The 288358-nt window shown below is 42.7% G+C and overlaps 1 protein-coding gene, 1 non-coding gene and 1 pseudogene across 3 annotated transcripts; 2 read left to right on the forward strand and 1 right to left on the reverse strand.

Moving 5' to 3' along the window:
• Positions 1-126380: 126380 nt before the first annotated feature.
• Positions 126381-229479, forward strand: LOC124798468 (cytochrome P450 6k1-like). Of its 2 annotated transcripts, none has more exons than XM_047261898.1 (8): positions 126381-126427; positions 145995-146224; positions 151708-151946; positions 163045-163307; positions 170719-170906; positions 191860-192081; positions 209404-209655; positions 228963-229479. In XM_047261898.1, exons 2-8 carry the CDS (start codon positions 146005-146007, stop codon positions 229133-229135), a joined length of 1557 nt encoding a protein of 518 aa, XP_047117854.1. In that variant the 5' UTR covers positions 126381-126427; positions 145995-146004; the 3' UTR covers positions 229136-229479. The 2 variants fall into 2 exon arrangements, with proteins under 2 accessions (XP_047117854.1, XP_047117855.1); XM_047261899.1 differs by lacking the exon at positions 126381-126427 and adding an exon at positions 126789-126894.
• Positions 162483-162556, forward strand: Trnat-ugu. The gene has a single exon. It is a non-coding gene; the product is annotated as a tRNA-Thr (tRNA).
• A 9734-nt stretch (positions 229480-239213) lies between the features above and the next one.
• LOC124799808 lies at positions 239214-239331 on the reverse strand (annotated as a pseudogene).
• Between the last annotated feature and the right edge of the window lie 49027 nt (positions 239332-288358).

Genomic DNA, 288358 nt, shown 5'->3' on the forward strand with positions numbered 1-288358 from the left:
TTTTTTTTAGTCAGACCACCATCTGCTGCAAATAAAGGTTAGATTTCAACCTAAAAGAAAGAAACCACCAATGAACAAAACAGTTAGAATTGATCCAGAATATCTGAAACTTTACAAGAGGGAAATTCTCCAGGAAACTGGGCAATCAAACGCAACGAACTCGAATGAGCTTGCAGAAGTACTGAAAAAATGGTTCAAATGGCTCGGAGCACTATGGGACTCAACATCTTAGGTCATAAGTCCCCTAGAACTTAGAACTACTTAAACCTAACTAACCTAAGGACATCACACACACCCATGCCCGAGGCAGGATTCGAACCTGCGACCGTAGCAGCCATGCGGTTCCGGACTGCAGCGCCAGAACCGCACGGCCACCGCGGCCGGCTACTGAAAAACATTATGAAATTTGGCAAACCCCCAAAGAAAGAGAAAACACAGATGGTGGAACAGTGCATGTGATCAAGCAATAGAAGAAAGAATACAAGCTTGGAAAACTTTCAGTAGCAACAAAACTACAGAAAAATGGCAGGAATTTTTGAAAATACGGAAGAGTTCGTCCAAGGCAATTCGGAGAGAAAAAGTCGATATCATAAAAGCCGGCTTAAAGAAATTTGACAAGAATTTATCAAGAACAACACCAGAAATTTTTACACAATTTTCAAAGAAAACCTAACAGGGTATCAACCACCTAATCTGTGCTTTCGCCGGTCCGATGGATCACTGGAAACCAACCCTAAAAAGAACTGCGAATTTTAGCTAAATATTTTCACTCACTTCTCAACTGCAAGCCTCCGACAGAACAACTAGATTTCGAAAAACCGACATCCAATCCCGATTCAAATCAACCATCACTTAAAGAGGTAAAGGAAATAATCAATTCTTTGAGGAACAAAAAGTCTCCAGGGGAAGACGGAATCATAGCAGAAGTATGGAAATTAAATGACAATAATCTCACACAAGCAACCCAAAGAATAATATCAAATATTTGGGAAACTGAAGAAGTGTGGAAATGTCCATTAATTCACCCACTCTACAAAAAAGGTGAAAAAATCGATCCAAATAGTTACAGGGGAATTTCATTGCTCCCTGTAATATACAAAATTCTTTCAAAGGCCCTGTTGAACAGACTAGAGGAACAAGCGGACCAGTTAATAGGGGAGTATCAGACAGGGTTGTGCAAAGGTCGATCTTCCATCAAACAGATATGGAACTTAAAAACAATTTTGCAAATGAGAAGATGTAGAAACACTGTGGTAACTGACAAACTGCCTATTGGCTTCTGTCTCGGGTTCTTCGGCCGACGTTCATCTAATGATTTTATTGACGTTTCGCCAGCACGAGTGGCTGGCATTATCATAGATTCACCCTCCATTGCCGGTGGTAAACTCAAAACTGGAGCCGAGCTCTTTTTTTTTTTTTTTTTTTTTTTTTTAGCACATTTCATTCCCTTCTCGGATGGAGAAGGGCGGGCTGTTATAGAGCATGCTTGGGCTCTTTTCAGCCAAGGGTTGTAGTTATGCTGTTTTGGCACAATTTATTGTTTTGGTTGCTGGGGTGCTGGGTAAGGGGTGGATATCTCCCAATTGGGAATTTATTTGCAGGAGTTTGTTGGGGACAGTTCCGGTATTCACCTTAGCGGCCAAGGAAAACCTGCAAAACCCGGCCAGAACTGCTTGTCATGGACCTTCTCTTTATTTTCCGTGACGGAGCCGCCATTGTAGTTGGCGCTGCCGTTCCCGGTGGGCAAGGGCGGCTTCGTGTTCCGCCTCTCGCTCTCTTCTTCTTCTTTCTTCTCTCACCCTGAGGTCCTCTACCTCTGTGGAGGGAGAACTCGGAGTGAGAGGTTTGCTGCTCGTTGTCGTCTCGATTCTGTGCAGCTTCCATGGAGACCTGGTGGGCTCCGTGGCTGCCACTTCGGGCTCGCGGCCGCAGACTATATGTACCTGGCGCGCCAACGTCCGAGGGCTTCTCCTCGGTCATTTCCGGTGCGGTTCTCCTCTTGCTACCTGCGACGTTCGTTCGCTGCAGTACGGGAAGCCAGGATCCGTTTACCTTAAGGCTTTCCTCTTTCTTGTTGAAACTGTTCGCGTGTTTTTTTATTTCTACAGCTTCTCTGAACAAGCGCGTGTGATAGTGCTTCTCTACAGAGAGAACTACAATGTCAGCGAATTTTATTACTTGGTCAGTCTCAGTGCGTGCTTTGCCACGGCCGATTTCTCCACCTGCCCCAACCTGCAATGTCGCTTATGTTCTTTGATCCTGGTGTTGATTGATCGTCCAGCCATTCCGACATAAACTTTTCCGCATGTGCATGGTATACGGTATATTCCCGACATTGCAAGTGGATCCCTTTTCTCCCATGCCGATCTAAGACACTCTTTGATCTTCCTTGTCGGTTTGAAAAATCGTCTTTACGCCGTGTTTGCGCAACATACGGCCGATTCTGTCCGTTACTCTGGGAATGTATGGCAGAAAGGCCGTACCCGACAGGAAAGAAAAATATATGCAGGAAGGAAAAATTCTGAGGAAAATATATGGACCAGTGTTTCGGGAAGGAATTTGGATGAAGAGGCCAACTAGAGAGATTTACAAAGACATAGAAACAATAACAGACACCATTAGAAAGAGAAGGATGAAATTTTATGGACATATCAGCAGGATGAATAAAAGCAGGCTCACAAGACGAATCTTTGAGATAGTAAACAAGAGGAAAAACAAGACAGAGTGGATCACTGAAGCAGAAGAAGACATTAAAGAACTGGGGATCACACAAGATAACACAGACAATAGAGAACAGTTTAAAGAGATAATCGCGAAAAACTCGTCCCATCCAAACTATTAAAGTTAAAGGTTTCACTACTTTTTTAAAAATAAAAAAAGTTAATTGTTTGGTATTAACGAATGAAATCTGCGATTATGTCTTATACGTTAAAATCTTAAGTGAAATACTGATTTGGCGGTTTTTGCACCCGGTTTATGCAATTGACCCAATTACGAAACAAAAACATTCGGTTACAAAACCTGCTATTCGGTGACATGGAATGAAAGAAGGATGGAATTTAATTATTGCGAATATTAACAGGATACGTTTTATTTCAAAGAGAAGTCTGAAAACTCTAAAAAATTGGCGTATAAAAATACGAAGGTGACATTATTTCACCAGGAAAAACTAACTTATTTAATGTGAAAAAGAGAACAGAAACGAATGTTAAACATAAGGTTCTTTTTTAAAAAGAATACGCCATCGTTCTCTCGACATCACAAGATATTGTAGAAAATAAAATAACCTCCAAATTGCATCTTAATTTAAAAAATCGACAAAATTTCAGAAAATTAAAAATTTGTCAGGAAGTTGCATCTTAGCTAAAACAGCGGCAAAAATTCTAGAAGATGAAACTGGCAGAAAACCCCTTTTAACTGACGTCGACTTCAACATCGTCCGTCAACTCGAAATCGCTTCCGGCTTCTTCCCCGCTCTGAGGATTGTCAGCGGCATGAGCGACTGTAGGAGTGCCTTCCTGCTCGTCTAACACCGGTGCAGAATTTGGGTTTGTCATTTATCGCCCAGCCTCCACCAAAGTGGAACTCCAAAAGCTTGTTGACGTCTCCGAAATGGCCTGCTGAAAGTTCTCCACCTGCTGTGATTGGTGTTGGGCCGTTTCTTACGTTGAAATTTTTTCCTCATTTCAGAATGCTGTTCCCCTCTCCAGCTTCCAAATCGTAGAAGGCCACTCCACGAACTAGAAAAATCTTCTTGTTTTTGTTTTTCGTCAACACGACTTTTTTGGCTTTTTGAATCTGGCAATACCAGCTATCCGCCACTTTAAATGGCACGACGACCGCCATGCCTGTTGAACTTGGCGGGTTTTGCAAACGTTGGACATTTAGTGGGCTTTGCACCCAAAGACAACGTACAGTTAGCGGCTTTTGCAACCGAACACGATTTTCTACAGCGATCTTTAACGGTTTATAACGGGTTTTGCACCTTGAAATCTATTGCTTCGTGTAGACGCTGAAAAAATTTATTCGGCAGTGTCCTCAACTCAAAAACGACAAAAAATGCATTAGTAGCTTTTGAATCCCAGATTCGTATATATCTACAGGCGTAACCCTTATAATGCCGTCGTTTGTGAACGAAATATTCAATATTCTGTTGCTACAATTAACTGCAGATCATCCGACACCTCCTGTGTGTGAGCGCAAATATATTCTTCCTACCGTTCTTAATTTACGGTCAAATGATCCGTTGGTGAAGGGATCTGATATGATTGATGGTTACTGCAATATTAGGCAGCGTTACGAAAAGGAGATAACAGACGTTCCTAGCGGTACATCACAATCGCATTATAGCTTTCGTTGTGGCCAATATCGGGATTCTCGCAGCGTAATATAATCTGTTTGCTCCCCCCGTTACGAGCAAACATGATTGATAGCTGTTGCGGTAGTAGAGAAATTCTTAAACAGTCCATCACCATCACCCACCACGCAGAATCGTACCCTAAGTATGGAACTATGCAAGTTAACACATCTTTTATGGGATTTATCTGAAAGCGAAGCCCTCTGTTTCTGTGGGGAAGATCATACAACAAGAGTTAAAGGGATGTTCTCGTGTTTTCTATTTTATAGTTCACATCGCTTTGTGAAGAGAACAGGAAGGAAGGCTTATACTGTATTTTTAGTGACCTTTTAAAGTTAGACTTTAATTCAAAAATGTAATTTTCATCAATCTGTGTAATGTGCTCCTATCAACAATTTATTTTGCTGTGATCGTTTATGAAGCTCGCCAGTGAGTTTACTGTATGTTCCCTCACTGCAGGATGAATAGCCTCATATTTAAGACAGTGCAAATTTACAAAATATGTCAACCTTTGATAATACGATTAGGTACCAGGTACACATGCAGTAAGATAAATACTTCGTTCATCATTCTGAAAGAGCGAGAACGTGGAAGAAATTTAATACTAGCATATTGAATCATGTCAGTTATATTATGAAGAGCACAATAGTAACGTCAAAACTGGTAATAGTAGGGTTGTGCATCATGCTTCACTGAGGATCCTGTTTGGAATAAATATTCCATTATCGGAGGAGTGGTGCAGCGTCAGAATAAAATGAAAATCATTTTCATTAACATACACACTCCGAAAGCCACGGTACAGTGAAAGGCAGAAGGAGCTTTGCGCCAATATAATCCCCACTCACGTACGAGAGGACAGAAAAGCTATTCTTAATGTCATCGTCCGCCCATCCTAACTTCTCTTACCCCATCTTAGCAGTTTCTGCGTGCTATATACGATTGGGATGTTGTGTTGACCAAATATTTTCTATGTGATATAAATATGCGACTAGTAGAGAACCCCCTGCCACTGAAAGTAGTTGCTTTCATTGATGCGGCTTGATTGCAGGCAACAACTATTGCCTGATCACAGGGCCAATAGAGCTACGCAGACCTATTGCACAAATGATGGCAACACAGATTATTAGAAATTTACGATATTTTATTGATAGATGCCTTAAAATACTTAACTTTATTATGAATAGGGCGTTTTCAGTAATTTAACTTTCACGTCTGACACTGATCTGTCTTTAACTCTTTGTTAAGTGCCGAATCCAGTGAACGGTAAATGCGATCACTTGTGGAATGTCCAGTGGCTCTTCTTTTCGGCGACTTTAGAAGCAGTCCTTAAGCTGTCTTGAGGTACTGTTGATTCTTTCAGATAATGCTATGAGATGAACCTTGTGTCCGAATATATTCGCATTTGGTGGATTGATGTCCACTTGAAGACTTAGTGATGTATGGCAGAAGACTTGTTGAGTGGAGCCGTCACCGAAGGTTAGCCTTAACTCAGTTGCACCTGCGTACTAGGCAACTATGCGTACTTCTGTGTATGGCGGTATGCCGTATGGTAGGAAGACACAGCAGGAGGCATCATAAACGATGCACAGTCTTCCTCAGATAAACGTTACCTATGCCTATGCAAGGGTTTCATCAGAGTAGCGTCGCGTTTTTGCAGATATCCACTATCTGGTTCCCTGTAGATGAGGTGTGCCGACCTGTTGTCATGCTAGCAGCTCATCTCCGAATTTGTTCGATTGGTGCTGTCAAGCCTGTTTGAGGAGGACCCCAAACGCAAGAGCAATACTTCAGAACTAGTTGTAACTTAGGTTGCAGTTAAACGTATTTGTTTGCTGTGTAAATACGTATAGTTTTCATTTTGCATGTTGCATCTGGGTTTATTTGCTGATTGTCATTTTTTTATTTGTAGTTCACTGTTGCTAGTTGAGTGTACACATAGTCATTTTGTCATTTGGAGATAGTGAGTGGAGCTGTGGGCGCTAGAAAATGGAGTGCTAAGTGGAGGATGTATTCTTCTGTCTGAGTTCAATAGAGTGATGACAGCAGCGGAGGCAGCAGGAAGCATTTGCGCCGTTTCTGGGGATAATGCCAATGCACAGAGCACGGAAAGAAAATGTTTTGCGGAGTGTCGTTTTGACATTAGTTACTCTCCACGTTCTGGAAGACGTTCGGCGTTTGATGGATATCGTTTAAAAGTGTTAATCCACAGTGATCCATTTCACTGTTCTCGAGAACAGGTAAATGTGATGAACTGATTATTCCACCATTGTGCTGCATTTGTATGCAGTGGAGAAGGTTCAAAAATTGGGTGTATAGAGACGGCATGCTCTAAGCCAAAATCACAAAAACGTGCGGGTGGCCACGCGCATTTCTGCTTGCACGTCATCAACGGCTCCTGAACAACACCGACCATACGTATCCTGTATCATTACTGGTGGCAACAAATGGTGTGTTTTTATACGAACATAAGCAGGAGAAAGGAATGGTTGAGCCCAAACAAAGCAGTAACGCACGAAGGCCTATGCGCGTCCATAAACGATAATGTTATGCATTGGTGGAACAGCGATTGTGTGTTATACTACGAATTGGTTCGCCGAGGAATAGCCATCACTGCTGACATTTAATGCCAACATCTGAGATGTCTTACAGAGACGCATCCAAGAACAACGACTAGGAAGTTTGCATGCAGTGATGCTACTCCCGGACAATGCCCGCCCTCATTGTGCTAGACTGACGAAATACATTATGAGGAGTTGTGTCGGGAAGTCATTCCGCATCCACTTTATTCATCTATTCTCGTACGCTCAAATTTTCATCTTTTTCGCTCTCTATCGAAGAAATTTCAAGGAACTTCCTTTACGGACGAAAATGCGCTTCGAACATGGCTCTAGGAGTCGTTCTCCTCAAAACCACGGTGATTTCTATAGTTGCGGAACCGAAAAGCTAGCCCAGCGTTGTACGACTGTTATGAATAGTGAAGGTGAATATAATAGTGATGACTGTAGTCTTCATTATGCGTACCTGTTGTGACTTACGGAAAAACACTACCGACTTATGCATCAAACCGATAGTATCGAACAGTATCTCTCAGTAATATTTTACGTGACTTGTGCGGCTAAGGGCAAGTTAAAACTAACATTCTAGAAATAAATTCGGTCGTTTTCGACAGTTAACTTTACAATGACACGTTCCAAATGCCAAAAATCAGTTATTATTTTTGTGGTTTTCAGTCAGAAGACTGGATTAATGCAAGTCTCCACGATACGCGGTCATGCGCAAGCCTCTTCACCTCTGCTCGACTACTGCATCTTACATCTGTTTGTACCTGCCTACCGCAGTCAGTAATTTAACTTTCACGTGCACTGATCTTTCTTTAACTCTTTGTTAAGGGCCTAATCCAGTGAACGGTAAATGCGATCACTAATGGAATGTCCAGTGGCTCTTCTTTCCGGCGACTTTAGACGCATTCCTACAGCTGTCTTGAGATACTGTCGATGCTGTCAGATAACACTATGAATGAGCCTTGTGCCCGAATATATTCGCATTTGTCCGATTGATGTCCACTTGAAAACTATTTGAGTGATGCATAGCAGACGCGTTGTTGAGCGGCACCGTCTCCGAAGGTTAGCCTTAACTCGGTTGCACCTGCGAGCTAGGCAACTAGGCGCACTTTCGTGTATGGCTGTGTGCCATATGTTAGGAGGACACAGCAGGAGGCATCATGAATGATGCACAGTCTCCCTGAGATACACGTTGCGTAAGTCTATGCAAGATATTTTTAAACCAAGTGTCAGCAATGATCAGACTGTACTCAGTGCAAATTTCTACCAGTGGACTGCCAGTCCATGTTCTCCTACTGTTTTTCCTTCAGGTCCATTTTCTACTATCGAATTCCAGTCTCCCGTCAGAGTTACATTTTGTTATCGGACTAACTTATTTTATCTCATCATACGTTCTTTCAATATCTTCATCATCTACGTATCTCGTAGGAATATCACCCACCTAATCTTCAGTATTTTTCTGAAGTATGTAAGTAGGCTGTTTATGTTTTCTCTATGTAAGTAGGCTGTTTATGTTTTCTCTATGTAAGTAGGCTGTTTAGGTTTTTTATTGGTAACGCCACCTCTGTATGAAAATCACTGGCTGTGCTGTGTGCAGTCTGTGGCTGCTTTGCATTGTTGTAATACTCGCCATTGTAGCGTTAGGCAGCTGGCTGTGAACAGCGCGTAGCGTTGTGCAGTTGGAGGTGAGCCGCCAGCAGTGGTGGATGTGGGGAGAGAGATGGCGGAGATTTGTAATTTGTCATGAACTGATATATATATTATGACTTGTGATGATATTAAGGTAAATACATTGTTTGTTCTCTATTAATATCTTTCATTTGCTAACTATCCCTATCAGTAGTTAGTGCCTTCAGTAGTTTGAATCTTTTATTTAGCTGGCAGTAGTGGCGCTCGCTGTATTGCAGTAGCTTGAGCAGCGAAGATTTTTGTGAGGTAAGTGATTTGTGAAAGGTATAGGTTAATGTTAGTCAGGGCCCATTCTTTTGTACGAATTATTGAAAGTCAGATTGCGTTGCGCTAACAAAATATTGTGTGTCAGGTTAAGCACAGTCATGTAGAAATGTTCAAAGGGGAAGTTTCATATGTCGACCCTTAGCCGAGGATACCTCACTGGAATCTTCTGATTTTTTCTTGTAGTTTGTGTAATTGGTGTAGCTATTGTTTATTGGTAGCACGTAATCATAGAGAGAATTTCCTTTGTAGTTGTAGTTTTTCATTGTTGTACAGTAAAACAGTTGTGGCATGCATGTAGATTTGCACCAAGTATTTCGCAGCTGCGCTTGCAATTAACTAGATATTATTTTCAGTGCTATGTTAATGTGTTCTCTTATTTTTGCTCTTCAAATTGTGTTTTTCTGTGTTGTCGTGTGAAATACTGTGACAATAATGGCGTGTGAAAAACGTAATACTAGGCTCCAAAGTAAACTGAGAAATGACAGTGAAAATGAAAGTAGTGTGTTAGCGCCACCGAGTAATGAATTAGCTGATGTTCAAAGTAGTAATTTGGTAACTGTTCATAGGGAAATGGAGCAGGCGGCAAACAATGGCGTGGACAGTGAAACAATTAGTGAAGAGGGACGCATTATCGATCGATCGGTCGGCAACAGCTTGCCTCAGGAATCGGGAATGTCAGGACACAATTTTGCGAATACTGTAGACTCAGGTTTTGGGTTCTCGCCGTTTTCTCAAATAAGTCAAGACACATTTTCTGCATGTCAAAATGTCAATGTTACCGGTGCAAATTCACTGCCGAAAAGCACTGAGGAACATGTTTCAGACACCAGTGCATTGTTATTACAGTTAATGCAACAAATGGGACAAAAGCTACAAAAGTTAGACACAACACTTGAACAAAATCAGAAACAAATGGGACAAAATCTTAAAAAGTTAGACACAGTGGAACAAAATCTTAAAAAGTTAGACACAATGGAACAACACCAGAGACAAACACAGCAACAGCTTCAAAAGTTAGACTCATTGGAACAAACTCTTGAACAAACGCGTGAAGATTTAACTACTGAGTTATATAACATTGAATCGAAATGTCAAAAAGTCTGTAATGACGTAAAAACACAAATTTGTGAGCATTTTCAACCTATTTTTTCGCGGCATGAAAATGCATTACAGAATCACGAAGCAGCCATAAAAGAGCTGCAAACCATTGTTCATGAAAATCATGAGACCTTGTGGGCGAAATTTGACTCAGTTGCATCTACCGATTCGGTTACGCAACTTGCAAAAGCTCAGGAAAACTTAAAGGACAAAGTAGATACTCTGAAACTTGGTTCAGAAAAACACGCTGAGGAAATAAGTACACTATCGGAGAAAGTAGCCGAACTTTCGGATCAATTCACTAACTTATCTACAAAGGTAGATGATGATCTGAATGACACAAGACCCGTAGCCTTCACTGACACAGAAGAGTATGAACAAATCAGAAAATTCAAACAAAATCAGAATCAAATTAATACACAACACCAAAGAGAAATCCGGGAAGTACAAGATCAGCTGACACAGGTAATACAAGAATTACGTATTTCAGAGGACACTCGCGCTCCAACACGGGAAGAGGGACTTAGAAACACGGAAAAGCCGCAAAATAATAACACAGGGCATTTCGGAAGTTATGAAAGAAATTGGCAATGTGCACCGAATTTTGAGAAGGAACGGCCGACACGACCAAACAATGACCGATATGCGACTCGCCGACGTGACGATTTTGACTATAAGCTGTTCATTACTACACGTAAATTCAAAACATTTAAGAATTCTGGCAACGACATTCATCCACAAGCATGGCTCCATCAATTCTCTCATTGTTTTCCTCCCAACTGGTCGTTGGAACACAGATTAGAATTTATGTGTGGCTACTTAGAGAATGAACCAGCTGTAAGAATGCGATCGGTCATTCACGATTGCCACAGTGAAGGAGATTTTTATCATGCCTTCCTCTCAGCGTATTGGTCTCAAGCTACACAAGACCGTGTAAAACATAGCATCATGATGATGAAACACTTTGAACAATCTGAATTTTCCAGTCTTGTCAAATATTTTGAAGACATGTTGCATAAGAATCAATATCTATCAAACCCATACAGCCCCTCAGAACTCATCCGCATTTGCTTAATCAAATTACCTGAACATTTACGACACATTATTTTGGCAGGGCGTTGCAAAGACGACATTGAAGCATTTCAGGGACTGTTACAAGAATTAGAAATTGACACTGACAATCGCGGAACGCGAAACCAGGAACACAACAATTACAGGTCACATCCGTCGCAATTCCGCGATGAAAGAAGTAATAACTTGACACGACAAGGCTATTCTCACAACACAAATCGTGACCAAACCAGACACCACCCGTATGACAACCGTTGGCAGAGTAGTAATAACTACAGGGAAAGATCACCTCTCCGTGGTAATGACTATCACAGAGACAATCAGAGAAACAGACAATATGGGAACCAAAACAAGCATTATCAAGGGAGGCAGAATAACTTCAGACGCAACAGTTCGGCGCAGAGTTACGATTCAGGGAGAAATTCTCCACCACATGACCGACAAACAAGAAACTATGTAAACTACCGACAAAACGACAGACGCGAATTTCATCAGAACTGGCGGGATTCTAACAGAGCAGGGCCCTCTCGGCAAGGCGAATTTGTAGAAGTTAGGTCTCCTAATCCCAATAACAACGCGCGCCAACAAAGAGACAGACAATGACTCGCGCCGCAGGCACCCACGTGCGCCGGCTGGCTCAGAGAAAAATAACATAGACGCTAACCTTGAGAAAAATTCCAGTATTCTTTACCGACGTATACCGCCTGACAATTGCATTCAAGTTCAAACTCTGAGTACTATGAAGAGTAAAGGTGTACACCACATTTCACATGTAAAACCATTTATTGGGAGATAATCTGCTTTTTAACTTTGTCTTTGCCATAAAACGTTTCGCTTCACATTTCTAGTATGCTTTGTCAGACTTAAGAAACTGTTACCATGCAACAATGTTTGAAGTTAAATATCCAGTCAAGAACCAAGAGAACTTATTCAAACAGAAATTGCGAATGCATTGTTATTGCGAACAGACGACACAGTGTTGTTATTTATACATTCCTCCTTGTTAGTTGCACGATTACGTAACGAATATTAGGCTTACATACTTAGAACATATACCAGCACTGCTAATGAAATTTTCATGCAACATTTTGGTTTGCTTGAGAGTGGATTCTGGATTTGAGGTGCTTTCTGTGAAATGCCAGATGACACAGTGGTTAGTTTATGTGACAGCTACACGATTTTATCACGACGCTACTAATGAGTGACAATTTACAATGTTGCTTTTGCAGTGTATCTGTTTTATATCTGCACAGTTTTCTGAATTCTTCTGGAAAGAAAAACATGTTTTAGTAGTAACTTTTGTGGTATAGCAACAATGAGACAGCCTTTTTCGTGGCATAACAATACGTTACTGTACAGTACTTTCTTCATCACACCAATAAGCGTAATAACTACGATATCTATACACAAAGCATTTTACTTTTGTTTATCATGAGGTAAGTACATTGACTTTAGCAGAACTTTGCTTACAGAGGACGATAACTACGACAGTTCCACAGAATTATCTTACAGCAAGACGCGCATTTAGCGCTACAGGACACGCATTTGAGTGATCAATTTTATACTTAAAACATTTATTTTTAAAGATTTTTGAATTACAAAGAAAGTTTTCCGTGATACATTTCATTCCATTGCTGTAATCTGTAACACCTGAGGGTATAATTACATTAATCCTCAGGGGGGTACACGCTTGCTTTGTGTACCATGTGTTTGGCAAGCACAAGGAGCCCTAGCTAATATGGTATTTGCTTATACAACTTTACACATCGGTACCATATTTCTCTAACACAGAATTACACAGCTATCTGATTATTTGACAGAGAAACAAACATTCTTTTTACTATGTCAGTGACACATGTTTACGCAATTACACAGTTAGATAACTTCACACTTATGAAATTGTATTTTGTCTGTACTTTGTGAAATGCTCATATTTTTTTGGAATCATTGTGATACTATGAGAGCTTTGAATGATGTATTTGGTATGAGATCATGATTTTTAAAGTACGTTTGAGGCAGCTGACACTTTTGACATGAGCAGAGAATTTTTTTAGGCTTAGAAATTATTGGAGGAAGTTACGACGATTTTGAGATTTGACTGAGGTGTTATGATGTTATTATTACGACGACGATGTGTATTATGTTGTTGAGGAATGTTTATTATGCTACGTATTTCTCATGATGAAATATTGAAGAAGTGTCGACGAATATGTATATGTATAATGAGGTAAGGAATAATGAGTAGTGTTTAGGGACTCTGATTTATGAAAAGGATGTTGGAAACCAAGAAACGTACTTTAAGAGTTATGAAATGTGTGTGTATATTCGTGAATGTATTACAATGCAGACGAAAATTTTTTTTGGACACTATTATATCAATAGCATTTTGTTTCTACAGATTTGTAACGCAAATTCTTGACCTGTGAAATATTTTTATATGCGACTGTCTCTGTAGTGGAAACTGCTGTCGTAAATATTTCCGTAAGAAAGTTAACGGACCACCTACACATAATGCGTCGTGGGCACCCAGCTGTGTCAGACGCCTGGAGAAAAAGCCATTAGCGCGTGCCTTTCAGAGCACAGGAAAACACCTGGAGAACAAGCCATTAGGGTGTGCCTTTCATCGCTAATGCGACACCCTCGTTACTTGAAAACATATGATTACTCGCACTTTGTGCTAATTGCTGAAATGCTTATGAATTGATGGGAAATATTCGTACATCTGCAAACCTGATAATGACAAGTGTCTTTCTATGAGAGTTGAGAGCTACTGACTTACGAAATGCCACATGACTATTGAATGATGTTTTTATGCTTTGGTTTGCGTAATTGCTTATTTCACTTGATATCTGGTTTCCAGCTGTGTTGCAGCATTGCTTTTATAAAATGAAATGCATTTGCTAATGTGAACACTTTCTGTCAACAGATCTATTAAATAATTATTTTATGATCCACATTCTGTAAAAAAGGAGCACTTGGAAAGGAAAGAACAATAAGAAGGAACTAGTAACTGCATTCATAATTTTCTTTTCAAGTAATTGGTAACTTTTTGGTAGCATAACTTCTTGTGGTGCACCACTTTAATTACATAGATATTAAGATGTGAATATACATTTCCCTTATCTGCATTGTTGTTTTTACTGTATTATTTTTTCTGCTTGAGCTATGTCATGTTTAGATATAAGTTATTGCATTTGCTGTTGCTGTTTGCCAGGCATAGTGCTACTAAATTTCACATTACATTACTCTGTTAAGCCAGTTTTACAACTGATTTTTTTTGTTGCTGCTCATTGGCTCATATTAGTTGTAATTTTGCATTTTATCTGTTAATTTAGATTTTCCAATTTTTTGGTCATTGCTGTTTGTGTTACTTATTTTGTGCTGCTGCATTGCCTCGTCCCTTAGTTTAGCATCTGAGCTCAGTAGATTTAAGTTAGCTTAAGAGGGGGTAGCCTCTAAGAGAATGAGTTGCGATGAATTGGAAGAAATGCATTGAGAAAACAGGTTTAGGTAGGATTTTCTTGGAAATAAATGTTGAGGTAAGAAATGTGTGAACATATAAATACAGAAAGCATGCTTAGATAGAATTTTTTTTGGTGGAAACAAAGGATGAAATAAGAGGAAAGATATATGAAGTTTTGGGTTGGACTGCAGTACCAAATGTTACACTGAAAACGAACCCTGTCCTTTCCTATTGGTGTTATCCCACTATGTGTTTGTGTACCCTTGAGTATTTGTTTTCTTCCTGTCTCTGTGTACTGTTTCATAGAATTTTTTTCTCTTCTAATACTAAGCTATATTCACTATGAGGAGGAATACTGTTATCCTCAAATATAAGTTGCATTAATAATATGTTATTTTCTTTGTAAAGTTGTTTACAATTCTGTTCTGTTTCAATGTTCATGTGTGAAATTAATGTTTCGAAAACTATTCTCATTATTTTATGTATGTACTTATGTCACTATTTTTGTAACACTCATGTATATGTTTATTTCTATTCTTTTGTAAAGCCTGTACTACAAATGTTATCTGTATTATTATGTTTTTAATGATGTATTTTGTACCTTTGTAATTGTATTCTTATGTTATAAAATTGTAATTGTCACCAGTTCATGACATTATTAACTTGTTAGTTACATTTCACTGCACACGTTTCTGTTGGTCATAGTATGTGGACAATATATGAGAAGTAGGGACTGTTAGTGTTTGCATGTGTGTTAATAACTCAGCAAGGGACTGGATAACAGCATTGCTGGTTCTAAGGACAATTTCAAAAACTTTGTGAGTGCACAAGTGGTGGTTTATGGACTTGCTATATTCTCCGCAAGACTCTTCAATGGTGAATGTGCACCTGCACAATCGCAACAGATGGCTGCTGGACATTTCTACAAGGACTACAGTGGGTCTGCATCTTTGATGGCCCACCAATACCGTAATCTCTACAAGGACTACAGTGGGTCTGCACCTCTGGTGGCCCACCAATACCGTAATCTCTACCAGGACTACAGTGGGTCTGCTCTGTGATGACTTACCTACCAACACTCTTCAAAACTTCGAATGACTCTGCTGTGGGTTTGCTCCATTGTGGCCCATTACCTGTCAGCATGTCAAGAGCCAGCACTGTCTTTCCGTTGGAAGGACAACACTACTTCTTCAAGACTGCATGGAAATCCACTACTTCTGTGTGCATTTTCTTTTACTGTTCAGACTTTGAGAAAAACACTGCTATTTTACTGTGATGAATCAGGACTGCCTTTATGGACTGTGACAAAATTTTAGCTTTTGACCAACGTTGTATCAATAAGTGTGTGCATTTGATATCTTTGTTATTGTAATTATGAAAAAATTTTTTCAAATCTGTATTGGGCACTGCCCAAACCAATTTGTAAAAATTTTTGTGGGGAGCATGGGGGCTATGTAAGTAGGCTGTTTATGTTTTCTCTATGTAAGTAGGCTGTTTATGTTTTCTCTATGTAAGTAGGCTGTTTAGGTTTTTTATTGGTAACGCCACCTCTGTATGAAAATCACTGGCTGTGCTGTGTGCAGTCTGTGGCTGCTTTGCATTGTTGTAATACTCGCCATTGTAGCGTTAGGCAGCTGGCTGTGAACAGCGCGTAGCGTTGTGCAGTTGGAGGTGAGCCGCCAGCAGTGGTGGATGTGGGGAGAGAGATGGCGGAGATTTGTAATTTGTCATGAACTGATATATATATTATGACTTGTGATGATATTAAGGTAAATACATTGTTTGTTCTCTATTAATATCTTTCATTTGCTAACTATCCCTATCAGTAGTTAGTGCCTTCAGTAGTTTGAATCTTTTATTTAGCTGGCAGTAGTGGCGCTCGCTGTATTGCAGTAGCTTGAGCAGCGAAGATTTTTGTGAGGTAAGTGATTTGTGAAAGGTATAGGTTAATGTTAGTCAGGGCCCATTCTTTTGTACGAATTATTGAAAGTCAGATTGCGTTGCGCTAACAAAATATTGTGTGTCAGGTTAAGCACAGTCATGTAGAAATGTTCAAAGGGGAAGTTTCAAGTATTACTTTTCAAAAATTTCTGCTATCATCTTGTCCTGTGCCAATTATCATCAAATGTTTTTTTCTCATATAAGGCTATCCTCCAGACAAGAACGTTCAGGAAAATTCGATGCAGAATTCATCAGTCTTCAGCCCCGCTTCCAACTGAACCCCGGCGATCAACGTAGACGTGTCTGCAGACGCCCTGGAGAGCGGTGAGATACCAAGCTGACTGTCACCAGCCATTCGTTCAAGAAGCGATTATCTCCGCTGTTGACAGTAAATGTCAGCAGTGATGAAGAGAGTAAGGCAGGGTCGTAGCCTATCCCCGATGTTATTCTATCTGTACATTGGGAAAGCAGTGAAGGAAACCAAGGAATAAATTGGAAAGGGAATTAAAGTTCAGGGCAGAGAAATAAGATGTAGATCTCGGGGAACCAATTCGTAGTATACCATACAATCGCTATTCCACCGATGCATATCATTACCTTTTATGGACGCGTGCATGTCTTCGTGCTGGGAATTGCTGCTTTGTTTGTGCTCGACCATTCCTTCCTTCCGCTTATGTTCGTATAAACACACCATTTGTCGTCACCAGTAACGATACAGGATTCATTTCATAGCAGGACCCCTTTCGCCGTTATTCGCAGCACCTTTATAGCACAGCGACACGTCGACAGTATTCTATATCCCAAGACAAACCATGCTTGGCTTACATTTCAGCAATATAACGCCCGCCCGCAAACGGCGAGAGTTTCTACTAGTCTTCGTGCTCGCCAAACCCTACCTTGGCCAAAAAGGTTGCCTGATTTCTCTGCTATTCAGAACGTTTGCATTATTGGCAGGGTCCTCCAAACAGCTTGGAATTTTGACGATCTGACGCTCCAATTGGACAGAATTTGGCACGATATCCCATAGGAGAACATCCAACAACCCTCCTAATCAATCACAAGCCGAATTACTTGCTCAATTTGTGTAGGTAGCTCTTTCTTTTTTTTTCCCCTCTCAAAGCGTACTCTTTAAGAAGTAAATTTATGTGACATGTAAACAAATTTCTTTGTTTCAGAAGCGCATTTTTGCTGTTGTCAGCCTGCAACCACTCTAATTTAGCCATGATGGTTATTTTGGTCCCCCCCCCTCCCCGCCAACGACAATATCCTCCTGAACAGCCCCCGCCCAGAGATCCGTATGGGGAACTATTTTATCCAGCAATATATTAGGCAAGACAATGCTATCATCATTACACTATTCACTAGATCTGGATGTCACTGGAGAATATAACAGCCGTAGAATGCTATTTTTTGCAGCCGTTCACAATAACAACTCAGCAAGGTTGTGCTGGGTAATGTTTTAGGGCCACATCAGTCACCTATCCAGACTGTTTCCCCTGTAACCACTGAACAGATCGCTGCCTCCCTTCAGGAACCAGATCTTAGTGTTGTCTCCCCACAGATACCCATTAATGTGGTTATGCCTACGGTACAATTTTCTGTATTAATGAAACACACAATCCACCGATCGTTCGTAGGGGAATTTAGTTATTAATATTATCCATACCGTTGTGCTGTGGCTTGCGTGCGTCTGCAGTACAAATAGCCGTAACATAGGTGCAGCCACAGTGGACAGGTATCTGCGGAGGGGCCCGAATAGCCCGTGCTTCCCGAAGAGGGGCAGCAGCCTGTTCAGTAGTCGTAGGGACAACAGTTTGGACAACTGACTTTTCTGGTCTTTGAACATCACAGAATATGGCCTAACCATGTTAGCACCGCGAATTTTTGAAAGCAAGGGGAGAATGTAGTTCTTATATTCCTTGAGGGGATGCAGTTTTACTATAAGGCTTAACGATAATGGCATATCCTTGGGTAAAATATTCGGAGCTGAAACAGTCCTATATTCTGATCTCCTGGCGGGGACTACTCAGGAGGATGTCTTGATCAAGAGATACAAAGCTAGCACTGAGTGAATCGGGGTTTGGATCCTCTAATCGGGTAGGCAGTGATCAACACAAAATCGAATATGGATAATGCAGGAGAACGTCTAATAATGAGTAAGAAGTCAGATCCGTGAATAAGCTACTACGAACAGCATAGTGAACACATCATGGTAGCCCACACAGATACGAAACCGAAAGCCACCACTGTAGTATAAGTTGATATTCCTACAAGATACGTAGATGATAAAGAGATTGAAATAATGTATGATGAGATGAAGTAAATTACTCCGCTAAGAAAATTTAACTCTGACAGGAGGTTGGAATTCGACAGTAGAAGATGGACCTGAAGGAAAAACAGTTGCAGAACATGGACTGGGGGAGAAGATTGGAAGACAAGGTGCTCTGGTAGAATTTTGCACTGAGCATCATTGCTGACATTAGGTTTAACAATCATGAAAGAAGGTTGTATACGTGAACGAGAGAAAGAGACCTGGAGATACCGGAAGTTGCCAAACAGATTATATAGTAGTTTGACAAAGGCATCGAAACCAGATGTTAAATTGCAAAATATTGTCAGATGCAGGTGCGGACTCCGACCTTCATTTATTGGGCCTGAACTGCGGATTAAAACTGAAGAAATCGCAGGTAGGTAGGAAATTAGGGATACAAGACATGCATAGGTTGAAAGATTTAGAGTTTATTGAAAATTTCAAAGAGAGCATTAGGTGACAATTCGCTGAAACTGTGGAAAAAAACACAAAAGAAGAATGAGTAGCCTTGTGAGATGAAACAGTGAAGGCAGCAGATGATCAAACAGAGAAAAAGATAAGACCCAGTTGCAATGCTTGGATAATGCATAAGATATTGAGTCCAACTGACGAAAAGATAAAATATAAAAATACAGCAAATGCAGCAGACAAAGGGAAATACAGACTTATAAGATATTAGATTTACAGAAGGAAGAAGAAAGCAGGAACGGCAAGACGGGTAATGCAAGGCTGTAGAAGCCCACATGATCAAGTGAAAGATAGATGCAGGACATAGAAAACCAAAAAGAAAAGAGCAACAGCTGAGTGAATATCACGAGCTTAGATCGCAAGCACATACTAAGCGAAGAAGGGAAAGCTGAAACGTAGAAGCAATACAGAGAGGGTCAGTATATGGATAAAGACCTGAAAACAATGTTATGGAAAGAGAGAAGGAAGTAAATGAAGATTAGATGGGTTACGAGATACTGGGAAAAGATTTTGACAGAGCACTGAAAACCTTAGTCGAAATAAGGCCCCTGGAGTAGAAGACATTCCGTCAGAACTACTAGGAAGAGCCAGCCATGACAAAACTATTCCCTCTAGTGTGCAAGATGTAGGAGACATGCGGAATACCATCAGACTTCAAGAAAAATGTAATAATTCCTAATCTAAAGAAAGCCGGTTCTGACAGGTGTGAATATTACCGAACTATCAGTTTAATAAGCCACTGTTGCAAAATACTAAGAGGAATTTCTAATAAAAGAATGGAAAAACTGGTAGACATCAGCGAAGATCAGTATAGGTTCCAGAGAGTTGTACGAACACGAGAGGCAGTACTGACCCTACGACTTGTCCTAGAAGATAGGTTGGAAAGAGGCAAACCTATGTTCATATATTTGTTGATTTAGGCTTTTGCCAGTGTTGACTGGACTAAGACGTAGATGTAGACTACATTATTTGGAATTCTGATGGTAGTAGGGATGGAATACAAGGAGTAAAAGGGTATTTACAGCTTGCTCAGAAATGAAACTGCATTTATAAGAGTTGTATATGAAAGGGAAGTCACAGTTGCGAAGAGAGTAAGGCAGGGTCGTAGCCTATCCCCGATGTTATTCTATCTGTACATTGGGAAAGCAGTGAAGGAAACCAAGGAATAAATTGGAAACGGAATTAAAGTTCAGGGCAGAGAAATAAAAAACTTGGAGATCTGCCGATGACATTTCAATTCTGTCAGTCCGCAAAGAACTTGGCAGAGCATCAGGACGTAAGTGACTGTATTATGAAATGTATTCCCAAATAGCGAATACGTTATTACATCAGCTTTACGGTTTACTATAGACATATGAAAATTTCTGCCGGTCTGGTACTCGAATAATGCAATATCGTAATCGCGACTGGACGTGTGTCCGTCAGAAAAAGGAAATCTGTAAGACTGGATGTCATGAACTGGTAAATATAATGACTTTTGAACACTATTAAGGTAAATATATTGTTTGTTCGCTATCAAAATCTTTCATTTGCTAACTATGCCTATCAGTAGTTAGTGCTTTCAGTAGTTAGAACCTTTTATTTAGCTCGCTGTATTGCAGTAGTTCGAGTAACGAAGAGTTTTGTGAGGTAAGTGATTCATGAAAGGTATAGGTTATTGTTAGTCAGGGCCATTCTTCTGTAGGGATTATTGAAAGTCAGATTGCGTTGCGCTAAAAATATTGGGTGTCAGTTTAGTGATGATCAGAATAAGTAAAGAGAGAAATGTCTGAGTACGTTCAGTTGTGCTCAGCTGTTTGGAAAACAAAACGTAAGAGGTTTATCAGCACAGTAATTCATTAATTTTTTTAAGGGGAGGTTTCAAATGCACTAACTGAAATGGATAGTGTCTTTAAAAAGAGGTTACAAGCTGAACATCAACAAAATCACGGTTATGGAATCAGCCGAATTAAATCAGAAGATGCTGACAGAATTGGGTAAGGAAATGGGAAACTTAAAGTAATGACGAGTTTTGCAACTTGGGCAGCAATGTAACTGACGACAGCCGAAGTTGAGAGGATATAAAATGCAAACTAGCAATATCAAGAAAAGCGTTTCTGAAAAAGAGAAATTTGTAACATCGAATATGTGCTAGGAAGTCTTTTGTGAAGGTATTTGCGTGGAGTATAGTCTTGTACGGAATTGAAAGGTGGACGACAGCCAGACCAGACAAGAAGCGAATAGAAGCTTTTGAAATGTGGCGCTACAGGAGAATGTTGAAAATTAGATAGAATCGAATTGGGCAGGAAGGAGATTTGTGGCGCAACTTGACTAAAATAAGTCATCAGTTTATAGGAGGCATCCTGGGGCGTCAAGAGATCGTCAGTTTGGTAATTGAGGTACGACTGGGGGTTAAAAATTATTGAGGGAAACTAACGCTTGACTACAGTAAGCATGTTCGAATGGATGTAGGTTAGTTAGCTATACAGAGATGAAGAAGCTTTCACTAGGTAGAATAATACAGAGAGCAACGTCAAACCATTCTGCGGGCTGACGACCACAACAACATTAATTAGTTATGGGTATAGTGAAATCAGCTTAAAGCTTCCGTGATAGGAGAATGTGCTAAAATGTTTACCATCCAACCTGAATATATTTCATCTGCGGTTGGAACGAGAAGAAACTTAAATGTATGGTGTTGTGAAAAGTAACCAGTGCCACTCACAGTATGGTCATTATTGATATTATTACTTTTATCGTTTATCTCACTGCACGAATAATGTTGTGACTTGGCAAGACAGCCAAGCCACTAGGAGGTGAAGCCGAAAGGCACGCGTTTAAGCTCACGCAGGCTGGCGTGAGGTCTGGAACAGTTAAAGGATTTGAGTCTAGCAAATAAAGTACATAGCTGTTGGAATACTTAACTTTAATCCATAATTGGTGAACATCGGTCTGACGGTACATGCATCACAAGATAAATAGCAATTGATAATGGCGCCTTGCTAGGTCGTAGCAAATGACGTAGCTGAAGGCTATGCTACCTATCGTCTCGGCAAATGAGAGCGTAATTTGTCAGTGAACCATCGCTAGCAAAGTCGGCTGTACAACTGGGGCGAGTGCTAGGAAGTCTCTCTAGACCTGCCGTGTTGCGGCGCTCGGTCTGCAATCACTGACAGTGGCGACACGCGGGTCCGACGTATACTACCGGACCGCGGCCGATTTAAAGGCTACCACGTAGCAAGTGTGGTGTCTGGCGGTGACACCACAAATAACACTCGTGTTCTGTGTTATACTTTTATAGAATTCGATGAAAAAAAGCCGGTCGGTGTGGCCGTGCGCTTCTAGGCGCTTGAGTCTGGAACCGCGCTGCTGCTACGGTCGCAGGTTCGAATCCTGCCTCGGGCATGGATGTGTGTGATGTCCTTAGGTTAGTTAGGTTTAAGTAGTTCTAAGTTCCAGGGAACTGATGACCACAGATGTTTAGTCCCATACTGCTCAGAGCCATTTTGATGAAAAGAAATGCTCCAGGCGGTCAATCTAACACAACTTTGTTGTATAAGCATTATTGTCACAGTTTTCAAACTGTGAGTTGTTGCATATACACTCTACGGAATAATAAAATAAAATAAAAACGAAAAAAAAGGAAACGACGCACTACGAAGGAATTATACGAATGGGACGGAAAGCGGCAGACGTCATGTACGTGTTCATATAAACAAATGATTACGGTTTCAAAAAGACTGACTTGCAATGAAGGAAAACAAAACGGAGGGTAGGATATCATCGACGTCCCGCTATGCCATAAGGGTACCATTGATGACATCCTGGTATACAATGAAATGGCACCCTAGAGCATCACTCCTGGTTGTTGGGCAGTGTGGTGTACAACTGTAAAGTTGGTATCTCACAGCTGCTAGGGGCATCTCCAGACACACATTAAAAAGACCTTTGTCTTAGGCACTTGTGGGTTTTATTGTTCTGAAGAAGGTGTCGCTATCTACGCCGAAACCTAGGTTAACACTAGGTGCTTTTTTCGCAATCGAGGCGGGTTTCTAGTTTTTTAATATATTAACCAACGATTGCTGACGCGCTGCGATTTTGAAGGTTCTTATCTCCAGACACGTCTTCGTTGCTCATCGGGGCTCAATTTGAAGAGTGGGATTCATTACTGAAGACAATCCTACTCCCGTCAATGAGATTGTAGCTCGTAGTCGTGTCGGGAGATGCCCCAGACAGCGGTGGGCTTCTAACACGGCTTTCGCCTACCATACAGACTGACAACCAAGAGTGATGGTCTGGGCTGACATTTCTCTTCGTAGCAGGCTCCCTTTAGTTGTCATCTGTGACACTCTAGTAGCACAGTGGTACGTCGACGATATTATATGCCCCATTTTGTTGCCCTTCATGGCAAGCCATCCCGGGCTTACATTTCAGCAAGATAACGCCCGCCCGCGAAGGACGAGAATTTCTAATGCTCCGGTTCGTGCTTGCCGGACCCTACCTTGGCCAGCAACGTCACCGCATTCCTCCACAACTGTGAAAGTTAGGAGACTTATGGGCGGACCGTTCAACCATCTTGAGATTTTTACGCTCTGACGTGCCAACTGGACAGAATTTATTAGGAAATCCCTCAAGAGGACATTCCACAACTCTATTAATCAATGCCAAGCCGAATAATTGGTAGCATAAGGGCCAGAGGTAGACCAATGCGTTATTGGCTTGCTCTTTCTCTTGAATAAATCATCAACTTTTTTCTGAAATTGTAATCATTTGTTTGTCTGTACACGTGCATCACGTCTACCGATTTCCGTCCCATTCGGGTAATTCCTTCGTTGTAAAAGCGCGCAAGCCGTCTGGCTATGAATGTAAATTTTCAAAACCGGTAAAGGTGTGTATCTTGATAAAGTAAGCAAAACCAAATTCTGACTGTTTACTGGCGTACGTTATAAACAGTCCTTATCACACAACAGCCGAGGTTCCCGAACAATATCATTACTTGACAAAACAGCACACTGTCAGTTATGACCAGCAGAGTCACAAGTGTCATAAATGTAAACATTTTTTGTAGGTGACCTCAACAGCAAGCATATATATCAAGAAGAGCATGTCAACATCGCTGTACTGAACTTCTTGATGCAATAATTTACTAACGGCCGTATGATTTGTAGAAGTTTATTTTATTTTATGAACTTCTATGTGCTACTACCACTTTCAGCATTACAGTGATGCCATCTTCAGGCCTCACTCGTCATAGTCGTAAAATCGCTATACACGGAAGGAGCCATATAACCGGATCCGTGAATTAACGGTCCTGCAACAGCTCTTGGTGGTCAGGCGCTGTATAGCTGTACTGAATCTCATACATGTATTCCTAACGGTTTCGGTTCTAAATCATGGCCCAGGTAAACAGAAAAACAATACGACTTTTAAATACCACACAACGTAACACACGTGAATCTCGTACTATAGTTTAAGTTAGAACACATACCAGTTGCTCGTAGAAGATCAAAGTGGCTCACTCAACTGAAACAAGCAAACAGACTGTCTTACTTGAGTCCGCCGCGTTGTCCTTCCGTGAGCATTTGATACAACACTCAAATGTAATATGTCATTCATCTGTGACACGTTGTGTGACGTGTAAAAGTCTTATTGTTTTTCTGATTTTCTGGTCGACGATTTAGAACCGAAACCGGTAGGAATATACGTGTACGTTTGAAATTCAGCACAGCAAAGTTGTCATGCAAGTCATAATTGAGGTATTATTTTGCAAAAACTAAACAGTGCCTTCAAACCACGTATGTTAACACATGCAGGACATACAGAGTCATAATTCCCAAACATAATTTGCTGTACTCCCGTACGTTGTTCCCTTATTCGTCATCGATGTGCAAATGCGAAGCTTCAGCGAAGTAACTAAAACAAAGGGGAATAGAGCAGCTCTTAGGAAAGGCATGGATAATGCGTTCAGAGAACATTTGGTATTTAACTAGTGCAGTGCTTGTAGTGGCGTAACAAGACAGCCACGCCACTCGGAAGTAGCCGAAAGGCACGCGTTAAGTTCACGCAGATTGGCGTGAGGTCTGGAACAAGACAATGTCTTGAGAATTGCAATAAAGTACGAAAATCTTGTAATACTTAACTTTAATCCACATTTGTAGAACATCGCTCTTGATGATACATGCTTCACAATATTAATTATCAAAGCTATGGCGCCTTGCTAGGTCGTAGGCAATGACTTAGCTGAAGGCTATGCTAACTATCGTCTCGGCAAATGAGAGCGTATTGGTCAGTGAACTGTAGCTAGCTACGTCGGCTGTACAACTGGGGCGAGAGCTAGAAAGGCTCTCTAGACCTGCCGTGTGGTGGCGCTCGGTCTGCTATCACTGACAGTGGCCACACGCGGGTCCGACGTATACTAATGGACCGCGGCCGATTTAAAGGCTACCACCTAGCAAGTGTGGTGTCTGGCGGTGACACCACAGTGCTGATACATGGAAAACGATTTAGCATATGCACACTCTGTCCTTGTCAAGTGTGCATCCTGTTCTATTCCAATGCGTTTCAATTACTTCATTAAAATTCCATTTCTGAACTTCGATGACGAATAAGGGAAGAACGTACAACAATAAAGCACTTTTTTTTTATAATTTACTCCTCGCAGTGCAGAATATGTTATGATAATTTCTTTTTCTTCGTTGTTCTCCATTCATGGATTTGCTGATTTCTCCTATCCAGTCAACAAGGTATAGCCATCTCTTACGTGGTCTTCCCCTCCGTCTTGCCCCTCGCGGTTCGTAGTCAACATATAATTTTGGAAGTGTGCATTGAGGCATTCTATCTGCGTGTTGCCACCGTTTTCTTCTATGTATATCTATTTTCTTGTACATTGTAATACGTCCCTAATGTCTTCATTTCTGAAGCCATTTTCTCTGGTGCACCCTTTAACACTACAGAGAAATCTCATTTCCGCTGCCTGGATCCTGCTCAAATCCTTTTATTTGGGAACTCGGATTTCAGAGCTATAAAGCATAACAGGTACTGCCATGATTTTGTAATACTTCATGTTTCATGGCTTTTTTTATCATTTTGCAAATTGTCCCACACACTGCATAAAGTCTTAAGATCTTGTTGTCAATTTCACTATCGAAATTGCGTTCTATGTCACAGCCGAGATACTGAAAGTGGGTTACCTGTTCCAGTATTACGTTATGTATTACAATTTTAGATTTGATGGGTGATTTTCATTGAATGCCGTCACTTTTGTTATATTAGTGGAGATTTTCATGTTGTATTTAGAATCCAGCAGATTAAAAGGATAGACAGCTCTCTGAAGATTATCTTCATTTTCTTGGATTATTATTTAATAATCTGCGTATAGTAGGTTATTAAAACATTTCTTCTGTTGATCTTTGTGCCGTAGGTGATACTTTGTTTACAAGTTATGTAGATGTTGAAAAGAATTGGAAACAGACCACAGCTTTGTCTGACTCCTGCTGTAACTGTTTAGACAACTTATCTTCGATTATAATTTTGTCTCTTTGTAAAGAACTTTACCAAATTTACTTAGATGCATTGGGGAGCCTTTTCCCATGCTCTACCACAGTAGGTGTCTACCGACTTTGTGAAAAGCTTTTTCATAATCCACAAAAGCAGTTGAGGATCGTCCTTTTCTAAAATTCCAGTTACTCCTCCACTAAAATAATATCAGAGATAGGGCGCAGTCTATTATTTATGATAGTGCTACAGATTTTGTAGGCCATGTTAACATGGTTAATTTCTTCATAGTTGTTTGGATTGCTTCTGTTGCCTTTATTGAATATGGAGAAAAGTTTGGCCACATTCCCTTCTTCTGATACCTTAAGCGCTATGAGCGTCTATAAGTTAATTTTCTTCAATTTTCCTTCACGTTGATTCATACCAGAGATATCGTCAGTGCAGGATTATCCTTGTACAAAACTCATTTGTTCTTCTGAAAAAATTGTATCAGAAATAGGGAGGAGCGTATTATTTATGATCTTAAAGCCTCCGTTAACGAGGCTAATTCCTCTACAGTCGTTTGGATAGCTTCTGTTGTCTTTCTTGAATGTGGAGAAAATTTGGGCCATATTCCAATCCTCAGGTACCTTAACTGCAGTTCAACGTATCTTAATGAGATGTAGCATGCGTTTCTTTAGTGAAATACACCTGCGTTTAAACAATTCGGCATTTATTCCGTCGGTCTGCGTTACTTTCTGGTTCCCCAATTTTTCACTGCGACATCTAACTCATTTATTTCGATGAGGTGTATGTTTCTGTTGATTGAACAATTTTCACGGTATTTTTCGGCGGCTGAATCATCAATCCAGGGATTTTTGTAATGCTGTTCCCATCGCTCTTAAGTTATCACATTTATGTTGGCTGTATCGTCCCTTTCTGGTTCATGTGTCTCTGTATGCTACTGACTGTCGTTCATGTACGTCATTCTCAATTTCATTAATGAAACTTTTCCGTGATACCTGCGTCTTTTTCCTAGTGATATTTCTAGCTATGTTACTTTTTCTACGATATATCAGGAGATTTTCTTGAGAGTGTATTGGTATGTGTTATATGCTTGTTGTTTTTCTTTCACTGCTTTTTCTATCTCTTCATCCCAGATTTTTAACCTTTCATTTCTTCGGTATATTGTTTTTTTGCCAACAACCTCGCAAGCTGTTTTGCATTTTGATACTTGGTGATTCTTCTTCTGCCAAATCTCTTGAGCTTACAGTCATCAGTTTATCAACTAGTCTTATCTGATAAAAGTATCTAGTACCTTTCATTTGCAGGAGGTGAATCTTGTATTTTTCTACACGTTTAGGGCTATTTTTCTGTCTGGTTTTCCTCTATGCAGCCGCAACGTCAATTTTTGAGCATAAAATTAAGTGAAGTGAGCCAATATGAAATCCTCTAAACAGATGGGTGCCAGTCAGTTGTGAGACTATGCTGGAGTTAGCAATTACATAATCAATAATGGGGTCTAATTCCTATTGCGTTTCATGTATATTTATTAACCCTGCAGGAGTGCGTAAAGGTGTGCTACACTCTTTCTGACGAATTTTTATAGATAATTGCTACATGGCTTCTCACACTGCTTTGTGGTTGTTAGCAGCCGCTACGAGATGTCAGTACAAGTGTGTTTTGTAACTTGTGAGTAGAACTTCGTGAGATGCTGTTGAAACAAGTCTGAGCATGCTGGGATTTGTGAAACCCGAACACATCTTTCTCGTCCCATTTTTGTGCGTTTTTTGCATAAGATATATTTGATCGTATAATTAATTGTAAATATTGTTATCTATGGACTGTTATAGGCCAGAAGGGGTCATAATTCGGGCATTGATTGACCATATACTGGATGAGGGGCTAATCGATTCCGATGATGGAGATAAAAAGGATGCTGTTATTGTCAACGATCACAACACATCATCAGAGCAGCAAGAACATGAAACTGATGAACGTGAGGTCAGCATTGGTTATTATCTGGGAAAAGATGGAACGAGTAAATAAGGAAAAGAATTTACACGACGTAACGTTAAAACAACGTCGCACAATATTATCACCCATCTCTCAGGCGTTGTTGGTGATGCCAAACATTTTTTCTTTCACACCATTAGTGTGTTTCAGTCTCTTTATATTTTCTGGTATTATTGAACACATTGTTTTGTTTGCAAATAAGCGCCTGGAGAGTCAAGAAAACGTACTAAAATCTGTAACGATGCACGAAAAGATGGCAGTGGGCTTCTTTATTTAGCAGGAACCTACAAGGCAAGCAGTTTGGAACACCTTTGGCCATCCAATATAAATGGGATAAAGGGTTTTTGGGCTATGTCCCCCAAAGATTCAGGTTACTTTTGCGCTCTCTTCGTTTTGATGACCAAGATATTCGAAGAGGCTGGAAGGAAGTAGAAACATTGGCTCCAATTAGAGACGTTCTTGACCAGTTTGTGAGTAACTGTACGAAACGTTCCTCTGTCAGTGAATGCATAACGTTGTACGAGGAATTAGAAGTGTATTACTCAATATTTGTAATTGGTATACGACTAATAATTTACAAACAATACTCGATTTTTTATTATCACTATATATTAATAATACAGAATACTATAAATCTATAACCACAATGTACATTTGTCTAAACTTCTAATTTCACAGTTAAAGTAATCAAAATATGAAACTAGGTAGGGTATAGTACACCCCACACATCACTAGCGTTAGAATTCCAGGTCGCACCATTGCACGGCTTAAATCTTTCTTTCGAACGAAGACATTAGGTATCTTCAGGGAGTTAAAAGCAGAGAAATCTCTAAGCTTTTGTCCATTTTTGTTGATGCAGGTTTTTCTGTGTATTCCCACTACTCTCTGGATTGGTGTTTTGCCAAGTCTAGCATTCAGGTCTCTAGTTGTTAAATGACATAAACGGCTGACTGACGAAATGCCATAAGTGTTCACAGACGACATTCGTTTCTTCATCCCTAACCTCTTCTGTATTATAGACGCCTGTCATACGCAGGTGTCCTCTATCAATCTTAATACTGGATAGTATTATCTTCTCTTTAATATAGTATAATAATCGACGAGTTATTAAAGTTAGACCTGCTGTTACTCCGCCGTATAACTTGGTGATAGTCCTAAAGTCTCGGTGCCTCTTAATTTCTTTTCTGTTCTTTTTTTTTCCTGTTTCTACACTGTTGTTGGCCTGTTTCTTTGATAATATTTGGATGTTCCATGTTTTTATCTGAAGGGTGTTCCTTATTCCATTTCGATGTCCTTTCGATTGCCTGTTCTTCGACGTTTTGATCCATCCGTTTTTTTTTGTTTTGTTTGTTTGACTTCGACTTGCCAGTAATTCAGATGTCTCCTGGCCGCGTTACGAGCGTTAATATACTCCGATATATATATATATATATATATATATATATATATATATATATATATATATAGAGAGAGAGAGAGAGAGAGAGAGAGAGAGAGAGAGAGAGAGATAAAAATTCAGGTGTTCTACATATCCTTCACCCCAACTTAAGTGTAACGCACACGATGTTATGCAACCGTATGAAACAGGATGTTGTTCAACCCGCGCGTCACCCTGACTTGATTGTCAGTTATGTCTTCAAAGCTTTGACACTTCATGTGAATTTATGGACTTCGTCTTTTTGTGGCAGGTTCGTACTGATAACACGAAGTGTCATCACCCGTGATGATTATTTGCAGGAAATAACTGCCCGCCTCTTGCATTTCAATCAAGTTGCGGTAGACTCCCACTCGTTGCCGTTTTTGTTGGCTACGTAACACTGGCTTCTCACAACTGACTGGCCGCATGCACAGTTGTTGTTTACAGTTGCTACGTCAATCTGCCGCCGTAGTTACAGCGCAGACGTCGCTTATACGCAGAGATAAAGGCAGTTTCGATACTTCTTGGAAGGACAGAATATACTGTTCCAAGAAAATGTTCAGTTTTTTCTTTCTTTGCAAGATAATATCTCAATTTTAGACTTGCGTGTCTCAATCTTCTATCTGTCTGTCTGTCCATCCGACTGTTAAAACCATTTTTATGGGAATGGGTGACATATCAAGTTCCAGTTTATATCACACGTTCAGGTCTATGGTCCCTTAGCGGTGTAAAAATTTTACACTTCTAAGACGCTTCAATCAAAAGATGCGGTCATTTACGTCATTTATTTTGATACTCGAACACTCACTCATAAAAACCTATAAATTCCTTCCCTTTGACCTACGGCATAAGGAAAAAAAATCGGAAATTTGTAATTATATAACACGAATCAATATTTTTTTATCATTTTTAATCTGCCTGTCTGTTAGTCTGCCCGGACGCTTTTTTTCTTGAACATTTCGGCATATTAAGTTCAAATTTTGTCACATACTAAAGTCTTCGGTCCATTGGCGGTGTAAAAAAACTAAGCTTCTAAGTCAATGCAATCAACAGATTCGGCCGTCTACGTCCACACTTGCAAATTCACTCATCAAAGCCTGGGGCGTATTTCCCGTTGACCTAGAACCATGAATTTCGCAAGAGACAAGATTTCGCAATAAAAGTAAAGTAAAAAAATGTGAAACATGTTAAATCATAATTATATACAATAAAAATATCTTTTGCCATTTTAGCATACATTACATTCATCATCCGTCAAAAGCGTGAGGGTGAACGTTATTGCATGGAAACATAAAATGTAAATTGTAGTCCTGTTTTAGTAATTAAATAAAAATGTTTTATTAAATTTTCTCCCCTTACATACATAGAATGAAGTCCCCTGCTCGCTTTTTTGTGTATCCGGGCTAGTCAGGAATTACTGCAGAGATTTCGATACAGTCTTGGAATTCCTGGGACCAATGTATTTCCAGTATCAGTATCGATAACAGGCAGACATCTTCGAGAGTCCCGCTTCCGAAGATGGATGAACGATGTGTATACATAATTAAGTTTGTACGTAACGCTCAGTGCGCGAATTCTACTCGCACACAGGTAATTTTTCAGGTTCTTTTGAACCTGTTGATCGTAACTGTTAATGACACACTGTTACATCTTCATAGTCTTACGGTTCTGTAATATTCAGACTCAACCTCCAAAGACTGTACACAAATCGAGGGGTTTAAGGACAAATGAACTTGATAGGTAACTGGCAAAACACTATATAATCTCTTAGATTTTCTGGGCGATTCGTTATCATGTTGTAGAATGTGGTGTTCTGCCTGTGTTCCACGTGTTCCCAACACGCTATTTCGACGTCGTAACTCGGCATTTTCACATGATCTTATTCTGTTTGTCGTCTAAGGTGAGTTATTTACATACCAGTAATAATTATAAATGAAAAGCCGATATTGTAAATATTCTACATCACTAATTTATTTCAGTAACTGGTTTTCGGCCTGCGAGACCATCATCAGACAGCAATTGCCTGTCGTCATCAAAGAGGGTGAATACTAGTTAAGAACACTGAACATCGAGACTGAGGTACAAACATTGTGTATTTGTGATTTTCGATAGTGCAGTAGTAACATAATTGAAAATGTTAAAGTCAAACAGTAACTAAATGTAGACGGTACAATCCAAAAGATCACTAACAATAAACGTCAATACGTAAGCTAAATTGCATACCAGAGGTCTGAAGAATTTCTCATACTGTGGGGAAGATGAACATCTTATAAAACAGCATAATATATGATGTAAATCGTCAATCACAGTAAAGAAAATTAATACAGGAAGAAGAGGAGCAACAAAATGGAACAAACTGTGTGAAAAGAGCTGGGGGAATGTGAAGATTAAGTCAAGTGTACCAGAGGAGAAATATTGAGCTGTGTTTAAACATTTAATATTAAACCAGGACTGTAGGCCAGATATAAATTTGCAGATCTTCCAACACATTAAGCTTTAAGCCTTTGTTTGATAATTGGAGAACATGAGACTACGATGGAGCGTAGCTGAGACTCTCACTTGTATTTATTAGTAATAAGTAATTTTGGTTTCCACAAATTACTACACCCAGTCACCTTTTGTTTTATTATTCAATTTTTATTTTCCATTACCGGTTTCGAATCGCCTAGAGATTCATTATCGAATGGTACATATTCATTGCATGTTTGCAGCATTGTGAGGGTCGTGTTGCTGTGGCAGAATGTATAAACAGAACATGTGAGGTCTGAATGTGGCGAGAAACATTCATATTATGAGGTCGATTTAGTTACATTTCTTACAGTTAGTAGTGTCTGTTGGCTTTTCCTTGGTCTACACATTCTTTTGGTAAACATAACGAATGTTTTACAATGACGTTAATTTTAACCACTTCACAAAGTTAGCCACAGGTAATAACTTCCAAATAAAGCAGGTGCTGACAGATGTGAAAATAAGCGAACTATCAGTTTAATAAGTCACGGTTGCAAAAATGCTAATACGAATTGTTTACAGACGAATGTAAAAACTGATAGAAGCTGACGTCGGGAAAAATCAGTTTGGATCCCATAGAAATGTAGGCAATACCGACCCTACGACTTAACTTAGAAGCTAGGTTAACGAAAGGCAAAACCAACGTTCATAGCATTTGTAGACTTAGAGAAAGTTTTTGACAATCTTGACTGGACTACTCTCTTTCAAATTCTGAAGGTGGCAGCGGTAAAATACAGGGAGTGAAAGGCTATGTACGATTTGTACAGAGACTAGATGGCAGTTATAAGAGTCGAGGGGCACGAAAGAGAAGCAATGGTTGAGAAGGGACTGAGATGGGGTTTAACCTATCCCCCATGTTATTCAATCTCTACATTAAACAAGCAGTAAAGGAAGCCAGAGAAAAATTTGGAGTAGGAATTGAAATCCAGGGAGGAAAAAAAATCCGTGAGGTCTGGCGATCACTTTGCAACTGTGTCAGAGAGAAGAAAGGGCTTGGAAGAACAGTTGAATAGACTAGACAGTGAATTGAAAGACGGATATAAGATGAACATCAACAAAATCAAAATGAGGATAATTAAATCAGGTGATGCTGTGGGAATTAGATTAGAAAATGAGACACTTAAAGCAGTGGATGAGTTTTTCTATTTGGGCAGCAAAATAACTGATGATGGTCTACGTAGAGAGGATATAAAACGTAGGTTGGCGATAGCAGCGAAGGTGTTTCTGAAGAACAGAAATTTACTAGCATCGAGTATAGATTTAAGTGTCAGGAAGTATTTTCTGAAAGTTGTTATATGGAGTGTAGCCATGTAAGGGTGTAAAACATGGACAATAAATAGTTTAGACAAGAATAGAATAGAAGCTTTTGAAATGTGGTGTTACAGAAGAATGCTGGGGATTAGGTGGGTAGGTCACATAATTAATGAGGAGGTACTGAACAGAATTGGGGAGAAGAGGAATTTGCGGCACAACTTGACTAGAAGAAGGGATCGGTTGGTTGGAGACGTTCTGAGGCATCAATACTGGACAGGAGCGTGGAGAGTAAAAATCGTAGAGGGAGACCAAGAGATGAATATACTAAGCAGATTCAGAGGGATGTAGGTTGCAGTAGGTACTCGGAGATGAGGCTTGCACAGGATGGAGTGGCATGGAGAGGTGCATCAAACCAGACTTTGGACTCAAGACCACAGCAGCAACTTAAATGTGCTTTACAAGACGTAAATAAACCAAGGAGCATGATTGAAGTTATGTTCTAAGTGCTTGCGTTGGAGCAGAGAGTTTCTTTATGCAGCACTCTGTTTTCCCAAAACAGTATGTGCACCGAGAACAAACCAACAAATACTACTAACTGTAGATAATTCAACTAAATAGATGTCATAATTTGAATAATTTTCTCCACATTCAGTGTTGGCATGTTTCGCGTATACACTTTGTCGCAGCTACACGACACCCACAAAGCTGCAAACATGCAATGAATATGTACCATCTGTTGACGAATTGCCAGGCGATTCGGAACCGGTATTGCAAAATAAAAAGGGAATAATTAAACAAAAGGGGACTGTTTGCAGTAATTCCTTCACCAGGGAAGACGAATGGAATATTCCAGAATTTGAAACACGAACAGTTGCTAGCATGAGTTTCTTAGAAGTAGATACCTTAGGGGTTGCGAAGCAACTCAAATCGCTTGATACGGGCAAGTCTTCAGGTCCAGATTGTATACCGATTAGGTTCCTTCTAGATTACGCTGCTACAAAAGCTCCCTACTTAGCAATCATATACAACCGCTCGCTCACCGATAGATCTGTACCTACAGATTGGAAAATTGCGCAGGTCGCACCAGTGTTTAAGAATGGTAGCAGGAGTAATCCATCGAACTACAGACCTATATCATTCACGTCGGTTTGCAGTAGGGTTTTGGAGCATATACGGTATTCAAACATTATGAATCACCTCGAGGGGAACGATCTATTGATACGTAATCAGCATGGTTTCAGAAAACATCGTTCTTGTGCAATGCAGCTAGCTCTTTATTCGCACGAAGTAATGGCCGCTATCGACAGGGGATCTCAAGTTGATTCCGTATTTCTAGATTTCCGGAAAGCTTTCGACACCGTTCCTCACAAGCGACTTCTAATCAAGCTGCGGGCCTATGGGGTATCGTCTCAGTTGTGCGACTGGATTCGTGATTTCCTGTCAGGAAGGTCGCAGTTCGTAGTAATAGACGGCAAATCATCGAGTAAAACTGAAGTGACATCAGGTGTTCCCCAGGGAAGCGTCCTGGGACCTCTGCTGTTCCTGGTCTATATAAATGACCTGGGTGGAAATCTGAGCAGTTCTCTTAGGTCGTTCGCAGATGATGCTGTAATTTGCCGTCTAGTAAGGTCATCCGAAGACCAGTATCAGTTGCAAAGCGATTTAGAAAAGATTGCTGTATGGTGTGGCAGGTCGCAGTTGACGCTAAATAACGAAAAGTGTGAGGTGATCCACATGAGTTCCAAAAGAAATCCGTTGGAACTCGATTACTCGATAAATAGTACAATTCTCAAGGCTGTCAATTCAACTAAGTACCTGGGTGTTAAAATTACGAACAACTTCAGTTGGAAAGACCACATAGATAATATTGTGGGGAAGGCGAGCCAAAGGTTGCGTTTCATTGGCAGGACACTTAGAAGATGCAACAAGTCCACTAAAGAGACAGCTTACACTACACTCGTTCGTCCTCTGTTAGAATATTGCTGCGCGATGTGGGATCCTTACCATGTGGGATTGACGGAGGACATCGAAAGGGTGCAAAAAAGGGCAGCTCGTTTCGTATTATCACGTAATAGGAGAGAGAGTGTGGTAGATACGATACGCGAGTTGGGATGGAAGTCATTAAAGCAAAGACGTTTTTCGTCGCGGCGAGATCTATTTACGAAAATTCAGTCACCAACTTTCTCTTCCGAATGCGAAAATATTTTGTTGAGCCCAACCTACATAGGTAGGAATGATCATCAAAATAAAATAAGAGAAATCAGAGCTCGAACAGAAAGGTTTAGGTGTTCGTTTTTCCCGCGCACTGTTCGGGAGTGGAATGGTAGAGAGATAGTATGATAGTGGTTCGATGAACCCTCTGCCAAGCACTTAAATGTGAATTGCAGAGTAATCATGTAGATGTGGATGTAGAAACCGTTATTCATCACAGTTAAAGTATTGCACATCCACATTTGCCAGTGTGAGCTTTGATTCTTTTAGTGCTGCACAACTGACGGATGCTCTGCGAAGATTTTCTTGCAACTTAGTGGGTATGAAGAAACCGCAGGCACAGTCCTTAGAAGCCTACCTGTGAACACAGGTGTTCGTAGAGGAGCGACGGGCCTTTGTGTCCAGCGGAGCCGGCTAGTGAGAGACCCCACCTGTTTCCAGAGTTCCTGGAAGCACGGAGCGGCCACCCCCGACTCGGAAAATCCCTGTCGCCGGCCGCTCCCGTTGTCCGCAGGCTGTGTCCCTATAATCCCCGCTCGTTTGCAGACACGGCCTAGGGACACAAGAAAACTGCGCCCGGTGAACCTTGCTCCTTACAAAAGCCTCCAAAACTCGCGCCCAGTGTTCTTGGAAACTAACTGCTCGCTGTCAGTCCTCGTCCAGCAGAAACACTCCATATTGCCGAATTGTGGTGCTGTGCCGCCCTGTCCGATTTCTGTCGATGCCGCCTTGCAGACCAGCACTGAAGTAAAAATATCTTGGTGCCGGACGAAGAGCGCTACCAGTGCTTAAACATAACGTACTACATGTCCCGTTACATACTCGTTTAGTCCAATTCACACTGGCACGTTTAAGTCACGTACCATGAAAACATTTTGCAATGCATTTCAAATGGCATCATCGACACTGGCCGTCCCGTGCAGTCACGCGACGTCAGCACTGACAAGTTGAGGTTCGTTTGAGTAGTTGCCAGCGGTCTCATGCGCAGAGCTGAATTCGCGTATGAGCCGTACTTTCTCCCGCTTCTGGCTACCTGAGGAGTGTCTGTTTGCCGTATGGGCAGTAGCAGCAACCAGCCAGTTGCTAAACGGAAAAATTTGTCTGGTGAGCTCAGGCTGCCAGATTCTCTCATGCACAGAGTAATCTGAATTATAGTGGAGGGTCTTTCTCCACGTGTGCCAGGGTTCCAGGCGCCTCAGTCCGAATCCGCGCTGCTGCTACGGTCGCAGGTTCGCATCCTGCCTCGGGCGTGGATGTGTGTGATGTTCTTAGGTTAGATAGGTTTAAGTAGTTCTGAGTCTAGCGGACTGATGACCTCAGATGTTAAGTCCCATAGTGCTTAGAGCCATCTGAACCCTTCTTTTTCCACATGACCCGTGTAAGTGTTTCGCGATACTGTTCTCTCTTCGTTTACAACTCCCACGTTAAATGAAAACAAAACAGATTTTTTTGGCCGGGAGTTGGTTCAAATGCCTCTGAGCACCATGGGACTTAACATCTCAGGTAGTCAGTCCTCTAGAACTTAGAACTAATTAAACCTAACCAACCTAAGGACATAACACACACCCATGCCCGAGGCAGGATTCGAACCTGCGACCGTAGCGGTCGCGCGGTTCCAGACTGAAGCGCTCGGTCACACTGGCCGGCTGGCTGGGAGTCCTCAAGTAAAGTAATATATATTCTCATAGTCATGGAAGACTAAAATAAGCTAGTAGTTTCAATTTTCTGATTTTTTCTTGTTTCCACGTTATTAGAAAACAACCATTAATCGTCTCAGTGAAGTATTTTTTGTCGGTTTGTTAGAGATATTTGCCCCTATTAATCTTTTGCACCTATGCAGTCAATTTATTAGTAACGAAGTGTTTTATTCCACACGATTGGCTAGTTTCAACTTCGTTCAGTTTCAAGTACACATTTTCATTTTCTAGCACTATGTCATTACATTATAATTAAGAACCAAACATGAGATAATACAGTACTGGTGCCCCAAGAACATTGGTATCCCGAAAACCATATACAACACAATGTTTTACCATCACATGACCCTTCTCTAGTACTTCCTCTAGGCTTGACGTTATTTCTTAATTTCTGTTTTCATATTAAATTCATGGGACGCCATTCTATGCTAAATTGTAGACTGGCAGCATACCGTGTTGCATCATTTTACCTCCCCATATGGCTTTATATTTATTCCTCGTGTAGAACTTAAACTATCAGCTATACAGTTTCTTTGCCTCACAGAACTACTTTAATTTTAGTAAATCTTTTCAAATAGTCACGAAATAACTTATTGTCCTTTATTCCGATGTAAGCAACACACGTAACTGTTACTTTTACTTTTGCAAGAAACTTGTATTCCTTCTTAATAGCTTTTTGCAGTACTGTGTAGATGTAAGCCCGATTGGAAATGCAACATAGCAATACTGCTGATACGAATAAAGGAAATCTGCGTTAAAGTCACTACATGGCAAACTGTTTGGGTACTTTGAGCTGTAGAGTCTAGTTTTGAAATGAATATTACGCCAAGAACTGCTTCCTTATTTGCATTACTTAACTGCGTGGGATATGATAAAACAATAGCTCCAGGTGCAACTCATGTCCTCTCAACAACATGCCGCAGGGCTGCACATGGCCACGTGATGCCTCACCATGCACGAAATTCCAAACAGAAATCCGACGAAAAGTGCATGAGCAGAGCAAACACCAAGCACATACTGCCTACGTCTTAGTATCTGCGCATTCGCAGTACGGTCTGTTTTCTGGCGTTCTGTGGCTTTGTTGATCACGTGACCCTCAAGATCATTTTCTCTCGATGAATGGCTATGCTCAGATCTCCATATTTCGTTGCAGATTGGTTTCCGTGGTTGATATCAGTTGTTTACTTCTGTAATTTTTGTTACATCATATAAATTGTTTCGTTTCGTTATTTCTTTCGTTAAAATTTATAATTTCATAGTAAATGACGAAACATTAATTGAAGCAGTGAGGCAGCAGCCGGAATTAGACGATATGAGCATATTAAATTAATTTCCCTCTACTACATTTATAAAGTTGATTTTTATGCATACCAGTACAATATTTAATATTTTACAATGAAATGGACTGTAATGTGGTTGCAACTTTAAGAGAAAAAATTACTGCGGGTAGAATCAGATTTATTAGTAGACGGAACGTATTTGTGTGTTGTCAAGCATTTGTAATGTTTCATAAAGAGATGAACTGAAACTTTCAGACACTGCAACAGTGGGAAAATACTTTTTTGCGAAGTATACATCAAGTACTGTATTAGACTTGTTCGTTTAAATATGTGTTTGTGACAGGCTTATTGACTATTAAAGTGCTCTCTTGATTGTGGGTGAAACAGTTTTGCAACCATCAGAGGTCATTTACACTGTGATCAAAAGTATCCAGACACCTGGCTGAAAATGACTTATAAGTTCGGTAACGCTGGATTTAATGTGGTGTTGGCCCACCCTTACCCTTGATGACAGCTTCCATCCTCGCAGGCATACGTTCAGTCACGTGCTGGAAGGTTTCTTGTGGAATGGTAGCCAGTTCTTCGCGCAGTGCTGCACTGAGGACAGGTATCGATGTAAGTCGGTGAGGCCTGGCATGAAGTCGGCCTTGCAATACATCGCAAAGGTGTTCTATAGGATTCAGGTCAGGCCTCTGTGCAGGCCAGTCCATTACAGGGATTTTATTGTCGTGTAACCACTCCGCCACAGGCCGTGCATTACGAACAGGTGCTCGAACATGTTGGAAGGTGCAATCGTCATCCCCGAGTTGCTCTTCAACAGTGGAAAGCAAGAAGGTCCTTAAAACATCAATGAAGGCCTGTTCGGTGACAGTGCCACGCATAACAACAAGGGGTGCCAGCTCCTTCCATGAAAAACGGGACCGCACCATAACACCATTTCCTCCAAATTTTGCTGTTGGCATTACACACGCTAGCAGATGACGTTCACTGGGCATTCGCCATACCCACAACCTGCCATCGGATGGCCACGTCGTGTACTGTGATTCGTCACTCCACACAACGTTTTTCCACTGTTCAGTCATCCAATGTTTATGCTTCTTACACCAAGCGAGGCGTCGTTTGGCATTTTCCGGCGTGATGTGTAGCATATGAGCAGGCGCTCGACCATGACATCCATGTTTTATCACCTCCCCTCTAACTCTGATAGTACTTGCAGTGGATGCTGATGCAGTTTGGAATTCCTGTGTGATGGTCTGGACAGATGTCTGCCTATTACACATTACGACCCTCTTCAACTGTTGGCGGTCTCTGTCAGTCAATAGACGAGGTCGGTCTGTACGCTTTTGTGCTGTACGCTTTTGTGCTGTACGTGTCCTTTCACGTTTCCGCTTCACTGTCACATCAGAGACAGTGACCTAGGGATATTTAGGAGTGTGGAAATCTCGCGTACCGACATATGACACAAGTGACACCCGATCACCTGACTACGTTCGAAGTACTTGAGTTCCGCGGAACGCCCCATTCTGCTCTCTCACAATGTGTAATGCCTACTGAAGTCGCTGATGTAGAGTAGGTAATGTTTTTGGGGGTGTCTCGATTCTTTTGATCACATAGTGTATGTGGTTTCACTAGCTAACCCCAGTACAAATAAGGCACGGAACAAGTGAAAGCCAACTAAGACCTTGAAGGGAAAGCTTTGAGGGAGATACGACTAACGCACAAAAGTTTGCACCGGACTGGCGTCTGAACTTAACTGTAACCAAACGAATTTTTCATTGGGTGAGATGCCAGTTCGTAGCACTGTGTTCCTTTTAGTAAAGCTGCGTGAAATTTGACCTAAAAATGAAAAGAAAACTGCTGCTTCGACTCCCTTAAATACCTACAAAATGCAACTTCATCCTCTTCGAGCTCCCTTTCTATACCACGTAATGACGTTTCTCGGACCCTCACTTTTTTTTGCCTTGTTTTGCACTTCCGTCTTCCTTGTCCACTACACAAGCTATCCCTACAAGCTGCAAACCATTCATTCAAGAAATGCCATTTTCCTACAAATGTGGACTCCAGCATCACCCTGTACTGGCTACCACGTTGTGTGTGTGCACTTCGTCTTGCGGAGATGACAATTCCCGTGAAAATATATTTGTGGCTATTCATGCGAGTTGAGGTCAGCTAACATGAATTGACTTTACGAGGCACGAGGTGACGGACAGTGTGAATAAACAAACCTTAACTGACGATGACGTGACGTGACGATGACGTGACGTGACGATGACGTGACGTGACGATGTCCTGACGGACAGTGTGAACTGGCCCTATCGCACTGGCTCTTGTTGTTTTACCGTTAAAATCGTGATTTTTCTTCTGTTATGATACACACTCTCACCCAGTAAGAAAACCTAGTTATGCATTATCGCTATAAAACTGTTCGTTTGTTATTACTTAAGTTATGAGGCACACTCTTTCCTTTCGAAGTAAATCTTACTGAATACACAGTTTCATAACGCCAGTGCATCTTCCACTTGGCAGTAATGATAATGATGTGCACAATTTTAATCAGTATACCGGGCGAGCAAAAAGTTTCCTTTCGAAGGCCTCGCGGTTCAGAGTCGTTATACGAATCAGGTAAAATCGTCGTCAGTATTGACGTAACCATCTCACCGACGCATCAGGTTAAAAGTGACCGCTTGGTAAAGCACCGCGTCCTGCTGCGTGAAGATATCCATAACTACCTGCGGCACATCCTATCCTGACAGAAATGGTCGACCCTCCAAGGTGTTTTCTAAGAGACCGAAGGCGTGACAGTCGCATGGGGAGAGAGTTACCATGAAGCGGTGGGACGCCTTGTCCCAACATTCTACAACGGTGATTTTCGACAGATATGCTGCCCCATAAACATTCTTTGTTCTCGAATGAACCTGGCCCTCACTAGGCAAGAGACGAATGACAGCACAATGGTCCTGTTTGAATGCGTTTAGTAATAAACTCGCTTTACTTCACGTTTCCGTGTTCACCGCACGCACGTCGGAATACACTAATGCCACACTAATTCCTTGCCTATTTGATCTCAGCGTAGCACTTGCAACCTACATCCTCAGTTACTCTCTAGATGTATACCATCTCTGTCTTCCTTTATAGTTTTATCCCCCTCTAGCACCATGTAATTTACTCCTTGATGTCTTAACAAATGTGCTGTCACCCTATACCTACTTCTTGTCCTCAGGGTTTTGCAGATATTCCTTTTCTCTCCGATTCCGGGCAGAACCTCCTCATTCCTTACCTTATCGGTCCACCTAATTTTCAACGTTCGTCTATACCACTACAAGTCAAATGCTTCGATTCTCTTCTTTTCCGGTTTTCTCAATATTCCATGTTTCACTACCATACAGTGCTCTGCTCCAAACGTACATTCTCAGAAATTTTTTTCTCAAATCAAGCCCTGTGTTTGGTACTAGTAAACTTCTCTTGGCCAGGAATGTCCTTTTTGCCAGTGCCAATCTGCTTTTGATGTCCTCCTTGCTCCGTGCGACACGAGTTATTTTGTTGTCTTGGTAGCAGAATTTCTTCATCTACTTCGTGACTATCAGTCCTCATGTTAAGTTACTTACTGTTCTCATTTCTGCTACTTCTCATTACTTTCGTCTTTCTTCCATCTTCTCTCAATCCATATTCTGTACTCATTAGACTGTTCATTCCATTCAACAGATCCTGCACTTGTTCTTTATTTTCACTGATGATAGCTCTGTCATCAGCGAATCTTACGACTGATAGCCTTTCACCTTTAATTTTAATTCCAATTCTCAGCCTTTCTTTTATTTCCATCGTTTGCTCCTTCGGTGTATACGTTGAAATAGGGGTGAAAGACTACATCCCCGTCTTACATCCTTTTTAAACAGAGCACTTGTCGCGCTGCCGTATCAACTAATAGGCGAAGATTATGCTCTTATATAGGTGACATAAGCCATACATATGAGCATAATCTTCGCCTATTAGTTGATACGACAGCGCGTCAGGTATTAATAATATGCCTCCATATGTTTACCTAACTTGTTGTTTCCATTTTATGCTCAATGTTTCGACAACCGACACAGTCGTCTTCTTCATCTGCGTCTACATAAACTAAGACGACAAAAGTGATAGGACACCGCCTAATGGGGTGTCGAACTTCCTTTCAACCTGTGTAGTGCAGCAACTCGACGTGACATGGAATCCACAAGTCGCTGGAAGATCCTTGCAGAAATATTGAGCTATGTTGCCTCTGCAGCCGTCCGTAATTGTGAACGTGTTGCCGGTGCAGGATTTTGTGCACAAACTGACCTCCCAATTATGTCCCATGAATGTTCGACATGATTCATGTCTGGCGATCTGGGTGGCCAAATCATGCGCTGGAATTGTCCAGAACGTTCTCCAAATCAATCGCGAACAGTTGTGGCCCGGTGACATGGCGTGTTGTCATGTACAAAAATTCGCTCTTCCCTTGGGAACATGAAGTCCACGAATGGCTTCAAATGATCTCGAAGTAGCCGAATATCCAAAGGACCTAGTTCATTCCAGCAAACACAGCCCACACCATTATGGAGCCACCACCACTTGCACAGTGCATTGTTGACAGCTTGGGTTCGTGGCTTCGTGGTGTCTGCGCCACACTCGAACCCTGCCATCATCTCTTACCAAGTGATACGGGGACTCATCTGACCTGGTCACAGCTTTCCAGCCGTCTAGGGTCAAACCGATCTGGCCACGAGCCTAGGAGACTCGCTGCGGGCGTTGTCGTGGTGTTATAAAACGCACTCGCGTCGATCGTCTGGTGCCACAACTTATTGACGCCAAATTTCGCCGCACTATCGTAACGGATACGTTCGCCGTACGTCCCACATTGATATCTGCCTGTCTGTTAGCACTGACAGCTCTGCGCAAACACCGCTGCACTCGGTCGTTAACAAAGCCGTCGGCCACTGCGTCGTCCGTGGTCAGATGTAATGCCTGAAATGCGGTATTCTCTAGACACTGTGGATCCCAGAATACTGAATTCGCTAACAATCTCCGAAATAGAATGCCCCATACTTCTCGTGCGCCCATTGACTCGTCGGAAACATTTTCACATGAACCACATGATTGCAAGTCACAGCTGCACCAATGCACTGCGCTTTTGCACCTTGTGTACGCTCCACTACCGCCATCTGTGTATGCGCCTATCACTATCTCATGATGTTGGTCACTTCAGTGTACAGACCCCACAAACCAACGTATGGTGCAGTCATTTCCTTTACTGACGTGTGTTCTGACTATCGGCAGCTGTATGAAATATTATTCCAAATTATTTCCTGAACGCAATGAATGCAGGTGTATTACCCATCTGTGACGTATGAAAATTTCTGCTGGACCGGTAGTCGAACCCGAATTTTCCGCTAAAACGCGAGCCGTCGAAATGGCTAAGGCGACAGCTCGCGATAAGCAGAAAATCTGGGTTCGAGTCCCGGGCCAGCACAAATTTTCGTATGTTACGGTTGGGTAATATATCTGTACCCATTGCAGCTAATGTTATGAAATTCTCATTCAGTTAAATATTTGAATAACATTTCCTTCCCTGTTCCACTCGCGAATGGAGTGAGGCAAAAACGTCTATATGCCGCCGTACGAAATGCACCTTGGGGGCGGTAGAATTTTTGTGCAGTCGACTTCAAATACCGGTTCTATAAATTTTCTCAGTAGTATGTCACGAAAAGAACGCCATAATCCCTCCAGGGATTTCCATTTGAGTTCACGAAGCATTTCTGCAATACTCGCGTGCTGGCCGAACCTACCCTAGCAATTCTAGAAGACCTCCGCTGGATTGCTTCGATGTCTTCCTTTACATTTAGCGCAGGTTTCCGTTCATCACGCCGAGTAAAGAATAGTGTAAGTCATCTTGTCTTCATCTACTGTCACTCAACAACGACAACTTCCCGTACACCAAAGTGTCATCAAGAAACAGTTGCAAATTGCTGCTTACCCTGTCCGTCCATGTATACAAAGAATAAGAGCTGTCTTATCATATTTCCCTGAGGCATTCCTCACGATATCCTTGTCTCTGACGACCACTCACCGTCGAGGACAGAATGCTGGGTTCTATCATTTCAGAAGTTTCGAGCCATTCACATATCTGACAACCTACTCCTATCCTCATACCATAGTTGACAGTGCCAAACATTTTCCGGAAATCCAGAAATATGGAATGAGTTTTGCTGTTATGTATACTCGCTGCATGGATTCCAGTCAGACAGCGTGTACACATACAGCAAAACTCGTGGCACCTGAAGAAGACTACTGGGGCGATTGCCGCAATGTTGTTGTTGTGGTCTTCAGTCCTGAGACTGGTTTGATGCCGCTCTCCATGCTACTCCATCCTTTGCAAGTCTCTTTATTTCCGAATAACTACTTTAAATTACATCCTACTGAATCTGCTTACCATATACATCTCCTGGTCTCCCTATATGATACTTACCTCCCACACTTCCCTCCAATACTAAATTGGTGATTCTTTAGTGTCTCAGAATGAGTGCTACCAACCGATCCCTTTTTCTACTCAGGTTGGGCGACAAATTTCTGTTCTCTCCAAGTCTATTCGATACCTCAAAATTAACTGTCTGTTTTACCCAAATCTTCAGCGTTCTTCTGTAGCACCACATTTCTCTTCTTGTCTAAACTGTTTATCGCCCATGTTTCAATTTCATACATTGTTACACCCCATACAAATACTTTCGCAAAAGACTTCCCAATACTTAAATCTATATTCGATGTTAAAAAATTTCTCTCCAGAAACGCTTTTCTCCCCATTGTCAGTCTACATTTAATATCCCCTCTACTTCAACCACCAGCAGTTATTTTGCTGCCCAAATAACAAAACTCATTTATTACTTTAAGTGTCCCGTTACCTAATCCAATTCCGTCAGCATCACCTGATTTAATTCGGCTACATTCCATTATGTTTGGTTTGGTTTGTTGGTATTTGTCTTCTATTCTCTTTTCAAGACAGTCTATTCCGTTTAACTGATCTTCTAAGTCCTTTGGTGTCTCTGACACAATATCAATGTCATCAGCAAACTTCAAAGTTTGTATTTCATCTTCCTTAACTTTAATTCCTACTCCAAATTTTCTTTTGTTTCCTGTTTCTTCAGTGCACAGATTGAATGACGTGGGTGATAGGCAAAGCCATGTGTCACTTCCTTGTCAGTCAGTGCTTACCTCTCATGCCCCTTGATTCTTTGTTACTTCAAACAGCATTTCGCTCCATGTGTTTTACCCTGCTACCTTGAGAATTCAAAGAGATTATTCCAGTCAGCATTGTCAAATGCTTTCTGTAAGTCTAAAAATGGTATCAACATAGTTTTGCTTTTGGTTAACCCATCTTCAAAGATAAGTCTTAGCCTGCCGAAGTGGCCGAGCGGTTCTAGGCGCTACAGTCTGGAACCGCGCGATCGCTACGGTCGCAGGTTCGAGTCCTGCCTAGGGAATGGATGTGTGTGGTGTCCTTAGGTTAGTTAGGTTGAAGTAGTTCTAAGTTCTAGGGTACTGATGACATCAGAAGTTAAGCCCCATAGTGCTCAGAGCCATTTGAACCATTTTTGAAAGATAAGTCTTAGGGTTGGTATTGCCTCGCTTATTCCTACACTTCTACGAAATCCATACTAATCATTCCCGAGATCAGCTTCTACCGGTTTTTCCATTCCTCTGTAAGGAAGTGTTTTGGAACCATGACTTATTAAACTGATAGTTCGGCAATATTCACACCTGTCAGGAATTGCTTTCTTTGGAAGTGGAATTATTGTATTCTTCTTGAAGCCTGAGGGTATTTCGTTTGTGTCGTACGTCTTGCACACCAGATGGAATACATTTATCACGGCCGGTTCTCCCAAGGCTGTCAGCAGTTCTGACGAAATGTCGTCTACTCTCGTGGCCAAGTTTCGACTTAGGCCTTTCACCGCTTTGTCAAATTCTTCTCCCAATATTGAATCTCCCGTCTCATCTTCGTCCACGTTCTCTATAACGTTGCTATTCAAGTTACTATCTCTTGTGTAGACACTTTATCCATGCCTTCCAGCTTTGAACTTTCCCTTCTTTGTTTAGGACTGGTTTTCCATCTGATCGTTTGATAATCATACAGTTACGTCTCTTTTCTCCAAAAGCCACTTTAATTTTCCTGCAGGCTGTATCTAGCTTACCCCTAGTGAAATATGTTTCTAAATCTTTGCACTTTGTCCTCTAGCCATTTCTGCTTACACAGTTTCAGTTCATTATGCAAATATTGTGCAGTAAATTGAAACAACAACTCGGCGGAGCACCGGGAGACACACTGTTAATTAATAACACAGAGAAAACCTGAGAAAACGTATCTCATGCGCATTACATGTATGATATGCGACAGTTTTCAAATTCCGTGTGCATAATTCGGTTTTTATTTTTTCGATTGTAGTTTATAAAGATCCAGTCGTAAGCTAAACATCATTGTGATCATTTCCGACTGTAAAAAATTTGGCAGCACAATTGCAGTTCTAGCATCCCTACTTCTCATCATCAGTACACAGCATAAAAACCCTCGGCTCTTCTACGTACCGGTCAACTCGTGGAGTTTGGACATGGGGATTAGTGGACCATCTCTTGATCTTCCCTTGCCGCAAATTTCACTGCACACAGTTTACAGGGCATCACCCCTTGGTACTTAAATGGTCCGCCCTCATACTTAACAACTCATTTCAGTGACATATTATAAATACTGGGCTAGCTGAGAACAGTCATCACTTGAACCACGTCTATATCTTGCACACTAAGAACAAAACTGTCAAACTGTTGCGCCTGTCTGCCTCTTTGTTTGAACAAGCTAATCTCCGAAACTACTACGTCAATTCCCACGGGATTTTTGCACGTAATTTGAGCTTGGTTTGGAGCAATGTACAGGCTTTATTTAAACAAAATCGGATTATTAATAAAAAAAATCGTTATTTAAAATTTTATCTAAAAACGTCGTTTTCGTTTGCCTGTTAGAACATTGTATCTCCAAAGCTACGAAACGGATTTCCATGCGGTTTTCCCAGGTGAGTTGAGTGTAGCTTGGGGCAACGTATAAAGTTTGTTTCAATCAAAGTCGACTTGAGCAGCTCGAGAAGGAATGAAATGTCTCTGATGTAACTGCTACTCAGGTCGCGTCCAGTGACTAAACGGCATTGAAGTCATCGAGTTCTCATGATCTGTCAATTCTGGTATTACTGCTTCTCTACTCACAACACAACATACCTTGCCTCCTTTTATGCTGGAGGGTGAACCTCTCGTGACATCTACTGGTCATTGCGCCATTACATATGATTGTCCGGATACTTTTGATCAGATACAGAAGTGATGTGGCGAATGCATAAAGTTTCGGATAAATTATACGAGTATAACGCTAAGGCAGAGATTCAAAATCTGGTTATAAAAAGTATCCTAGGGTAGATGTCTACTATGGGCATAATTTGCTGGTTAAGGAATGTAGATTGAAACTGACAAGGGAACCTCCCCATCGCACCCCCCTCAGATTTAATTCTAAATTGGCACAGTGGATAGACCTTGAAAAACTGAACACAGATGAATCGAGAAAACAGGAAGAAGTTGTGTGGAAGTATGAAAAAATAAGCAAAATATACAAACTGAGTAGTCCATGCGCAATATAAGCAACATCTAGGACAAGTTGACCTCAGGAGCGCCGTGGTCATCTGGTTAGCGTGAGCAGAAGCAGAACGAGAGGTCTTGATTCAAGTCTTCCCTCGAGTGGAAATTTTAATTTTTTGTTTTCAGTTTATGTGACAAACTCTTATGTTTTCATCACTTTTTTTGGAGTGATTATCACATCCACAAGAAAACCTAAATCGGGAAAGGTAGAAGAATCTTTTTACCCATTCGCCAAGTGTACAAGTTAGGTGGGTCGACAACATATACCTGTCATGTGACGCACATGCCGTCACCATTGTCGTATAGAATATATCAGACGTGTTTTCCTGTGGAGGAATCGGTTGACCTGTGACCTTGCGATCAAATGTTTTCGGTTCCCATTGAAGAGGCACGTCCTTTCGTCGACTAATCGCACGGTTTTGCGGTGCGGTCGCAAAACACAGGCACTAAACTTATTACAGTGAACAGAGACGTCAATGAACGAACGGACAGATCAAAACTTTACGATAATAAACTTATCACTCGAGGGAAGACTTGAACCAAAGACTTCTCGTTCTGCAGCTGCTCGCGCTAACCACGAGACCACGACGCACTATGCTTACATTATCCTTGATGTTGCCTATCTTTCGCATGGACTACTCAGTTTGTATATTTTGCTTATTTTTTCATACTTCCACACAACTTCTTCCTGTTTTCTCGATTGATCTGTGTACAGTTTTTCAAGGCCTATCCACTGTGCCAACTTATAACTAAATCTGAGAGGGGTGCGATGGGGAGGTTCCCTTGTGAGAAAAATTGCAGATGAGTGGGAAACAGAAGATGGGATACTGATAAGTTGAAATACGCAGAGGTTGCTTAGAGTTTCAAATGGAGCATAAAACTCCGACTGACTCCAACAGGTTAAAAGGATCCAGTAAAAGATGGGTGGGTAGGTCAGAGAGTCGAAGTAGTGACGGCAGCAGGGGAACAACTAAGTAAAATCATAAGACCAAGCCGGAATCCTTGAAAACAACGAGTTATAAATTAAAATGTGAAAAAGAAAAAAAATTATGTAAATGACCGAAAACGAAGCAGACAAGATATAATAGAGACGCCTAAATATTAGACTGAAAGAGAGTGGGAAATGGCATCGGAGTAATGACTAGGTGATAAACGCAAAGCTGTAGAGCCACACATGGCTATGGAAAAGAGTGATAGCGCCTATAGGAAACTTGAAGAGTCTTTTGGAGGAGAGAGAATGACCTGCGGAGAAGAGGCCTTCGAAATAGGGAATCTTATTGTTGCGCACAATGTGAATTTGCTCTCTGTGTAGCACTACATTTATCACGTGGACTAAAAGTGTCTGACGCTAGGTCTTCCTATTGGGCGGAGTGTGCCGTCGGCGGTTCACGCTCGACTCTTTTATTATGCTACCATCATAACAGCAACGTGTGATGTGTTGCCTATCAGCCAGGCGCAACGGGTAGCTCTGAATAGTGATGTGCTTGACCCTCCAATGTTAAATTTAGTGTAAAGTTGTTTTATGTGATTTATCGTTGATTAAAAAATGAAAAGCCAATATATTAAAATAGCAGCCTATTGTGTTTGAAGATGACCGCCGCCCGAAAGAGAGAAACAGAAAAATCGGCGCCTCCAGATGAAGGAAATCATTAATACACGCGCCGTCCCAGAACGAAAAACACAATTCGCAATGCCACTCAGTGGGCCAACCTGCTTCAAATACAGGACATAATAGAAAAGATGGATATAAAATCGTACAAAACTGTGTTCATTTTAGATTATTTGGGTCGCTGATTTCGAATCCTGTGTCGGAATTATGAAATACAAAATGGTTGATCCAATTTGGCGCACTGAAAATCGTAAATTTAGCAGTTTCAAGTAAACCTACGGGTATAAAGAACTGTGAGGCCGCTAGTAACGAATTAGAAGTCGAAATTGCCGTACTGACTTATTCGATTTTTTGGATTTTCAGTCGAATTCAGAGGCACATTCGTCGCTTGTGTATTATTGCTTTCAGAAGCATCACTGTCTGGTTGTCCACTGAGGGACAGTTCGAAAAGCAGATCTTTTATCTCATGTGGAATCTGTTTATTTTCTTCAGTCATGATTTTATGTGCTCTCGAGATGGATGGATCCGAAAATGTCAGAAGTCGATGGATTACGACATGCATCGTTATCTCACGGCAAATCTTGCGTGTAAAATCTTCTCGGTAACGCCAGGTGTCCATCCCTATTCCGCGGCTCCTGCGCGTCTGCAGATAGTCAATCGGCAACATAACAGTTTTGATTATGGCATATCCGTATATAAAAACTATGTGGACTGATGTCGGCATCGGGCATTATTGCAGAATATTCCGAGTCTGGTGAAGTTGGCATCGAGAGTATTCATTTATTCAGAGTTGATGACAGATACGTAACACTTCCGAAGCTCTTTGTACAAAATTTAAATACTCTGCAACATTTCAGGAAAAGGAAAAAACAACAAATAACAAAATTACTCTAGGAAATTTTAATCTTGTAAAAAAAAAAAACTTATTTCCCAGTTTGCGAAAAAAATTATGATTAAAATTCCGAATAGCTTTTTTGTGCATATAATAGTTTGAGATAATTGCAATGACGGGGGACCCATTTTTACCGTGCTATAAAAGCGCATGTACGTGCACGCAGACAGATTTGAACTTGTTAAATATACTACATAGGATTTCGGATAATATGATATTAGTTTAGTTTTAAGTGGATATACGTCATTAGACCTGTTAAAATACCACAAACATACTTTTAGAGTGCTACCCATGTTATTTTATCCAAGGTGGCTATCGTGAATCATACAGGCCACACAAACAATATCCGAAAAATTTGTGGTCCAATTCACTGTTATCGTCAACTCTCACGGCACGTATCATATCAACTTGAGAGTGGAATGACACTGTAGCATTGGACAAGTATGCATCAGTGCAATATACACAATATTTCGTCGGACTAAAGGCAGAAGGCACACCTTCTTTTTATTATTATTATTATTATTATTATTATTCTGTCCAGCTTTTGTATCTACTTGGCCCACTGTGCCCTGGCGTGAGCGTGTTACAGTATTTCACATAGAAAACGACCTGCAATTACGTGAAAGTAAAATTTCGTTCTCTTCTTTAATATACGTGATCTATTTGATCCTCAATTACTTTAGCTTTGATTCATAACTCAGGTCGACAAAGAAATGTTTTAATGGGTGAGCAAAGCACAGCTGACCCTGCCAGTCCTAGGGGAAATTATCCACTGAAGCAGAGGAGCGAGTAAGAAAAGTATCCAGGCAGCACAGCAAGATCGTTGTTATACTCTGTACCAGGACACTATCAACCTGATCAGCTTTTCAGCGTAGCGGCATCACACTACGCAGACCGTTCGGTCCGTAATTTGGAGGTTACCCACCCTGCTAACTATCTTTTGCTTATACAGGGTGATCCACTGATCGTTACCGGTCCAAATATCTCACGAAATAAGCGTCAAACGAAAAAACTACAAAGAACGAAACTTGTCTAGCTTGAAGGGGGAAACCAGATGGCGCTATGGTTGGCCTGCTAGATAGCGCTGTCATAGGTCAAACGGATATGAACTGCGTTTTTTTAAGTAGAAACCCCCATTTTTTATTACATATTCGTGTAGTACATCTAGAAATATGAATATTTTAGTTGGACCACTTTTTCGCTTTGTGATAGATGGCGCTGTAATAGTCACAAACATATGGCTCACAATTTTAGACGAACAGTTGGTAACAGGTACTTTTTTTAAATTAAAATACAGAACCTAGATACGTTTGAACATTTTATTTCGGTTGTTCCAATGTGATACATGTACCTTTGTGAACTTATCATTTCTCAGAACGTATGCTGTTACAGCGTGATTACGTGTAAATACCACAACAATGCAATAAATGCTCAAAATGATGTCCGGCGACCTCAATGCATTTGACAATACGTGTAACGACATTCCTCTCAACAGCGAGTAGTTCGCCTTCCGTAATGTTCGCACATGCATTGACAATGCGCTGACGCATGTTGCCAGGCGTTGTCGGTGGATCACGATAGCAAATACCCTTCAACTTTCCCCACAGAAAGAAATCCGGGGACGTCAGATCCGATGTTAACGTGCGGGCCATGGTATGGTGCTTCGACGACCAATCCACCTGTCATGATATATGCTATTCAATACCGCTTCAACCGCACGCGAGCTATGTGCCGGACATCCATGATGTTGGAAGTACATCGCCATTCTGTCATGCAGTGAAACATCTTTTAGTAACATCGCTAGAACATTACGTAGGAAATCAGTATACATTGCACCATTTAGTTTGCCATCGATAAAATGGGGGCCAATTATTCTTCCTCCCTGATGTGCGGATTAGCCGCGACAGCAGCTAAAACACCTACTTGGGCATCATCATTTGTTCCAGGTCGTGGTTGACGTTTCACATGTAGCTGAACACTTCCTGTCTCCTTAAATAACGTAACTATCCAGCGAACGGTCCGGACACTTGGATGATGTCGTCCAAGATACCGAGCAGCATACATAGCACACGCCCATTGGGCATTTTGATCACAATAGGCATACATCAACGCGATATCGACCTTTTCCGCCATTGGTAAACGGTCCATTTCAACACGAGTAATGTATCACGAAGCAAATACCGTCCGCACTGGAGGAATGTTACGTGGTACCACGTACGTATACGTTTGTGACTATTACAGCGCCATCTATCACAAAGCGAAAAAAGTGGCCCAACTAAAACATTAATATTTCTTTACGTACTACACGAATATGTAATAAAAATGGGTGTTCCTATTTAAAAAAAAGCAGTTGATATCCGTTTTACCTATGGCAGCGCAATCTAGCGGGCCAATTATAGCGCCATCTGGTTTCCCCCTTCAAGCTAGACAAGTTTCGTACTTTTTAGTTTTTTCGTTTGACGCTTATTTCGTGAGATATTTGGCCCAGCCACTGTTAATGGACCACCCTTTATACTGTGTCCCGGCTAGAGCAGTGACACAGCTATAAAAAGTGCAACACGTGTGAAAATTCGATTTAAACAATCTTATAAAACTTATATTGATATACACTGAAGGAAAAAAAATGACAACACAAAGGAGTTGTGCGACATAAACGGAAGTTTTTCTTAAATTTCCTGCCAGTCGTGTAAGAGTGTCGTCGGTAGCGCCACTAAAAGAATGGGAACCAGGCTGTCCGTAAACACACGCTGTAACGGCCGTGAGCGTTAGTTACCTTTGAGACTGGACGCGCTAAGTTGATGTTAGTCAAGAATGCCTTTAAGGCAGGGCCGGCCAAACGCTGCACAGTGTGCAGACGTGCGGAAGTGCTGCACATGTGCGCACATGTGCGCACGTGTGCAACAGCGACATCTGTTATTAGACATGTGTCCTAAATGAACGGCGGCGGCTCCTCTTCCCTGTTTATGTGGTACAAGCAAGAGCGCAACTTACCCAGTCTCGTTTATCCCTGGTAACCGAAAACTTAACAGAGAAGTACTGAGAAATGGCAGGTACTGTGAAAAAGCAAAGGACGGGAGATCTATGTTCTCAGTCGTTTAAAAATGACTGGGAACTGCAATTCTTTTTTGTAGCTGTTGGTGAAAACACACAATGTTTGCTGTGCCGCCGAATAACAGGCGGCCAGCGTAAGTTTTCAATTGAAAGACACTACGATACATATCACAAAGACGAGTGTAGTGTATTCAACAGTGAAGAACGGCAAGCAAAATTAAATGTCCTTAAGAAAGTGGATGAGACACATCAACTCGATTATCATTTCTCATGACCAGTGATAAACGTGTTTGGATTTATTCTTTATATAATTAAAAATTATTGTTTACGAACTGTGCATTATTGCCTCATTCTGCTCCATGTTACATTATTATGAGGAATGTTGGTCATTAAACCGATTGTTCCAATGTATATTTACATTTAGGTTTTTTTTTTTTTTAATGTGTGAAGGGCTACGCTCAGCTGAAGTCGATAAAACATAACATTCATCTAATTGTCGGTTATTGTGCAGATTTCAGACTGAGCTGATGAAAGATATAGCAATAATGGTATTGAAATAACAGGTGATAATCGAGAGGTCTGCGGTTATCATTCTGTGCAGAGGTCAGTGAGACAGAAATTATGTGGGTGTAACTGAAGGCACCGAGAATTACACTCCTGGAAATGGAAACAAGAACACATTGACACCGGTGTGTCAGACCCACCATACTTGCTCCGGACACTGCGAGAGGGCTGTACAAGCAATGATCACACGCACGGCACAGCGGACACATCAGGAACCGCGGTGTTGGCCGTCGAATGGCGCTAGCTGCGCAGCATTTGTGCACCGCCGCCGTCAGTGTCAGCCAGTTTGCCGTGGCATACGGAGCTCCATCGCCGTCTTTAACACTGGTAGCATGCCGCGACAGCGTGGACGTGAACCGTATGTGCTGTTGACGGACTTTGAGCGAGGGCGTATAGTGGGCATGCGGGAGGCCGGGTGGACGTACCGCCGAATTGCTCAACACGTGGGGCGTGAGGTCTCCACAGTACATCGATGTTGTCGCCAGTGGTCGGCGGAAGGTGCACGTGCCCGTCGACCTGGGACCGGACCGCAGCGACGCACGGATGCACGCCAAGACCGTAGGATCCTACGCAGTGCCGTAGGGGACCGCACCGCCACTTCCCAGCAAATTAGGGACACTGTTGCTCCTGGGGTATCGGCGAGGACCATTCGCAACCGTCTCCATGAAGCTGGGCTACGGTCCCGCACACCGTTAGGCCGTCTTCCGCTCACGCCCCAACATCGTGCAGCCCGCCTCCAGTGGTGTCGCGACAGGCGTGAATGGAGGGACGAATGGAGACGTGTCGTCTTCAGCGATGAGAGTCGCTTCTGCCTTGGTGCCAATGATGGTCGTATGCGTGTTTGGCGCCGTGCAGGTGAGCGCCACAATCAGGACTGCATACGACCGAGGCACACAGGGCCAACACCCGGCATCATGGTGTGGGGAGCGATCTCCTACACTGGCCGTACACCACTGGTGATCGTCGAGGGGACACTGAATAGTGCACGGTACATCCAAACCGTAATCGAACCCATCGTTCTACCATTCCTAGACCGGCAAGGGAACTTGCTGTTCCAACAGGACAATGCACGTCCGCATGTATCCCGTGCCACCCAACGTGCTCTAGAAGGTGTAAGTGAACTACCCTGGCCAGCAAGATCTCCGGATCTGTCCCCCATTGAGCATGTTTGGGACTGGATGAAGCGTCGTCTCACGCGGTCTGCACGTCCAGCACGAACGCTGGTCCAACTGAGGCGCCAGGTGGAAATGGCATGGCAAGCCGTTCCTCAGGACTACATGCAGCATCTCTACGATCGTCTCCATGGGAGAATAGCAGCCTGCATTGCTGCGAAAGGTGGATATACACTGTACTAGTGCCGACATTGTGCATGCTCTGTTGCCTGTGTCTATGTGCCTGTGGTTCTGTCAGTGTGATCATGTGATGTATCTGACCCCAGGAATGTGTCAATAAAGTTTCCCCTTCCTGGGACAATGAATTCACGGTGTTCTTATTTCAATTTCCAGGAGTGTAGTTATAGGAAACCTCGCATTAGTTTAATGTTATTTGAAATCATGAATAAGGTTCGTTGGAAGTCGCGGTGCTCTCTTTCTTAAATACTAGATCAAAAACATTACACGTATTTACGTGCCGTCAGTCAAGCTTCCTTAATAAAAACCCACGGTTGTTAACTGTATTACTTGTCTTACTGGGTTAAACTGTTAACATAAAAGTAGACGTCTCAATGAGTAGACTGTGACAGTATTTTAAATGTTTAACACGCGAAATACTCTCCCACGGTTGGCTTGCAAGCTGTGGAAAGGGCACTAGAATGCGCCGGTACAGAGTATCCCAGCAAGTGGATAAAGCGACATCTGTGCGTAGAAACGTGCACTACCTGAACGCTGACGGCTGCGGCGTGCACGCTGTGACCCGGAAGTTGCACATGTGCAGGAGCACCGCACGCGTGCAGGATTTCTGGCCGGCCCTGCTTTAAGGCGACAAAGATTCCTTTATCAATACCTCACTGATGTAAGCTGGTTCTGCCTGGTCAGAAACAGATCAATTGAGGGTCTGCAACCAGCCTATCTGATTGCTAGACACACGGGACCTGCACCTGGATTAATGGTCGTTGTATCGCGTCTGAATACCTTAACGCAAAGTACGTACATAAAATTCCATTGACGCCTCCATAAGAGATAGTCTCCACTCGTTCCAGTCTGACTATGTAAGCGTAGACCAGATGAGGCTTAAATTCAGACAACTGAGAGATGTATACTACATAAATTAATAACAAATGATACTGATGCCCCATGATACAGAAAACAGATCAGAACAAGCAGAAGAAGCAACGAAAAAAGCATGTCAAATTTAAAAGAACGCAAAATCTCCTAGCTTGGAGAAGTTTTAGGAAAGCTCCAAACTTAGCACAGACTTCAATGTGAGATTTTTTAGTAGTTTTCGCTACAAAATCTGGTAGAATATCCAGAGAGATTCTGGGCGTATGTAAAGTACACCAGCAGCAGGACACAACTAAAACGTTCACTGCTTTATAGCGATGGTGATGTTACTGATGACAGTGTCACTAAAGAAAAGATATTAAACGCGGTATTCCGACGTTCCTTCACCAAGGAAGTCGATGTGAATATTCCAGAGTTCGAATCAAGAACAACTGGCAACACCAGTAATTTGGAAGTAGATATTCTCAGCGTAGCAAAACATCTGAACTCACTTAATATAAGTAAGGTCTCCGGTCCAAATCGTATACCAGTTAGGTTCCTTTCAGCTTTCGGTGACACATAGCTCCATATTTATGAATGATGTACAACCGCTCGCTCGCAGAAAGACCGTACCTAAAGACTGGAAAGTTGCACAGGTCACATCATCATCCAATACAGGAAATAGGAGTAAGCCGTTGGCTTACAGATCCGTATCAATAAGGTCGATTTACGGTAGGAATTTGGAATATATGCTGTGTTCGAACATAATGAATTACCCCGAAGGACAAATAGTCAGCATGCATGCAGAAAATATCGTTCCTGTGAAACACACTAGCCCTTTGCTCACACGAAGAAATGAGTGCTATCGACGGAGAATTCCAAATTGATACCATATTCTCAGATTTCCAGAAACGATTTGATACTGTTCCTCACCAGCAACTTCTAATCAAATCACGTGCGTACAGAGTATCGTCTCCGTTGTGAAACTGGATTCGTGATTTCCTGTCAGAGAGGTCACAGTTCGTAGTAACTGATGAAAAATCATGGAGTAAAACAGAAGAGATATTTGACGTTCCGCAAGGAAGTGTTATAGGCCCTCTGCTGCTCCTGATCTATACAAACGATTTAGGAGACAATTTGATCAGCTATCTTAGATTGTTTGCGTGTGGTGCTGTCATTTACAGTCTCGTAAAGTCATCAGATGATCAAAATCAATTTCAAAATGATTTAGAGAAGATATCTGTATGGTAAGAAAAGTAGCAATTGACTCTAAATAATGAGAAATGTGTAGTCATCCACACGAGTGATAAAAGGAATCTACTAAGTATCGGTTAAACGGTAAGGCTATAATTCAACTAAACATATTAGCATTATAATTACGAATAACTTTAATTGGGACGATCACATAGATAATGTTCTGCGGAAAGCGAACCAAAGACTGCACGGTTTGCGATCTGCGTCAGATATGATTGACGGAGGACACAGAAAAAATTCGTTTTGTATTATCACGAAATAGGGGAGGGAGAGGACGGATATGATACGCGGACTGGATTGACAAACATTAAAACAAAGACGTTTTTCAAACGCCTGGTTAAATCTGCGAGACAGAACAGATAGTTAGTTGGAACTGTGGAAAGGGGCCAAAAATGAGCGGCTGTCAGTTACACTCGAACACATAACTATTTAGTTGCTCAAACATTACAGCGCAAATTTCTGAGCTCAACTATGTACTGAATATGTCACAATCTTATGGCTTAAGGGCACAACCTCTTTAAATTTTAAACCGGTTGAAGGCCCATGATTTGAAACACAAGTACAACAAAATTTTCAAAAGTCAGAAGGCCTGAAGCTTTATCCAGAAAAAAAATATTTTTATTGAGGCTGAAGGCTCAAACAATCTTAGATTTAGAAAGTAAGGAATTTTAACTTTAAGACGGTTGAAGGCCCATGATTGAAAAACACAACTACAATGAATTTTCAAAACGCAGATGCCCGAAAGCTTTATCCAAAGAAATATTTTAAATGAGGCTGAAGGCCCAAACAATGCAAGACTTGACAAGTAAGGAACTTTCAATTTTAAAGCGGCTGAAGGCCCATTATTTAAAACCCAACTAAAAGCATACAAATTCAAGCCATCGGCTATAAGCCATTAAAATACACAATCAAACACCAATAAGAAAAGGCAGTACAGCGAGCGGCGCTCAGAAGTTTCCGGGGGTCGGTCTGCACTTGAAATACACTCCTGGAAATGGAAAAAAGAACACATTGACACCGGTATGTCAGACCCACCATACTTGCTCCGGACACTGCGAGAGGGCTGTACAAGCAATGATCACACGCACGGCACAGCGGACACACCAGGAACCGCGGTGTTGGCCGTCGAATGGCGCTAGCTGCGCAGCATTTGTGCACCGCCGCCGTCAGTGTCAGCCAGTTTGCCGTGGCATACGGAGCTCCATCGCAGTCTTTAACACTGGTAGCATACCGCGACAGCGTGGACGTGAACCGTATGTGCAGTTGACGGACTTTGAGCGAGGGCGTATAGTGGGCATGCGGGAGGCCGGGTGGACGTACCGCCGAATTGCTCAACACGTGGGGCGTGAGGTCTCCACAGTACATCGATGTTGTCGCCAGTGGTCGGCGGAAGGTGCACGTGCCCGTCGACCTGGGACCGGACCGCAGCGACGCACGGATGCACGCCAAGACGGTAGGATCCTACGCAGTGCCGTAGGGGACCGCACCGCCACTTCCCAGCAAATTAGGGACACTGTTGCTCCTGGGGTATCGGCGAGGACCATTCGCAACCGTCTCCATGAAGCTGGGCTACGGTCCCGCACACCGTTAGGCCGTCTTCCGCTCACGCCCCAACATCGTGCAGCCCGCCTCCAGTGGTGTCGCGACAGGCGTGAATGGAGGGACGAATGGAGACGTGTCGTCTTCAGCGATGAGAGTCGCTTCTGCCTTGGTGCCAATGATGGTCGTATGCGTGTTTGGCGCCGTGCAGGTGAGCGCCACAATCAGGACTGCATACGACCGAGGCACACAGGGCCAACACCCGGCATCATGGTGTGGGGAGCGATCTCCTACACTGGCCGTACACCACTGGTGATCGTCGAGGGGACACTGAATAGTGCACGGTACATCCAAACCGTCATCGAACCCATCGTTCTACCATTCCTAGACCGGCAAGGGAACTTGCTGTTCCAACAGGACAATGCACGTCCGCATGTATCCCGTGCACCCAACGTGCTCTAGAAGGTGTAAGTCAACTACCCTGGCCAGCAAGATCTCCGGATCTGTCCCCCATTGAGCATGTTTGGGACTGGACGAAGCGTCGTCTCACGCGGTCTGCACGTCCAGCACGAACGCTGGTCCAACTGAGGCGCCAGGTGGAAATTGCATGGCAAGCCGTTCCACAGGACTACATCCAGCATCTCTACGATCGTCTCCATGGGAGAATAGCAGCCTGCATTGCTGCGAAAGGTGGATATACACTGTACTAGTGCCGACATTGTGCATGCTCTGTTACCTGTGTCTATGTGCCTGTGGTTCTGTCAGTGTGATCATGTGATGTATCTGACCCCAGGAATGTGTCAATAAAGTTTCCCCTTCCTGGGACAATGAATTCACGGTGTTCTTATTTCAATTTCCAGGAGTGTGTTAACGTTCGCTTAGGGGAGACAGGTAGTCGGCCCAACTATATCCGATCAGCAGCCATCAACCCAGCCAAGAGGTAGTCAACGGACCCATCAACAAGACGCTTTCTACCCGACCAGTATACAAGGAACTCCAAAGCCAAAACGTAAAAGGCGTAGCCGCCCACAACGAAGTATGCATAAACTATCAAAACTACACCACGTGTTGGACAGTGACAACACGGTGAAGAAAGGACACTGCCTGAATTTTACGTCAGCGGCGAGGGCAGGTAACAGGAATGCTAACAGCCACAAGGCAGAAAATTCCGCTGATGCACTTTCCACTTCAAATAACCAAAATACTGTTAAACCCCTCCGGATGGCGGTCAAACTTTCGCCAACTCGAACACTCGCTCACGGGAATACCTCCAACAGCCAACCAGGGGACTGATGACCTTAGAAGTTAAGTCCCGTAGTGCTCAGAGCCATTTGAACCATTTTTTTGAGCAGAAATATCATTGTAATATAATAAATCAGAACTCGGGCGACAATATCTAAGTGCTGTTGTTGCGTACTGTTCGAGAGATGAACGGAAGTGAAATAGCTCGAAGGTGGTTTAGTGACCCTCCCCCCTCCTCTCACCCCACCGCCCCCTCCGCCTATGCATTTATACTCATGTAGATCTAGATGTAGCTATGAGGAAGCGAACTTACGAACTTATGATCAGACGAAGCCCATTAATGTAAAGTAACACCAAAGTACCCTCCATGCTAAACTGCATCCTGTTGACGATTCGATATCAATATTTCCACGTGGCCTTTGTCTGTAGGATACGGCGAAGACATTTGAACTTTATTTATACGACAGCGCACAGGCCAGTTTTCAGAAACTAGAGGCCACCTTCAGTTCTGCCATTGTATGAAAAATGCAGGAAATGTCAATTTTTTACAACCACTAGCTCCGAAATCAGTTACGTCAGGTGGAATGCTGCCGCACTTGTGGGCATTAGTGCACATTTACACACACCTTAAAGAGCGCACGTTAAAGCGAATGGGATAAGTCATTTGTAGTTAGACGTAGCACAAAGCGCACGTCAGTTGTGTACGCACAGTGAGCGCTTACAATGGTGTAGAGTAGAGCGCTGAAAGGAAATCAGAACTTGTTGCTCTCTCAGTAGCAGCTGCACTATATGCCGCGACAGTGAGCAATATGAAAAGGGGATAACAGTCACTTAGGGTGAAAAATGGATGAGCAGCGGGAGGAGAGAGGGAATTCGACATTTCTTCGAAAATAACTTATTCTAGAGGACAGCATATTTCGAAATTAACTGAGGATGAGCGAGGATAATTATAGATTCCTAATGGACCAGCGACAATTTAATGAAGCAAGGCAGTGTGACGAGAAAAGCAATTACTTCATCCTAGACGTTATCAGCTACTACAGATGGAAAAAATCGCAACACCAAAAAATAATTATTATAGAATAATGAAATTTCGGTAATACATTTGTCTAGGTAATATATTTAAGTGATTAACATTGCAAGATCACATGTTAATGTAAGCAGGAGATGAGCCATTGCAAATATGAAATGCTGATGCATTAATAACCGCTGTAACTGGCAGAATGCTGAATGAAAGCGTGCAAACGTTCCCGCATTGTGTTGTACAGGTGCCGGGTGTCAGTTTGTGGGATGGAGTTCCATGCCTGCCGCACTAGGTCGGTCAATACTTGACGGTTAATGCTGACTGTGGATGACGATGGGGTAGTCGTCCGATTCGCTCGATGGGGGACAGATCCGGTGACCGAGCAGGCTAAGGCCCGTTTCACACTCGGACACTGGTGACGGTCACCGCTAATTGTGGTGAAGACTCCTGCATCACCGGTGTCTGACACCGCAGGTGTTGCCAACTGATTAGTTAGTGAAGTGGACTCGAACGAGGAGGAACTTTTGTCGGTATGTCTAACCAGAAGGAGGAGGAGGAGGAAGACCAAACTTTTATTACACGTACTTCCACTGCTACATGATCGACTGGTGAAAGGATTGTTTTATACTCTTTCTACAACTACATCTACATCCATACTCCGCAAGCCACCTGCCGGTGTGTGGCGGAGGGTACCTTGAGTACCTCTATCGGTTCTCCCCTCTTTCCAGTCTCGTATTGTTCATGGAAAGAAAGATTGTCGGTATGCCTCTGTGTGGGCTCTAATCTCTCTGATTTTATCCTCATGGTCTCTTCGCGAGATATCCCTAGGAAGGAGCAATATACTGCTTGACTCTTCGGTGAAGGTATGTTCTCGAAACTTCAACAAAAGCCCGTACCGAGCTACTGAGCGTGTCTCCTGCAGTCTTCCACTGGAGTTTATCTATCACGTCCGTAACACTTCCGCGATTACTAAATGATCCTGTAACGAAGCGCGCTACTCTCCGCTGGATCTTCTCTATCTCTTCTATCAACCCTATCTGGTACGGATCCCACACTGCTGAGCAGTATTCAAGCAGTGGGCGAACAAGTGTACTGTAACCTACTTCCTTTGTTTTCGGACTGCATTTTCTTAGGCTTTTTCCAATGAATGTCAGTCTGGCATCTGCTTTACCGACGCTTACTTTTATATGGCATTCCATTTTAAATCACTCCTAACGCCTACTCCCAGATAATTTATGTAATTAACTGCTTCATGTTGCTGACCTGCTATATTGGGGCTAAATGATAAACGATCTTTCTTTCTGTGTATTCACAGCACATTACACTTGTCTACATTGAGATTCAATTGCCATTCCCTGCGCCATGCGTCAAGTCGTTGCAGATCCTCCTGCATTTCAGTACAATTTTCCATTGTTACAACCTCTCGATATACTACAGCATCATCCGCAAAAAGCCTCAGTCAACTTCCAATGTTATCCACAAGGTCATTTATATATATTGTGAATAGCAACGGTCCTATGACACTCCCCTGCGGCACACCTGAAATCACTCTTACCTCGGAAGACTTCTCTCCATTGAAAATAACATGCTGCGTTCTGTTATCTAGGAACTCTGCAATCCAATCACACAATTGGTCTGATAGTCCATGTACTCTTACTTTGTTCATTAAACGACTATGAGGAACTCTATCAAACGCCTTGCGGAAGTCAAGAAACACGTCATCTACCTGGGATCCCGTGTCTATAGCCCTCTGAGTCTCGTGGAGGAATAGCGCGAGCTGGGTTTCACACGATCGTCTTTTTCGAAACCCATGCTGATTCCTACAGAGTAGATTTCTAGTCTCCAGAAAAGTCATTATACTCGAACATAATATTTGTTCCAAAATTCTATAACTAATCGACGTTAGAGATATAGGTCTGCACATCTGTTCGACGTCCCTTCTTGAAAACGGGGATGACCTATGCCCTTTTCCAATCTTTTGGAACGCTACGCTCTTCTAGAGACCTACGGTACACCACTGCAACGTTAACTATTCACAGATTGCAGGACATGTCTCCTTGTTTAGTCCATGGAGGAAATATTGCGCACAGTAACCGAGATGACTTTGCAAACTACTTAATTAGCCCTGAAGGTGAAGTGCCTTGGCAGCTGCAAAAAAATGTAATTGCTAGAAATGTTACATGAATGTTAATGTGGTTAGGCCTCATTATTCATCTGGCATTGTATCTGTGATGTGCATTGTGCAGTTATTACTATGTTAACTGTAAGAAGTCACATTATTGTATTCACTGAACTGTTTGGAACTTACTAATTATAGAGTGTCAGGAACGTGTACATCAACAATATTATAATAAATAAATAAAATTCATTATTGTAGTAGATACATATGCGTTAATAATTGTAAACAAGAATAATATCTTAACTCTATTTTTGACCATAAGGAATGTTTCCATAAGGAATTGCAAGTAATTGATTAGGAAAGGGACATGGACGGAAAAGGTCAAACAAGTAAAAAGGGCATAATGGTGAGTTTATTATAAATTGCCACTTACATAAATTGTGCAGTACGAGCACCAGAGACGTTGACAGGTGCTGTATCCGTAAAACGGTGTGATCAACAGTTGCTCGCAGCAGTTCCGGAGGAATCTGACAATGAGCAACATGTTCCTGTATCCTCTAGATGAGGCAGAGTCGAAACGTATCCGTGGTAAACGCTTTTTTTGTTTTGTTTTAGGTATCCGCAGAGTCAAAAGTCACATGGATTCATGTCAGGCAATCTTGTGGGTCATGTATCTGGAAAACGACTGGGGACAACACGTTGGTAGAAGATTGTATTAAATAGATCTTTCACTGGGCAAGCGACGTGAGATGTTGCCCCATTTTGCTTGAAAACAATGGTTTCCACACAGTTGCGCTCTTCCAAAGCGGGAATGACATGCTGAACAAGGAGGTGTCGATTACGTGCTGATGTCACGGTACATCCTGTGTGCATTCTCTTCAAACAAGAACGGACTGAGAATGAAGGTGCTTGTGAATCTACGCCACGCGGTCACATGTGGCGACGCAATGGCTGTTCGTGCACAAGACACGGTTTAATAATACCCCAAATTCGGCAGTTCTGTGTATTCACTGCACCCTATAATGTAAAATGTTCCTCATCTTACTTACTTACTTACTGGTCATACCGGACTCGAGAGTCCATTACCGCAGCAACGCACCTTCGCCATCCGACCCTGTCTTGGGCTATTTCCTTCCATTCACCTTCAGTACATAGGCTCCTCAAATCAACCTTCACATTGTCCTCCCATCTACGCCTCGGTCTCCCCACAGGACGTTTTCCTTCTAGGTGCCCTACCAGTACTCTGCGCGCTGCCCTGCCCTCATCCATTCGAGCTACGTGATCCGCCCATCGCAGCCTACGTGATTTAATAATACTGATTATGTCAGGGCTTGAATAGAGTTCGTGAACCTCTTCGTTATGCAGTTTCAGCTACTCTCCGCTAATGTCATCCCTTTTTGCTCCGAAAATTTTCCGCAAAATTTTGTTTTCAAATACTCGAAACGGCTTTTCATTTTGCACAGTGAGAGACCAAGTCTCACACCCATACAGCATAACTGGTAGAATAATAGTTTTGTATATTCTAATCTTTAAATTCCTAGACAATATCCGTGATGAAAGCAATCTATTCAGTGGGAAGTAACACGCATTTGCCGCCCGTAATCTCTTCTTCAGTTCGGATTCAATCTCATTTCTCGAAGTGATGTCCACGCCTAGATACTTAAATGTGTTCACTTCATCAAACTGCATGTCTCCAACTATTAACATTTCCTGATCTACTGCTGTTGGCATTCTAGTAGTAACCAGGTATTTAGTTTTGTCTTCACTTATCCTTAGACCTACACCTTCACTAGCCTTGATTAACGCATTCGCATTTGCTGTTACAGATTCTTTCCTATCGCTAATGATGTTTAGATCGTCTGCATACCCTAATATCTTAATATTTCCATTTAATTCCACATCCTCTGAATTATCTGCTGCCATTCGTACAATATATTCTAGGACTAAATTAAAAAGTAGCGGAGACAGGGCATCTCCCTGCTTAAGTCCGTTCTTTCTTACAAATTCTTCTGACTCCAATTTCCCCACGCGTACTCTACCTTTTGCGTTTTTCAAACTCGCTTTTATAAGTCTAACATACTTCTTTGGTATTCCGAGTTCCAAAAGAATTCTGTACTATTTTGACTGCAATACTGAATCATATGCTTTTGTAAAATCTATGAAAAGATTATGAACTGGTTTATTGTATTCCCATTTCTTTCCCAAAATTTGACGCAGGATGAATATTTGGTCTATAGTTGATCTGTTCCTCCGAAAGCCGGCTTGGTAATCCCCCACAATTTCAGTTGCATATGGTGTAAGCCTGCTTAGCAGAATATTCGAGAACATTTTGGAACATACTGGTAATAGCGATATCCCTCTATAATTACTACAATCCATTTTGTCACGTTTCTTAAAAATTGGGATCAGAATCGACTCCTGCCACTCTTCAAGTGTCATCTCTGAGTTCCATACTTTAGTTATCACTTTGTGAACTACTTCCACCAATTTCTGTCCCCCATTTTTAACTAATTCTGCAGTTGTGCAATCTGATCCTGGTGCTTTATGGTTTTTCAATTTGTTGATTGCATCTCCTACTTTCTTTAACGTTGGCTCAGGTATCTGGGGTTCTGCTGTATGTACGCCTTTCGTACGCCTGCTCATTTCCTGCTTCCTGGCGTTCATTTAATAGATGCTCAAAACACTCCCTCCATTTACTTAATATAGCACTGGGGTCTGTCAGTACTCCCCCAGCATCCCCTCGAAGTGCATTTGTCCTAGCCTTGAAGTCCTTCCTATACCCATTTATGTCTAGGTAAAGTTTCCTAATGTTTTTTGTTTTACTGTTTGTTTCCATTTTTGTAATTTAATTGTTCAAATAATCCCTCTTCTTTGCCCGTAGCCTACGACCAACTTCCCTTCTCAAGTTCAAGAACTCCTCTCGTTTTCTGACTTCCGTTCGATCCCAATCTAATCGCGCTTTTCTCCTTTCCTCTACCAATTTCTTGCATTCCTCATCAAACCACGGTTTCCTCCTGTTCTTCTTAATTGTACCTATTGTGACCTTCGCTGCCTCTTTGATATTATTTCTCACTGTGTTCCACTGTTTATTTACATCCTCGTCTTTATCTTCGTGTGTCCTGAGAGCATTAAACCTATTTGAAATTTCTATCATGTACCTTCTTCTAAAGTTTTCATCACTTAGCTTGTCAGTGTCGAACCTAACAAGTTCTGCATTGTGACACCTTGATGTTGCTGTAGATAGCCATTGGTGAACTTTGGCAACTACAAGAAAATGATCAGAATCGCAGTCTGCTACCCTGAAAGTCCAAACATTTTCTATACTAGTGTGCCATCTCCGATCTACAAGAATATGATCAACTTGGTTTCGGGTGTGTCCATCCGGAGAGACCCAAGTTGCTTTATGAATGTCCTTCCTTTTGAAATATGTGCTCTCAACAATCATGTATCCTCATCACTCCACAGAATATTGACCAGCCACCTGTCATCAATTTCGATCCGTGCCAGAAACCGAAGAGCAAATTCAGAATATTGCGTGAAATATGAGGTTTCAGTTGCTGCACCATTTGGATCTTGTAGTGCAGAATAGACCGCAAAACTTTCTGTACAGTTGACCACAGGATGGATGATTCTCGTGATACTAGCACTACCCAGACCACGTGCTCCAAGGACAGTTACAGCAACAGCAACAGCAACCTCTGAATAGTCCCCAGACACTACCAGTTGCAAAGAAACTACTCAAGTTTAGCATCAACCTCCAAAGGTGCGTAGGAAATCGCTACATATCTACACTCATGCTCATAAATTAAGGATAATTGCAGAATGTGGTGCCACACAACGTGCCACTGCACAAAACTGGCGCTAATAGCATAGGCGCATAGGGGACACACACGACACAGATCTGTAAGTCCACGGTATGGGTGATAAGTTGAGGAAACCGTTCCGAAACATATGTGCTGCAAAACGCCTCTGTTTCCTTCGCATGTACCCTGACATCAATGTGGGATTTGATCACCATGCGCACGTACACAGGCTGCACAACGGGTTGGCATACTCTGGATCAGGTGGTCGAGCAGCTGCTGGGGTATAGCCTCCCATTCTTGCACCAGTGCCTGTCGGAGTTCCTGATGTCTCGTAGGGGTTTGAAGACGTGCAGTGATACGTCAACATAGAGCATTCCAGACGTTCTTGATGGGGCTTAGATCTGGAAAACAGGCAGACCACTCCATTCGCCTGATATCTTCTGTTTCAAGGTACTCCTCCACGATGGCAGCTAGGTGGGACCCCTGAAAAGGCGGACATACTGGTGCAAAATGACGTCCCGATACACCTGACCTGTTACAGTCCCTCTATCAAAGACATGCTGGGGTTTATGTGCTCCAAACATAATCGCGCCCCACACCGTCGGACCACGACCTCCATACAGGTCCCTTTCAAGGACTTTAAGGGGTTGGTATCTGGTTCCTGGTTCACTCCAGATGAAAACCCGGCGAGAATCACTGTTTGGACTATACCTGGACTCGTCCGTGAACATAACCTGGGACCACCGTTCCGATGACCATGTACTGTGTTCTTGACACCAGGCTTTACGAGCTCTCCTGTGACCAGGGGTCAGTGGAATGCACCTTGAGTTCTCCGGGTGAATAAACTATGTCTGTTCAGTCGTCTGTAGACTGTGTGTCTGGAGACAACTGTTCCAGTGGCTGCGGTAAAGTCCCAAGCAAGGCTACCTGCAGTACTCCGTGGCCGTCTGCGGGCACTGATGGTGATAAATCGGTCTTCTTGTGGTGTTGTACACTGTGGACGTCCCGTACTGTAGCACCTGGACATGTTTCCTGTCTGCTGGAATCGCTGCCATAATCGTGAGATCACTCTTTGTAGCACACGGAGGGCCCGTGCTATGACCTCCTGTGTTTGATTACCCTCCAGTCGCCCTAGTATTCTACCCCTCATAACGTCATCAACATGTGTTCTTTGAGCCATTTTCAAAACACAGTCACCATTAGCACCTCTGAAAATGTCTGTACACTTACACTCTGCACCGTACTCTGACAAGTACCAACACACCTCTGCGTATGTGGACTGCTGCCAGCGCCACTGTGCGACGACCGCAGGACAAATGCACCGCATGGTCATACCCCGAAGTGATTTAAACCCGCAAACCGCCCACCAGAGCTTTGTTTAACCATGTGTCACCATTATCCTTAATTTATGAGCATGAGTGTACATAATGCGGATAAAAGTAAACATGCATTTTAGTGCTATTCAGTAGAGTACAGTGTACCTCCATTTGTGTAAGGCTCGAAATTTGAACTATTAGTTTAAGCTTGGCCGGCTGACTGGGAACACATTATCAGTTTACTGCAAGAAGGCTTGTCATCCCAAGGAATTGCCGGCCGAATTGGCGCCGACTGCAGCTACATCATTCGCACTCTGAATCAGTATCATGAGACACAAAACACCGAAAATGTGCCTGTCAGAGTGTGTTCAGCTGATGGCCGCTACCTGAAAATCATGGGGGCAGGTACCTACAGGTGAATGCAATAGAACTCCCGTGCCAACAAAGACGGTATGCACATATCTCAGTCCAGTTTGATCTCAAGACATCGAAATCAAACAACAGTGCAAACACCCCAGCACTCTGGTGCAAGAAGAAGAAGGGCTAGGGAACACTTGTAATGATCAATGGTGTCAGATTTTCTTCGCCGATGAGTTGAGTTGGAGGTGTTCAAATGGTTCAAATGGCTCTGAGCGCTATGGTCATCAGTCCCCTAGAACTTACAACTACTTAAACCTAACTAACGTAAGGACACCACCCACATCCCGAGGGGGGATTCGAACCTACGACCGTTGCGGGCACGCGGGTCCAGACTTTAGCGCCTAGAACCGCTCGGCCACACCGGCCTGCTGAGGAGATGTCTGACGCCTGATGATGACAGAGGCAGCCAGGTATCAGTACACGTGTCAGACGGTGCAGTCCCACAGTCCAGCAGTGAGGTGTTTTGGGTTGGTATCATGTATGGATGTTGGACAACACTCTGCACTATCGAAAGAAATCTTAGGGCTGCGCAGTTTCGGAACAGGATCCTGTAGCCTACTGTTACAAATTCTACTTAGCAGTTCGGAGAAAGGTTCTTCTTTCAAGATGATAATGCACGACAGAGCAAGTCAGTCTCTTAAACAGCTTCCTCTACGACGTAGAAATCGATCGAACACAACGTCCTGAGGCTATACTGCTCGACTGAACATGTTTGCGAGGAAATGTAACTCGGCGGCAGAGATGCATTAACAGCAGAGCTCAGAGACTTAGCCATTTGACATCTCGAGAGTAACAAATCCATCAGGGACATTTCTATTCTTCTAAAACCACCCACATCGATCGTTTGAGATGTGATGGTGATGTGCAAACGCAAAGGAACAACCACAGCTAACTCAAAACTAGGTAGACGTCGTGTTCTGACGGACAGGGAGCGTAGAGCAGAGCGAAGGGTGGATCTAAAAAATCACGAGAAATCAGGGGAAGGAATCATTCGTGAGCTCCAGAGTGCTACAGGAAATTTAGCCAGTACAATGATTGTGCGTACGAAGTTAAAGAGTGGTGTAAAATGATCGAGCAGCCCCACATAATCCACATACACTACTGGCCATTAAAATTGCTATACCAAGAAGAAATGCAGATGATAAACGGGTATTCACTGGACAAATATATTATACTAGAACTGACATGTGACTAATTTTCACGCAATTTGGGTGCATAGATCATGAGAAATCAGTACCCAGAACAACCACCTTTGGCCGTAATAACGGCATTGGTATGCCTGGGCATTGAGTCAAACAGAGCTTGGATGGCGTGTACGGGTACAGCTGCCCATGCAGCTTCAACACGATACCACAGTTCATCAAGAGTAGTGACTGGCGTATTGTGACGAGCCGGTTGCTCGGCCACCATTGACCAGACGTTTTCAGTTGGTGAGAGATCTGGAGAATGTGCTGGCCAGGGCAGCAGTCGAACATTTTCTGTATCCAGAAAGGCCAGTACAAGACCTGCAACATGCGGTCGTGCATTATCCTGGTGAAATGTAGGGTTTCGCAGGGATCGAATGAAGAGTAGGGCCACGGGTCGTAACACATCTGAAATGTAACGTCCACTGTTCAGATTGCCGTCAATGCGAACAAAAAGTGTCCGAGACGTGTAACCAATGGCACCCCATACCATCACGCCGGGTGATACGCCAGTATGGCGATGACGAATACATGTTTCCAATATGCGTTCATCGCGATGTCGCTAAACACGGATGCGACCATCATGATGCTGTAAACAGAACCTGGATTCATCCGAAAAAATGACGTTTTGCCATTCGTGCGCCCAGGTTCGTCGTTGAATACACCATCGCAGGCGCTCCTGTCTGTGATGCAACGTCAAGGGTAACAGCCATGATCTCCGAGCTGATAGTCCATGCTGCTGCAAACGTCGTCGAACTGTTCGTGCAGATGGTTGTTGTCTTCCAAACGTCCCCATCTGTTGACTCAGGGATCGAGACGTGGCTGCACGATCCGTTACAGCCATGCGGATAAGATGCCTGTCATCTCGACTGGTAGTGATACGAGACCGTTGGGATCCAGCACGGCGCTCCGTATTACTCTCCTGAACCCACCGATTCCATATTCTGTTAACAGTCATTTGATCTCGACCAACGCGAGCAGTAATGTCGCGATACGATAAACCACAATCGCGATAGGCTATAATCCGACCTTTATCAAACTCGGAAACGTGATGGTACGTATTTCTCCTCCTTACACGAGGCATCACAACTACGTTTCGCCAGGCAACGCCGGTCAACTGCTGTTAGTGTATGAGAAATCGGTTGGAAACTTTCTTCATGTTGTAGGTGTCGCCACCGGCGCGAACCTCGTGTGAATGCTCTGAAAAGCTAATCATTTGCATATCACAGCATCTTCTTCCTGTGGGTTAAATTTCGCATCTGTAGCACGTCATCTTCATGGTGTAGCAATTTTAATGCCCAGTAGTGTATTTCAGTAGTAAATACTAACTCATGCTTGAGGTGGTCTAAGGAGTGGCGGCAGTGGACAGTGGATGCCTGGAAATGAGTGGTTTGCTATGACCTCCCACAATACGTAGTGCTAACAGTGAAGTACGAAGAGGTGGTGTTTTGTGGTATGCGGGAGTTTTTCATAGTTAGGGTGTGATTCCCTTGATGTGCTTAAAAAAACTTTAAATACAGGAGGACAGCTTTGCACCCACTGCCTCTTTCTTGTCAACTGTCTGGTCTAATTACGCCCACAGAAGCATGGTCTTTCCCCAAATGTGTCTGACCAAAAAGCAGTTCTGGTAGCTGGTAGCTGAGGTTTTTATTAATACTGCCTATTGAGTTCTTGTTGTCATATTTTTTATTTTTAACTGAGATAACGAAATATTTTAAAAAGCTCTTCCTCTGTTTCATTCCCTTATGGGTTGAATTTTCATAAACGCTGATACAAGCGAGAAGTCAAAAATGGATTTTTTTAGATGTATCTTTTAAATGCTTCACGAGTTCTTTAATAACGATTTATTTAAAAAAAAACTTTCACCACAATTTCACCCCCTTGAGGGCTGAATTTTCAGAACTGCTGGAACACATTTTTTTTAAATTTCTGACAGGTAAAACCAATGGCAATTTTCGTAGTTCTACCTTAAAAATTGTCTTAATTGCGACATATTTTCAAAAACCTTTCATCCCCTGTTTCATTCCCTTTGGGATGGGATTTCAAAAATACCTCTTCAAACAGTGTGTACAGCATGAGGTCAGCACCGTCTCCAAATTCCAGGTTTCTGTCCCTTTGTTTGGGCTTCCTTTTATAGATAGAGACATGAAGGAATTATTCAGCATTGTGTACCGTACACGGCAGAGGAACAATTCGGAGATGGTGACCGACTGTATAAGCATTACAACGCACGCCGTCATAAAGCTGAGTCCCTGAGGTTTGATGACAATAACATGCCTGAAATGTACCAGGCTGGCCAGAATTCCGACCTGAAGCCAATGAGATATCTTTGGGCTGAGTTAATATGTCGACTTCACCCTGGACCCAGCTTTCAACATCATTAGCGTTCTGGTTTCGGCTCTTTAGGAAGAAAGGACTGTCATTTCTCAACGGACATTCAGACACCTCTTTGAAGTGTTCTCAACATAAAGGCGAAGAGTGGCCACACCTCATATTAACGTCGACTTTTGATCAGATGGTGTATACAGTCGCGACACTCACTGATGTGAAAGTTTTTACAGTTTGACAGTTCCAGACACACTAGCGGTCCTAACGGCAAGAACACTCTCAACGAGACATGTGTCATAAGATTAATAATTGTTGAGTTATTTTTTCTTAAATTATGAAGTAGTTATTGTAATATTACTTCCGAAGCATTAGTAAAGTATTAACAGACCTGAATAGTCCTAAAATAAACGTAAACAGAGCCATAGTTTATAAATAATATCACCAAGCTGAAGTGTCGTCACAAATACTCTCGAAATTGCAGTTATTTGCAATTTATCCTTCTAAAAGCCAGAGAACAGAAACATATTCACGTATAAGTAGCAAATATTTCTGTTTCTGTCTGCTGTTGTGATTGTCAATTTGTTTCACAAGCCAAAATTTTGTACTAAGTTGTTCACTGTTGCATTTCAATCGACTTTCCAATTCAGGAATGTTTTTTTAATACAATCACTTTTTGTTCAAATGAATGCTTCGTCAAAAAATTCTAACGTTTGTAGCTTTAATGTAGCAACAATAGAGGAATTGATTTCTTTTGAACTGGGAAAGAGTTTAATTGTTATTGTAGTTTTATTAACACGTCTGTGTTGTAGTTTTCTCTTCAGTTAACAGTTACAGTGGCTTATCTGGTACGTTGAATAATGGAGGTGCTGCATTCCACACAAGTTATCTATTGTATGCGTCCATAAACCGGTAGGGAACAGATCTTCACGTTATTGTGTAGATATACGAAACATCATACTTAAGTAAAAATATCTGTAAGTTACAGCAGGATCATAACTAAACAATACTGGCTAAAATGGTTCAAATGGCTCTGAGCACTATGGGACTTAACATCTGAGGTCATCAGTCCCCTAGAACTTAGAACTACTTAAACCTAACTAACCTAAGGACATCACACACATCCATGCCCGAGGCAGGATTCGAACCTGCGACCGTAGCGGTCGCAAACAATACTGTAACGTGCTGTTTAATACCTCTTCTGATCCTTAGAAAACACAGAATGGCGACTTTGATGTATTCTTTTTTTTATTGCTCATATTTATTGTGCTACATACGCCTCCTTTTGTACCAAGCATATTAGAATTCAATACAAACTATTCCCATATCGTACTCAACGGTATGGGTTTCCGGTGCCTGGCGCGTTACTGTCGGAGTGTGACAAAAATAAGCAGGACATAGCGACTGTACGAATTGGGTTGTTGTCATAACTTGGCATACATGGATTTATCCTTTACTACTATTATTTCGGAAGATTTTAAATGAAATCTCAACACAAAAGATAGCGATGATAATATTTTCGCCAAGCAAGCATTTCTTTTTCATTGCTGATTATCGGTCGGCGCACATTCTGTACCATCCCTGTTCTTTCATTTGATAAGAAATATACTTCACAAAAAATCACTCTATGCGTTTAAAAACATGTTCATTCTTCTCTTGAAATTCAGTAATTAAACATATAGAGATATACGGGGTGTCCCATTTATCTTGACCACCCTAAATAACTGTTTGTCCAGTTGCAAATTACAAAATGTTTCAAGCAAATGTTCTTTAGCCGTCAGAGCGACTTCAATCTGCATGTTTGCCTTCGTTATAGCTTTGTTTTTTACAAAGATATGAACAGTAGTGTGACTGTTTTAAATCGTACCCTGTATTTCTTATTCGGTCATTCATTTCCTCTCCTAAGGACCTTTTCAAAAATATATCACAGTGCACCATTCACTGAAGCACAACGATATTAAATACATAACACAACATTGACGTTGACGCTCCCAGCGCTTAGTGCAGGTAATGGAACACATCCACGTGCTGACGCTGACAGAGGACAAATGCAAGCATAAGTAGACTGCACACCCGTCATTCCGTCAACCGTCGCCAGTTGTAGGTTGTGTGAGTGGTATTACACCAACGATGAGAAGGTAGAAATGCTACTCATCTATGGAGAATGTAAGTTAGCACGACACTAATTGCAGTACTGTTATCTTATGTACAGATACATTTAGTACAATAGTTTAGTCCTTTTAAATACTGTTGTGTAGAGTAGGCATACAATAAAGGCTGTCCTTCCGACAAACTGTATCGACGTAACGTTTCTTTTATTGTTGTTGTTGAAGGTAGGCAAATTCTACGCAGGCAGCGGAAATGTACAGAGAGCGATATCCTGACAAAAAACGGATGTTTTCTCGTCTTGTTGCGACGCTTCCTTGTTGCGAAGCTTCAGGAAACAGGACGTTTCAGCCAACGACAGCGCAATCGTCGCAGCACTCGCACAGACGAAGCTGGCGAAGTTACTGTTCTCGCTTCCGTTGCTATGAATCCACATGTGAGCACACGACAGCTTGACCACGAGATTGGCATTCCTAAAACCAATGTACATCGTATTCTTACACGTCACCGGTTTCATCCTTACCATGTACACCTACATCAAGAACTGCATGGGAATGATTTCCGGAAACGTGTACAGTTCTGTCAACGGGCACAGCAGCAAATCCTCGCCAACCCGAACTTCTTCTTCAATCTTCTACTTACCAATGAATGTTCCTTCTCAAACAAAGGACAGGTAAATACAAGGAACATGCATTATTGGTCCAACGACAACCCACGATGGCTTAGATAGGTGGAACATCAGCATCAGTGGAGAGTTAACGTCTGGTGTGGGATACTTGTCACCACACTTATTAGCCCTTGTTTTATCAATGGTAGTCTAAACGGCACAGCGCCGGTGGCGACACCTACAACGTGCTGACATGAGGAAAGTTTCCAACCGATTTCTCATACACAAACAGCACTTGACCGGCGTTGCCTGGTGAAACGTTGTTGTGATGCCTCTTGTAAGGAGGAGAAATGCGTACCATCACGTTCCCGACTTTCATAAAGGTCTGATTGTAGCCTATCGCGATTGCGGTTTATCGTATCGCGACATTACTGCTCGCGTTAGTCGAGATCCAATGACTGTTAGCAGAATGGGGAATCGGTGGCTTCAGGATGGTAATACGGGACGCCGTGCTGGATCCCAACTGCCTCGTATCACTAGCAGTCGAGATGGCAGGCATTTTATCCGCATGTCTGTAACGGATCGTGCAGCCACGTCTCGATCCCTGAGTCAACAGATGAGGACGTTTGCAAGACAACAACTATCTGCACGAACAGTTCGACGACGCAGCATGGACTATCACCTCGGAGACCATGGCTGCGGTTGCCCTTGACCCTGCATCACAGACAGGAGCACCTGCGATGGTGTACTCAACGACGAACCTGGGTGCACGAATGGCAAAACGTCATTTTGTCGGATGAATCCAGGTTCTGTTTACAGCATCGTGAAGGTCGCATCCGTGTTTGGCGACATCGCGGTGAATGCACATTGGAAGTGTGTATTCGTCATCGCCATACTGGCGTATCACTCGGCCTGATGGTATGGGGTTCCACGGGTTACACGTCTCGGTCACCTCTTGTTCACATTGACGGCACTTTGAACAGTGGCCGTTACATTTCAGATGTGTTACGACTCGTGGCTCTACCCTTCATTCGATCCCTGCGAACGCTACATTTCAGCAGGATAATGTACGACCACATGTTGCAGGTCTTGTACGGGCCTTTCTGGATACAGAAAATGTTCGACTGCTGCCCTGGCCAGCACATTCTCACCAACTGAAAACGTCTGGTCAATGGTGGCCGAGCAACTGGCTCGTTACAATACGCCAGTCAGTACTCTTGATGAACTGTGGTATCGTTTGAAGCTGCATGGGCAGCTGTACCCGTACCCGCCATCGAAGCTCCGTTTGACTCAATGCCCCGTATTACCAAGGCCGTTATTATGGTCAGAGGTGGTTGTTCTGGATACTGATTTCCCAGCATCTCTGCACCTCAATACCCGTGGTCTAGGGGTAGCGTCTTTGATTCATAATCAAAACGTCTTCGGTCCCGCGTTCGATCCCCGCCACTGCCTAAATTTTGATAAATAATCAGCATTGGCGGCCGAGGACTTCCGGCATAAGAAGTCAGCCTCATTCTGCCAACAGCCTTGTCAATGAGGGCGGAGGAGCGGGTAGAGGTTCAGGGCACTCTCTTGTCCTAGGGGTGGGAAATTGCCCCTAAAGGCGGAGGAATCAGCAATGATCAACGACATGAGGATGCAGAAGGCAATGGAAACCACTGCATTAAAGACACGTAACGTGTATCCACAGGACATGTGGCCTGTAATTCAAGAAGTGTCATGATGATCTCTCCATTGGCAAAAGATTCTGGAATAGTCCCCCATTCGGATCTCTGGGAGGGGACTGCCAAGGGGGAGGTTACCATGAGAAAAAGATTGAATAATCTACGAAAGGATAACGTTCTACGAGTCGGAGCGTGGATTGTCAGAAGCTTGAACGTGGTAGGGATCTAACCTGAAAAGGGAAATGCGAGCCTCAATCTAGGTATAGTAGGGGTCAGTGAAGTGAAGTGGAAGGAAGACAAGGATTTCTGGTCAGATGAGTATCGGGTAATATCAACAGCAGCAGAAAATGGTATAACAGGTGTAGGATTCGTTATGAATAGGAAGGTAGGGCAGAGGGTGTGTTACTGTGAACAGTTCAGTGACTGGGTTGTTCTAATCAGAATCGACAGCAGACCAACACCGACAACGATAGTTCAGGTATACATGACGACGTCGCAAGCTGAAGATGAACAGATAGAGAAAGTGTATGAAGATATTGAAAGGATAATGCAGTATGTAAAGGGGGACGAAAATCTAATAGTGATGGGCGACTGGAATGCTGTTGTAGGGGAAGGAGTAGAAGAAAAGGTTACAGGAGATTATGGACTTGGGACAAGGAATGAAAGAGGAGAAAGACTAATTAAGTTCTGTAACAAGTTTCAGCTAGTAATAGCGAATACCCTGTTCAAGAATCACAAGAGAAGGAGGTATACTTGGAAAAGGCCGGGAGATACGGGAAGATTTCAATTAGATTACATCATGGTCAGACAGAGATTCCGAAATCAGATACTGGATTGTAAGGCGTACCCAGGAGCAGATATAGACTCAGATCACAATATAGTAGCGATGAAGAGTAGGTTGAAGTTCAAGACATTAGTCAGGAAGAATCAATACGCAAAGAAGTGGGATACGGAAGTACTAAGGAATGACGAGGTACGTTTGAAGTTCTCTAACGCTATAGATTCAGCAATAAGGAATAGCGCAGTAGGCAGTACAGTTGAAGAGGAATGGACATCTCTAAAAAGGGCCATCACAGAAGTTGGGAAGGAAAACATAGGTACAAATAAGGTAGCTGCGAAGAAACCATGGGTAACAGAAGAAATACTTCAGTTGCTTGATGAAAGGAGGAAGTACAAACACGTTCCGGGAAAATCAGGAATACAGAAATACAAGTCGCTGAGCAATGAAATAAATAGGAAGTGCAGGGAAGCTAAGACGAAATGGCTGCAGGAAAAATGTGAAGACATCGAAAAAGACATGATTGTCGGAAGGACAGATTCAGCGTACAGGAAAGTCAAAGCGACCTTTGGTGACATTAAAAGCAACGGTGGTAACATTAAGAGTGCAACGGGAATTCCACTGTTAAATGCAGAGGAGAGAGCAGATAGGTGTAAAGAATACATTGAAAGCCTCTATGATGGTGAAGATTTGTCTGATGTGATAGCAGAAGAAACAGGAGTCGATTTAGAAGAGATAGGGGATCCAGTATTAGAATCGGAATTTAAAAGAGCTTTGGAGGACTTACGGTCAAATAAGGCAGAAGGGATAGATAACATTCGACCAGAATTTCTAAAATCATTGGGGGAAGTAGCAACAAAACGACTATTCACGTTGGTGTGTGGAATATATGAATCTGGCGATATACCATCTGACTTTCGGAAAAGCATCATCCACACAATTCCGAAGACGGCAAGAGCTGACAAGTGCGAAAATTATCGCACAATCAGCTTAACAGCTCATGCATCGAAGCTGCTTACAAGAATAATATACAGAAGAATGGAAAAGAAAATTGAGAATGCGCTAGGTGACGATCAGTTTGGCTTTAGGAAAAGTAAAGGGACGAGAGAGGCAATTCTGACGTTACGGCTAATAATGGAAGCAAGGCTAAAGAAAAATCAAGACACTTTCATAGGATTTGTCTACCTGGAAAAAGCGTTCGACAATATAAAATGGTGCAAGCTGTTCGAGATTCTGAAAAAAGTAGGCGTAAGGTACAGGGAGAGAAGGGTCATATACAACATGTACAAAACCAAGAGGGAATAATAAGAGTGGACGATCAAGAACGAAGTGCTCGTATTAAGAAGGGTGTAAGACAAGGCTGTAGCCTTTCGCCCCTACTCTTCAATCTGTACATCGAGGAAGCAATGATGGAAATAAAAGAAAGGTTCAGGAGTGGAATTAAAATACAAGGTGAAAGGATATCAATGATACGATTCGCTGATGACATTGCTATCCTGAGTGAAAGTGAAGAAGAATTAAATGATCTGCTGAACGGAATGAACAGTCTAATGAGTACACAGTAGGGTTTGAGAGTATATCGGAGAAAGACGAAGGTAATGAGAAGTAGTAGAAATGAGAACAGCGAGAAACTTAACATCAGGATTGATGGTCACGAAGTCATTGAAGTTAAGGAATTCTGCTACCTAGGCAGTAAAATAACCAATGACGGACGGAGCAAGGAGGACATCAAAAGCAGACTCGCTATGGCAAAAAAGGCATTTCTGGCCAAGAGAAGTCTACTAATATCAAATACCGGCCTTAATTTGAGGAAGAAATTTCTGGGGATGTACGTCTGGAGTACAGCATTGTATGGTAGTGAAACATGGACTGCGGGAAAACCCGGAACAGAAGAGAATCGAAGCATTTGAGATGTGGTGCTATAGACGAATGTTGAAAATTAGGTGGACTGATAAGGTAAGGAATGAGGAGGTTCTACGCAGAATCGGAGAGGAATGGAATATGTGGAAAACACTGATAAGGAGAAGGGACAGGATGATAGGACATCTGCTAAGACATGATGGAATGACTTCCATGGTACTAGAGGGAGCTGTAGAGGGCAAAAACTGTAGAGGAAGACAGAGATTGGAATATGTCAAGCAAATAATTGAGGACGGAGGTTGCAAGTGCTACTCTGAGATGAAGAGGTTAGCACAGGAAAGGAATTTGTGGCGGGCCGCATCAAACCAGTCAGTAGACCAAAAAAAAATGCACCCAAATTGCGTGAAAATGTAATCATATGTCAGTTCTAGTATATTTGTCCAATGAATACCCGTTTATCATCTGCATTTCTTCTTGGTGTAGCAATTTTCATGGCCAGCAGTGTAAGCACATCTGAGATTCAAGACAGCGCCTTATATCCCTTTGCATGTCAGCACGGGTATTGAACGTAAATACCGGTGATGCCAACTCTCTGAAACGAAATAAGGTAAAAGTGTCTACAAAAAAGGCCAGAAAAAAATTGAAGTGAAACAAGGTGTAAAAGTTTTATATTTGCAATAAGTATATTGCGTAAAGGTATTTAAGAGGGGGAGAGATGTACACGAAAATCGGTAAGGTAGAAGTCCAGCTTCATTAAGAACTATTGGATCAAATGTTACACATAGATGAAGCAAATTTTAATCAACTGTGATATTATTTTGACTGATTTTTATTTCTTTAGAATAAAGTTCTTGAAAAATAATTAACTTACATTTACTAGTACCTGATATGTAATGAATTTTAAAAAACTTCAGGAAATAACTGTTCCATAGGATTTTGTATTACACCTTAACTGCTTGTATGACGTTTCATTTTAATGGCTTTAATTGCCGGAAAGAAAATGTATAGACATTTAAAAATGTAAAGCTTCCAGAAATCACAAAAGAATATAAATTCAGAGGCATGCCTTGTGCATAGCGTTGGAGGAATGATTTCTGGATGCACTTGCGCTTCGAATGTAGATGTAACAATATGATATTTCACTTCTATGATACGGATATAAAATATCAGCCCATTTGTAAAATCTCAACATTTTAAGGCAAAAATGTATTTAAATAAACGTGTTCATTTCAGTTCGTTTCGCAAAATTTTCTTTTTCTTATAATAAAACAGAAATAATGTTTCTGCTAGAAACTTACAGGACGAACTTTGCAACTGTAACACTACATTATTTCTTACACTTAGAAAACTGCTGCACTTAATAAAAGTTCGCTGTTCCTCTCCTCAGTTCATACGCTAGCACATTGTTTATTGCAACTGTCAAGCGTATGACTTCTGATTCATGCTGCATACATCAAAGGGCTGCTCCGCTTAGAAGAGCTTCCTTCTTTATTGTGAAGCTGCGGTGCTTTGGTGATGTAAGCTATGCTACAACAGTAGGGGTATCAACTGTGCGTGTGTGTATGTGTGTGTGTGTGTGTGTGTGTGTGTGTGTGTGTGCTGACGAGCCCGGAAGGAATACCAACATAGTTTTACATCGGTTTGTTGAGATTTTTTTTTTAAATTCAGTTTCATAACTCATTTTCATGGACTATTGAAGCGTGTTTCGAACTCTTAGTTCAGTGCAAATAATTTTCCTTTAATAAACGGGGATTTTAATGTTTTCCTATAGTCAAGAAAAAATCTAAAAAGAACCTAAAGGATTGTGCAAAAAGCCATAGAGGACACCAGCTAAATCACTCATTTGGCAGGCAAATGATATTAAACAGAAGCCGGAGTTTAGCTCTAAAAAAAGTTGATTTCGTTGTACTATTATATACAAAACAAGAAACACATTTCAGTCAACGATATCGCAGTTCGCCGTAGTCGATCCTCTTTCTATTTCAGACTCACACTTTGCTGTGCTCCGCGAATCCACTGTTACGCTTTAAAAATTAATAACTACCATTCTTCGCTCTCGTTGCCGTGTTGCAAAAACGACAGAATGCGTCATAATTTACATTTGTGACAGGCTGTTAGTTTTTCTGTAACGCTCCGAATTATTGTTGCAGACCCGCTAAATCGTCTTCTAGTAGGTTTATAACCATAACAATATATAAACTCATTTTGTGGTGATTCAAACATCCGTAATAGCTACACTGATAAAAACTGGACATGGTATATGCTTTCCATTCTTTACAACTGGTGCGCCCAGTCCCACCTTCATACTTAATTGCTGTTTCCGTACGCAAGTTAATTTTTCCGTTAACGCATTTCCCTAAAAATGGTGCTCATCGTAGCACATCAGTTTCTTTCTCGCTGGAGCACGTGTTTATTAGTAATCTGCGTGCGTTAGGAGGCAACAGCTCCTTCAATAAACCAGCTCAAAGAAACGCCATCAGAGTCTTTATGACGACACCCGATATCTCGCGAGAGTAGCAAGATATTTCGATAAGAAAGTGATTTAATATTTATTGTTGGTATATTGCGTGTGACCGTAATAATCCGACGGTAAACAAAGAGAGTTTTCGGAAAGATCGCAAGATGTCGCTTCAGCGCTGATAAGCCCTGGAGAGGAGATGATTTGCTTAAACTGATATCTGCCATTGCTGTCGTCACAAAAGCAGACATTGAACGCAGTTGAATGAAACATGTTCGCAATTCAAGATACATCTGGGTGAAGATAAGAAATGAATTTATGCATAGTGAAAATCTATCACAATCGTACAATAAATAAGAATACGTTCTAAGATTGTCGACGTATGGTATCTCAGCAAGAAAGCGACAAACCTACCGGACGGAGATGGCAAATAGTTTCCGCTGTGAATTACATTTTCCTGGACAGTTTCTAACATCGTTACGCCACCAGACCATATCTAAATTAATCACTTCACATGTAACGATGACAGCAATGTGACTATATCTAAATTAATCACTTCACATGTAACGATCACAACAATGTGATATTTTTGTAGGACATCATCACACATGAGTGATAAAGCAACAAAATATTAAATATAAGACTTAAATACTTAGGTCTGATAGCGAGATGTGATGATCGTGCATCCTTCGTAAAGTAAAATGAAAGTAAATACTTCTGTTTTCTGCTTATTGCAACAGGCGAAAATGCACAGCCTTCAGCTTTTCAGTCGTAAGTAACAAAAAGCCATCAGCCAACAACTCACTAGCAACGGTGCCTTCTGCCATCGCCATATTTATATTTTATGAATAATTCCTACTTTACGTTTCTTTGTTACAGTATTAATCTCAAATGATTTTATTACGAGGGCGTGCTGAAACGTAATGCCTCCGAATTTTTATGTACAAACTCTTAAAACTTTTGCAATAAAACGAACTTTATTAACATTCTACGTCTTTATTCTTGATGTCTTCACATTTATTTCTCAGCATAATCATCCTGGCGACGAACACATTTCTCCCAACGAGAGACCGGTTTGTTGACACTATCACTGTGAAACGTTTCATTTTGTTTATGAGGCGACAAACTCATCTCTACTTACACCACTTCATGACTATCAACTTTTGAAAACAGATGAAAATCGGAAGGGACCCACTGGGGTCTGTATGGAGAATGACTGATGACAGTGGCAGTGAGCCACTGCGGGTTCTGGCGGAAAACGTGCAGACATCAGCATTAGCGCTTTCTTGGCCTCAATGCCTTTCCCAGAATTCTGCTGTCATCAAATCCAGCCTTGAGGCACCGAGGCCCCTGCGGAAATCCTGACATCATCATCTGCACTTTCTTTCCACTGAGGTCAACCCTGTCCCCAGTGCCCCCCTGCCACGTTTTCCACATGAAAGATGTTGACTATTCAATGTGTCAATGCAAATTTCATCCTTGTTGCATGGAAAGATTCACTCGCTATCAGTCATACTGAGAGATCGAACAATGTCAGCAGAGGACTTAACGGAAGAGTTTAAATGCTGAACAGCATTCAGTGCACACCTCATCAGGGGCAGATCTCTAAGTGTTTAATGTATGTAATACAGTATGAGCTACAGTCTCACCTAAAGTATCGGCCATTAAGTCCAACACAAGCTCTTTGGCCATCAGAAAAACCGCAGCCCAACTCTACGATGCATGCTGTATATCAGTGGTGGTGGAAATGCATCATTCAGCTTTTCCAGGTGTCAACACAGCACTATAATCATATTTAAATTGGTCTTTATACCCAGCTGCCAATGGCCTTGCCTCAGTGTTAACACGGCTTCCCATCAGATCACCGAAGTTAAGCGCTGTCGGGCTGGGCTAGTACTTGGCTGTTGGCAAGCGGGGTGCACTGAGCCCTTGTGAGGCATACTGAGGAGCTACTTGACTGAGAACTAGCGGCTCCGGTCTTGCAAAACTGACACAGAGCTGAGAGAGTCTTGTGCTGACCATATGCCCCTCCATATAAGCATCCAGTGATGCCTCTGGGCTAAGGATGACACGACGGCCGTCGGTACCGTTGGGCCATCCAAGCCCTGTTCGGACGGAGTTTACCTTTTAGTTTTTATACCCAGCTACATGTAAGTGTTAAAAAATTAAAATAAATGCTTAAGAGCCAGATGTGTGTTTTCTGTTTCCCTATAAAAACCCCTGCATCCTAATGTAAATCAAAAGTCACCACGATGACTGATTTCGAGTGGATGAAACAACCTCACCAGAGAGGTTTAGAAGTAAGCGACTGGTCCCTCAGTGGTGATGCTGGAAACCAGAAACAGAAGATGAATGGATCATTACCTTCTGATAACGTACATGCTTTAATTACTGGACCTTCACATCGTGGAAGAGACAAATCTTGCTCTAACATTCTCATTCTTAACACCAGAAAGCTATACCGAATTCAAACACTTCCATACCTGTACTTCCGTCGATTCGACTACCATACCTGCGTTTCGCCAGTAAAATGGTTAAAAGCGACGCAACGGGAGAATTATAAACACTTTACTGAACGAAAGTTAAAGAAAAATACGTTTCAAGGCTTACATGGTCTTTCCATTGCAATAATTCACAAAAACTGGCATTGCACAATTCCACCAACGAAAGGCCGTTTATACATATTTCTCACACAACGGGAGCACCGAGGAAAAGTATCCAAAAGAAAATTACATCAACTCTTGCACAATAATCTGAGTGATCGTGTGCCAAGAGTAATGAATACAAACAATAGTTACACAAACAACAGAAGAAGAAAAATACTTGCTCACTTTATCTTCAGAATCAAAAGTAGGTTGAAAAAAATGTGTAAACGCAGAAAGTACCTACACCTATGAAAGTAATCAGAATAGCTCACTTAGAAACCAATACAACATACTAAAAAGGTACATAAAACAAATGAAAGGTTCCCTTGACTAAAGAACATGGCTACATATCGCAAATGGCCTGTTGACTACAAATGTTGGGTTGAGGAACTGTACAAAATCGACTTCAAAGGAAAAAACTCTCTGGGAGACAGGTAACTCGTTCCGATAATGTGAATTTCTTCAGGCTCCATACGTGTTGCTGACGGCATGTAGTGCACCACAATACTGTGATGTCCCCCCCCCCCCCCCTCCAACACACACAGAGGTGAATCACACGTTACACAGTTGCTTTTTGTCATGCTTCTCAGATTATAATTGCAGTCTTTCCAAACGCGACGTTTTTTAGGCTTAGAGGGCTGGGTTGGGAACTGCTTGAGGAGTGGCGGAGTTCCTCTTCGTTTCGTTTCGGGCACAGTGTGTAACCTCAACACGTTTTCTATTCTCTGCTTCACGTGCCGATGATGATGATGATGATGATGTTTGGTTTGTGGGGCGGTCAACTGCGCGGTCATCAGCGCCAGTGCAAAGTCCCAATTCTCACACAGTCCATTTTTTCTCACAATCCTGTCTACATGCTGTCACAAATGATGAACACAAATTATGAGATCGAAATGTGTCCAAGGAATAGAAAAGCAACTGGAATCACTCAACAGAGGAAAGTCCACTAGACCTGACGAGATACCAATTCGACTCTACACAGAGGACGCGAAAGAACTTGCCCCCCAATAGCCGTGTACCGCAAGTCTCTAGAGGAACGGAAGGTTCCAAATGATTGGAAAAGAGCACAGGTAGTCCCAGTCTTCAACAAGGGTCGTCGAGCAGATGCGCAAAACTATAGACCTATATCTCTGACGTCGATCTGTTGTAGAATTTCAGAACATGTTTTTTGCTCGAGTATCATGTTGTTTTTGGAAACCCAGAATCTACTCTGTAGGAATCGACATGGATTCCGGAAACAGCGATCGTGTGAGACCCAACTCGCTTTATTTGTTCATGATACCCAGCAAAATATTAGATACAGGCTCCCAGGTAGATGCCATTTTCCTTGACTTCGGGAAGGCGTTCGATACAGTTCCGCACTGTCTCCTTATAAACAAAGTAAGAGCCTACGGAATATCAGACCAGCTGTGTGGCTGGACTGAAGAGTTTTTAGCAAACAGAACACAGCATGTTGTTATCAATGGAGAGACGTCTACAGACGTTAAAGTAACCTCTGGCGTGCCACAGGGGAGTGTTATGGGATCATTGCTTTTCACAATATATATAAATGACCTAGTAGATAGTGTCGGAAGTCCCATGCGGCTTTTCGCGGATGATGCTGTAGTATACAGAGAAGTTGCAGCATTAGAAAATTGTAGCGAAATGCAGGAAGATCTGCAGCGGATAGGCACTTTGTGCAGGGAGTGGCAACTGACCCGTAACATAGACAAATGTAATGTATTGCGAATACATAGAAAGAAGGACCCTTTATTGTATGATTATATGATAGCGGAACAAACACTGGTAGCAGTTACTTCTGTAAAATATCTGGGAGTATGCGAACGGAACGATCTGAAGTGGAATGATTATATAAAATTAATTGTTGGTAAGGCGGTTGAGATTCATTGGAAGAGTCCTTAGAAAATGCAGCCCATCAACAAAGGAGGTGGCTTACAAAACACTCGTTCGACCTATACCTGAGTATTGCTCATCAGTGTGGGATCCGTACCAGATCGGGTTGACGGAGGAGATAGAGAAGATCCAAAAAAGAGCGGCGCGTTTCGTCACAGGGTTATTTGGTAACCGTGATAGCGTTACGGAGATGTTTAGCAAACTCAAGTGGCAGACTCTGCAAGAGAGGCGCTCTGCATCGCGGTGTAGCTTGCTCGCCAGGTTTCGAGAGGGTGCGTTTCTGGTTGAGGTATCGAATATATTGCTTCCCCCTACTTATACCTCCCGAGGAAATCACGGATGTAAAATTAGAGAGATTCGAGCGCGCACGGAGGCTTTCCGACAGTCGTTCTTCCCGCGAACCATACGCGACTGGAACAGAAAAGGAAGGTAATGACAGTGGCACGTAAAGTGCCCTCCGCCACACACCGTTGGGTGGCTTGCGGAGTATAAATGTAGATGTAGATGTAGATGAAGATGAAGATGAAGATGATGATGATGAAATGAAAAGGACAACACAAACACCCAGTCCCCAGGCAGAGAAAATCGTCAAACCGACCAGGATTCGAACCCGGGACCACGTGATCCAGAGACAGCCATGCTCGCCACTAGACCACGAGCTGTTACCCTGCAACATCTTTTCTTTCAGTGCACCATTCCTATGACAAAGCATCTATAAGGGAGAATATGAAATCCAGCTGAGACAGACCATTCCAGGCCATTCCTGTCTTAGGTATTAACACGCATTTGGATGGTACCAAGGTGTACTGGCAGCTGTCTCCAGAGGACGAAATCGTGGCTAATGACTAGCAAGCTGCTGAGAAGCCTTTCTTCCTTGAACCATTCTCGTTACTTGTGTTCTGCGCACATTTTTCAGGCCACTATTTTGGGGTAGAATAGTTGACTGTTTTCCCTTCTTCTTGTTTTTCCCAACAGACATTTCCTTCTCAATTTGGGTCCCCGCTGCGGTAACCTTCTTCTTCCCCCCAATCTGATGCAGAGTGAATAATGTCATCAGAAACGAAGTCTTCTTCTTCAACTCTGTAGTCTTCGACAGAATCATCAAATGATGACATGTCAAGATCCGTTTCCATTTCATCCATAATGCTCAGATTGGATAGCTCATCAGGACCTAAAAAGGAAATAAAAGATGTGGAATAGGTACCACAACCCACTTGAAACCAAAAACGCTCTTTTCAACAAACATCCAGTAAGATACGTACCGCAAATTGATCGCTCATTACTAAACTTTTGTCGAGTCGACGAATCCATTTTGTTCGGAATACCACACGTTAGTCATTTCGACGAACCAACATTTACGTAAACACCTATACCCTCGTCGAAACTTCGGGACGAAATATGGTTTATCTGATCGGAAAGCGGCGTAGGTCACTTGCGCCGGCGGTATTACAGAGCCAACTAGACCCTCTATTGCTCTAGGCAATGCTGCGAGGACGGCGTGCACACTCCCATCTTAGACAGGCAGGGGTTTATCGAAGGGAAATGTGTTCGTAGAATCGACTACCAATACATCCTGAGGGAGTCCGCTTCGAGCACGTATATATTTTTTCAGAAATCCTGTTTCAGCCAAAATAGCCACTGTGGCAGAAGTTTTGCATAACAATGAGGGAGTAATAAACCAGATGTTCAGTGAAAGCAGTGATATTCCACCGCCTGAGAAAGGCCAAGCAGCGTTTTCGTATTTGACAATCAAATTCGAATGACTCTAAGCACTATGGGACTTAACATCTTAGGTCATCAGTCCCATAGGCTTAGAACTACCTAAACCAACCTAAGGACATCACGCACATCCATGCCCGAGGCGGGATTCGAACCTGCCACCGTAGCAGCAGCGCGGTTCCAGACTGAAACGCCTAGAACAGCTCGGCCACAGCGGCCGGCCATATTTAATAACGCTGTAGTGGGAAATCAGGATGAGATCTGGAGATATTTCTGCTTTGACCCCCATATGCAAGTTACTATATTTGAGCCAGACTTATTCAAGGATCCTGAAGAAATTGGTTTGGAATAATTTGAATCATATTCTGACTTTCAAACAGGACAATCTGAATTTAGGTCATATCTACCAAGCACAGGCAGGAACTTACATGTTTTTCTATGAATATGTTACCATATGCAGGGATGACTAGAATAATTTACGGAATATATGACGATAGTAACTGTTCTCGAAAAAAAACAGACACCATTGATGACCGTGCAGCTTCTCTAGAATAAATGATAATTAGTTGAAACCTCAGCTGCCGACAGGTGTTGTTGATATACCTCGATGGGGACAGCTGAAAATGTGTGCCCCAACCGGGAATCGAACCCGGGATCTCCCGTTTACATGGCAGAATCTGAGTCTCACGGGAAGCGTGCAAGGGATAAGTCCCTGCAGTCGTGCTATTCATCTGTGTCCTCGGTGGCTCAGATAGAAAGCGCGTCTGCCCTCTAAACAGGAGATCCCGGGTTCGAGTCGCGGTCGGGGCACACATTTTCAGCTGTCGTCATCGAGGTATATTAACAATGCCTGTCGGCAGCTGAGTGTTTCAACTAATTATCATTTCCAGAATGAGATTTTCACTCTGCAGCGGAGTGTGCGCTGATATGAAACTTCCTGGCAGATTAAAACTGTGTGCCCGACCGAGACTCGAACTCGGGACCTTTGCCTTTCGCGGGCAAGTGCTCTACCAACTGAGCTACCGAAGCACGACTCACGACCGGTACTCACAGCTTTACTTCTGCCAGTACCTCGTCTCCTACCTTCCAAACTTTACAGAAGCTCTCCTGCGAAACTTGCAGAACTAGCACTCCTGAAAGAAAGGATTATCATTTACTTACAGTATGGCTTTCTGGTTATTAATAAAACTAGGAAACTGAATGAGGGCCGATATAGACAAAACTCTGATGAGGTTCTGCACAAAAGACAGTGTACCAATGCGTACACTACGTGATCAAAAGTATCCGGACGCCCCCAAAACATAAGTTTTTCATATTAGGTCCACTGCACGGCCACCTACTGCCAGGGACTCCACATCAGCGACCCCAGTAGTCATTAGACATAGTGAGACAGCAGAATGGGGCGCTCCACGAAACTTAACGGACTTCGAACGTAGTCAGGTGATTGGGTGTCACTTGTGTCGTACGTTGCTACGCAAGTTTTCCACACTCCTAAACATCCCTAGCTCCTCCGTTTCCGATGTGATAGTGAAGTGGAAACGTGAAGGGACACGTACAGCACAAAAGCGTACAGGATGACCTCGTCTGTTGACTGACAGAGACCGTTGACAATTGAAGAGGGTCGTAATGTGTAATAGACAGACATCTATCCAGACCATTACACAAGAATTCCAAACTGCATCAGGATCCACCGCAATTACCATGACAGGTAGGCGGGAGGAGAAAAAACTTGGATTTCATGGTCGAGCGGCTGCTCATAAGCCAAACATCAGGCAGGTAAATGCCAAACGACGCCAAGGTTGGTGTAAGGAGCGTAAACATTGGACGACTGAACAGTGGAAAACCGTTGAGAGGATTGACGAACCATGGTACACATGTGGTGGGTATGTCGAATACCCGGTGAAATTCATCTGCCAACGTGTGTAGTGCCAACAGTACAATTCGGAGATGATGGTGTTATAGTGTGGTCGTGCTTTTCATGGGAGGGGCTTGCACCCCGTGTTGTTTTTCGTAGCACTGTCGCAGCACAGGCCTACAGTAACAACTTCGGTGATCTGACGGGAACCGGTGTTACCACTATGGCAAGGGGGTTGGCCCCTCTCAGCTAACGCAAAAACAAATTTTTTTAGGTGAACAACAAGTAGCGGTAGTCTGAAAGGCAGCCCACACAACTGTCGTGAATGTAGTGTAAACACTGTAAGCTGCTGTCCTGACTTTGTGTGCCGCTCACTGTGCCGTAGAGACAGCCAACCAACAGCCTGGTTCATCTATAAGCTGTTGTCACGTCTCTCATTAAAATGTGGTAGTGTGGGCTGAAAAACGGTAGCAACACGTGAATGGAATGCCTCAGTGTACTACAGTAAACGCATCTTCCAGCTTCCCCACCACGCACTATCTCTCATCCCTGGACCTCCAAACGCAACAGTTGTCATCTCAATAAGTCGTCATACTTGCTAAAATAGGCGTTATGATTGTACTTGCGAGGTGCCTAGCTAGCAGTGTATTTATCGCTAAATTCTTCTAGAATCATATGGAAATGATGCTCTAAGCCCCCCCCCTTTTCAAACTCCGACTTTTGCTGTTCCACATGGATTAAGAAGAAACGCGAACTGACTGTAATCAACCCTGCAAGTGGAGTAGAAAAGAGTTTGGCACCTGCAATAACTTAATTTGATAAAGTAAAGTTTCATTAACATAGTGAGAAATGAAAGGGTTGCTCTACCGATCTACAGAATGAAATTTCTGCCCAAAACAACAATTTGATTTATTATGAATAAACTCAAAATAATTAACAAAACACATGAAACATTTACAATACGTCAAATTGAATACTCAAATAAATGCTGTGGAGGTGAAGTTGTCCATAAACTAGCTCGTGACATTTATGATCAAGTGGTATGTGGAGCCACTTCCTTGCAACTCAGATCTTAAGAGAAACACCCAGCCAACCCAACATTAATTGCTGCTACAGTAGTGAGAACTCAGACAATGAACACCCAAGACAGAACCACGTTCGAAAAGACGGGAACAGGCGCGCTCTGCTCTGATCGTCACATAGCTAAATTCCCTAATCTGCCGGTGCTGCGGACATACATTACCAAGTTGTCTTCTTAACTGCAAGGACACGATCTGGCGTACCGTAGGCGATGGCTGGTTGCTTCGACGTCCCGTCGTGGTGATAATAATGTCGCGAGTATAACCTGAAACGAACTATCCTGGTCTGGTTGTTCCAGACTAAAGACTTCTTAGCAATTCAAATGCGCCTCTGAGGGAGGAGAAGAAGCCTTTCCACACAATCACTGACGGTACAGTGATTGATTTTAACAACCGAAGTCATACAGTAACTCCGATACAGTCGACTTTAGCCAAAACTGCTCAAGACGGACAACATAGACCGCTTGTACAGAGAACGCTCAATTGCCAACTGTACTCGGAAAGTAACGTTGAAGTAGAAATTTCTGCAACTTCGTCAAACAGTTACAATTAAATGAAAGTATATTAGACAACCACCGGAAAGCAGGCTGCCCAGAGCAGCGAGAGCTCAGTCTTGTAACCTACCCCGTCCGAAAGGCGAGAGCCGACTACCACAAGAGCACCTGTACAAGCCACACGCAGAACATTACCGCCCCCACGACAGTGACCGTGGTTAAACGTGCCAATCAGCAACTCGAAAACCGGAGGAAAGTGCTACTATTCCACCAATGGAGATACTTGGCGCCAATTGCAGCGCCGATTTTACTACGTCACGGAGCTATCCCCTGAGCAAGCCAATCACAGTTATGATTTTGCAGAAAACGCGGGAATTTGCCCACCCAAGAGTGCCTGGGAACACAAGTCATTCCCGCGTCTCACTGATAGCCCGTCAGAAATTGTTTTCACTAAGTTTCTGCGAAGTAACGGAATCTCTAACCCCATCCTCTCCTACAGGCCCCTGTGGGCGTGTCGCCTCCATTCTTATGACAATGTCGGCGTCTGGACAGCATCTGCTCGACTCCCTCACACCCGTCGGCTTAACCCTTTCAAGATCAGCAGAACCCGCCTGTCACCGGACCACCCGGGTGACGAGAGACGCTGCGTGGGAAGTCAGCGTGTGAAGGAATAGCAACTTTTCACCGCATGCAATTAGAGAGGAAAATATTCATATCTTCTGAGTTCTCAATACTAGCCTTGTAATGACCATACTCGGTTATACTTCCCCAAATCGAATTACTCAGAGTAAGATATAAATATGAGAGGGGGCAAGTCGCTATGTGCATCGTAAAGGTATGCCACCTCTCAAACTCAGCTAGCGGGTGTGGCCGAGCGGTTCTAGGCACTTCAGTCGAACCGCGCGACTGCTACGGATGCAGGTTCGAATCCTGCCTTGGGCATGGATGTGTGTGATGTCCTTAGGTTAGTTAGGTTTAAGTAGTTCTAAGTTCTAGGGGACTGATGACCTCAGATGTTGTCTCATAGTCCTCAGTCCCCTAGAACTCAGAACTACGTAACCTAACTAACCTAAGGACCGAGGCAGAATTCGAATCTTCAACCATAGCGGTCGTGCGATTCCAGAGTGAAGCGCCTAGAACTGCTCGGTCACAGCGGCCGGCACTAAGATTGCCACTAAACCAACAGGAAGTAGAAAAGGAGCTAAGCATTTTAAGACAAGTGGCCGTAGCGAAGGGATATACGTGCAAGGAGTTGATGAATATTTATAATAAGATAAAGAATAGGCAGATGAAACAGATACAAGGAAGTGAATTTGCAGTTAAGACAAACAACAAGAAAAAATACATGGTTCTCACGTACAGTGGAAGAATTACAGATGAGATTGAAAGATGCTTTCGTAAATCCGACGTTAAAATAGCGTTCAGACCAAATAACACGCTAAATTGAAGCACTGGCACAAAATATGTAATAGTAGGAATAAATTTCAGGATTCGGGTGTATATAAGATCAAATGTGATGACTGCTGTAAACAATATATAGGGCAGACTGGTAAGAACTTTGAGACCAGATTCAGGGAGCACACCTACTCTCAAAACCAAACAGCGTTTGGTTCGCATATGGCTGCCTTAAAGCACTCAGTCACAAACATTGAACAAAATTTAGACATCCTGGATAGAGCTCATAAGGGACGGTATCTCAACATTTGGGAAAAAATTGAAATATGTTGTTCTTGTTGTTGTCAGTCCTGAGACTGGTTTGATGCAGCTCTCCATGCTACATCCTTCTGAATCTGCTTAGTGTATTCATCTCTTGGTCTCCCTCTACGATTTTTACCCACCACGCTGCCCTCCAGTGTTAAATTGGTGATCCCTTGATGCCTCAGAACATGTCCTACCACCCGATCCCTTCTTCTAGTCAAGTTGTGCCACAAACTCCTCTTCTCCCCAATTCTATTCAATACCTCCTCATTAGTTATGTGATCTACCCATCTAATCTTCAGTATCCTTCTGTAGCACCACATTTCGACAGCTTCTATTCCCTTCTTGTCCAAACTATTTAACGTCCATGTTTCACTTCCACACGTGGCTACGCTCCGTACAAATACTTTCAGAAACGACTTCCTGACACTTAAATCTATACTTGATGTTAACAAATCTCTCTTCTTCAGAAATGCTTTCCTTGCTATTGCCAGTCTACATTTTATATCCTCTCTGCTTCGACCATCATCAGTTATGTTTTTCCCCAAATAGTAAAACTCCTTTACTACTTTAAGTGTCTCATTTCCTAATCTAACTCCCTCAGCATCACCCGACTTAATTCGACTGCATTCCATTATCCTCGTTTTGCTTTTGTTGATGTTCATCTTATACCCTCCTTTCAAGACATTGTTCATTTCGTTCAACTGCTCTTGCAAGTCCTTTGCTGTCTCTGACGGAATTACAATGTCATCGGCGAACCTCCAGTTTTTATTTCTTCTACTCCGAACTTTTCTTTTGTTTCCTTTACTTCTTCCTCAGTATACAGATTGAACAGCATCGGGGAGAGGCTACAACCCTGTGTTACTCCCTTCCCAACCACTGCTTCCCTTTCATGTCCCTCGACTCTTATAACTGCCATCTGGTTTCTGTACAAATTGTAAATAGCCTTTCGCTCCCTGCATTTTACGCCAGTCATCTTCAGGATTTGAAAGAGAGTATTCAGTCAACATTGTCAAAAGCTTTCTGTAAGTCCACAAATGCTAGAAACGAAGGTTTGTCTTTCCTTAATCTTTCTTTTAAGATACGTCGTAGGGTCAGTATTGCCTCACGTGTTCCAACATTTCTACGGATCTTCCCCGAGGTCGGCTTCTACCAGTTTTTCCATTCGTCTGTAAAGAATTCGCGTTAGTATTTTGCAGCTGTGACTTATTAAACTGATAGTTCGGTAATTTTCACATCTGTCAACACCTGCTTTCTTTGGGATTGTAATTATTATATTCTTCTTGAAGTCTGAGGGAATTTCGCCTGTCTCATACATCTTGCTCACCAGATGGTACAGTTTTGTCAGGACAGGCTCTCCCAAGGCTGTCAGTAGTTGTAATGGAATGTTGTCTACTCCCGGGGCCTTGTTTCGCCTTAGGTCTTTCAGTGCTCTGTCAAACTCTTCACGCAGTATCGTCTGCCATTTCATCTTCATCTACCTCCTCTTCCATTTCCATAGTATTGTCCTCAAGAACATCACCCATGTATAGACCCGTCCACCTTTCTGCTTTCCCTTCTTTGCTTAGAACTGGGTTTCCATCTGAGCTCTTGATATTCATGCAAGTGGTTCTCTTTTCTCCAAAGGTCTCTTTAATTTTCCTATAGGCAGTATCTATCTTACCCCTCGTGAGATAAGCCTCTACATCCTTACAATTGTCCTCTAGCCATCCCTGCTTAGCCATTTTGCACTTCCTGTCGATCTCATTTTTGAGACGTTTGTATTCCTTTTTACTCAAGGGATCACCAATTTAGCATCGGAGGGCAGCGTGGAGGGTAAAAATCGTAGAGGGAGTCCAAGAGATGAATACACTAAGCAGATTCAGAAGGATGTAGGTTGCAGTAGGTACTGGGAGATGAAGAAGCTTGCACAGGATAGAGTAGCATGGAGAGCTGCATCAAACCAGTCTCAGGACTGAAGACCACAACAACAACAATTGAAATATACACCAACAAAAACAAAGATACCGAGTTAATCCTCAACGAGCAAACCGAGTTCAATCATGACGCGTATTTTGGCATTTATGACGACTTACTGAGTTGACAACTGTTGCGTGTGGAGATCCAGGCCGAGGGATGAGAGATTGTGCATGATGGGGAGGCTGGAAGATGCGTGCAGCGCCTGAGCGGCCCTCTTGCCCACGGCGATGGACGTTACACGACTGGGCGGATCGCAGCACAACACCGAAATGGCGGGAACCACGGAAGCAGACCATGGAGAATAACAAGTTCACACCAGCGCCATGGATATAGATATCGCCCTTTATTTTTAGATCGTATAAAAATGATAATTTTACTGTGTATTTCAATTTTGACAAGTAAAGATTTTAAATTCTGAAGGTGGCAGGCGTAAAATACAGGGAGCGAAAGGCTATTTACAGTTTGTACAGAAACCAGATGGCAGTCATAGGAGTCGCGGGACATGAAAGTGAAGCAGTGGTTGGGAAGGGAGTGAGACAGGGTTGTAGCCTCTCCCCGATGCTATTCAGTCTGTATTTTGAGCAAGCAGTAAAGGAAACAAAAGAAAAGTTCAGAGTAGGAATTAAAATCCATGGAGAAGAAATAAAAACTTTGATGTTTGCCGATGACATAGTAATTCTGTCAGAGACAGCAAAGGACTTGGAAGAACAGTTGAACGGAATGGACAGTGTCTTGAAAGGAGGGTATAAGATGAACATCAACAAAAGCAAAACGAGGATAATGGAATGTAGTCGAATTAAGTCGGGTGATGGTGAGGGAATTAGATTAGGAAATGAGACACTTAAAGTAGTAAAGGAGTTTTGCTATTTGGGGAGCAAAATAACTCACGATGGTCGAAGTAGAGAGGATATAAAATGTAGACTGGCAATGGCAAGGAAAGCGTTTCTGAAGAAGAGAAATTTGTTAACATGGAGTATTGACTTAAGTGTCAGGAAGTCGTTTCTGAAAGTATTTGTATGGAGTGTAGCCATGTATGTAATTGAAACATGGACGATAAATAGTTTAGACACGAAGAGAATAGAAGCTTTCGAAATGTGGTGCCACAGAAGTATGCTGAAGATTAAATGGGTAGATCACATAACTAATGAGGAGGTATTGAATAGAATTGGGGAGAAGAGGAGTTTGTGGCACAGCTTGACTAGAAGTAGGGATCGGTTGGTAGGACACGTTCTGAGGCATCAAGAGATCACCAATTTCGTACTGGAGAGCAGCGTGGAGGGTAAAAATCGTAGAGGAAGACCAAGAGATGAATACACTAAGCAGATTCAGAAGGATGTAGGCTGCAGTAGGTACTGGGAGATGAAGAAGCTTGCACAGGATAGAGTAGCATGGAGAGCTGCATCAAACCAGTCTCAGGCCTGAAGACCACAACAATAACAACAGATTTTAACCTTGACATCTACAGATTTTAATTAAGTATTTTTAAAGATAAATGTAAATCACAAAAATCTTATTAATACAATATGTGCATATGTAATGTAACTAATGTACCAGACGCCACCTGTCGGTAATAGTGTTATAATTAATATAAGTGTCGTGCACTCTGCTGACCAATTTTATGTGACACAACATGTGAAGGTTGCTGTGTGTGGACGGGTTACCCCTGTAACCGAAATAGCAGGTAAGTTCTGGTACATTTGATGGTGATTGGATAGGATGAAAATGTTTGGCTTCGTGAAATAGTAAATTAGTATCAGTATCGTTACAGATCTGAAGGTGGTTCTAGAGGAACCGAAACCGGTCATGTGAAAAAACATTTTATGCAATCAAGACGGATTATAAGTAACATTTCAAAAATATATGTTTTTCATATTAGGTGCATTGTGCTGCCACCTACTGCCAGGTACTCCATATCAGCGAACTCAGTAGTCCTTAGACATCATGAGAGAGCGGAATGGGGCGCTCGGCGGAACTCACGAACTTCGAACGTGGTCAGATGATTGGGTGGCATTTGTGTCATACGTCTGTACGCGAGATTTCCACACTCCTAAACATCCCTAGGTCCACTGTTTCCAGTGTTATAGTGAAGTGGAAACGTGAAGAGACACGTACAGCACAAAAGCGTACAGGCCGACGTCGTCTGTTGACTGACAGAGACCACCAACTGTTGAAGAGGGTCGTAACGTGTAATCGGCAGACATCTATTCAGATGACAGGCGGCAGGTGAGAAAACTTGGATTTCATGGTCGAGCGACTGCTCATAAGCCACACATCACACACCGGTAAATGCCAAACGACGCCTCACTTGGTGGAAGGAGCGTAAACATTGGACGATTGAACAGTGAAAAAACGTTGTGTGGAGTGACAATGTGGCGATCCTATGGCAGGGTATGGGTATGGCGAATGCCCGGTGTACGTCATCTGCCAGCGTGTGTAGTGCCAACAGTAAAATTCGGAGGCGGTGGTGCTATGGTGTTGTCGTGTTTTCCATGGAGGGGATTGCACCCCTTCTTGTTTTGCATGGTACTATCACAGCACAGGCCTACATTGATGTTTAAGCACCTTCTTGCTGCCCACTGTTACAGAACGATAAGCGAATGCCGATTGCATCTTTCAACACGATCTAGCACCTGTTCATAATGCATGGCCTGTGGCGGAGTGGTTACACGTCATTAACGTCCCTGTAATGGACTGGCCAGCACTGAGTCCTGACCTTAATCATATAGAACACCTTTGGGATGTTTTGAAGCGCCGGCTTCGTGCCAGGCCTCACCGACCGACATTGATACCCCTCCTCAGTGCAGCACTCCATGAAGAATGGGCTGCCATTCCCCCACCAACCTTCCAGCACCTGACTGAACGTATGCTTGCGAGAGTGGAAGCTGTCATCAAGGCTAAGGGTGGGCCAACACCATACCGAATTCCAGAATTACCGATGGAGAGCGCCACGAACTTGAAGTCATTTTCGGCCAGGTGTCCGAATACATTTGATCACATAGTGTAGGTTCATGAGAAAAATGATTAAACAGGTACAAACAGTCCATCACTCAAGTAAAAAAGGATTTAGAAAAAGAAAAATTACCACACCACCACATCTACTGGAAGTACTACAAACTGGGCAGAGAAGTAAGTCATCACGATGATGTTGTTGTTGTGGTCTTCAGTCCAGAAACTGGTTTGATGCAGCTCTTCATGCTTCCCTATCCTGTGCAAGCTTCTTCATCTCCCAATAACTACTGAAACCTACATCCTTCTGAATCTGCTTAGTGTATTCATCTACGATTTTTACCCTCCACGCTGGCCTCCAATACTAAATTGGTCATCCCTTGATGCCTCAGAATATGCCCTACCAACCGATCCCTTCTTCTAGTCAAGTTGTGCCACAAATTTCTCTTCTCCCCAATTCTTTCAATACCTCCTCATTAGATATGTGATCTACCCGTCTAATCTTCAGCATTCTTCTGTAGCGCCACATTTCGAAAGCTTCTATTCTCTTCTTGTCTAAACTATTTATCGTCAACGTTTCACTTCCATACATGACTACACTCATACAAATACTTTCACAAACGACTTAAATCTATACTCGATTTTAACAAATTTCTCTTCTTCAGAAACGCTTTCCTTGCCATTGCCAGTCTACATTTTATATCCTCTCTACTTCGACCATCGTGAGTTATTTTGCTCCCCAAATAGCAAAACTCATTTACTACCTTAAGCATCTCATTTCCTAATCTAATTCCCGCAGCATCACCCGATTTAATTCGACTACATTCCATTATTCTCGTTTTGCTTTTGTTGATGTTCATCTTATATACTCCTTTCAAGACACTGTCCATTCCATTCAGCTACTCTTCCACGTCCTTTGCTGTCTCTGACAGAATTACAATGTCATCGGCGAACCTCAAAGTTTTTGTTTCCTCTCCATGGATTTTAATTCCTATTCCGAATTTTTCTTTTGTTTCCTTCACCACTTGCTCAATATACGGATTGAATAACATCGGAGATAGGTTACAACCCTTTCTCACTCCCTTCCCGACCACCGCTTCCCTTTTATGATCCTCGACTCTTATAACTGCCATCTGGTTTCTGTACAAATTGTAAATAGCCTTTTGCTGCCCGTATTTTACCCCTGCCACCTTAAGAATATCAAAGAGAGTATTCCAATCAACATTGTTAAAAGCTTTCTCCAAGTCTACAAATGCTAGGAACGTAGGCTTGCCTTTCCTTAATCTATTCTCTAAGATAAGCAGTCGTAGGGTCAGTATTGCCTCACGTGTTCCAACATTTCTACAGAATCCAAACTGATCTTCCCTGAGGTCGGCTTCTACCAGTTTTTCCATTTGTCTGTAAAGAATTGGTGTTAGTATTTTGCAGCCGTGGCTTATTAAACTGATAGTTCGGTAATTTTTACATCTGTCAACACCTGCTTTCTCTGGGATTGGAATTATCAAATTCTTCTTGATTTTGAGGGTATTTCTCCTGTCTCATACATCTTGCTCACCAGATGGTAGTGTTTTGTCATGGCTGGCTCTCTCAAGGCTGTCAGTGGTTCTAATGGAATGTTGTCTACTCCCGGGGCCTTGTTTCAGTGCTCTGTCAAACACTTCACGCAGTATCGTATCTCCCATATCATCTTCTTCTACCTCCTCTTCCATTTCCGTATTGTCCTCAACAACATCGCCCTTGTATAGACCCTGTATGTACTCCTTCCACCTTTCTGCTTTCCCTTCTCTGCTTAGAACTGAGCTCTTGATATTCATGCAAGTGGTTCTTTTTTCTCCAAAGGTCTCTTTAATTTTCCTATAGGCAGTATCTATCTTACCCCTAGTGATACATGGCTTCTATATCCTTACATTTGTCCTCTAGCCATCCCTGCTTAGCCGTTTTGCGCTTCCTGTCCATTTCATTTTTGAGACGTTTGTATTCCTTTTTGCTTGGTTCATTTACTGCATTTTTGTATTTTCTCCTTTCATCAATTAAGTTCAATATCTCTTGTTACCCAAGGATTTCTATTAGACCTCGTTTTTTTACCTACTAGACCCTCTGCTTCTTTCGCTATTTCATCTCTCAAAGCGACCCATTCTTCTTCTACTGTATTTCTGTCCCCCATTCTTGTCAATCGTTCCCTAATGCTCTCCCTGAAACTCTCTACAACCTCCGGTTCTTTCAAATTATCCAGTTCCCATCTCCTTAAGTTCTCACCTTTTTGCAGTTTCTTCAGTTTTAATCTACAGTTCATAATCAATAGATGAGAAAAAGATTGAATAATCAACGAAAGGATAACGTTCTACGAGTCGGGGCGTGGAATGTCAGAAGCTTGAACGTGGTAGGGAAACTAGAAAATCTGAAATCTGAAAAGGGAAATGCAAAGGCTCAATCTAGATATAGTAGGGGTCAGTGAAGTGAAGTGGAAGGAAACACAGGATTTCTGGTCAGATGAGTATCGGGTAGTATCAACAGCAGCAGAAAATGGTATAACAGGTGTAGGATTCGTTATGAATAGGAAGGTAGGGCAGAGGGTGTGTTACTGTGAACAGTTCAGTGACTGGGTTGTTCTAATCAGAATCGACAGCAGACCACCACCGACAACGATAGTTCAGGTATACATGACGACGTCGCAAGCTGAAGATGAACAGATAGAGAAAGTGTATGAGGATATTGAAAAGGTAATGCAGTATGTAAAGGGGGACGAAAATCTAATAGTGATGGGCGACTGGAATGCAGTTGCAGGGGAAGGAGTAGAAGAAAAGGTTACAGGAGAATATGGGCTTGGGACAAGGAATGAAAGAGGAGAAAGACTAATTGAGTTCTGTAACAAGTTTCAGCTAGTAATAGCGAATACCCTGTTCAAGAATCACAAGAGGAGGAGGTATACTTGGAAAAGGCCGGGAGATACGGGAAGATTTCAATTAGATTACACCATGGTCAGACAGAGATTCCGAAATCGGATACTGGATTGTAAGGCGTACCCAGGAGCAGATATAGACTCAGATCAAAATATAGTAGTGACGAAGAGTAGGCTGAAGTTCAAGACATTAGTCAGGAAGAATCAATACGCAAAGAAGTGGAATGCGGAAGTACTAAGGAATGACGAGATACGTTTGGAGTTCTCTAACGCTATAGATACAGCAATAAGGAATAGCGCAGTAGGCAGTACAGTTGAAGAGGAATGGACATCTCTAAAAAGGGCCATCACAGAAGTTGGGAAGGAAAACATAGGTACAAAGAAGGTAGCTGCGAAGAAACCATGGGTAACAGAAGAAATACTTCAGTTGATTGATGAAAGGAGGAAGTACAAACATGTTCCGGGAAAATCAGGAATACAGAAATAAAAGTCGCTGAGGAATGAAATAAATAGGAAGTGCAGGGAAGCTAACACGAAATGGCTGCAGGAAAAATGTAAAGATATCGAAAAGGATATGATTGTCGGAAGTACAGCCTCAGCATACAGGAAAGTCAAAACAACCTTTGGTGACATTAAAAGCAAAGGTGGTAACATTAAGAGTGCAACGGGAAATCCACTGTTAAATGCAGAGGAGAGAGCAGATAGGTGGAAAGAATACATTGAAAGCCTCTATGAGGGTGAAGATTTGTCTGATGTGATAGAAGAAGAAACAGGAGTCGATTTAGAAGAGATAGGGGATCCATTATTAGAATCGGAATTTAAAAGAGCTTTGGAGGACTTACGGTCAAATAAGGCAGAAGGGATAGATAACATTCCATCAGAATTTCTAAAATCATTGGGGGAAGTGGCAACAAAACGACTATTCACGTTGGTGTGTAGAATATATGAGTCTGGCGATATACCATCTGACTTTCGGAAAAGCATCATCCACACAATTCCGAAGACGGCAAGAGCTGACAAGTGCGAGAATTATCGCACAATCAGCTTAACAGCTCATGCATCGAAGCTGCTTACAAGAATAATATACAGAAGAATGGAAAAGAAAATTGAGAATGCGCTAGGTGACGATCAGTTTGGCTTTAGGAAAAGTAAAGGGACGAGAGAGGCAATTCTGACGTTACGGCTAATAATGGAAGCAAGGCTAAAGAAAAATCAAGACACTTTCATAGGATTTGTCGACCTGGAAAAAGCGTTTGACAATATAAAATGGTGCAAGCTGTTCGAGATTCTGAAAAAAGTATGGGTAAGCTATAGGGAGAGACGGGTCATATACAATATGTACAACAACCAAGAGGGAATAATAAGAGTGGACGATCAAGAACGAAGTGCTCGTATTAAGAAGGGTGTAAGACAAGGCTGTAGCCTTTCGCCCCTACTCTTCAATCTGTACATCGAGGAAGCAATGATGGAAATAAAAGAAAGGTTCAGGAGTGGAATAAAAATACAAGGTGAAAGGATATCAATGATAAGATTCGCTGATGACATTGCTATCCTGAGTGAAAGTGAAGAAGATTAAATCATCTGCTGAACGGAATGAACAGTCTAATGAGTACACAGTATGGTTTGAGAGTAAATCGGAGAAAGACGAAGATAATGAGAAGTAGTAGTAATGAGAACAGCGAGAAACTTAACATCAGGATTGATGGTCACGAAGTCAATGAAGTTAAGAAATTCTGCTACCTAGGCAGTAAAATAACCAATGACGGACGGAGCAAGGAGGACATCAAAAGCAGACTCGCTATGGCAAAAAAGGCATTTCTGGCCAAGAGAAGTATATTAATCTCAAATACCGGCCTTAATTTGAGGAAGAAATTTCTGGGGATGTACGTCTGGAGTACAGCATTGTATGGTAGTGAAACATGGACTGTGGGAAAATCGGAACAGAAGAGAATCGAAGCATTTGAGATGTGGTGCTATAGACGAATGTTGAAAATTAGGTGGACTGATAAGGTAAGGAATGAGGAGGTTCTACGCAGAATCGGAGAGGAAAGGAATATGTGGCAAACACTGATAAGGAGAAGGGACATCCACTAAGACATGAGGGAATGACTTCCATGGTACTAGAGGGAGCTGTAGAGGGCAAAAACTGTAGTGGAAGACGGAGATTGGAATACGTCAAGCAAATAATTCCATCTGCCCCTGGAAATGTCTTACAGTTTAAAACCTGGTTCCTAAATCTCTGCCTTACGATTATCTAATCTATCTGACACCTTCCAGGATCTCCAGGCTTCTTCCATGTAGACAACCTTGCAAGTGTTAGCTACGATTAAGTTATGCTCTGTCCAAAATTCTACCAGGCGGCTTCCTCTTTCATTCCATAACCCCATTCCATATTCACCTACTACGTTTCCTTTCCTCCCTTTTCTACTATCGAATTCCAGTCACGTATGACTATTAAATTTTCGTCTTCCTTCACTATCTGAATAATTTCTTTTGTCTCATCATACATTTCATAAATCTCTGAAAAAGACAAGTTCCTGGTGCGCCCCATCGGTAATGCTGGAATTGTGTATGGTGTTGGCACACCCTTAGCCTTGATGACAGCTTCCATTCTCGCAGGCATACGTTCAGTCAGGTGCTGGAAGGTTTCTTGGGGAATGGCAGCCCATTCTTCACGGCGTGCTGCACTGAGGCGAGGTATCGATGTCGGTCAGTGAGGACTGACACGAAGCCGTCGTTCCAAAACATCCCAAAGGATTCAGATCAGTCCATTACAGGGATGTTACTGTCGTGTAACTACTCCACCATAGGCCGTGCATTATGAACAGATACTCGATCGTGTTGAAAGATGCAATTGCCATCGCCAAATTGCTCTTCAACAGTGGGAAGCAAGAAATGCTTAAAACATCAATGTAGGCCTGTGCGGTGATAGTGCCACGGAAAACAACATGGGGTGCAAGCCCCCTCCATGAAAAACACGAACACACCATAACACCACCGCCTCCAAAATTTGCTGTTGGCACTACATACGCTGTCAGATGACGTTCACCAGGCATTCCTCACACCCACACCCTGCTATCGGATCACCACATTGTATACCGTGATTCGCGACTCCGCACAACGTTTTACCACTGTTCAGTAGTCCAATGTTTACGATCCTTACGCCAAGCGAGATACCGTTTGGCATTTACCAGCGTTATGTGTGGCTTATGAGCAGCCGCTCGACCATGAAATCCAAGTTTTTTCTCCTCCCGCCTACCTGTCATAGTACTTGCAGTGGATCTTGATACAATTTGGAATTACTGTGTGATGGTCTGGATAGATGTCTGCCTATTACACATTACGACTCTCTTCAACCGCCGGCGATCTCTGTTAGTGAACAGACGAGGTCGGTCTGTACACTTTTGTGCTGTACGTGTCTCTTCACGTTTACACTTATCACATCGGAAGCAGTGGATGTTTAGGAGTGTGGAAATCTCGCGTACAGACGTATGACGCAGTGACACCCCATCACCTGACCACGTTCGAAGTCCGTGCTTTCCGCGGAGCGCCCCATTCTGCTCTCTCACGATGTCTAATGACTACTGAGGTCGCTGATATGGAGTACCTGGCAGCAGGTGGCAACACAATGCACCTTTGATCACATAGTGTAGTATGGGAACGACGTCTACAGCGGCGAAAAAGAACGAAAAAACATCTAGTATGAATGTGGAAGGTAGTGGAGTACCCGTTCACCAAATAGTCTTGTCTGACACATTTAAGTTAATCCCGAGAGCCTTTGATGGAAAGAAAGATGAGCTTCGACAAGTCATAGACATTTGTGACCTAGCATCGAAATAACGCCAAGCCTTTTGTCATTGGGTGCTACTAAACTTTGTTAAAACTTGGATTGTCGTTGCAGCTCGGAATAAACTACTCGTACGCGATTTGGCAGCAACTATATCAGAGGTGAAAGGAATTTTATTGGTTATCGCGCTTTTTTTTTCTTGGTAGACAGAAAAGGACCGAAACTGGTAAATTGGGCCAATCACGTTGACGCATTGCGACACCAGTTTCGAGAAGCCGTCCAGGGAATGATGATGGCATCAGACGTTCCGAGTAGTCTTCTCTACTTGGAAAGCTGACCCAATCAGTGTTTATACAGGGAACTGGACATGAGAGCACTAAATCAGTCGTGAAAGCAAGAGGAGAGGTTTTTAAGGTTAGCAAAACCCGAAGATATAGCGTTAACCGAAGAAGCACCCACCACCCCTTGTAAAGAAAAGTTGGATGAATCCGGTCGCCTGAGAGATTACTGTTTCAGACGTAAGAAAGGAGGTCAACGTGCGAAGAACTGCACTACAGAGAAACGGGTCAGGAAAATAGACGCCAAGCAGCATAGTTGTAATGGAGCGGAGAAACAAGCACGCCATACTCTATCACCGCCGAGAAGGACAGAGTAAACGCTATGGAGAGGTCATCACAGAGGAACTGGAGGCAAACTACCGAAGGTGTGTTGTCGATGAGATCACCAAAGGCAGCCAGGCCTAACGATCTGGCAAGACTCGTGGTATGTTTCATTTACAAAGAACCAGGACACCGACATTGTAACGCCGATGCTGCGTTATCGAATACAAAGACTCAGAAAACGGGAAACGAAAGAAAGACAAAGTTATACTCAGTAGACTGCAAGAGGAGGAATGATTTTGTCAATGTAAGATGTGCACAGGGAAGCGCAAGAAATACAAGTTTCATTGTAGATAGTGCTGCTCAGGTGAGTTTAATAAAAGAATCAGCACTGTAGGGTACGTTTGCCAGTAACGCTGACGAAAGAATAAAACTTAAAGGGATCACTAAAGCAGTAATAGAGACTCACATAACAGCAATGTTAACGCTGAGGATAGATGCCGATGTGTTTGTGGAACACAAGTTTCAGATAGTGGAGGATGAGTTAGATGACCCGTATGAAGGAATTGGCGGCCGAACACTTCCGGCATAAGAAGTCAGCCTCATTCTGCCAACGGCCTTGTCAAAGAGGGCGCAGGAGCAGATAGAGGTTCAGGGCACTCTCTTGTTCTAGGGGTGGGAAATTGCCCCTAAAGGCGGAAGAATCAGCAATGATCAACGACTTGAGGATGCAGAAGGCAATGGAAACCACTGCATTAAAGACACGTAACGTGTATCCACAGGACATGTGGCCTGTAATTGAAGAAGTGTCATGATGATCTCTCCATTGGCAAAAGATTCCGGAATAGTCCCCCATTCGGGTCTCCGGGAGGGGACTGCCAAGAGGGAGGATACCATGAGAAAAAGATTGAATAATCTACGAAAGGATAACGTTCTACGAGTCAGGGCGTGGAATGTCAGAAGCTTGAACGTGGTAGGGAAACTAGAAAATCTGAAAAGGGACATGCAAAGGCTCAATCTAGATATAGTGGGGGTCAGTGAAGTGGAAGGAATACAACGATTTTTGGACAGATAAGTATCGGGTAATACCAACAGCAGCAGAAAATGGTATAACAGGTGTAGGATTCGTTATGAATAGGAAGGTAGGGCAGAGGGTGTGTTACTGTGAACAGTTCAGTGACTGGGTTGTTCTAATCAGAATCGACATCAGATCAACACCGACAACGATAGTTCAGGTATACATGCCGACGTCGCAAGCAGAAGATGAACAGATAGAGAAAGTGTATGAGGATATTGAAAGGGTAGTGCAGTACGTAAAGGGGGACGAAAATCTAATAGTCCTGGGCGACTGGAATGCAGTTGTAGGGGAAGGAGTAGAAGCAAAGGTTACAGGAGAATATGGGCTTGGGACAAGAACTGAAAGAGGAGAAAGACTAATTGAGTTCTATAACAACTTTCAGCTAGTAATAGCGAATACCCTGTTCAAGAATCACAAGAGGAGGAGGTATACTTGGAAAAGGCCGGGAGATACGGGAAGATTTCAATTAGATTACATCATGGTCAGGCAGAGATTCCGAAATCGGATACTGGATTGTAAGGCGTACCCAGGAGCAGATATAGACTCAGATCAAAATATAGTAGTGACGAAGAGTAGGCTGAAGTTCAAGACATTAGTCAGGAAGAATCAATACGCAAAGAAGTGGAATGCGGAAGTACTAAGGAATGACGAGATACGTTTGGAGTTCTCTAACGGTATAGATACAGCAATAAGGAATAGCGCAGTAGGCAGTACAGTTGAAGAGGAATGGACATCTCTAAAAAGGGCCATCACAGAAGTTGGGAAGGAAAACATAGGTACAAAGAAGGTAGCTGCGAAGAAACCATGGGTAACAGAAGAAATACTTCAGATGATTGATGACAGGAGGAAGTACAAACATGTTCCGGGAAAATCAGGAATACAGAAATACAAGTCGCTGAGGAATGAAATAAATAGGAAGTGCAGGGAAGCTAAGACGAAATGGCTGCTGGAAAAATGTGAAGACATCGAAAAAGATATGATTGTCGGAAGGACAGACTCAGCAAACAGGAATGTCAAAACAACCTTTGGTGACATTAGAAGCAACGGTGGTAACATCAAGAGTGCAACGGGAATTCCACTGTTAAATGCAGAGGAGAGAGCAGATAGGTGGAAAGAATACATTGAAAGCCTCTATGAGGGTGAAGATTTGTCTGATGTGATAGAAGAAGAAACAGGAGTCGATTTAGAAGAGATAGGGGATCCAGTATTAGAATCGAAATTTAAAACAGCTTTGGAGGACTTACGGTCAAATATGGCAGAAGGAATTGATAACATTCCATCAGAATTTCTAAAATCATTGGAGGAAGTGGCAACAAAACGACTATTCACGTTGGTGTGTAGAATATATGAGTCTGGCGATATACCATCTGACTTTCGGAAAAGCATCATCCACACAATTCCGAAGACGGCAAGAGCTGACAAGTGCGAGAATTATCGCACAATCAGCTTAACACCTCATGCATCGAAGCTGCTTACAAGAATAATATACAGAAGAATGGAAAAGAAAATTGAGAATGCGCTAGGTGACGATCAGTTTGGCTTTAGGAAAAGTAAAGGGACGAGAGAGGCAATTCTGACGTGTTGTTGTTGTTGTTGTTGTTGTGGTCTTCAGTCCTGAGACGGGTTTGATGCAGCTCTCCATGCTACTCTATCCTGTGCAAGCTTTTTCATCTCCCAGTACCTACTGCAACCTACATCCTTCTGAATCTGCTTAGTGTATTCATCTCTTGGTCTCCCTCTACGATTTTTACCCTCCACGCTGCCCTCCAATACTAAATTGGTGATCCCTTGATGCCTCAGAACATGTCCTACCAACCGATCCCTTCTTCTGGTCAAGTTGTGCCACAAACTTCTCTTCTCCCCAATCCTATTCAATACTTCCTCATTAGTTATGTGATCTACCCATCTAATCTTCAGCATTCTTCTGTAGCACCACATTTCGAAAGCTTCTATTCTCTTCTTGTCCAAACTATTTATCGTCCATGTTTCACTTCCATACATGGCTACACTCCATACGAATACTTTCAGAAATGACTTACTGACACTTAAATCAATACTGGATGTTAACAAATTTCTCTTCTTCAGAAACGCTTTCCTTGCCATTGCCAGCCTACATTTTATATCCTCTCTACTTCGACCATCATCAGTTATTTTGCTCCCCAAATAGCAAAACTCCTTTACTACTTTAAGTGTCTCATTTCCTAATCTAATTCCCTCAGCATCACCCGACTTAATTAGACTACATTCCATTATCCTTGTTTTGCTTTTGTTGATGTTCATCTTATATCCTCCTTTCAAGACACTGTCCATTCCATTCACCTGCTCTTCCAAGTCCTTTGCCGTCTCTGACAGAATTACAATGTCATCGGCGAACCTCAAAGTTTTTATTTCTTCTCCATGAATTTTAATACCTACTCCGAATTTTTCTTTTGTTTCCTTTACTGCTTGCTCAATATACAGATTGAACAACATCGGGGAGAGGCTACAACCCTGTCTTACTCCCTTCCCAACCACTGCTTCCCTTTCATGTCCCTCGACTCTTATAACTGCCATCTGGTTTCTGTACAAATTGTAAATAGCTTTTCGCTCCCTGTATTTTACCCCTGCCACCTTTAGAATTTGAAAGAGAGTATTCCAGTCAACATTGTCAAAAGCTTTCTCCAAGTCTACAAATGCTAGAAACGTAGGTTTGCCTTTCCTTAATCTTTCTTCTAAGATAAGTCGTAAGGTCAGTATTGCCTCACGTGTTCCAGTGTTTCTACGGAATCCAAACTGACGTTACGGCTAATAATGGAAGCAAGACTAAAGAAAAATCAAGACACTTTCATAAGATTTGTCGACCTGGAAAAAGCGTTCGACAATATAAAATGGTGCAAGCTGTTCGAGATTCTGAAAAAAGTAGGGGTAAGCTATAGGGAGAGACGGGTCATATACAATATGTACAACAACCAAGAGGGAATAATAAGAGTGGACGATCAAGAACGAAGTGCTCGTATTACGAAGGGTGTAAGACAAGGCTGTAGCCTTTCGCCCCTACTCTTCAATCTGTACATCGAGGAAGCAACGATGGAAATAAAAGAAAGGTTCAGGAGTGTAATTAAAATACAAGGTGAAAGGATATCAGTGATACGATTCGCTGATGACATTGCTATCCTGAATGAAAGTGAAGAAGAATTAAATGATATGCTGAACGGAATGAACAGTCTAATGAGTACACAGTATGGTTTGAGAGTAAATCGGAGAAAGACAAAGGTAATGAGAAATAGTAGAAATGAGAACAGCGAGAAACTTAACATCAGGATTGATGGACACGAGGTCAATGAAGTTAAGGAATTCTGCTACCTAGGCAGTAAAATAACCAATGACGGACGGAGCAAGGAGGACATCAAAAGCAGACTCGCTATGGCAAAAAAGGCATTTCTGGCCAAGAGAAGTCTACTAATATCAAATACCGGCCTTAATTTGAGGAAGAAATTTCTGAGGATGTACGTCTGGAGTACAGCATTGTATGGTAGTGAAACATGGACTGTGCGAAAACCGGAACAGAAGAGAATCGAAGCATTTGAGATGTGGTGCTATAGACGAATGTGAAAATTGGGTGGACTGATAAGGTAAGGAATGAGGAGGTTCTACGCAGAATCGGAGAGGAAAGGAATATGTGGAAAACACTGATAAGGAGAAGGGACAGGATGATAGGACATCTGCTAAGACATGAGGGAATGACTTCCATGGTACTAGAGGGAGCAGTAGAGGGCAAAAATTGTAGAGGAAGACAGAGATTGGAATACGTCAAGCAAATAATTGAGGACGTAGGTTGCAAGTGCTACCCTGAGATGAAGAGGTTAGCACAGGAAAGGAATTGGTTGCGGGCCGCATCAAACCAGTCAGTAGACTGATGGCAAAAAGAAAAAAAATGAAGGAATTTTAGGCAGGGACGCCTGCGGCAATGTAAGAGTAATTACAGATTACGTAACTGAGACGTTGCGGATATGGGCTGAGCAGTACGGTTGTACACGGAACGAGCTGAAGCAGCGAATCCAGCGGAGCGGGAGAGAACTGTGTCGAAAGAAACGGGTCGCGACAACAAATGAGACAACTGGAAATTTTTTTATGTTTTTTGAGTCATCAGTCTCATTCCAGGGATGGTCTCGGTGCCACGTGGCTGGATTTGATGACAGCTAACTTTTAGGAACGGTATTGATGATGACAAAGCGCTGATGCTGATGTCTGCACGTTTTCCGCCAGAACCAACTACTGCTGTCACCGATCATCCTCCATACAGTCCCCACTTGGCCCCAACCGATTTTCATTTGTTTCCAAAACTTAAAGAACACCTTCGAGGACCTGACGTTGATAGGAAGTGGCGCAAGTAGCGGTGAGATTGTGACACCATCTACAGAGACAGTGTCAACAAATTCGTCTCTCATTGGAAGAAATGTGTTTGTTGTCAGAATTATTATGATGAGAAATAAATATGGAGCATGAAGAATAAAGATGCAGAATGTTTAAAAATTTGTTTTAAGAGTTTATACATAAAAATTCGAAGGTATTAAGTTTTAGCACGTCCTCGTAATAAAATGATTTGAGACTAATACTGAAACAAAGAAACGTAAAGTAGGAATTATTCATAAGATATAAGTATGACATGGCAGAGGGCACCGTTTTTTGTGAGTTGTTGGCTGATGGCTTTTTGTCACTTACGACTGAAAAGCTGAAGGCTCTGTATTTTTGCCTGTTGCAATAAACGTAAAACGAAAGTATTTACTTTCATTTTATTGTACGAAGGATGCACGAGAATCACATCTCGTTACCAGACTTGAGTATTGAAGTCTTGTGTTTAAAGTTTGGTTGTTCTATCGCTCACGTGTGATGATGTCCTACAAAAAATCACCTTGCTCTGTTAAGTAAGTGTGTTGTGATTAAAATAGATATAATTTGGTGGCGCAGCGACGTCAGAAACTGTCCAGAGAAACGTATTTCACAGCGGAAACTACTTGTCACCTCCGTCCGGTAGATTCGTCGATTTGTTGCTGAGGTAACATAAATCGACAATCTTAGAAAGTGTATTTATTGTATCGATTGTGATCGATTTTCACCATGCGTAAATTCATATTTTACCTTCACCAACAGACATTGTAAGTTGCGAACATGTTTTATTCATATGCGCTCAATGTCTGCTTTTGTGACGACAGCAATGGTAGATATCACGTTAAGCAAATCATCTTCTCTCCAGGGCTTATCAGCGCTGAAGTGTATCTTCCACTTCTTCCGAGACCTCGCTTTGTTTATCGTCGGATTATTACGGTCATACGCAGTACACCAGGAATAAATATTATATCACTTCCTTATCGAAATATTTTTTCCACTCTCGCGAGATATCGGATGTCGTCACAAAGACTCTGTTAGCAGTCGTTTTGAGCAGGTTTATCGAAAAAGCTGTGTCCTAACGCATTCTTTATCAGATTACTAAGAAGCACGTGCTTGAGCGAGAACGAAATTGATGTGCTACGATAAAAGGCGCAATGAACATCACTTTTAAGGAAACGCATTATTGGAAAACAGCACCTGAGTATGGTAACAGCAATTAAGTACGAAAATGTGGCTGGGTGCACCAGTTGCAAAGAACGGGAAAAGCATGTGTCATGTGCAGTTTTTATCTAAGTAATTATTACGGCTGTTTAAATAACGTCAAACTGTTTTATGTAGTTTTGTTGGTTATAAACCGACCAGTACACGGTTTTAGCGGGTCCGTAACAAAAATGGTTCAAATGACTCTAAGCACTATGGATTTTAACATCTGAGTTCATCAGTCCCCTAGACTACTTAAACCTAACTAACCTAAGGACATCACACATCCATGCCCGAGGCAGGATTCGAACCTGCGACCGTAGCAGCCGCGTGGTTCCGGACTGAAGCGCCTAGAACAGCTCGGCCACAGCGGCCGGCAGGTCCGTAACAGTTCAAAACATTGTAGAAAAACTAAAAGGCTGTTGAAATATGTTATAAATATGTAGTGCCACAAAAGTAAACTGTGACATTCGCATTTGTATCGCTTCTGAAACATGGTAGTGAGAGCGAAAAATATGTAGTTATCAATTTTCAGAGTCCAAGAATAGATTTCTCGCTTTGTGTTTTTCTACGTTCACTGAACGACGGGGCCAAACGATGTTCGCGGAGAAAAGCAAAGTGCGAGTCTAAGAAACGTAATTGCTCAAGAAGATACAAACTGCATGATTATTGTATGATAGCCAAGTGTAAACAGATAGCTTGGGAAATAGGGAAACATACATACGAGGGCTATTCCGAAAGTAAGGAACGATAGACCGCGAAATGGAAACTACAGTGAAAATCAAAACCGTTTTATTTGCAACGCTTTGCTACACCCTCCAGCTACTTCTCTACGCAGTCGCCGCTCAGACTTCGACATCTGTCGTGGCGTTGTACCAACTTTTCAATTCCCTCGTTATAGAAGACAGCCGCCAGTGGTTTTCGACAAGTTTCTACTCTGGACTGCCGCTCGTTGTCTGGTGTGTCAAAATATTGGCTTCATAGCCAGCGGTTTATTTGAGCAGAGATGAACCACATGGGTAGCCAATTACTTTCTGTATTATGGGTGATCAATCACTTCCCATCGAAAATGATGCAGGAGCATCTTTATTGCCCCTGCAGAGTGCGGCCGATAATTGTCGTGTGGAACGAACTGCATGACAGTTATGTTATGTGGATTGCAGAGCTTCAGGCGACATCTTTCGCCAGGCCCTCATACTTGGCGGGAGGCGCTAATTTGTAGCCATCTTTAAGTTCTCACTGTGGACTCAGAACTGAAAAGAGCGACACGATGCGATCGACGGGCGTACTAGACACAGTGCCCAACGCATCTGTGCTAAGCTTCATCAGATTTTCACTGTATTTTGCATTTCGCAACCGATCTTTCCTTACTTTCCGAATAACCCTCGTACAACATAGGGTCTAAAGAGATGTTTCAAGGAGCTATGGCCTGTGAAGAATGGTTCCCTGAGATGTGTTATTGAACTATAAATTGGAAACCGCTCACGATATATCAAGAAAAATTGGCACGTAGGCAAATGTTAATGAGACAATGAGACACGTTAGCAAATGGTATGACGTCGCCATGACTACACTGCTCTTGCGTTTTAAAAAGGGAGTCACACGTTTAAATTGCTTGGAACTTTTCATCCCTGGACTTGAAGCAAGGTTCTTATACCATGTATTGGGAGGCATCATCCAAAAAATAATAAAAAAAGATCGGCTTTGTAGTTAGTGCTAGCTGTTTACACTGTGGGTTTTTCTGCCTTTTATTCCTGAGATGTAAATAGGCCGGGGGCTAGACAGCCCATTCCAGTGTTGTCTGCATCATGCGAGAGGATATACCAGCCGATGTTTGCAGTCCTAAGGCAGACATACACAAATGCAAAATTTCTACTACAAAACACAGATTCCATATTTTGTGTCATATGAAGTGTCTCCCAGGTAGTTCTGTGGTGGTACTTTAAACAGCAGACTTTTTTTCTCTAGCAAGCAGAGGGGAAACAAGAAACTGGTAAAGCAAAGTGCTAAGCAACTGATACGTGTCGTTCAAGGATGGTGGCCCACACTTTTAGCATACGCTGCTACCATGTCACCTTGTTATCTTAATCGAAATTAAGCAAATAAAACTGTGAGACTGGAAACCTTAGTAGTTTTTTGGTTTTCCTTCATCCCACATAACCACATTTAATAAGAGACCCAGTACCTGCGCATGGGTTGAACCAGGCTGTAGGTTGGTTATATCTCAAACGTAGTGGGCGTCACAGATATCCAGGATATCAGCTAACAGTGTTTACACTACATACACGACAGTTGTGTGGACTGTCTTGCATGCAACCACCAACTTGCTTTCCACCTATTCTGTGTTAGCGGAGAGGGATAACTCATGCTATAAAGACAGCAATTTTTATTTCAGTTTCAATGATTTTGATAACAGTCCATGTATACTTGCTTCAAACCCAGAGTCAGGAAGGTCGAGCAAATTCAGTATGGAATTCCATGCTCAGAATACGAAGGGATGTGGTCTCCAAGTAAACCATATTGGTTGGTAATGTATCTTGAAACAGCTTGGTGGTAGGCCAGTATTAAGAGTTAACCTTTCTTATTGTATCTACAGCGTCTGTTAATTTGTGACCTGAAGATGGTCGCTTGCTGAGAATATTTTTCTGAAAACAGGGGAAGTTTGCCTACATTGGACCACTTTTATATTTTGCTACCCCCAAGCCTTTGTTATATATTTATTTGAAACGGAAAATACTGTAAAACAATATGCATGTTATACACTTGCATCACCCGGTATTACATTATGAATAAAGACGTAACTTAAAGGCATATAATTTAAAATTTAGAAGTATACAAATGTTCCGAATATTAGAAAACAAGTAGTTTAATTTGGACCTTCAGTTGCTTGACTTGGACTTGTGGCAAAACTATGAGTAAAAAATAAACAAAAACTGTAATATTTTAAAGAACTTGTATTTCGACACATTTATTAGCCACCTGATAATTAGGTAGTTAGACCATTTACATAAAGCTGGACCAATCGTAAAACTGTGAGTAAAAGATAAATAAAAACTCTAATACTTTAAAGAAGTTGTATTTCAACACATTTATTAGACATACAAGATATTTAGGTAATTATGCCATATTACACAAAACCAATATTTTTGTAGTATTCATCACTAGTAAGATGAAAGGAAATACAGCACTAACCTGACTACAGCAGATGTTTATAGTGACCCCCACTCGTCTCTTGGCACTTTTGAGCTCTGGTCAGCAATTGCTGTGGACGGACCGAAGCTGGACTGCTGGAATTTCTGCAGTTTCATCCGAAATGTTCTCCTGCAGTTCTTGAAGACTATGAGGGTTGTTGCAGTACACCTTACACTTGAGCGCTCCACGCCCAAGATAATCGCACACTGACATATCAGGTGATCTTGTTGGCTAGCTAGGACGGCGACCAGGCTGACCTCTGCTAACACCCCTGTTAGGTGTGAAGATTGTGTAAACGTGGTCTACGGTTCGGCCGGCTGTATGGGCAGTTGCCCCATCCTGTTGGAAGTTAGTTGGTGTGGTTATATGCATATATTCACGTCCAATCGTATCCACTTGCCCGGGCCACTTTTATTTGTCCCACCCTGCTTGAATCTGGAGGGAGTAACACCTTGTTCACAACCTTCCTGAACATTGTTTTAAGTGCCGTACGCTGGTCATCACTTAAAATGTTTTCTGAAGAAGATTCCTGGCTTCCACTGTTTCTAGAGATGAATTTCTCTTGGAAACTATGATCAATTTTGAAACACTCTGCTGGAGAAAAATTGTGATCTGAAAACGCGTTCATATTCACAGTCCAAATTCCTGCTGGACAGAAGGCACTCTCTGCGGTTCCAGTTGTTGTTGGTAGGCCATGGGTTTCGTTCAACAGTCCAGATATCTGAATCTGTGTTATAGTTTCACCTACGTTTTCAGCAACCATTTGTTCTGGGCTTGAATGAGAAAGGTTTGACGAGGTGCACAGAACGAAACATCAAGTGGCTGAGATCTGTCGGTGGTGTGCCCACATGACTGTAATATTACGTGATGCACGACAATTGGTTCTTGCTTCTTTGCACGACGACTTTCAGCTGTCTTTTTCGAAAAATTGATTCACATTCTCTCCATTAAACCCCTCAACTCCTACCATTGACCTTCCTTCTGGCTGACAGGGGGAAAGTTGTAGATTTCATCTCATGAGTAAAACCACTTTTTCCTCGTCATTTCCTTCTCTTTGTTGAAACAATGAAGTAGCTCACATATCTTTGCTACGTAAATGCAAGTTTATGAATATCTTTGATGGTATACCCGAAAAACTCCCTTCAAGTAATAGGAAGTGGTTTGCGAGTTTTTTTCCATTTCAGACGTAGAAGTTTACTGTCTTCCGAATGTGTGTTTACTATCAGCATGTGTGTTTACCATACACACGAGCACACTCATTAAATCAATAGTCACAGTTTCTGTCTGCTGCCACGGTGACGTTCATCTTCTATTTCCCATGCATCCTCCTTGAGAAGCTAAAAACTTATCACCTTCCTATCACTTATTGTAAAAGTGCATTTCAAAATTAATTGTTATGAGTGTTTTCTAAAATAGACCGGTTCAGATTAGGAAACACGCGTTAGTTCGACTTCGGCAAATGGCCGCCGTAAAAGAAAAGGAAAAACTACAGGAATGCACTAAATTAAACTCTAGTTTTGCAATGTCTAGTTATTAATTAACAAAAGGCAGTCATGGATTAGTTTGCAGATAACTTACTTGTTACTCGTACTGTGTAAAACTGCTTAAGGTTTGTTGCGCAACACTTTTAACGAAAACGGAGAGAATATAACAATGGCAACCATTTTTTGCTCCATGGCTACAGTCGACTGACCACTGTGTCACGCGACCTTGAGAACATTTCTCTCCAGTACAGCCACTTGAAGGTTTAAATTAGCAACACAAAGCACAATACGAAGGTGGCACAACTTAGGCAACGGCCCAACTTTGGAAACTCTCCCTTAAATATTCGTTACAATAGTTTTAGGTGCTTCCACGATGTCTTACATTAAATACAGACTCCGCCAGAAAAATGAATACACACTTTAAGGAACGAAAGGTATTACTTGTGTGTTTATTTTACATTTAATAATTGATCACACATGTTGTACAACCTTCAGTTTAGCACGTGGTTACTTTAAATGTTCAAAACGTTCACCGTTGGCGGCTATACACATAACAGAGCGACGAGCTGTCGCCGCAACTATGTCAGTCAATGTTACAGTGGAGACCGCTGCACATGTCACTGTAAGCTCCTGGCGAAGTTCCTCCAGCTTGCGTGGCTTACGTCGACCTTTTACAGTTCCCCACAAATAAAAGTCCATAGGTGCTAGATCTGGCGACCGTGGAGGGAGCTCAATGGGCCCTCTTCGCCCATCCTATGCCCCGGAAAATTCTCATCCAGGGAAGCTCGTACGTCTAGGCGGTAGTGTAGTGGCGCCCTGTCCTGTTGGTAGAAGACCTCTTCATCAGCTCCATAAAGCGGACGTATACCTTTCAAAACCGATGCGCGTAACATTTCCAGGTACACTTCTCCAGTGACAGTAGCATCGAAGAAAAAAGGTCCTACTAAGCCCCTGGATGATAATCCACACCACACATGAACCCCTAGTGCACTGACCGCTTTATCCACATAAACATACGGATTTTCCGGTGTCAAGTACACACTGTTATGCCAATTCACAGTTCCATTAAGATGAAATTGTGCCTCGTCACTCCACACTACCTTCGTCACAAATTGTTCGTCATCAGTTAGCATTTTTTGGTAGCATTCGCAAAATTGCATTCGGCAATCAGGATCATCACCATTAATAGTGTGCAGTAATTGTGGAATGTAAACTGTCCACTTTGCAGCTTTCAGAATTCTTCGAACACTTGTACTGCTAACCCCCAATTCACGTGCACATTGCGTAGCAGACTTCTGTGGAGAATTAACAAACGTTTCCAGCACGAGAGCCGACGACGCAGGACTTGTAGCTGTACGCTGCCTTCCTGATCTTACTTTGTAAATATCACAAATCGTTCCATGCAATTGAAACTTGTCAATTATGCATTTAATTGTTAGGCGGGTTGGCGGTTCTGTTTCAAACTCCCGTCTCCATTGACATTGCATTTCAACGGCATTATCAAATTTGAAAAACGACTTCGCAATACATTTTCGATACTCGAATGTCAAGTGTGCTCTAGCCATCTTGTTTTCTCAATACCGAGATGGAAAGACTAACATCTGTTGAGCCAATACCATACTACAACACACTCGTAACTCAAATCGAATGACAATATCGATACCGAGCGGTCTAAGGCGCTGCAGTCATGGACTGTGCGGCTGGTCCCGGCGGAGGTTCGAGTCCTCCCTCGGGCATGGGTGTGTGTGTTTGTCCTTAGGATAATTTAGGTTAAGTAGTGTGTAAGCTCAGGGACTGATGACCTTAGCAGTTAAGTCCCATAAGATTTCACACACATTTGAACATTTGAGAATATCGATATCTCGATAGAGCCTGACAAAGAGTGTATAGATTTTTCTGGCGGACTCTGTACATTCGATCTGCTCGGCACTGTCAAAGAAAACTACGTCTCCAAACTTTACTGTCTAAAGCCAAACAAAATTTGAGTACATTTTTATAAAATTCGATTACTTTTTGCTTGTACTGTACTGTTCTAAAAAGCTGAAAATTACAAAAAAAGCTTCATGTTTCATTTTACATTCAAGCGATACTAAGTTTATGCGTGCATTTACACCACATTACAGCAAATTGGGTGATCTTAGGAAATGGTACTCCGAAATAGTGTTATGAATGACAAACTTTCGTGAAAAATTGTGGTTTTTCAGAGAGAAGCTCAATCGTAGGTATGTTACAGAGAAAGGAATGCTCTTTAAAATGGTAGTTAATTTAAGTCTGGATAGGTGTCACTTTAAGTTACAAGAATTTTTATGTCATTGTTTTTGCAGCAAATGGTACCTTTCGGTTACTTTCTCTCCCATTTATTTTAAAAATTATAAAACTAAAAGTGATAAGTAATGCAGGTAGTCGAGCGCACAACAACCAAATGAGGTGTTGCATGTGTTATGAACCAGCTATTAGAGAACAAGACCGCAACAGGGAACCCGTCTAAGCCAAGTACGTGAGGAGACCAAGATACGAGGGCCGTTCAGTACGGAATGCAATACATTTTTTCCCGAAAACAGGTTAGTTTTATTCGGGATTCCAATATACCACATTATTCTCCCCTCTTTTGGCTACAAAACCTTATTTTCCAACGTTCAGTGCGACGGCTTTGTGCGATCTTACTGGCAGGGCATGTATGCCTACCATTCTACTGGTCAACGTCGGATCGAATGCCGTGTTGCACCCATAACCCCAAGCATCTGCTTCAAAAAAATGGTTCAAATGGCTCTGAGCACTATGGGACTCAACTGCTGGCGTCATAAGTCCCCTAGAACTTAGAACTACTTAAACCTAACTAACCTAAGGATATCACACACATCCATGCCCGAGGCAGGATTCGAACCTGCGACCGTAGCGGTCGTGCGGTTCCAGACTGTAGCGCCTTTAACCGCTCGGCCACTCTGGCCGGCCGTACTGCTTCCCTCGGAGTTAATCCTTCATTGGGCCATACAGATAGAAGTCGGAAGTTGCGAGATCGGGGCAGTACGGTGGATGAGGAAGGACAGGCTAATGAAGTTTTGTGAGCACCTCTTGGCTGGGCAGAGTTGGATGAAATCTTGTGCTGTCACGGGAATTCAGGAATTCGTTTGTATTTTCGTGGCGTTGAACAACTTGAAGTCGTTTCCTCAATTTCTTGACATTATCACAGTACACTTCCTAGTCGACTGCTATACTTTGAGGGAGTACATCAAACAGAACAACCGCTTCAGAGTCCCAGAAGACTGTCGCCATCACTTAAACAGTTGAGGGTGCGGCGTTGAACTTCTTCTTCGGAGGAGAGATGGTGTGGCCCCATTACGGTTCGAAGTGATGAGCCCATCATCTTTGCGATATTCGACAAAAAATCTTTACGTTCAGCCTCGTAACGCGCAAGCAATTCCTCACATACGATCCTTGGTTGCTCTTTATGGTCTTCTGTAGGGGGGGGGGGGGGGGGCAAGGAATCCAGCGGGCACACACCTTTGAGTATCCCAACTGGTGGACGAGTGTGTCAACAGCACAAATAGAGACGTCCAGTTGTGCAGCAAAGTGTTTGATTGTGATCCGTCGATCACCTGGAATGAAGGTGTCCGGACGTTAAAACACTGCAGAGTCGCAGCTGTGTGCAAATGGCTCGCACGCAGGAGATGCGATAATAACAGGCGCGTCGCCCAACGACTCACCGTGCTTTTGTTCACTGCCAGGTCTCCGCCCATGAATATCAGTGGTGCTTTGGTTTTCCGTAAAAAAAAAAAAAAAAAATCTGTGACAGATCTCTGCTTGGAACGCAACTCCGTAAAGACGTCATTTTGAGGGCTGCTTACAACGCCCCCACCTATTGGAACTTCACGAAACTATGAAGGACGAAGTGGGAATATTCCATCAGGTCCCACAACAAAATGTGCATTTTTTCAATTGAAAAAATGTGTTTCATTGCTTATTGAACGCCCCTCGTATTTAAGCTTGGGAGACATGGCATCATAAAAAAATTTACTGACCATTTTTAGTGTCGCTTGGCCCAGAAAGAATGAATCAAGCGATATAAAATCTATGCAGAATGCACAACATTAACTGTTATAGAAGCGTGCTAAGGTTGGAAGCTTTTACGTAATTGTCATAATTATTCAGTGGTATACAGTAACTCATATACTGCCATAAATTCTGAAATTTTGCCGCGATGTTTTGTTGTTCTTTATTTCAGGCACCCCTATTCACAAAACACTGAAGTTTGTATATCTTGTATATCACCACTGAGTCGATTAGCAAACTTACACACAAAATTTGAACCAACTCTTCGAGGATCGTGGGGGAAGGGCGAAATACATCCCTTAATCATTTGACCTGGAATCACCCAAAGGTGACTCGAAAACACATGTAGTGAAGTAATAACTTTCCAAAATTGCTGCCAGATGGCGCGTATATATAGCCATTCAGAAATAGAAGGGAATGCCTGAAAATGACGCTTTTTGAAAAGAATGGTCAGAGCTGCAAGCGAAGCCATAGAAAAGGACCTTCCAGAGACAAGACCCCAAAATTATAAATATTCTGTAATTCATCTACTTCACCTGAAAGGAGAGAGGCAAGACATAAAAAACACTGGATCCACCAGACTCCTCTCCATGATGTGCAATATGTTCACAAAAACTGACACCAAATGCTTTCAAAGAAGCACTGGACCGAAACAACACAGTGAACTGAACAGCTTTAGAAATGAACACCACAGTGGAGTAATCGCACGAGCGCGCCACCTCGTGGCCGGCCGATGTGGCCGAGCGGTTCTAGGCGCTTCAGTCCGGAACCATGCTGCTGCTACGGTCGCAGGTTCGAATCCTGCCTCGGACATGGACGTGTGTGATGTCCTTAGGTTACTTACGTTTAAGTAGTTCTAAGTCTAGGGGACTGATGACCTCAGATGTTAAGTCCCACAGTGCTTAGAGCCATTTGATCCATTTTTGAGCACCTCGTGTTCTTATCAGACTTAGAGTGGAGAGCTATAGAAATTACTCCTACTTCCTGCAATTCTTCTCTTATGACCTCGTCTCCTTAAACTATTTAGTACCAATATATGTGCACTTTTTCTGAAGGTCACATCACACATTATTGTCCGTAGAATGAACTACATCCAAATATAATGAGTTGCTAAATATTCGTCACGCCTCAATACACTGCAGTGATTAAAACTTGCTGTTAATTCAATTTCATTATACTACGTTAGTTATTTGTCGGCCGCTGTGACCGAGCGGTTCTACGCGCTTCAGTCCAGAACCGCGCTGCTGCTACGGTCGCAGGTACGAATCCTGCCTCGGGCATGGATGTGTGTGATGTCCTTAGGTTATTTAGATTTAAGTAGTTCTAAGCCTAGGGGACTGATGACCTCAGATGTTAAGTCCCATAGTGCTTAGAGCCATTTGAACCATTTTTTGAATTCAAGACCCAGTGCGTATCACACATTCACTGAGCGGAGCATCTTTTCCCTTCCTCCTCTGACTGATGTTTCTGATATTCTCGTTTATAAACAACCTCCCATCTAACACACAACAAGCAGAATTAATTATTTTTGAAGATTACAGTAGTACCGTACTGTAAATAAATGTAAACACACATTCAAAAATGGTTCAAATGGCTCTGAGCACTATGGGACTTTACATCTGAGGTCATCAGTCCCCTAGAACTTAGAACTACTTAAACCTAACTAACCTAAGGACATCACACACATCCATGCCCGAGGCAGGATCCGAACCTGCGACCGTAGCAGTTCAAAAAATGGTTCAAATGGCTCTGAGCACTATGGGACTCAACTGCTGAGGTCATTAGTCCCCTAGAACTTAGAACTAGTTAAACCTAACTAACCTAAGGACATCACACACATCCATGCCCGAGGCAGGATTCGAACCTGCGACCGTAGTGGTCTCGCGGTTCCAGACTGCAGCGCCTATAACCGCACGGCCACTTCGGCCGGCCCGGTAGCAGTTAAACACACATTAACAACGAAAGAAATATTAATGTACTCGGAAGTATTATTGACCAGTTTTCAACAGGTTGTCTCTCTTTCATATCCAGAGGGACACAAAATATTCAGTTCCGCATATTTATAGGTACAGCACCGACAATAATACAACTAATGGTGAGGAAATAATAAGTGAGGAGGAAATTTCAAAAGTTTAGTCTCCATAATGATGAGAATTTAAACTAATTTAAATTGGAAAAAGCACTCAGTTAAACCAGATTTGCACTTCGAAAGATTGCTACCCTTGAGGGAAAAAAATCAATAAGTTAATATACACTCCTGGAAATGGAAAAAAGAACACATTGACACCGGTGTGTCAGACCCACCATACTTGCTCCGGACACTGCGAGAGGGCTGTACAAGCAATGATCACACGCACGGCACAGCGGACACACCAGGAACCGCGGTGTTGGCCGTCGAATGGCGCTAGCTGCGCAGCATTTGTGCACCGCCGCCGTCAGTGTCAGCCAGTTTGCCGTGGCATACGGAGCTCCATCGCAGTCTTTAACACTGGTAGCATGCCGCGACAGCGTGGACGTGAACCGTATGTGCAGTTGACGGACTTTGAGCGAGGGCGTACAGTGGGCATGCGGGAGGCCGGGTGGACGTACCGCCGAATTGCTCAACACGTGGGGCGTGAGGTCTCCATAGTACATCGATGTTGTCGCCAGTGGTAGGCGGAAGGTGCACGTGCCCGTCGACCTGGGACCGGACCGCAGCGACGCACGGATGCACGCCAAGACCGTAGGATCCTACACAGTGCCGTAGGGGACCGCACCGCCACTTCCCAGCAAATTAGGGACACTGTTGCTCCTGGGGTATCGGCGAGGACCATTCGCAACCGTCTCCATGAAGCTGGGCTACGGTTCCGCACACCGTTAGGCCGTCTTCCGCTCACGCCCCAACATCGTGCAGCCCGCCTCCAGTGGTGTCGCGACAGGCGTGAATGGAGGGACGAATGGAGACGTGTCGTCTTCAGCGATGAGAGTCGCTTCTGCCTTGGTGCCAATGATGGTCGTATGCATGTTTGGCGCCGTGCAGGTGAGCGCCACAATCAGGACTGCATACGACCGAGGCACACAGGGCCAACACCCGGCATCATGGTGTGGGGAGCGATCTCCTACACTGGCCGTACACCACTGGTGATCGTCGAGGGGACACTGAATAGTGCACGGTACATCCAAACCGTCATCGAACCCATCGTTCTACCATTCCTAGACCGGCAAGGGAACTTGCTGTTCCAACAGGACAATGCACGTCCGCATGTATCCCGTGCCACCCAACGTGCTCTAGAAGGTGTAAGTCAACTACCCTGGCCAGCAAGATCTCCGGATCTGTCCCCCATTGAGCATGTTTGGGACTGGATGAAGCGTCGTCTCACGCGGTCTGCACGTCCAGCACGAACGCTGGTCCAACTGAGGCGCCAGGTGGAAATGGCATGGCAAGCCGTTCCACAGGACTACATCCAGCATCTCTACGATCGTCTCCATGGGAGAATAGCAGCCTGCATTGCTGCGAAAGGTGGATATACACTGTACTAGTGCCGACATTGTGCATGCTCTGTTGCCTGTGTCTATGTGCCTGTGGTTCTGTCAGTGTGATCATGTGATGTATCTGACCCCAGGAATGTGTCAATAAAGTTTTCCCTTCCTGGGACAATGAATTCACGGTGTTCTTATTTCAATTTCCAGGAGTGTACTTCGCGTAATTTTAGTTAATAATGTATGGAATAATATTCTGGAATAACTTGTCTTTAAGAAAGGAAGTTTTCAATGCCAAAAAACATGCTGTAAGAGTAATATATGGTGCCGACACACGAGCATCTTGCAGAACGTATTTAGGCATTTTGACAACCGCGTCTCATTATTCGTATTCCCTCGTGAACTTCGTTGTAAATAATTCACCATAGTTGAATAGAAACAATTATGTGCACAGTTACAACACTGGACGCAAAAATGACATTCGTTACTCCATATTAAAGTTGACTTTAAGAACTACACCAAAATTTTTGATTACCTACTCTGTAATATAAAATGTCTGACAGACAGCAAAATGTGAATAAAATGTTGAAAAAACTTCTCCTTGACACCTTCTTCTACTTTGTAGGATAATTCCTAGTTTCATCGCACGTAAGAGGTGGTGCATAGGAATTACTAATTTACTTTGGGAAAAAGTTAAAAAAGCACTAAATGTTCAGCACATAGCTGTATTTATGTATGACTGTATAATATGAATATTAAGTGTCTCTACGTACAAAATCATAATAAATCCTCCACCCGATCCATGGAACATGAAACTATCTGATCATATACGATAAGAAGAATGATGTCACCGGAGCTATTGACATATCTTATGACTCACTGCCATAGATAGATCCGTCACAAGCGTAGTAGCTTCGATTTTACCTTAGCCACTACGACGGTGCACTTTCCTCTCGGACACACAGCTCTTCTGCTGACAACAGATGACTCAGGAATTCTCCGCCGGAGCCAAACTTTCACAGATAATTTGCCCCGTTGATTATCAGTCAAGGCGGCCCACTTCTTATATACAGATGGTGAGGTGAGACGGAAGGAGTTGGAGTTGAGGCAAAAGGCAGGTGAGTGTAGCAGCGCTCTGGCGTCGTTTCTCTCTCTCTCTCTCTCTCTCTCACTCCCTCCCTCCCTCCCTCCCTCCCAACTCTCCCTCCCAGTTTAACGGTATGCCTCATTCATACTATCGGGAGATGCACACGAGCTGCAGCAGCGAACGGGTGAGTGTAGCAGCTCTCTCTCTCTCTCTCTCTCTCTCTCTCTCTCTCTCTCTCTTTGTCAACTTAACCGTAGGGTCCATTCGCACATTCATGTCCGTAATAGAACCTGGCAGTCAGCGTATATCTATGAGACTCACGCAGTCTGAGACCTTCCGCGAACGGCCGACCTTGATCTTCACTGCGCATGCGCTGTTGGTGCCGCCTCACTTGTTTATCTGTCTTGGTTGCAGTATCGCTCAGTCTGTCAGTAGTGCGTGTGGGTTTGTTCTACAAACGACACGAATGAATTTCAAAACTAGTCTCCGTTTGCATTGTAACAAAACTCTCATGTAAGAAAAGCGTGCGTTCGTATTCTTCGGGTTAATTTTCTAGTTTTTGATTGCGAAGTGAGTGTTTTCGACTGACTGACGTTTCGCTGCCAGTATTGTCGGAGCAACGAGGGCTACTGTAGTGGTTAGCTACCTGATGTCAGTGCCACAGACTTCATGTTGTGTTCAGTTTAGTCACTTCATTGTTTCATTTTTATTCTCGCAACAAACTTAACAATGTCAAATGTGCCGATTGACAAATACAGCACTATTTTAAACTAAATTTACTTATATGGTTGTAATTTTGTAGTTGACTGGGTATTATTTATCTTAACTCTTTGATGGAGTAGGAGAAACAGCCTACATCTACATCTACATGATTACTCTGCAATTCACATTTAAGTGCTTGGCAGAGGGTTCATCGAACCACAATCATACTATCTCTCTACCATTCCACTCCCGAACAGCGCGCGGGAAAAACGAACACCTAAACCTTTCTGTTCGAGCTCTGATTTCTCTTATTTTATTTTGATGATCATTCCTACCTATGTAGGTTGGGCTCAACAAAATATTTTCGCACTCGGAAGAGAAAGTTAGTGACTGAAGTTTCGTAAATAAATCTCTCCGCGACGAAAAACGTCTTTGCTTTAATGACTTCCATCCCAACTCGCGTATCATATCTGCCACGCTCTCTCCCCTATTACGTGATAATACAAAACGAGCTGCACTTTCTTGCACCGTTTCGATGTCCTCCGTCAATCCCACCTGGTAAGGATCCCACACCGCGAAGCAATATTCTAACAGAGGACGAACGTTTGTAGTGTAAGCTGTCTCTTTAGTGGACTTGTTGCATCTTCTAAGTGTCCTGCCAATGAAACGCAACCTTTGGCTCGCCTTCCCCACAATATTATCTATGTGGTCTTTCCAACTGAAGTTGTTCGTAATTTTAACAACCAGGTACTTAGTTGAATTGACAGCCTTGAGAATTGTACTATTTATCGAGTAATCGAATTCCAACGGATTTCTTTTGTAACTCATGTGGATCACCTCACACTTTTCGTTATTTAGCATCAACTGCCACCTGCCACACCATACAGCAATCTTTTCTAAATCGCTTTGCAACTGATATTGGTCTTCGGATGACCTTATTAGACGGTAAATTACAGCATCATGTGCGAACAACCTAAGAGAACTGCTCAGATTGTCACCCAGGTCATTTATATAGATCAGGAACAGCAGAGGTCCCAGGACGCTGACCTGGGGAACACCTGACATCACTTCAGTTTTACTCGACTGTTTAAGTGATGGCGACAGTCTTCTGGGACTCTGAAGCGGTTGTTCTGTTTGATGTCCTCCCTCAAAGTATAGCAGTCGACTAGGAAGTGTACTGTGATAATCTCAAGAAATTGAGGAAACGACTTCAACTTGTTCAACGCCACGAAAATACAAACGAATTCCTGAATCCCCGTGACAGCACAAGATTTCATCCAACTCTGCCCAGCCAAGAGGTACTCACAAAACTTCATTGGCCTGTCCTTCCTCATCCACCGTACTGCCCCGATCTCGCAACTTCCGGCTTCTATCTGTGTTGTTTCGGTCCAGTGCTTCTTTGAAAGCATTTGGTGTCAGTTTTTGTGAACATATTGCACATCATGGAGAGGAGTCTGGTGGATCCAGTGTTTTTTATGTCTTGCCTCTCTCCTTTCAGGTGAAGTAGATGAATTACAGAATATTTATAATTTTGGGATCTTGTCTCTGGAAGGTCCTTTTCTATGGCTTCGCTTGCAGCTCTGACCATTCTTTTCAAAAAGCGTCATTTTCAGGCATTCCCTTCTATTTCCGAATGGCTATATATAAGCGCCATCTGGCAGCAATTTTGGAAAGTTATTACTTCACTACATGTGTTTTCGAGTCACCTTTGGGTGATTCCAGGTCAAATGATTAAGGGATGTATTTCGCCCTTCCCCCACGATCCTCGAAGAGTTGGTTCAAATTTTGTGTGTAAGTTTGCTAATCGACTCAGTGGTGATATACAAGATATACAAACTTCAGTGTTTTGTGAATAGGGGTGCCTGAAATAAAGAACAACAAAACATCGCGGCAAAATTTTACTACGAACTGCGACCTTCCTGACAGGAAATGACGAATCCAGTCGCACAACTGAGACTATACACCATAGGCCCGCAGCTTGATTAGAAGTCGCTTGTGAGGAACGGTGTCAAAAGCTTTCCGGAAATCCAGAAATACGGAATCAACTTGAGATCCCCTGTCGATAGCGGCCATTACTTCGTGTGAATAAAGAGCTAGCTGCGTTGCACAAGAACGATGTTTTCTGAAACCATGCTGATTACGTATCAATAGATCGTTCCCTTCGAGGTGGTTCATAATGTTTGAATACAGTATGTGCTCCAAAACCCTACTGCAAACCGACGTCAATGATATAGGTCTGTAGTTCGATGGATTACTCCTACTACCCTTCTTAAACACTGGTGTGACCTGCGCAATTTTCCATTCTGTAGGTACAGATCTATCGGTGAGCGAGGCGATTGTATATGATTGCTAAGTAGGGAGCTACTGTATCAGCGTAATCTGAAAGGAACCTAATCGGTATACAATCTGGACCTGAAGACTTGCCCGTATCAAGCGATTTGCTTCGCAACCCCTAAGGTATCTACTTCTAAGAAACTCATGCTAGCAGCTGTTCGTGTTTCAAATTCTGGAATATTCTATTTGTCTTCCCTGGTGAAGGAATTTCGGAAAACTGCGTTCAATAACTCCGCTTAACTCAATGTGAACTTGATATTATGCTGGAGTTTCTGAGACATGTTATTTGCAAGGGCAGATTTATTAAGTGTATATCTCACCCTCATTCTGTACCAAATTTAGATTCACTACAAAGTTGTACAGATCGTATTCTCCCTTGTACTGACGTGTTGACAACTAACTAACTGTATTTGTAACATTTCTGATGTTTAAATCTTGCTTGGTTTTTGAAGAACCGTGTCATCTACAGGAGATGTATTTAATGCTTTTAATAACTGATTAAAACGTGTTATGTTTGTGAATTTTAACAGCCTGTCTAAATGCACGACTGGTTTATTCGTTATTGGGAGGGCTGACATAGTTACTACCACTAACTGTATACGCAGCCATTAAGGAGTTTTCCGTATTTCGCTGTCTACGTAGTGTCATATTCAAGAAATTGATTTTTAAAATAACGTCAATCACGCCACGAGGCCAGGTGCGTATTTCCGAACTCGTGTTTTCGAGCGACGGCGCTGCGTTTCCTGGCAAGCGAATGTGAGTTAAGAGTTCGAGGCATGGTGAAGACCGCTCACGGACGGGTGTGTGGTAGTAAGCCAGGCCCGTTTTCTCCGTTTCGTCCTGTGCGGATCGCGCTGCGTTCTTAACCACAATTCATATATGACATAGTTTACAGTGACGGCTGGTCAAGTGCTTCACAAGAAAGCAATAAGAACCTTCTCCTCTTTCTTCTTCTTCTTCCTCTTCTACAATTGAACTGTTTAGGTATTTACCTGTTATGATACTGATCTTTTCCGCTGTCTTCCTTGAATTCTCCCTTTTTCGTTTGTATCTAAGGCATTTAGAGATAATCTTTGGATACTCATTCTGTCAATGTGTTCATTCCATTCTATTCTGCTTGTATTTATTTTAGTTCCTAATATATAAATGTTCAATTCATTCCTAATTTCTCCACTGTATCTATATCATATTCATATGTAATGTCATATCCTACATATCTTATACAAAATATTCTAATATTGATATAAAACATTAACTTATTGTAATATTAAACAAAAAGAATAGTGGATCCGTTTGTATCACTCCTTCAAAAATTGTTGGAATAAGGAACCCCAATTCGTAGAACCAAAACAAGAACAGGAGAATATGGTGGTGTATTTAGAACTACGGAGAGAACTTCCGTGTCCGTTCTAGTCCCTCGCTCGCAATTTTCATATCATCAGCCAGGCAATACAATCGCAAAAAAGAAAACGGAGGCTTCGCAAAAAAACTTTTTCCAACGCATCATGTTCACTTTGTACACTTCACGTATGAAACTGCCAGGAGAATAAAAGACTGAAAAAAAAAACGCAACACCAACAAATAATAAAAAATTGTTCAAATGGCTCGAAGCTCTATGGGACTTAACATCTGAGGTCATTAGTCCCCTAAACTTAGAACTACTTAAACCTAACTACCCTAAGGACATCACACACATCCATGCCCAAGGCAGGATTCGAACCTGCGACCGTAGCAGCAGCGCGGTTCCGGACTGAAGCACCTAGAACCGCTCGGCCACCGCGGCCGGCAAATAATTAACGTAGTATAATGAAATATCGGGAATGAATGTGTCTAGGTAACATATTTAAGTGATTAACATTGCAAGATTACACACAAGACACAAGCCATTGCAAATTTGAAATTATGGTACATTAATAACTGGTGTAATCGCCGGAATGTTGAATGCAAGCTTGCAAACGTGCATACATTGCACAGGTGTCCGATGTCAGTTTGTGGGATGGAGTTCGATACCTTCTGTACTTGGTCAGCCAATACAGGGGCGGTTAATGCTGTTTGTGGATGACGCTGGAGTTGTCATCCTATGATGTCCCATATGTGCTCGACTGGAGACAGCTCTAGTGATCGAACAGGCCAAGGTAGCATATCGACACCCTGCAGAGTATATTGGGTTACAACAGCGGTATGCAGCCGAGAGTTATCGTGTTTGAAAATACCCCCGGCAATGGCTTTTCTGAACGGCTGCACAACAGGCCGAATAACCAGATTTACACATGTACGCCACAGAGCGTATGGCTCAGAGCTGTCCTTGAAGTAACTGAGTTGTATCATTTCGCTGTGTCCCTTGGTACCAACTGCTGCTCAGATTGCTGCTGCAGATGCAGCACGATGCACCAGAGTTCAAAAATGGTTCAAATGGCTCTGAGCACTATGGGACTTAACACTTGAGGCCATCAGTCCCCTAGAACTTAGAACTACTTAATCCTAACTAACGTAAGGACATCACCCACATCCATGCCCGAGGCAGGATTCGAACCTGCGACGGTAGCGGTCGCGCGGTTCCAGTCTGTAGCGCCTAGAACCGCTCGGCCACTCCGGCCGGCTGCACCAAAGTCATATGCCGAGTATGAGAGTCTTCCCTTCTAGAAGTGCCTCATGGCCGTCTGTAGACCAGTCTCCTTGCGACAGTACACTATCGTGATCACCGCTACCAGCAATCGTATACAATGGCTATGTCGCTGCCAAGTCTTTCTGCCGTATCGCAGAAGGATCATCCCGCTTCTCGTAGCTGTATTACACGACGTCGTTTAAACTCCGTCACGTGTTGATAATGCGTCTTTTTCACCATAAAGACATTCTTGACTAACATCATGTCACCACGTCCAATCTCAGAGGTAACTAACACTCACGACATAGTGTATGTAAAGCAAACCTGGTTTGCATCCGCATAGTGGCATTACTAACGCCACTCTTATGCGACCGACAAGAAATATAAATATACGAGGCGTGTTTTTTTAAGTAAGTACCGTTTTGCCACACCGCGGCCGCAGCGCTGCGGCCGGCGTTCTGCGCATGCGCACTGGGTACCTACATCTGTTGTCTACGCACTGACGCCATTACAGGTTGATTCTCCCTTGTCTACGTTGTGTAGTGAGTGTTTAAGATGCCTCCGATAATCGTGAGTCCCGCCGACTGTGAAGTACGGGCTGTTGTAAGATTTCTTAGTGCTAAAGGCCTAAAAGCGATCGATATTCATCGTGAGATCTGAGCAGTTTACGGAGAAAACATTATGAGTGATGGAATTGTAGGAAAGTGGGTGAGAGCATTTAAAGATGTGCATGATATAACAACGGAGTGGGCGTCCTTCGGTCGTTAATGAAAGTTTGGTGCAGGAAGTGGACAATAAGGTGAGAGAAAACAGATGCTTTACGATTTCCTCCTTGCGGGATGACTTTCCTAATGTTTCTCATAGTGTTTTGTATGGCATTGTGACCGAGCACCTGAATTACCGAAAATTGTGCGCACGTTGGGTACTGAAAATGTTGATGGATGTGCACAAAACCAGATGTTTAGACAGTGCATTGACTTTCCTTGAGCGGTACCACAACAACGGTGATGATTTCGTAAGCCAAATTGTTACGGGCGATGAAACATGGGTGGCCTACGTCACACCAGAATCAAAGCAACAGTCCATGGAATGGCAGCATTCAGATTCACCCAGAAAAGTGAAGTTTAAGCAAACAATTTCTGTCCGGAAAATCATGTGAACAGTTTTTTGGGACAAAAAAGGAGTATTTCTTGTGGAATTTCTGCCTCGTAATGAGACAATCAATGCAGCAGCTTACTGTAAGACATTGCACAATCTGCGCCGTTCAATTCAGAACAAAAGACGTGGCAAGTTGAGCAAGGGTTTCGTTTTGCTGCAAGACAATGCCCGTGCGCATGTGGCGAATCAGACCAAAGATCTCATAACATCTTTTCGATGGGAAACTCTAGATCATCCCCCGTACAGCCCCGCTCTTGCGCCCAGTGACTACCATCTGTTCCTGCACTTGAAGGAACACCTGGGCGGTCAGTGTCTTCAAGGCAATGTCGAAGTCAAAACAGTGGTGATGCAGTGGTTAACAGACTTCTATGAGGAGGGTATTCAAAAAGTGGTACAACGTTATGACAAGTGCCTCAATATTGACGGAATTTATGTAGAAAGGTAGATTAGGGTACAGGCTTGCATGATATTGAGATATCATAGCACGTCTTTTTTAAATTTCAAAACGGTACTTACTTAAAAAAAACACGCTTCGTACATCATCTATCACATGCAGAAACACCCCTACCAACTTTCGTTTATGTCGCGCAGCTCGTTCTTGGCGTTGCTATTTTTTATTAATATAGTTTACATATTGAAAGTGCATATCCCACAGCATTATTTTTGCAGAGAACTTTAAAGGAAACTTAGTGACATTCTAGTAGACAGATTTGTATTTTTGAGAACGGCACATCTCGAATTAATTGCGCTGACAAAATTTACGTACAAGAAAATTATGCAAGGGGTATCTGCTTAGAACGAGCTTTGTATATGATGGAGTGCTTCGAACAGGATCAGGGAAAGCGACTGTATTCCTCTACCTTAGCTGCTTTTTACAGCCCCAGTGGCAAATATTTCTGAGGATTGCCAATCCGAAATGCCATACTCTGTTTTTAAATAATGTGAAAACGCGACGACATTTGAGTATAAACTGTCTGATTCCTTACCGCGTCAGAAGAGGGTAAAACCTCAGTGTTTTGTCATTCACATTCATCGTCTTCGTCAGAAGCGGCTGACTACGAACAATGCTTTGAATAACAATTTCTGCCTTACTACCATGCGTGTTCAGTTATTTTCATGGACTACGCTAGCAACTTGCCTGTGCCAGTCATTAATGCTAAACACTCAGACACTATTAAGTCGGTGATCTCTAATGAAATGCCACCTTTTTCATTAAACTTTCAGAGCGGAGTTGTTGGTCCTTTAAAAGGCCACGAGCCTGCTCAGCGAATACAGGAGCAGATGAAACAGCGGAGCAACAAGGACGCCGTCTTGTTACCCTACCACCACGCCATTCGAATTACAATCGAATTTAACGACCTGTCTTACCTTAGAACCTCGTTCCTTGAGGACGTGTTCAGCATAAATATTAAATAACGCCTGAGTAAGTCTACGGCTTACGTTCACTCCTCTACTAATTTTACTGCCTGCAACTGGTCGCTATTGAATTTCAGTGGTTTAATTCAGTCAAAACTTTTGATGTTATGGAATGCTTCCGATATCTCCTTTGTTTTCTTATAGGCTCTTCTCAGCTATTCAATCAAAAACGTTTAAAAAATGATGAACGGAACGTAAGATAGGGGAGACATTTATCTCACCATCAGGTTGTAAAACTTAGCTCATGAGATTAAAACGTTAAAGACACTGCCAAAACAATTCCATTGTTCACAAAATGAAATGGAATAAAAGCACATTGGGTTATCGGGATTACTGAAGAATGAGATAGAACCCATAGGCTTTGACCAATGACGTCAGAAGTTACCCGAGATGATGTATTGCACAGATTTAACAGCAAAGACGAACGTTGGGAAACAAACGAATGCGGGATAGAGAAAGATGGTAGACGTGTATCACGTATATCCGTATTTCGAACATAATGTTAGATTTATTATTTCTTTGGGTCCTAGTATCCTATTGTTCATTTGACCTATATAGCTCAACTGAAGAATGGGATACCAGTGCATAAAGGAAAGAAAAAAAAGGGACAGAAATAATGTTAGCATGGACTAACGCAGTTGACAAATATGAGTTGTGTACCGATCTTCTGTTGATCTATATAGCTTAACTGCAGTAAGGGATACAAACTTAACGTATGTCGACGTGCCGCCTTCGCTAACACTAGTACCCTGCTCTTCAGCTGACGTACATAGGTCAACTGAAATACAGGTGACAAATTTCACAGTTGTTGCTTTTTTCGCTTCCGCCAGTATTAGCTTCCTAATCTGCAGCTGGTACTAGTACTAGGGGAGGGAAAAGACCGAAATACTGTACGTAAAATTTGAATCCCATACTCCAGCTGACTTATACAGGTCAACTGAAGTAGGGGATACAAATTTTTCGTATGTCGGTCTTTTCGCCTTCGATATTACTAGTAATGGCTGAAAAATGTAGCAGTCATACTAGTGCTAGTAAAGGCGAAAAACAGCGACAGTTGTAATATTTGTATCCCGTACTGCATTTGTTTTTGTTGTTGTTTTCAGTCCTGAGACTGGTTTGATGCAGCTCTCCATGCTACTCTATCCTGTGCAAGCTTCTTCATCCCCCAGTACCTACTGCAACCTACATCCTTCTGAATCTGCTTAGTGTATTCATCTCTTGGTCTCCGTCTACGATTTTTACCCTCCACGCTGCCCTCCAATGCTAAATTTGTGATCCCTTGATGCCTCAGAACATGTCCTACCAACCGGTCCCTTCTTCTTGTCGTGTCACAAACTCCTCTTCTCCCCAATTCTATTCAATACCTCCTCATTAGTTATGTGATTTACCCATCTAATCTTCAGCATTCTTCTGTAGCACCACATTTCGAAAGCTTCTATTCTCTTCTTGTCCAAAGTATTTATCGTCCATGTTTCACTTCCATACACGGCTACACTCCATACAAATACTTTCAGAAACGACTCCCTGACACTTAAATCTATACTCGATGTTAACAAATTTCTCTTCTTCAGAAACGCTTTCCTTGCCATTGCCAGTCTACATTTTATATCCTCTCTACTTCTACCATCATCAGATATTCTACTTCCCAAATAGCAAAACTCCTTTACTACTTTAAGCGTCTCATTTCCTAATCTAATTCCCTCAGGATCACCCGACTTAATTTGACTACATTCCATTATCCTCGTTTTGCTTTTGTTGATGTTCATCTTATATCCTCCTTTCAAGACACTGTTCATTCCGTTCAACTGCTCTTCCAAGTCCTTTGCTGTCTCTGACAAAATTACAATGTCATCGGCGAACCTCAAAGTTTTTATTTCTTCTCCATGGATTTTAGTACCTACCCCAAATTTTTCTTTTGTTTCCTTTACTGCTTGCTCAATATACAGATTGAATAACATCGGGGACAGGCTACAACCCTGTCTCACTCCCTTCCCAACCACTGCTTCCCTTTCATGCCCCTCGACTCATAATTTTGAAAGAGAGTATTCCAGTCAACATTGTCAAAAGCTTTCTCTAAGTCTACAAATGTTAGAAATGTAGGTTTGCCTTTCCTTAATCTATTTTCTAAGATAAGTCGTAGGGTCAGTATTGCCTCGCGTGTTCCAACATTTCTGCGGAATCCAAACGGATCTTCGCCGAGGTCGGCTTCTACCAGTTTTTCCATTCGTCTGTAAAGAATACGCGTTAGTATCTTGAATCTGTGACTTATTAAACTGATAGTTCGGTAATTTTCACATCTGTCAACACCTGCTTCTTTGGGATTGGAATTATTGTATTCTTCTTGAAGTCTGAGAGTATTTCGCCTGTCTCATACATCTTGCTCATCAGATGGTAGAGTTTTGTCAGGACTGGCTCTCCCAAGGCCGTCAGTAGTTCCAATGGAATGTTGTCTACTCCGGGGACCTTGTTTCGACTCAGGTCTTTCAGTGCTCTGTCAAACTCTTCACGCAGTATCGTATCTCCCATTTCATCTTCGTCTACATCCTCTACCATTTCCATAATATTGTCCTCAAGTACATCGCCCTCGTATAGACCCTCTATATACTCCTTCCACCTTTCTGCTTTCCCTTCTTTGCTTAGAACTGGGTTTCCATCTGAGCTCTTGATGTTCGTACAAGTGGTTCTCTTTTCTCCAAAGGTCTCTTTAATTTTCCTGTAGGAAGTATCTATCTTACCCCTAGTGAGATAAGTCTCTACATACTTACATTTGTCCTCTAGCCATCGCTGCTTAGCCATTTTACACTTCCTGTCGATCTCATTTTTGAGACGTTTGTATTCCCTTTTGCCTGCTTCATTTACTGCGTTTTTTTATTTTCTCCTTTCATCAATTAAATTCAATATTTCTTCCGTTACCCAAGGATTTCTACTAGCCCTCGTCTTTTTACCTACTTGATCCTCTGCTGCATTCACTACTTCATCCCTCAGTGCTACCCATTCATCTTCTACTGTATTTCTTTCCCCCATTCCTGTCAATTGTTCCATTATGCTCTCCCTGAAACTCTGTACAACCTCTGGTTTAGTCAGTTTATCCAGGTCCCATCTCCTTAAATTCCCACCTTTTTGCAGTTTCTTCAGTTTTAATCTACAGTTCATAACCAATAGATTGTGGTCAGAGTCCACATCTGCCCCTGGAAATGTCTTACAATTTAAAACCTGGTTCCTTAATCTCTGTCTTACCATTATATAATCTATCTGATACCTTCTAGTATCTCCAGGATTCTTCCACGTATACAACCTTCTTTTATGATTCTTGATTCAAGTGTTAGCTATAATTAAGTTATGCTCTGTGCAAAATTCTACCAGACAGCTTCCTCTTTCATTTCTCTCCCCCAACCCATATTCAGCCACTGTGTTTCCTTCTCTCCCTTTTCCTACTCTCGAATTCCAATCACCCATTACTATTAAATTTTCGTCTCCCTTGACTACCTGAATAATTTCTTTTATCTCATCATACATTTGATCAATTTCTTCATCATCTGCAGAGCTAGTTGGCATATTAACTTGTACTACTGTAGTAGGCATGGGCTTCGTGTCTATCTTGGCCACAATAATGCGTTCACTATGCTGTTGGTAGTAGTTTACCCGCACTCCAATTTTTTCACTGCATAGGATAGGATCCCGCTGATCTGCTGTGGTCTTCCGTAGTCCCAAGCTGACGATTCTCAAGACATCCGGTGTCTGTTGTCAACTGACATGTTCGTGGTATTACAGGGTATGCGTACGTGTTGTCTCAACCACAATAGTGTTCTGTTGCTCGCCCACATTTTCCTAATTACTTAAGCGAGCGCCCGTCAGTTTATAGCTGCTTCTTCAAACAGGCATTGCAAATTTATAATTATGTAGGTACCTTAAAAGGAAAATACACAGGCGTTAAGAAATCGTCTTTCCGTTCTCATTAGCTAGTCCCACAAAATTCTGCGAACATTTTTAAACCACATGCTGTTAAAACAGCGTTACAGAAAAAAGATCTACATGGGTGTTTGAAAAGTACGTGCAGAAATAAAAACTACTTACGTGTTTGGGGTAAACCTTTTTTATTTTTCGACATAGTCTCCTTTTAGACTTAAACACTTCGTCCAACGCTGTTCTAATTTGTTGATCCCTTCCGTATAATAGGAATTGTCCAAGTCTGCAAAATAGCTATTAGTTGCTGCAATCACCTCCTCGTTTGAATAAAATCTTTGTCCCCCCCAGCCATTTCTTCAAATTGGGGAACAAATAGTAGTCCGAGGGAGCCAAGTCTGAAGAATAGGGAGCGTGTTGAACGAGTCGGAATGCTACTTCCATTAATTTTGCGACCATAACTGCTGACGTGTGTGTTGTTGGGTTGTCGTAATGTAAAAGGACCTTTTGCGGTCCAATCACCGGCGTTTTTCTTGCAGCTCGGTTTTCAAACGGTCCAATAACGATGAATAATATGCACCTGTAGTAGTTTTACCTTTTCCAGATGATCGATGAGGATTATCCCTTGCGAATCCCAAAAGGCAGTCGCCATAACCTTTCAGACCGAAGGACTGGTCTTCGCCTTTTTTGGTCCACATTCTCCCTTGGTAACCCATTGTTTAGATTGTTGTCTCAGGAGTATAGTAATGTATCCATGTTTTATCCAAAGTGACGAAACGACGCTTAAAGTCCTGCGGATTCTTCCTGAACAGCTACAAACCATCCTTGCAACGCTTCAGACGATTCCGTTTTTGGTAAAGCGTGAGCAATCGCGGAACCAATCTTGCGGATAGCTTTCTCATGTCCAAATTTTTATGCAAAATATTATGTACACGTCCATTCGAGGTGCCCACAGCACTAGCAATCTCACGCACCTTAACTCTTCTGTCATCCATCACCATATCATCGATTTTATCAATTATTTCTGGAGTCGTAACCTCCATAGGGCGTCCAGAACGTTCAGCATCACTTGTGCTCAAATGACCACTCCAAAAATGTTGAAACCACTTATAAACTGTTCTAATCGAAGCTGCAGAGTCACTGTAATGTTTATCAAGCTTCTCTTTAGCCTCCTGAGGCGTTTTGCCTTTCATAATGTTTAATCACCACCCGAAATTCTTCTTCGTCCTTTTTTGACAATCACTCGACTTCCTTGATTCACACGAATGCAAAACACAAAGAAATAGACCAATATGGCTGAAACTTGGTGTGCGTTCTTTCCAAAGATGCTACTAACTAAACATGACCTCGATACGCGCCGGTGGTGCCATCTCTCGCACTTTGCACGGACTTTTCAAACGTCTCTCGTAGTTAATATAAAATGAAACATGTCGTCGTTAAAAAGACAAATAAGTTTGAAAGATTGGGATTTTATAAAACTGAGTGCACATTCTATGGTGAAAACTGTATCGTCCAGTCACATTAATGTGATCGCCATCTACGTTCGACGTTAGCATGCAGTAGCCACTCACAGATGGCAGGTGGCAGCACTAGCAGCGGAGTGTGTATAAAGAATTACGGAGGATCGCATAAAAAATTGCGGACGTTCTCGTGCCCTCTTGGTTAAAGTACTTCGTGGATGGCAAAATGGCGCTATCCAAAATCTGCGCCGAGGCAACCACGCCTACGTGTAGTTGGTTTTTCCTCGATGCGATGGCATCTACCAGCAGGACAACGTAACGTCCCACACAGCTCGCTGTGTATGTACGTGGTTCGAAGAGCACCTGGTTGAGTTTATCGCACTCCCACGGTTTCCAGTCTCACAGGACTTAAACCCAATAGGTAGCCTGTGGGACAACCTCGATCGCGCTGTTCGCGCCATGGATTCTCAATCGAGAAAACTATCACAGCTGTTCACGGCATTGGAGTCAGCATGGCTTAGCATCCCAGTTGGAACATTCCAGAACCTCACTGACTCTCTGTCTGCACGCCTCGCAGCGGTCCGCGCTGCAAAAGTTGGCTATTCAGGCTTTTGACAGGTGGTCACGTTAATATGACTGGACAGTGTGTATTGGACAGACGGGAAGAGCATTTTCGGTCACATACGTGGGACATAAAGAGGCATTCAGACTGGATAATTATGACAAATAAGCTGTTGCGAATCCTGTATACGAAACAGGCCTACCTCATAAAGGGAAGGGGAGAAGAAGACTTGGAAAGAGAGGAAACTCGCTCCGCTGGAAGAACTGGAGACCGTCACTTACGAAAAGAAACATGGCAGTATACTGAATGCATAATTTAATGGCAACGGAATGAGATTTCTGTACGCCTTCGCGGAATTATTTTAAGACAGATACATAATTATGGCCGACCCCAGGAAAGATCAGATTTCGGAGAAATACGCGAGGCAATACTGTTTCTACGACATAGCATTTGCAGACTTAGAGAAAGCTTTTGACAATGTTAACTGGAATGTAATGTCATTTTCACTCTGCAGCGGAGTGTGCGCTGATATGAAATTTCCTGGCAGATTAAAACTGTTTGCCGGACCGAGACTCGAGATGTTTGCCATTCGCGGACAAGTGCTCTACCATCTGAGCTACCCAAACACGACTCTCACCCCGTCCTCACAGCTTTGGAAGGTAGGAGACGAGATACTGGCAGAAGTGAAGCTGTGAGGACGGGGCGTGAGTAGTGCTTGGGTAGCTCGGATGGTAGAGCACTTGCCCGCGAAAGGCAAAGGTCCCGAGTTCGAGTCTCGATCCGGCACACAGTTTTAATCTGCCAGGAAGTTTCTTAACGGGAATGCTTTATTTAAAATTCTAAATGTAGCTGGGGCAAAATGCAGGGAGCGTAAGGCTATTCATAACTTGTATAGGAAACAGACGGTTATTATGACAGTCGAGGGGCATGAAAGGCAGGCAGTGGTAGAGAAAGGAGTGCGACAGGGTTTTAGCCTATCCCTTATATTATTCAACCTGTGCATTGAGCAAGCAGTAAAGTAAACCAAATAAAAATTTGGAGTTGGAATTTAAGTTCGGGGAGAAGAGATAAAAAACCTTAAGGTTTTCTAATGATATTGTAATTCTGTCAGGGACTGCTACGTACTTGGAAGAGCAGTCCAATGGAGGGCACGTTGTCTTGAAAGTAAGATATAAGATGAATATCAACAAAAAGCGAAACAAGAATAACGGAATGTAGTCGAATTAAATCAGATGATGCTGAGGGAATAAGGTTAGGAAACAAGACACTTAAAGTAGTAGATGAGATTTGTTATTTGGGCAGCAAAATTATTGCTGATGGCCGAAGTAGAGAGGATATAAAATGTAGACTGGCAATGGGAAGAAAAGCGATTCCGAAGAAGGAATTTTATTAACACCAAATACAGACTCAGGCGCTCTGAAATCATTTCTGGAGATCTTTGTGTAGCCATGTGTAGAAGTGAAACAAGGACAGTAAAGAGTTTTTGGACGACAAGAGAATAGAAAACTTTGAAATGTGGTGCTACAGAACAATGCTGAAGATTACATGAGTAGATCACGTAACTGACGAGGAGATACTGTACAGAACTGGGGAGACAAGAAATTTGTGGCACAACTGGACTAAAAGGAGGGGTTGGTTGATAGGATACACTCTGAGTCATCAATGGATGACTAATTTAGTATTGGAGGTAAGTTTCAATGGTAAAAACTGTAGAGGGAGACTAAGAGATGAATAGAGAAGGCAGATTCAGAAGGGTGTAGATTTCAGCTGTTATTCGGAGATGATGATGCTCGTGTAGGATAGAGTAACTGCCTGAAAACAGTCTTCGCATTGAAGACCATAACAGCAACAACAACATTATTGTAAAGTTACAATACCTCTTTGATGAGGACCGCACATTTAGTAAATTGAAACCCGGTAGTCAAGGGAAGGCAAGATTCGATTACGATTGTGGAAGGGGCCGTAATCCGTTACTATTGGTTGCCTTTTACAGTAACACACATTTATTTTTAAAACAGTAATTCCAGACACAACATAAATTAAAAAATACCGCACGTTATTAACGAAGGAATACACAACTGTGTAAATAAAAGTGTTTCCAGTGTGTTACAATTTAGCAAATCACCATAAAATACAAATACAGATAAAGTTAAAAAAACGAGCAACTGTGATTACGGCTGAAGGCCTTATACGCCAAGAATGGCAATAAATTAAGAATGTTTAAGAATTCGCTGCAATTACAACTTACAGGTACTGAAAAATTAAAAAGTAGGTGGCCACAAACACAGCAGAAGGTATCAGATGCCAGGATATAAGGTTTTAACGCTTACTGCTAAAATACAAATATCGAATTATTTTTTCAAAGCAAATGACCACAATCACAGCTGAAGACCTTACGCGCCAGGAACGGCAATTATATAAAAAATTTAGAAATCTGCTGCAAAACAGCAAATACAAGCAAAGGTTAATTAAAAGAAACAAGCAACTGACCACCAAACGGGTGAAATGAGATGATGGTAATCTTGTACATACATAACCTTTAATGTAGGCATTACAATAATAAAACGCAAGATCCAGTCACAGACGGTGCTCCAGGAATCGACCTCTGAGAAGGTCCGGCAACAAACACTTTCGCGAGCGATGAGATAGGCAGCCAAGAGTCGCATACACTTCACGAGATGGTAACTCAGACTAGTGGCAGTCTAGCGAATGACTAATGATAATCTTGTTGAAGCCACCTGACGTCCAATAAACCAAATGCAAGAATGGAACAATACGCCAAAGCCAGAACCGGTGGACTGGACTACGCCCCCAGAATAGTGCGCTTAGAGCGCCCGAAACGGGAAAGGAATCACTACCACCAGAGTAGAAGAATCACAAACGGCCTACAGTCAAGAAATCTGTCAAAACTACACAGCAGCGGCAGGTAACTGGGGCGTTAGCGGCCACCAGGCAAGAAAAGTACAGCTGGTTGAACTTAACAAATTGTAACAAGCTGAACGCAGTAAATAGTGACAAGAAGTCGAGGAAAGCTAATCAGATCCGCTTTCCCCAAGCGCTCCACTCGCTGCTCTTCGCCTCGGCAACACTCCGAGCAGCAACACGAACCCAAGTCACTCGAGAATCGCGAGATCTCACAATGGTGGGGGTTTCTCTACTTGGATTGAAATGCACTCATCTTAAAGACTGCAGGATCTGGTTTACGACGAGGTCGTGCACCTTCATGACCACAGCCCTTCCATTCGGCAGTCTATGTGCACCACCAGCAGTCCCAGCGTGTTCCCGCACTGCGCGGACCTGGCTCCTCCTGAGTCCCCAACCAAAGTGCTACACTCACACGACATGGAAAAACAACGACGTCGTCCCAAAGATAGAGCAACAATTACTGCATATCGATAACCACCGCTGCTGCCACAGCTGACAGGCAACGCTTGTGAACGAGTGGCGCCAGTCAAGATGAGAAGAAGACAAACATCTGCAACCCTGCCAACTAAAGGATACAGTCTGGCCTCCAACCTACAAACAACACTAACACGAGCTGCAGCTTGGCTCAGAAATGAGGAAAATGTAGGCCACCTGTAGAACAGCATTTTGGTTGAGTTAATAACTGCGTTCACGTTGTATTACTGTGAGTCCGTAACAATTACCCGGACCCCTGCAGAAGCGTCAAGTTGACATTCTTCGAGCACATAGCAATCAGCAGGGTAAGGCCTGGTGCAGTGTGCGGTGTGAGATGACGCGACCACTGGCAGAAGTTGTAGATCTTAATGTAAGACGAGGACACACAGTCCAGTATGTTTTCATTCCATTCCATCTTGTGAACGTCGCAACTGCGTTGGAGGACTTTTTAGCATTGCCTCTCCAAAACAAGTTGCTGAGTTGTGTGTAGGACAAAAATTATGGTTGCACGCTACCAGTTATTCCAACAGTAATCTCAAATCCGTCATGGATAATTTGAAATTACAGAATGTAAGTATCTTAGCTAAGCTCCATTCGACCTTACGTAGTTTGTTCCAGTATAAAAGCGTTGTCTGTACAACCTCAATATTTTCCAAAACTAGGGCAAAGTTAGGGACGTAAAAGGAGGGACTTACAAGACAGCTTCAAAGACATTCAGATCAGAACTTCTCGACGTATTCGTGCTTTTTTTACTTGTTAGTATCAGTACCCATGTCATGTAATATAATGCAGCCACCAAAGAAATTATACCCCCTCAGTAAAACGTTTTTAGATATTGACCTGTATGCTCTTCAGCCGTATGATGCTATATGTTATTTACTACGGCTGGCGAATAGTGTAGATTAGGATCAAAGGTGGCCGAGCGGTTCTAGGCGCTACAGTCTGGAACCGCGAGACCGCTACGGTCGCAGGGTCGAATCCACCTCGGGCATGGTTGTGTGTGATGTCCTTAGGTTAGTTAGGTTTAAGTAGTTCTCAGTTCTAGGGGACTGATGACCTCAGAAGTTAAGTCCCACAGTGCTCAGAGCCATTTGAACCATTTTTGAACCATTTGGGTCAAAGGATCACGGACTTCAGCATATAAATTGCAAACGCCGCTAGAAGAGCTCACTGCATTGGGGAAATACAATTAAGACGTAAATAAGGTCGAATAAATTTTTTTTTGAATTAAATGTCTCTGAAGCTGCCAGGTAGGCCGAAAAGCTAGTTAACTTGTTTTATTCTTTTATATCCCTAACTGCCCAGTACATATTCGCCTTTTCCTGTGCTTTCAGAGGACCATTTTTCACTCTGGTTTCCAACATTTACTCTACCATAATCGCCATATCTTGGCAAATGATGAAGTTTTTTTTTTTTTTTTTTTTTACTCAACCAGAGTCTAATCCGATATAGGTTTTTTATTATATTGTTATCTTTCGAACCATTTTACTTATATCGTGGCAGCGGAAAAAGCTTTGACGGAACTGTCCGATTCGTCGCTCAAACCTTGATCAATATTCTGTAATATACCTACAGAAAGATAGATGTTCTATTGACTATTAAACTGGGCGATGATTTGGGCTAAACCAAAAACTTTTCACCTCACGTTCCTAGGTCAAATAGAAACGAGTACAAGGAGCCCCCCCCCCTCTGCGATTCTGTGCGCTGTACCAATAATGTGACTTCCACATTTATCTTAATTCTGTTCGCAATAATCTTTCGAGTATCTTCACATGCTGCATTTATATGCGCAGCATATACCTCTGCCCCACAATCGCAGGATTCACTATCTGCTTCAGCTACAGGGGCATTTCAAAAGACCATATACTTCTTGGTCTGAATGATGGTGATAACGATGATTTCTTTTTCAGCTGCAGCCAAAGCTTCCTTTGCACAAAACGCCACTGGCCTAAATGGCTACAAACAACAACTCAATTCCCTTACGTCCCTACGAGTACTATGGCTGTACGCATAATGTGGCAAACGTCATCGTCTACAGACTGTAAACATCTAATATAAAACGAGGTGATGATAATGGCACTGGAAAGTTCCTTTCTGGTGGTGACATTTTACATGCTAGTAAAAGGACGGTACAATGCGACGGAAGGACGAGATGTTACAAGGAAGCAAGGAGACGTCACACTCATTTCACTTATATCCGGTTCTGTTTCAGATTCTTCAGCATGGCTTTTTACGCAGAATCGTGGCTCGCAGAGCTGTTGGTAGCCCTGTCACTGGTAGTGGCGGCGGCGTACGTGTGGTTCTCCCACTCGTACAAGTACTGGAAGAAGAAGGGAGCGCCGTATCTGGAACCGCAGTTCCCCTTTGGTAACGTCTACAAAAGTTTTGTGGGCAAGCTCTCAATGCCATTGGATATAGTTGACGCCTACTGGCAACTGAAAGGTATGACTGGACGTAAATATTATTTAAATCCATTATTTTCCCCATGACCACTCGCAGAGATAGTGTCATACTTACTTTTGATTAAATTCCATCTTAGAATAGATATCTGTTATACGTCTTTATTGAAAATCCATTTTTTCGGAAACATTTTTTTTTCTATAACATGCATTTGATCCAACAAGATTCTAACACCTTTTTCTCTCAGCAAACTATGCATATCGCTCGTTTACATCACTGATAGCCCCAGTGTTACCATCAGGTTTCAGATGGAACCATCGCGCTGGACTAGGCGCTCTCGACACAGTGGCAAGTCACTTTGCACACCATGCAGATGAGGTAGGAGATGCCAGGTCTGCCCCCAAGACAAATCCTTCACCAGAATCTGCAGCCATATCATGGATGTTTTCTCCCAATCTGACGATTTCCACTCTGAACGGCCAGCAGTACCCTCCAGACGTAGAGATTGTTGGCATGGCGTGCCCATAGAGATTGCGTACATCCAAGTAGAAACTGTAACTTATATCATCAGATGGCCTGTACTCCTACTCGTTGATTTGTGGGTTATACACTATGGTGTGCCTATATAGACATTGGCAGAGTCCCCTGTGAATCCCACATTCGAAGAAGAGCAGCACGTCAATATCAGTCAACACTTCCACGTTCACATTTGCTCTCCTTAACATTACGCCCATGTAAAAGACCTGGCGTGGTGTAATTCCCTCTGGGGAGTCGTACGACGATACATACTGCCACACACAGTACGTGCCGTTCTCTGAAGGTTTATGAGAGACATCAGGGTCACCTTCACAATGTGCCACAGGAGCTGAGGGGGCACCTGAAGTCAGCAAAAACGATGAAGGGGCATCGCTTAAATTTTAAGAACTTCTTATCCTTTGTAGGCATTTCCACATTTACCAGTTCCTGGCTCGAACAGTCATTCAGGTGCCTTTCTAGATACTAACTCTTGGTAAAACAATTTAGGCACCTATCGTAAGAATGCCGAACACCATCGTGGTTTGATAACTACTGGGAAAATAGGGCGACAGGTTTCTGATCCAGACATAGCGCTCCTTCTCGCCCTTGGAGAACAGCAACAAATCTACGTGTTTGTAGTGCTGACCAGATAATTTTGAAAATTAGAAGGAACTACTTTATGCAATAAAAATTTAATTTACTTTCTGTGCTGTGCTTTCACAAATGTTTAAATAAGTTCTCTTTCCATGACATAAAAAATGACTCCACATATATCAGGTATGATTAGAGAAATAGTGCTCCCAGGCATGCGAAACAGGTACATCGGGGACCTGTATGAGTCTCCTACAAAGTTAGTATTTCGGAATTCCACTTTTTTTAAAATTGTATGTTTCATACAAATAAATAAAAAGTAAAACTTCCTGGCAGATTAAAACTGTGTGCCGGACCGAGACTCGAACTCGGGACCTTCGCCTTTCGCGGGCAAGTGCTCTACCTTGCTAGTTCTGCAATGTTCGCAGGAGAGCTTGTGTTAAGTTTGGAAGGTAGGAGACGAGGTACTGGCAGAAGTAAAGCTGTGAGGACGGGACGCGAGTCGTGCTTGGGTAGCTCAGTTGGTAGAGCACTTGCCCGCGAAAGGAAAAAGGTGCCGAGTTCGGGTCTCGGTCCAGCACACAGTTTTAATCTGCCAGGAAGTTTCATATCAGCGCACACTCCGCTGCAGAGTGAAAATCTCATTCTGGAAAATAAAAAGTGCTGTTTAATTCGTAGCTCACCTGCAGCGATAAATCGTTGCGTGCCAAGTATTCGCATCTTCGCTGAAATAGCTGTGTGAAATGTTGGGTCTTGATTTGAAATGACGTCTCGTATCTATGTTAGCAAATACTTCACATCGTTTTGTAGAGATTCTACAAAGGTTTTCGAAGCTTTCCATGTCCTCAATACTCTGTTCTTGCAACAGGTTATTGCAGGTTCCATACTGTGGTCCTCTCAGTATCCAATCACTAAACCAGATACTTCTCGTTTTCTTGTTAGCATTCTTTTTAATAATTAGAAGACCTGCAGTATATCTGAGCCGCCTGCTCGTCATTTTACTTGCTCCCGCACTCAGACACATGTTGCAGAACTTCTTGCATATTTCTCCCGAGTGCTGTGGAATCGCAGCAGCAAGTGGCTCGTAGAAACTTGCAGCGATGACTTATGCAAACGACATGCTAGTGTAAACCCAGCTTAACAGCTTTTAGCAAACCAACCTCGGCAGCAGAGTGCAAGCATTTTCATTGGTCATTTCCTGTTCTCACTAATGACACTCCTCTGCAAAGTGCTGCTTCCTGCTGAGACACTCAGAATTTCTTTCCTAGTGGTATTAGAAGATACCTGCCATCATGGAAAGTGACAAGCCCTTAAATCAGTCTAGTAGACTCAGACCATAGCTTATTTAGATAATGCTACCCACAGACTGGGAAACAGCCCCTGTCACCTTCGATACCAGAAAATGACTCAAGCGTACTTATTAAGCCATCCATTCACAGCCAGACTTGTTACCTGACCCCCACCATCTCCCCCTCCGACGGCCGGAGTGGCCGAGCGGTTCTAGGCGCTACAGTCTGGAACCGCGCTACCGCTACGGTCGCAGGTTCGAATCCTGCCTCGGGCATGGATGTGTGTGATGTCCTTAGGTTAGTTAGGTTTAAGTAGTTCTAAGTTCTAGGGGACTGATGACCTCAGAAGTTAAGTCCCATAGTGCTCAGAGCCATTTTTGAATCTCCCCCTCCCGTCACCGCTGAGTGGGTCGGAGACCTGTCTGAATTTGTGTGGGCACATTCTTACTTGTCTGCACTGACAAGAGTATGAGGTGGCAGGTAACAGTTGGGTAAACAGGTAGAGGTCTGTCAGGAAAACCGACACATTCATGCCACGGACCTGACTGCTATAAAATCGCCCACACAAAGGCGAAAGGGTCAGGTCAGACCCAAATGGGGGTGGGGGGCAGCCAACTGGTTAAGCCGTCTATGGGGGCCTATTAACCACGGGACGAGCATAACTGGGTGGCCATGAGTGAAATGTCACAGGATCAGAATCATATTAGACTGAGTAACCGAAACATCAAGCAACAAAGGCGCTTATACTTCTACCATACCATTGCTTCAGAATGGGTATGGAGTTCGTTTAAACAGCATTCTCTTTCAAGGATACCTCGGATTACAGATTTACGAAACGGGAAATAGATTTCTCGCCACCTGTAATTTCTATTTACATTATTTTGGTAATACAGAACAAGGGTGAGGGAAAAAATACTGACAGAGATATAGTATCACACACAGTCAGTATCAAACATTGAGAAACCTTCAATATCCATTAAATAATTGGATGCAGATGGCTACGTGTGTGGGAAGACTGCATGGCAACATTACAACGTGTAACACAGATGAAACTGGTACAGGTTGTGGGCAATAATTACAAAATGTGGCGTGTAAAGTCTTTAATAAAATAAATACGCGGATAATCTAAATGGAAGTGAAGACCAACAAAAAAATTATTAAGTATTTGAATAATATGCTTCAGCTTTGAATTTCTCTTATAACTTCATTTCCTTTATTATAAACGAATTTCTGTAATCTTTGTCCACTTTCACACAAAGATGAACACATAAGCAACTTTGTAAAATATCCAGCACCTCTCTAGCAGCATCCAGTGATAGCTTCATATGCAAAAATCAGAAACTCTTAAACGCAGAATGTGAGCCCTAATGAAATGAGAACAGCATTTATGTTTTACCTTTGTTCTACTGTCGCAACTTGATGTTGCACTTTTTAAATATGTTTGAATGCCGGAGGAAAATTTGTTATGTCAACCAGGAACAGTTAACTTAGGGCTGGAAAACGTAGTGGTGGTGAGAGGGCGGGAGGGGGGGGGGGGGGGGGGAATAATAGACCAGAGTAAGTAGAACAAATTAAAGACGATGTTGGATATAGTAGTTATGTAGGTTTGAATATATTAGCACAAGACAGCAAATGACGAAGTGCCACATCATACCAGTCGACAGTCGTAATGAAGAGTGAAAAGATATATTTCTCCTCTCCTTTGTTTTCTGATTTGCACAACCATAAATTGTCACGTGTCTTGCCAGCTAAGAGGTAAATGTGAAACCCGATGTGTCCTTGGTGTGTGAATGTCAGTGACCATTGTCTCCTTCATGACACTACCTCCCCAGCCTCAGCCTTGTAACATGTAAGCAATGTTTACGCCCATGTATACAAAATGGTAGGACTAGGTCCCTAAATTACCCTGAATAAATAAGGGAAAGAAATACATTTTAATGAAGCCTAGTGAGGTCGGTAAGTGAGCATGTGACAGTTTGTCGCGCCTCTAAATTTCTTCCATGTCATAAACCAAGTCATTCTTTCATTCTTAAGTGGATACCATTCTAGCCACTCCAGAGGAGAAAGAAATTCGTTCAGTTCATCTTTTATCCTCATCAACATTAAGCTACCTGGAAAAGATTCCTATGAGCGCAGTAAAACGGATCCAAGAACTCTTTGAGTGCCAACAACATAAAAAATTTATATTTTTCACATAATTGACCTTTTTCATTGTAGTGAGCAACTAATACAAAAATAATTACTCAAAAAGTATACAACAAATTGTTTTAAAGAGGTGGTTTGACTTGGGAATATAATTTTAAAGTTTTTCACAAAATTAACTTTTACCTTAATAGTAAGCAACGAATACAAGAGTAAATTAGTGAAAAGTGAACAACCAAAATGATATTAATGTTGTGGTTTTATTTTGGAACCACTGGGACATACAGTTTTCAACCACCCCTTGAAAGCAATTTCACATTTTTCCTACACACAATCCCACACATCGGAACTTCTATGATCTCATAGTGCCTAAAACAAATTATAGACCTAAACAACAAGTAAAAAACGGACCTAAAATTTAATGAATTTTATCAAATGTACTGAATGCTCTAGTGATTCAGTTTAGAAAGCACATGTAACAGCAGTAGTACAAACTCAAATTTACGTTACAGTTACTTTAGATATACTTATTTTGACTATTAATGACCTCCTCAACATGATCAACATAAAAAAATACACCTCACAATCTCCTACAATCACATAACACCTCAGTGTACCACTAGATGTCTCTGACTTGCAATAGCATCAGATGTTTCATGCGAAAGCACTGGAACTTCCAAATAATAATAATAAAAATATAATGTTGGTTTCATGCAGAAACTATTGGTACTCAATGGGTTACACGACGGCCAGAATAACACTGTACATCCTCATAGTTATAAACTATAGTATAGAGGGTAGTGGATTACTTACTGTGAAAATTTCCATAGTTTTTGTTCATGGACGCATATTTCTAAATACTTTTCTGCCATGAATTTGACAGAAGTTTGCAGAGTATGTATGTGTGCATACACAATGCCAAAATTGGGCAGATTTTCGTTTTATATACAATATTATCGAGTTTATCATTTGAAACTTTTTTTCCAGGCAATCGTTTCGGCGGAATATATTTCTTCACTCGACCAACCCTGGTGGTACTGGACCCGGATTTGATCCGTTGCATTCTCGTCAAGGACTTCTGGACCTTCCAAGACAGAATGGCACTCGTAAATGAGAACGAACCCATAAGCCAACACCTTTTTGCTATTCGTGGGAACAAATGGCGCAGATTACGTGTGAAGTTGACGCCCACGTTTACATCTGGAAAAATGAAGATGATGTTCCAGGTGAGACTACTGCCCGGCATATTTATAATTTGAACCGGAAGAAACACATTTTGTAACTGCTAAAACGACTTAATTCCGCCATATTTGAACTTCGAATCATGGTAACTTTGTAGCAGGCGATTGGCAGGAATTACTAACTCATAACTATACACCGAAACAAAATCAATTGTTATTCCTCAGATTGTAATCATATTTATGTATCAATGTATAATGCGGGTGTGAAGTGACTCAATCCACATCATTACGATGTTCGTTCTACCATTTGTGCGAAAAAACAGTACACGGAACATGGAATTTACTAACATCGACCAACTGCAGTCAACTGTGTTTTGGCTCACTATCCGATGTGACTGCTTATGATCTACTTGTAGCTTCTAGAGGTCCATGTTTATCCATACACTGATCGGTACAATGAAGGTTCTTTATTTAGAAGTACCCCAATCAGTTCTACACCTTATAATCTTCTATATTTTTTAATAAGCATTCTTATTCCGAACTACATTGTTCTACTGCACAAACCGATATCAGTAGATTGCAAAGAACACCGCCATTTTATACATGACGTGTACTCACCTATACGAGGTGTGATTGGAAAGTTTTAAGAATGGATCCGCTACTGCTTACTGGTTTGGTAGACAGGTCCATGGAGGGTGCGGAGTGAGTCATTGTCTTGTCCTTATATGCCCTCTGACAGGAAACTGCGTTGCCTTTATTCAGTTCGTAGTGGTAGCAGGTTGAGTGTGGATCTGTTAGGGCTTGTTGCCGGATTCTGTCTGCGTGAAAATTGATGTAAAAACGGAGCAACGAGTTTGTGTGAAATTTTGTTTTTAAACCGGGAAATCATCCTCTGAGTCTTACGAACTATTGAAAATAGCCATTGTAGATAATTGTATAAGCCAGTCAAATGTTTTTGTCTGGTTCAAAAGATTTAAAAATGGCCGCGAATCATTTGAAGATGAACCACGGTCCGGCAGTCCTTCCATCTCAAAAAGAAATGAAAATGTTGTAAAAGTTCACTACTTAGTGCGTTCTGATCGTAGACTTACAATTAGGGAGATTTCTGATGAACTTAATTTAAGTTTCTATGCAGTTCAGCCGATTTTAAATGAAGTTCTGAACATGCATCGAGTGTCCGCAAAATTCATTCCAAAAGTGTTGTCAAACGACCAGAGACAATACCGACTTGAAGTGTGTCAAGAACTGATTAACCGGACTAAAAATGATCCAGATTTGTTAAACAGGGAAATTACAGGTGACGAATAAATGGATATGATCCTGAAACCAAAGTGCAGTCTTCGCAGTGGAAAACTACAGGTTCACCACGACCGAAAAAGCACGGCAAAGTCGGTTCAAGGTGAAGACAATGTTGGTGGTTTTTTTTTCGATTCTGCCGGTATTGTGCATCATGAATTTGCCCTGGAGGACAGACAATTAACCAGGAATACTACAAATGTTTCCTTGAGCGTTTGCGCGAAAAGGTGCGGAAGAAAAGGCATGCATTGTGAAAAGACAGGAGCTGGGTGGTATACACCATGGCAATGCTCCGACTCATCGTGCCTTCTCCATCGCTGAATTTTTTACCAAATTAAGAATTCCTGCGCTTCCTCAACCGCCATATTCCCCTGATCTGGCCCCTGCGGACTTCTACCTGTTCCTAAACTGAAATTTTCACTGAAAGGGAAGCGATTTGACTCGATTGAAGACATCCAGACAAATACGGAGAGCATCCTTAACACACTTCAGGAAAAAAATTTCCAGGAATGTTTCCAAAAGTGGAAACACCGTTGGAGTCGGTATGTTCGGTCAGAAGGGGAGTATCTTGAACCCGGGTTACCGGGTTCGATTCCCGGGGGGGGTGTTAGGGATTTCCTCTGCCTCGTGATGACTGGGTGTTGTGTGATGTCCTTAGGTTAGTTAGGTTTAAGTAGTTCTAAGTTCTACGGCTGATGACCATAGATGTTAAGTCCCATAGTGCTCAGAGCCATTTTTGAGTATCTTGAAGGAGATGCATCACAGTAGCGTGTACCACCATTGTACAATTACAAGCCCATTCTTAAAACTTTCCAATCGCACCTCGTCCTTCGTGTGTGGACCAAAACGCAACAGCTCTGTTGCCAGAAGACAGAAAACTGCAAATTTTATGGCGGGAAAAGATGTCCATTCCGCCTTATGGAACACAATGCAGCATACAGTCAGTTACGATTTCTGCAAACCCAGTTCACAGGGCTGCACGTACCCCATCTAACTGGGAAGACAAGAACGATATTCGATAAACCTTGCCTGTTGGGACACTCTTCTATTGGATAATTATATGTTAGTTTGAAGAGCTTCCCACATTTCTATAGTCAAATGTTATCCCTAGTTTTATCTATGTTGTGGTCTTCAGTCCTGAGACTGGTTTGATGCAACTCTCCATGCTACTCTATCCTGTGCAAGCTTCTTCATCTCCCGGTACCTACTGCATCCTACATCCTTCTGAATCTGCTTAGTGTATTCATCTCTTGGTCTCCCTCTACGATTTTTACCCTCCACGCTGCCCTCCAATGCTAAATTTGTGTTCCCTTGATGCCTCAGAGCATGCCCTACCAACCAATCGCTTCTTCTACTCAAGTTGTGCCACAAGCTCCTCTTCTCCCCAATTCTATTCAATACCTCCTCATTAGTTATGTGATCTACCCATCTAATCTTCAGCATTCTTCTGTAGCACCACATTTCGAAAGCTTCTATTCTCTTCTTGTCTAAGCTATTTATCGTCCATGTTTCACTTCCATACATGGCTACACTCCATACAAATACTTTCAGAAACGACTTCCCGACACTTAAATCTATATTCAATGTTAACAAATTTCTCTTCTTCAGAAACGCTTTCCTTGCCATTGCCAGTCTACATTTTATATCCTGTCTCCTTCGACCATCATCAGTTATTTTGCTCCCCAAATAGCAAAACTCCTTTACTACTTTCAGTGTCTCATTTCCTAATCTAATTCTCTCAGCATCACCCGACTTAATTCGACTACATTCCATTATCCTCGTTTTGCTTTTGTTGATGTTCATCTTATATTCTCCTTTCAAGACACTGTCAATTCCGTTCAACTGCTCTTCCAAGTCCTTTGCTGTCTCTGACAGAATTACAATGTCATCAGCGAACCTCGAAGTTTTTATTTCTTCTCCATGGATATTAATACCTACTCCGGATTTTTCTTTTGTTTCCTTTACTGCTTGCTCAATATACAGATTGAATAACATCGGGGAGAGGCTACAACCCTGTCTCACTCCCTTCCCAACCACTGCTTCCCTTTCATACCCCTCGACTCGTATGACTGCCATCTGCTTTCTGTACAAATTGTAAATAGCCTTTCGCTCCCTGTTTTTCACCCCTGCCACCTTCAGAAATTGAAAGAGAGTATTCCAATCAGCATTGTCAAAAGCTTTCTCTAAGTCTACAAATGCTAGAAACGTAGGTTTGCCTTTCCTTAATATTTCTTCTAAGATAAGTCGTAAGGTCAGTATTGCCTCACGTGTTCCAATATTTCTACGGAACCCAAACCGATCTTCGCCGAGGTCGGCTTCTACCAGTTTTTCCATTCGTATGTAAAGAATTCTCATTAGTATTTTGCAGCTGTGACTTATTAAACTGATAGTTCGGTAAATTTCACATCTGTCAACACCTGCTTTCTTTGGGCTTGGGATTATTATATTCTTCTTGAAGTCTGAGGGTATTTCGCCTGTCTCATACATCTTCCTCACCAGATGGTAGAGTTTTGTCAAGACTGGCTCTCCCAAGGCTGTCAGTAGTTCTAATGGAATGTTGTCTACTCCGGGGGCCTTGTTTCGACTCAGGTCTTTCAGTGCTCTGTCAAACTCTTCACGCAAAATCATATCTCCCATTTCATCTTCATCTACATCGTCTTCCATTTCCATAATATTGTTCTCAAGTACATCGCCCTTGTATAGACCCCCTATATACTCCTTCCACCTTTCCGCTTTCCCATCTTTGCTGAGAACTGGGTTTCCATCAAAGCTCTTGGTATTCATGCAAGTGGTTCTCCTTTCTCCAAAGCTCTCTTTAATTTTCCTGTAGGCAGTATCTATCTTACCCCTAGTGAGATAAGCCTCTACATCCTTACATTTGTCCTCTACCCAACCCTGCTTAGCCATTTTGCACTTCCTGTCGATCTCATATTTGAGTCGTTTGTACTCCTTTTTGCCTGCTTCATTTACTGCATTTTTATATTTTCTCCTTTCATCAACCAAATTCAATATTTCTTCTGTTACCCAAGGGTTTCTACTAGCCCTCGTCTTTTTATCTATTTGATCCTCTGCTGCCTTCACTATTTCATCCCTCAAAGCTACCCATTCTTCTTCTACTGTATTTCTTTCCCATATTCCTGTCAATTGTTCCCTTATGCTCTCCCTGAAACTCTGTACAACCCCTGGTTCTTTCAGTTTATCCAGGTCCCATCTCCTTAATTTCCCACGTTTTTTCAGTTTCTTCAGTTTTAATCTACAGTTCATAACCAATAGATTGTGGTCAGGGTCCACATCTGCCTCTGGAAATGTGTTACAATTTAAAACCTGGTTCCTAAATCTCTGTCTTACCATTATATCATCTGTCTGATACCTTTTAGTACCTCCAGGGTTCTTCCATGTATACAACCTTCTTTCATGAGTCATAAACCAAGTGTTAGCTATGATTAAGTTATGCTCTGCGCAAAATTCTACCAGGCGGCTTCCTCTTTCATTTCTTAGCTCCAATCCATATTCACCTACTACGTTTCCTTCTCTCCCTTTTCCTACTCTTGAATTCCAGTCACCCATGAGTATTAAATTTTCATCTCCCTTCACTACCTGAATAATTTCTTTTATCTCATCATACATTTCATCAATTTCTTCGTCATCTGCAGAGGTAGTTGGCATATAAACTTGTACTACTGTAGTAGGCGTGGGCTTCGTGTCTTTCTTGGCCACAATAAAGCGTTCACTATGCTGTTTGTAGTAGCTTACCCGCACTCCTATTTTTTTATTCATTATTAAATCTACTCTTGCATTACCCCTATTTGATTTTGTATTTATAACCCTGTATTCACCTGACCAAAAGTCTTGTTCCTCCTGCCACCGAACTTCACTAATTCCCACTATATCTAACTTTATCCTATCCATTTCCCTATTTAAATTTTCTAACCTACCTGCCCGATTAAGGGATCTGACATTCCAAGCTCCGATCCGTAGAACGCCAGTTTTCTTTCTCCTGATAATAACGTCCTCTTGAGTAGTCCCCGCCTGGAGATCCGAATGGGGGACTATTTTACCTCCGGAATATTTTACCCAAGAGGACGCCATTATCATTTAATCATACAGTAAAGCTGCATGCCCTCGGGAAAAATTACGACTGTAGTTTCCCCTTGCTTTCAGCCGTTCGCAGTACCAGAACAGCAAGGCCATTTTGGTTAATGTTACAAGGCCAGATCAGTCAATCATCCAGACTGTTGCCCCTGCAACTACTGAAAAGGCTGCTGCCCCTCTTCAGGAACCACACGTTTGTCTGGCCTCTCAACAGATACCCCTCCGTTGTGGTTGCACCTACGGTACGGCTATCTGTATCGTTGAGGCACGCAAGCTTCCCCACCAACAGCAAGGTCCGTGGTTCATGGGGGGAGTTTTATCTATACCCCAAACAAAACAAAATACATAATTTTCGAAGCACTTTAGCTGATCTTTAATTACACCAGTCAGTTTGATTTGATCCATTATAAATGGTTTGTGAAAGCCTGCGACTGTAGATACAATAGGTTTGTTTATAATTAAATAAATCTTCTGCTACCAGTCACGATTTTTCTTTATTTTACTATTCGCACGACGCGTTTCGAGAAATAATTCTCATTTTCAAGTGCGTTTTTTGATGTGTGTTAAGCCATTTCTTTTGATGTTGTCAGTGTGTGTGAGTCTGCTTCATTTTGTTGACTTTTACTGTAATACATAAGAAACTTTAGCCACTAATCTCACAGAAAAAATTGATACTAAAAATCGCGTTTCTTATGTATTACAGTAAAAGACAACAAAATGAAGCAGGCTCACACACACTGACAACATCAAAAGAAATGGCTTAACACACATCAAAAAAACGCACTTGAAAATGAGAATTATTTCTCGAAACACGTCGTGCGAATAGTAAAATAAAGAAAAATCGTGACTGGTAGCAGAAGATTTATTTAATTATAAACACCAGTCAGTATTAAAAAATATAATAAATTAAAATAAGACAATAAATCCTTTTAAATAAACATATCTGGAGTCTTGTGGCGCAATGGTTATAGCATCTGCCTAGTAAGTGGAGATCCATGTTCGAATCCCAGTGTTGGTACAAATTTTGATTCATTGCTTCAGCTTGCATTCATTATCATAAATAAAGCAGAGATTTAATATGTCTCAGAAATATATAATTTCATCTGAAATAACTTTTGTTAACATTGTTTCATAGCTGATCAAATGTTCTTGATTCAATCATATGATGATATTTTATCAGATCATTAATTCAGTATAGGTCATATAAATAGCGGTATTAATAATATAAAAGGATGTAGTTATGAAATATGTTGAGTGGAATGCACTCTTTGAAGTTCTGAAGAGAGCAGAGATAAAGTACAAGTAGTAATGGCGTGTAGTCTTGTACGAAAGTGAAATGTGGACGACAAGCAGTTCGGACAAGAAGAGAATAAAAGCTTCTTATAAAGGTCTGCTACAGAATAGTAGTAGGCCAATGGGTATTCTGGACCAAATGAAGAAAGGATGGAATGCAATGGCAACATAACAAATACAATGGCCAGGTAACCACCATGCAAGGGCATGGTCGTGATGGCTGTGGCTGTAAGACATCATCAATGGCAAAGCGTGATTCATACCAATGTTGCATTGCAACGAGTCTTTGTAGCAATGATATATGGTAGAGAGTGCTTCCTATCAATGTTGTATGGTAGAGGTTGAATCCTACCAAAGTTGCAGAGAGTGCTTTTACCAATGTTACGTGGCGGAGGGTGCTTCACAGCAGACACCTGACACACTTTAGATGCATGCGCCCGAAAATGCGCACGCACGCACACACACACACACACACACACACACACACACACACACACACACACTTCTTGATCTCCCAGTCGTCACTCACCAGCCACTGAACTGAACTGCCAAAAATTCAAACTCGTTCAGTGCCAAGTGCAGTGTAATCTGTAAGCTACACTAGTTGTGCCAGTACGTTTATGTATTTTTAATATTGGGCCTGGTGCATGAGTTCACAGCATTTTTTCATAAGTTTAATAAAGACAGCAGATACACATAACGGAGACTTCAGTCATCAATAATATGTTCTCAAATGGTTCAAATGGCTCTAAGCACTATGAGACATAACATCTGAGGTCATCAGTCCCCCAGACTCAGAACTACTTAAACCAACTAAACTAAGGACAAGAAGGCAGTTATAAGAGTCGAGGGGCATGAAAGGGAAGCAGTGGTTGGGAAGGGAGTGAGACAGGGTTGTAGCCTCTCCCCGATGTTATTCAATCTGTATATTGAGCAAGCAGTAAAGGAAACAAAAGAAAAATCCGGAGTAGGTATTAAAATCCATGGAGAAGAAATAAAAACTTTGAGGTTCGCTGATGACATTGTAATTCTGTCAGAGACAGCAAAGGACTTGGAAGAGCAGTTGAACGGAATGGACAGTGTCTTGAAAGGAGAATATAAGATGAACATCAACAAAAGCAAAACGAGGATAATGGAATGTAGTCGAATTAAGTCGGGTGATGCTGAGGGAATTAGATTAGGAAATGAGACACTGAAAGTAGTAAAGGAGTTTTGCTATTTGGGGAGCAAAATAACTGATGATGGTCGAGGTAGAGAGGATATAAAATGTAGAATTTCAATGGAAAGGAAAACTTTTCTGAAGAAGAGAAACTTGTTAACATCGAGTTTAGATTTAAGTGTCAGGACGTCGTTTCTGAAAGTATTTGTATGGAGTGTAGCGATGTATGGAAGTGAAACATGGACGATAAATAGCTTAGACAAGAAGAGAATAGAAGCTTTCGAAATGTGGTGCTACAGAAGAATGCTGAAGATTAGATGGGTAGATCACATAACTAATGAGGAGGTATTGAATAGAATTGGGGAGAAGAGGAGCTTGTGGCACAACTTGAGTAGAAGAAGCGATTGGTTGGTAGGGCATGCTCTGAGGCATCAAGGGAACACAAATTTAGCATTGGAGGGCAGCGTGGAGGGTAAAAATCGTAGGGGGAGACCAAGAGATGAATACACTAAGCAGATTCAGAAGGATGTAGGTTGCATTAAGTACTGGGAGATGATGAAGCTTGCACAGGATAGAGTAGTATGGAGAGCTGGATCAAACCAGTCTCAGGACTGAAGACCACTCGAACAACAACCTAAGGACATCACACACATCGATGCTCAAGGCAGGATTCGATCCTGCGACCATAGCTGAAGCGCGGTTCGGGACTCAAGTGCCTAGAACCGCTCGGCCACAGCGGCCAGCAATATGTTCTCCTTCACCATTTACAATAGTCTTGCCAACACTAGGGTAACTTTTCAGTTCCACAACTGTAGAACGCACGTGGTCTTGTTGTAAAGAACTCATCGAGTCGTGTTCAGAGTGCATTTTCATCCAGAAAGGAAGTTACTTGACGGTTCTTCTATAGGGAGGGGAAGAGATGAAAATCAAGTGACTAAGGACGGTGCACAATGAGTTCTCAAACCAACTCCTGTATAGTGTTTATATCTGTGTAGCAGAATGCTGCCAGGTGTTATCACGGATTAGCGTCACTTCATGCAGTCCTACTGCTCATTGTTCTTGGATTGTCTCTGCAAGGCGTCTCAGTTACTGACAATACATGTCAGCAGTGACACTTACACCTTAGGGAAGCAACTCGTAGTGCACAGTGCCATCGCTTTTCCACCACATCCATAAAATGATCTTTTGTGGTTGCACTCAGGTCTTCGCATAGAGATTTACTGCTTTGTTAGAGCTCAGCCGTTCCTTTCTTTTCCTTACGTTGGCATAAAGACACTATTTTTCGTCATCAGTAACGATACAGGATACGAATGGTTGGTGTTCTTCACCATCCAGTTGATGACGAGCAGGCAGAATGTACATATGGCCACACACTGATTTTTTATGGTTTTGGCCCGGCAGCCTGCTATGTCGAGGTATGACGGTATGTGTCATCGGAGTACAATGGGCACCCAGTGTACTCCGCTGACGACTGGATACAATTGGGTCCACTTTCCTGCCGCATGTTCTTGTGCTGTAGTGTAGGGTCAGACCGCCGCCACGACGTATGCCGCTGGGAGTTCTAAGGGTAGCTCAGATACCCGTATAGCTGCAGTTCCAATCCGGCATGGTCGGCCTCGACGTTGCCAACAATTCCGTCTGCGGGCAGAAGCGGAGTCTTTGCTTCATCTCCCAAACGGCCCTGTGACATAGAGCGTCGGTAATAAGTTTCACGTTACGATCGTAAAGTAGATGCCGAGTATATCGGCAGGAGGTATCTTGACTTCTTCCTTGAAAAACCTCTCGACATCGCGTGTATTTGTTCTAGCAAAGTCGTTTCCAAAAGCGAATTTCAACGTTGGTTTCCGGTATTGGTTTGCCATCATCTTGTCGCGATATGGCGGAAACTATTGGCTGCTAAAACCAGACTGCACTTACCAACCACTAAAAGTTTGTTACCTCATTAAGAAAAAGTTGTCTTTAATTCATTGACAAGATAATCGAATATATCTGTGCTCATTCTCATGTTTTCGAAGAATTTGTTTGGTGATCTTCACAGTTGGTGATATAAATTACGAAATTCTTCATAAAGATTCCTCCCTTTGTAAATTTCACGCACAGCGCTCCTTTAACACCTCATGTCATTGCCTTTGCCTTACTCTCGAACTACAATATCAACAGTTTATGGGCACCGTTTATTAGAAACAGCTGGTGGGCTCTTACGGCCATCTTGTCCGAGTGTTCATCGCTCCCATGCAGGACAATGGAGGATGTAGCCCCTTGTTGCTTCCTGTAGCAGAAATGATGCGCATCAAGATGTAGTACACTGTCTGTGGTTTGTACTGCTGACGTATGGCGTGAGGTTCTGAGCACTGGCCTTTGTTTTCGCATGTGTCGACTTCTTGCTGTTTGAAGCGTCACCGAGCCCGAAGGTGGTGTCGCAGGGCTGCACGTCCTTCACCATTACATAGGAATGTACTTATATGGATATGGTGTCTGTTCTTTCGGACATGTCCGAAAGAACAGACACCATATCCATATAAGTATATAGTTCTGGCAATACCGGCCATGACCTCCTTCTTCTGTGCGGATGCGCACATATTCCGCGAACTCTTACGGGACTTGGTAAGAATGTCTTCCACGAGTAATGTGTGTGTTGGGATGGGACACTACGAATGTAGTGTGTGGACATACAAGGTGAGAATGTGGGTCTCGCGGGAGGCGTGCGAGAGATAGTCCCTGCAGTCGCGCTATCTACTGTTCCCTCGGTGGCTCAGATGGGTAGAGCGTCTGCCATGTGAGCAGGAGATCCTGGGTTCGAGTCCCGGTCGAGGCACACATTTTCACCCGTCCCCGTTGGTATATATCAACGCAGCTGAAGGTATTAATACTAAGTTCATTACAGAGGAGTGTTGTAGGCACCGATTAGCCGAATTTCAATCTTATGCGTTGCAATAGAAGACAATTACGGCGTTTCGAGAAAATGGTCCTTGAACTGTGTTGTGCATAGTAGGATGTATTCCATCTCAAAAGGACAACAGCAACTAGGATGACGACATCAACAATGGAATGTGTTTGCCTTTCAGGTACAAAGTAATCTACTTTCAAAAATATATTATTGAGTTGATAACCAACAATAGTTTGGAGTACAGAACTTTTGGGGTATATCTTGCAAAATTTAGTTATTAGGGCACAGTAGGTCTTCAAGTTTAGCAGTCCAGCGATGTCAGATATGGCAACTTTTATATCCTGGAGAAATCTCTACCGACGATCACAGCCACTTAACTCGCTGTCTATAGGAAAGCTGGACCCTTATCCTTGCAGACAGTGGCGGACTGCGGCCGCGAGATGGTGGAGGTGCTGCAGGGTCCAGCGTCGCGAGGGGAGGTGGTCGAGATGCGGGAGCTGAGCGCCCGCTACTCCACTGACGTCATCGCGTCCGTCGCCTTCGGCATCCAGGTCGACTGCCAGCGTAACCCGGAGAACGAATTCCGGCAGTGGGGGCGGCGCGTCTTCGAGCCGGGTCTGCTGGCCACCCTCAACGCACTCATCTCCTCCATCAGTCCCAAACTACTGACTACACTAAGGTACTCACCAAAACTGTTGCATTCCCTACCAGTTCCAATAGTTATGCAACGACTACAACAGGAATTGATACATTGTGAAACATCACTCCAATATTTATCAAACTTTGTGATGTGATAAAGCCTGCATTCCTTTCAAAAGTGGTGTCCACCACCACCATCAACACGAGTACTCGTATGATGTGTGACCCTCACAGGGATTAATACACTGTTGTATTTGTTGTGATATGGAAAAAAGTACCTTCCAGTTATCGTCTCCTGCCATGCCTGGAATATGTTCTGTGTCAGTTGATGCAGAGGACTGACTGGAGGCTGGTATGAAGGTATACGTCTTCCCACAGCCTCCCAGACATTCGCTATGAGAAACGATTTAGGGACTGGGCAGGCCAGTATAGGAGCCATACACTCCTCAAGGCATCTGTGTTGGCTGAACTGCTCTGTTGCATCTTATATTATCCTAACGGGATATGCCAGTAAGCACTCTGCTCATAATGGATATCACAACAGGATTTGGCATTCTTGGAAAGTGTCAGCGAGCGTTTAGCCTCCCTTCAACAAAATTAAATCAGTCCTGCAGTCATATGCAACAGTTCCCCAAACCATGACTCCAGAAGTTGCGGAGTTATGAGTCCTGAGAATCGCTGCTTCCCGTGACATTTCCACGCCGTTTACCAACATGTTTATCTGACCGCTACTAACAGAAGGGAGATACAACGCTGATCATCGCAGATCCCACTCAACGTCACAGTTCAATCTCGCTTTACACCATGCAACTGTTATCTGTGGTATGGTGTTAATGGAAAACGATGAATGGGAATTCGAAATCTCAACCCACCGATCGTCCAATAATCTGCTCCCTGCATGTCGCTGGCGACCATTTGCCTTTCTGCCAGGATAACCTTATGCTCTCGTGCTGTAGTCCTTCTCTAATGACCTGCGTGTACTCTTCTTGCCTGACTATTATCCTGACTCCATCTCATCACATCTCATTCAGCAGCCAATGCACTACAGCCAGCTCTCTATGCGATAAGTCTACATGATGCTCCCATGTTCCTCTCTCATTTCAAAGAGTCAAACTTCCTCAAGGTCCTAGATATACTGATACGCTGCATGCGCACATCCTCTGGGCATCCTGTGTTGCATTCTGCATCTGAAACGTTCCAATAACATTAGACACACCCAACAGACATCATGTACTCACCTCATTCTTCATCTGTAGGAATTGCCTTTGATGCACTGAAAGTACTGAAAATAAGCTCTCGTAAGAATGCCAACACGAGGAAGGCTGCAGTCGGCGGGATGTGACGTCATTCGCAATGCTCTGAGCAGGCTTTCGTGACCTGGTTGCTAGGCCACATCGTATCTTCTATATACATAAAACAGAGTGTATGCAGTGCTGCGGACAGGTTCAGAAAGACAGACAGGGGACAGGTAGAGCGAGGGAGAGGAGGAACTGGACAGGGAAAGTGAGGGAGCGGGAGATGCATGAGGCGGGTGGAGAAATAGACGGGTAGTGGGCTAGCAAGAAAGGAAGAGGGGGAAAGATAGAGCAGAAGGAGGGTATGGTCAGAAGGAGCGGGGAGGAAGGTATGGTCAGAGAAAGGAAGTGGAGGAAATCGACGAAGAGAGAGGGTGGAAGAAATGAAGAGGCAGAGCGAGTGGGGATTGGTTCAAATGGCTCTGAGTACTATGGGACTTAACTTCTAAGGTCATCAGTCCCCTAGAACTTAGAACTATTTAAAACTAACCTGAGGACATCACACACATCCATGCCCAAGGCAGGATTCGAACCTGCGACTGTAGCAGTCGCTCGGTTCCGGACTGAAGCGCCTAGAACAGCCCGGCCACCGCGGCCGGTCGAGAGGGGAGAAAGGGGTGGATAGACTGAGAGTGGAAATGATCGGCACAGTGGGGGGGAGTAGGATGTGCGTTCAGTATATGTGTTGAATGCATGTGCAGGTGAAGCCCCTGGGAAAAGTAGAGTTCCTTCTATATGATCGACGTTTTCACCCCTCTCTGCTGGTAACTTCTTCAGGATATCGTGGTTTCCACAGCTGACTGAACGCTGTCAACGACCAGTGCCACAGTCTCTGAAAATGGGTTTTTTTCCCCGTGTTTATGTGGAGAAGTGGGATTACTGAGTAAAACTTCTGTGGCTAATATTGATGAACAATCGCCATTAGATAATAAGTGAAGATTACACTGTTAATGCTGAAGACGTGGGGTTGTTGGCTAAAATTCTTTTGACTACGATTGGTTGGCCATCGTCAGTGGACAGAAAGGGATTTTTCCTGTACTTATGTTCCAGAAGAGCTGTTGATAAAATTCTTCCTACTGTTATTGGTAGGCCACCGTCGTTGCGTAGAAGCGAAACCAATAGAGCAAGAGAGGGGGGCTAAAGTGTACTAAAAGCATTATTGGCCACAGAGGTGACTTCCTAGGCGTTTGTTGCATTGCTTACACGTCGCGGTCACGTGTTCACTTCCTTGGCGGTGGGTAGTCAGAAGCGGGAAGCCTAAAGGAATTCTCTCTATTGAGGCTACATTCGTTCTTAGAGATTTCAATCGATTCTCGTTCTTCTATAAATGTTGATTTCCTTACCCAGCACATGTACGTTATTGAAATCAATGTCAAGGTCACAGTTCTCGTGATGCTCCACTGCCGCAGATTTCACGCTTTGTTTTAGCCATGTATGACGTTCATGGTTGCTTCTGTGCTGCGTAGTGGTGCAAAGTGACATCTAAATATTTGTGTTAGTAGGCATTTTATACACTCTCTGTCCAAGAGTACTGTCCTATCTCCTATATACCAAAGCATCTAGGAAAGGAAGACCAACCTCAGTCTCAGTCTCCAACGTAAAGTTACTTTTGTGGAGAATCTAATGCAAGAAATTCTGAAACTCGTGAAGCTCTTCTTTGCTATATGGACATATAGCAGGTGTGTCATCCACACAGCTGAGCCAATTGGACGTCTTTGAAAAAGCTTTACTTAATCCCTGTTACTCAAAATATTTCACAAAAATCTCAGCTGTTACTGGTGCCATAGCAACACCAACAAACTGTTCATAAAATTGTCCTCTGTATTTAAAATAACTTGAACTCTGTCGGTCTCAAACATTTGGAGCAACCCCATTGTATCTGATAGTAGGATGTTAGTAAAGAAATTCCATTTTATCTGATACTAGGATGTTGGTAAACGAACATCTCACATAGAAGTTTACAAGAATATTGAAACTTCGTAGCAGAGTAGAACTGTGTGCCGGACTGGCTTTCGTGGGCAAGTGCTCTACCGATTTTTTTTTTTCATTTTAGTGTTTGATTCGCGCATTAAGGGTGCCTAGCAAAACAAAAAAAGCAGGACTAATCCTAAAGGGCACCGCCACTTGTGACCCTACCGAACTAAAATAAAGTGATCTCTTTCCTGTCGTTTCCGTCCTAACTATACCAAACTCTGTTACGGCGGAAAGTCAAGCTATGGTACGCCAGTCGGGAACGAGAGAGCAGAGAGGGCTGTGAGAAGACATCAGCCAATTGCACGCTCACCGACCCCTCTCCAGGACGACAACGTGACAGCAGCGGCCTCTATGCGGACATAAGCGCTTCGCCCGACTGGATGCGGCCAGTTCTACAGCAGCGTCAGGAGTAGCAACTAAGACAGAAACGTCCACACTCGTTAGTACGCTTGCACATTCTATGTAGCTCGAACTTGGAATTGTTATACTGAAGACATTTCTTATTTTGGCTGTCGCACTTTGCTTGCGCCACATTTGCTTAACACAAAGTTGAGTATTGTATTTTTTCCTTTTGTCATAAACCTCATAAATAGGATTTGTTTGAATGTTGTCTAGCGATCCGAGGAATCAGGTTTCCCAGACACCCCACATTTGACGACTAGGCACTATTCAACAAAATCTCTCCCCCATCTAAGGAAATAAAAATAATTGAAAGAGGCAATCGTTCGAGCACCAACCCTTAAGGGCGGTAGGAATGAGGTACAGGAGATCCCAGTACCCATGAAACAAGAATTTCCTTTCTTTTTTTCTGCATTATAATCGTTCGTTTTTCGTTGGCTCTTATATGTCGGTGCACATTACCCCCTGCGTCTCGAAATGGGGAGAAGGGGCACACCGCAAGTTTGTGGAGGATCGGGGGAGGGGGAGGGGGGTCAAGAAAGATGCTCTGGAGATATCCTGCGAAGATTCGTCGGTAATGGGGCGACCGCGTGAGCGTAGTGTGCGCGATCACAACCCGATTCCAAAAGTCGAGGACCATGTGTGCACCACTGTGGAAGAAGTATTCTAAAGCCTCTCCTCTGAGCCAGACGAGTACACGGTGAGTAGTGTGAAGTCTGGGTCAGCAGCACGAACGCGTGGTAATTACTGGAGTAACTTCTTTTCTGGTTATCTTTTTTTTTTGTTACTAATATATTTTCCTGAAGCAAGCGTAAAAACTATCAAAAACTTGAAGGATGGCTGTTGTTGTGGATTGGCAGGACAGCCAATCCACTATGAGGAAGCCGAAAGGCACACGTTTAAGCTCACGCAGGCTGGCGTGAGGTCTGGAACATGACAAGGAATTGAGACTAGCAAAAAACGTACGTATCTTCTGGAATACTTAACTTTAATCCATAATTGGTGAACATCGCTCTTGACGGTACATGTTTTACAGCATCAATAGTAACTGGTAATGGCGCCTTGCTAGGTCGTAGCAAATGACGTAGCTGAAGGCTATGCTAACTATCGTCTCGGCAAATGAGAGCGTAATTTGTCAGTGAACCATCGCTAGAAAAGTCGGCTGTACAACTGGGGCGAGTGCTAGGAAGTCTCTCTAGACCTGCCGTGTGGCGGCGATCCGTCTGCAATCACTGATGGTGGCGACACGCGGGTCCGACGTATACTAACGGACCGCGGCCGATTTAAAGGCTACCACCTAGCAAGTGTGGTGTCTGGCGGTGACACCACAGCTGTCATATTTGATAATTATTCCTGAAATGTTTGCGACTGTCAACTTCGGATAGACATTTCAGTTAAGGACTGAGCTGGAGAAACAGACCTTCAAAGTAACCTCAATGGTGATACAGAACAACATTGTGCAACTGTTGTGATATGGACTGAATACAGAGTGAATAATGAGTATTAAGTATATCAATAAATGAATACTGAAAGCTTCAGAAACATAAAACACCAATAAAATCCACAAAACTGTTAGCACGAACTAGGAACGGCGTGCATGCAACTCAGAATATTGTGACCATACTACCTTGGTCTCCCCTAAAACTCTTACCCGAAAATACAGGGAAAGAATTACTGAACTATATGAAGAAGAACGTACATTACTTACAAACTACGGCGTGAACACACTTTATTCAACATGTAAACGTCACTACAGATATTAGGATTTAGGCTATGACATCATTGGCGATGAAGTGGCGCAGACGAATAGCGAAATTCTGCATGACCCTCGGAACATTGATGCTGTCGCTGACCTCTTCAATGGCTTTTTCAGCTCAGCAATGTTTTTGCGGTTTTTAATATAACCCCACAAAAAGGAGTCGCTTGTATTCCGATCCGGACAATTTGGCGGCTGATCGAGGCTCACGTGAGAGGCCTCTGGGTACCCCAGAGCCAGAATGCAGTCCCCAGAGTGCTCCTCCAGGACATCAAACATTCTCTTGCTTCGATGGGGTGGAACTCGGTCTTGTATGAACTACAGCTTGTCGAAATCAGAGTCACTTTGGATAATGTGGATGAAATCATTTTCCAAAACCTTCACATACCGTTCCGGAGTCATCGTGCCATCAAGGAATATCGCACTGACTATTCCGTAACTGTTGAATTCATTTGATAATCCTAAAAAATTCTAGCGACAGAGAGCTGAAGCTATCAGACAGTCTTCGGCTTGGAATATCTTTGAATGGAGTATAATTGTCTTCCGTGATGAGTCCCACTTGAGATCCAGCTCTCACGACCAGTGAAGATGTCTATGCGAGCTCCCTGTACAGCGGCGAGATACTGTTGCCTGACATACGATACGACAAACTGGAGTAATGGTGTGGGATGCCATTTCTTATCATAGCAGGACTCCTTTGGCTGTCGTCCGCAGCACCCTTACAGCACAGCGGCACGTCTACGATATTCTACAGTATTTTGTTGCCCTTCATGCCAAGCCATCCTGGGATTAGATTTTAGTTAGACAATTCTCACCCACATGCAGCGAGAGTTTCTGCTTCTCTTCTTCGTGCTTGCCAAACCGCACCTTGGTCACCAATGTAACCGGATATCTCCCCAACTGAGAACGTTTGGAACATTATGAGCATAATCTATTAACTAGTCCGAGATTTTGACCATCTAACGCGCCAATTGGACATGATTTGCCACTATGTCGCTCACATCCAAGAACTCTGTCAATCAGGGCCAAGTCGAATAACTCCTTGCTTTAGGGACAGAGGTGGACCAACACGTTGTTTTTATTAAAAATGAAACTCCTCCAGCTGTACTTAAGATTTCATATTTATTTGGCTACTAGTTTCGACGTTGCATCAAGACCATCTTCAGGCCCGTACACTTTGATGATATCAGTTGTGTGTGGCTGAGTACTAGCAGTCTTCTAGTACTCAGCCACACACTTCATATTTATTTGGCTACTAGTTTCGACTTTGCTTCAACACCATCTTCAGGCCCGTACACTTTAATGATATCAATTGTGTGTGGCTGAGTACTGAAAGACTTCTAGTACTCAGTATTGTACTAGAAGACGTCTAGTACTCAGCCACACACAATTGATATCATCAAAGTGTACGGGCTTGAAGATGGCATTGATGCAACGCCGAAACTAGTAGTCAAATAAACATGAAATCTTAAGTACAGCTGGAGGAATTTCATTTTTAATCATTTTTAATAAAAATTATACCAACTGATGTCACACCATCATCCAACTTAAATAAGGATGTACGAAGAAAACGTTGTTGAGTTGCTCAATTTGTGAAGCTCTCTCTCTTGATTAAATCATTCGACTTTTCTGAAATTGTAATCAGTTGTTCATTGCTGGCTGCATTAACCGTTTGTATGACTTGGCAACATGGAATATGTTTGTCCACACTCTGCCACCATGCGCAAGCAAACATCATCTCCACATTACCATCTCTCTCTCTCTTTCTCTTCTCTCTCTTTCTCTCCTATTCAGAACCTCCTTCAGGAGTGATCCACACCACGGAAAGAGAAAATCTAAACGATATGGAAGTATTGCTGTTCATATGTGTTAATCTCTAGGATGGTAGTTAGCTGCATTCTTAATTTTTTTCGTTTAAAACGAAACGTTGTCAACAGTGAGAAAGGAGCTAATATTATGTATCAGTGTCTACCAAGCAAAACATGACGAGTAAGTCATTAATTGAAACTTGTTTCTTATTTGTACAGGGTAAAAAGTAATCTTTCAGTCATCTCAGCTTACTTCCGCGGCATGGTGAGGGAGACAGTGAAGTACAGGGAGGAGAACAACATAACGAGGAACGACTTCATGCAGCTGATGATCCAACTCAAGAACAAGGGAAGCGTCGACAGCGCCAAGGGCGGAGAGCACGAGGAGGTTGGAGGAGATGTCTGGAGTAAGTGTTGTCCTCTGTTTCTACATGTGTTTGTGACCATTTTGGTCTGTGTACTAGAATATAAACAAATGTAGAAGCACCGGCCTGACATAGGAGCGGTGTTTTCACATTCACCTGGCAGATATGTTCAGTGCTCACACACAAAAGACGCACACCCTGAAGGGTCTTTCATGGAGGTTTGTTCCGCGTTTGCAACTGAATGATATGCAGTTTTTTTGCTTCTTTTGTTTATGAAACATCTTCAGTGGCCTGTGAAACATGTTTATGTATTAGTATCTAAAAATATGTTAATATGTTTTTGCATGTCGCTATCTTGTTTTCAGAAACAACTTTTGCGGTCTCTATACTCTAGATGACCCGTGTTCGGCGTTTTCTCGCCGACATTGTTACAACACTTCACTTGCACTTTCACTATGTGTTGAATGTGTTTGTGTTTACAGTATGTAGAGTCACCAACTGTCGCTGTGTGTTTATATTTCGTCGTTTGTTTGTGTTGTGTATTTGTAGTTTGATATATACAGGGTGAGTCACCTAACGTTACCGCTGGATATATTTCGTAAACCACATCAAATACTGACGAACCGATTCCACAGACCGAACGTGAGGAGAGGGGCTAATGTAATTGTTTAATACTAACCATACAAAAATGCACGGAAGTATGTTTTTTAACACAAACCTACGTTTTTTTTAATGGACCCACGTTAGTTTAGTTAGCACATCTGAACATATATACAAATACGTAATCAGTGCCGTTTGTTGCATTGTAAAATGTTAATTACATCCGGAGATATTGTAACCTAAAGTTGACGCTTGAAACCTCCGACGTTCAGTTGCGTGTTGTAACAAACACGGGCCACGGTCGGCGAGCAGCATCTGCAGGGACATGTTTACGATGACGACCGTGTTTACGAGTGTGGCTGTAGTGCACTGTTGTGGTTTGGTCTAGCTGTCGCAGTGACCGCATGTAGCGCTTGCTGCTACTGTTATTCTGCATTCGTCTCCGCACGCAGACCAACTGTAGTACACCGTGTTACCAGACGTCTGTGATAGTGTAGTGTTGTAGGAACTGTGACCATGGTGTATTCGAGCTCTGAAAAGGCGGAGATGATACTCATCTATGGCGAGTGTCGACGAAATGCAGCTGAAGCCTGCAGGGTGTATGCAGAACGGTACCCGGACAGAGAGCATCCAACGTGCCGCACATTGCAAAACATCTACCGCCAACTGTATGCAACAGGTATGGTCGTAGCACGCAAACGGGTCCGTAACAGGCCCGTCACATGAGAAGCGGGTGCAGTTGGTGTGTTAGCTGCTGTTGCCATGAACCCACACATGAGTACACGGAACATTGCGAGAGACAGTGGACTGAGTCAAAGTAGTGTCATGCGCATACTGCATCGTCACCGCTTTCACCCGTTTCATGTGTCGCTACATCAGCAATTACATGGTGATGACTTTAATCATCGAGTGCAATTCTGTCAATGGGCATTAACAGAGAATGCGTTGCAGTTCTACCTGTTTACCGATTAAGCGGGTTTCACAAACCACTGGGCAGTGAATCTACGAAACATGCATTACTGGTCCGTGGACAATCCTCGCTGGTTCAGACAGGTAGAGCGACAGCGACCGTGGACTGTAAATGTATGGTGCGGAATCAATGGCGACCACCTCAATGGTCCTCACTTCATTGCAGGGGCCCAAACAGCTGCAACATACATGGCGTTTCTACAGAATGATCTGCCAACGTTGCTCGAAAATGTCCCACTGGAAACGCGTCGACGTATGTGGTATCAGAACGATGGTGCACCTGCACATTCCGCAATTAACACTAGGCTGACCCTTGACAGGATGTTCGACGGGCGTTTCATAGGACGTGGAGGACGCATAAATTGGCCAGCCCGTTCTCCTGATCTTACACCTCTGGACTTCTTTCTGTGGGGTACGTTAAAGGAGAATGTGTACCGTGATGTGCCTACAACCCCAGAGGATATGAAACAACGTATTGTAGCAGCCTGCAGCGACATTACACCAGATGTACTGCGGCGTGTACGACATTCATTACGCCAGAGATTGCAATTGTGTGCAGCAAATGATGGCCACCACATTGAACATCTATTGGCCTGACATGTCGGGACACACTCTATTCCACTCCGTAATTGAAAACGGATACCACGTTTGTACGTGTACCTCACCCCTCACGGTAATGTACATGTGCGTCAGTGAAAAAGACCAATAAAAAGGTGTTAGCATGTGGACGTAATGTGCTGTTTCAGTCTCTTCTGTACCCAAGGTCCATCACCGTTCCCTTTGGATCCCTACGTAATTCGGTGCTCTCCGATACACACGATCGAACAGCGTAGGAGTGGTACTCAAGCGTCAATTTTAGGTTACAATATCTCCGGATGTAATTAACATTTTACAATGCAACAAACGGCACTGATTACGTATTTGTTTATACGTTCAGATGTGCTAACAAAACTAACGGGGTTCCATTTAAGAAAACGTAGGTTTGTGTTAAAAAACATACTTCCGTGCATTTTTGTATGGTTAGTATTAAACAATTACACTAGCCCCTCTCCTCACGTTCGGTCTGTGGAATCGGTTCGTCAGTATTTGATGTGGTTTACGAAATATATCCAGCGGTAACGTTAGGTGACTCACCCTGTATACTGGCGCTGCTGCTCGCAGTGTAGTTTCAGCTCTCTGAGACTGCAGACGTGTGGGCAAGTTGCGTTTGCGTGAGTGTGTGTGTGCGTGTGTGTATGTGTGTCTGCTGCTGACAAAGGCCTTAATGGCTGAAAGCTGTGAGTGTGTGAATCTTTTTACTGTGCCTATTGCGACTCAGGATCTCTGCTATATGGTGAGTAGCAACTTTCCTTCTCTGGTATATATATATATATATATATATATATATATATATATATATATATATATATATGTGTGTGTGTGTGTGTGTGTGTGTGTGTGTGTGTGTGTAGGGGTGGGGTGGGAGAGAGAGAGAGAGAGAGAGAGGGAGAGAGAGGGATGGAGTGGGGGGAGGGGTAGGAGGGAGGGAGATGTGGGATTCATTAATTATTTAGTGTGAATGTATTTTACATTTCTGTTTGTTATTGCTTTAGTGGCTGACACGGCCAATGAGTTATTGCTTATGTTGCTACGGTCATTACTTGCTTTCTTTTTCATTGCCAGGGCCGTTTATATACGAAAGTCTTCCTGTAATGACAGGAGGTTTTGTAATAAATCTTCACTCTAAAAATTTTCATGTCCTCTTCCATATTAGATGGTTCATGTCCATGCTTTATCAACTGTTCAGCAGAGTTAGAATGGCTATTGTTCTTTATACCTAGGTTTGAAATTCTTGCCTGTCATTCCCAGTTACACTGATTCACATTCTTGATATTCCGACTGGTTTGTATCTGCTCCTTGCTAATTTTTTGTTAATATGACTGGAAGAAGAGGAGGAGATCAGTGTTTAGCACCCCGTCGATGAACTCATTAGAGATGGAGCACAAGCTTGGATTAGGGGAGGATAGGGAAGGAAATCGGCTGTACCCTTTCAGAGGAACCATCCGAGCCTTTGCCTCAAGCTATTTAGGGAAGTCATAGAAAACCTAAATCTGGATGGCCAGACGCAGTTTTGAACCATCGTCCGCCCGATTTCGAATCCAGTGTGCTAGCCATTGCGCTACCTCGCTCGGTAAATGTGACTGGAATGTGTTTCTTGTTCTGTAACCAATGTGTAATTCTTGTTTCTTTTGTACATTTAATATGCTCTGTGTTGATTTGTGTTTGTATATTATGGTGTACCATTTCTTTCTGTTAGTGATGTCATGAGTATTACTGTTTTGTATTTCTGTGTGTGCTATAGTGTCTGTTTTGTCTGTGGTATCCTGTGGTGTTTGTGTTCTGTGATTATTTTCATTTTTCTTTAGTTTTGTTCTCATTGTGTAGCTGAGTCTTTGCCCTACATGGGTGGTTTTCATACAAGCTGGGGTAACTCCTCATTTGGCTCGCCAAGTGAAAGATCTGCTTAATGCAAACTTCAACACACGTCTTATATCCAGATGTTTTTCCGATGCATGGGCTGCAAGATCTCCTGATTCGAATCCGTGTGACTTTTGACTCTAGGGCTATCTAAAAGAATGTGGGTACCAGGGACGCGTTTCATATATCCCTGATCTAGAGGCGAGTGCAAAGGAAAACGTCGCTTGTACATCACGAGGAAGTGTAGATCACGTCATTTTATGGATGCGATATTTCGTCGACGTCTCCGATGCTCATACTGGACAAATTGTGTAAGTTGTGGTTAATAATAAAAACATTATGCCTTTCTCACTTGTTTGATCTTTTCTGTCCACATCTCATTTCTAATTCATTACGTATGGAAACATTTCAATGCATCTTTCTCGCTTTCACAGTGCCAGTTTTGCACCTGGTGGCCGAAACTCAACTAACTTTTTTCCAGCGTAAAATAGGTTCCGTATTAACACATTATAATATCTAACAAGTTTCGCTGCCAAACGACAATTACATCCCATAATGGACCTCTGTGAGTAGCTGCACTTTAATTATAACGACTCAGTCTCACAAAGGTCTGTTTGACATATTAACCCTCCAGATAAAGAGAGGATATGTTGCTTTAACAAACTTTTTTGGCGTGGCTAAGCCAGTCTTCGACAGAGTCTTTCCCTAACCAAACAAAATCCTGCAACCAGGAGCTTCCTCTGACATAACAAGATTATTCGGCAGTCAGCACCTACTCTAGTTTGTCTTTGGCGCACGAGAAGTTCAAATATATCATGTTACAATATGTGTACTAACCATGGAAGTAAGGGTAGAAGTTCGAATCCGTTTTTCATATCGTGGAGATACGAGTATCTCCCACGCAGCATGTGACAGATCTTGACAAACGTATAGGTGGCATACATTCTCAATGTGGAAATTGCAGGTTCATCGTAAATAAAGAGTATTTTTCCATTTAGTATTAATGAAACATATTGTGTCCTTGAGAGCCACTATGGTGGAAGCAGTTGTGATCCTTCCTTTACCCTTCCACATCCTAGCCAATCGAGCTAGTGCTGATATGTAATGAACATGTTGTCGACAAGCGTCTAAACCTTATTTATTTCCTTTTCACAACCATATAAGATCAGCAGTACTCTAACATACTTCTTTTTCTTCTTTCGGTGCCTATCCGGTTCAGATGTTGGCGATCATAATGGCTGTTCTTCTCTTGTTTGTAGCAACATGGAATAGCTCTGTTGATGACGTTGTTTGTTTTGTTTGTTGTGGTCTTCAGTCCTGAGACTGGTTTGATGCAGCTCTCCATGCTACTCTATCCTGTGCAAGCTTTTTCATCTCCCAGTACCTACTGCAACCTACATCCTTCTGAATCTGCTTAGTGTATTCATCTCTTGGTCTCCCTCTACGATTTTTACCCTCCACGCTGCCCTCCAATACTAAATTGGTGATCCCTTGATGCCTCAGAACATGTCCTACCAACCGATCCCTTCTTCTGGTCAAGTTGTGCCACAAACTTCTCTTCTCCCCAATCCTATTCAATACTTCTTCATTAGTTATGTGATCTACCCGTCTAATCTTCAGCATTCTTCTGTAGCACCACATTTCGAAAGCTTCTATTCTCTTCTTGTCCAAACTATTTATCGTCCATGTTTCACTTCCATACATGGCTACACTCCATACGAATACTTTCAGAAATGACTTCCTGACACTTAAATCAATACTGGATGTTAACAAATTTCTCTTCTTCAGAAACGCTTTCCTTGCCATTGCCAGCCTACATTTTATATCCTCTCTACTTCGACCATCATCAGTTATTTTGCTCCCCAAATAGCAAAACTCCTTTACTACTTTAAGTGTCTCATTTCCTAATCTAATTCCCTCAGCATCACCCGACTTAATTAGACTACATTCCATTATCCTTGTTTTGCTTTTGTTGATGTTCATCTTATATCCTCCTTTCAAGACACTGTCCATTCCGTTCAACTGCTCTTGCAAGTCCTTTGCTGTCTCTGACAGAATTACAATGTCATCGGCGAACCTCAAAGTTTTTATTTCTTCTCCATGAATTTTAATACCTACTCCGAATTTTTCTTTTGTTTCCTTTACTGCTTGCTCAATATACAGATTGAACAACATCGGGGAGAGGCTACAACCCTGTCTTACTCCCTTCCCAACCACTGCTTCCCTTTCATGTCCCTCGACTCTTATAACTGCCATCTGGTTTCTGTACAAATTGTAAATAGCCTTTCGCTCCCTGTATTTTACCCCTGCCACCTTTAGAATTTGAAAGAGAGTATTCCAGTCAACATTGTCAAAAGCTTTCTCTAAGTCTACAAATGCTAGAAACGTAGGTTTGCCTTTCCTTAATCTTTCTTCTAAGATAAGTCGTAAGGTCAGTATTGCCTCACGTGTTCCAGTGTATCTACGGAATCCAAACTGATCTTCCCCGAGGTTGGCTTCTACTAGTTTTTCCATTCGTCTGTAAAGAATTCGTGTTAGTATTTTGCAGCTGTGACTTATTAAGCTGATAGTTCGGTAATTTTCACATCTGTCAACACCTGCTTTCTTTGGGATTGGAATTATTATATTCTTCTTGAAGTCTGAGGGTATTTCGCCTGTTTCATACATCTTGCTCACCAGATGGTAGAGTTTTGTCAGGACTGGCTCTCCCAAGGCCGTTAGTAGTTCCAATGGAATATTGTCTACTCCGGGGGCCTTGTTTCGACTCAGGTCTTTCAGTGCTCTGTCGAACTCTTCACACAGTATCGTATCTCCCATTTCATCTTCATCTACATCCTCTTCCATTTCCATAATATTGTCCTCAAGTACATCGCCCTTGTATAGACCCTCTATATACTCCTTCCACCTTTCTGCTTTCCCTTCTTTGCTTAGAACTGGGTTTCCATCTGAGCTCTTGATATTCATACAAGTCGTTCTCTTATCTCCAAAGGTCTCTTTAATTTTCCTGTAGGCGGTATCTATCTTACCCCTAGTGAGATAGGCCTCTACATCCTTACATTTCTCCTCTAGCCATCCCTGCTTAGCCATTTTGCACTTCCTGTCGATCTCATTTTTGAGACGTTTGTATTCCTTTTTGCCTGTTTCACTTACTGCATTTTTATATTTTCTCCTTTCATCAATTAAATTCAATATTTCTTCTGTTACCCAAGGATTTCTACTAGCCCTCGTCTTTTTACCAACTTGATCCTCTGCTGCCTTCACTACTTCATCCCTCAAAGCTATCCATTCTTCTTCTACTGTATTTATTTCCCCCATTCCTGTCAATTGCTCCCTTATGCTCTCCCTGAATCTCTGTACAACCTCTGGTTCTTTTAGTTTATCCAGGTCCCATCTCCGTAAATTCCCACCTTTTTGCAGTTTCTTCAGTTTTAATCTACAGGTCATAACCAATAGATTGTGGTCAGAGTCCACATCTGCCCCTGGAAATGTCTTACAATTTAAAACCTGGTTCCTAAATCTCTGTCTTACCATTATATAATCTATCTGAAACCTTTTAATATCTCCAGGGTTCTTCCATGTATACAACCTTCTTTCATGATTCTTAAACCAAGTGTTAGTTATGATTATGTTGTGCTCTGTGCAAAATTCGACCAGGCGGCTTCCTCTTTCATTTCTGTCCCCCAATCCATATTCACCTACTATGTTTCCTTCTCTCCCTTTTCCTACACTCGAATTCCAGTCACCCATGACTATTAAATTTTCGTCTCCCTTCACAATCTGAATAATTTCTTTTATTTCATCATACATTTCTTCAATTTCTTCGTCATCTGCAGAGCTAGTTGGCATATAAACTTGTACTACTGTAGTAGGCGTGGGCTTCGTATCTATCTTGGCCACAATAATGCGTTCACTATGCTGTTTGTAGTAGCTTACCCGCATTCCTATTTTCTTATTCATTATTAAACCTACTCCTGCATTACCCCTATTTGATTTTGTGTTTATAACCCTGTAGTCACCTGACCAGAAGTCTTGTTCCTCCTGCCACCGAACTTCACTAATTCCCACTATATCTAACTTCAACCTATCCATTTCCCTTTTTAAATTTTCTAACCTACCTGCCCGATTAAGGGATCTGACATTCCACGCTCCGATCCGTAAAACGCCAGTTTTCTTTCTCCTGATAACGACATCCTCTTGAGTAGTCCCCGCCCAGAGATCCGAATGGGGGACTATTTTACCTCCGGAATATTTTACCCAAGAGGACGCCATCATCATGTAATCATACAGTAAAGCTGCATGCCCTCGGGAAAAATTACGGCTGTAGTTTCCCCTTGCTTTCAGCCGTTCGCAGTACCAGCACAGCAAGGCCGTTTTGGTTATTGTTGTAAGGCCAGATCAGTCAATCATCCAGACTGTTGCCCTTGCAACTACTGAAAAGGCTGCTGCCCCTCTTCAGGAACCACACATTTGTCTGGCCTCTCAACAGATACCCCTCCGTTGTGGTTGCACCTACGGTACGGCTATCTGTATCGCTGAGGCACGCAAGCCTCCCCACCAACGGCAAGGTCCATGGTTCATGGGGGGGGTTGATGACGTATTGAACCAATATTTAAGGTTGTCAAACCAAGATATTTGTCTTCTTCCAGAATCTCTTTTGCTGTTGGTTTTTGTTTAAAGTATTTTTTGTAGCAGATAATATCTATTTCTATTCCGCATGATATGTCCTAGGAATTACACCTTTCAGCTTTTCACTATCTTGATTAATTTAAGCGTAGTGTTCATTCTTCTCAAAACTTCCATGTTTGTCACTCTCTAGGACCAAGGTATTATCAGGATACACACATAAAGCCAAAGTTCAAAGGTCTCCAGCTTCTTCGCAATGTTTTCATTTAGTGTCCATGTCTCTACCCATACAGGAGGGCAGAATGCACATAGCAGTGCAAAACTCTGATTTTTGTTCTTAAAGTTAGGTTATGGCTTTTGGAAACAGCACTCTTTTTCTGAACCATACTTCTTGTTTTCCCGATGCGAGTCTTGATTTCTTGTGAGTTATCCCAATTTTCATTTATTGTGGTTCCAATGTATGTATATTTTTTTACCCTTTCAGTAGGTCTCTCGTTTATGCCTAATTTTACTCCTGTAATATTTTCCTTACTTACGACCATGAGCTTTGTCTTTGTGGTGTTTATTTCAAACCCATAGTGAGTGCTAACTCTTACAATCCTATCTGTTAATGATTGTAACACATGGATAGTGTCAGCAAATACAATAGTATCATCAGCATATCGACTGTTGTTTTATCTTATTCCATTTATCCCAATGCCTTCTACTTCTTCCAGGGACTCTGAATATGAATTCTATTTTAAATAGTATGGGTGACTTACTACTCTGAGAATTTTCACTACTTCGATGTGTTCTCAGTCAATATGCAACACCGCTGTGTGATTTAAGTACAGGTTGATCGTAGCATGAAGGCTTTCACGGCAGGTGTTGTCATCACTTAAAACTTCCGGGCTGAGATGCCGTGGTCCATACATAAAACTCTCCCCTGACGTTTCGCCTTCGACTGCGGAAGGCATCCTCCGAGGACAATGGGCGAACTGCAACGAGAGCGCGAGTGAGCGCCGTATATATAAGCCATCCAGAGGGCGCCGCTGTCAATCACGTGACGTCGGCTGTGCTATGATCTCTGATATTGCCAACTTTCTCAATTGAAATTAATCGATTGTCACGCTGTTGCTGCAGCGTTGACGTCCATACCTTATCCAGCTTGATGCCTCCATCTTTTCTACTGCAGCGTTTGGCAATCTCAACAGCCTCTCTGTATATTCGCGCATAACAATGCGACGTCTTTGCTGTGACGGTCGTCTCACTAAAATTTATTTCATGATCACCTTCCTGAAACACAGTTCAGTACAGGTTCTTGGTGATTCGCAGATCTCTTTCCTCCATTCCAATATTTCTCAAAATCTCCATCAATTTGTTGTATTTTACTCTATCAAAAGCCTTCTGGTAACCTATCAGAGGAGTAAATACATTTTTATGTACATCGCTACACCTCTGAAACAATAGTTGCACACTGAACAAGGCTTCTGTCGTACCCACGGTATTAACATACCCAAACTGATTAGGGGCTATATGTTCTTCATATAGTCTATGTATTCTTCTGCGTATTACCCTCAAAAACAATTTCAATACATGGCTCATTAAGCTTATCATATGACTATCTCCACAGTGTTTTGTATTTGTCTTTTTGCACAGAGTAATGAACTCTGATTTCAGCCATTCCGGTGGAATGTTTCCACATACATAGATTTGATTGAAAATTTTGGTTAACCATTTTACATGATTTTCATCCATCAATTTTAAGCACTCTGCTTCTACTTTATCTGGTCTCACAGCCTTCCCGCCCTTCATCTGACTGATGACTGTTACTTCTAGTATATCTGTACCACTTATTTCATTTGTATTTAAAGTAAAAGCACATCTATTGTTATGAAATAATTTTTCTACATATTTTTTCCATGTCTTTCTTGTCTTCTAATTCCACCATCAAGTTCTCTGCTTCATATACTAGCTTCCACTGATTGTCTTCGGGTATTTTCCGGTTGTTGCTTTGACTTCCTTGTGTACATTCAAACTATCATATTTACTTTGATAAAACTCGATTTCCTCGCACTGCTCCACATTGCCCTTTTAATTTGCCTGCCTTTTTTTCGGATGTCCTTATTTATCTTCCTGTATTCCGTTGTGTTTTGCCTTATTTAATCTCCTTTCCTCCATTGCGAGGTGCCGGGGGTAGCAGTGTATTTAACACTCAATTCTTCTAGAATCTACATATGTACATGATGCTCTAAGCCCCCCCCCCCTATTCTAACTCCAACTTTTGCTGTTGCACAAGGATAAAAAAAATACGCAAACTGACTCTAATCAACCCTGCCAGTGGAGTAGAAGAGAGTTTGGCACCTGCAATAATTTAATTTGATAAATAAGTTAATTAAGCGAAGGTTTCATTAACATAGTGAGGAATGATGTGGTTGCTCTACCTATTAACAGAATGAAAGTTCTGTCCAAAATAACAATATGATTCATTAAGACTAAACACAAAATAATAAACAACAACACATGAAACATTAACAATACATCAAATTGGCTCTAATTGGATACTTAAACAAACGCTGTGAATGTGAAGTTGTCCCTAAACTAGATTATGAGGATTATGACGAAGTGATATGTGCAGCCAATTCCTAGCAACTCAATTCTTAGAGAAAACACATAGCCAACCCAACATTAATTGCTGCTACCCAAGACAGAACAAAGTTAGAAAAAGACGAACAGGCGCGCTCTGCTGAGCTCTGATTATCACCTAGGAAAATCCCTATCTGCCGGTGCTGCGGACATACATTACCAAACCGACTTCTTGACTCCCAGAACACGATCTGCCGTACCGGAGCCGTTGGCTGGTTGCTTCGACGTCCTCGACCGAAAGGCGAGAGCCAACTACCCACCAGAGCACCCGTCAAAACCGAACACAGAACATTCCCGCCCCCACGACAGTGGCCGTGGTTAAACGTTCCAATCAGCAACTCGAAAACCGGCGGAAAATTCCACTCCATTGCCGGAACGCTACCATTCCACCAATGGAGATTCTTGGCGCCAATTTCTGCGCCGATCTTGCTACGTCACAGAGCTATGCCCTGAGCAAGCCAATCACAGTTACTATTTTGCAGAAAGCGCGGGAATTTTCCCGCCACAGCTGCCTGGGTACACAAGTCATTCCCACGCCTCGCTGGTAGCCCGCCAGAAAGTGTTTTCGCTAAGTTTCTGCGAAGTAACGGAACCTCTAGCCCAGCCGCTACTTCTGGCCCTGTGGGTGTGCCTCTTGACAATGTCGGCGTCTGGAAAGCATTCACTCGACCCCCTCACACCTGTCGGCTTATCCTTTCAAAGTCAGACCGAGCCCGCCTGTCACTGGACCACCCGAGTGACGAGAGACGCTGCGTGGGAAGTCCGCGTGTGAAGGAATAGCAACTTTCCACCGCATGCAATTAGAGAGGAGAATCGTAAGATAGAAATATGAGAGGGGGCTCATGCCACCTCTCATAGCCCCTACGCCATTTTAGATTGTAATTGGTGAGCGGTTGGCTCACTTAGGAGCAAGGTAGTGAGTCAATCACCCAAGAACAATCTCGCAAACTGGCTGCACATACCGCACTCTATAAAGAAAATCACTGCAACTGAAAAATGCAGCTCATAGAGGGAGGATTGTTTATGATGGAGCCAACATCACCTTCTTAATATGGAACACTAACACTCACATCACACATCCATACCCAGGGAGCCCCTTCCAAACACCGATTCACACAGACATTCAGTCTCTAAATATGGCCCGGACATGTGAGCCAAATATGGAGCAATTTATTCTTTACAATCAGAGTTGGAGTGCTCCGCAATTAAATGCCCAAGATGTTACAACAATTTTAATCATTAAACTAACCTGAACTCACTCACACATGATATTATTTAAGTTAACAATCTCTTTGTGAGCTTTCAGAATCTAATTACAACCTCCGATTCATTCTGTCTCCCTGCATCAAGAATAACCTTTACAAAATGTTCCCTGAACTGATGGTCCATTCACAATGACAGTGGTGGTATCTGCTTCAGTTTATGGGGACTTCAGGCACACTGTTTGCCTGGGCATGTTTTTACTGCCGTACAACTATTACTGAAACGTTTATGTACTAGTGTGAAATCAATCTGATTTCGCACATATTTGCCATGTTTAATCATTGAAGACTTCCATGTATACAGTCTTCTAGATGGAAGTTTAAACCAGGTGTTCATAATAACTTGATCTTTTGGTATCGCAAAATATTCAAGATCTTCCTCTCTAGAATTCTTCTCTCCTAGTCCAAATGTTCCTACCGTGTCTGATGTTGTACCTTCACCTACTTTCAAATTACAATCTCCCATCACAACTGTCAAATCACATTTGTTGCGTTTTCTCAAAATTCCATTTCTGTTATAAAATTTTTCTATCTCTTCATTTCTTTGTCCATTGTAGGGGCATAGAATTATATTATATTTATATCAACAGGGCTACCACTCAGCTGCAAATGCATTATACAGGATCATACAGGCATCAAACTTTTGAGACGTCTTGCTAGTTTCGCTGATAGCATTACACCGATCCTATTCACAAGTTTCCCGTCTGCTGTTCCTGAGGATTGCACTCTGTGTCCATTTATGTAAATATCTCCTGTGTTCAGGCGGTGCATCTCGATAACTCCTAGTATCTATGCTCCCATCCAATCCATTTCTTAAACTATATTATATCTTTTTCCCTCATTAACTCACTGATTGTACATTCCACGTTGCCACTTTTATTTTTTCTTCTCATTTGATGAACAGATGAACAGATAGAGAAAGTGTATGAGGATATTGAAAAGGTAATGCGGTATGTAAAGGGGGACGAAAATCTAATAGTCATGGGCGACTGGAATGCAGTTGTAGGGGAAGGAGTAGAAGAAAAGGTCACAGGAGAATATGGGCTTGGGACAAGGAATGAAAGAGAAGAAAGACTAATTGAGTTCTGTAACAAGTTTCAGCTAGTAATAGCGAATACCCTGTTCAAGAATCACAAGAGGAGGAGGTATACTTGGAAAAGGCCGGGAGATACGGGAAGATTTCAATTAGATTACATCATGGTCAGACAGAGATTCCGAAATCAGATACTGGATTGTAAGGCGTACCCAGGAGCAGATATAGACTCAGATCACAATATAGTAGTGATGAAGAGTAGGCTGAAGTTCAATACGCAAAGAAGTGGCATACGGAAGTACTAAGGAATGACGAGATACGTTTGAAGTTCTCTAACGCTATAGATACAGCAATAAGGAATAGCGCAGTAGGCAGTACAGTTGAAGAGGAATGGACATCTCTAAAAAGGGCCATCACAGAAGATGGGAAGGAAAACATAGGTACAAAGAAGGTAGCTGCGAAGAAACCATGGGTAACAGAAGAAATATTTCAGTTGATTGATGAAAAGAGGAAGTACAAACATGTTCCGGGAAAATCAGGAATACAGAAATACAAGTCGCTGAGGAATGAAATAAATAGGAAGTGCAGGGAAGCTAAGACGAAATGGGTGCAGGAAAAATGTGAAGACATAGAAAAAGATATGATTCTCGGAAGGACAGACTCAGCATACAGGAGAGTCAAAACAACCGTTGGTGACATTAAAAGCAACGGTGATAACATTAAGAGTGCAACGGGAATTCCATTGTTAAATGCAGAGGAGAGAGCAGATAGGTGGAAAGAATACATTGAAAGCCTCTATGAGGGTTAAGATTTGTCTGATGTGATAGAAGAAGAAACAGGAGTCGATTTAGAAGAGATAGGGGATCCAGTATTAGAATCGGAATTTAAAAGAGCTTTGGAGGACGTACGGTCAAATAAGGCAGAAGGGATAGATAACACTCCATCAGAATTTCTAAAATCATTGGGGGAATTGGCAACAAAACGACTATTCACGCTGGTGTGTAGAATATATGAGTCTGGCAATACACCATCTGACTTTCGGAAAAGCATCATCCACACAATTCCGAAGACGGCAAGCGCTGACAAGTGCGAGAATTATCGCACAATCAGCTTAACAGCTCATGCATCGAAGCTGCTTACAAGAATAATATACAGAAGAATGGAAAAGAAAATTGAGAATGCGCTACGTGACGATCAGTTTGGCTTTAGGAAAAGTAAAGGGACAAGAGAGGCAATTCTGACGTTACGGCTAATAATGGAAGCAAGGCTAAAGAAAAATCAAGACGCTTTCATAGGATTTGTCGACCTGGAAAAAGCGTTCGACAATATAAAATGGTGCAAGCAGTCCGAGGGGTAAGCTATAAGGAGAGACGGGTCATATACAATATGTACAACAACCAAGAGGGAATAATAAGAGTGGACGATCAAGAACGAAGTGCTCGTATTAAGAAGGATGTAAGACAGGGCTGTAGCCTTTCGCCCCTACTCTTCAATCTGTACATCGAGGAAGCAATGACAGAAATAAAAGAAAGGTTCAGGAGTGGAATTAAAATACGAGGTGAAAGGATATCAATGATAACGATTCGCTGATGACATTGCTATCCTGAGTGAAAGTGAAGAAGAATTAAATGATCTGCTGAACGGAATGAACAGTCTAATGAGTACACAGTATGGTTTGAGAGTAAATCGGATAAAGACGAAGGTAATGAGAAGTAGTAGAAATGAGAACAGCGAGAAACTTAACATCAGGATTGATGGTCACGAAGTCAATGAAGTTAAGGAATTCTGCTACCTAGGCAGTAAAATAACCAATGACGGACGGAGCAAAGAGGACATCAAAAGCAGACTCGCTATGGCAAAATAGGCATTTGTGGCCAAGAGAAGTCTACTAATATCAAATACCGGCCTTAATTTGAGGAAGAAATTTCTGAGGATGTACGTCTGGAGTACAGCATTGTATGGTAGCGAAACGTGGACTGTGGGAAAACCGGAACAGAAGAGAATCGAAGCATTTGAGACGTGGTGCTATAGACGAATGTTGAAAATTAGGTGGACTGATAAGGTAAGGAATGAGGAGGTTCTACGAAGAATCGGAGAAGAAAGGAATATGTGGAAAACACTGATAAGCAGAAGGGACAGGGTGATAGCACATCTGCTAAGACATGAGGGAATGACTTCCATGGTACTAGAGGGAGCTGTAGAGGGCAAAAACTGTAGAGGAAGACAGAGATTGGAATACGTCAAGCAAATAATTGAGGACGTAGGTTGCAAGTGCTACTCTGAGATGAAGAGGTTAGCACAGGAAAGGAATACGTGGCGGGCCACATCAAACCAGTCAGTAGACTGATGACCAAAAAAAAAAAAAATTTGATTTTCCTCATGTCTGTACTGAGAACTATTCCTCCCAGACATCCGATTGAGGAACTTATTCCGGATGCTAATTTCGCCACGAGCATTTCCATGAAGATTACTGGGACATGCCTAAAGCCTCTAATACAGTGTTGTCCAATGCATTCTACAGCCTAGCCGTTGACTATCTTCGTGGTTCGTCCGCCTTTAGAGCCAGCTTCCCAATTCTAGGTCGAAAGAGTGCCCTAACCTCGATCCGCTATTGACAAGAAAGAGGGGGACTCCCTATCCCGAGAGTCATTCGGTCGTCAGAGCCTCTTCAGTGTGAAGCAGGGTGCACCAAGTGTAGGTGAGGATGACGGTTGGGTAGAAATTACCCCTTACTTTAACGTACATTGATGGAAAAAGATGGCAACACCAGAAATTAATTAATGTAAGGTAATTAAATTTGTGGACTACATTTGTCGAGGTAAGACTTTTAAGTGACTAACATTGCAAGATCACAGGTTACTGTAAGAACGTGATAAGCCTTTGCAAATGTGAACTGCTGGTACATTAATAGTCACTGTAACCACCAGAACATTAAATGCAAGCATACGAACGTGTATGCATTGAGTTGTACATGTGTCGGATGTCAGTTTGTGAGATGGAGTTCCATGCCCTTTGCACTATGTCGGTCAGTACAGGAACGGTTAATGCTGTTTGCGGATAACGCTAGAGTTGTAGACGAATGATGTCCGATATGTGCTTGATTGTACACAGATCTGGTGACTGAGCAGGCAAAAGCAACATGTGGACAGTCTGTAGAGCATGCTGGGTTACAACACCCCCTGAAATGCTGTTCGTGAATGGCAGCGGAACAGGTCGCATCAGCAGACTGACTTACAAAAAATGGTTCAAATGGCTCTGAGCACTATGGGACTCAACATCTTAGGTCATCAGTCCCCTAGACCTTAGAACTACTTAAACCTAACTAACCTAAGGACATCACACACATCCATGCCCGAGGCAGGATGCGAACCTGCGACCGTAGCAGTCCCGCGGTTCTGGACTGCAGCGCCAGAACCGCACGGTCACCGCGGCCGGCCTGACTTACAGATTTGCAGCCAGTGAGCGTGAGATAGCTACGAGAGTACTCCTGCTGTCATATGTGCTTGCACCCTAGACTATAATTCCAGGTGTAGCCCCAGTGTGTCTTGCAGGTAGAGAAGTTGGTTGCAGGCGCTCACCTGGCCCCGTTCTAACCAACGTACGGCAATCACTGGCACGAAGCCAGAACCATCTTTCATCACAAAACACAAGAGACCTCCACCCTGCCCTCCAATGAGCTCTCGCTTGACGTCACTGAAGTCGCACGTGGCCGTGGTTTGGCGTCAGTGGAATGCATGCCACCGGGCGTCTCAGTCAGAGGTGTCCTTGAAGTAAACTATTTCCAGCAATTCGTTGTGTCACTGTGACACCAACTGCTACCCACATTGCCGCTGCAGATGCAGTACGAGCACCAGAATCGTACGCCGAACACGATGGTCTTCCCACTCGGTATCGTCACTTGCCCATCAGGAGCCCGTACATTCTCCTGACCACCGCTGCCGGCAGTCATGCACAGTGGTTACATTACTTCGAAGTCTTTCTGCAATATCGCAGAAGGAGCATCAGCATCTCATAGCTCTGTTACGTGACCACGTTGAATGAGGTGTTAATAATAGCGTCTTTGTCGCCTTAAAGGCATTCTTTACTAAAATCAACTCGCCACGTCCAGTCTCAAAGGTAAATTGTGTAGTTAAAGCAAACCTGATTTGCATTCTCATAGTGGCACTGCTAGCGCCACTTTTATGTGACTGACGCAAAATATGAATTGTCATCATGTTTCAGCTATAGAAACACGCCTACCAACTTTTGTTTATTTCGCACAACTCGTTCTTGGTGTTTTGATTCTTTTTCCGTCAGTGCATGTATAGTCACATTTCTGTGTGGGCTGAACAATCACGTGCTCGATTTTACCTGGAAAATAGTTCAGGCATCGAGGTTAACCCCTATGACGACAGTCAGCCAACGACAGATTCCTCTAAAGTCGTGGCAGCGAAATGCAGCAGCGGATGATCCGAAACCCAGAGAATGAAAAACACTGGATGCTAAATACCGAGGTGTGTATGAAAACTGACCAGCAGACTAAAAGTGTGTTTGTTGTACTGCGATTAGGCGCGGTCACTGTTAGATAACGGTTCTGTATTTCATCGATATTCTTTGATAAAATACATTCCAATAGAGCAGATAAAATTATATTAAAAATTGTTACTACGTCTTTTCGCGGCGGAAATTAAGTAGTATTTATTCCTATTTTCATTTCCATGTCTTAACAGTCATATACAGGGTGGTCAGAAAATGTGTGAAATGCTTGTAGGGATGTTACAGGGCAGGTTGTACTGAGACATAAGTGTTAAGAAAGAAATTCGATATCTTGCGCCGTTTCCGAGTTATTTAGCACTGAATGTAGCCAATCGGGGCGTCGCGCGCTCGCCAGGGGCGGTGTTGCCCAACGAGTGAGTGCGTTGTCTCGTTAGCTGGAACTTGAATTTACGAGCGCAAGGATCTGATTGGCTAACTTCAATGCTAAACAACTCGGAAACGGCGCAACGTATCTAATTTCTTTCTTAACACTTATGTCTCAGTACAACTTGCTCTGTAACATCGCTACAAGCATTTCACAGTTTTCTGACCGCCCTGTATAGGTATAGCAATCAATTTTAAAGCCACAAGGCTTCTTCTTTAGACGCGTAGTGAGGGAACAGATCCATAGTACATCCGCAAGTATGCGAGGTGCCGGTATTGAGAGGTGGACAGGTCACCGAAATTCATTGCGGAAATCCGTATCAGTTAGGCTAATACACTCAACTCCTCACCCCTTTTAATTAACACAGTTCCTATTACGTAACACACAGCTTACTAAGGAAATTATAATATGGCTCTGTTTGTGGTCTCTTTAAGAGTTGCGCCTTCGACGTAATTCTATTTATGGTAATTCAGTAGTTGGTCACTCGTAATCGGCAAAGTGTCATGATTATAAAGGTGAAATTCAACTATTAAATATTACGAAGATTTTGGCATCACAAAGTGATTTATTGCAAGAATTCCCAAAGCATTACAAGGCACAAATATTGAATCGAATATAAATAAGGACAGTGTAATTTGGGTAATGAGATGGGTGAATTCGCGTACAGGAATGGGATCAACTATCACATTATAGCATCCTATAAACTTTGTGAGTGAGAGTATGCCTTAACCTGTTATCCCTGACTATTAAGAACAATATTGATTTAGAATGAGAGTCCTTGATACGCATCACAAGTGCTAGCCATAGCCGTGTGTGGTGACAAGGTGGCACTGGGACGGGTCATTTAGCCGCGCGGGATTAGCCGTGCGGTCTGAGGCGCTGCAGTCATGGACTGTGCGGCTGATCCCGGCGGAGGTTCGAGTCCTCCCTCGGGCATGGGTGTGTGTGTTTGTCCTTAGGGTAATTTAGGTTAAGTAGTGTGTAAGCTTAGGGACTGATGACCTTAGCAGTTAAGTCCCATAAGATTTCACACACATTTGAACATTTTTGAGCGGTCGTTTAATCAGACACGTCCCTACAGCGCTGGTACTGCAAATAGATTACCACCTGCAAGACGGGCCACGCGCCGACAGCTTGCAGCACGAGGATGATGTTGCAGCTGCTCTCAGTGGTGGTCCATACCCGTGGATAAAGACACGACCGAAATAGCGCGAGCGCGAAATTACGAACAATACCGACTGTTGTCAGCAATTGGTAACAGGACACGCTCTGCCCGAATTACAGTGACAGTAATATTTCTGGCTTTTGCGATCACCTAAACTCTGGCTGACTGGAAGCGGGGAACTCTAACGTTCGCGCTGGCATTCCAGAAATGAAACAAGGCCGATCTCTCCAGGAATCCAGAAATATATCCCTGAACTCCTCACTTCGCCTTCACACTGAAAGATTAGCACCTTGTCCCCACCATGCATGAAAATCTACGCTCATTGGCTCACTCAGAAACAGCCGCCAATCATACTATTAGATGCTGCTGCTCCCTTCCCGTCCAAGCCACTAAAACAAATTTTTCTCCTATCTAGGGCTGTCCCGGCGAATTCGGAGTGCACTCTTTTGCGTCACCACACGTCATACCGGTTCACCAATCAGATGGCTTTTTCGGTCTATGTTCGGGGAATCATAGGCCTGAAACTGCCTCTCGCCATTGGACGGCAGTGGTCTATTTGGGAGTGTGTTGTCGACTCCTCGTGGACGCAGACATTGAAATTCCCTGAACCGCCACATATACAGCTACTGCAGCCATCGTCTGGTAGGCGAGCAGTGGACACCAGTACACTAAAACGATTTTTGCGGTAGTGACCCTGACATTCTCCACATCCCAGACACTCTGCTCACCTTGCTGCAAAAGACGAAAACGCCAGGCATCCCCTATGGTGCACAAAGCGGGTCGTACTGTGCTATTCTGCGAATATAGCCGACCTCTTCAAACACAGGGATTACCTACGCGTGTCCCCCTAGTGCTCTTGTCGCTCAGGTAACCGTGCCTCCGCACATTGTCCCACGACTAATAAAGTGCTCCCGCCGTGTTACCTAAAATCAAAGCTCCCATTCCAGATTGATTACTCCTATGATCTTAATTAATCATCACCATTTGGGAACTTAACAGGAAAAACTTGAATCAAGATCAGAAAGAACGGAAGGGGAGAGGCCACGAGAGCTTGGTGTCTTTCAAGTATATCATATGGTAGCCCACCCAACTATCAACAGGAGTGATGAGTTCGATTCCTTGATTATGTGCCAGAAGTTCAAGCCTTCCGGCTTCTAAACTGATAACAAACAAAGAGGAAAACAATAGACACAGGTATTTGTACATGCAAGGGAACAAATGGTATTTACTTTCTGGCATTATCAGTTTAGTGGCGGACGTTCCCACGTCTTCCAACAAGACGAAAATAGTACATTCATACTCTGGTGCTACAAACTTCTGCAGGTTGAGGGAAAAACGTAAAAGTTACCGGTCTCTTTCAGAGTTATCGATCGACGACGTCGCAGCCCAGGCGTTCGTGTTTTTCATCGCTGGTTTCGAGACCTCGTCCACCACCATGAGCTTCGCCCTTCACGAGCTGGCTCACCACCCAGACGTCCAAGCGCGCTTGCATGAGGAGATCGATTCAGTCCTTAAGCAGCACAGTGGGCAAGTCACCTACGACGCAATCAGCAGTATGCACTACCTCGATAAAGTAGTTGCAGGTATGTATGAGTGTATTGTTTTCCCTCAAAATTTCATCGCAATTCAAATGAACTGCACAGCTGTGCACCATTGGCTTATTTTCACTTGAAAAGAACAATTTCTCCATGTGTTATTTTAACCCACCTTGGCACTATCAACACAAACTGACGGTTATTATTTGTGTACTGAAATCAAGTTCTTTAATCGCTTATTACTTTGGATTCTGCTCCGTAAAACTGCAGGAGTACAGCTGAATGTCGGTAGCTTCCTGCCACAACATTACGATATACAGTGTCCCGGTCATCTTCAGGTGCATACTGGCGAGAGTATTTTTTCCTTTTATTGGTCATTTCATTCCCCGTAAATGGGGAAACTGACGGGGTGGTATCACTCACATTGACGTTTTTCAGTCAAATGATGTTAAAAAATACGTACCTATAGTTAATTACAGTCAAAAGGATAAAATAACAAGATTGCTATCCAATAAAATAGTTTCCTTTGATGATACAAAAACAAATAGAGAAGTTATGACAGGTGCTGATGCTTCTGGCAAACCCGTCGAGGTCACCTCGCAGTAAGCGGTTGGAGGATAGGAAGAGAAGATGTAGGGATGAGGGCAAGGGTCGCTAGGTCTGGGAGTGGGGAATTGGAAATTGGGACGTATACAGGGTGATACAAAAAGGTACGGCCAAACTTTCAGGAAACATTCCTCACACACAAAGAAAGAAAATATGTTAGTGGACATGTGTCCAGAAACGGTTACTTTCCATGTTAGAGCTCATGGGATGTGTGACTGCTGTGTACGGACGCAGGAGGAGCTGGCCACTGTTCGCGAACAGCTGAACGTGTTGATGGCCGCGGTCAGCCGTCTTCAGGCTGCTGCCTCGGAGTGTAGCGGCAGTGGGGAGTCTGGTGCGTCGCAAGGTACACCCCAGGAGTTACATGCTTCACCCACTGTCCCTGCTGTCGAGACATCTTCGCGGGTACCGGGTGCGGTTGGGCCACCCTCTCCACAAGGGGAGTGGCGGGTTCAGCGGTGTTCGCGGCGCACGAGGCGGAGGGTCAATGTGGAGGCTGGCCGTGTGGCATCGCCCGCTCTGCCTGTGAGTGGGCATGTGGCCGCTCCTTCAGCAAGGTCCGAGCAGGCACACGGGGGGACGGGTTTATTAGTTATTGGGAGCTCCAACGTTAGGCGGGTGATGGAGCCCCTTAGGGAAATAGCGAAAAGGTCGGGGAAGAAGGCCAGTGTTCACTCTGTCTGCTTGCCGGGGGGGCTCATCCGAGATGTGGAGGAGGCCCTACCGGCGGCGATAGAGAGCACTGGGTGCACCCGACTACAAATTGTTGCTCATGTCGGTCCCAATGACTCCTGCCGTCTGGGTTCAGAGGTCATCCTCAGTTCGTACAGCCGGTTGGCGGAGTTGGTGAAGGCGGAAAGCCTCGCTCGCGGGGTGGAATCAGAGCTAACTATTTGTAGTATCGTTCCCAGAACCGATCGCGGTACTCTGGTTTGGAGACGAGTGGAAGGCTTAAACCAGAGGCTCAGACGATTCTGCGGAGATCTGGGGTGCAAATTTCTCGACCTCCGCTATCGGGTGGAGAAATGTAGGGTCCCCCTGAATAGGTCAGGCGTGCACTACACGCCGGAAGCGGCTACAAAGGTAGCGGAGTACGTGTGGAGTGCACGTGGGGGTTAGAGAATTCCCTCCCTAGGCCCGACAAGACGCCTCCTGAGACGCGGCAAGGTAGGAGTAGGCAAAATGCAACAGGGAATAACAATATTAATGTGCTAATAGTAAACTGCAGGAGCGTCTATAGAAAGGTCCCAGAACTGCTCTCATTAATAAACGGTCATAACGCGCATATAGTACTAGGGACAGAAAGTTGGCTGAAACCAGACGTAAACAGTAATGAAATCCTAAACTCAGATTGGAATGTATACCGCAGAGACAGGCTGGACAGTGAAGGGGGAGGCGTGTTTATAGCGATAAGAAGTGCAATAGTATCGAAGGAAATTGACGGAGATCCGAAATGTGAAATGATTTGGGTAAAGGTCACGGTTAAAGCAGGCTCAGACATGGTAATTGGATGTCTTTATAGACCCCCTGGCTCAGCAGCTGTTGTGGCTGAGCACCTGAAGGATGATTTGGAAAATATTTCGAGTAGATTTCCCCACCATGTTATAGTTCTGGGTGGAGATTTTAATTTGCCGGATATAGACTGGGAGACTCAAACGTTCATAACGGGTGGCAGGGACAAAGAATCCAGTGAAATTTTTTTAAGTGCTTTATCTGAAAACTATCTTGAGCAGTTAAACAGAGAACCGACTCGTGGCGATAACATATTAGACCTTCTGGTGACAAACAGACCCGAGCTATTTGAAACAGTTAACGCAGAACAGGGAATCAGCGATCATAAAGCGGTTACGGCATCGATGATTTCAGCCGCAAATAGGAATATTAAAAAAGGTAGGAAGATTTTTCTGTTTAGCAAAAGTGACAAAAAGCAGATTACAGAGTACCTGACGGCTCAACACAAAAGTTTTGTCTCAAGTACAGATAGTGTTGAGGATCAGTGGACAAAGTTCAAAGCCATCGTACAATATGCGTTAGATGAGTATGTGCCAAGCAAGATCGTAAGAGATGGAAAAGAGCCACCGTGGTACAACAACCGAGTTAGAAAACTGCTGCGGAAGCAAAGGGAACTTCACAGCAAACATAAACATAGCCAAAGCCTTGCAGACAAACAAAAATAACGCGAAGCGAAATGTAGTGTGAGGAGGGCTATGCGAGAGGCGTTCAATGGATTCGAAAGTAAAGTTCTGTGTACTGACTTGGCAGAAAATCCTAAGAAATTCTGGTCTTATGTCAAAGCGGTAGGTGGATCAAAACAAAATGTCCAGACACTGTGACCAAAATGGTGCTGAAACAGAGGATGACAGACTAAAGGCCGAGACACTAAATGTCTTTTTCCAAAGCTGTTTCACAGAGGAAGACTGCACTGTAGTTCCTTCTCTAGATTGTCGCACAGATGACAAAATGGTAGGTATCGAAATAGACGACAGAGGGATAGAGAAACAATTAAAATCGCTCAAAAGAGGGAAGGCCGCTGGACCTGCTGGGATACAAGTTCGATTTTACACAGAGTACGCGAAGGAACTTGCCCCCCTTCTTGCAGCGGTGTACCGTAGGTCTCTAGAGGAGCGTAGGATTGGAAAAGGGCGGAGGTCATCCCCGTTTTCAAGAAGGGACGTCGAACAGATGTGCAGAACTATAGACCTATATCTCTAACGTCGATCAGTTGTAGAATTCTGGAACACGTATTATGTTCGAGTATAATGACTTTCCTGTAGACTAGAAATCTACTCTGTAGGAATCAGCATGGGTTTCGAAAAAGACGGTCGTGTGAAACCCAGCTCGCGCTATTCGTCCACGAGACTCAGAGGGCCATAGACACGGGTTCACAGGTACATGCCGTGTTTCTTGACTTCCGCAAGGCGTTCGATACAGTTCCCCACAGTCGTTTAATGAACGAAGTAAGAGCATATGGACTATCAGACCAATTGTGTGATTGGATTGAGGAGTTCCTAGATAACAGAACGCAGCATGTCATTCTCAATGGAGAGAAGTCTTCCGAAGTAAGAGTGATTTCAGGTGTGCCACAGGGGAGTGTCATGGGACCGTTGCTGTTCACAATATACATAAATGACCAGGTGGATGACATCGGAAGTTCACTGAGGCTTTTTGCAGATGATGCTGTGGTGTATCGAGAGGTTGTAACAATGGAAAATTGTACTGAAATGCAGGAGGATCTGCAGCGAATTGACGCATGGTGCAGGGAATGGCAATTGAATCTCAATGTAGACAAGTGTAATGTGCTGCGAATACATAGAAAGATAGATCCCTTATCATTTAGCTACAAAATAGCAGGTCAGCAACTGGAAGCAGTTAATTCCATAAATTATCTGGGAGTACGCATTAGAAGTGATTTAAAATGGAATGATTATATAAAATTGATCGTCGGTAAAGCAGATGCCAGACTGAGATTCATTGGAAGAATCCTAAGGAAATGCAATCCGAAAACAAAGGAAGTAGGTTACAGTACACTCGTTCGCCCATTGCTTGAATACTGCTCAGCGGTGTGGGATCCGTACCAGATAGGGTTGATAGAAGAGATAGAGAAGATCCAACGGAGAGCAGCGCGCTTCGTTACAGGATCATTTAGTAATCGCGAAAGCGTTACGGAGATGATAGATAAACTCCAATGGAAGACTCTGCAGGAGAGACGCTCAGTAGCTCGGTACGGGCTTTTGTTAAAGTTTCGAGAACATACCTTCACCGAAGAGTCCAGCAGTATATTGCTCCCTCCTACGTATATCTCGCGAAGAGACCATGAGGATAAAATCAGAGAGATTAGAGCCCACACAGAAGCATACAGACAATCCTTCTTTCCACGAACAATACGAGACTGGAATAGAAGGGAGAACCGATAGAGGTACTCAAGGTACCCTCCGGCACACACCGTCAGGTGGCTTGCGGAGTATGGATGTAGATGTAGATTTTATTACTTCTCTTCAAATCACATTGATCCTGGAACGTACCAGCGTGACTTCAAACACTTTGTTACAGGAAATGTTCAAAATGTCCTCCGTTAGCGCGGATACATGCATCCACCCTCCGTCGCATGGAATCCCTGATGCGCTGATGCAGCGCTGGAGAATTGCGTATTGTATCACAGCCGTCCACAATACGAGCACGAAGAGTCTCTACATTTGGTACCGGGGTTGCGTAGACAAGAGCTTTCAAATGCCCCCATGAATGAAAGTAAAGAGGGTTGAGGTCAGGAGAGCGTGGAGACCGTGGAATTGGTCCGCCTCTACCAGTCCATCGATCACCGAATCTGTTGTTGAGAAGTGTACGAACACTTGGACTGAAATGTGCAGGAGCTCCATCGTGCATGAACCACATGTTGTGTCGTACTTGTAAAGGCACATGTTCTAGCAGCACAGGTGGAGTATCCCGTATGAAATAATGATAACGTGGAAGAACATACTGACGAAACTAAAATGAGCTCTAACATGGAAATTAAGCGTTTCCGGACACATGTCGACATAACATCTTTTCTTTATTTGTGTGTGAGGAATGTTTCCTGAAAGTATGGCCGTACCTTTTTGTAACACCCTGTGTATGGGGGGTGGAACACGAGGGACGAAGGTTACGTCAGGCGACTGGGAGATATTGGAGCCTTAATCTCGGGAAACAATTCAGGGTTAGGGCTATTGCTGGCAGGATGAGTAGTTATTAGGAAAAATTACTGGGTCGGCAAGAGAGAGGCCTCTGAGGTTTCGCGAAAGCTCACCCAACTCCTCTGTTTGAGAAATCGCTACACATGCATCGTGTCCTTGTAAGACACTGCCCAGGCGTTACTTGAGCACGTGTGCTTCTGATGTAGGTCTGTGCTTTGCTCCGAACGACCCCGCGGGGAAAGTTCGTCCTATAGGTATCAGACCGACAATTTTCGTTGGGCACATTAACAGAAAGTTGGATTAGCAGAGCACTATGTTTCACAGTGACAGGATTTCATGAGGTATACAACTAGAAACGACCGCCCTGGTTAATCAGTTCCTCAGTCTTAATGCCACTGATTCCTGGAATCCCATATAGCAATGCGGACCGAAAATCAGATATCTTCACAGAGCAGTTAGTCAGATAGCCCACAATCGAGAGAAGCATTTTACATCTTCTGTCTACAATCAGACCGGATGTTTTCTGCAGAATCACCAAAGCAATGGGGATTAGTGACCATGATGTTATTAAAGCGAATACAGTTACTAAACGCAAAATATTCGAGAAGGACGGTCATAAACAGTATGTGTCTTGTAGAAAAAAAGAGATAATTACTAACTTCATATTGAAAGGGTACAGTACTGCCCAGCATTGAAAATAGGTACAGCATTCTTCGTTATTCTTGTCAGTACAACATATTTTTTCTAATCATCATCATCATCACCTTGGACAGTTTCCAGCCACTGGCTGGGTCTGTCGGGAACACAAGCCTCTCCATCGTGTTCTGTCTTTCCACCATTCCCCCTCTTCCACCTTCGTCCAGTTCTCTCCTCTTCGCGTCACACATTCCTTCACTCCCTTCACCCATCTATCTCTTGGTCTTCCTCTGCGCCTCTTCCCCTCCAGTTGCAGATCAAACATCCTCTTTGGAATTCTTCCCTCATCCATTCTCTTCATGTGTCCATACCACTGCAGTCTTGATTTTTCTATCCTGTCCTGTACTGGTTCCTCCTTTAGTCTTTCCCTCACATACACATTTCGCAATCTGTCTCGCCTTGTTACACCCAACCTGCTCCTCTGGAACTACATTTCACTAGCCTGTATTCTACTTTTGTCGCTTTTGTGCATTACCCATGTCTCACTTCCGTATGCCAATATGGGGACAAAGTAGGTTCGGTGTATAATTCCCTTGGATTTCTGTGGCACCTCCTTGCTCCAAATAAGCCCCCTAATGCATTTGTAGAACTGCCCTGCTTTTCTGCACCTTTCATTTATTTCCATTGCGTTTCCCCCCTTACTTTCAATCATGCTTCCCAGGTACTTGAAGGTCTCTACCACTTGTAGTTTTTCCCCTCCACAAGTTATATTCACATTTGGCCTATTCTTCTTCCTTGTTGTGACAATTATTTCACTTTTCTTTGCAAAGAAATGCATTCCATATTGTGCTGCCGTTGCCTCCCATACATCTAACTGCTCTTGCACCTCCTTCTCGCAATTTCCCCATAACATCAGGTCATCGGCAAAAGCACTGCTTTCATTTTATGATCTCCAATTGCATCTGATACTTGCTGTAGGATTTCATCCATAACAATAATAAACAATAAAGGCGAAAGTGCACTTCCCTGTCGCAGCCCATTTTCCAGCTTGAACCATGCAGTACGTTCCCTCCCCACTTTCACACAACTCTCACTTCCCTCATACATTTTTCTGACTTTTCGTGTTATCTCTTCATCTATCCCTTTTGCGTTCAGCACATGGGATGTGCTGGGATTTTTTCTAATAATAACCCAATTTCAATTAATACAGCGAAGCCGGATACCAGTGTGGGAAATAATGACAATTTATTTATTTAATTGATCACATGTGCACTCCCACAAAATAAATCCCTACATCCAATTTGGTGAGATCTGCGAAATGAATGAATGTATGGTCGTCTGCTAACCGCAGATAGAGAATGTGAATATATGATTATCTTTGAGACGATCTTGTGGTCACCTTTGGTGGAACCAAAGAGATGAAATTTACCGGAGCTTTGAGCGCCTGAAATGTGGCTGACCAATGGGTAGCATGGTCTTCCCCCAGCTCGACGGAGGTGCGAGATGACCTGGAGAACGGCCATGTTTCAGCACTCTGCCGCTGGATCTAGTGTTGGTAAGACCTGTCTTAGGTGTGCTCCGTAAGAACAAAAGAGTGGAGACATGGTATGCATGTAAAATACTTAAGAGTAGTTTGGAATAATAATTTCTCTGTTTCAGGAACTTTTGTGGGGAGAATTAAATGTCAGGCAGGTAATATTAAGGGGATCGTAGTAATCTTCGGAAGTGACCAACGGTCACAATGAAACCACGTGTAGCAATAAGTTGAAATACTTCCGAGTGCTCAAGTTAAGCTGAATTACTGGCGTGTGTACTATAAGCTGGAAATATTTAAGAAATGGCGTGTGCAGGACTTGAAATTAGAGACGAGTACTTCCACGTGGTGAGTACTGTGTGAGTCTCAATCTGTGTATGAGACAAAGGATAAAGAGAAGTACTCGTCCATGGTATCAGTTGAGGACTCGCGTGTGTGATGATATCTTCTTAATATTACTTTGCGTGTTATGTTTCCGTGTGACGCTTGATTCAAACTATAACACTCTGAGAGAGAAGCAAGGTGAGTCACCCATCTATCCAGCAACGACACTTGGCTTGCATTGCACAGGAAGACGTGTATATAACCTCCAGAGTCCATAGTAGGAAAGAAAATTACGAAGTGGGGCAGTGTCGTGTGAAATTGGGATAAATACTAATTGAAGAGGGAAAGCTGAAAGTGATGTGATTATAAAGTTGTGACTATTCTTTGTATTGTATGTTACCAGTGTGATGTATTTCATGAAATTTAAGTATGTGTGGTTGGTATAGGAGAGTAACAAGATAGTTTCAGAGGCAGTCGGTTATGCATGTTCCTTTTTGTACCGCTCGCTCTGGAGGAAATTTTCGTAATGATGGGTGTGAGAGTCGAAGTGTGAGATATAGCAAAAGATCCACCATCCTATCCAGAAAGTGCACTGTAGCGTTAAATAATTACGAGACCATAAGATAGAGAATCACCTACGTAAAGCCATGCCCACTGGGCGGAATTTCTCATGTCTTATTGTTGTAGGTTATAGAATTTGTGTGTTTAGGTTATAGAATTTACCGGAATAAATAAGATATCATCATCATCATCATCATCATTTAAGACTGATTATGCCTTTCAGCGTTCATTCTGGAGCATAGCCCCCCTTATACAGTTCCTCCATGATCCCCTATTCAGTGCTAACATTGGTGCCTCTTCTGATGTTAAACCTATTACTTCAAAATCATTCTTAACCGAATCCAGGTACCTTCTCCTCGGTCTGCCCCGACTCCTCCTACCCTCTACTGCTGAATCCATGAGTCTCTTGGGTAACCTTGCTTCTCCCATGCGTGTAACATGACCCCACCATCTAAGCCTGTTCGCCCTGACTGCTAATTCATGGTGTGGGTTCCTGTAGTCATGTCCTGGTTCATGAACCACGGGCAACGTATGAGTGGCCAAGTATGTGGTCCCGACAGTCGGGATACCAGTTACTTTGGAATAAGGCTGGGCATCTCGGACATATTCTGAGTCGTGGTCACCTTTGTGCTCATACGGCAAAGACTACCAAATCCACCGGTTAGTCCCTCAGCCGTTAGGGGTAAAACCCAATGGGACTCGGGGCAAGTAAGGCTAGCAACCTGCTTCCCTGGTTCTTTAAATATGATACTGGCAACAATCAGAGCAAAATGCCTCGGACCTTTGGAGGTGACGGAGTCCCACCTCTGACAAACCAGGGACTCCTAAGATACGACTTGGCAAACAAATGGTAATGAGATGGGGAGCTATTAATTAATAAATAAGATAGTGAAAAGAAAAAGATTGGTGGCCTTTTCCTTCGAATAGTATGTTGTCATGATACCCAGAATTTATAATGTGTGCGCCATTCATATACAGTGCGATGGCCACGTGTTGATCAAAGCCGTTAAATGAGAAAGAAAATGTGGTATTGCCAGTGCGTAGTGAACAGTCAGAGTTGTGTAAATTACTAACAGTCAGATGTGCGTTATCCGTTGCGTAATATTCAAACGGGAGAATAATTTGTAACTTAATTGTGAGTACTAGAGCTGATGTTACTTGATAAATAAGAATGAATCCACTCGCTTGGTAGACCACTCATCTTGCAGGCCTGACTGCTTGATGCCACAGTATGAGCAAGGCATGTGGGTGCCTCTGAATATATAAAAGACGCACTGAGAACATTCAGTTCGAATCCGACAATCGTAGAAGGACTGTTGATAAGAGTTCGAGGTAATTACGTCTCAAGTAAGGCAATAAAAGATGGAAAACTAATCATTCGGAGAATATTTGGAAATTTGAGATTAGTGTATTTTCGCTACAAAAGATAATGTAGCGAAACGGAAAGAGAAACTATGACTTCAACTCAAGAACCTGTAATAAAAGGCTCGGCGTGAAGTATACAACTATTGTGACAGAACGATGGTGGTGAAAGATCTATCAGAAAATCATAGAAAATTCGTATGGTGTATTATTGGATGAACAGACACAGCCTCCCATCGTGGATGACTCTGGTGTTCAGACTGAAAGCAACAAGCGGAAAACAAAGTCTTCACATTCTGCACTCAAAAATTTATTCAAGCACGACCGCCTCACACACTCACTATGAGATACTCGTATTTGTGAAAACACACTCCCGACATTACAAAACAATTTCCGCGTTTCAAAGCACGTAAATCGCAGGCACTGACAGAGTTGTTATTAGATTTACGCTCAAATCGCTAAAGACCTACCCCCTTTTTTAGTTCATATGCATCGCGAATCCTTCACTAACACATGACACGAAGAGAGCACAAGCCACGACTTTGCAAGAGAACACTCCATTGTCCCTAACGACCACAACTGCAGCATCCCAGAGCATATTCTAAGCTCAAACGTGATTAACTAACTGGAACAAAAGCACTCAAAGAATAAGCACGGCGGCCGGGGTGGCCGAGCGGTTCTAGGTGCTACAGTCTGGAACCGCGCGACCGCTACGGTCGCAGGTTCGAATCCTGCCTCGGGCATGGAAGTGTATGATGTCCTTAGGTTAGTTAGATTTAATAGTTCTAACTTCTATGGGACTGATGACCTCAGAAGTTAAGTCCCATAGTGCTCAGAGCCATTTTAACCATTTTTGAATCAGCACGGGTATGAAGAAAAAAAGCACCCACTTATTCTACACGCGATATCTTGCAAGTGGAAGATTCAGGTAAGCAGCTAGTTTCCCTGTTCCTAAATACACCACTATAGTCGACTGGCAAACAAGATATGATCACATGGAGGAACTCCAGAACTCTGTGATTGCACGACAAATTTTTAACTACACTCCTGGAAATGGAAAAAAGAACACATTGACACCAGTGTGTCAGACCCACCATACTTGCTCCGGACACTGCGAGAGGACTGTACAAGCAACGATCACACGCACGGCACAGCGGACACACCAGGAACCGCGGTGTTGGCCGTCGAATGGCGCTAGCTGCGCAGCATTTGTGCACCGCCGCCGTCAGTGTCAGCCAGTTTGCCGTGGCATACGGAGCTCCATCGCAGTCTTTAACACTGGTAGCATGCCGCGACAGCGTGGACGTGAACCGTATGTGCAGTTGACGGACTTTGAGCGAGGGCGTATAGTGGGCATGCAGGAGGCCGGGTGGACGTACCGCCGAATTGCTCAACACGTGGGGCGTGAGGTCTCCACAGTACATCGATGTTGTCGCCAGTGGTCGGCGGAAGGTGCACGTGCCCGTCGACCTGGGACCGGACCGCAGCGACGCACGGATGCACGCCAAGACCGTAGGATCCTACGCAGTGTCGTAGGGGACCGCACCGCCACTTCCCAGCAAATTAGGGACACTGTTGCTCCTGGGGTATCGGCGAGGACCATTCGCAACCGTCTCCATGAAGCTGGGCTACGGTCCCGCACACCGTTAGGCTGTCTTCCGCTCACGCCCCAACATCGTGCAGCCCGCCTCCAGTGGTGTCGCGACAGGCGTGAATGGAGGGACCAATGGAGACGTGTCGTCTTCAGCGATGAGAGTCGCTTCTGCCTTGGTGCCAATGATGGTCGTATGCGTGTTTGGCGCCGTGCAGGTGAGCGCCACAATCAGGACTGTATACGACCGAGGCACACAGGGCCAACACCCGGCATCATGGTGTGGGGAGCGATCTCCTACACTAGCCGTACACCACTGGTGATCATCGAGGGGACACTGAATAGTGCACGGTACATCCAAACCGTCATCGAACCCATCGTTCTACCATTCCTAGACCGGCAAGGGAACTTGCTGTTCCAACAGGACAATGCACGTCCGCATGTATCCCGTGCCACCCAACGTGCTCTAGAAGGTGTAAGTCAACTACCCTGGCCAGCAAGATCTCCGGATCTGTCCCCCATTGAGCATGTTTGGGACTGGATGAAGCGTCGTCTCACACGGTCTGCACGTCCAGCACGAACGCTGGTCCAACTGAGGCGCCAGGTGGAAATGGCATGGCAAGCCGTTCCACAGGACTACATCCAGCATCTCTACGATCGTCTCCATGGGAGAATAGCAGCCTGCATTGCTGCGAAAGGTGGATATACACTGTACTAGTGCCGACATTGTGCATGCTCTGTTGCCTATGTCTATGTGCCTGTGGTTCTGTCAGTGTGATCATGTGATGTATCTGACCCCAGGAATGTGTCAATAAAGTTTCCCCTTCCTGGGACAATGAATTCACGGTGTTCTTATTTCAGTTTCCAGGAGTGTAATTTATCTCGAGAGTAATTTATCTCAGGAGTACCCCAATGAACTGTCTTTGAATGACTTCATGACCGATATGTTCTCGAGTAAAGGGGCCGGACGAAACATCCAACTATCAACCCAAGCTCACCACTACCAGCTACTCTCGTCCACAGAGTTCACTATCGGTTTCATGTTGGCGCTCGATACACCTCACTTGTCTGCACGTTGCTATAAACTCTACATCTCTTGCTCAGTCTAATCTATTTTTTGTTATACATTCCACGTGTTGTAAATGTGTCTAGTTCCTAGTTCTCGATTCTTTATTCCATACATCACCTGAGCGAGACGTATTTCTAGAAGATAGCTGAGTTGTAGGAACTGCGTGTGAACGCTTCAGTAGTTCACAGTTAGTATTTTAATATCCACACTCTCCACATTTGTTGCATAACCCGTTTCAATAATCGTTTGTCAGTCAGTGAGTTTTCTTCAGGGGAAGCCGGAATTGCATCAAATCTAAAGAACTGTCCATATATATTCCACAGATAGTGTGATAAATGAATGGCTATTTCCGTTGTATATTGCTTACCTCATCTATTGAAAGCGACTATACATGTCACAAACTACTTTATATTCCGGACTTCTGTAGATATTGAAAGGCGTGATGTTGGGAAGAATTCCTCTAACAGCTGATAAAATTGTTTGTTATTAAAACTCTTCTTGTTTAGCGCCCTATAGCTACAGCCTAGTTGGTAAAAACCAAAGTACAGTGTCGCCACGATTTGTGGCTATTAAAATTAATAAAGGAATGTCTAAAATATACTCACAGCATTACAGAATCATAGGCACACACATTCTCCTAGACAAAATTTACTAGTCAGCGAATATTGTCAATACTCTGTCGAACGAAAGATAACGAAGATGTGCTCCATTCATTTAGGACAATCTGCTCATAGCTGCAACTATCGGTTACAGAGCCATGTTTTAAAATCTACCTACATCTAAAAAGACGAAAGAAAATATTTTATAGTGAGTGGACGTTAAAAGTTTGTAAGGTACCAGATTGGCGATAAAACGTTATCATTGCCAACAATATTAGTCGTGGCACTGTGCAAATCACCATGTGGAATGTATCAGGAGGCAGTGAGAAAAAGGAAAAAAAAATATTTTGAGTATATTGGGAGAAGAAGACATTTTAAATATAAAAAAGAAAATACACAGTTCATCTTGATTAACGAATTAGAGTTAAATCATGATCCTGGGTAATTTAAGTACTTATACGATTAGGTATTAGTACATAATAAAATTCTGTGTTATTCTCGCTTGTAAAGGCAGCGACCCAGTGGTACTAGCCATGAGCATATGACATCACTCTGTTCATGTGAATAGCATCCGTTACGCCAGCCAACTAGTCTTCGTCGTTCGAGCTGGCCGCTTTTAATTCGGCCAACACCTGGTTGTCCTGCCGTCGTGTTGGTAAGACTCTGCCACCTGATACATTCCACATAGAAATTTGCAAAGTGTCTCGACTAATCATGTTAGCAGTGACAGTTTTTTAATTGCCAGTCTTGTTCCCTTAAAAACTTTTAGCATGCTCTCAATATAAAATATTTTTCTTTTTGTGTTCCTCGAACCACTCCATCATACTCCTGGCCTTTGGCATGGCAGATTATCAAATGCCACTGCCGTCAGGTAACATGATCGTCATGAAGAGGTGTACATGGTCTGCAACCAGTGTACGATACTCCTTGGCCATCATGTTGCCTTGCACGAGCTCCTCTGTAACCGTGGATGCCCCCGTGAATCTTCCACAGAGCATAGTGGTGCCGCTGCCAGCTCGTCTCCGCTTCCGCAGTCCAGGCGTCAAGGAGGTGTTCCCCTGGAAGATAACGGATTCGCACCCTCCCATGGGCATGGTGAAGATGGTACTGTTAATGTACATAGTTCCGCGTAGTCAGCGCGTACACAACTTTCCCACTAGAGCGCGCCCCGCTAAGCACAACAGCGCAGGCGCAGCGCTCGTCCGTCTCCGCACTACGAGATGGCGCTGTCTTAGAGACGGGCAAATTTTGCTTCCACCGACCCACGTATTAATATGTAACGCAGCCAGTGAGATTGCTGCTAACGTAGAACCTTTTCTCCTCGCGGATCACAATCGCGCAGTGATACCTGGACGCTCGAGGTATTATAACGAGTGTACAGACCTCCAATAGCCAGTCTGCATTAGTCTGCATTTGTCTGTACCAGTCTATAGTAAAGTTTCAGTCTGCGCCTAATAAGATTATCATATTCCTGTACATAGCCATGAAGAGAAATGTATAGACACTTTGTCAAGTATCAGAGATATGTGAGAATAAGATTAACGTACCAAGACCAAAGGAACTTCAGATTGTCAATTGTAAACAGCATCCAGAACCAAGTTAAGTTATTTTTATGCTTGTTATTATTTTAATAAATGTGTGTGAAAATTAATCAAGTTCTGTTTAAAGTTGGTGACCGTCAATCTGCTACTCTAAGCGTGCAAGTGGCATTTCTATCGTCTGACCTAACGGCAGAAGATAAACACGCCACGATAAGACCACGAGACATATTGCTGACACTCGCCTACTTTGTTAGAGCGACAAGTCAAATAATCTGATGGTGTACGTACCGAAGGTCTTACAGCATGCACACCACAGGTACTGTGATTCATCAGACCATGCAAGGCTCTGCCACTGCACCAACTTCCAGTGCCGATGGTCGTGTGACCATTTCCGTCGTAGTTGCCTATGTCGCGGTGTTAACATTGGCACATGCATAGGTCATCAGCTGCAGAGGGCCATCGTTAGAGTGCTCGGTCCATTGTGTGTTGAGACGCACTTGTCTCTGGCTAGCATTAACGTCTGATGTTAGTTTCGAAATGGTTGAAATGGCTCTGAGCACTATGGGACTTAACATCTGAGGTCATCAGTCCCCTAGAACTTAGAACTACTTAAACCTAACTAACCTGAGGACATCACACACATCCATGCCCGAGGCAGGATTCGAACCTGCGACCGTAGCGGTCGCGCGGTTCCAGACTGAAGCGCCTAGAACCGCTCGGCCACACTGGCCGGCTGTTAGTTTCGCCACAGTTCGCCGACTGTTCTGTTTTATCAGTCTGCCCAACCTACGATATCCAAAATCTGTAATAAGGGATAGCCGCACACCCCAACGACGCCTGCATGTGATTTCACATTGCTTTCGCCACGTGTTTAAGACACTCGCCAGAGCACTGTTAGTACACCCGACAAGTCGTGCAGTTTCCGAAATACTCGTGCTGAGCCTCTGGGCCATCTCAATTTACCTTAGTCAAACTCGGGTAGATCACACACTTTCCCCATTTTACACAAGGACAGCCCACTCACCAATACATCATGCACCATGCATGTGTCTGACTAGCAGTTCCTCGCCAGAGGACGCTGCTATTGACTGGGTGGGTCTATATAGATAGTAGGTCGATGGTGATAATGTTCTGGCTGGTCAGCGTACTTGGGTAGAGATTTTTATCTGTATGAACTAGTCCTTCAGTAAGGTAGGAGAATTTCATACCCACGATGATGACATACGATGGACATGCCTTTGAGATCTCCAGCAATCGAATTTTGCTTACGCGTGACATCAAAACAATTACTTTAAATATCAACATTTTAGGCTAGGCTTTACAGCGACTGTTGAAATGAAATGAAATGATCGTCTGGCATAGTTGGCCGGGAGGCCCCATGCGGGGAAGTTCGGCCACCGTATTGCAAGTCCTTTTTAGTTGACGCCACTTCGGCGACTTGCGATTCAATGATGATGAAATGATGAAGAACACAGAACACCCAGTCATCACGAGGCAGAGAAAATCCCTGACTCCGCCGGGAATCGAACCCGGGACCCCGTGCGCCGGAAGCGAGAACGCTACCGCAAGACCACGAGCTACGGACACAGCGAGTGTTATTGATATCGAATGAAACAGCAAATTAGGTTAGGTTTTACTGTGATTGTTGCTGACATGGAGTGAAACAATGAGTACGCTGCTGCCAGTGTCACTGCTCTCCTCCAATCATTCCTTTCAACCTTTTTATTCTCTCTCTCTCTCTCTCTCTCTCTCTCTCTCTCTCTGTCTCCATGCTTTCATCCCTATCTCTCAGTCTTACTTAGTATTGTTGTTTATGCATGATTTTACCACTATTGGCAGCATGATTATTGTACATAAAGTTTGCAACATGCCACCTGATTATAAAACCGAATACGAAATTTAAGCCGTATAAACTTGACAGAATCAGATTTGTGTATCGGTTGAAATATTTATCCTGAACCATGTATTTAGCAACTCAAACAAAGATCTCCACAATCCTTTAAAACTTATTCCGAAATAATAACGTTATTACGATATATACTCTTTGTACTTCGAGATAGTGTTTCTCTTTTACTCTATGTTCGTTGCGCCTAGTACTTTCCACATACCATCTTTATGTACAGAATACAACAGGTTATATGTGATGTGTAACAACACAGAATGGAGCCTGTGAGCACTGGAGGTATTCTGCTTTACTTGTCTCAATTTCACCTTTAGAAAAAGTTTAGTTTTTAGTTTTAATATAGTGTTTTATGTTTGTGCAGTGGATAGTGCTACAAGTTACCCCAAAATCGTAACACAACACACACAGATATGTCACATATATATGTCACAGTATGTTGTTGTGATCTTCAGCCTGAGGACTGGTTTGATGCAGCTCTCCATGCTACTCTATCCTGAGCAAATCTCTTCCTCTCCCAATAACTGCTACAACTTACACCCTTCTGAATTTCCTTAACGTATTCATCCCTTGGTCTCCCTTACGATTTTTATCCCCCACACTTCCCTCCAATACTAAGTTGGTGATTCCTTGATGTCTCACAATGTGTCCTGTTAACCTATCCCTTCTTCTAATCAGTATTAGCCACAAATTTCTTTTCTCGCCAATTCTATTCGGTACTTCCTCATTAGTTCTACACATGTAGTGGATATAAACAGACAGTGACTGGTAATGGTAAACTTGTGTGTTTCGTTCGATAAAATTACTTTCTTCACTGTATTGTGCTTGATAGTCACAGAAAGGCTGACATCTCCTAGATAATATTCTACATGTGCAGTATCCTGAGTCAGCAGTCCGGAGTTTAGTTCCGTGTACCTAATGTCGGAAACATTGGCTCATAATTTATAGCAACCTAATTTACTCTGTTGATTCTGTTACAGAGACCCTGAGGAAATATCCGCCAATCCCGTTGCTGAACAGAATATGCAATCGAGATTACAAGATACCTGACAGTGACGTAGTCGTGGACAAGGGCACCTCTGTTATTATACCTGTTTATGGACTGCACCACGACCCACAGATCTTCCCGGACCCCGAGCGTTTCGACCCCGAGAGGTTCTCTGAGGAGCAGAAGGCCCAGAGACACCCCTACGTCTACCTGCCGTTCGGAGAGGGGCCACGCAACTGCATAGGTGAGTATTGTAACAGAATGCCGTCTACGAGGAGTCAATCCCATCTCAGCAACTCCATACACAAACCTGAGATATACACTCCCGGAAATTGAAATAAGAACACCGTGAATTCATTGTCCCAGGAAGGGGAAACTTTATTGACACATTCCTGGGGTCAGATACATCACATGATCACACTGACAGAACCACAGGCACATAGACACAGGCAACAGAGCATGCACAATGTCGGCACTAGTACAGTGTATATCCACCTTTCGCAGCAATGCAGGCTGCTATTCTCCCATGGAGACGTTCGTAGAGATGCTGGATGTAGTCCTGTGGAACGGCTTGCCATGCCATTTCCACCTGGCGCCTCAGTTGGACCAGCGTTCGTGCTGGACGTGCAGACCGTGTGAGACGACGCTTCATCCAGTCCCAAACATGCTCAATGGGGGACAGATCCGGAGATCTTGCTGGCCAGGGTAGTTGACTTACACCTTCTAGAGCACGTTGGGTGGCACGGGATACATGCGGACGTGCATTGTCCTGTTGGAACAGCAAGTTCCCTTGCCGGTCTAGGAATGGTAGAACGATGGGTTCGATGGCGGTTTGGATGTACCGTGCACTATTCAGTGTCCCCTCGACGATCACCAGTGGTGTACGGCCAGTGTAGCAGATCGCTCCCCACACCATGATGCCGGGTGTTGGCCCTGTGTGCCTCGGTCGTATGCAGTCCTGATTGTGGCGCTCACCTGCACGGCGCCAAACACGCATACGACCATCATTGGCACCAAGGCAGAAGCGACTCTCATCGCTGAAGACGACACGTCTCCATTCGTCCCTCCATTCACGCCTGTCGCGACACCACTGGAGGCGGGCTGCACGATGTTGGGGCGTGAGCGGAAGACGGCCTAACGGTGTGCGGGACCGTAGCCCAGCTTCATGGAGACGGTTGCGAATGGTCCTCGCCGATACCCCAGGAGCAACAGTGTCCCTAATTTGCTGGGAAGTGGCGGTGCGGTCCCCTACGGCACTGCGTAGGATCCTACGGTCTTGGCGTGCATCCGTGCGTCGCTGCGGTCCGGTCCCAGATCGACGGGCACGTGCACCTTCCGCCGACCACTGGCGACAACATCGATGTACTGTGGAGACCTCACGCCCCACGTGTTGAGCAATTCGGCGGTACGTCCACCCGGCCTCCCGCATGCCCACTATACGCCCTCGCTCAAAGTCCGTCAACTGCACATACGGTTCACGTCCACGCTGTCGCGGCATGCTACCAGTGTTAAAGACTGCGATGGAGCTCCGTATGCCACGGCAAACTGGCTGACACTGACGGCGGCGGTGCACAAATGCTGCGCAGCTAGCGCCATTCGACGGCCAACACCGCGGTTCCTGGTGTGTCCGCTGTGCCGTGCGTGTGATCATTGCTTGTACAGCCCTCTCGCAGTGTCCGGAGCAAGTCTGACACACCGGTGTCAATGTGTTCTTTTTTCCATTTCCAGGAGTGTATATCACACACCTGGTTCGGCTGTCACTTGTGTCGAAGTACGTGCGAGAGGGGGAAGTGGGCCTTTCGTCGACAGGACCCACATTGCTGTGTCAGAAGTCAGGGGGTGCCCCTCCTGATATCGCGTCGGACCTCCTTTTGCCCGGCGAAGTGCAGCAACACGATGTGGTATGAATTCAACCAATCGTTGTAAGGCCGCTGAAGAAATATTGAGCAATGCTGCCTCTATACGCGTCCATAATTACGAAAACGTTGCCAGTGTAGGATTTCGTGCGAGAACTAAACTCTCCATTAGGTCCCATAAATGTTCGATGGGATTCATGTTGGGCGACCTGGATGACCGAACCATTCGCTCGAATCGTCTAGAATGTTCTTCAGACCACTCACGAACAGTTGTATCCTAGTTACATGGCGCACTGTCATCTATAAAAATCCCATCGTTCTGTGGTAACATGAAGTCCATGAATAGCTGAAAATGGTCCCCAAGTACCCGAACACAACCATTTCAGGTCAATGATCGATTCAATTCGACAAGAGGATCCAGTCAATTTCCATGTAAACACAGCACACACGATTATGCAGCCACCACCAGCTTGCATTGTGCCTTGTCGAGAGCTTGGATCTATGGCTTCTTGGAGTCTGCACCACATACAAACGCTACCATCAACTCTTAATAACTGTAAGAGGGACTAATCTGATCAGGCCATGACACACATTGATTTGTGCTGTTATTTGGTTGTCTATTAACACTGACAACTCTACACAAACGCCCCTGCTCGCGGTCGTTAAGTGAAGGCCAGTCGCCACTGTCTTTTCCGTGGCGGAAGATAACGTCTGGAATTTAGTATGCTCGGCACACACTTGAAATTGTGGCTCTCGGAATACCGAATACCCTAACGATATGCGAAATGCAATGTCCCATGCATTTAGCTCAAACTGCTACTCCGTATTCAGAGTCTTTTGATTCCCACTGTGTGGCCACATCAAGTCGGAAACCTCTTTACGCGAATCACGTGAGTACAAATGACAGCTCCGCAATGCAAAAATATATTGTAGCTTGTGTATGCGATTCCACCGCCATCTGTGTATGCGTATATAGCTACGCCATGACTTTTGTCACCTCAGAGTACTCTTGACTTTTCGTTGCCCTGTTGTGTTCGTGTGACCTGCAGATAAGGAAATATCCCAGGAAACTGTAGATGTGGGTACCTTTAAGAGCGTCAGACACATCATGCTGATTACAGAAGTGTTAGTGAATGTTGTGATAAACTAAAACACGTCTACGTTGGAGAATCAGAGTGCAATAGCCTTTCTACATCCTGGTTACGCAACTCGTGTAACATATCCCTCTAGTAATATTAATCTGACCACTCCCTATGTTCGACGTCAGCATTTAATGACCACTCACAGACGGCAGGTGACAGCACTAGCAGAGGAGGGTATATAAAGCTTGACGGCGGGACGCGGAAAACAGTGCAGTCATCCTGCTAATGCGGAAACGGAACGATTTATCTGACGTCCAAACGAGTGCGGTCATTGGCTTTCAGGCCATGGGTGGATGTATTTCCGAAACAGTTAAGTTCCTAAACTGTTCACTTGCCGCCTTGATTAGAGTATACCACGTCTGGTTAAACGGCGCTATCTAAAACCGACGCCGAGGCAACTTTAGTGCACATAGATGAACAGGAGTGAGCGACGGCTTGCAGACATGTGTATGGGCAAATAGGCGGGCAACTGCTGAGCTACAGACCAGCAAGATAAACCGAGGGTCTATCAACAGGGTTTCCCCAGAGACCATTCAGGGAACGTTGTTACATATGGACCTCTGCAGCAGGCGCCTGGTTCGTGTACCAATGCCGACTGCTGCTCATCGGCGAAGAGACCTGGAATTTTCACCCCCATACCGCATGTGGACATCCACTGAGTGGCGACAGATGGCCTTCTCAGATGAGTCACGTTTTGTACTCCATTTGACAGATCGCCGTTGGATCGTAGGAAGGATCCAGGCAGGAGGAGGGAGCGTGTTGTCTGGAGAATGCTTTGGTGGCACTCCTTGTGTGATCTCATTCTCGAAGGCACAGTGGATGAAGACAAGTGTGCATCCTTGAGAACCATGTTCACCCATACATGTAGTTTTTTCTCCTAGGCATGTTGGCATCTACCAGCAGGACAAAGCAACATGCCATGTAGCTCACAGTGTACATGTTTGTTTCGAAGAGCACCAGTATGTGTTTACCGTACTCTCCTGGCCACCAAACTCCTCGGATTTAAACTCAACCGAGAGTCTCTGGGATCTTATCGATCGCGGCTGTTCCCGCCCTGGATCCTAAGGCGAGAAACCTAGCGTAACTGGGCACAGGACTCGGCGTGACTCGGCATCCCTGTTGGCACCTTTCAGAACCTCACAGGCTCTCTTCCTGCACGTCTCTCAGTGGTCCACGGTGCAAAAAGCGGTTATTCTGACTTTTGACAGGTGGTCAAACGAATGTGACTGGACAGTGTATTTCACCACTTTTAATCACTTACATAGTATACCGAAAACGATATTGTACAATGATTGATGCTGTGTTTAGTACATAGACATAAGTGAATCTGTTCGTTGTAATTTTTTTACCTTACTTATTTATTCATTCATTCACTCATTCATACATCCTGTTCTGAAGAGCCCATAATTAAGAATGATAAACGTCAGGTATTCAACAGCAACAGATGGATACCGTGTTGTCCACAAATTGCCAGAAAGGTGCTCAAAATGTATAGAAAGCAATGGTCAGTGCTTTGAATAAAATGTTTTTACATTTCAATTCAAAATTAGTGTTTCATTTTCACAAAAAAAAAGCGCTCATTTCATACCGGTACTCCTGTGCTCTGTGCAAATCACGGTGAGGTGCATGGCAAAGGGTACGTCCCATTGTACCAGTTATTAGGGTTTCTTCCCGTTCCATTCACATATGGACCGAGGGAAAAATGACTGTTTGAGTGCCCCTGTGCTTGCACTAACTATTCTAATCTTATCCTGACGATCCCTATGTAAGCGAGACATAGGGGAAACTTTGTTAATAGACTTTCTCGGAATAGTTTACCTTTGTCTTCAAGAGTCTGCCAGCTTAGTTCCCCCAGTATCTCTGTGACCCTCTCCCACGGATTAAACCAACCAGTGACCATTCGTACTGCCCTTCTGTGTATTAGTTCAATATCTCCTATTAGTCCTATTTGACAAGGGTCGCACGCACCTGGGCAGTATTGAGAACAATCTCCTTTCCAGACTAATTGCACTTCCCCAGTATTCTGACAATTAACCGAAGTCTACCGCTTGCTTTACCCACGACTGAACCTATGTGATCATTCCATCTCATATCCCTACAAAGTGCTACACCTAGGTATTTGTGTGACTTGGCTGATTCCAACAGCGACTGATTGGTTTTATAGTCATAGGATACTACTTTTTTTTAATTTTGTGAAGTGCACACTTTTACATTTCTGAATATTGAGAGCACGTTGCCAGTCTTTGCACCACTTTGAAATCTTATCAAGATATGACTGAGTATTTATGCATCTTCTTTCAGATACTACTTTACTATAGATAACTGCATCATCTGCAAAAAGCCTGATGTTACTATTAACATTGACTGCAGGATCATTAACATACAACGTGAACAGCAAGATTCCCAAACACTTCCCTGGGGTATACCCGAAGTTACTTCTTCATCTGAAGATGACTCTCCAGCCAAGATAACACGCAACGTTCTCCACAGCAAGAAGTCCTCAATCCAGTCAGAGATTTCGCTTGATACACCATGTGATCGTAATTTTGATTATATGCTTAGGTGTGGTACTGAATCAAACGCTTTTCGGAAATCAAGAAACACTACATCTACCTGACTGCCTTGATCCAAAGCTTTCAGTACAGCATGTGAAAAAAGTTCGAGTTGGGTTTTACATGATCTATGTTTTCGGAATCCGTGCTGATTGGCATTGAGGGGGGGGGTCATTCTGTTCAAGATATCTCATTATGTTTGAGCTAAGAATATGTTCTAAGATTCTACAACAAATCGATGTCGTGGTTATTGAACGATAGTTTTATGCATAACATCATCTACCCTTCTTGTAGATGAGTGTCACCTGTCCTTTTCTCCAAGAACTGGGCACGGATTTTTTTTCGAGGGATCTACGATACGTTATGGTTAAAAGACGGACCCAAATTCAATATAGAATCTCGGAGGAATTCCATCAGGCCCTGGAGCTTTGTTCAGTTTTTACGATTTCGGCTGTTTCTCAACACCACTGACGCTAATGCTTATTTCATTCATCTTTTCAATGCTACAAGGATTCAATTGGGTTTTCCTTTGTAAAGGAACATCTGAAAACGGAGTTAAGTATTTCAGCAGTTGCTTTGCTACTCTCAGTTTCAGTTCCTGCCTCATTCGCTAGGGACTGGACACTAACTTTGGTGCCACTTACAGCCTTTACATACGACCGGAATTTCTCTTCGTTCTGTGAGAGATCATTTGACAACATTCTGCTGCGGTAGTCTTTGAAGACAACACGCATTGCACTCTTGACACGCGTTTCATTCTGCATTTCTCTATCTATAGACCTATGCTTTGCTTTACACTTATTATGCAGTAATCTCTGTTTCTTTAGAAGTTTCTTCACAGTGACTGGATACCATGGAGGTTCCCTCCAAATATGGACTGTTCTCCTGGGTACATATCTTTCAACTATTCTTCTAAACCTGAGCCACACTTCCACTACATGCTACTAACCTTGCTGAAAGTTTCAAGTTCCTCATTGGGATATGACACTACTGATCCTTTATCTAGTTCACTGAACATATATAGCTTTCTGTTTGTTTTAGTTCTCCTTTGCACTTTGGCAATCATTGTTGCCAGTACTGCATCATGGTCGCTGATACCAGTTTCGATGTGGACATCCTTAAAGAGATCAGGTCTATTAGTTGCCATTACATCAAGTACATTTCCATCATGAGTAGGGTTCCTACCCATCTGTTCTAGGTTGTTTTCGGAGAAGGCATTTAGTAATGTTCACAGGATGTCTTATCACCCAGCTACTAACAAACCAGGAATTTTCCCAATTAATTGTTGAATGATTGGTCTTGGCCAGTGAGTACAGTATGACTGGGGAATTTACGTACAAGTGAATTGAGGTTTTCTCTAAAGTTTTCTGTTACATGAGCAGATGAGTCTGGGGGGTGACAGAAGGATTCAATTATCCTTTTATGCCCATCCCTGATACTGAGTCTTGCTCAAGCAGTCTCACTTGCAGCTCCAATTTCTATCCCGATGGATTTGAGTTTCTTGTCTACTGTGACAAATACACGACCTCCATTTCCCTATTTTTCGATATGCAGTTAAATTTCCACTAAAAATCTCAATGCTATCAATTTTAGGTTTCACCAGCTTTCTTTACCTAGTATTATGTGAACTTCAATGCTTTTCATGAGCGATTCAAACTCTCACACTTGGTTGCAAATGTTTTTAATACTCTCACATGTGGGAGGCATTTCTTCCAATTGGATGGAGAGTCGTCTAATCAAAAAAAAAAAAAATCTCTTGGATGTACCCCACACACAGTCAGCTAAATGAGTAGGACACTCTGATGCATAGTCCACACCTGACCCAGTTAGTGGGACCCTACAGTTCTTAACCCTGTGGTGCAAGTCTAGGGAGTCGCAGCCTAGTTTGTCACAGGACATTCGAAACTTCTGGTTCAGCCCTTGCACTCCATTTACAATCAAAGGGCCACAATCGCCTCTGAGGACAATGCTGCCAACTGTGAGTTCCGTTAAAACTCTGTCCTGAATTCTGGTCTTCTCAGCCTTCTCTACCAGTCGCTGTAATGACCAAAGTATGACCTCAGAGCTCAGAGTCAGGCATCATTTGTTCCTAACGTAAACCACAATCGGTAGTTGGTTCCACCTGTTCCCTCAATGCCTACTGAAGCAGCCCCTTCAACATACTGAATGAGGCCACCAGGCATACACACTGAGTGCACCTGGTGTCCTTTCCTGTCCCTCGCTGCCATTTCCCTGAGGGATATCTCCATTCGCCCCTACCCTCTTGCGTTTGCCTTGACACTGGACAAAACAGTTGTCCCCAAAACAGGTGAAGTGAATCCCCCAGGCTCGTTTCGGTTTCAGTGAGAGACAGCACCTGTAACTTGTTGGTTAGGACGATCAGTACAACACCCTGGATCCTCCCTCGTCTCCACCCACCCTGTACAGGATGCCTACACCTACCACTGACACGCCACTTCCACTCAGGTGGACGAGTAATGAGAGATCCTGTACTATCTGAAGAGGAGACACAACATACAGGGGAAGATAGTACTTGTACCTCTCCTACTTGTTAAAAACCTTACGTCCGTGAATATACATCTCCAGATAACTTGTAGTGAGAGTGACTTGATATATGTTCCTAATTTTCTTTCAGATTAGTTGAATTTGCTTTCTGCCAGATGGCAGCTTCTTGAATACCTTTTCACCAGATTACATAACTTCACAAAACCCTGGACCAGAGGGCAAAGTAGATACGAAAATTATTTTTGTAGCTTGCATTTTGATTGTGCAAATCACAGTTCAACTGAAACTGAATATCATTTACTAGATAAACACTACATTTACTTACCCTAGAAGATAATACCATAGGACTATAAGGCATGAAATATCAAAAATAAGCCAACCCTCTTATTTTTAGGTCAATACAATGATAGATGTTTCTAGGGGCAAAACACGCAGAACTAAAGTTACTGATCTGTTTTCCATCTGATGACTCCATTTTAAATTGTCAGCCCACTCTATTCCAAGAAATATTACGTAGGGTGTTTCATCTAGAGGGTGATCATTAATGACAACCTCTTAGTGGCAGCAGGTCGTTTTTTACTTTTCTAACCGAATAATACGGGTGTTCGTCTGATTAAGACCTAAACTGTTAACTTTGAACTATTTGTCGGTATTTTCAGCTATCATCTGAGATGTGTTTGACAACAATGAGTTTGCACCAGTAATTAGTATACTTCTGTTTATTTATAGTGTTTGAACTGACGTAAAAGTCTTTGGAAGATCATTTATGTGGTATAAGAATAAGAATGGGTGTATTACTGATCCTTGTAAAACTACATATGTTACTGTGGTGTCACCGCCAGACACCACACTTGCTAGGTGGTAGCTTAAATCGGCCGCGGTCCATTTAGTACATGTCGGACCCGCGTGTCGCCACTGTGTAATCGCAGACCTAGCGCCACCACCAAGGCAGGTCTCGTGATACGAGAGAGGACTCGCCCCAGTTGTACGAGAACCTAGCTACCGCCCAGTTGTACGAGAACCTAGCTACCGACCAGATGTACGAAGCCTTTCTCTCTCATTAGCCGAGAGACAGAATAGCCATCAGCTAAGTTAATGGCTACGAACTAGCAAGGCGCCATTAGCCATACAGTTATTGTACTTAAAGTCTCCTGTGTATCGTCAAGATCGATGTACCACAATGATATTAAAGATAAGTATTAATCCTGCTCCGTACTTTTCTTCCTAACATTAATTACGTATCCTGTTCCAGTACATCACGCCCGTCTGCGTTAGTCTAGCTTGCCTTTTCAGCCATCTCAACTTCACGGTGTCGGCCCAGCTACCGACACAACATTGGCGACGAGGATGGGATAAGAGTTCTTTCTGATTGCTTACATTTAATTGTGTCATGGCTTCGCCACATTCTCCAGATGTACTGTCCGAATTTTATCGCTTGCAGAATCAGCAGACGCAGGCGTTACTGGATGCCCTTGGACAGCTCGTCCAGGGTCAACGTACCATTCAAACCGATGCGGCCGCCGCCGCTTCTTCGCTACCGCTGCCACTAAACGCTGTTGCACCTCCCTTTCGACCATACGTGGCAGCCGATGAGACCTGGCACGAGTGGTCTCGCCAGTTCAACTTTCATCTAGCAGCCTACAGAATTCAAGGTAAAGAGCGGCAGCCGTTTTTGCTTTCTTGTGTCGGTGTATCCACATACCGTGTGATAGTGAAATTGTTTCCCCGACGCGACGTAGCAACTCTGTCCTACGAGGAAATTTTGTCTGCATTAGATGCCTATTTCAAAGAAACAGTTAATGTGGTTGCAAAACGGTATACGTTCTTTCGTACAAAACGTACGGCCGGTCAAACTAATAGGGAGTGGGTAGCAACATTGCAAGGACTTACTAGGGACTGTGCCTTTGAATGTGACTGTGGTCTTTCTTATTCAGATACAATGGTGCGTGATGCAATTGCACAGAACGTTTCTGATGTTCGCATACGGGAGCAAATTTTGAAACTAGTTAATCCCTCCCTTCAACAAGTGATAGACATATTGGATAGACAGGACACACTTGACTGTGCTCAGGAATCTTTTGAAACTTCGCCAGCCGTGTGTAACATTAACCGGCCCGCTGGACGCGCTGCGCGGCCCGGTAACCGGGCCTCGCGCACGTCCGCACAGCTGCCGCCGCGCGCTAAGCCACGTGTGCCGCGCCAGCCCACAAATGTAGTGAAATCGTGCCCGCGGTGTGCTACTAGACATTCGCGTGAACATTGCCCGTCACGCCAAGCTATTTGCTTTTTCTGCAATAAGAAAGGACATGTTCAAAGTGTTTGCCAGAAACAGCTCAGATCAGACAATCACAATCATTCCAGGCCCTTTGCTTCGCGCCGGAATCGAACCAAGGACACTCAGGCTCGTGGACCTTCGCCTATGGACATTCATGTCGTTAATTCCGCTTCGTCCAGTGACACTTTCTCTAACAGTAACTGCGTTCGTCCCACAAAAACTGTGCGTCGACGTCGCCGGAAATCACGTCAATTAGCAAGTGATTCTGTACCAGTGTCTGTTCCAATTGCACAAAACAGTCGCTCTTGTCGTCAGCAGGACAATAAACTTTTTGTGGACTTAGACTTTGAAGGCAAAGTGATACCATTCCAGCTCGATACCGGAGCTGCAGTTTCATTGCCCAATCACGACACGTACAAACAACTGGGCAAACCTCCGTTGCGTTCCGCAAATGTTAAGCTAACTACATATTCCGGACAGAAAATTCCTGTGTTAGGACAGTGCAGCCTTCTTGCGACATACAAGGGACAAACAAAACTTGTGTCATTTTACGTTCTTCGTTCTTCTTCTGCAGTGAACTAGTTTGGTCTCGATTTATTTCGGTTGTTAAACATGTCTATTGTAAATCAGGTCCTATCCGTGAATCAGACTGTGCCTACCGACAGTGTTTCTCGGCTGTGTGACGAATTTCCAGACATTTTTGCACCGGGCTTAGGTTGCGCTAAAAACTATGAAGCACATTTAGAACTGAAGGTAAACGCGCAACCGAAATTTTTCAGGGCGCGCAATGTTCCCCACGCATTGCGTGATGAGGTCGCCAGAACGTTACACGATCTCGAATCACAGGGTGTAATTGAACGTGTGCAAGCTTCTCTCTGGGCCTCACCCTTAGTAATTTTGCCAAAACCTTCCGGAAAATTGAGACTTTGCGTGGACTTCAAGGCCACAGTGAATCCACAGCTAGTGACTGCTACTTTTCCTTTGCCCCGCCCGGAAGATCTTTTTGCTAAACTGTGCCCGGGAAAATATTTTTCAAAGTTGGACCTAGCCGATGCGTACTTGCAAATACCGGTGGACGACGAATCCCAGCGCGTATTGGTGGTTAACACGCATCTTGGATTGTACCGCTTCAAAAGACTGCCATTCGGGTGTGCATCCGCCCCTGCCTTGTTTCAGCAATATTTACAAACTATTTGTGCGTCGGTCCCTACTGCAGCAAACTATCTGGACGATATAGTGATCTCCGGACAGACAGAAGAAGATCATCTTGCGAATTTACGAACATTATTTCAGGTCTTGCGGCAAAATGGTCTTCGCTTGAGGAAGGACAAATGTGTGTTTTTTGCTCGTGACTTACCATACCTGGGACATGTCATTAATGCCCAAGGCATACATCCGAGTCCAGAGCACCTCCGTGCCATACAAGAATTGCCTTCCCCTCAAAATGTGAAACAGCTACAGAGTGTGTTGGGTAAAATTAATTATTACAATAAATATGTGCGCAATGCCTCTTCCATTTCAGCTCCGCTTCATCGCTTACGCCGTAAAGGTGTTCCGTTCGTCTGGACGACGGAATGTGAACGCGCCTTTCGCCAGTTGAAATCGGCGTTGCTTTCTAATACTTGCCTTACGCCATTCGATTCCCAGAAACCCCTTTTGTTGATGGTAGATGCATCGGATTTCGGGATCGGTGCTGTGCTTGCGCACAAAGTTGGCTCCCATGATCGCCCTATTGCCTTTGCGTCCAAATTGCTCTCGTCTGCGCAAAGAAATTATTCAACGATAGAGAAAGAAGCTTTGGCTCTCGTGTTTGGTGTTACTAAGTTCCATGATTTCTTGTATGGTCGTCACTTCACCATCATCACAGACCACAAACCTTTGACATCGCTTTTTCATCCGACCAAGCCTGTACCTCCACGTACAGCGCAGAAATTCATTCGCTGGTCTATTTTCCTCTCGCAGTACCGCTACGATATCTTGTATCGGTCCACTGCTAAGCACGGAAACGCCGATGCGTTGTCCCGTTTGCCTGTTGCTGAGGATAAAGCATTCGATTCTTCCGAACTTGCTTGCATGTTCATTGATTCGGAAACCGATGACGTGGTCGAATCGTTTCCGATTGATTTTCGTCGTGTAGCTACAGCCACAGCTGCTGACCCTGTCCTTGCTACTGTTTTACGTTTTGTTGCTACGCAATGGCCTTTGTCAAAGTCTCGGATCGAGGATCCGTTGGTTCGCCGATTTTTTGCTCACAAGGAGAGACTTTTTGTTCGACGTGGTGTTTTGTTGTTGCGTTCTGATAATGATCAGTCCAGAGTCGTGGTCCCACGTTCGTTACAGTCCTCTGTTTTACGGCTTCTTCACCAAGGACATTGGGGTATAGTGCGAACGAAACAACTTGCTCGTCAGCACTGTACTTGGTTCGGAATCGATGCTGCGATTACGAATATGTGTTCTTCGTGCCCGGCGTGTGCCGAACAACAATCCGCACCGCCGCGGAAAGTCTTTGCATGGCCAAAAGCCACTTCCCCTTGGCAACGCTTGCACATTGATTTTGCTGGTCCATTCTGGAATGCTCGATGGTTGGTTCTGGTCGACGCCTTCAGTAATTTTCCTTTTGTTGTCCGGATGTCTTCCACGACGTCCTCCGCCACCATCCAAGCGTTGTCTGCTATCTTTTGTATTGAAGGTCTTCCGCAGACTATTGTTTCCGACAATGGCCCACAATTCATGTCCGCAGAATTTCAGTCATTCTGCCAGGCCAATGGTATTCAACATATGACATCCGCGCCGTTTTCGCCTCAGTCCAACGGTGCCGCTGAACGATTGGTCCGGACTTTCAAGTCACAGATGTTGAAATTGAAAGAGTCGCATTCTAGGGAGGACGCATTGTTGCTCTTTTTGTCTTCGTATCGCTCTCAGCCCCGAGATGGTCGCTCGCCGGCTGAGTTGCTCCACGGTCGTCCTCATCGCACCTTGATGTCTTTGCTGCATCCGCCGCATCAGGTTCCTGTGCAGCGGCAGACTCCTGCTTTTGCTCCAGGCGACGTTGTATATTATCGCAACTATCGAGGTTCACGGCGTTGGCTCGCAGGGCGCATTCTTCGCTGCCTCGGCCGCGCGATGTATTTGGTTTTGGGGGCCTCTGGTGAGGTGCGTCGGCATCTCAATCAGCTGCGCCTCTGTCGTCGCTCGGGTTCTGCCGCTCCCCGTCTGCTTTCAGCGACGGTGCCGTCCGGTCAGCGCCCTGGGGACCCATCTACTGGCTCGCCTCATCCCCAGGTGTTACCGACGATGCCTTCCATTTTGCCCCATGGCGACGCGCCGCCGCCGCCGCCGCAGCAGCAGCAGCCGCCGCCGCCGCCGCTTGTTCTCCCGCCGGCGCCGCCCGCATTCGACGCTTCGTTGCAGCCGCCAAGCGCCTCCCAGGGTCACGCGCCGCCGATCGCTTCCCGTGACCAGCTGTCCTCCGCCATGGAACTCCCGCCCGCTCCGGACCACATGACGTCATCGCGCGTCGGCTACCCCGACGCAATGGAGGTTGATCCTTCGGTCCCTCCTGTCTCTTTACGGGCGCATACACCGCATGTTGACGTGCACCCTGGACTAGTTTTTCAGGCGTTTCCTAGCTCCCCTCGGACCGAATGGCCGGGTGCGGGTGGCACAGCCTCGCCTGTTGTTAGGCTCCCCGCCTCATCGCATACGTCAACATGTGGTCCTCCCCACGGCGGGCGGAAGCCTTATCACACGACCGTTCGCCGATTTGCGGGGGAGGAATGTGGTGTCACCGCCAGACACCACACTTGCTAGGTGGTAGCTTAAATCGGCCGCGGTCCATTTAGTACATGTCGGACCCGCGTGTCGCCACTGTGTAATCGCAGACCTAGCGCCACCACCAAGGCAGGTCTCGTGATACGAGAGAGGACTCGCCCCAGTTGTACGAGAACCTAGCTACCGCCCAGTTGTACGAGAACCTAGCTACCGACCAGATGTACGAAGCCTTTCTCTCTCATTAGCCGAGAGACAGAATAGCCATCAGCTAAGTTAATGGCTACGAACTAGCAAGGCGCCATTAGCCATACAGTTATTGTACTTAAAGTCTCCTGTGTATCGTCAAGATCGATGTACCACAATGATATTAAAGATAAGTATTAATCCTGCTCCGTACTTTTCTTCCTAACATTAATTACGTATCCTGTTCCAGTACATCACGCCCGTCTGCGTTAGTCTAGCTTGCCTTTTCAGCCATCTCAACTTCACGGTGTCGGCCCAGCTACCGACACAACAGTTACATTCCACTAACCTGAGAATATTTTCAAGCGTGTAACATTGTCTGTCAATAATACTATTTTCGATTATGAAGGTAACATTATCCGTGCAGGAGACATACAATTAACGGATAAAAATTTAGTTTGCCAAGTAAAATTTTTTGGTGCACACAATCAAAGACTTTGCCAAAGGTACAAAGTATACCAACAGGATAGTTTTTCTTGTTTGATTCTACTAAGACTTCATTCGTGTGGTTTTGTCTTACTTTCTCTCTAAATAATACTTTACAAAGGTGAGAGGCAATTAACACGTTCTGCTCTCTTAAGTGCATTGGCAGTCTACCATGGACCACTTCCTCAAGCTCTTTTGAAAATACTGGAAAGGGTGATGTAAGTCTACAGTTGGAGGTGGTTTGATTATCTCCAGTTTATTGGATTGCTGATAGTATAACTCATCGTTGTGTATCGTGAAATATGCCCTGGATCACCCTGAACGCAATGATTAAGTCATTGTTTATATTTCTGCTATGTGATACTCTTCGTCTGTAATTTGTATCTAACTGGTCACCGCTTTTTTTATTGTTAACATTTAACCATATGTTTTCCAAGCAATTCATTGCATTTTACTGGGTCTAAACGCAAACTGTCAATGACTGCTGCACTATTTTCTTTGTTCCTCCTGCTGAATTTCAGTATGACAAATAATCCAAAGCTGGGAATCAACAAATCAAGGTGTTCTCAATCAGTACTCTCTGACATAAAATGGACAACATATCTCCAGAAACAATGACAGCTCCAGAGTGAATCTTCCACCCCGCTGCGGAGCGTGTCACGCTTTGAAACTTTCTGGCATATTAGAACAATGCATGAGATCGGTACTCGAACCTAGAATCTTGCCGGGCAGTACTTTTAGCGAGTGAGCTGTTCACCTACAACTCACAACACTCCATCAGAGCTTCAGTATTACCAGCACCGTTCTTCTACTTTCTTGGACAGCTCAGTGGGAGCCGACACGCTAGCTCAGCGTGTTCGGTCAGGGAGCTAGCTGGTCTCTGTAATAATAAAGAACTGAGTCAAGGGATCAATAACGAACTTCAACGGATGACATGTGACGTCCGCTATGATCAAATTCTACGAACTTTTTTTTTTTTGGTCATCAGTCTACTGACTGGTTTGATGCGGCCCGCCACGAATTCCTTTCCTGCGCTAACCTCTTCATCTCAGAGTAGCACTTGCAACCTACGTCCTCAATTATTTGCTTGACGTACTCCAATCTCTGTCTTCCTCTGCAGTTTTTACCCTCTACAGCTCCCTCTAGTACCATGGAAGTCATTCCCTCATGTCTTAGCAGATGTCCTATCATGCTGTCCCTTCTCCTTATCGCCGGCCGAAGTGACCGTGCGGTTCAAGGCGCTTCGGTCTGGAACCGCAAGACCGCTACGGCCGCAGGTTCGAATCCTGCCTCGGGCATGGATATTTGTGATGTCCTTAGGTTAGTTAGGTTTAACTACTTCTAAGTTCTAGGAGACTGATGACCTCATCAGTTGAGTCCCATAGTGCTCAGAGCCATTTGAACCATTTGAACCTTCTCCTTATCAGTGTTTTCCACATATTCCTTTCCTCTCCGATTCTGCGTAGAACCTCCTCATTCCTTACCTTATCAGTCCACATAATTTTCAACATTCGTCTATAGCACCACATCTCAAATGCTTCGATTCTCTTCTGTTCCGGTTTTCCCACAGTCCATGTTTCACTGCCATACAATGCTGTACTCCAGACGTACATCCTCAGAAATTTCTTCCTCAAATTAAGGTCGGTATTTGATATTGGTAGACTTCTCTTGGCCAGAAATGCCTTTTTTGCCATAGCGAGTCTGCTTTTGATGTACTCCTTGCTCCGTCCGTCATTGGTTATTTTACTGCCTAGGTAGCAGAATTCCTTAACTTCATTGACTTCGTGACCATCAATCCTGATGTTAAGTTTCTCGCTGTTCTCATTTCTACTACTTCTCATTACCTTCGTCTTTATCCGATTTACTCTCAAACCATACTGTGTACTCATTAGACCATTCCGTTCAGCAGATCATTTAATTCTTCTTCACTTTCACTCAGGATAGCAATGTCATCAGCGAATCGTATCATTGATATCCTTTCACCTTGTATTTTAATTCCACTCCTGAACCTTTCTTTTATTTCCATCATTGCTTCCTCGATGTACAGATTGAAGAGTAGGTGCGAAAGGCTACAGCCTTGTCTTACACCCTTCTTAATACGAGCACTTCGTTCTTGATCGTCCACTCTTATTATTCCCTCTTGGTTGTTCTACATATTGTATATGACCCGTCTCTTCCTATAGCTTACCCCTACCTTTTTCAGAATCTCGAACAGCTTGCACCATTTTATATTGTCGAACGCTTTTTCCAGGTCGACAAATCCTATGAAAGTGTCTTGATTTTTCTTTAGCCTTGCCTCCATTATTAGCCGTAACGTCAGAATTGCCTCTCTCGTCCCTTTACTTTTCCTAAAGCCAAACTGATCGTCACGTAGCGCATTCTCAATTTTCTTTTCCATTCTTCTGTATATTATTCTTGTAAGCAGCTTCGATGCATGAGCTGTTAAGCTGATTGTGCGATAATTCTCGCACTTGTCAGCGCTTGCCGTCTTCGGAATTGTGTGGATGATGCTTTTCCGAAAGTCAGATGGTATATCGCCAGACTCATATATTCTACACACCAACGTGAATAGTCGTTTTGTTGCCTCTTCCCCCAATGATTTTAGAAATTCTGATGGAATGTTATCAATCCCTTCTGCCTTATTAGACCGTAAGTGCTCCAAAGCTCTTTTAAATTCCGATTCTAATACTGGATCCCCTATCTCTTCTAAATCGACTCCTGTTTCTTCTTCTATCACATCAGACAAATCTTCACCCTCATAGAGGCTTTCAATGTATTCTTTCCACCTATCTGCTCTCTCTTCTGCATTTAACAGTGGAATTCCCGTTGCACTCTTAATGTTACCACCGTTGCTTTTAATGTCACCAAAGGTTGTTTTGACTTTCCTGTATGCTGAGTCTGTCTTTCCGACAATCATATCTTTTTCGATGTCTTCACATTTTTCCTGCAGCCATTTCGTCTTAGCTTCCCTGCACTTCCTATTTATTTCATTCCTCAGCGACTTGTATTTCTGTATTCCTGATTTTCCCGGAACATGTTTGTACTTCCTCCTTTCATCAATCAGCTGAAGTATTTCTTCTGTTACCCATGGTTTCTTCGCAGCTACCTTCTTTGTACCTATGTTTTCCTTCCCAACTTCTGTGATGGCCCTTTTTAGAGATGTCCATTCCTCTTCAACTCTACTCCCTACTGCGCTATTCCTTATTGCTGTATCTATAGCGTCAGAGAACTTCAAACGTATCTCGTCATTCCTTAGTACATCCGTATCCCACTTCTTTGCGTATTGATTCTTCCTGACTAATGTCTTGAACTTCAGCCTACTCTTCATCACTACTATATTGTGATCTGAGTCTATATCTGCTCCTGGGTACGCCTTACAATCCAGTATCTGATTTCGGAATCTCTGTCTGACCATGATGTAATCTAATTGAAATCTTCCCGTATCTCCCGGCCTTTTCCAAGTATACCTCCTCCTCTTGTGATTCTTGAACAGGGTATTCGCTATTACTAGCTGAAACTTGTTACAGAACTCAATTAGTCTTTCTCCTCTTTCATTCCTTGTCCCAAGCCCATATTCTCCTGTAACCTTTTCTTCTACTCCTTCCCCTACAACTGCATTCCAGTCGCCCATGACTATTAGATTTTCGTCCCGCTTTACATACTGCATTACCCTTTCAATATCCTCATACACTTTCTCTATCTGTTCATCTTCAGCTTGCGACGTCGGCATGTATACCTGAACTATCGTTGTCGGTGTTGGTCTGCTGTCGATTCTGATTAGAGCAACCCGGTCACTGAACTGTTCACAGTAACACACCCTCTGCCCTACCTTCCTATTCATAACGAATCCTACACCTCTTATACCATTTTCTGCTGCTGTTGATATTACCCGATACTCATCTGACCAGTAGTCCTTGTCTTCCTTCCACTTCACTTCACTGACCCCTACTATATCTAGATGGAGCCTTTGCATTTCCCTTTTCTGATTTTCTAGTTTCCCTACCACGTTCAAGCTTCTGACATTCCACGCCCCGACTCGTAGAACGTTATCCTTTCGTTGATTATTCAATCTTTTTCTCATGGTAACCTTCCCCTTGGCAGTCCCCTCCCAGAGATCCGAATGGGAGACTATTCCGGAATCTTTTGCCAATGGAGAGATCATCATGACACTTCTTCAATTACAGGCCACATGTCCTGTGGATACACGTTACGTGTCTTTAATGCAGTGGTTTCCATTGCCTTCTGCATCCTCATGTCGTTGATCATTGCTGATTCTCCGCCTTTAGGGGCAATTTCCCACCCCTAGGACAAGAGAGTGCCCTGAACCTCTACCCGCTCCTCCGCCCTCATTGACAAGGCCGTTGGCAGAATGAGGCTGACTTCTTATGCCGGAAGTCCTCGGCCGCCAATGCTGATTATTTATCAAAATTTAGGCAGTGGCGGGGATTGAACCCGGGACCGAAGGCGTTTTGATTATGAATCAATGACGCAACCCCTAGACCACGATGCTATCCCTACGAGCTGTAATGAACAAAATGCAAAAAAAGTGGATAACGGCTTTGCCCGCAAATGATACGGGTCTGAGTTCAAGACCCGATCCGACATATGATTTTAATCTTTCAGGAAGTTGTGATGACTACCCATTTCTCAAAAAATCTTTAATTCTAGAGAAAAAATAATTGCCAGGAGTCATTTTTCTACATTAACATATTATTATTATTATTATTATTTTAAGTTTGAGTAAGAAGTACATTTTTTTGTTTTACTGATTTTTGTTTCAGGTATGCGGTTTGGACTGCTCCAGACCAAAGTCGGCCTTACGAACGTACTCGGAAACTTCAGCGTAGTGCCTTGTGAGAAGACAGTTCGGCATTTGTCCTTCGAACCCAGATCAGTCATCCTGAAACCAAAAAGCGGTATCCAATTGAGACTCAAGAAGAGAAACAAAGTGTAGTGCTTCTCATCAGTCATTAGATATCTTATAAAAGACAATGCTTTTAATTTATCATACTCGCACATTCTGTGAAAAAAAATTACCTGGTTGAGTGCTTATTTTCATGTAGTCTGTATTAATAACTTGCTGGTAATAATTTCTCTGACGCCCGAACTCAATGAGCAGGACCGATTTACCATGACTTTCGTAGCCTGTTGTGCCTGTATGACACTAGAAATAAGTATGCTGTTGATAATATAACGTGTGTACGAATTGAACGGCCTTCTGCTTCGTAATCTGTACGATGAACAGAGAACACAAGCTGTGATGCAAACTTAAATACAATAAAACAATCCTGACTGTTATTTTTGTACTGTATTGTCTAAGACAATACGTTTAAATATGTATATTCCTTCAGATGTAAATTTTGCTGTCATACTACTGTTCAAGGACAAGTGCCGGCCGGAGTGCCGTGCGGTTCTAGGCGCTACAGTCTGGAGCCGTGCGACCGCTACGGTCGCAGGTTCGAATCTTGCCTCGGGCATGGATGTGTGTGATGTCCTTAGGTTAGTTAGGTTTATGTAGTTCTAAGTTCTAGGGGACTGATGACCTCAGAAGTTAAGTCGCATGGTGCTCAGAGCCATTTGAACCATTTTTTTTTTCAAGGACAAGTCGTTGTTATAGTTGCTACCAAAAATCTCGAAGAGTACTTGACTGATTTACTTCTAATTTGTATGTAATTCCCTAATAAGCGTCCGGATGGACATAAGCTGCACATTTCTTTAATATTTTTGTATTCACACTGAGGTGACAAAAGTCATGGAAAAACTATATGAGCATACACAGATAGCGTAATATCATGTACACAAGATGTAACAGGGCAGTTGATTGGCGGAGCTGTCATTTGTACTCAGGTGATTCATGCGAAGAGATTACGGCTGCACGACGGGAATCAACAGACTTTGAATGCAGAATATTAGTAGGAGCTAGACGCATGGGACATTCCATTTTGGGAATCGTTAGGGAAGTCATTATTCCGAGATCCACAATGTCAAGAGTGTGCCAAGAATACCAAAGTTTAAGTACTACCTCTCACTACGGCCAACACAGTGGCCGACGGCCTTCAATTGAAAACGGAGAGCAGCGGCATTTGCATACAGTTGTCAGTGTTAACGGACAGACAACACTGCGTGAAATGATAGCAGAAATCAATGTGGGACGTACGACGAATGTATCCGTTAGGACAGTGCTGCCAAATTTGGTGTTAATGGGCAGCAGACGACTGACGCGAGTGCCTTTGCTAACAGCACGATATCACCTGCAGGATCTCTCTTGGGGGGCGTGACCGTAACGGTTGGACCCTAGACAACTGAAAAACCGTGGCCCGGTGAGATGAGCCCGATTACAGTTGGTAAGAGATGATGGTAGGGCTCGAGTGTGGCACAGACTCCCGCGAAGCCATGGACATAAAATTTTCAACATGGCTGTGTGCAAGCTGGTGGTGGCTCTATAATGGTATCTGTTGTGTTTACGTGGAATGGTCCTCTGGTCCAACTGAACCGATTATTGACTGGAAATGGTTATGTTCTACTTGGAGACCTTTTGTTGCTATTCATGGGCTTCATATTCCCAAACAACGACGGAATTTCTATAGATCACAATGCCCCATGTCACCGGGCCACATGTGTTCGCAATTGGTTTGAAGAACGTTTTGAACAATTCGAGCGAATGATCTGGCCACCCAGGTCGCCCGATATGAACCCCATCGAACTTTTATGGGACATAAATCCTGCATCAGCAACACTTTCGTAGTCATGGGTGGCAACAGAGACAGCATGGCTCATTATTTCTGCAGGACACAGCCAAGGACTTATTGAGTCCACACCACGAGCAAAAGGAGGTCCGATGCAATATTAGGAGGTATGCCATGGCTTTCGCCAGCTCAGTGTAAATACATGTATACTGTGTAAAGGCGAATGGTTGTTAACACAAACCTCGAACTGTTCTTGACCGACTTACTTCAAATACAGGCACGATACTATAATAAACGTGCGGATGGGTATAGGCTAGGGTGACCAAACGTCCCGGAAAACCGGGATTGTCCCGGTTTTAATCCCTGTGTTCCGGGGTCCCGAAAATTTGTTTCGGGACGCTCAAAAGTCCCGGAATTCAGTTTTTAAATACATTTCGTGAAACTTTCTCGAATTTTTGGGATTTCGCTATATTAAAGGAAATACAACACATGAAATTAATATATTTTAGCTTATTTGTCTAAAACCTCCATTGTCCCATACTAGTAATCACAATATCAGTATTGATACATTCAGGCAATAATTTACTTTGAGCGGTACTTTGGGCAACAAGTAGTAAGTTGTATTATTGTAACAGAGCTATGAAACCTTCCGATTGTCGCGCCACTTACTCACACACTCATTGTCAGAATAGTGTAGTAGTTGATGTTTTGTCAGACAAACTGCAATAGTTTTTTTCTCATATTAGTGGTATTATTGCTGCAGTACTGTGAAACGCAATATCGAAACGTGCCTGCAAGTTCAGTGACTGTTATTCCAAGGAATGGAATTTCATTAAGAAAGGTCGTTTTGATTACGAAGCAGAGTGTTCCGTATGTAACTGTTTTATTAGCATAAGTCATGGTGGACGTTCTGATATAGTTGATCACATCAGGTCAAAGAAACACATTAACAGATACAGTGCACCGAGCTGCAGTAAAACTCTACAAAATTATTTTGTGAAACATCAGTCAAGTGACGAGACGAAAGTTCGAGCAGCCGAGCTTACACTAGCCTACCACACGGTAAAACATCACCAAATTTATAGATCTAGTGAGTGTACTAATAAGCTTAACAGCATTATGTTTGATGATTCTTCCATTGCAAAAAAGTTTAGTTCAGCAAGAACTAAAGTGTCAGCCTTAGTGAAATGAGTTATTGCTCCCCAGAGTGTAAAGGAAAGCCTTGAATACATCAAAAAGTCTTCTTTCTATGGGATATCCACTGATGCCAGCAAACATTAGGCCACTAAAATATTTTCGTTTGTTGTTCAGTTTTTCGATATTAATCAGGGAATTCAGACCAAACTTTTGAAGGTGAGTTCCCTACCTAATAAAACATCTGACGAAATTTCAAGATTTTGTATGAATACTATTGAAATGTTTGGTCTTAAGAAAAATAAATGTGTGACATTTTGCGGAGACAACAACAACACAAACTTTGGTGGTTTAAAAAGACAAGGCGAATGCAACGTATTTACCAAATTAAAGGCAACATTGCATGGAAACATTGAAGGCATAAGATGCCCTGCACATGTTTTACACAATAGCGTGCAGACATCTTCTGACAGTTTAAGCTGTGATGTTGAAACTATCGTCATGAAGGTGTACTCACACTTTTACATATATACTGTTAGAAGAGAGAGGCTTAAGGAGTTTTGTGATTATGTGGGAACTGAATATAGAATATATGAATGTAATGTGTCTCTCGAAAGCTGGCTGGTTATCACTGTTTCCAGCAGTTGAAAGAGAAATTCGCCTGTTTGAACCGTTAAAATATTTTTTCCTAAATGAAGACAAAGCCCCCAAAATATTGGTTCAGTTTTTCAGTAACCCTTCAAGTGAAGCCTACTTATGGTTCATTCACAGTCAGCTTAGCACTTTGCAGTATGGGATAAAGGAAATTGAGGGAAACCCGAAAAGTGTAATAGAGATAAATTATGTTTTGAAAAATACTCTGGAAACTGTTACTAAGAGGAGAGAACAGCAGTTCATTTCTTTTAATGTTAAATCTGTCCTTAAAAGAGCAGAAGTATCAGAAGCAGCGGAAAGGAGTTTTGGAGAAGAACTTAACAAGTTTTATGACACTTGTGTAGAATGTCTCAGCAAGTGGAGCGCTCTCATATTTACCCTCATCGCCGGTGTTTGATTGGACGTTACTGAAGAGAGTGCCAAAATGGGAAAGTGTTGAAGAGACAGTTTCTTATTTGAAGAGTAAAGAGATTGAAATCGATGATTCCATTGTCTTTGATCAGTTCGGCATACTGACAAATTTTGTTGAAGAAAGTCTTCACAAGTGGAATGATGAAAAGAAACACCATTGTAATGTCATGAGAAGTGGGTGAGTTTTTTAAAAAGCTGTGACTGTCTTCAGCATTACTCTGAGTTGATAATAATTGCAAGGTATTTATTTGCAATCCCAGCCCATAACGCCAATGTGGAAAGAGTATTTTCGTTCATGAATATCCAGTGGACTGATGGAAGAATGGAGGTGGACTCTCTTGAAGCAATCCTGCAGATCCTGTACAACTACAAAATGGATTGTGCCGAGTTTTATCACTGTGTCTCAAGGAACAAAGACATGATCAAGAAGGCTGGAGGCAGTGAAAAATACACTTTTCTCCAAGGACAGTCAATTCCATCTACAAGTGCTCAGTAGTATTAAAGCTCATGTTAATATTAATTGATTAAAAGTTGAATGACTGTAAAATTTTGTAAAATCGTAATACAGATAATCTAGATTATATCAATCTTTTGTATCCTCTTATTAGATATAATAATCGGGTTAACAAAATGTATCAACAAAACATTAATATTTAAAATTAAGAAACCTGGGTACATGTGGAATGATGTGTCCGTTGGCACCCAGTTGAATGTGTCCCGGTTTTCACCGAAAATAATTTGGTCACCCTAGTATAGGCACCTTTCGATGTATGTGGTATATACACTATTACATTAGGACAGATCATTGTTTAACGTTGTTACCAAAAATCTCGAAAAGTTCTTGATCGTTTTATTTGAAATTTTTACATGGACATAGGCCACGTATTTTTTTAAACAATAATGTGTAGTTTTTTTGGAGAGCTTATAAACATTAGGCAAACTGAATCTTCCATAGACAATTTTAATTTTAAACAAAAACTGCATACACAAATATCTGCTGTTTTGTAATTTCTTAGACTTTCCCGGCGATTTGATGACATCTCGTGGAAATCGGGTTTTCTACCGGATATCAGCGTCATCCAAACACGATATTTCGACGTCATTACTTGACGTCTTCATCAGGTGTTCCCTATGTCTATGGTGAGGATGAAATGATGATGAGGACAACAGAACACCCAGTCCACGAGCGGGGAAAATCTCCAACCCGGCCGGGAATAGAACCCGGCCCACTGGACGGTAGGCAAGCAAGTTACCACTCAGCTAAGCTGGCGGACAGTTACAGACACAGAAGAAGAAGAAGCCGGCTGCTGTGGCAGAGAGGTTCTAGGCACTTCAGTCCTGAACCGCAATGCTGCTACGGTCGCAGGTTCGAATCCTGCCTCGGGCATGGATGTGTGTGATGTCCTTAGATTAGTTAGGTTTAAGTAGTTCTAGGTGACTGACGACCTCAGAGGTTAAGTTCCACAGTGCTTTGAGCCATTTGAACCATTTGTACCACAGAAGAAGATGAGACGAGTAGAGCGGTAGAGCGGGGAAGGGGAAGGGAAGAAATAGATATAGAGAGAGGGAAAGGGACAGAGGGAGGTTGGAGAAAGAGACTGAGAGATAGGGGATGGAGGAGATGGACAGAGACCAAGGAGATGACCAACAAAGAGAGGAGGAGGAAGGGGAGATCGACAAAGAGTAGGGGAAGTAGGGATGGATAGAGAGAGGAGGGAGATTTGGTCCAAATCCAGTTTCCATACACATCTGGCAGTTGCGAAGCAATGCCGGGTTCACTGGCTTCTTATAAAAGCATAAATTTAGCTCTCCATTCAACGATGTATGTTTCTAATAGTAAGGACTTCTGTACAGGATGAACTAGTAATACACTTTACATTGTTAACGCACAAAGTGTTATACTGTTGTTGTGATTACTAGGATATCATAACACAACATGTTTGTCTAACCGCTGCCTCCTGTGCCAACTTTGGCAATGCTGTTGCAGGGACTGCTGCATAGAATTAAAATATCCAACAGCTTCTATTCGTTTACTTTAAGTGCCTTCCAGGCTGTTCAGGAGCTAACACTGAGCTTGTCTTTCTTGGGAAGTCGGCGAACGGCATTACGAAGAAGTACAGATGTTCCCGAGAATTTTTCAGCAAATGCTTCCTGCACTAAATCTGTCGGAACACATGTTCAGCAAGAAAAATACGTCCCTCAGTTGAAAGCAGCGTAGCACAAATTCAACAACCGAACACTAAATATCGCATTCAGGAGCTTTCACCAAGTGTACCAAACAGATAACACTTGACGAAGTGTTGGTGGTCAGTGTAACAAAAACAAATTAAACGTAACCGCCGGCCGGAGTGGCCAAGCGGTTCTAGGCGCTACAGTCTGTAACAGCGCGACCGCTACGGTCGCAGGATCGAATCCTGCCTCGGGCATGGATGTGTGTGATGTCCTTAGGTTAGTTAGGTTTAAGTAGTTCTAAGTTCTAGGGGACTGATGACCTGAGAAGTTAAGTCCCATAGTGCTCAGAGCCATTTGAACCATTTTTAAACGTGACCGCGAATTTTTTTAGCTTCGTATACTTATCCGTCTCTCATAAATTATCCTACTTGTATTGTAATAATCTTCTAACGTACCTAAAAAAAGATCATGACCAAAGCTCTTCTGAAAGTACAGGATGTTCGGAAAGTTTCTGCGTAGTTACAAGATGTTGACGACCACGAGCAGCTATGTCTGAACGCGAAGAATTTTGGTGGATAACACTTTCACCAGATCTGATCTTCCGTACGCTGTTACTTCAGTTTTTGCGTCACGAAGTGGGCGTGGACTATTGCGATACATTACAGATTTCTGTTGCTTCCAAAAGGAAAAAGCATGGTGTAGAAAGGGCCAGCGAGCGAGAGGCCACAGTCTTTTAGAGCTGACACGTTCCCCAGCAAACTCTTCCGTAAGACGCATAATGTTGTTAGCTGTGTGCGCATAGCGCTATCTTGTTGAAATCATTAGTAATTTATTTCGTCTTTTATTAGCCGACAGTAAAATCATGGATCATTAAACAATAATGCTACCTGCCCACGGTTTCTTGAAAAAGTAAAGATCCAGTAATGCGCAGTCTGGACAACGCTACCCTCACTCCAGTTTGCTGGCCATGCAGTGATGTTTAAATCACAGCACGAGGATTCTCAGTCGGCCATCATCGTGTGTTTTGTGTATTAGCACGACCATGCGTCATCCATATAGAAGGAGACCTGAAGAATATTGACGGCATTCCTCTCAGTGAAAGATGTAAACCATTTGCATTAACGGGTTAACTTCTTCGTGGTCCACATCCTTTAAATCATGCACTGCTGTCGCTTTATGCGGGAACAATTTCGATGTTTGTCTAACCGCTGCCTCCTGTGCCAACTTTGGCAATGCTGTTGCAGGGACTGCTGCATAGAATTAAAATATCCAACAGCTTCTATTCGTTTACTTTAAGTGCCTTCCAGGCTGTTCAGGAGCTAACACTGAGCTTGTCTTTCTTGGGAAGTCGGCGAACGGCATTACGAAGAAGTACAGATGTTCCCGAGAATTTTTCAGCAAATGCTTCCTGCACTAAATCTGTCGGAACACATGTTCAGCAAGAAAAATACGTCCCTCAGTTGAAAGCAGCGTAGCACAAATTCAACAACCGAACACTAAATATCGCATTCAGGAGCTTTCACCAAGTGTACCAAACAGATAACGCAACGGTTGTTGCAAGATTGGCAAAGTTTTACAGAAGTTCGAAGTATGGCGCGTACTTCAATGCGAGATGTTTTTAATAATTTCCACAACGAAATTCTGTCTCGAAATCTGGCAGAAAACCCAAAGAGATTCTGGTCATACATAAAGCACACTAGTGGCCAGACACAATCAATAACTTCACTGCGCGATAACAACGGTGAAGTCACTGATGACAGTGCCACTAAATCAGAGTTATTAAACATGGTTTTCCGAAACTCCTTCACCAAAGAAGACGAAGTAAATATTCCTGAATTCCGATCAAGAACAACTGCCAAGATGAGAAACATAGAAGTAGATATCCTAAGTGTAACAAAATAGCTTAAATCACTTAATAAAGGCAAGGCCTCCGGTCCAGATTGTATACCAGTCAGGTTCCTCTCAGAGTATGCTGATAAAATAGCTCCATATTTAGCAATTATATACAACCACTCGCTCACAGAAAGATACGTACATAAAGACTGGAAAATTGCTCAAGTCACACCAATACCCAAAAAGGGAAGTAGGAGTGATCCGCTGAATTACAGGCCTATATCACTAACGTCAATTTGCAGTAGGGTTTTAGAACATATACTGTATTCGAACATTATGAAGTACCTCAAAGAAAACGATTTATTGACATATAGTCAGCAAGGATTCAGAAAATATCGTTCTTGTGAAACACAACTAGCTCTTTATACTCATGAAGTAATAAGTGCTATCGACAGGGGATGTCAAATTGATTCCATATTTTTAGATTTCCAGAAAGCTTTCGACACCGTTCCTCACAAGCGTCTTCTAATTAAACTGCGTGCTACGGAGTATCGCCCCAGGTGTCCGACTGGATTCGTGATTTCCTGTCAGAAAGGTCACAGTTCGTAGTAATAGACGGAAAGTCATCGAGTAAAACTGAAGTAATATCCGGTGTTCCCCAAGGAAGTGTTATAGGCCCTCTATTGTTCCTGATCTATATTAACGACATAGGAGACAATCTGAGTAGCCGTCTTAGATTGTTTGCAGGTGATGCTGTCATTTGCCGTCTTGTAAAGTCATCAGATGATCAAAACGACTTGCAAAATGATTTAGATTAGGTATCTGTGTGATGTGAAAAGCGGCAATTGACCCTGAATAAAGAAAGGTGCGAAGTCATTCACATGAGTACTAAAAGAAATCAGCTAAATTTTGATAACGCGATAAGTCACACAAATCTGAGGGCTGTAAATTCAACTAAATACTTAGGGATTACAATTACAAATAACTTAAATTGGAACGATCACATACATAACATTGTGGGTAGAACAAACACTGCGATTCATTGGCAGAACACTTAGAAAGTGCAACAGGTCTACTAAAGAGACTGCTTACACCACGCTTGTCCGCCCTATTCTGGAGTACTGCTGTGCGGTGTGGGATCCGCATCAGGTGGGACTGACGGATGACATCGAAAAAGTACAAAGAACGGCAGCTCGTTTTGTATTATCGTGAAATAGGGGAGATAGTGTCACAGATATGATACGTGAATTGGAGTGGCAATCATTAAAACAAAGGCGTTTTTCGTTGCGACGGGATCTTCTCATGAAATTTCAATCACCAGTTTTCTCCTGCGATTGCGAAAACATTCTGTTGGCACCCACCTACATAGGGAGAAATGATCATCACAATAAAATAAGAGAAATCAGGGCTCGCACGGAAAAGATTAAGTGCTAGTTTTTCCCGCGTGCCGCTCGAGAGTGGAACGGTAGAGAGACAGCATGAAGGTGGTTCATTGAACCCTCTGCCTGGCACTTTATTGTGAATAGCAGAGTAATCACGTAGATGTAGATGTTGTTGTTGTTGTTGTCTTTAGTCCGAAGTCTGGTTTGATTCAGCTCTCAATTCTACTCTATCCTGTGCGACCCTCTTCCTCTCTGAACATCCTTCTGACTTTGCTTACTGTATTCATCTCTTAGTCTCCCTCTACCATTTATTCCACTCACACTTCCCTCCAGCACGAAATTGGTGATGCCTTGCTGTATCACAATGTATGCTACCTACAGATCGCTCCTTCTGGTCGGATTCTGCCACAAATTTCTTTTCTCCCCAATTCTATTCAGTACCTCCTCATAAATTATGTGATCTACCCATCTAATCTATTCTCATCTTCACTAAACAGTTTATCGTCCATTTTTCACTTCCATATATTGCTACACTCCAGACGAATAACTTAACTCCTCCCAAACAGGCCTTGAAGGCCCAACAGTACCGACCGGCCGCCGTGTCATCCTCAGCCCATAGGCGTCGCTGGATGCGGGTACGGAGGGGCATGTGGTCAGCACACCGCTCTCCCGGCCGTATGTCAGTTTCCGAGACCGGCGCCGCTACTTCTGAATCAAGTAGCTCCTCAATTTGCCTCACAAGGGCTGAGTGCACCCCGCTTGCCAACAGCGCTAGGCAGACCGGATGGTCACCCATCCAAGTGCTAGCCCAGCCCGACAGTGCTTAACTTCGGTGATCTGGCGGGAACCGGTGTTACCACTGCGGCAAGGCCGTACTCCAGACGAATGTCTTCAGAAAATATTTCTAGCCTTAAATCCATATTCGATATTAACAAATTTCTCTTCTTCAGAAATTCTCTCCTTGCCATTGTCACCTACATTTTATTTTCTCTCTACTTCGGCCATCATCCTCGTTTGGCTTTTGTTGATGTTCGTCTTATATCCTCCCTTCAAGACACTGTGCATTCCGTTCAACTGCTTTTCCAGATCCTTTGCTTCCTCTGATAGAATTAAAATGTCGTCGGCAAGCCTCAAAGCTTTTATTTCTTCTCCATGGATTTTGCTTTCGTTTCCTTTACTGCTTGCTCAATATACAGATTGAATAACATTGGGGATAGGGTACAACGCTGTCTAGCTCCCTTCCCAACCACCGTTTCCCTTTTATGCCCCTCGACTCTTACAACTACCGTCTGGTTTCCGTACAAATTGCAAACAACCTCTCGCTGCCTGTATTTGACCCCTGCCAAAAAATGGTTCAAATGGCTCTGAGCACTATGGGACTTAACATCTGTGGTCATCAGTCCCCTAGAACTTAGAACTACTTCAACCTAACTAACCTAAGGACATCACACACATCCATGCCCGAGGCAGGATTCGAACCTGCGACCGTAGCAGTCACGCGGTTCCGGACTGAGCGCCTTAACCGCGAGACCACCGCGGCCGGCTGACCCCTGCCGCCTTCAGAATTTGAAAGAGAGTATTCCTGTCAACATTGTCAAAAGCTTTCTCTACAATTGCTAGGTTTTCGTTTCCTTAACCTGTCTTCTAATATAAACCGTACACTCACAAATACCCTGCGTTTTCCTACGTATCTCCGGAATCCAAACTGATCTTTCCCAAGTTTGGCTTCTACCAGTTTTTCCATTCTTCTGTAAAGACTTTATATTAGTATTTTGCAACCATGAGTTATTAAACTGATAATCGGTAATTTTCACATCTGCCGGCACCTACTGGGATTATTACATACTTCTTGAAGTCTGAAGGTATTTCGTACGTCTCATACATCTTGCACACCAGATAAGAGTTTTTTCACGGCTGGCTCTCCAAAAAATTTCAGTAGTTCTGATGGAGTATCGTCTATTCCCGGGGCCTTGTTTCGACTCAAATCTGTCAGAGCTCTGTCACATTCTTCTCGCAGTATGGATTATTCTTTCGTGTTTTTGTTGTGGTACCCAGCAAAAACGTAAGCAGACGGACAGTGTTTTGAAATGCAGTCGTCGGTTGCCAGTCGAACAGCTCTAATCGCAGAGAGTCTGTATTTAAAGAGAGGGGTCAATCCTCAGGCGGCCTCCATGTTTATTCTAGAATGCGCACGGAACAATTAGGTCGGGCTACAACGTGAAATGCAGTCGCCAATTGGTTATAACAAGAGGTCGATCTGACAAGTGAAACTAAAGCAGAACTTTCAACTTGTTGTTGGGAATCTCGCTCTCGCGAATATCATTCCTATAAGGCTGTGTAGGCTCACTAGCTAATTGTAAAGTCTGTGTAGGGAAAGCATTCCGACTTTGCTGGCGACAAACATATTGGGTTCATGGTGCTGCTGGTCATACATTGACCATTATGGTACACTTACCCGTCTCTACACTGAGGTGACAAAAGTCATGAGATAGCCATATGCATGTATTTGACGTCCGTATTATCGCGTACGCAAGGTACAAGAGGGCAATGAATTGGCGAAGCTGTCATTTGTTCTCAGGTAATTCGTGTGGCAAGGTGACCGCCGTGATTATGGCTGCACGATGTAGGTTAACAGACTTTGAATGCGGAATGGGAATTGGAGCTAGAAGCATGTGATATTCCATTTCGTAAATCGCTATGGAATTCCGAGATCCACAGTGTCAAGAGTGTGCCGAGAACACCAAATTTCAGGCACTATCGCTCACCACGGACAACGCAGTGGCCGACAACCTCCACTTAACGATCGAGAGTGCGGTGTTTGCGTAGAGTTGTCAGTGCTAAAACAGACAAGCAACACTGCATGAAATAACAGCAGAAATCGATGTGGGACGTACGAAGAAAATATCTGTTACGACAGTGTACCGAAATTTGGCGTTAATCGGCTTCGGCAGCTGACGACCGAAGCTAATACCTCTGCTAACAGCTCGACATCATCTTCAGCGTCTCTCCTGGGCTCTTGAGCATATAGGTAGGATCCTGGCCTGGCCAGAGGAGTAACGATTTCAGGTGGTAATAACTGATATCAGGGGGTTCGAGTGTGGGGCTGACCTCACGAAGCCATGGGCCCAACTTGTCAACAAGGCACTGTGAAAGTTGGTGGTGGCTTCATAATGGTGTGAGATGTGTTTACATGGAAGGGGCTGGGTTCTCCAATCGAACTGAACTGATCATTGACTGGAAATGTATGTTCTACTCGGAGACCTTTGCAGCTACTCATGGACTTCATGTTCCCAAAAACGATTAAATTTCTGTGGAGCACCATGCGCTATGTCAGCGTGCCACAGCCGTTTGAGATTGGTTCAAAATGGTTCACATGGCTCTGAGCACTATGGGACTTAACATCTGAGGTCATCAGTCCCCTATAACTTAGAAATACTTAAACCTAACTAACCTAAGGACATCACACACATCCATGCCCGAGGCAGGATTCGAACCTGCGACCGTAGCGGTCTCGCGGTTCCAGACTGTAGCGCCTAGAACCGCTCGGCCACTCTGGCCGGCTGCGATTGGTTTGAAGGACATTCTGGACATCCAGATGGCCCGACATGAATCCGATGGAACATTTATGGGACATAATCGAGTTGTCAGTTCGCGCACAAAATCCTGCACCGGCAACACTTGCAATTATGGATGGCAGCAGAGGCAGCATTGCTCAATATTTCTGCAGGGCACAGCCAGTGACTTGTTGAATCCACGCCACGTTGAGCTGATGCACTGCGCCGGGTGAAACAAGGTCCGACACGATATTACGAGGTATTCCTTGACTTCTGTCAACTCACTGTATTAAAGATGCGAGCTCATCTACTCCACAGTTTGTTAAAGTACACTACTAGCTTCAAACTGAAAGTCTTGAATGTAAGCAAAATGTGTCGAACAATATCCCCAGTTTTCGTGCTGCTGTTATTTATTAAAAGCGACAAAGATAGATTCTTCAGTTTCTGTTGTGGAAGCTACTCAAATAATTAGTGTTGCCACTGATCGTCTCGAATCCTCAGCAGAAATCTAAACCAACACCAGAACGGAATACATAGTTTTTACTAAGAAAAATCAAATCTGCAGGAGACAGCTCAGTACTGGAGGAGTTTTTGTTAACTAAATGTTAAAAAAATATTCAACACAAACCATTTACCGGTATGCAAAACACGCTCCTCTGGCAGCAAAGATTATTTAAGAAATCTGATTTATCTAGTTTTTTTTTTTTTTCTTTGCAAGGTCTCTTCGTACTCTGCTTTGATAATCTCTCGCTTATTACACAGACAGACTGACATATTATATATTGTGCATGCAGCAATATTGTAGTAGAGTTGTCGATGAATTTTTATTGAAGTACTACGCAAAACAAAAATGCCTTAGGGATAATGGCCATGTGATGGAGCATTATCATCCGTGCTGATGTGTCAAGGAAACATGAAGCATTCACAATATCCTGGCTTGTTAACCAACGGTACATACACACATACCATGACTACAGTGTAACTGAGACATATCTCATGCACAAATGACTTTATTTAGGTTCTGAACTTACCGCAAAAATTGTTGCTATCCGTACACTAAATAAAAGAGCAGCAATGAAAGTGTTAACAGAAGAGTACAAACAATAATTATGCTGCAAAAGATCAATGCTGCTTACCACAACTGACCATTACGGTTTACATGTCTGAAAATACGTACCGTTCAGAAAAGGTGTACCAACCTGAAAATCATAATGTTCAATCATCATTAGGTTCCATGTGAGACTGGGAACATTGTTTGATGTATGTGTTGTAACTAGTTGTTGAGTCTGAAATTGCTTAGTGTAGCAAAGAAACGGGCATTAATTACCAAGAATCTAAAAAAAATCTACTGTGCTATTCTGATTGTATTTGGTCATTTTTTGTGTTTTTCTTCTTTCACATTTGTTTTCTTTAGCGACACACTAAACACATGAGAATGAATAAGAAAAGCACTCTTCTAGAAACTATGAAACAAAACGATAATCAGTTTGTTTCACAATACCTTTTCTTGAATTTTCAATCAAATGTGTGCGTCTTTCCCTTTAGCATGAACCTTATAAGGCTTCCCTCCCTTTTGATCTCTAAAAGTAAACGTGAAAGCACAGCAGTGTGGTATAATTCCACTCAAAACTTCTAGGAGCACTTTGCACATCTTGTGTCACACACATAACAAGAGGGAGCAATATGGCAGCAAAGTCCGCAGCTTCGCAGCTTGTGGTCGTGCGGTAGCGTTCTCGCTTCCTGCGCCCGGGTTCGATTCCCGGCGGGGTCAGGGATTTTCTCTGCCTCGTGATGCCTGAGTGTTGCGTGATGTCCTTAGGTTAGTTAGGTTTAAGTAGTTCTAAGTTCTAGGGGACTGATGACCATAGATATTAAGTCCCATGGTGCTCAGAGCCATTTTTATGGCAGCAAATATCACGAGATGTAACTTCCGTGGGAGAAGCTAGTGTCACTGAAGATTACTGTGAAGTGACGTCAAAATGACATGTGGTAAAAGTTTTCAGGAGATCCTAAGACGATAGACACAGTTGTTGAATGCTGTGTGTGTTTGCCGTGGTACAGTCGTTAGAGACGTTAATTACAGAGTTGAAAGAAGTAGGGTTTTGCGTTCTGCTATATTCATATATTTTATACCTCATTTTTTCTGTTTTTCGTCTTTCGTTTAGTTGCTTTAAATTCTTGGAGGTGTGAACCATCTATGCAACCAATTGAAGGTAGTTTGTTGCCATACGCGTTTCGCTTCATTTATTTGGGAAAACAATAGAAAGACAAACACACAACACAGTTGGCAACAATGACAGCGAAAACATGTATATGTTGATCACAAAATGAAAGTGCGAGCGATATATGCAATGTGACAAGTGTGGGTGAAAGAACGCCAAAAATCGGCCAGCTGGACTATGGAAGATAATGAATACATCTCCAGGACCATACACATACGTTAACAGCGCTGAACGATTAGTTCCTTACGAACTTTGTGCTACAAAAGTTGATTTTGTGTGTGATATTTTATGGGACTTAACTGCTAAGGTCATCAGTCCCTAAGCAAACACACTACTTAACCTAAATTATCCTAAGGACAAACACACACACCCATGCCCGAGGGAGGACTCGAACCTCTGCCGGGACCAGCCGCACAGTCTATGACTGCAGCGCCTAAGACCGCTCGGCTAATCCCGCGGGGCGAAGTTGATTTTAACCCAAAAAAACAAGAGAAAGACACAACAAAATGTAATGTAGCAGCATATTATATCTACCATATAATACGTTTATTGCATGTAAAAAGGGAACATGTATTACAGACCACTGATGATGCTTCCGAAACAAATGAAGAACGCGTATGGCAACAAACTGCCTTCAATTGGTTGCATAGACGGAACATACATCCAAGAATTTTTATACGTCTTTGAGTTTGTAAAAGAATCTGGGATTTTGCCAATGATGTAACGGAAGTATCTTCTGCAATATCCGATGTTATTTACAAATAAAAGTTCCCTTCCACAAAATTGAGTCTGATTTTGTGTCTTCAGTGAGATTAAAAAGCGAAAATTAAATTTGTTATGGCACAGAAATTAGAAAACTTTATTAAATCTCATTCATATTGCCACAATCAAACTCAGGTCATGCTAAACAAAGGGGCAGAAGCAGGAAGCGGCGCAGCATGTCGCAAGTGGGTCAGGCCGCTTACACATTATGACAATGTCTGCCAAGTGAAGATACTCATTCAGAAGAAATGAGACTGCGACATAAAACCAAGGGAAGTGAGACAAGCATTCGTTAGCTCATACGACATTCTGCAAGAAACTCTATCTCCCTCATAAGAGCGTTTAGTGTGGAGCCAACACAGCAGTTAACAGCATGTTAAGTAAATACACGTGGTCTAGGACGCCGGCACGGTAGCTGAGCGTGTTCGGTCAGAGGGTTTAGCTACCCTCTGTAACAAAAAAACTGAGTGAACGGAACAACGAACAACCTGAACAGGCGTCATCGAACGTCCGCCACGATCAAATTCAACGAACAATCTAGAACAAATTGAGATTTAAAAAGAAAGGGGGGTAGCGTCTTCGATTCATAATCAGAACCTCTTCCGTCCCGGGTTCGATCCCCGCCGCTGCCTAAATTTTGATAAATAATCAGCATTGGCGGCCGAAGACTTCCAGCATAAGAAGTCAGCCTCATTCTGCCAACGGCCTTGTCAAAGAGGGCGGAGGAGCGGATAGAGGTTCAGGGCACTCTCTTGTCCTAGGGGTGGGAAATTGCCCCTAAAGACGGAAGAATCAGCAATGATCAACGACATGAGGATGCAGAAGGCAATGGAAACCACTGCATTAAAGACACGTAACGTGTATCCACAGGACATGTGGCCTGTAATTGAAGAAGTGTCATGATGATCTCTCCATTGGCAAAAGATTCCGGAATAGTCCCCCATTCGGATCTCTGGGAGGGGACTGCCAAGGGGGAGGTTACCATGAGAAAAAGATTGAATAATCAACGAAAGAATAACTTTCTACGAGTCGGGGCGTGGAATGTCAGAAGCTTGAACGTGGTAGGGAAACTAGAAAATCTGAAAAGGGAAATGCAAAGGCTCAATCTAGATATAGTAGGGGTCAGTGAAGTGAAGTGGAAGGAAGACAAGGATTTCTGGTCAGATGAGTATCGGGTAATATCAACAGCAGCAGAAAATGGTATAACAGGTGTAGGATTCGTTATGAATAGGAAGGTAGGGCAGGGGGTATGTTACTTTGAACAGTTCAGTGACCGGGTTGTTCTAATCAGAATCGACAGCAGACCAACACCGACAACGATAGTTCAGGTATACATGCCGACGTCGCAAGCTGAAGATGAACAGATAGAGAAAGTGTATGAGGATATTGAAAGGGTAATGCAGTATGTAAAGGGGGACGAAAATCTAATAGTCATGGGCGACTGGAATGCAGTTGTAGGGGAAGAAGTAGAAGAAAAGGTTACAGGAGAATATGGGCTTGGGACAAGGAATGAAAGAGGAGAAAGACTAATTGAGTTCTGTAACAAGTTTCAGCTAGTAATAGCGAATACCCTGTTCAAGAATCACAAGAGGAGGTATACTTGGAAAAGGCCGGGAGATACGGGAAGATTTCAATTAGATTACATCATGGTCAGACAGAGATTCCGAAATCAGATACTGGATTGTAAGGCGTAGCCAGGTGCAGATATAGACTCAGATCACAATATAGTAGTGATGAAGAGTAGGCTGAAGTTCAAGACATTAGTCAGAAGAATCAATACGCAAAGAAGTGGGATACGGAAGTACTAAGCAATGACGAGATATGTTTGAAGTTCTCTAACGCTATAGATACAGCAATAAGGAATAGCGCAGTAGGCAGTACAGTTGAAGAGGAATGGACATCTCTAAAAAGGGCCATCACAGAAGTTGGGAAGAAAAACATAGGCACAAAGAAGGTAGCTGCGAAGAAACCATGGGTAAGAAATACTTCAGTTGATTGATGAAAGGAGGAAGTACAAACATGTTCCGGGAAAATCAGGAATACAGAAATACAAGTCGCTGAGGAATGAAATAAATAAGAAGTGCAGGGAAGCTAAGACGAAATGGCTGCAGGAAAAATGTGAAGACATCGAAAAAGATATGATTGTCGGAAGGACAGACTCAGCATACAGAAAAGACAAAACAACCTTTGGTGACATTAAAAGCAACGGTGGTAACATTAAAAGTGCAACGGGAATTCCACTGTTAAATGCAGAGGAGAGAGCAGATAGGTGGAAAGAATACATTGAAAGCCTCTATGAGGGTGAAGATTTGTCTGATGTGATAGAAGAAGAAACAGGAATTGATTTAGAAGAGATAGGGGATCCAGTATTAGAATCGGAATTTAAAAGAGCTTTGGAGGACTTACGGTCAAATAAGGCAGAAGGGATAGATAACACTCCATCAGAATTTCTAAAATCATTGGGGGAAGTGGCAACAAATCGACTATTCACGTTGGTGTGTAGAATATATGAGTCTGGCGATATACCATCTGACATTCGGAAAAGCATCATCCACACAATTCCGAAGACGGCAAGAGCTGACAAGTGCGAGAATTATCGCACAATCAGCTTAACAGCTCATGCATCGAAGCTGCTTACAAGAATAATATACAGAAGAATGGAAAAGAAAATTGAGAATGCGCTAGGTGACGATCAGTTTGGCTTTAGGAAAAGTAAAGGGACGAGAGAGGCAATTCTGACGTTACGGCTAATAATGGAAGCAAGGCTAAAGAAAAATCAAGACACTTTCATAGGATTTGTCGACCTGGAAAAAGCGTTCGACAATATAAAATGGCGCAAGCTGTTCGAGATTCTGAAAAAAGTAGGGGTAAGCTATAGGGAGAGACGGGTCATATACAATATGTACAACAACCAAGAGGGAATAATAAGAGTGGACGATCAGGAACGAAGTGCTCGTATTAAGAAGGGTGTAAGACAAGGCTGTAGCCTTTCGCCCCTACTCTTCAATCTGTACATCGAGGAAGCAATGATGGAAATAAAAGAAAGGTTCAGGAGTGGAATTAAAATACAAGGTGAAAGGATATCAATGATACGATTCGCTGATGACATTGCTATCCTGAGTGAAAGTGAAGAAGAATTAAATGATCTGCTGAACGGAATGAACAGTCTAATGAGTACACAGTAGGGTTTGAGAGTATATCGGAGAAAGACGAAGGTAATGAGAAGTAGTAGAAATGAGAACAGCGAGAAAACATAAGGATTGATGGTCACGAAGTCAATGAAGTTAAGGAATTCTGCTACCTAGGCAGTAAAATAACCAATGACGGACGGAGCAAGGAGGACATCAAAAGCAGACTCGCTATGGCAAAAAAGGCATTTCTGGCCAAGAGAAGTCTACTAATATCAAATACCGCTCTTAATTTGAGGAAGAAATTTCTGGGGATGTACGTCTGGAGTACAGCATTGTATGGTAGTGAAACATGGACTGTGGGAAAACCGGAACAGAAGAGAATAGAAGCATTTGAGATGTGGTGCTATAAACGAATGTTGAAAATTAGGTGGACTGATAAGGTACGGAATGAGGAGGTTCTACGCAGAATCGGAGAGGAAAGGAATATGTGGAAAACACTGATAAGGAGAAGGGACAGGATGATATGATGTCTGCTAAGACATGAGAGAATGACTTCCATGGTACTAGAGGGAGCTGTAGAGGGCAAAACTGGGAGGAAGACAGAGATTGGAATACATCAAGCAAATAATTGAGGACGTAGGGTGCCAGTGCTATTCTGAGATGAAGAGGTTAGCACAGGAAAGGAATTCGTGGCGGGCCGCATCAAACCAGTCAGTAGACTGATGACCAAAAAAAAAAAGTAAATGTAGCAGAAAAAGGAGGACACGTGTGGTCATTACGAACTGAGCCTTGCGCCAGTTCCCTTCAATTATTCCAGCTCTCCATCTCTTGTGATGAATTGATCATTGGGATTGATGACATTCTGAGGTAACGGGCGAGCTGTTGCGCCCTGGAAATATTCTATGTTCGGAGTTGAGGCGGCCGCACAGGACGTTCGTCAAAGCCGCGGCTCGTTAGCAACCGCGCGATGGCGAACAATAGCTGGACCATGTGGTGCCGAACGTTAGCCGGATGAGAGGGGTAGTCCCAGCACACGGTCCAGCCACGTGGCTGGGAATTGCGCTGTGACGGCGACGGTGCTTTGTGTCGATGAAGGAGATGTCTATGCCGGGAGTGACGAAGATGGCGGACTTTGTTAAACCTTAATGGCAGACATTTCACAGTTCGTATAGAAATTAATAGTAGCCAGAGGAATCACGATAGCTCAAAAAGAAACCTGTACATTACCATTATTTGCACAACGATTCTGATGGTGTAATCAGATTTTCGATATCTTTATTAGTTTAAAGTTCAGTATCTGACGGTAAATTATACAAGTAACACCCAGCAACGAATTTCCAAAATATAAACGATTCATCCGATTTTGTCAATCGCCGTGTCTTTAAAAAGCTATTAGTGTAAACCTAAATTGGTATGGATTACAGGCATGTAACTTAAATAGTACATGAGTTATTGGAGGTCAAAGTGGACGATTATTATCGATCGCGTCAGGCCATAAGTACTCCACAGTTACACGAAAAAACGGTAGCAGCAGGCTTTTAAATATAGTGATTCATCCATCTCTTTGTTAATATCCGATATATGCTATTCATGAAGAAATTGGTAAATATTTACTGTGTGTTAGAAAGCACAGAGATATTAGGCTACTGGCCTACCATTTGCTTCTTTTCTTTTGATATACGTTTATTTAATTATTTATGTATTTAATAATGTGTGTTAGAGCGTGTTTATGGTCCAGTCGTAGGAATTTCAAATATTTAAATGTAAATCCAGTATTTCGAATATGTTTCATTATCGGAATGAGATTTTCACTCTGCAGCGGATTCTGCGCTGATATGAAACTTCCTGGCAGATTAAAACTGTGTGCCGGACCGAGACTCGAACTCGGGACCTTTGACTTTTGCGGGCAAGTGCTCTACCAACTGAGGTACCCAAGCACGACTAAGGCCCTTCCTCACAGCGGACACTCCGCTATAGAGTGAAAATCTCATTCTGGAAACATCCCCTAGGCTGTGGCTAAGCCATGTCCCCGCAATATCCTTTCTTTCAGGAGTGCTAGTCCTGCAAGGTTCGCAGGAGAGCTTCTGTAAAGTTTCGAAGGTAGGAGACGAGATACTGGCAGAAGTGAAGCTGTGAGGACCGGGCGTGAGTCGTGCTTGGGTAGCTCAGTTGGTAGAGCACTTGCCCGCGAAAGGCAAACGTCCCGAGTTCGAGTCTCGGTCCGAAACACAGTTTTAATCTGCCAGGAAGTTTCATGTTTCATTATGTTTGTGACTCCGTTGGCATGAATACATGGCGCGAAGGCTCTAGCCAATCACAGGGCTCGTTAATGGCGAGACTGTATGGAAGTGGAGGAGCAGGATCGTTTCGAGAGAGGACAGGGCGGTTTGGAGCAGGCAGTTCTAGACGGTACGGCACAGGTCACGGACAGGCCGGGTTGGTACAGCGCGACGGACGCACAGTCGGCGGAAAGACTTGGACAGTTTGTAATGTTGTTGCTTTAATTTGTTCTGCAAGCGGTGCTCCTATACAAGACCATAAAAGTGGGTTAAAAGCTGTGAGCTGTCTGGGGAAGTTAACCTTGCATTACTGAGCAACTGTTTCACCAGGTATCCAGTCTAGCTTACCAAATTCCCAACCAGACTAACATTAATTATAATCTTTTAGTAGTCATACGACAACCGGTGATATATATATATATATATATATATATATATATATATATATATATATATATATTCATTCATTCATTTCATTGTTGCCCTTATGGACAGTGTTTGAACTCGAAAATCACATGATGACACAATTTTCACTTCTTTCCTTTCTTCCTCTTCTCTTCCCAAAATCTCTTCATCCTTTGGCTGTGCTCCTGTTTCCTTTGCTCTGTCCATAATGTTCCTTTCTTCTTTCTCTCCTTTACAATAAATTTTGCACTCCTAACTTTGTTTCTGAAGTATTTCCTGTCTCCTATCATTTGCCTGTTGATCCCTATCTGCCTTAAGTCTTCGTCTATTTCATGATACCAATTTGTTTTCTTGCTTGAGCTGTTTACTACATCAAAAATTTTCTTTGTAAGTCGGTTGTTGTCCATTCTCTGTATGTGCCCATAGAAAGTTAATCTGCATTTTCTGATCGCGTCTGTTAGTCTGTCAGTGTACTGGTACAGCTCTTTGGTAGGTCGCTTCATCCATATGCCATCTCTGTGAATTGGTCCAAATATTTTTCTGAGAATTTTGCGTTCTATTTTTTCTGTGTCTATGATGCCTGATGCTCCAATTGTGGTTGTTTCTGACGCGTACAATGCTTCTGGTAATACAACTGTTTTGTAGTGCCTAAGTTTGGCCTACCTCGATATGCTTTTCTTATTATAATGTGACCATGTGAGTTTGTATGCCTTCTAGAGTTTCTTCGTTCGTTCCATGTTAGCCGCCTTGTTTGATCCTCCCATTTGTATGTACTCCCCTAAATACTTAAATTTTTCGACTCTTTCTACGGATCCATATACCGTATGCATGGTGTGTACATTGTTGGTCTGTCGTTCCATATATTGTGTCTTCTCGTAAGATACCTGCAGACCTGTTTTGGCAGCTATTTCATGCAAGCATTCCAGTGCTTCCTTTGCCTCCTGTGTATTATTGCTGAGTATGGCTATATCATCTGCAAATGCCAGACATTTTATGATTGTTTTGGTTTCACGTGTTCTTCCCAGCTGTATTCCTTTAACTTGTTCCTCCCACTGGTTGATAATTTTGTCTAACACCATGTTGAACAGGATTGGTGAGAGCCCGTCTCCTTGTCGGACACCTGTGTGTATGTGGAAGGGTTCCGAAATTTCTCCCATGAACTTAATCTTGGAGGTAGTGTCTGTAAGCGTCTGTTGTATAAGTGCCCTGGTTTTTCTGTCGATGCCATATTCTTCCAGTACGTCAAAGAGTGTCTGTCTGTCTATGGAATCATATGCTTTTTTAAAGTCCACAAAGGTAACTACAGTGTTTCTTGCCTGTCTGACTTTCAAAAGAGTTCTCAAGTTCCAGATCTGTTCGATGCATGATCTCCCTTTTCTGAAGCCTGCCTGGTATTTCCCAATTTGCAGGTCTGCTTGTGGTTCTAGTCTGTTTAATAGCACCTTAGAGAAAATTTTGTATGTAACTGGTACTAGCGAAATGCCTCTGTAATTGTTTGGATCTGACTTATCACCCTTTTTATGTAACGGATGGATCAATGCACATTTCCATTCCTCTGGCACTTTCTCTGTGATCCAAATTTCGGAGATAATCTTATGGATTTTTTTGGTGATGTTTTCATCTTGGAGTTTCCAGATCTCAGCGATAATACCATCTTCTCCGGCAGCTCTGTTATTTTTCATTTGTTTTATGATTTCCTCTATCTCTTCTATTGTGGGTGGATCAGAATCGGCATTAGATGTGGTCTTTTGGAATGTTAATTTTCCTGTAGGTTTTTTGCAATTAAGAAGTTTATCAAAGTAATGTTTGAGAATTTTACAGTTTTCTTTTGTGTTTGTTTCCAGGGATCCATCTGTTCTTCGGAAGCAGAGGCTAGGGGGTTGATAGCCTTTAATATTTTCTTTGAAAGTTCTGTAAAAATTTCTTGTTTTATTTCTTTTGAAATCTTCCTCAATTTCTTTTAGGCTGTTATTGTCATATGCTCGTTTTTCCCTTCTGATTTCCTTCGATGCTAGTTTCTGAACTTCGTGAAATTCTTTCCATGTTTCTGAATTTCTGTAGCTACTGAACTTGTCCCATGCTTGCTTTCTTCTCTCAATGGCTTCATCACACTTTGCGTTCCACCACCTATGTTTGCGTTTTCTAGGTGGTTGTCCCCAGCACATAGTCTTCTGAACTGCCTTCGCCAGATCTGTCCATGTGTCTATTGAGTGCCTATTAATTTCTTCAACGATTTTATCCCTGTTTATCTTCAAGTATTCCGGATCAGGTTTGACTATTTTGTTTTGCGCTGTCTGTTTCAGTCTTGGGATTGGCCTAATCTTAACTTGTAGCAAATAATGATCAGACTCGAAGACTCCTTTACGTGTTCTGACATTTAGAATTTCCCGTGAATTTTTCTTGGATATGGCCACATGATCAATCTGAAATTCTCCCCACACTGTGTTGGGTGCTTTCCATGTTGTAAGTTTTCGTCTTGGTTTTTGAAATTGTGTTGACATGATTTTGAGGTTAAAGTTTTGACAATATTTTATGAGGTGTTCCCCACTTCTGTTCGTGCGAATATGTGCTGAGTATGGGCCTGTTATTTCTCTGAATTTTCTCTCCTTACCAAGCTGCGCATTGAAATCACCCATTACAATTTTCACATGTCTTTCTGGTACGTTGTTAGTTACTTCCTCCATGTCTTCCCAGAAGTCTTCAATTTCTTGTGGCTTCTTTCTGTTATGGTCATTTGTAGGTGCATGTGCGTTGATAATTGTGTATGCTTTATTACCTGATTTGAAGGACAGTGTCGAGATACGTTCTGATATTGAATTGAAGTCTATGATGTTATCCATGACTGATTTGTGTACTGCAAACCCTGTACCAAACAATAATGGTGTTCCTCTTCTGACAGCAGGTTTACCTTTGTAAATCCTGTAATGTTCTGTGTCGAAATGGTTTTCATCTACGAAGCGCGTCTCTTGGATGGCAAGAATTTTGATGTGAAATTTATCTAGCATGTCTGTCAGTTGTTTTAGTTTTCCAAGTTTGAACAGAGTGTTTTCATTGAGAGTGCCAAGGTAGTGCTTGCGAAGAGGTTTTGAGAAGCTCCGACTCTTCTCCTCATGATGTTCCTGGTCCCCCAGAATCCGATGACCAGGAAAGTCCAGTCCGTTGACTGGCGCCTGGGGTAGCGGATTTCTTTCCATTTGTTCCATCATGATTACTTCAAGTTGAAGTTGGTTGAGGTGACCTTCAACAAGATCACGGTAATTGCAGACTTGATTGTTGAGATCAAGCCATATTTCACTGCCGCACCAACTAGGTAAACAGACGCAGACCACTAGTCGCTGGATACCAGAACAGACACTAATGGATTTCTTGATGTTGTGTGTTTGGTCCGTGAGAGCTATTTTATTTCGCTCAAGTCCGCCGGCAAGCCGGTGAGGACCCCCCTATCCGCCACCTGGGACGCCCCACGTCGGAGTATCACCTCCCCGCCTGCTACGACACCGTAGTAGGTTCGTGGATATATATAAAGAAAATTTAAATAAAAAGAAATAAATCAGTTTATATTTGGAAATTTATTTTAACATTGATCATTCGAATTTCAGCATATTAAATTTGATTCATAACTAAATTGGTGCCTTATTTAGGATTGTGAAAATGTGAGTTTGTAATCTTACGGAATACATCAAATATGGAGCCAAGATTGGGAGACTGCATACAACACTGCATTCATAAAATAACACACGAAGAACGTTGAAACATATGCAAGAGGAAATTAACCACAACCAACCGATTCAATTTTCACCCAAAGAAGTTACGTTCGTAGCGCAATCCTGTCCGTCATGTAATTACCACACACTGGTATACTAAATTCATACTAACTCTCTGTGAAATCTTCCCGAAAAGAATAGCTGAGGGCTACTTTGATGATTACACCACATGCTTCACGTGGTCAACATAGTTTACACAAAGAATGTAACTCCACAATAATTTTGATAATTAAAATAAATTAGATCGAAAAGCAATTTACAAAAGAAATACCTTGAACTGGTTACTATCGTCTTACTAGTAACCTGATGGGTCAAACAATTGTATAAGCATGTGGTACTGGTCTCACAAAGTACACCCCACGTGGGTTGAACATAAAGAAAAGTTGCTATATTGAAAAATATTGTCAAGACGAGACGTTATAATCTCATGCACATTCGCATTTAAGATTGATGATCTTAGTAAGAGTTACTGATCAACACGTGGTTCCACTTTACTCACAAAGAAGTGACAAAGCAACTACTGGAAGATATTCTGAACTTCACACTCGAAATACACTGCGTTGCAATTTAAGATAACATTAGATACTTTACAGTTAAACCTGAATAAAGGTGATTAAATTTTCAGTTAGGCTGAACTTAAGAAATCCATTGTCCTATGGACTTAGCAGACACGCGCTTAGCCGGAGATCTTACCACTTCAGACGCTCGCCACCGACAGACTGACCCGGGCTCCTACCGAGCGTGCTTCACAAATACAAACGGAAGTGACCAGAGAGGCAGCTCCTTATACCAACATGACAAGGGACGGACAGGACCATACTAAGAATAGAAACCTCTCTGCTTTTAGAAAGCGTAGCAACCTGTTCCGTCGTTGGTCCTACTGTTCTCTAGCAGACAGACTTGTCTGCTACCATCCAGCATGCAACTAGAAATACATTTGCTCATTCATCCTCTCACACAGAAGGGAAGCGGGGTGACAGTATCTTATCATACACAGTATATAAAAGAATGTGGATGTAGGTTCCGTATGAGACTGTGTGACATGAATTACATATAAACTGTGTTTTAAAGTGTAGTAGTGTGACAGATCGTTCTTGTTTACGTGTAAAAGTAACACATTTCACTGCTCAGTCTCCTCCCAGATAGTCAGAAACACCACAGTAATTTAGAAGAGGAATTTATGCCGTAAATGACAACAGATTTAAGAAATTAACATGAAAGGGATCCAACAGAGACCTTTCAAGTTGAGCATTTTTGCGCGTGCTCGCGGAGAATAGAAATATTTCGTAGTGCCGACCTGTGCACTTGTGTGATTTCCGTGGCTTCTGCAATAAAGACGGAGTGTGCGGTTAGAAGTGAATATCCCGTGAGCTGTGTTGTTGTTCATAACTAATTACGTGCAGTAGGAATCGATTGTTTCCCTGCTATTCATCTTATATATTATTTTATTGCTGGACCATCGACACCAATAAGTGTTTTGGGGAAATAAACCGCATTCTCAAAAATACTTCTACTATCGTACTCTTCATTTAAAGTCGTTAAGATAGTACCTGCAGATTTTATTTAATTACAGTTGTAAGTAGGCTGTTTAGGTTTTCATGTTGGTAACGTCACGTAGCGCTCTGCATGAAAATCACTAGCAGTGCTGTGTGCAGTCTGTGGCTGGATGGCATTGTTGGAATATTCGCTATTGTAGTGTTGGGCAGTTGGATGTGAACAGCGCGTAGCGTTGCGCAGTTGGAGGTGAGCCGCCAGCAGTGGTGAATGTGGGGAGAGAGATGGCAGAATTTTGAGAGCGGACGATCTGGACGTGTGTCCATCAGAAAGAGTAAATTTGTAATACTGGATATCATGAACTGATATATATATATGATCACTTTTGAATATTATTAAGATAAATACATTGTTTGTTCTCTATGAAAATGTTTCATTTGCTAACTATACCTATCAGTAGTTAGTGCCTTCAGTAGTTAGAATCTTTTATTTAGTTGGAAGTATTGGCGCACGCTGTATTGCAGTAGTTCGAGTAACGAAGATTTTTGTGAGGTAAATGATTCATGAGAGCTATAGGTTATTGTTAGTCAGGGCCATTCTTTTGTACGGATTATTGAAAGTCAGATTGCGTTGCGCTAAAAATATTGTGTGTCCGTTTAGTGTTGATCAGAATAAGTAAAGAGAGAAATGTCTGAGAACGTTCAGTTCTGCTCAGCTGTTTGAAAATCAAATAACGTAAAGGGTTTACCAGCACAGCAATTCATCAATTCTTCTAAGGGGAGGTTTCACAGTCTTTCATTTATAAATTTATGTGTTACATTCATATTCACAATTTGCCGAGTGATAGAAACTTTCGACCATTCGATTCATGTGTGTATTCTTATCGTATACTGTAGACTAAGCAGTATTTGGCCTATAATCCGTCAACTACCTATTCCAGCCCCCGTACAACGAAACCAGCCAAAACTTTTAATATTGCAACGTTGAGTCTGAGGGTGCGTAGTTATTTGGAAACCCCGCAACATTCATTGGATTCTATGATTATGATACTGTGGGTAATCTGTGTCATAGTTGCTCCTTCACCATCTATGAGCAAGTTGAAGATGTACTCAAGATGACGGTCTCCACCTGATGAACTTCATGCTGCTCGTCGCCTAGCATTTGCTGATAGGGGAACCGACAGTCTTCCAACAACACTACGTCACCAAGTACTGCCAGCGCGGAACTCCAACGCAAAAGCCAGCAGCAGTGCCTCTTTGTGGTCCACATTCCTCTTCAACATTCAGGCACCTCTGGGTGTTGAAACCTACTAGCCAGTAGGGAGGAGACCAACTGACGAGTACCGACAACAAGTACAACGCAGATGGGACATCAAGGGTGACCATAGAATTTGGAGTGGGACTAAGGACACTCCAGCAACCAGCGCCAGACATCACTTCATGCTGGGCAACGGCCACGCCTGTCAGCTGGCAACCCGCCACGGCGCCAGGGACGCCGACATCTTCTCCTTGGCGTGCAGACATCGAGCTGACTCGATGGCTGTCAGCTAAAATCAAACACACAGTTGTATGAACAACAGCTGATGGTGGTGCAGAAGAACAAAGACTTGTAAATATTGAAAATAAATGACTGAACTCTAACAATGTTTTACTAGTGTCATTGACACTTCACAGATTCCCAACATCTATCCAGGCTTCATGCAAAGGTGTCTCCACACAGCCGTCCGTAAACTGCTGCGACTGAAATGAGCAGCAGTGACATTTGCATTCTTGCTTGTCACAAATATCTGCCTGCTTTTTTCAGAGGATGTGGCTAGGCTGGAACCTAAGACATCTTAAACTGCTGCGAGTGAATGGAAAAGCAATAATGTTTGCATTCTTGCTTGTCACAAAAAATTTAGTTTATTTTTTTCCGAATACTCGTATATCACAATTTCTGAGGGTCCACTCACACATTTACCTCCGTAAAACTCGACGCAACCACAAAAACTCAGCAGGTGATAAATGTGCTGGCTATCATGTGGTCGACACCTTACAATAAGCTTCGAGTGAAACTAGTTTCTCTAGACTGCAGCCAATCATTAACTGCAGGCGGCGACAAGCAAAGGGACAGAGGATAGCCATACCTTCCCTATAGGGGGCTTTAGCCACACGGTGGTTGAGGAAAGCTAATGGGGTTACAAAGACTATTAACTTTTAGTGGCATGGCAAAAAATGCCGTCACTCGAATGATGTGACTGGAATGTGGGTGTTTCTGCATGCAACTTCAATGACGTCACTGGAGTGGAGTGGGCTTAGTCACATGTGGAAACCTAGAAGAAGCCTGGAGCCATACGAGTAGACAAAGTGCGCCTGCTCCAGTTTTAAATTTTCTTGGTAGCAATATAGTTGCCATTTATTGATTGGAGATTCCATAGTGTACCGTATGCACAACGACCATATGTTAAATAAAATTAGAAGGAAGGTCAGCGTTCGCCGTAATTTTGACGATTTATTAACAGCAAAATCGATTTTAGATCACATAATGATCATCTTCAGTGTGAAACCTCCCCTTAGAAAAATTTATGAATTACTGTGCTGGTATTTGATTTTCAAGCAGCTGAGCAAAACTGAACTTACTCAGACATTTCTCTCTTTACTTATTCTGATAAACACTAAACTGACACACAATATTTTTAGCGCACAGCAATCTGACTTTCTATAATCCCTACAAAAGAATGGCCCTGACTAACAATAACATATACCTTTCATGAATCACTTACCTCACAAAAAACTTCGTTACTCGAACTACTGCAATACTGGATTCTAACTACTGAAGGCACTAACTACTGATAGGCATAGTTAGCAAATGAAAGATTTTGATAGAGAACAAACAATGTATTTACCTTAATAGTGTTCAAAAGTTATTATATACCCAGTCCTACAAATTTTCTCTTTCTGATGGACACACGTCCAGATCGTCCGCTCTCAAAACTCCGCCACCTCTCTCCCCACGTCCACCACTGCTGGCGGCTCACCTCCAACTGCGCAACGCTACGCGCTGTTCACATCCAACTGCCCAACACTGCAATAGCGAATATTCCAACAATGCCAACCAGCCACAGATTGCACACAGCACAGCCAGTAATTTTCGTACAGAGCGCTACGTGACGTTACCAACATAAAAACCTAAGCAGCCTACTTACAAGTGCTTTTAATTTGTACGCTAAAGAAGCAAAATCGATTTTAGATCAGATAATGATCATCTTCAGTGCTTTTAATTTATGCGCTGAAGCACTGAATATGATCATTATGTGATCGAAAATCGATTTTGCTGTTAATAAATCATCAAAATTACGGCCAACGCTGACCTTCCTTCTAATTTTATAGGTGCCACTGCAAGACTAACTCGCCTTTTTGTTTAATCTGAAAGGCTACACGCGACTATAACTGTTAAAGTACGATGAAACAATGAGTACCTACGCAGCAATACAACATATGCATAGTATTTGACGAGGTGTAGCCTGAAAGGCCAATCTTGCGTTGTAAAAAAGTGCCACCGAACGAAAATGTATTAACAGTTAATTTACAACGATACTGTTGTGAAGTAAAGCACATGAATTTACGTTAGTGTGCGCGCTTTTCTGTGCCATCTCTTCACATAAGGCTTTGCACGTCATTTATTGGGTTGTGGAGGAGTCGTGTTGTTATCCTATGATTGTCGCTGGCTGAAATTTTATTTCAGTTATTTTCCTCTGGGTGACCAGTTCGCCCTTCATGCTCGACTTCCCTGTGAGCGCGAAAGAAGCTAAAGACAGGTGCGCTCGTTCAGATCACACCAGCAGACGACACAGTAGCTGTCGACAGTCTGCTGTTCGGTAGAGTCACAACACAGCGACAAACAACCCAATAAAAGAAAAATTCTTAACAGCCTAATGTCGTAATGAGTATTACGGCCCCGCAAACTAATACATTGCACGAGTTGACAGCGGTTTAAAGCAGTACAAAATGTTCCAACTTCTGTCGTCCAGTTCAGTGGGAGAAGTAGTGATGGGACGGGGGAGGGGAGGGGGTAAGAGATCATGCAAGATAAATAAATAAATAAGATATCACTCTTATCGACTTACTTTCCTGGTCACAAATATCAGACATAAGCTAATAAACAAAAAACAAATGCTTTTTTCACTACACATCTATTAAAGTTAATACATTTGAACTTACACTGAAGTGTTAAGGTCAGAGCTACCCTACCATGTATGCAAGAGAAAGAAACAATTGTTATCATCGCTCTTTAATTATCTCTAAATGTCATTTTACTAGGATCTCAATTTTTGGAATGAGATCACACGTCCTCAAACGCATTGATACAGTCAGACGAACGTCACTAAGACATCGATTTTCGTAATTTCATTGTTGAAAAAACACTTTCACACAAATATATGGTGCCGCCTTTAGCAGCTGTTCGAAACAACTGCGGGAGCTGTTCTCGAGTAAAGTCCTTGTAAAACATTCTAGGATTTTCTGCTGTGCAAAACCTCTCCCTGAGCACACGATTACACTGAAAGTCAGTAAGCTCCAACTGAATTTCAGGATGCTCACTGCGAATGCCCACTGCAAAAGGAGTTGCAAGAACAACAAAATCAATCTGAAATCGATTTAAGTCGCCAAATCTACTATCTATGATTTCTGTCAGTGCCTATAGCACTGTAACAAATTCGTGAAACAGTTCGCACAATGTCTCGTTTTCCTTATTTAATTTATAAGTCATGCAACATTCGAAAAGTGCGCAACTGGCCTTTTGGTTCAAATGGCTCTGAGCGCTATGGGACTTAACATTTGAGGTCATCAGTCCCCTAGAACTTAGAACTACTTAAACCTAACTAACCTAAGGACATCACACACATCCATGCCCGAGGCAGTATTCGATCCTGCAACCCTAGCGGTCGAGCGGTTCCAGACTGAAGCGCCTAGAACCGCTCGGCCACAACGGCCGGCCAACTGGCTTTTCTGAAAGTTGTTTTGTCCATAACAGTAACATTTTAAAAAAATCCAAAACTGTCTAAAAAATAGTGGTAATCAGTTGATGACTTCTCTGCAAACTTCTGCTCACGATATTCAGGCGCTTTGTAAGATCGGTTCGAAATGCAAGATGTAATACCCATGTCGAGTCACCATTTTCGTTTTGAGGTTCTGAACACCCGCTCAGCCATTTCCTACTACCTAGTTTCCTTCTACTACGAACGCCAGTGAGACGTCCGACACCGACAACATTACTGACACGAGGTAGAAAAGCCCACCTCGCCAGGCGCGCTTTATTTACAAACGAGTGATGTTGACAGGGAGTTGGGGCGGGGGGATTGTTGGCCCAAAGCGCCCGCGGGCATCATTTGCCCATCCCGGACCGAGAGAGACGGCAGAACGCGCAGACCAAGAAATCAGCAGAGAGGCAGTCAGAGACCCGTACTCATCACTATCATCGATCCGGCTTACAACTATGCTTCAGCCACCGCAGAGACCACTAATAGGCGGCTCACGAAAAGGGGGATGAGCTCACGACTCTCCTTGTGCCGACTATCGTTGACCGCTGTACACCAATAAGCGCGTCTGCCGCGATGTCTGGTACATTCGGTCTGGGATCTCATTCACTGGAGTAAAATCGTCTTCAGTGATGGGCACCGCTTCGATCTGGGCCCCAATCACTAGCAAAGATGCGCTTGGAGACGCCCCCATCAGTGGTGGGGTACCTTCCTGACTGTCGCCCACCATATGGACCAACAACTCGGAGTGATGATCTGACTTGCCGTTTCCTTTCATAGCAGGACGCCTTTGTTTGTCACCTGCGGAAACTTTACAGAACAGAGGTAATTCGTCGATATTTCTTGGCCAGTTTTGTTGCCCCTCGTGGCAAGTCATGTCGCGCTTACATTTCAGTAAGATAATGGCCGCGTGGACACGGCGACAGTGTCCACTGCTCGTCTTCGTGCTTGCCAAACACTACCTTGACCAGCAATGTCACCGGATCTTTCCCCAGTTGCAGCATTATAGGCAGCTCGGGATTTTGACGATCCGATGCAGCAGTTGTAAAGAATTTGATACGACACCCCTCAGGAGGACATCCACAAACTTTAGCAAGCAACTCCAAGCTGAATAAATGCTTGCATAAGGGCCAGAGGTGGACCAACGCATTATTGACTGTCTGAAGCCCATTGGAATAATTCATTCATTGTCCGAATTTCTTTTTTTCTTTTTGTGTTGTATTGCATTGAACCGCGAAACGGGATAAATTGCTAATATGCAAATTAAAGCTGTCGCTTGTTTGTTTATTAGATCTTAATTGTGTACTAGTAGACCCTAACCCGAGCTTCTGCTCCATCCCTCCTGACTTCATCGTCGTCTATGGGACGTTAAATCCCAGTCTCTTTCCCAACGACTGCTCCCATTTGGGAAATCCCGTACCGTTTGGCGGAGGAAGAGGTGGGGGTTTGGGTTTTTTGGGGGAAGAGACCAGACACCAAGGTCATCGGTCTCATCGGATTAAGGAAGGATGGGGAAGGAAGTCGGCCGTGCCCTTTCAAAGGAACCATCCCGGCATTTGCCTGGAGCGATTTAGGGAAATCACGGAAAACCTAAATCAGGATGGCCGGACACAGGATGCAGCTGGAGCGAGGCCCAGTTTTCCGCGACGTACCCCAGCCGTCCGCACCTCGGACAGCGCCGGTTGCGGCCCGCCCTCTTGCCATCGGGCACCTCCAGCAGGGCAGAGCAGGGGACCGCGTTTATGAAGTTCTCGCGACCGACCGCCGGCCATAAATCCAGGGCGCGTGCGGTCAGCCAGCTACGGCCCCGTCGATAAATCTCCGAGGGACCGCCACATGCCACAAGTGCGCCGGGAAACTGTTTCCTCCGCTATACACTGCGCCAGAAATAGATCGTGTCACCTCCGATGGCGGCCGTGCAGAAACGCTCCTACACAAACACAGACGCCAACAGCACATCAACAAATAAAGGGTGAACCTGGAGTTGTCACCTGACACGGAAAAGTACAAGAAAAGTTCGTTTTAACATACATCTGGAAACGGACTGTGGGGACTCTTGTCTCTGGACCAGCTGGTATTAATATAATCCATTTTAGAAAAGCTATTTCTAGTGGCCGCAGTCGCATCCAATCGAATTCTTCACATGTCTCATCATACGAGAAGCGTTCAATAAGTAAGCTTTCAATTTTTTTTTCAGAACGCACGTCGGTTTTATTCAGGATTCCATACTATTCCCCATTCTTTTTTGCTACAAAATCCTATTTCTTAGCATAATATCCGTCCAATCCGACGGCCTTATCCCACCCTATTGGGACGACCTGTATGCTCGCGTGGTACCACTCAACTGGTCGATGACCGACCCAACCTCATGCTGCATCAGTGACCTCTGCATCTTCCGCGTACTGCTTCCAACGATGCCCTTTCTTCATTGGACCACCCAGATGAAAGTCGGAAGCCGCGAGATTCGGACTGAAAGGTGGATTGTAACACCATAGATCTAATGCTCTACTGATTTATTTTGCTTTTGTTTTATTTAATGTTATAACACTGAGTATCTGTAAATATGTTTGAATCAATAACACAAAATTCTATACTCCTTTATTTGTTTAAAACTTTGATGTCGTGGTTTGATTCTATACAATGTAGTATATCTGTCATTTAAATTCTTTGTCCCATTTGGAGAGAACAAAACTTACTGTATATAATTGTAATTTCTGTATGAATAATTTTTTGTAGAAATACTAATATGTGCAAATGTTCTGTTTTATTTAAAATGTATGTTTGCTGTTATGTAAACTGCTGACCTTCACTTAGGGTTCTTAGTTAGTTTGTATGTTAAAGGTGTTGTAGTTCCCCTCGGGAACGGAACTGTGTAGGTAGAAAAGGTGGAACAAGAGTCAGTCGGGGACGAGCTACCGAACTGTGCACTGCCATGTAAAAGTGGCATATTGTGCTGGTTCCGAGAGAGGCTTTTTCTGCTACTTTTCAATGCCTCGGATGGATGGATAAATAACTGGAACGATTCTGGAATTAGTATCCATCATCGCCACCAAGAAGGGACAGAGTCCAGCAATTCTGCGTGCAAATCCACCTTCCAACATGCAGTTGCCACCACATTGCGCAATCACTGTATCGGAATGTTATAATAATGTACAGTGAAGGATCAGCTTATTAGATGTTTTAGTGTGACAAAATATAGGCTGTGTTTGTCCGTTGAAGTTACTCATATCTACTTTCTTAAACAAGAACGTTAATCTTTCTCTTGCCTAATTAGGCTGGCGACCGTTTTCCTTATTCTTTAAACAGTGTAGCTAGGTAAAACATTGTTTGTACTGTTCAAATATTTGCGAAATTCTGACTTTCCGATAAGCCACCTCCGTTAGGTACAACACGGTCAACGCAACAAAATTCCTCTCAGAGGGTAACACTACTCTGTTGCTTTATACCGTAATTGCTTTAAACACATAGTTTTATTTTACGACCTGCCTCCAACTTTAAGGTTATGGTATAGCAGTAACATACAGGAGTGTTATACGTGGCTTTTCCGTGACAGGACTGATTTGTTCTGTTGGGGCATTGTACGTAAACCAAATATGGTATTTCATAATACAAGCTACGTAAATCCAGTTGCAGTGTTATAGGATGACGAAGAACAGCCCAGTGAAGTTTAGTGAGCTCCTCTCGGGTGCACAGTCTTGTGTGAGGCAATGTATTGTCATCGAGAAGAAGTTCGTGTGAATTTTTGTAACTACGAACACGCTGAACTCGTTTCTTCAGTTTCTTGAGGGTAGCACTCTATATTTCATAGTTGATCGTTGCACCATGAAGGAGGACGTCAAACCGAATTATCCGTTCAGCGTCCCAGAAGGCCGTCCCCATGACTTCACTGGTTGAGATTCCGGTTTTGAACTGTTTCTTCCGAGGGGTGGAGGTGTGGTGTCACTATGGATTGTCATTTTGTTTCTGGTTCGAAGTGATGAAACTTTATCACCTGTGTCGATGTTCGACAAAAAATTGTTACGATCAGCCTCGCAACGCGCAAGCTACACCGCTCTTTATGGTCTTCTTTTAGGTTGTGAATAACCCAGCAGGCACACACCTTTGAGCACTCCAACTGGTGGTGGACGAATGTGTCAGCACTACCAACAGAAACATTCAGTTGTGCAGTGAGGTTTTTGATTGTGATCCATCAATTACCTCGAATGAGAGCGTCCGCACGTTCCAACATTGGAGGAGTCACAGCTGCCCAGTCGACACGTGAGAAATCGGGTAGGTTTAAAAATAAATTGGTTGTAAGGACTATGGGACCAAACTGCTGAGGTCATCGATCCCTAGGCTTACGCGCTACTTAATCTAACTTAAACCAACCTACGTTAGGGACAACACACACACACCCATGCCCCAGGGAGAACTCGAACCTCTGATAGGGGCGAGCCGTGCGAACTGTGACAAGACGCCTCAAACCGCACGGCTACCCCGCGCGGCCCGGGTAGGTTTGCGTGACCTTATTTAGATGATGGCAGACGCCTCGCCCAACGACTCACCGTGCATTTGTTCACTACTAGGTCTCGGTAGACTTTCTGCAAGCGCCTATGAGCATTTGCCATGCTGTGTTTTTTCCCAAAAAGAAACTGACTGACAGCTCTCTGCTTGGAAAGTACCTCCGTTACGCACGCCATTTTGAAGGCTACGTATAGTATCACCAACTATCACAACTTCAATAAACTATAGAGGCTGAAGCGCAATGTTCTATGATGTTTCACAACAAATTCCGCATTTTTTCAACCGAATGTTCCATGCTGCTGGAGAATAGCGTCACAGGCTCCATGTACTTGCTGTTCAGTGGTCTACATATCGGCAACTAGTTCAACATACACAAGACTTTCCAGACACTTCCACAAGTAAAAATCGAAGCGATTTAAAAGCAGTGATCGAGGCGGCAAGACCCAAGGCTTTCTTCGCACTATTAATTTGCTGCGTTGACGAACACCGGTAAAGAAGCGAACACTTGCGCAATTGTGTGTCAGTCACATTAGCTGTCATTTCCATTAGGGCACATTCCCCAGTGAAAGAGGCAATTTGTTATCCAGAAATCCCACATACGTGTGTCCGTTTAAGCGTGGTGATCAAACGCACACTCATGCTCAGAAAAAACAGAACACCTTGAACGACTACACATAGGACGTTCATATTCACAAGGCATACACATTAGTATTTCAGTCAGCTCGGTTCAACATGTGTCCTATTGGTTAGCAGGCACCTGGTCTGCCATGGACCCCGATAAATTGTCCCATGAGTGACGGCATCGGTGTGTACAAGGTGCAAATAGCGTCCTGTGGTGGAGCCATCCATACAGCATTCATCTGGTTCCAAAGTTCATCTGTGGTGGTTGGCTCTGGGTTACAAAGCTGTGCCTGTCATTTCACCATATTCCACACATTTTCGATTGGTGACAAGTCTGATGATCTGGCGGGCCAGGGCAAAACGTTGAAATTCTGTAACACCAACAAGGCACATGTTCGTGCAGCAACATGCCTAATCATGAAGTGTCTTGCTGAAAAATGGTGTCTGGGATGTTGTGCAGAAAGGATATGCCTACAGGTCGCAAGACGTCTATTATTCACGTAGGTCACACTGATCACAGTGCCCTTGACACGCGCCAGCTGTGATTAGTGGTTGTAACCAATAGCACCCCACTCCTTGAGTTGGCGCTGCATATTTTGTGCGAATGCAATCACGGTGATGGCGCTCCCCCTGTCTGTGGCGAAACAAAATGCGGCAATCATTTTCAAACAAACAGAACCTGTATTCATCCGAAAAAATTATCTGATGCCATTCTTTTCCCCGGTGACGTCGTTCCAAACACCACTGCCATCTTTCACGTTCGTCAAAGGTAGGCGGAGTAGTAGACGACGCGGGCGTAACCGATGCTGTAATAAACGACGACGGACTGTCAACCCTGATAGTGTAAAATAGGTTCCACTGTTCCACTGTTGCGCCAGAGGCCAAGAGGACGTTGGTCTGTCCTACAGTGCCATTCGGATGAGGTGTCGACCTTCTCGCGAGTTGGTGGGTGGTGCGACCTGACGCACCACATCGTGTTCTGTGCCCTTCCATGAACCACTCTGCACATATCCGTTGCACTGCCGAAACACTTCATCCCACATGAGCAGCAATTTCCCGAATGGATGCATCACATTTTCTCATTGAGCTGTGGCCGGCTCGCGTTGATGCCGTTTCTTCTTTGGCATTTTCTCACAATCGAGTGGCGTCTTCTTGCTCCCTGAGTTACTACCATAACGAGTTGCTGATTTGCCTCCGTCAGAGACAGCAGCAGCGCTTATCGATACTAGTATTGCTGTACCATCTTTGGTGTGACCGCTATATTTCCGTGTGGTGCTGTGTGTGAGGCAGTCGGTCAGTTGGGACAGAGCAGCGAGGAGGTCTCCATAGCGCAAGGTCAGGCCGGGACCACTGGTGGTGTGCATACGCCGTCCGATTTGTGAGGCACTAGCTGTGAGAGATGCAAAGTTCGTCGCCCACCGAACCTGGATACTGGAGTTGAGTAATGGTTACCCTGTTATGAAACCTCAACTGCTGTCTCTTCGTTCATTGCCAGTTGTTGCTTCCTGGGCCGTTCCCACAAGCAGCAATGAATGGTGTGCTGGACTCGGTAAAATTTTGCAGCTGTCTTCCTGTGTGTTGTTTATCTATTGAATTGATTGCAACTTATTAGTGAAGTGGACCAGCGGTATCTTCTGCCTTATGGCCGTTAACGTTCCGGCTACCTGGTCGTTAGCGTAGTTTTGCGGCAGTGTGTTTTCCTCGCCGTGTTGCTGCTGTCCAGCACAGCGTGTAGTTCAACAGCCTTCGTGTTGTTCTTTTTCTTTTTTTTAGTGGTTTTTGTGCCTTGACTGTATTTAGACGCCAGTTGTCAAGACATAGTGCTGCTGGTATCTTCTTCCTCGCTGATATTTTCGGTTGTCATGCCGCTGGTCTGGTGGAAGGGAATTGGTTAGGTTGTTGGTTGGTTCTTCAGCAATCCCTAGGTCGTGTTGCCATCCAATGATTTAGTATTATTCTTGGCCGCCTGTCGCCTAAACTTATATTAGAGTTTCCTCCCCAGGCCGACCCTTGGAACACTTCTGAGTACGACCGTTCTGTTGTTTTGGATTGTGATTTTCTCTTAATCTCAAATACTGTGCGAGGCTTTCAGCCGTGTATTAATCTAGTTTGTTTTAATGTTCAGTATATGGCCTTCAGCCGAACCTTATGTGAAACATTTTAAGATAAGGCCTTCAGCCGTCTTAAATTAAAATTTGAAAGGTCATTTGATTAAAATCTTTTAAAGTTTTCTTACGAAATTCTTGTTATCCAGGCCTTAAGCCCTCAGTTCTTCTATTTTAGTAACTAAGGCCTTCACCCGTGTATTTCCTTAAGGCAATTTTAATAACTTATGTTCTGGCCTCCGGCCGTATTGTTTCTGAATTCTTTTAAGGGCATGTGTGATTAAGTGTTTTAGCAAAACAAAGTTTTTTATGTTTGCTCAACTAACAGCAACTGATTTGGGCCCCTTTCCACAACCTGATCCGCTCTGTCCTGTGAAACCAGATTTCACTCATGTCGATAATACGCCCTCTTTCAAACGCGCTGATTTCTTGGTACATTTCGCACCTACGTCTGCTCAAGTCGCACTGATCCATTACCTTCGGTTTATGGCGAGAGCCGCAGCATATTTAACCGGTAGGTGGTGCTGTGCCGCGATATCGATATTGATGTTGAAGCCGCGGTCCGACATGGTTCAAGTGCTAATCACTTCTGCAGAACATAATAATATACATGTTTTGAGAATATCAACGCTCTATTTCTAATCGTTCAAAGTGTTCTGCTTTTTTCTGAGCATGAGTGTATCTTCCAGATTGGTGGTCGGAAATAATCCCTGCCCAAACGTTGATACTAATCTGTCCCTGATATGATTATTCAACCATTCCCTGAAGATTTGCTTTAGCTCACAGATTACGACTGTGCAGATTTACACTGAACGCCAAAGAAATTGGTTTAGGCATGCGTATTCAAATACCGAGGTATGTTATTTCCCCATACGGCTTTTCACGAGTGCACCGTGAACATCAGGAATCCGGCAAAACATCAAACCTCCGACATCGCTGCAAACGCTACAAGATACTGCTGGAACGAGATCAACGACGACTGAAGAGAATCGTTCAACGTGACGGAAGTGCAACCCTTCCGCAAATTGCTGCAGATTTCAATGCCGGGCCATCAACAAGTGGCGGCGTGTGAACCATTCAACGAAACGTCATCGACATGGGCTTTTGGAGCCGAAGGCCCACTCGTGTACCCGTGATGACTGCACAACACAAAGCCTTACCCCGGCTGAGCCCATCAATGCCGGCACCGGACTATTGATGACTGGAAACATGTTGCCTGCTCGGACGAGTCTCGTTTCAAATTGTATCGAGCAGATAGACGCATACGAGTATGGAGACAACCTCATGAATCCATCGAGCCCGCATGTCAGAAGGGGACTGTTCAAGCTGGTGGAGGCTCTGTTACTGTGTGGGACGTGTGCAGTTGGAGTGATATGGGACCCCTGATACGTCTAGATACGACTCTGACAGGTGACACGTACGTAAGCATCCTGTCTGATCAACTGGATCCATTCATGTCCATTGTGCATTCCGACAGACTTGGGCAATTCCAGAAGGACAATGCGACACCCCACACGTTCATAATTGCAACAGAGTGGCTCCAGGAACACTCTTCTGGGTTTAAACATTTCCGCTGGCCAATATTTTCCCAAACATGAACATTATTGAGCATATCCGGGATGCCTTGCAACGTGCTGTTCAGAAAAGATCTCCACCCCCTTGTAGTCTTACAAATTTATGGACAGCCCTGCAGTATTCATGGTATGAATTCCCTCCAACACTACTTCAGACATTAGTCGTGTACGTGCCACGTCCCTAAAGCCCATGCTAGGAAAAGTATGTATGATAAATGTGTAAAGAGTTTGCAAAAGTTCCAAGTTGGTGATAAGTTTCTGCTAAGTGCATTTTCAAAATCTTCCCTTCTCAAGAAAAATAATAGGAAATGGCAACTTCTGTACATTGGATCGTTTATAATAAAGAGTATTCCACATGAGGGGAGCGATTTTCTAGTCTACCCCTAAATACAGAACCCAGAAGGCTTATATCACCATAATGACATTAAGAAATACAGGCAGAAGTAAACCTAGAGATATTATTGTGACTGCAGGTATGAAATGCAGGCTCCCTTTGTAGAGCATGTTTCATATCAGACAACTAAAGTGAAAGAGTAAAGGAAAATGTATAAATATATATTTAATACTTTGTAGTCTCTAAGTAATGTAGTTTTAAGTATTGGAAAAACTTATTTTTAATTTAAGGTCGTTAGTTTATAACATACTAGAGACTGTAACCAAGGAGTTACTATGGAAGATGTGATGCAAATAGATGGACTGTAGCCTGCAGGCTATTACTTTGTGTAGCGTCTTTTGACATTATAGTCAAGAGTGCCTAGAAATGATTAAGTGATTATAGTGTCGTAATTTTCACGACGAACTTTAGTAGGAAGAGATTTCTCATATATGATTACTTATGTAGACAACAGTGTTAAAAATTTTCTTACGTCAGGCTAAATAACTTACCCTGAGGCACCCTGAACATTTAAACATTAATTACTGCATGCATCATATCCCGCGGCGAATCCTTACTGAAGAGAGGAGCGTGTCTCCGTCCGTATCGCAAAATCTAGATTCGCGTAAGAGGTATTTTAATGCTCTTAATGCTTGAATCTGCTTCATGTTTTCCAGACGGGTTCAATACCAATATAAACAGGTTGCCAGGAAGATACTTTTTAAATAGCGGAGATCTCAACGCCGATCTCCCCTAGCAAGAACAAAAAATCGGAACACTGACATTCGAAGTTCATTTTACATTTTGTGTATGGCAGTCTATGAACTCAAGCTAAGTTAATCTCTTTACGGCCAGTTGGTATAGAGAAAAAAGGTATTTTGTGATAGAATTTGTAAAGAGGAAAAGGTGCAACTGCAGGTAATCGCTGTATGTAAGTCCATGTGGGGACGAGCTTTGCTTATCAGTCACTGAAAATGTGTAAATTATACAATTTCGTGACTAAATGTCTCACACACGTAGTACTGGAATGAAGACGGTGTGCTTTCTATAGCGTGTTCTACTGGAAAACGAGGTTTCTAACAGATATAAAGTTACGTGAACGTTAGTGCTTCAGATTGCACGAGGTTTTAAAGATGTTGATTGAGTGGTCAATATAAAGACGCTCTCTTGAATGAGAACCGTTCATCGGAAAGACAATGTACAATAAATGTAAGTGTAATGCAAACTGTTCTAAGTGGATTTGATGTGACGAGGACGTTGTTAAACGCGTGAAACACAATCTGAGCAAAATATGAAGACTATGGGCATTATTACATCAAACACGTAATCACGCATAATTGTAATGATCATCTTTCTTTAAAGTAATTGTACATTATTGGAATGACAACCCATACATGGATACTGACTGGAAATTTTACAATGACAAATAGTAATCATTCATATACTAAAGTCGTTGGAGTGTATAAGTACTTGTGTAAATGACGGATGCGGAGAGTCGACGCTTAGACGCCTGTTTATATTTCATGTCACACTGAGGGCTAGGCGGTGAGCTGCCTGACGAGGAGATTTCATCGAACCATCGGCCTGCAGCCTCCCACACGGCAACAAATGAAGGCGCGCCGGCCGGCCGTCGAGTCAGCTGATGGCGGCGTGACGTCATCGCGCATACCATCACCGAATCAGCTGCTAGGTCAACAACTTATACACCCATCCGTCGGAGAAGATAGTCTACTTTTATTTGTATAAAGGCGTGAATATGAAAACGATATTTTTGTAATCGTCGAAATGTTCATTGAATACTAAAAGACATTCCCCAACTAGAGTGTTGTATATTATGCTATGGCCAAAATTTCATGAATTTTCAGTGTCATGCTACCAACTGAATAGTTAGCAATTTGATTATTTGAAATCAAATTTCTGAAAACTTAATCAAAGTTGTTGGCTTCTGTCTCGGTTGCTTCCCCCCGACGTTTGTTTGTCGATTTTTCTGACGTTTCGCTAGCACAGGTGACTGTCATTGCTGTTGGTGGTGGACTGGAGTAGAGTTCACAGTGGCAGATTATATGTACCTGGCGCGCCAACGACCAAATGCTTCTGCCTGGTCATTTCCAGTGCGGTTCTGCTCTTCCTACCTGCAACGGTCGTTCGTTGCAGCACGGGAATCCAGAATCCGTTGACCTTGAGTCTTTCTTCTTTCTTGTTGAAGCTATTCCCGTCTTTGTGTATTTCTATAGTTTCTCTGAACAAGCGGATGTGATAGTTCTTCACTACAGCCAACAAGTGGCAACGAGTGCCTTAACACTTGTAATCAAAATTAATATTTATGCCAAATTATTATGAAGGTTAAGATTCGGAGTAGGTATTAAAATCCATGGAGAATAAATAAAAACTTTGAGGTTAGCCGAAGACATTGCAATTCTGTCGGAGACAGCAAATGACTTGGAAGAGCAGTTGAATGCAATAGACAGTGTCTTGAAAGGAGGATATAAAATGAACATCAACAAGAGGATAATGGAATGTTGTCGAATTAAGTCGGGTGATGGTGAGGGAATTAGATTAGGAAATGAGACAATTAAAGTAGTAAGGGACTTTTGCTATTTGGGGAGCAAAATAACTGATGATGGTCGAAGTAGAGAGGATATAAAATGTAGACTGGCAATGGCAAGGAAAGCGTTTCTGAAGAAGAGAAATTTGTTAACATCGAATATAGATTTAAGTGTCAGGAAGTCGTTTCTGAAAGTATTTGTATGGAGTGTAGCCATGTATGAAAGTGAAACATGGACGATAAATAGTTTGGACAAGAAGAGAATAGAAGCTTTCGAAACGTGGTGCTGCAGAAGAATGCTGATGATTGGATGAGTAGATCACATAACTAATGAAGAGGTATTGAATAGAATTGGGGAGGAGTTTGTGGCACAACTTGACTAGAAGAAGGGATCGGTTGGTAGGACATGTTCTGAGGCATCAAGGGATTACAAATTTAGCATTGAAGGGCAGCGTGGAGAGTAAAAATCGTAAAGGGAGACCAAGAGATGAATACACTACGCAGATTCAGAAGGATGTAAGTTGCAGTAAGTTCTGGGAGATGAAGAAGCTTGCACAGGATAGAGTAGCATGGAGAGCTGCTTCAAGCCAGTCTCAGGACTGAAGACCACAACAACAACAAAGATTGTACAATTAATAATCTCATTTCTGAATGAATAATTAAGTTAATATTGCAGTTGAAAATATTTTCGCATAACAGTGCTTGTGTATCAACATTGTCGTTAAATGCCAGAGAACATGTCGTAGCTCTGTCCAGGTTTTAAGAACAGGTTTGTCTCGGACCTTGCCCAAATGGGAGAGCTAAATGTTGTTGTCCTACGCGGAGGTTAATTTTTTGTTTGTTTACATACTCCCTAAAGACAGTAGGCTAGTTGCCACACGAGAAGTTTGTCAGTAGTGTGAACATAAGAAAAAGTAACTGAAGATAATTAGCATGTGTTGAATTAGGCAGAGTCTTTAGCCTGAAGCTTTAACATAAATGAAAATGTAATGGCAAACATAGACTGTGATATTCAGATAAACTTGGACTGTCAGGGGACAGCATGATATATTAACTAAAAATGAATTTTTTAAATTGAAGCAGGTGACATACTTTATTTAATTTTCAGAAATAAACTCCTGTTAGACCTTTTAGATATGGAAGCCTAAAGGCAAGGCCATTCAACACATGCTTTCAGCCTTCCATGACGCTGTGTTAATAATAAGTCTAACTCTTTCACAGAGTATACGTAAAACTTTGGATCAATAATGAATGATTGTTTTTTCTTAGTGAGGTATAGAACCTTGAAACACGTATGTTGTGTGGCGCGATGGCGAGGCATTCCAGAGTCTCTGACCAGAGAGCCATTTGTCGTGGCTAGTCTGCGCTTGACAGCGCGAGAGTTGCGAGCGGTACTCTGTCAGTAGTAGTCGTGCAGTACAGTTGCGAGCAGTAGTCAGTGGGCAGTCTGTCAGTAGCAGTAGGGCAGAGCAGTATGTTGGTAGTAGCAGCCAAGTGCAGTTGTGTGTGAGGAGTCGGCGGGCGTCGACATGGCACTCTGGTCAAGATTCAGGACGAGGTATATTATTTTTAAATGCGCTCAGCTAATAATGTAAATTAACTGTAACTAATTTGTGCAACAATCGCCCCAATAATAATTTTGGTTTTCAAAGCAATATTTTTAACAAAAGAACTATTTAATTGAACGAACGATTTCCTTCCATTTCCTTTAAAGAAAAGTTTCAATTAAATTTAAAAAAATATATATATATAAAAAATAATACTTGCAATGCATTTCCTCCAAGCCGTGGCCAACAATAAGAGCAGAGCTTTGACATGCAGTTTCGAATGAGGTAAGAAATTAATTATAATTTTTTGCACAGGGCCAAAGACCGATATTTCGGTTTAATTGAGTTATCATTATCACTGAGATTTTCTTATCACTGAATTGACTTTCATTTTTTGTGAGGAACTTATACTTGGGTCAGATTGCTAATTTTTGTTTAATTGTCATTGTCAGTAGATTTCATTGCGGGCATTCAACTATTGTGTTTCAAAATTTCTCTGGGGAGCTTACACTTAGCTCAATGTCCATTAGCATTTAAATTAATATCTTTAAATTTTTGTGGGGAGGTTACACTTGGCGACACCCAGTCCAGGATCGAATTTCGTTGAGAGTCTTTTGAAAAACAGTCAGATATCTGCTCTTATTTGCTTAGATATAATTAGGATTTGGCGCAACGCTTTTACTAATCTTGTGACTTTCTTTCTACAGGTCAACGGCAATTCGTTGCTCTGTTGTATTTGTGTGTTGCTTTTGCATTGTGCTTATTTATTTTGTGAATAATTGTGACTATTGCAAAAATGCCGTGAAAGACTGTGAATAGTGTATCGCGAGGTATTATGAACGAAATTACCGACTTAAACAACGTGACCGATAGTAATTGTGACAATCCTGCGTTTACTGACAATCAGTGCATTCCAACCACTAATGATGATTTTTGTCTTAATGATGAACAAACGAACTCGGTTATGTCCTCTGTTGATTTGACGACAATTGATGGCGCGGGGCGCTCCATTGTAATGAGCGCTGCCCAGCATAACACACCCGATTTGGAAAATTCAAGTAACGTACAGACAAATTTGTCTAATGAAAATGAACAGGATAAACAAAGTACGACGGATTTATTTAATTGCGAAATAGTGAGTGACAGTGTACGTCCGACTGGTAATCCTTTTTGTAAATTACAGAATGACCGAATGGTCACACAAAACGAAGCAATTCCAGTTCTACCATTAATTAGCACAGAGAATAGAAATGCTAATTTTGGCTCAGATCAAATTATGGCACTATTGCTGCAACGAGTTAACCAAATTAATGAAAAACTAGACAATAATGATGTAAATTCCAAACAACAGAGTGAAGACCTCAAACAACTTAGTGAACAGGTCAAACAAGATAACGAAAAACTCAAACAACACTTAAATGAAAAATTAGACGACAATTCCAGACAGTTAAATGAAAAATTAGACGACAATTCCAGACAGTTTAGTGAACAAATTAGTAAGGAACAGTTGCGCGTGGAAATTGAGGCTTGTTCAAGAAAAAGTAGCGAAGAAATTAAGTCTGTTGCTCAGGAATTAAGGGAATTGCAAACAGCTGCAACAGAAACACTCAGAGACGAAATTAGCGGAGTCGCTAAACAATGCTCTGAAAAAGCTACACAATTACGGGACGAGTTTAAAGCAATGACGGTAGAACTTTCGCGCACAATGGACACAAAGATAGACGCGAAATTCGAACAGCAGAACACTCAGATTGACGAACGCTTTAATCTTCACATACAAAACAGTGATACGCGTTTCCGCAAATTTATTCAGGATCAAAATAAAGTCAAACGTCAAGTAATGGAAACAATCACTGCTCAGAGACAAGAAGACAAACGTAAATTGTTCGCGAAAGCGAAGACGTATGTAGACAACAATATTGCTACAGTGTCCGACGAAATTAATTCCATCAAACAGTCGAACACAGAATTACGTGACGAAATTTCTGACCTTAAATCGAAAACAGACACATACACAACCGATATTCAAACAGTGACAGACAGATTCGAACAATTAGAACTAACACAGGATTGCGATGTCATCAAAGCTGATGTTAAAAAACTGAGCGAAACTACACGTAAGTTGCAAAAACAGATTAATGCGTCCGATTCTAAAACCGATGATCAGGCAAAAATACTGACTGAAAAATATGATGAATTAGCCAGTCGTATGGATGCTATTGAAAGTAATAATGATAATAAATCAGACGATACTGCACCGGTTTCATTTAACCAAACACCTGAATTTCAAAATTTACAGCAGACGGTTAATGAGATCGATTCGTCTAATAACACCTTACATAGAAAATTGACAAGTTTACAGCAAGAAGTAACAGAGATGAAAAATATTTCAGTTAATAACACATCACAGCAGACGCCACTTTTCGAACATTTGCCAGACTCACGGAGCGCGTATAATTTGGGTAATCTACAGAGAGTATGGGACTTTGATTCCGAACAACCACAGTTCAACAGATTCTCTTACAATCATGAACCTGTTCCATCACACAGAGACGATAGTTTTGATTACAAACATTTTCTGTCAGTGAGAAAGTTTAAAGTGTTTAAAAACGACAGAACACAGATTCACCCGCTAGACTGGATACAACAATTTAGCTTTGCTTTTTCACCGACTTGGCCTGTAACGCATAAACTTGAATTTATTTGCAGTTTTTTGGAAGGCGAACCGGCAACTCGTATGAGACCGATCGCGAGACAGTGCTATTCGGTAGAAGAATTTCAGAATGCCTTTCTGTCAGCGTATTGGTCGAAAACGACACAGCGCGGAATTAAAGATCAGTTAATTAGTTTGCCGAATTACGAGAACTCAAATTTTCCCAGTGTGACGCAATTTTTTGAGCACATGGTGCAACAAAACCAATACCTGAGTGAACCGTACAGTGAATCTGCACTTATACAATTATGCATTTCCAAATTACCACGGTCATTACGAGTGTCTCTTCTAACGGGCCAGCAAAAAGAAAACATTTCAGCATTTAGAGATCTTTTACAGCTCTTGGAAGTACAACAATCTGATTATTCTTTTGTAAACAAAAACTTCACATATAACAACCAAGGCCAACAGACGTACAGTAATTATGATCAAACACGTAATTTTAATAGGAAAGGCAACAGACGCTTTAGGAATGACAACCACCAAAACTTTAATAACAGACAAAATTCTAATTTTCAATATCGTCAAAATTTTGAGCAACGGGAATCACATTTTGGTAACAATAGACGTTTTCCACCACAACAGCATGAAAATCAGCCGGTTAGCATACCTAACCAACAATGGAATGCACAAGGTCAACCAGGCTTTAATGTTCCGCCGCGTGCACGTATAGTCCCGGATCCAACAAATAGTAACGCACGGCAGCAAGGAAACAACTACGTACAGAGAAGACAGTGTTTCAATTCCTATCGTAATGCACCGTATAGGAATGACTATTACGACAGACGTAAAAATAATGAGAACAATTTTCAGCGTACATCTAACAACAGTCGGTCATACCAACAGCAGAATTATCCGCAAGAACCTATTCTCATGAATGAACCCGACAGTAGGTATCATCCAGAGTGTAATACGTCTGGAAGAAGTAATAGAACTGTTCAAATAGTAGAAATGCCACAACATCCAGCTGAAAATAGTAACACATCAGATAGAATCTGACTAGATACTGTACAGGACGCACCTTCCAATAACACAAGTACTACCTTTGACACGCAAAATGTTGTTCACGAAAATGTAATTACTTTTGACGATATCAGAGACACTCTCTTGCAGGAAAGACCATTTGTTCAGAAAACTATTTCACATCCTGTCATCGAAATTAAAATTGGTTCATCGAAATTTTCGGCAGTAATTGACTCTGGATCACCTATATCAGTAATAAATGAAGAAACTTTTAACGAGTGCAACAAAGAGAATACGTATCCTACATTACCATTAGGCAAAATGAAAGTAAAAGGAGCAGTGTCGAGTAAAGGTGTAGACGTTAAATTACAGACGCATTTATCATTTTGTATTGGAATTCACACTTTCCACTCAAATTTTTGGATTGTTCCTTTACTGACAACAGACGTTATCTTAGGTACGGATTTTCTGGTACAACACGACGCAGTGGTTGATTTTCAGAATTCTTATCTAATGTTGAAGGATGAAAATATACAATTTGCTATAGAATTTCAGTACTCTTTATCCGCGGAAGAGCAAACAATTAACAGCACAGAGGTCATTTCCGTATCTCGTAACATAGACTGTAATCCCACATTGTTCACGAATACGTACGTACACAACTATAACACTCCAGACGAAGCTGACTACGACGTAATACAGATGATTTCCGATAAAGTTAAACAAAGCAGCGCAAATACAGACGACGAACGCACGCAGCTACACGAAATTCTTTTACAGCAAGCTCCAGTTTTCGACAACATTCCTGGTACTATGTCCGGCTTTATGTATGAATTTCAAGGGAAACAGCACGACACATTTAAAGCAAAGCATTATCCCATTCCATATATCCACAGAGAACAGGTTAAAAAAGAATTGCAGGATATGCTTGACCAAGGAATTATAGAACCGGCAGTTAGTCCGTACATAAACCCGCTACATATTGTTAAGAAAGAAGATGGCTCACTTCGCCTTGTACTTGATTCACGTGACATTAATGACATTATTATTAATGAAACTGGTCGACCACAGACATTAGAGGAACTTCTACAGAAATTTCACGGTACAACTATTTATTCCACATTAGATTTGAAATCGGGATTTTGGCAAATTCAGCTTCATCCGAATTGCAGAAAATACACAGCATTTCTCTATTTTGGCGATTGTTATCAATTTTGCAAATTACCGTTCGGATTAACTATTTCTTCTGCAGATTTTATTCGCGGTTTGAACACAATACTTCCGATAGAACTTAAGGACAGAATTACGACGTATGTAGACGACATTCTTATCGCAGGAGCTAACTGGTCTGAACACAATATGATTCTTGAACGTCTGTTACAAACTTTCAATGCACAAGGACTCACAGTTAATCTCAGTAAATCGCACTTTGGCAAAACTTCCATAAAATTTCTTGGACACGTAATTTCAGCAGAAGGCATTGCGCCTGATCCGGAAAAACTTCAAGCTCTACGTGACATTACTGTTCCTACGACGAAGAAGCAATTACGCAGTTTTTTGGGCTTAATTAACTTTTTTCGTAAATTTATTCATCACTCTGCTTTAGACACACCCAGATTATGCCAATTAACAGGTAAAAACACTATTTGGTCTTGGGATAAGCAAGCACATTCTGAATTTGTGAACCTGAAACATGCTTTGCTGAATGCTCCACTTTTGTCGCACCCAGATCTTACTAGAAATTTTTCCATTGCCACTGACAGTTCCAACACCGCTTTAGGCGTACACATTTTCCAGGAAACAGAAGAAGATGGCTTTACAGTAATTAAAAACATCGCATTTGCAAGCCGCATTTTGTCACCTGCTGAACGAAATTACTCCGTTACAGAATTGGAAACATTATGTGTTGTATGGGCTTTTACGAGATTTCGGCACTTTCTTTATGGCAGACATACCACCGTTTACACAGACCACAGAGCGATACAATTTTTACTTTCGGCTAAATTCACACACGATAGATTAAGTAGATGGAAACTTTATTTACAAGAATTTAATTTTACGATTGTCCACATTCCCGGCACACAAAATCTTATAGCAGACGCACTATCGCGTTCTCTGAGCAACAATCAGCAAGACGTAGCAACCAACTTCTGCAAAGCAAATTTCAGTGTCATGTACATTCAACAAGTAGCATTTGAAAATTTTATTTCGTCGTCATTACAGGACATAGCACAAGAACAAAATAAAGACAACGTGTGGAAAGAAATTAAACACCTTTGGCAAGATAGGAATAATGTTACGATTAGACACCATTACACTGTACGCAATGACATTCTGTTTCGCCGCTCTCATCCGGACAGCAACAACTGGTTGTTATGCATTCCTGACGAACTGGTTAACAAATTAATCTGGTACACTCATTTAAGTTACGCACATTACGGAGCACGAAAATGTTTTCTTATACTGAGACAGAACTGTTATTTTACCAACATGGAGAAACGTGTACGACGAGTTTTAGCGTCTTGTAAAATTTGCCAGAAAGCTAAGTCAGACACCACTTCACATATTCCTCCATTATATCCCATTATACCTGTTAAATTAAGACACATGGCCGCTGTAGACATTTTTGGTCCAATTCCGAGAACTAACAGAGGTTTTTGCTACATATTTGTCGCTGTTGAGCTCACTTCAAAATTTGTTACTTTCACTCCGTTACGCAAAGCTACTGCTAAAGCCGTTTCGAAAGCATTTCTAAAACATTTTCTATTTCATGTAGGGCATGTGTTGAAAGTAATTTCTGACAATGGATCACAATTTCGTTCTGCTATATGGACACGCATGTTACGAGCTAGAAACATTTCTCCGATTTATATATCCAAGTACCATGCTTCTTCGAACCCCTGTGAAAGATTAATGAAAGAAATTGGTAAGCTGTGTCGAATATACTGCCACAAAAGACATATTGATTGAGATACACACATACTCTCATTCCAAGATGTAATTAATTCCATTCCAAATGAATCCACTATGCTATCTCCGTCTGTTATACTGAAAAACGTTGAACCACCAAACAAAATTAAAGAGTTAGTAAACTTCCCTACTTGTCGTCAACTAAGACACCATGAAATAATTAACATTGCGCTGAACAACATCAAACGTGCCGCAGAGCGCCGAAGAAGACAACAAAAACAGGTTTGTAGACGCCGAGACTTTCACATTGGACAGAAGATATTAGTGCGTACACACTATTTATCCAGCAGAATAAAAGGTAAGTGCAGTAAATTTGAACTTCTATACGCAGGACCATATCGGATTCGCAGCATTCCTCATCCCAATGTGGTACACGTCGAAACTTTGAGAACCAGAAAATCGAAAGGCAACAACCATTGGTCAAATATTAAACCCTTTATTGAATGAAGACACTTTATGATTCAACACATTATGATGCCATTTACTAATGCAATTATATTCACATGACTAATTATTGATGATTATCGTATTTTTCTTGGCAAGTGCCTGGCAAGGTAAGGTTAGCAGGTCGCTTTTCTTGTCGTTACACATCAGACCGTGCATATTTTTCCAGATGAACTTACGTATTTTATGAATAATTATGCAATTCTATGTAATGACGTATTAATTTTATCAAATTCTCTCTCCATTAAAGTCTTTAATTCTCGCCTCTATTAACTACACTACATACAAGCTGAACACAACGAACGTCACATTTTCTCTTTTTATGTACGATTGTTTTCATGTTTTGTTTATATGCACTGTGAAATAGTTAAGGTATAACACACCAGTCGATTTTGACATTCTTTTTGCCCTATGACATCTCAATATCGTGACTGTTTTACGTTTTTTGCTGCTGCATTGTATTATTCTGTGTACATTTTTGCATCTGAACACTGTCAATGTCTTTGACATATTACGTTTTCTCTAATGTTATGCTGTATGGTTAATTAGGTCACCATAAACCAGTCATTATTTAGTGGGTATATGATTTAAATGTAAGACATTAATCTCTGTTCATCAATGAGAAAGAAATGATCCGTGTAAGAAATAAATTCAACAGAAATGGGAATTTCACCTACGGAATAAACGAAAGAAGATGCAATAACTTTATGAGGAAGAGTAAATGGATCAGGATTAACAAGCATTAACAAGAATATACTATACTCATCGTAGAATAGCAGTCTTAACTAATTTTTCTTTCAGAATACAAAGTGATTGATGCAGGCTGTCAGACAGAACTACACATCTTAGTTTTAGTGATGAAATATGCTAGAGATAAGGAATAGTTGTGTAATGAGTAATGAAGTGATTTTTTTGCAGATGGTAATGAATGCTGATGAATAATGATGAAGAATATGCTACTATGAATAATGAAGTTTTTCTTTACAGGTGATGATGATAATGGTGTTATGATGAGATGTATATTGAAGTTTTCTTTGCAGATGAGGATAATGTTGAAGTTATATTTAGGCTATGTAGTTATTTAAGTATTTGTTGCAGTTCGTTTTGACAGCAGGTGTTATATTGCACAGTATAATGACTGAAGGTTTGGGAAAGGACAGCTATGGAACACATTTTTATACACATTTCACTACCTGTTAATTCGAAGTTCACTACTTTTCAGCATAAAATGCATTTCTATTTTCAGCTTAATAATCTATTTTTATATATATTTTGCAGGAGAAATTATTTATGAGATTAATGTGCTATAAGCAGTTGTTCATTAAATCTATGAATGTGGTTACATATACTCTACTTGTTTCATAATCTTGCCACAGCTGACTTATGACAGATGACGTTACACATTTTCATTTATACCAACAAACCAGAAACAATTTTTTTTTCTTCTTGCTTTCCCTTATAATTACCCGACGCAATGCATTGCTAGCACAAAAACAAAATGTATTTCCAGTCCCAAATAATGTTACTAGTTTAAGAGAATTCTGAATAATACTGATCAGCTCTGAATAGTATGTCACTTCAGTAATGACTTCTTAATGATACAAAAAAAAATATATATATATATATAAAATAATGCTTTGTAACGGGCAAATAACTGCCACTGTTTATTGTAATGAGACTACTTATAATGCCCATGATTATTAATACTATGACTGTAATTAACTGATTTTTAATCAGGACTTCTTAATGGTGTGTATCACCAGTTTCAAATAATGCTACTCATTTAAGAGAGTTCTGAATAATACTGAATGATAAACAATGTTTTATAATATTCAATACTTACTGGCCACTGAGTGCCAATAATTAATCTAATTAAATGAATTATGACCTTTCATGTTTTGGTAACTGGCCAATGAGTGCCAATAATTAATGTCACTAAATGAATTACGTTAATAATTATGCCATTAATTAGCTCCTGTTTTCAATTATGACTTTTCATGTTCTATAACTGGCCACTGAATGCCAATAATTAATGTCACTAAATGAATTTTGTTATTAATTATGCCATTAATTAGCTCTTGTTTTCAATGTTGACTTTTCATGTTTTGGTAAATGGCCAATGAGTGCCAATAATTTGTATCACTCAATGTATTATGTTAATGCTAGGTCAATAACTGACTTTTTTTTTTCTTTCAATGAAGACTTCTGATGAACATTATTCTGTCATACTAAATATGCTTTGTAACTGGCCAAGGACTGCCACTGTTTATTGTAATACGATTACCCATGATGCCAATAATTTAATTTTATGAACATTATTCTGTAATACTACATACTTGGTACAGAAATGTTCAATAACTGGGCTATGAATGCCGCAAACTACTACTGTAATTCTCAATGAAGCCTATTATGTGACTTAATGTCCTTCACCTTATGAGCTAACTACCCTGAATTACTGCAATGTCCATTTGTCCTGTCCATCCTCATGATCATGGAGCACTATATTTGGTTTTTGCACTAATTCTACGTTGGTGTGCCTTATAAGAGCGTGATGCTGACACGACATGCTGTCCACCACCGTGAGCGATGAAGACGTTATTATGGTCCCACTGTTTGGTGTACCTAATGTACTGCCAAAATGAAAACATGAAATATTACTACAACAGTTCAGTGTCTTGGCTACGCTGATAAATTCTGATGGGAAAAGAACTTCAAATTGTGTCACTTGGTGTTGTACTTCTGTGGAAAGATATGGACTTTCAGAACAGCTGTGTGCAATCTAAAGTGCTACAACCATGATACAATCCTTCCCTTTCCTATCCTAATAGTGAAGATCATTTTTTTTTGGCTAATATCATTTATGTTCATGGGATATACATTTTTTTTCGATTTGCTGAACTCCAGTGCGAGTACACTTATGTCACTTGTCGACATGATTTTTTTTTTGCCATTATGTTTATTTGTTGTGAAAATGCTAAAGACACTTTTCGATTCGTTCTGAAGTACAGTATATGTGCACTCTTGTCTTTTATATTGTATATACATTTTTATTTTGATGATATGTTCTGAACTACAGTGCATGTGCACTTATGTTATGTGTTAATATGTTTTCTACTGAACTTCAGTGCCTGTGCACTTTTCTCATTTTTCAATATGATTTGTACTCATTCTGTATGTTCAATACTTCAGTGCGTATGCACTTATGTCATTTGTTACTCATTGTATATACATTTTGTCATTTGCTGATATGTTCTCAACTGCAGTGCATGTGCACTCATGTCACTCGTCAACATGATTTTCTGCCATTCTGTTTATTTGTTCTGAAAATGCTACACAATTTTTTTCAGTCCCTGTGCACTTTGTTATCTGTCAAATAATTTCTGTATACAGTTTTCTGATTTGCTACTATGTTTTGTACTCATATCTTGTCTTTGTCTGAAATGTTTTGTACTCAGTGCATGTGCACAACATTTAATTCATGTATCTAAATATTCTGTAAATTGTACAAGTTGATTAATTAAAGAAAAAATTTTGCCGCGCTTGGCAAGTCCAAATGACTCACCATCGCTGCCAAATTTTTGCCCCCCCCCCCCCCCCCCCCCCAGTGGAGGGTTATGAAACACGTATGTTGTGTGGCGGCGATGGCGAGGCATTGCAGTCTCTGACCAGAGAGCCATTTATCGTGGCTAGTCTGCGCTTGACCGCACGAGAGTTGCGAGCGGTACTCTGTCAGTAGTAGTCGTGCTGTACAGTTGCGAGCAGTAGTCAGTGGGCAGTCTGTCAGTAGCAGTAGGGCAGAGCAGTATGTCGGTAGTAGCAGCCAAGTGCAGTTGTGTGTGAGGAGTCGGCGGGCGTCGACATGGCACTCTGGTCAAGATTCAGGACGAGGTATATTATTTTTAAATGCGCTCAGCTAATAATGTAAATTAACTGTAACTAATTTGTGCAACAATCGCCCCAATAATAATTTTGGTTTTCAAAGCAATATTTTTAACAAAAGAACTATTTAATTGAACGAACGATTTCCTTCCATTTCCTTTAAAGAAAAGTTTCAATTAAATTAAAAAAAATATATATATATATATAAAAAATAATACTTGCAATGCATTTCCTCCAAGCCATGGCCAACAATAAGAGCAGAGCTTTGACATGCAGTTTCGAATGAGGTAAGAAATTAATTATGATTTTTTGCACAGGGCCAAAGACCGATATTTCGGTTTAATTGAGTTATCATTATCACTGAGATTTTCTTATCACTGAATTGACTTTCATTTTTTGTGAGGAACTTATACTTGGGTCAGATTGCTAATTTTTGTTTAATTGTCATTGTCAGTAGATTTCATTGTGGGCATTCAACTATTGTGTTTCAAAATTTCTGTGGGGAGCTTACACTTAGCTCAATGTCCATTAGCATTTAAATTAATATCTTTAAATTTTTGTGGGGAGGTTACAACCTCCCTGAAAGACTATTTAAGGCGCAGTCGCCGTATTCATTTTGTCTATTCTATTTTATTCTAGTCTCCAAGTTTCAGTCAATTAGATATTCGTAGATTTATTCGCATTATTATCAGATACTCATGTTATTAGATATTCAGACACTCAGATACACCGGTTAACGGATTTCTAGACTATTAGAGAACCAGATTTGTTACATACTGCAGTTGCTGGATTATCGGTATAATGTTTTCATTGCCTATGCAGGAGGCGGACAATGTAATATTAGGGCTCATGGTTTTTTTACTAAATAATAATTAAGTGTTATTTAAAAACTGGGTTCGTATTTCAGAAACCCTTCCTCTATCTCATCCTTCGTAATTGCGGCCAGTAGTTGTGCGGTCGATCGCTTATGTGATTTGGCTAGTCTTCGTTTTTTTTTTTTTTTTTTTTTTTTTAGTTATTCAGAATTCCATTTCATGTTAAATAGCAATCCCTAATCTCTGATCTTGTGAGAAGTAATTACAAAGTCCTATAGGAAAAATAATTCACGGTCAAATTTTATATTTTGAGTTACAGATTAATTTCGTACGCTAAAACCACATTAGCCGTGATTTTTATTCTAGATTCACATCAGAATCTATATGAAATTAATTTCAGCTCGAAATAGGAGGTATTCAGTTTTCAGTGTTGTAAAGTTTAAAATATATCTTTGCTCTTTCCGTTCAAAATAGAGAATTTTTACGTAATTTCACGGGAACATGGGAGGTACTAGTTTCATTTGCATAGCAATTGCTGGACTTTACTAAGTTATACTGGCTTTGGCGATCGTTATTAGGCTTCATGTGCTCATTAACAGAGATATTTATCTTTCTCAGTCCCAATGTTTAATCGAACGTCTGAAGCAGTATATCTTCATTTACGGGAATCACATGACCTGTGCTTAGACATCTAATGCCACATACCTCCACAAACCTACCAACAAATTGTCGAATCCTTGATATCCAGAATCAGCTGTCCCAAAAATGGACAAACAAGCAATAAGAAGGCGGTCATAATGTTTATGGAACATCAGTGTTTCTCTCTTTGGCTGTTAACCGCTTCATTTCTTAAAGGCAACTAGTAATCCATGCCGCATATCAGGCCCATAAATTAGATTCTGCAAGTTTAGTTTACTGTTCTGTAAAATACTGCATCATCAAAAATCCACTCTGTAGTGCAGTCGTGGTCAAACTTTTCTGCTCAAGAGCCAATATCAACGTTGTGGGGCGGGGTATGTACTGAACTACCGACCATATTATTAACTGGGAATATGTATGAACGATTAAGTTATGAGCCAGCAATAGTAAGGTCGCGACATGTTGCCGTCGACTCCAAGCACTGATCATTAAACGTCGGCGCCATTCAGAACACTTCTTGTTGACTGTTCTCTGTTTGAGCTTGCTTCCAGCCTCAGCCATCCCGAAGTGGTGACACTGTCATTGGCCTGATGAAGTGTTGTGTCGTGTGTGTGTGTGAGCGGATGATTAACTAATTAATAGGAACAACTGATCTTATACTTAAATAGCTATAGCTCCGCCTTCTGGCGCTGACCGTCTAGTCTTCCTCTGCCAGTGGCTGCAATGAATGTTGTGTGGAGGGATGATGTGTCAGCGCTCCACGTCGCTGCGGTTGTCGATTTTCTGGACCTATGAGTTCTTACGTCTCACTGGAGCAGCTCCTCAGTTGGCATCACGAGGCTCAGTGCACCCAGTTCCAGTCCTGCGACTAACGAAATATCCACGGAATTATCGGTAATCGAACACGGGTCATCCGCATGGTAGCCGGGCGCGCCGACGAGTTTTTTCCCGCCTTCTTTCTTTCAACCTGTTATGCCGTCAGTGGTTCTGTGCTGATGTCGCATGACGTCTTTCAAAGTGTCTCGATGAGAATTTCACTCAGTTGTTTTATTACGGAGAATCGCCAGTTCCCTGACTGAACATGCTGACCTACCTTGCCGGCAGTTACTGAGTCACGGTGGCGGCTATATTTAAGCGTATTATGCAGTATTAAACACGATCACAAATTTTTACTAAATGTTTTGAATGTCATTTTCTTCTACTTGTTGCGTTGTATTACAAAAACTTCAATTAATTTAATGTTCCTTCCTGCAAATAAGTACCACATTTAAAGATGACCGTTCTGTAATGCTATTCACACATCCATATTACTTCCATGCCAAAATTTATACCATAGCAATTGATCGGTGCAAGTCACACAGAGCCGGAGCTGGAAGGCATTCCCCCTGTCACATCTTCTAAGCCCGTAATGGTCGCGCTACTTATGCCTCTGACACTGGCGTAAACGCACAATATCACTTAGGTCAAGGTCGAATTCACCAATATCAATTAAAATTAAGCACATCTCTCTTAATTCTTTTTGTTACTGATCAGGAAAATTACACTCTTAAAAAAAGCTCTTAGCTGACGTTTTCGGATTTGGCGGGTAC

Source organism: Schistocerca piceifrons, chromosome 5, assembly GCF_021461385.2.
Source record: "Schistocerca piceifrons isolate TAMUIC-IGC-003096 chromosome 5, iqSchPice1.1, whole genome shotgun sequence".
In the NCBI taxonomy this organism is placed as follows: domain Eukaryota; kingdom Metazoa; phylum Arthropoda; class Insecta; order Orthoptera; family Acrididae; genus Schistocerca; species Schistocerca piceifrons.

Excerpts from the sequence above, each read along its gene's own strand:
- LOC124798468 (XM_047261898.1), top strand. The coding sequence starts at position 146,005 with ATGGCTTTTTACGCAGAATCGTGGCTCGCAGAGCTGTTGGTAGCCCTG. Across the intron at positions 170,907-191,859 it reads GGTTGGAGGAGATGTCTGGA|AGTTATCGATCGACGACGTC; the intron begins GTAAGTGTTGTC and ends GGTCTCTTTCAG. Across the intron at positions 192,082-209,403 it reads CCTCGATAAAGTAGTTGCAG|AGACCCTGAGGAAATATCCG; the intron begins GTATGTATGAGT and ends ATTCTGTTACAG.